The sequence below is a fragment of the Rattus rattus genome, chromosome 11, assembly GCF_011064425.1.
Source record: "Rattus rattus isolate New Zealand chromosome 11, Rrattus_CSIRO_v1, whole genome shotgun sequence".
Taxonomy (NCBI): Eukaryota; Metazoa; Chordata; class Mammalia; order Rodentia; family Muridae; genus Rattus; species Rattus rattus.
The window spans coordinates 75,337,738-75,612,539 of record NC_046164.1 but is presented as its reverse complement, the minus strand read 5'-3'; the positions used below and the strand labels follow the sequence as shown (position 1 = coordinate 75,612,539).

Genomic DNA, 274,802 nt, shown 5'->3' with positions numbered 1-274,802 from the left:
ACAGATAGATGATAAAACACATATACCAACCTTATTAACTGTTATTAAAAGCCTGAGCATTCTTTCTTCTTTGAGTATGTTTAATCTCTCAGTCTCAGAATTAGATCTGCTCAAACCATCCATAATGATTATGATCTGCTCACGTCCCTTACGTCTCAGACTTTCCAGCTCTAGAGCTCTTTTAAGCCTGTGACATCTCTCGGCTGTTCCTCTGCTCCTAGTCCCACCCTCCACTGAAGCACAACTGCTTCTGTGGTGAGCCTAACCGTCCTCCACAGGACCCCTTCTCCTGCCTCTCTAGGGAACAGCCTCATGTGTCCTCCTCATCATCTCCGAGGCTCTGAGGATGCCTTGGGAGCAAGGACAATGACAGGGGACCCATCTCCCTACAGCCCCGTGTGCTGTTTAGTTGAGGCTGGGTAACCAAAAACAAGCCTATTTTCCAGGTGTCCGATTGCTTGTATCTAATAGGCATTGAGCTGCTAATACCTTGACAGAGAACTCAGTCCTGCAATTATGAAGCTAAGAGTTCTACAGCAAAGCAGGTCCCCACATCAAAAGAAACTTCCATGAACCTGTCATATTGACAGCACAGCATCCACACTGACTGCAAGCAGAGTGCCCTGGTGTCCTGTCTCCGTGGCTCCTGACCAGCAGACAGCACAGCCATGCAACAGGGACTTTCACAGGCTGCAAAACAAATACCAGATGGGTGCTAGGGTACGGGGACAGCTTTCCTCCTGGTTGGATGCACTCCGTGTTCACTGATGTCTGATTTGAGGCAAACATGTGGAAAGGAAGCTGGGTGAAGTAGAGGGATGGGGGGGGGATGGGTGTGGATGTGGGTGCCGAGCAAGCCAACACAGTCCGGGATCCAAGACGCTTGCACACGTAGCAATTCACAGATGAGCGTGAAGCTCTCGGTCTGCCTCAGAGTGGGTTCAGTAGACTTCAGTAGTAATAATGGTGGGTGTGGTCATAGACCACTTGCCTAGCATAGATGAGGAGCTAGGGCCAAGCCCTAGAACTACAAAAGGGGAGGGGGGAGAGGAGGGTTGTGCAAAGGAAAAGAGGAACAGGATAGAAGGAAGAGGGAGACAGACCATCCTGGATCCTGGGTTCTGCGTCTCAGTTTGGGGATGTGGTTTACTTACTGGAAGAGCCAAATGGCTGGGCAATGTAGGATTGGCAACAGCAAATGCAAGGTGCATGGCCCCTCAGTACTAGGCAGACGCCTGAGTTCCGTGACTCATCACTGCCAAGGGCAGAGAAAGGCGAAATTGGAAAGTGTAATTGTGGAAAACATGACCATGGTTACCACGGCCAAGTTAGTAGGTCCTCGCCGCGCTCCTGACACCCACAGCCCCTAAGCTCAAGTGGCCGCTTTGCCAGTGAGCACAGTTTGAGTGACAGTTCCCTGATTCAAAGCCATTGAGAGTGCCAGGCAGAAGAAGGAAGCCACCGGAGAGGATGGCAGGAATGGTTGAATGCCAGTATCCCCCGACCCCTTAGCCACCTACTGTAAAAAGAAATGTTGAAGCATCCCCGTCCCAGCCTCCCTAGGAGGCTTAGTACCATGGGCATCAGAGACATTTTCCCTCTCTGATGCACTTTTCTCATCAAGGACTTCCTGCATGTCCCAGGAGGCTGGTATTAGAAAGCATGCCACCAGCTGCTGTCCTTCACTCCAGACCCTTCGCCTCTGCCCATGCTTCCCCCCTCCCGCCCCCATGTACCTGTGTCCTTGAGCAGGGCTTCTGACCAGCCACCACGTGCCTCTGCCCCCTCTAGGATGGTGCCGCTCACCAAACCTTCAACCCATCCCTGATATATGCCCAACACTGCTGTTTCTGGATGTGCTTCAAGCATCCAGTCGAGAGTTTCAGGAGTCCCTGACCACCCCACCACCACCACCACCCTCACCCTCACCCCCACTGTCACACCCCACCTTGTGCCTGGCTCTCAGCAGATGGGGACAAGGGGTATTTCTCTCTCAGCCACAGAGCAGCCACTGGACCCAACATTTTCTATTCTCCTCCTGCACCCCAAGGCCACCAATGCCTGGCACAGTTTGACAAAGCCAAGGGCTATCTGCTTTTTCCCTGGGACGCCTTGCCTACACACACACACACACACACACACACACACACACACACACACGCTTTCCATAGACGTATATGGAAAAAGGACATGCAGACCAATTAAAGCATCAGCCTGACCCCATGCACACAGGGAGCCCCTCACTGTGTCCCCTGCTATCTCTGATCCAGGCCCATCCCCCATCCTAACGTAAAGCCCCTTGTGAGCCACACAGAGATGTGACACTGGTTAGCCTGCCTGTCTGCCTCAGCACTCACACCCCCACCCCAGCACTCTTCACACTCCTTCCCTACTTCACAGCCCCCTTTGCTGGGGACGGACACCTTATCCCATAGAAATGGGCTCCTACATCAGACGAGGTACCCACATCAACCTCTGGGATCTCAGGAGGGGATTCTAGGTCTGCAGCGAAACCTTGGAGTAGAAGCCAGGCTTGTGCTGTCCTACCCAGGCCCACGCCACTGCCACACCTGCTTCAGCCAGGCAGCACCCTGGGAGCTGTAGCCCAGGGAACCTCTCCCTTATAGGCTTCTGTGACAAAGACACCTACCTGCACTTTTTGTTTGCTGGTGGTGGTGCTGATGCTGATGCTGCTGATGGTGGTGGTGATGATGATGATGGTGGTGGTGATGATGATGGCGGTGATGATGATGATGGTAATGGTGGTGATGGTGATGATGACAATGATGTCCTTTTGAGACAGGGTCTTGCTGTGTAGCTCTGACCGGTCTGGAACTCTCTATGTAGACCAGGCTGCCCTCAAATTCACAAAGATCCGAGTGTCTCTCTATTATGGAATTCCAGGTGACATGTGCCACCAAGCCCTAGCTCTTAAACTCTATTTGTTCCTCCTCTCCTGTTCCTTCTCAGAGACTCCCATAGAGAGAAAGGGGGACAAGAGATGGTGCGAATAGTGCCCAAAAGCTACAGAGAGGCCAGAGAAAACAGCAACAGGCTCACATCTGTCTGGGAAGCTATCCGGAGATGGCAAAGGTGCCTTCCCCAGAGAGCCATGGGGTTTCTTCAGTACATTTCAAAGTCTGCCTCAGGGGTGCTCAAATAGGGGGAGCAAGGCAGACAGCAGTGAAGCTGTACCCTCATCAACAACACGCCACCGTCACCGCCCCAGAACATCATGTGAGAGCAGGCTACATCTGTGGCGATCCGAAAAGAAATCACTTCCATAGACCGTGTGTTTGCTTTCTTGTCCCTCAGGGAGTGGTAGTATTAGGAGGTATGGCCTTGTTAGAGGAAACGTATCACCTTGGGGTGGGTTTTGCACTCTCATATGTTCAAGCTATGCCCGGTGTGGCTCTCAGTCCCTTCTGCTACATGAGGATCAAAGATGTAGAACTCTCCTTCTGCAGCACCATGTCTGTCTACATCTCACCAGGCTTCCCACCATGACAGTAACGGACTAAACCTCTGAAACTGTCATTCCCAATTCAATGCTTTCGTTTATAAGGGTTGACGTGCTCATGGCGCCGTAGTCACAGCATTAGAAATCCTGAGATGACATCTAATATTCCATGTACCCCCTGTGCATGGTCTGACTCCTGCACACATCTCACCAGCTCAGAACCCACAAGGCTATCTCATGTAGTAGGTAGCATCTTATCTCTAGGGTCCTGCTTGGGTGGCAGGGTGCATGCCAAGAGCCACGAAGCTGACTCACATTCACATAGCAACGTTCCACACCCCGGCCTTCTTCAAAAACATAGAAAGGCCCCCAGATCTGGTCCCTCGCTGCCCTCGTGGCTCAGCCAGCCACCCAGAACTGCAATGCCATGACCTACCAGGAAGTCTCTAGGGCCAAGAGGACCACGGGCACTCAGTCATGCAGTCAGGGGCTAAGGCACCTGGAGTTCTTCTCCACGCTAAAGTGGTACCTAGATAGCCTTAGCCTTCAGCCAATGAGCTTCCCTTCCTGGATATTCTCACACTCTTATCCCCAAGAGGTACCTAATCCCTGGCTCACCCAGAACAAAGTGTATACCCTCATGTCCGCCCCCAATAAAGTAATATGAACAAGCAAGGATCATCTAAGAAAGCTGCTCCATTAAAGATCACCACAGGGAAGTCCTTCTCCTAAAAGATCCACGCCTAAGACTCCCCAAGAAGGCTTTTCTCTTCTTCTGCACCTCCAGTACTGGGCACTCCCTCCCAATCAGATCAGACCTGGTTCATCTCCAGCTCCCACCTCCTCCCTCCCGAAGGGAAAACATAAACCATGGAGTCCCATTACTGATTTCCTCTCCACCCTACACTGGTGGTGCCTGGGTACCCAGAGAGGAGACCAGGAACCACAGCACTCATTCCAGACCTCAGTGTTCCCCTACAGGTTTTGCCTGATGCCCCAAAGGGAAACATGAATTATGAACTCCCCATCCCGGCCTTCTCCAGGCAGTCAGGACACTCCCCCTAGCAGAACGTGGCACCATAGAGGTCTACAGCGTATACCCAATGATGCAGGTCCTCCAGTTGGAACACAGAGGAAGCCTGAAACGGTACAGCACCACCTACAGACCAGCATCTGGCTAGCCACATCTGTCCAGGGCCTCTCCTCCCCCAAAACCCACAGGCAGGGCCTCTGGCAAAACCAGAAAAGGGGAAAGGAGAGAGAGCAGTGACACAGAACATCAGGACTCTCTCCTGTTTGGGCGAAGTCCCCTGTGACATTATCTGGGCACCAGAGAGACCCACCGACTAACCCTGAATACCCTGGAATAAAACGAGGAATACCACGTGTAAGGAGACACTTTAATCAGAAAGCAGACATCAGCAGACAGAACCCTTGAGCATGCTCAGAGCGTGCCTCACCCCCAGGAATACCCCTCAGGAAGGAGGTTCACTCTCTATCTTCAGGGTAGGTGTCTGAAGGGTTAAACAAATCACAGCTCCAGCCCACACTGGACACAGAATCATGGCAGATCGCCTAGAAGACAGGCAGGTCCGTAGGTCACACATGACTCCCAACAACTCCATTCCCCAATCCCCTCGACTACCCTTCATGTCCAACAAAGAATGTGCTCATCTCTCTTTCTGCTTGGGACTCCACACCTTCCAGATGACCTTGCCTGCCCTCTCTGCCCCAAGCGTAGGTTAGGGTCAGGGATAGAAATGGGTCAGGACCTGGGTTAGGGTTGAGGCTGGGCCAGACTCTGCCAAGAAATGTCTAGAAACTCGGGAATTCAGCCCGGGGAGGGTGGGACTCAGCAAGAGATGATTTCCACGCCTGGTACAATTTGTGAGGTTTGTCACTTTCTTCCACTAGCCCAAGAAAGAGTGAAGCACCTGTCGGGGCAGCCTGAACCCCACCAGGCAGCAGGCTAGACAGCAAGGGCCACGTCAGTCTAGTCAGGAGGACTTTGACAGGACCAGGTAGGGTGTGGCCAAAGCAGACCAGACAGAAACAGAGTCTGCAGGCTCTCAGAGCTCTGGGCGACATTCTTCTAGCTTGCCAGGCACGGCCTTCCATCCCGCAGGCCCTCACAGAAGCCGGTCAGTGCGCTTGCTACGCCATACCACCAGCCCAGCCATAGCCACGGTCAACAAGACTGGAACTGCGATAAGTGGGATGAGAACTTCATCCGGGGGGTCTTCCCAGTGGGTCCTGTCCACGGTGCAGTTGGAAAAGAACTGCCTATGGATACCCGTGATAAAGTTCTGGGCCAGCGGGTTGGGCCAGTAGCAGCCCACGATGTTTGTCTCCATCTCCGTGCAGTTAGTGAAGCTTTCGTAGTACCTGCAGAGGAAGAAAAGGTAGCTCTCCCAACACCCCTCACACCTACCCTGGCCCAGGACCCAACAGACAGGTAAGGAATGTTCTGTGCTCGGTACCGCTTGACCACCCACCAAAACTATGGCCTTAGAAGTCACTTCCAACTGGGTCATCTGTCCCTGTGGCTTTTTCTTACATCTGTGGTCATCGCCTGCTCCCTTGAAGCTTTAAGCTCCCTGGGTCTGTGATGTCTGTTCAGCGACAAACCTCCCCAACGCCACACAGGTCTTCCCCAAAAGACACGGAGCCTGGAACCCACATCGACACGGACCCACAAGGTCCTCGTCATCAAGACATGCTGAAGGTCTGAGAAGAGAGTCTGCCCGAGGCCAGGGCTAGCTTCCTCCCAACCAACTCAATCTACCCTCACAAGGGCTCCAGCCTCTGCTCCTGAAAAGTTGACCCTCTGCCTCATCTGACAGGATGCTCATACGAGCAAATGTGGAAAAGGCTCCCAGAGAACCTCTTGCAGTGGGCCTCATCTACTCTACCAGACTTTCACTGGTTCTGTAGGCTGGCCAAGGACCACAGATACCAGGACCCAGAGATCAGACTGATGTGTGCAAGGATTTCCAAGTAGCCCCATAGTCCAGGATGCAGCGAGCATCCTCTGGAGGTAGCGACCTCCCTGCTGTTGGGGTCTTTCAGAATGAGGTCACCTAAGAGGCTCTGGAGGAAGCTGAGAGGATGATGTCTGCCCAAAGCCAGCAGCTCTGCCCAGGATGGCACCTCCAAAGACTGTTCTGATGCAGGACAAGCCAAGGAGAAAGAGGATCCTGACCCAGTCTCCCACAGGGTCAGGACAGAGACCCACCTCCTTCTTCCTGTGCTGTTCCAGGAAGGAGTGGGGACCTGCCCATTAACAGGAAGGAGCTACTTACAACAGGCAGCTTCAAAAATGTTATTGCGATCTGAATTGCCAGAAGCATCAGACTCAGGATGGAAGGTGAGAGGGACATAGTATCGGGGTTCCAAGTCCTCTGTGACCACTCCGCCCAGGCAGTCATTCAACCAGATTTCCTGTTCACCCTAGGCTGGTTCTCAAAGCCTAAACCACATACCTAAGGCCTCGAAGGCAACCTTTACAAGGAAGAACCAGAAGCAAGGGTCCAGACTCAGAGCCCACTCTGAACTTCAATATTGATACAGCCCCGGAGACGACCAGGTTCTCAGGGCATCTGGGACAGAGAGTCATAAAGACCCCAGAAAAACCTTTTGCCTCAAAGGCCCCTTCATCTCCACGAGTGTTGAGAAGCATGTGATGTGACCCCCATGTTTCCAAGACCTTTCCACTGAACTACCCAGAAACACTATCCACAGTTGTTCTCACAGCTACATGTGTCTACGCCAAACAGACGCCAGGAGACCCCGCGGCCCAGAGCAGTAGGCAGAGCTGGGGACTCTGGGAAGGCTGTGGGTGAGTGTGTCCAGGACAGTGAGCAGAAGTACGGGAGGGGTCAAGCGACAGGGACAGGCACATGCTCACGGCACAATGGCTGGGCACTCACACGATGAACTCTGACAGGTTGCACCACTTCCAGACGTCCACCTTCTGCATCATTTCGGCAAAGGCTTTCCCACAGCGAGGCAACCTCTCCAGCATCCCTGTCTCATTGCAGCCACATACTTGGGCACACTCACCTAGAAGGGACAACAGCGAGAAGAGGGATGTCCAGGGAATGCTGACAAGCACAGCTCCACTCCCTTGATGATTTACGAACAGCCCCTCCCACCGATGTAAACACAGCCCCTCCCACCGATAGGCCATCACCAGCCAGAGTTACCTCAACCCTGGCTGAGGTAAAACAAGTATGCTCTACTGGACCACAGCAGTGACACAAGGAGAGAAAGCCACAGGGAAGCCCTGGGCCAGAGTCGTCAGGAGCGGACAGAGGTCCTAGGCATATCCGGAGCCCCCAACTCAATCCCGTGGCTCAGGGTGTCTGCAGCAGTCCTGAGAAAGGGTCTGAGCTGGAACAGACCTCCCACCCCTGTTATAATCTGCTTGGATTCTCGGAGGCCTGAGGCTGAGGCCCCACAGGGACTTAAAGAGAGAGTGAGAGGGGTAGGAGGTTTACAGCCCTATTGTGTATTGTGTATCAGTGTGTGTGTGTGTGTGTGTGTGTGTGTGTGTGTGTGTATCTGTGTCCCTGTGTGTTTGTCTCTATATGTCCATGTGTGCATGTGCATGTGAGTATGTTGTGTTGGGGAGGTGTGGAGCCCTGCTACCTACACCCTGAGATGTGGGGTACAGCCCAGTTCTTTGTATCCTAGAAGCCAGTGAAGGGCTGGAGGAGACAGGAGAGAAGCTCCTACTTGGAGGGGGCCATAGCCACACCCATTATGAGCTCAGCTGTTCACAAGGCTGTGCCCACTGCAGCCATGTTTGTTTTGTTGCAGGTGGTGGCAAACGCTGGCTCGTTTCCCTCGTTTAGCATAACCTTGTGGAATGACTGGGTGCATGTACACTCTGAGAGGGCAGCCAAGCTCACACTGGGCACTGAGAGCTGCTAGTTAAACCACCTAAAGGAAACAGTGGGTTCCGGGGCAATGGGCCACCAGATTTCACAGGGAAAGCCACAGCCCTCAGAACCATCCGAGAGAAGCCCCAAGATGGTTTCTCAGACAAAAGCCTGAGATCCAACCCACTCCACCTATAACAGGAAGCCTGGGGACCCGGCTCAGGGCAGGCCCTGCGGCTCACCTTGCAGATGGCCTCAGACCACATAGTTTCCTTCTAGGGACAGATGACTGACAAGGGATAGATGAGGGACAAGGACAGATGAGGGACAAGGACAGATGACTGACAAGGACAGATGACTGACAAGGGACAGATGAGGGACAAGGACAGATGATGGACAGACGAGGGATAAGAGTGAATTTTCAGAGCAAGCAGGGGCAAGGCCCCAGTGTCCACCTTGGCATTCGCCTAGTAAAGGCTACACCGCATACATGCAACAAGAAAAGCTGCCTTCCTCTGCACCACGGGGAACATGAGAGACCCATGCCACCTGGAAGCCAGAGAACAGGACACCAAAGGGTCCACCCCCCAGCAGCCTGAGACCTGTATGCTCACACCTAGAATGCCTTCTTCCTTCTGTGCCTGTCCCAACCTGGACCTCCGAACCCAGGCTGAGCACACCAGGTGCCACCAAGGCTCAGTGGAGAGGTAGGACAAACAGGACCCAGTGCCTCCTCACATCTCCCCACTGAGCCCTCCAAAGTCTCCAGGGACCTGTGGCAACGGGAGGACAGGGCTCTACATTGGACCCTCTCCACACGTGAGAGACGGTGGGATGGAGGGTGACCACATCTCTGTAGGACAGTCCCCTGGAAACAGGTATCAGTGACCCATCAGTAATCCACAGTCTCCTAGGCCCTCTCCCTGGTTTCTGACACCTTCATTTGCCTGTCCGCCTGCACACTGTGGGCCTGGCTCATCTGAGAACTCAAAATGTCACATGTAGGGTCTCAGATACCCTACCAGAGACCCCTATCTGTGTCCCTGTGCTCTCTTGAACACAGAAGAGCCACATTCTTAGTGTGCTGCTGTCCTTATCCACTTGTTGTAGAGGACTTTGTCTGTCCCACCAAGTCTGCACATGAAGTTGAGGGCCTGTTCTCACTGCAAAGCCCTTCACCCACAAGTGTACACAGCATAAAGATGTTCTCTTTATCTTGTGCATTTGGGCATGTTGCCTGCATTCATGGCCTCTGTACTGTGTGTGTGCTGTGCCCACAGAGGCCAGAAGAGTATCAGAACTGCTGGACCTGGAGGTACAGATTGAGAGCCGCTGTGTGGGCGCTGGGAACTGGACACAGGACCTCCGTGAGAGCAGCCAGTGCTCTGAACTGCGGAGCCATCTCTCCAGCTCCCTCACTTGGAGATTTAGCAAAGACCCTGAGCGTTTGTGTGGAGAACTGTGCTGGGTACTTAGAAGGGAGTTAGCCCCTATTTTCAGGGGCCTGCCATCCAGGGAGCAACAAGGAAACACAAGGATCCAAGCTCTGAATGGGAAGCAACAGGCCAAGGTGCTAGATAGGGCAAGCCTGACAGCCAGGAAATCTTACCTCCAGGATGTATGCGTGCTGTGCGGGCAGGCAGGTAACCGCTGTCACAAGACCCGTGCTCTGGGCTAGGGCAGTAGGAAAAAGGACAACTAGAGCTGCTTCTAGGCCACATTAGGGCCTGGTGCAAAGGCTGAGGGCTTCAGGGACAGGCGTGCCCTGACAGGGTTATCTGAGTCAATGAGTCGTTCAGGGGACGACAGGGCTTAGAGAACAAGAAGGTAAGCCCAGCATCCAAGGCTCTGCGGCATCGGCAAATACAAATTGTGGCTGGAAGACACGAAAATAACACCAGTCCGTGAAGGGAACAGTTATCTTTGGCCTCACAGAAGCTCCAGGGGTCTCTGACGCCCACCATGCAAATCCTACCTGAAGTCATACAGTTTGGAGCAAGGAATTATAAAGCCAAAGGTTAGGTGGAGCGGAACATTGAGCCAGGGACTGATTTTGCCCGCAAAGTATTGGCCCAGGCTAGACCCACCAGGGGCATATGAAGCCCAGGATGAGGTGTGGTGCAAAGTCTTCAGGAGACAGATACTCTGTAGGAAATGAACCAGAAAGAGCTGAACCCTTGGCAGGCTGGGAGGCAGGGTCAGGGAAGCCACGGCTACAAAATGACCTGTGTGCTTGTAGTTTAAACTCGCATGAACTCCATCCAGCCATAGAAACCCCGAGTTATGTCCTGTGGAAGGTGACCTCAGACAGGCATCCTTGAGCAGAGGCAAAGCTAGGCCCTCTCTGGGAAGACGCACCATGATAGCAACCCTTGTTAGACTTCCATCATCCCTCACACAAGGAGGCTGGGTGCTTCACAGTCGGCCTCGGTACAGAGCCACCAAGGAGAGCAGCATACACCCGAAAGAGAGCATGGGCTGAAAAGGGAGCTCGGTGAGCAAAGCACTTGCACAAAGACCTGAACTGGGATCCCCTGAGCCCACGGAAAAAGCTAAGCTGTCATGGCAGCCACCTGTAATCCTGAACCTCAAGAGGCAAGGACAGCAAAGTCCCAGCTACACTAGCTGGGGCCGAAGAGTTCTGGCTTCAGTGACAGACTTGCCTCAGTAAATAGAGAGTGATCAAGGACCTTGCGTCTCTGTATACACATGCACACACATACTTACATATACACAAACACATAAACACATGCATGCATGTACACATATGCGCACGCACACACACACACACACACATACACAGAACACTGTTCAGGAAAATCTTTACATCTTGGAGCATCGAGTCCATAATACTAAGCCACAAACTGGTCCTTCCAGCCCCAGCTCTAGTTACAGAGACTCTACCCCAGCCACCTCAAGGGGGAAGGACCCCCCCTTCAACACCCACTCCCAGGCTGCGCCTACACTTTTGCCCTGGGAGGACAGATACATCTCACTCCCTGAGCCGCATGCTGTAGGCACTCTGTCCATTTTGGGCAATGCGTCCAGAAGGACAGAGGCTCCTTCCCCACCCAGCCCCACTTCTGCAAATGTTATCAATGCACAAGCATGAGCAGTCAATAATATTGGCTCTCCACTGAGCTTGCAGGTCGGGGGGAGGCTATAACACTGAGAGAAGAAAGCCAAAGATGCCAGGAGCTGCAGTCCCCATTGCCAATGTCTGCTCCTAGGCCGGAGAGGCCTCTCTGGTAGAATCAGGTCACTGTGACACCTCAAAATCCAGAAGACACTGAGGTCCCACCTAGGGGGAGAGGCGGGCTGTTAAGGCACAGAAAGTTCCATAGTTTTGGCAGTGGAGACAGGTTACAATGTGGAACAGAGCAGAGGTCCGTGCCAAAGGTGTCAAAAATGTCAGAGCTCCATTGATGTGCCACTAAGGCTGAGGAGGTTAGCGAGAAGTGAGGCATCGAGATGGCTCACTGGGTGCTAGACGCCAAGCCCAACAACCTAAATTTAGTTTCAGAAATCCACATGGGAGAGAGAGAGAAACAGAGAAAGAAAGAGAGAGAGACAGAGAGAGACAGAGACAGAGAGACAGAGAGACAGAGAAACAGACAGAGACAGAGAGACAGAGAAACAGACAGAGACAGAGAGACAGAGACAGAGAGAGAGAGACAGAGAGAGAGAGAGAGAAAGAGAGAGAGAGAGAGAGAGACAGAGAGAGACAGAGACAGAGAGAGACAGAGAGAGACAGAGACAGAGAGACAGAGACAGAGAGACAGAGACAGAGAGACAGAGACAGAGAGAGACAGAGACAGAGAGAAACAGAGACAGAGAGAAACAGAGACAGAAAGAGAGACAGAGAGAAACAGAGACAGAGAGACAGAGAGACAGAGAAGACAGAGACAGAGACAGAGAGACAGAGAAACAGACAGAGACAGAGAGAGAGAGAGAGAGAGAGAGACAGAGAGAACAGAGACAGAGACAGAGAGAGAGAGAGAGAGAGAGACAGAGACAGAGAGAGAGACAGAGAGAGAGAGAGACAGAGAGACAGAGACAGAGAGACAGAGAAAGAGAGACAGAGAGAGAGACAGAGAGAGAGGCGGGGGACTTCTGCAAGTTTTCCTCTGACCTCCACACATGTATCCTCTGGAGGGAGGCAAAGTTTGTTGAAGTCTTGGCTCCAAGCAGACAATAGGATCTTTGCAGAAGTGTTCAATTTATAATGAGTCCATTTGGGTGGGCCCTGTCCATGTGAGCAGTATTCCTGCAAAAAGAGACCCTGGGGCACAGGGACAAACACACGAGGGGAAGTGATGTGAGATCCCATTGAATCACACTGAGAGAAGTCAGTCATATGAAGGCGGAGTTGGAGGTCAGAATACCGCCATCACAGTGGGAGGAATGCTTGGGGCCACCAGAATCCAGGCAGAGGCGATAAAAGAACATGTCCCCATCGGGGTTACAGATCTGTTAAGAGAAACTCCCAGTGTGTCCAGTCACTTGGCTTCTGATTCTCAGTGACAGCTGCAGGACACTACTAAAGATACAAACTTCTAAAATTCGCTCAAGAAGAAACGGGGACTCTGAAAAGGATCGCAGTGAGTAGTGGGGCTGAGTAACTAAAATCTTCTACAAAAATAACCCCAGACCAGAAGGCTGAACTGGCAAATTCCACCAAGTGACTAAAGAATCAACAGAAATCATCCACACACTCTCCAGATAACAGAACAGGAAATCCGGACTTCTTCGCTTTCTCGCTCATTCTGTGAGGCCACTTTTATCTCGGTAGCAAAAGCCAAAGTCATTCCTAGGAGGAAAGTGATAAGTCGTAGGCAAACAGATGCAAAAACTAAACAGCAGCCGAGCGAGTTCAGCAGCGAACAAAAATGACCACACATCATGGCCGAGGGGAGTCTTCCTAGAAATGCAAAGATTGTTCCACATACAGAAACCAGTTAGTGTACCATGCAGAAGGGAGGATGAGGTGACCATGCAGCCCAGAAAAAGCATTTGAAAAGATAAAGTGTATTTTTTGGGACACACACACACACACACACACACACAGACACACACACACACGACCTGAAAGAGACTACAACATCCTTAATACCTTCAAGGCTATTCAAGGTAGAAAAATCTCAGAGTTAATACCACACTCAGGGTTAAAAAGCTGAGATATTTTCTCCTGAGACCAGGAAAAGACAAGGATGTCTGTTTTTAGCGCTCCTATTCAACACAGAGCTGGAGGTTCAAACCAGAGACGGCAGGAAAGAAACAAATTATCCAAATTGGAAAGGAAGACCCGAAAGTATCTGAACTTTGAAAGTAACGGTCTTTCATGCACGAAGCTCCAAAGGAGACACAGGAGAACTGAAACTGTGACTCCACAAGCTATGAAAAGAAACAGGGACCAACCCAGACACAAGCGAAGTTATACTGGGCTGGAGAGATGGCTCGGCAGCCAGGAGCTGCCAGATCCGGGCAGAGGATCCGGGTTTGGTTCCTAGCACCACATGGTACTCAAAGCCATCTGTAACCCCAGGTCCTGGAGATCCACACCCTCTCCTGGCCTCTCCGGGTATCAGACATGTATGATGTGGTGAACATACATACACACATGCAGGCAAAAACACTCATACATATAAAAATAATAATAAGTCATTTTAAAGTATTAATAAACATCCAAAAATAAAGGAAATAATTTGATAATAATATAGTCAAAAATAATTAAATTCTTGGTATTCAATTTACCATTCAAAGCCAAAATCTGTACTCTGAAAACTATAAAACCTAGGCTCTATATACATGGAAAGTTAGCCCATGTTCATCAATCAAACTATTTAATACTAAGACGTCATTAGTACTGTCCTGGTTACTACTGACTTAAACTTGTCTAGACTCATCTGAGAAAGTGTCTGACACACTTGTGATGGATTTTCTTGATTCTGTTAACGGAAAGGGGAACACCCACATAAGATGTGGGCGGCACCTTCCGGCAGAGGACCAGATATAAAAATACCCTATGGAGGAAGCACTTTGCTTTTTGCCTGCTTGACTTTGCCTCCCGCTGGCCCAGTCATCTGCTGTATGGCTGTAGTCGCTGCTGCCCCCACCCTTCACAGCCATCAGAACTCAGATTCTTCGGCCTTAACATGAACTGAAAAAACGATGGCTCTCCAGGAATCATCCACTGCCAGATTGGGAGTGCCGGGGTGTCTAACCTCACGGACGGGTTCTCAGCGTCTTCAGTCTGATGTCATTGACTGTTCAACTGCCCAGACCTTATCCTATTGCCAGTCTAATAAACCCTTCTTTTAGTATCTATTCGTCCAATTGGCTCTGTCCCTCTTGAGAACCCTAAGTTAGTTACCTAATGCTCTCCAGATCCATCATGATGACTACAAAGATCACACGAGTCCCTTGTAGTAACTGATAAACTGATAAAGTTAGGGCGCGGCTGGAATCTCAGCTCTTGGAAGGTAGAGGCAGGAAGATCCAGGCTCAAGGTCATTTTCAGTGCTTAGTGGGTGTGCGGCCAGCCAAACACAGGCGGGAAAGATGACTCAGCAAAGTTCTATTGAGCAGCACGAAGACCAATTCCGATCTTCGGGCCCTTAGCACCAGTGGGGTTTTTTGTTGTTTTGTTTTGTTTTCTTTTTTTTATAAAGCAAGTGGCTGGAGATATGGCTCAATATCCCAACAGTTGGAATCACGTGTTGCAGAGGACCTGAGTTCAGTTCTCAGCACCTACATGTGGCAGCTCATGACTGCTCGTAACTCCTGCTCCAGGCGTTCCAGTGAACTCTTCAGGCACCTGCACATACATGTGCACACACATGCACACGCACATACACACATACACAATTTTAGAAATAAGATAAATCTTTTTAAAAATTTTTAAAATCACATCACAGTGACATGTGCCTATAATCCCAGAGTTGGGGATGTGGACACAGGAAGACCCCTCAGCGCTTCCAGACAGTCAGTCTCAGCGAGAGAAACAACCAGGATAGCATTAACATTCTGCTTAATTCAGCATTAACCTCTGACCTCCATACGGACCTGTGCATACACAGGAAATGGAAAGGGGAAGGGGGGGATGTAGGGCAGGGAAGATGGCCCAGCTGGTAGACTATCTGGCATGCAAACGTGAGAATCTGAGTTTAGATCTCAGCATCCACATAAAGCCTGGCATGGGAGGTCAAGTGCAATGGCGCATGTCTTTGATCCCAGCACTTGGGATCTGTGAGTTCAAGGCCATCCTGGACTAAATAGTGAGTTCCAGGACAGCCAGGGCTATGTACAGAGAGCCTATCTCAAAGAACAAATGAAGGAAAGGGGGGCAGGAGAGAGGAGAGAGAGAAGGAGAGGTGGGGAGGAGGGAGAGGGGGAAAGGGAAAGACTGGCACGGTCTTGTGCACCTGTAACCCTGGAACTACAGCTGCGAAAGGTGAATTTCTGGATGTTGCTGGCCAATCAGTCTAACCAAATGGTGCGCTCTGGTTCCAGTGAGAGACCACGCCTCAAAAAGACAGAGTAAAGAGCTCAAGAGATGCCTTAGTAGTCAACAGCACTGGCTGTCTCCCAGAGGGCCTCGGTTCAGTTCCCCAACACCCACGTGGTAGCTCCCAGTCCACCATGATTCCAGCTCCAGAAATTCCATTGAACAAGGGACACTTTGCAACAAAATGTATCTCTAGAGACAAAGAAGACCTTTAACAACCATCCAGGTTGGTTTTTGACAAGCCGAGGTCATCTGGGAAGAGGAAAGCTCGGTGAGAAGACGTCTCCGTTAGACTAGACGTGCAGGCAAGGGGGGCATTTTCTTGATTGATGTGGGAGGGCTCAGCCCACTGTGGGTGATGCCAATGCTGGGCAGGAGCTGGTCTGGCCTATAAGAAAGCAAGCTGAGCAAGAGCCCAGTAGGCAGCGTCCCTCCAGAGTCTCTGCCTCAGCTCCTGCCTGCAGATTCCTGCCTTGGAGTCTTGCCTAGACTTCGCCTCATGATAGGGACAAGTGTGTAAACCCTTCCCACCCTGAGTGCTTTGGGGGTCATAGTGTTTTATCACAGTACTAGAAGCCTAGCTAAGGCACAATGAAGGGCTCAACTCAACAAGAGGATACAACACTCTGAAGTTCTGTCTTTCTATCATAAGTATCAAAATATACATGCCAAAACCGAAGAAGGACAAGAATCTGATGCTTCTCTCTTAATAGTTTAGAGAAGGAACAGATTTATATAAAGATTTTGTTTTTCTTTACGGGCGTGCGTTGTGTCTATATGAACATAGGCCGCATGTGTCCAGGTGCCCTCAGAGGCCAAATGCAGGTCTTGGATCCTCTGAAGCCAAACTCCAGGGATTCTGAGCTTCTTCCCTGTGGGTGCCAAGAGTGGAATTCAGGTTCTCTACGGGAGCAGGGAGCTCTCTTAACTTTTAACTTCTGAGCCATCTCTCTGGTCTCCAGAAATAGACTTTGAAAAATAAATCAAGATTTCAAAAATTCTGATGTTTTCATAGGCATCTACTTACAAAATCTCCTTTAAGATCTGAGCTAGGGCGGCGGTGGTGGTACGCACCTTTAATCCCAGCACTCCGGAGGCAGAAGAAAGTGGATCTCTGGGAATCTGAGGCCAGCCTGGTCTACAGAGCAAATTCTAGGTCAACTAGGACTACACAGAGAAACCCTGTCTCGATAAAAGACAAAAGAAAAGAAAGATGTTATACCGTGGGGGCCCAGCGTCCTAGTCTCTGTTCCCACAGACGCCGGCTGATCCCAACCTCAGTCACCCTCCACAGGGCCCCGAGGCTGCAGCCTGTTCCCCCACACCGCTGTCTTCTCCGTGCAGCTCAGGGTGCTGACGGCAAGTTCTACTTTAACATGCCTCTAGGCTCTGAAGTACTTCAAAGGGAATAATTATACAAGGTGTCCTAGTTTGCTGATCGGTTGCTGTGATCAACTCTGTCCAAAGCTAACTTAGAGGAGGAAATGGTTCAGTTGAGCTCACAGGTTCATCATCAGGGGAGGGGACGGCAGGAAGGAACCTGGAGGCAGAAACCATGGAGCCCTGCTGCCTAGCGACCTCATTCAGACAACCCAGGCCTATTTACCTAAAGGCAGTACAGCTCATGGCGGGCTAGGGCCTCCTACATCAACTGGAAATCAAGGCTGATGGAAGCCATTCCTCAGTTGTAGCTCCTTCTTCCCGGGTGTGTCAAGTTGACAACCAAGATTAGAAAGAAAGACAACCTTTACAGGCGAGGCAAAGATATCCCTCCCTGATTTAAGTGGGGGTCACCATAATTAGCCCACTCAAAAACAATAAGAGCTCTAAGCCCAACCCTTCTAGATAATTCTATCCCTGAGGGTAAACATGATATAGAACAGAACTCATGACTGGGCTGCCTGCTAAACCCACCCAGGCCACAGTCTAGGCCTACTGAATGGGTGAGGTGAGGACCAAAGGGTCTCTGTTTGTTAAAACCCCCAAAGTGTCCACTGTGAGGTACACAGCGGGCTAAGAATGCACAGGAGAGAATGCATGTGCATTCAGGTGTGCAGGCCCGTTGCCCATAGGCCACACACAGAGCCCACTCTCTGCCATCATAGTTGGATCACTCTTTCTCCTGATAAACCCCCAGAAGACGCCCCATCCGCAGGTCGGAGGACCCTGGTGCAGGTGTAAGGCATAAATCAGCAGAGAACGGCAGCCCATTCACTTAGGCCTGACACACTTGACCACTGAGACGAAGTGTCTCTGGACACCACTTCAACTCCTCACCTTCCTCAGTCAGTTAACCTCAAGAGAGCGTTATTCTTCTTGTTCCTCCGGTTGAATGACAGGAAGGCCAAGCCCCAGAGGTAAAGCTGCTTACCCATGACCAAACACACACAGAGGGAGCATCTGAGCTAGAGACATCTAAGGTGCCAGCTGTCCTCCCCCTGTTATCCCCCTGCTGTCCCCTGCTCAGCTGCACTTGCCAGGCCTGAGAGGGCAGAGGTGGAGAAGCGGCCCTGGTTAGTGCCAGCATAGTCCCCTAGGGCAGGCAGGCGACAATGAAGACACACTATGTTCCTTTCTCCCACGGGCCTCCTTGTTCCATAAATATCCTGCATCGCCCCACCCTGGGCTCTGAAAGTCACTCGATGCTTACCACATCCAGCTCTTGCCTTCATTCCCAGATCTGGCTTTGTCCGTCCCTGCTGGGATCCTCTCAGTACTAGAGGTACTGACCTCCACCCAGACACAGCGGGCCAGCCCCACCACTCACACACTCTGGTGACCCACATTCCCACTCTCGCCTTCCAAGACCTGGGCCTAAAACAGCCCCCTCAGCCTGCCCTGCCGACCAACCACCAGACCACCAAGGCTTCCTCCCTCTCCCCTCTCCCTCCCCTCCCTCTCCCCTCCCCTCTCCTCCCTCCCTCCCCCTCTCCTCTCCTCCCTCCCCCTCCCCCACATCCTCCTTTTACCATTCTGCCCTTGGTCATCTTCCTCTCCCTCTTTTTTTTTCTCTTCACCTGATGTCAGAAAGAATCAGAATCCTGGGAGGCAGATTAAAGATGACAGATTTCCCTTCCCTCCATCACACGCACGCACGCCAAGTCTGGTCAGAAGAGGCTTGCTCAGCCATTCCTCCATGACTTTACCACCTCCCGCCAAGTGAACCCAACTACCTAAGAAGAAGGGGTGAGGAGTCTCTCACCACACGCCTGCCTCCCGTCTCTGCCTTGAATCCCTGTGTACCCCAGTTTCCATGTTTTCCAGTGATCTAATGTACCCCGGAAGCTTTACATACCCCAGAACTTCCATATGCCCCAGAAATCCCCCACTAGAACCTCTGTGTGCCCCAGACCCCTCTGCACACCATAACGTTCACATGCTCTAGAATCTCCACACACCCCAAAACCTCCATGTGCCACGTGAAAACCCCAGTATCTCCAAGTAGCCCCAGGATCATTGTGAAGGAACTCTAGAACCTTCGCCTGGTCCCAGAAGCCTTGATTACCCCTGAACCATTCAGGGCACGACAAGGCAAGAGTCTGTCCCATGCAGCTGTGAGGTACCATGGAGGTACCCTCGAACAGAACTGCTGACTTCCCCGCCCTGATCAGGAGAGTTTCAAAAATGCTCTGGGACCGCCCTAGACAGGCACAAGGTCACAGGCAGTGCCCTCCAGGGGACCCCAGTCCGTCACCATTTCAGATGCATACAAGGCTAAAAGGGCACTCTTGAGTAAAGCCCCTGACCCCTGGGACTCCATGAAAGTCGCCACCACTCAAGCTGCTGGCTGATCTGTACTGTTCTCAGGAACTGAATCAACGTAGAAATCCATCCCGGATGGTTCCGTTCCGAAACAAAGAACACTCAGCCCTGTGCGTCTTTTGTCTCGGCGACTTCCAGATGCCGAGAAATGATAAACAGCCGGGCAGATGCATTTCCTAGAGAACGGACCTTTGTCATCTGGAAATGAAACCAGGCACTTTCATCCTCCGTGGAATGAGCACAACCAGACTGGCCGCAAAGGCATGGGCGGCTGGCCTCGGCGGCTGTGGTGTCCAGGCTGTTCTGTCCCCTGTGCATGTGCTCAGAGCAGTTCTCTCCCTATCTCTCCACCTGAATTCCCTTATGGGAAATGGACCAATGACCTCCAAGGCAGCTCCAATACTGAAAATTCTACGTTTAACAAACCACCTTCTTCAAGATCTCACGTCTCCAGTACTGCTTGTCCGCTCAAGATGAGTGTGCACGGCAGGGCACATTACTATAGCTCATGACAAAATCGGGACACCATGTTCACACTCATAGGGACACACACACACACACACACACACACACACACACCACATGCGTGCTCACACAGATCCCGGGGGTGCTCTCCTCACGGTGGTAAGAACATGTGTACCAGGAGCACCCTCCGCTTTACCAGGAGAGCATTTTGCCTCCACAGCACAGTGATTGGCCTGAACTCAACTGACCCAAGCCAGTGAACCCAGGCGCACTCCGCAGCTGCACTCCTGCTGTAATTAGGGAAACTGAGGCTAAGAGCCGATAAGGAGACACCTGCTGGGCTGGAGAGATGGCTCAGTGGTTAAAGCACTGACTGCTCTTCCGGAGGTCCTGAGTTCAAATCCCAGCAACCACATGGTGGATCTCAACCATCTGTAATGAGATCCGATGCCCTCTTCTGGTGTGTCTGAGGACAGCTACAGTGTATTCATACATATAATTAATTAATTAATAAAAAAAAGGAGACACCTGCTGGACTCCTCATCCCAGGACCCTGGGAAGTATCAAAGTGTCCTCGCAGAGTACTTTAGAATTCCGAGGAAGCCCCACAGGCCTAGACCCTTATTGTTTGGAAGCGATGGCTCTCCTGATGCTGCTCTCTGCAATGACTGGGCCCCAAATCTATGCAGGCTAGAGTTCCGGACATCACAGTGTCAACAAAGCACAGATGGTGGTCAGCACTCCTAGGCTCGGAAGCTCAGCTCTTCCCTTCCAGAAGGTGGACAGAGCTCAGAGCCCACCTTGGCCAGCCTGCGTGCGACAGGCTTCGTCTCTCGCTCTTGGGCTGGCCAGACTCAGAGCAGCCATGTCTGTGAGAAGGCTGAGCCTGCCCTGCCGCCAAGAAGCCTGCTCCCCCGGGTGAGGAGGACAATGGGCACTTCCAAAGTAGGATGGGAAGGGGGCTGTTGGGGACCAGGACTGCTAGGATTTCGTGCAGTTTCTATCTGTGTTGCTTCCCAGTTCCATACTAGAAACAGTCAGGAGAGACAGGGTTTCCCTCAACATAAACTCTGGACCTTCCTTCCTCTAGAAACCAAAATCCTCACTGAGGAGCCTTTCATTGGAGTTTCGCTAAAATTCCAAAAACACTGCACGGCCTTCTGGAAGTGGCCACAGTGCCAGCCCTTCAACATAAAACTATACCCTAGCCTTGGTGCCCTCTGTAGAACATGAAACAGGGCCTCACTCTGTAAATAGAGACCTCTTCGAAGGGGGAGAACCAATTGTTGAGTCTGGCCCAACTCTGTCCCAACTCCCAGTCCGCATCTCAGGTCATCGACGCTGAGGAAACATTGCAAACAGGTCCCACTTCGCCTTACAGCCAAGGAGGCTGAGCCAGGAAAGTAAGGAAAACATCCTAAAGGACTCAGGGCCATGGCCCTAGATACAGACCTCCACCCCCCACCCCTGCAAATAGCTTCCCTCCCAGTTCTGGCCAGGCCTTGCCCAGCGCTCCAGCTCTTGGCAAGCTCTCTCCCATCAAACCCTTCCACAGGTACACAGGCACACGCATGCCCACACAGGCACACAAATACAATCATGCATATTCAGGGGCACAGATACATGCATACATGTATGTACACACGCATATACACGTACATGTACACATGCCCTCTTATTAATCTTATCTTTGGGTAACTTCTTCAGTAAGATACTTCTTTTTCTTTTGTAGTATTTCTTTTTTAATGTTTTTAATTCTTTGAAATTTTATATATGTATACAATACATTTTGAGCATATCCGCCCCTGCTGTCCGCACCCCATTAAGCTCCCTCCCTCGGGCTCCCTTAATATGTCTCCCTACTAACTTTATGCCCTCCACACCCCTTTCAAAGCAAGCTTAATATTTGTCCCATTTATATCTTGTGAGAGCAATGTTTCTCCCTGAGTCCAATTTTTCTCACTGGAAAAGGATTCTAGCCAGCTGCACGGGAAGCTCACTACCTCACCAAAGACCTTTCCCTAGATGCCACGACATCGCAGCCCCGCCGGGAACCTTGTGCATCCCTTGCAACCCAAGGCCTTTTCCTTTGGCTCCTCTAAGGTCGGAGGTGTTATGAAGACCCTCCACAAAACCTGCAGATGCGCGCTTGAGTCAGCGTGCCTGCGTCCTTTCCAAACTCTGGTAAAAGAGAGAGCGCAGCTTAGGCTCGATGCGGGAAGGAGAGAGTCCCCATGGGTCCCAAGGCCCCGAGGAGATGGAGTGTCCCAAACCCAAATGTCTCCTTACCACAAAGCAGCAGCAACAGAGGGAGAAGGTGCAGCCGCTGTGCTGGGGTCTCCATGGCCAGCTAAGATGCACTCGGCTTACAGCAACAAGCAGAGGTAAGAGACTTGAGGCGGGACCAAGGCGGAACCTCGGAGAGCCCCGCCCAGGCCACGCCCCGACTCCACCTCTGACTCGCGCGGCTGCCTAGAATCCTCAGCTTTTTTCTAGAGAGGCAGGTGGGGATGGAAGAGTTTGGGGGGAAGTGGGGGTGCCGGAGGGGAGCGTAGCGTTGGGATCTGGACTGGAACAGAGGAAAGACAAGTGCAGTTGAGTGGCCGGACTAGGAAAGGGGTTCTGACCGGAAAACTGCATTTTGGCTAGGGATGAACTGGTTACAGACCTTAGCGGCGTCAAGCTGGGGAGCAAGCTGGGAAAATGAAGGGACATAGGACAGGTTGATAGAGGGGAGCCAGGCAGGAGATAGACAAGAGGTTGAACTTGGAGAAACCCGAGGTTCATCCTTTCAGTTCCCTGTGGGACCCCTGTAAGATAAGCATATACATTTAAGCAGAGACAAGTTTGAGAGCCCTGTCTCCAAGGGACAGGGAAGGGCATGAAGTGGGTTGCTGAGCAGACCGAAGATGAGGAGCATGACCTACCAGACGGAGGCAGGAGGCAGCGAGGAGGGGAACTTAAGCGTGCACACATGCAAACGCAAATGGCTACCTCTGAAGCAAACTGAGGCAAAGTGGGGCCTTCGAGGACCTGGCTTCTAGAAGCGTCAGGTAGGAAGAAGAGAAAAGGCCTCAATTTCTCCCACCATCGGTCACTTAACCAGAACAGATCACGGTCTGTCCCTGATCTGTCCCTCGGCCCCAAGACACCTTCCTGTTCCCGATGTTGGGACCACTCCTCAGAAAGAGAAAAGCGGAACCCTTTGTCCTTCCGAAGTGAAGTGTATTGCCCCTCTAGAGAGCACATGCTGGTCTGAGAGCTAAGGCACAGACCTGGGGAGATGGCTTCCCCACCTGAATGAGCACGCCCGGCAGGCCTTTCCTGACCTAGAAAGGCTCACTACAACTTTCTGTGAATCTTCACTGAGAAAATTCTGGTCGAAGCTAGAATCGACTCAAGGGAGAGAATGTTTGAAATTTGAAAAACAGACAAGCAAACAAACAAAAATCTGTAACTAATTTAGGACTACTGAAGAGAAGCCACAGTGGTTAAGGACACTTGCAGAGGACCTGGGTTCGGTTCCCACAAGTAGCAGCAGTAGCTCATGGTCGTCTGTAACTCCAGCTCTACAGGACGACCAGTTCTCCCTGTCCTGTACTGAGGGTGCTGCGTGCACATTGTGCACCCCCCATACACATAAACTAAGTGAATCTTAAAGATTAAAAAATAATAATGATAACATTTTTTTAAAAGCCTGTTAGCATGGGAAGCCTAGAAAACCTAGGCTTGCTACAACAACAAAGGAGTTTAATTAAGATTAAAATTGATTTAACTTGGTCAGTCATCCTGCTTCAGCCTAAAGAGGTGCAGGACAGGTCTAGAGGGGCCAAACATCTAGGTCATGATCCCCTCCCCCGTGCTAAGGGGTGGGGGACACTAATCAGGACACAAAGGCTAACCAGCAAGTTGCTCTCACAGAGGAAGTTTGGGTTGATTGTCCCACAACCTGAAGACAGAGATGGGGAGGCAAACTCTGTACCTCAGGTGGGCACCAACTCAGGGCGGCTGAGGTTGCCTGCGTGGCCTGTGCAGGAAGTGCTCACTGGTTCTGCTGTGGGGAAACCTTATTCCCAACACCTCAGCTATACAGGGCTGCCCATCCCCGTGGCACACCCCGAAGGCCTCTGTTCCTGCTGAGAGGCAGCCTGTGTCACACCTGCAAAGCAGAGCCTTCTGCCTTCCGCCTTCCTTCTCAGCCCATGGCCTCCCAGCGACAGAGTGGGTGGAGGGGAGCTATGACCACAGGTTGACTTAGCACAGGTTGCGAGAATGGTCAGTGCCACAACCACCATTCTGCTTTCCTGACCTAGGGACCCCCTGTTCTTCCCAGTCCCCTCCCTGCCCCGGCTAGGCAGCCCATGTGGCCCGTCTGCACAGAACCGTCTCCTGCACTCGGAATCACCTGCTCCCCCACACACACCAACCCCCACTCCAGATCCTGTTCTCCATCTACATAACGCCCAGAGACGGACCTCTGGGGCGCCGGCAGTGTCAAGCAAGGTACCCAGGACAGGCACGAACCAGGGACAGTCAGAGCAAGGCTGCTTTTGGCTGCTTTTGGCTGTCTGTCCGCAGAGATCCTGTGACCATAGGAATACAGGGCTGAGAAACAGAATTCCCTCTCAGAAGACAGCAGCCACTGTGGAGAAGCATCTGGGGACGTGCTGGGGGATTCATGGTTGTCACAGACTCCCATTGTCCTTCCACAATATCCTGACTCCTGGCCTGGACCAGGCATGCTGATGGCCATGACCCCTCGGATTCAGCAGCAGGAAGTGCTGGAGAGGCCTAGGCTAAGACTTAACAACTCGGAGCCTTCGTTTTCTTGCTAAGCATTTGGTCTGACTGGCTTCTCCTAGGGAAAAGCAGTGTATAGCATCCCTAGGGACCGACCCGATGATCCAGGTCCAACAGGAACATGGTTGAGGGGAAGGCTTGAGCAGTGCCATCCCAACCTGCCCCACACTCTAGGTGATGAATGCACGAGAGAGGAAGAGGGGTTGTCCTGGCAGATCAGCAGGCTTGGGGGAGTGAAGCGTGGGGGCTGGGGCAAGACCTCTTAGCTGGTGCCTAAAGTCAGAATGTTCGTGGGGCTGGATGCCCTGTCAGTGTCAAGAATGCTGGCCATCTGCTGGGGTCATCATGCTGAGGACACACGCGTATTAATCAATGAGCAGTCAGCCCTGGAAAGTTAGGCAAGGACCTCCTGGAGCCACCATGGGACAGGAGGCCCCACAGTGGCTACTGCATCCCTCCTGTGCCTCTCACCCCACCCATGAGGTCACCAAGGAGTCTAGCTGTTGATCTTAGCTGTTTCCATCTACTCCGGGAACGGCCACCCCTCCACACATGTGTGCATGCATCTATATCCTCGGACTCGTCAGGCTGAGCCCTCCTGCGCCTGCGTCCTGTGCTCTAGGGTTCTCTTACCCTAACATCATTCACAAGCTTTGAGACCAACTTCCCAATTCACCTTACTGTGGCCAGTCATTTATCTTCCTCTTAAATGTTGAAGGATGCTCTCCTCCACACTCGGCCTCTAGGAGAGCATTGTGATCAGACAGCACCCCATTTCCACCTGACAGAAATGCATAGCACCTTGCCTGGCACTCTCCCTGAACTAGACACTTCTGCCATGTAGCTGCACACATAGGCACATGCATGCAGTGTGCACACACTCGCACACACACACTGCATATATAACCCACACATATGTGCACATAATATAATACATGCAATACATGTACAATATACACACGTAATACACACAAGCACACGGATACAGTACACACATCGTGCACACACACATACAAGACACACAAATCACACACAGATATACTAACCACATATATCACACCACACACACACACACACACACACACACACTCAGGAAGCATCAGAGATTTCAATTTCTTCTCCCATCTAAGAAGTCTGCCTCAGAGATATTCCTGATGAATTGGCGTCCCCTGCTGGAATAACATTTAAATAACAGCTTCTCATCGTAGATGAGGCCGGTCTTGAGCTGACACACCTGCAGAAGGGAAAATTACATAATGGAATGTTTCTGGCCCAACCCAGAACTCACTATCCAATTTTGTCTTCTTCGTAACATGTAACATGAATTCTAATTAATTCATATATATATGAAACCATATATGTATTATATATATAGATATATATATATAAATATATATATAGTTCAGTGAAGCTCTTCAATACAATGCATAATGACCAAGTTAGGGAAACTGGCCTATCTTTTGCCTCAGACAGATGTCATTTTTCTTTATGTTCAGAACCTTTAAAACCCACTTTACTGACTACATTGAAATAATCATTTTAAATCGCTGTCAATCATAGCAATTCTATGCTATAAAAGGAAGAGACTGGAGAGATGGCCCGGTGGTTAAGAGCCCAGGCTGCTCTTGCAGAGGTCGTGGGTTTGTTCCCAGCACTCACATGGCCACTCAAAACAGATGCAGTTCCAGGGAAATTCAACAGCCCCTTTTGACCTCTGCAAGCACCAGGCATGTACATGTGGGCAAATTACTCATACCTATAAAATAAGAATTCCTTAAAATTATAGTAGCACATTGGGAAGCTGACCCTTCCTGCCCCTCACAGTTCTACAAACTTGTCAGAACCTAGACAGACAGGAAAGAGGGAGTCTTAGCAGAGGAATTGAGCCGTCTCCATCAGATTGGCCCGTGGACATGTCCGTGAAGCATTTTCTTGCTGACTGATGCGGACGAGCCCAGCCCACTGTGACTGATGCCACCCCTAGGCAGGTGTGCCTCGGTTATGTAAGAATCAAGGCACTGAGCAAGCTCATGATCAGTGTTCCTCTGTGGTCTCTGTCTCGTGCTGCTGCCTTGTTGGGAGCGAGGCCCTTAAAACCCTCCATTATTGATGCTATTATTATGGTTAAAGTTAAGTATGACCGGGTTCGTGGAAAATCCCCAGCCAGCTGCAGAAGACTAATTCAAGTCTGGTGGTCAGGATGAATAATGATATGATAAAGTTCTGATCTTGCTGAGAAATACATCTGACGTCAAGATGCCCAATGTGATGACCTGTGACCTTTCTGAGAAACCAACATCCTGCTGACCAATAGATATGACAAACCTGTGGCCTTTCTAACATCCTGCTAACGTCAGCTGATTGCCTGACCCCAAGAACTGTGTCCTTGGCCTGCGTAAATGTTTCCCACGTCCCCCCTCTCTCTGTTACCCCTGTTATGGTATAAATTCAGCCTTAGGAAAAAAATAAAATTGTTGCCTTGATCCGACTCTTGTCTTGGCGTCCCCCGTTCTCTTCCAGGTACCCTCTGCACCCTCGCTGACTGTCCTGCAGGACGAGACACTGCCTGAGTTTCCATCTTGGCTTCCCTTCATGATGGACTGTAAGCTTGTAAGATGGAGTAAACCACCCTCCCTCTCCTCCCGCCATGTTGCCATTGGTCGTGGTGTTTATCACAGCCACAGAAAAGCAAACTGGATCTCTACCATCCGAGTGCACAAACACCCGTTAGCCAGCCACTCTGGAAAACACAAGTCTCTGGTTCTCTGAGAGCAACGTTACTTTGCTTAGTGTCACATCCCCGAGTCTCGTCCCTGCTGCTGGAGCTACAGAATCTCACCCTCCTGGCTGAGTACTAGTCTGTGGTATAGAGGAGCCCAGTTTTCCTTGTTTCTACGTTGGTGATTGATTCCTTATCTTGACTGCTGTGGAAAGTGGTGGGTAAGCATACGAGTGCAAGCGCCCCTTTGTCTGACTGCTTCCAGTTCTGCTGGAGAGACCCGCGAGCGGAACCAGTGAATCACATGATAGCTCTATTTCTAGCTTTTTGAGGGAAGGCAGCTTTCGGCGGCTGTACTAATTCACAGACAGCAGGGGAGTTTTCCTTCCTAACCTACCAGCAAGCATCTGATATTAAAACAGTGGGGTCTTGTTTTTGGTTTTTGCTTATAATTTGAGGTGTTTTTACACTTCTTAGCTAATTTATCTTTTTTGGGGGAAAAAAGTCATTTATTTAGGTCACTTGTGTATTTTTAAATCAAACTATTTGAATTTTGCTGTTGATTCCTGATGCATTCCTGAAATTAATCCCTTGTAAGATTAAGGAAACATTTTCCCCCATTCCATGAATTGTCATTTCGCACTAGCCTCTTTTGATAGGAGCTTTTAAATTTATATGATCTCCTCTGTCAAATTACTTTTGTTTCTTGTGTTTTGGGGGGGGTCATAATAAAAATGTATTTTCCCAGAGCAAAGTCTTGAAACACTCTCTCTCTCTCTCTCTCTCTCTCTCTCTCTCTCTCTCTCTCCCCAGAGGTTTATTTGTATATTTTTAATTATATTGTATATTTTTAGTGTTTTGTTGAAAACCATATTCATAAGGGATATTGGTCTGTAGTTTCCTTTTTTCCATGTGTCTGGTTTTGGGAATCAAAGCAATGCTAATGTCCTATGTGTTGGAAAGGCTTTCTCCTGTGGTTTAGACCTTTGGGAAGCCTTTAAAAGAATTTATGCTGGTTCTTCTTTTAAAGTTTGGGCAGACTCCGTATGGAAGCCCCCTGGTCTCAGGATTTTCTTTGCTAGGAGCCTTTTTATAACTTATTCCATCCTGTTTGGCAGCCTTTGTGTCTTAATCTTAGTAATTTGTGTTATCTTGAATGAATATATCAGGTAGTGCACACCTTGAATCCCACTCAGGAAGCAAAAGCAGGTGGATCTCTGTGAGTTTGAGTTTGAGGCCAGTCTGGTCTATATCAGGAGTTCCAGGCCACCCAGGGCTGCATTGTGAGACTCTTCCTTAGAAGGATGGATGGATGGATGCGTGGATGCATGGATGCATGGATGCATGGATGATGCGTGGATGATGCATTGATGCATGGATGATGCATGGATGCATGGGTGCATGGGTGCATGGGTGCATGGAAGGACACATGGATGCACGGGCATAGATGGATGGAAGGAATACATCACCCCACTCCCTTCCTGGAAGGTTTCTGCTAAGCCATCTGCTCTTTGTGAGTGCGGATTCTGTCACATATGAGTCCTCGTCTTGCTGCTTGATAATTCTCTTCCCACCGTGCTTTCGGCAGTAACAAAAGGATCTTTCTAATTGAATCTGTGGCAGGTCCCCTGAGCTTCCTGACATCTTATCATTCCCCAAAAATACAGTTTTCAGCAGTTAAGTCATTGAACGGGTTTTCTGTGCCATGTTCCTCCTCCTTGTAGACTACTCTATATTTTAGTTGTAGGTTCCTTGGTTTTTTTTATGTATGTGGTTGATTTGCTCACTTGTATGTCAGTGCACCACTTGCACGCAGTTCCTGTGTCGGCCAGAAGAGGGCGTCAAATCCCCTTGCAACTGGAGTTCCGGAAAGTTGTGAAACCTGGGTCCTCAGAAAACAGTCAGTGCTCTTAACCTCTGAGCATCTCTCCAGCCCCAAGGACTGCCCATTATGTTAAGGTTTACATGCTTAGTAAGTATCCTATCTCAAAGACTGTCTTTATCTTTTTCTTTCCTCTGTCCTGGGCATATGTGCATGCATGTCTGTTATTTCAAAAGACCTGCCTTCAAACTCAGAAATTCTTCAGCCTAATCACCTGGACTCTTGGGGCTCTCCGCTGTGCTGTTTTTATTTTTTTTTCCTATTTTCCTATTATTTTTATTTATGGAGGTCTTTAGCTACAAGGTTCTGGCTGGCACGTTTTTAAGATCTCTAGTGCTGCTGAATTTATTATTCTCTTGAATCCTTTAGTAGGCATTTTCCCTTTTGCGGCATCACGGCGTCCCCTTGTGTCCCCGTATTGGTGTCTGTGTACCAACTGGATCAGTTACCTTTACCAATTCTTTTCACAGTGTTACAGGGGCTATTAATCTTATTTGTGTTTCATGCTTTAAGATGGGGTCAAGTGTGTCGCCCTGGCCGGCCTGACACTCTAGATGTAGACTAGTCTAGCCTCGAACTCACAGAGAGCCCCTGCCTCTGCCTCCCAAGTACTGGGATTAAAGATGTCCGCACCACCACTTCCGGAACACCTTTACCGATTTAGTGGCGTGGTTTGTGTCGTAAAAGTAAAAAGTGTTGGAGGTGTGCCCCAGCTGCTGACAGGATATACACTGCCACCTTTGGTTCAGAGGTTCAGTACAGCGTGCACACGCAGCGTTCCTCTTCGTTCAGTGGGGCTCGGCAATGTCTGAGAGCCGTGTGAGGACCAACGGTGCCAGTGGGTCGAAATGGAACACCTATCAGTTCTGAAGGCTGTGTGGTGAGTACACCGACAGTTGTGTTTTATAAAAAGATAAAGGGGGCTGGAGAGATGGCTCAGTGGTTTAGAGCACTGACTGACCTTCCACAGGTCCTGAGTTCAAATCCCAGCAACCACATGGTGGCTCACAACCATCTGTAATGAGATCTGCTGCCCTCTTCTGGTGTTTCTGAAGACAATTCCAGTGTACCCATATATATTAAATAAATAAATCTTTAAAAAAAAAAAAAAAAAAAAGATAAAGGAGAGAAGGAATATGTTTGGTGGATGTGTAGTCAGGTGTGGGGGAAGGAGATGCCTCTGTGGGCCCATGCTGAGGGACCAGCCACACAATTGTATAGTATAGAATAGAGTTTATTCAGGGCATGGGGAGGGGAGTTGAGAGAGTAGTAGAGACAGAGAAAGGCAGAGAGAGAGAGTAGAGGAGTAGCGGCCAGCCATGAGCGCAGGGAGAGAGAAGGTGGAGAGGAATGGAGAAAGAGGGGGTGAGGGGCAAGAGGACAGAGCAAGAAAGCAAGAGAGAGAGGAGGGGTCAAGCAGCCCCTTTTATAGTGAGTCAGGCACACCTGGCTGTTGCCAGGTAACTATGGGGTGGAGCCTAGACAAAATGCTAACACTGACCTTCTGCAGCAGACCTGTGCCTAGAGGAGGGTCCCTCTCCCACAGCGAACAATGGGCAGAGCTGGGATCAGCATCTCAGGGCCTGGCGCTGTTAGGTCATATTTACAGTGAGAGTTTATGTGTCGGCCACACCTGCGGGTGCAACACGGTTCTTATAAGTGTGAGAGATATAACATACGAGAGGTGTGTTCACAGGAGCATGTGATGTATGTGCAGTGCTTGTGTGTGTGTAACAAGTGAATGTGTGCAGTGACGGTGTCCGTGACGTGGAATGGGGTGTGTGTGTGTGTGTGTGTGTGTGTGTGTGTGTATGTGTGTGTGCGTGTTATGTAAGTGTTCAGACAGAGCCTCATTGGCCTTAGACAGACAAAATTAGCAATCACTTCCACTTTCCCGTGACCTCTTTCCCTTCTCTGTGCGATATGACCTTTAGCTTACTAACCCTGTTCCTGCCAGGTGCCTGTGCGAAGGGTCAGAGCTGACATCTGGAGCCTCCCTGTGGTCCTCAACAGATCCTTCACTTACTTGGTGTCAGCCACCTGAAAGTACCAACAACAGCGAATTTACAGTTGGGAAGTAGGAACAAAATTACTTTATGGTTGGGGGTCAGCATAGCATGAGGAACTGTACTAAAGGGTCACAGCATTAAGAAGATTGAAAATCATTGTTTTAAGGGGAGATGACACACATTCCGCTCTGCAAGGGAGTCCATTAAACTCAGAACTAAACAACTCGATAGCCACAGGAAGCCCCTGAAGCAGACTAGATTCACTAGAGCCCCACCCCCACCCCCGCCTCAGCAGATATAAGCAATGAAGAATGCCGAAACACACTCTCAAATAAACTGGGCTGCCGGGCAGGGCTCCAAACCAACTGAGCTAACCGGAAAGGACACTCTCCAAGCTTCTGAGCTGCCTGCAGGTTGTGCGGTGTGCTCCGGGCTTCCAGCGTCTGGTAAATTGTCCCCTGTGCTGGTGCTAATGCACTGTCTTTGAGTCACTTCTGCTCCTGTAAGTAACCCTGATGGAACTCACTGGTTCACCAGGATGGACTTTGGTAGTACCCTTCCCTTCATCTGCCTGGAATCGGTAGACGATTGTTCGTGTCTCCCCAGGGATAGTGTCACACGACAGGCCTGAACAGCACTGTGCGAGCATAGAGCTGTTCCTTCAGGCCCAGATTTGCCATCTCTTGAGAAAGGATAGTTCCCAGGGGCAGTTACCTCGGCATCCCTCAGAGGAGAGCTGTCAGGGAAGATTGTGACGTGGACTTCTGTATAAGCACACATGTACCTAAATCCTGCAACCAAGGAAGAAAGCAAAATACCACAGGTAAGATTCTAAATTTGTTCTGCAGCAAACGCAAGGTCTAGGGAGTACCAAGCAAGCTCTCTACCGTTGAGCTACAACCCCGAATCTGGTTTCAGGTTCTAACCAAGCATCCTCTAATTCATTACACTGAAAGGCTGCCTTTCTCCCTCTTTTTGGTGCGTATTCCTTCAATGTGTTATCAGTGTGTAAAATTCTTAATGAGACACTCTGCATTGCTCTTTCGCACTGTTTAAATTTTGCTTCGTAATTGACATTTAAAATTCACCTCAATTCAGATAGTACTCCTGGATCTGTCTTTGTTTTGTTTGTTTGTTTGTTTGTTTGTTTAATTTGTATTTGAAACAGCAGACTCAGCCTCAGACCTGTATCCCAGCCCTTGGGAGGCAGAAGCAGAAGGACCATGCATTTGAGGCCAGGCTAGGCTACAAAGCAAGACCCTGTCCAAAACAGGAGGGATAGGGGTGTGGGGCAGGGAGGTGCTTCAGAGGGCAAAGACACCATGCCTGGCGACCTGAGTTTGATCCCTAGGGCTCACATGATAAGAGAGAAACAGTTCCAGAAGGTTCTCCTCTCACCTTCACACTCACACACACACACACATACGAACACACTCACACATATACACACTCACACACAAATACAATCACATACATACACGCACTCACACATACATACTCACACACGTACACATACACACACATACACACATTCACACTCACATACACACACATACACATACAACACACCTACACACATACACACTCAGTTATACACACATACACACATACATACACATACACACACATACACATGTTCACACTCACATACACATACATACACATACAACACACATACACACTTACATACACACTCATACACATGTACACACTCTCACACACATACATGCTCACACACATACACACATACATACACATACACACACATACACATGTTCACACTCACATACACATACAACACACATACACACTCACACACATACACACTCATACATACACATGTACACACTCTCACACACATACATGCTCACACACATACATGCTCACACAAACACACACATTCATATACACACACATACACACATATTACACACCTACACACATACACATGCTCACACATACACACTCACACACATACAAATGTTCACACTCACACACACATATAAAGTTAATAAACATATTTCTAAAGCAGAAGTAGATCAAAAGGCAGTTCCCCAGCTGCACCTCTCAAGCTGGAGGACCCCATGAGCTGGCGACAGCTGTGCTGTCGGCTCCAGAGGGACCCAGAAAGGAAAGCGGCATTGGTTCCAACCATGCCAGAGCCCAGAAACACCAAACTCTCGCTAGGCATAAGGTGGAGTCACGCAAATACTCAGAAGGGAACGGAGCTAACGAGAACGTTCCAGAGCGTGAACAGAGGTGAGCCGAGAGTCCCGAACACTGGTTAAAATGCACACAGCTCTCAGGAGAACAAGGGTATTCACACAATCTCACCTATACTCTCCAAGACAACCGCCACAAAGATGTCGTCACTTAACCGCAGAGTCAAGATCCTCTGGGAGAGGGACATCAGGAAACCGGCGTGGCTGAACAAGTGGGTCAACAGGGACAACACGTACCATGGAGAAAGCAAGGAAAAGCACTGGGGCTCAGGACTTGGCTTTGACATAGAGAGGGCGGAAGAAAGCCTGGCTCAGCGGTGGATGGAGGCTGGCGCTGGGACTAGGGAACCAGAGTTGTTTTTGATAAAGCAACTGCAGTAACTCCTATGAGCCAGTGGAGGGAGCTGTGAACCGCTTTGTAATTTTGCTCGGGTTTTTGGGGGAGGTGGGGAGTTGTTTGTTTTATTATTGTTGTTTTGGTTTGGTTTGGTTGTTGTTTCGGTATTTTTGTTTGGTTTTTTGTTTGTTTTTGTCTTGGTTTGGTTTGGTTTGGTTTTCCTTAGGTCTCGGGGCAAACGCAGAGGCTTTGTCTAGGGTCCGTGTGCAAAAGAGGCGCAGCGTTGAGAGGTCAGAGCCGCTAGTCAGTCTCAGCAGAGGAAACCCCTGGCAAGAGCTATCCAAGGTTGACACTACCAGCAGTAAGATGGCCACACGGGTCTGAGCTGACCTGTCTTCCTTCCCTGCTTTTCCGGGGCCTGCCCAACAAGGAGGCGGGACGCGCAGCTCTTCTCCAGGATTTCAAGCTGAAGATGCCCACCGGGTTCCTGTCTTTCTCATCTCGCCAGCAGTTTGACTTCTAGACTGCTTCCCAAAGAGGAGACTGATCCAAACTGGCTGTCTTCTGACTTACTAGAACCCAGGGAGAAGCTGTACGTCGTGCAAATCATGTCCACAACATGTCTGAGAAAGGGGCTCAACCCATGCCATCCACGGGCTTGTGAAGCAGTTTGCAGGAGGCCACACATCATGTAACAATGAGTACCAAGTCAAGCAACTCCTCGGCCCTAGTAACCAGAGCTTGACCAGTAACTGACAGCGTTTTGTATCCTAGTCCCACTTCAACTGAGGCCAATCAGAGAAGACCACCTCCAGCCTCCCCATGCAGCTCCCAGCGGCGCTCCATGTCCCTTATGGAGCTGTCCCCGACATCTCCCCTGACTGCGTGGGACTCTGTCACTGCGTGGAGGTGGCTGGCCCCTTGTGTACCACGTCTGTGGTACCAACAGCCTGTCTTCGTTTGAATGGTCTTTGTTTATTCTCAGACTAGGAAGCAAAGAAAAGTTGGTGGTGGGCGGTGCCAAACCTTTAGGGAATTACTTAGATCACCCGTGGGCAGCTACTCAGACTTCAGTCCCCGAAGATGGGCTGGGGAGGGAAGGGTTACTGGGTCTCTTTGTCCCTCTTCCCATTGTGGTCACACTGAATCATCCTCCTTTGTTAACGTTGGCCCTTTCCTTGGTTTACTGAGGAGAGGTGGCTGACCCTGACCAAGGGCAGACTCTGACACACCAAGTGTACTGACAGCAGTGTCAAAATAACAGACTGTAGAATGGTTTTCTGGGATTCACACACACACACACACACACACACACACACACAAAATCCAGGAAACATTCCGGCTTCTAGCTTCCCTGACCTCAGACTACACATGGTTCCTATGGTCCTCGTCTTCTCCTGAGTCTTTTTCTCTCTCTTTCTTTTTTTTTTTTTTTTTTTTAAATTTTTTGGGTGTTTCACCTGTATATGTGTCTGAATACTGCTGGTGTACCTGGTGCCCTCAGAGGCCAGAAAAGGGTAGTGGATCTTCTGGAACTAGAACCTCTGGATACCTCCATGTAGGTGTTGGGAATCAAACCCAGTTCCTCTGGAAGAGGAGTCCGGGCCCTTATTACTGACCCACCTCTCAGGCACCTTTTTCACTTTCTTGGTTTTTTTTTTTTTTTTTTTTTTTTTTTGGAGCTGGGGACTGAACCCAGGGGCCTTGCGCTTGCTAGGCAAGCGCTCTACCGCTGAGCTAAATCTCCAACCCCTCCTTTTTCACTTTCTAATGTGCTGTGTCGAGCCTGTACTGGTGCTCTAGGGTCATGATCCAGGCCTTCTGCAGGATCTCTGCCTGCTATACATATAGATGTAGACATATATCTTAACGTGTGTGTATGAATGTTCTGCCTGCATGTCATGTGCACTATATGCATGCAGTGTCCTCAGAGACTAGCTAGAAGAACCTATTGGTGGATCCCCAAGAACTGGAGTTACAGATAGTTGTAAGCCACCGTGTGTGTGCTGGGAACCAAGCCAAGGTCCTCTGTACGAGCAGCCAGAGCTTCTAACCGCTAAGCCATCTCTCCAGAGCTGCTGCTCCCTAGTGACATAATTTCCACCATCTTCAACTTTTTTTTTTAAGAATTATTTATGTACACTGTAACTATCTTGACACATATCAGAAGAGGGCATCAGATGGTTGTGAGCCACCATGTGGTTGCTGGGAAGTGAACTCAGGACCTCTGGAAGAGCAGTCAGTGCTCTCAACCACTAAGCCATCTCTCCAGCCCTGAAAATAATTTTTTTCTTTTTTTCTTTTTTTCAGAGCTGGGGACCAAACCCAGGGCCTTGCGTTTGCTAGGCAAGTGCTCTACCACTGAGCTAAATCCCCAACCCCTGAAAATAAATTTTAATGGAATAGGGGATGATAATAATTTTTCAAAGATTTTACTTATTTGTACTTTATGCACAAGAACATTTACCTGCATGTAAGTGCAGTGCACGTGCAGTGCCCACAAAAGCTGGGGGCAGGACCCCTAGAACTGGACTTAGGCGCCATCCCTGGCTGCCACATGGGTGCTAGGAATCAAGCCTGCATCTTCAGCAGGGGCGACATGTCAAACCATTTGTCACGCCCTAGCAAACAATGGATTTAATGTGTCTACGGCAGTTCTGGCTCTGGGCTGGTTCTGTAGAGCACGGTGGAGCCCCTGAAATATTTCCAGTAGACTGGAACACCTAACCGGTCTCTACTAGAGGAGAAACTCGGGGTCTTCTCCCAGGCATCTCATCCAAGACCCCAGGTTAAGCCCCAGTGAACTCTACCCTGTGCCTGAGGAGGAGTGGTGTGAAAGAGGAAGCTGGGGCCCCTTTTCCAAGGTGGGGACCATCTTGATGTTCTGATCCCTACTGTCCTTCAGGGTCCACAAGCCTGGGAGCTTGTCCCAAGTTTTCGTCTAAATCACAGCGTGACTGAATAAAAAAAAAAAAAATGGCCCCCTAGGCTGTAAAGGGTTTCCCCAGACTGTTGAGAAACCACTCCTCGATCCCCTGCTAGTTCTCCTCAGTCCCCACCTGAGTCACAAAAACCCTCCCGGCAGTTTTCCGAAGGAGGAAGTAGCAGTTCAAACTTCTCCTCTTGCCAGAGGAGAGCCCAGGCCCTCCCCCTTCTCAACGCCTCACTCCTTCCCAGCACTTCTGCCTTCTCACTTGAACTTGGTGAGCCTAGACCCGGTGCCAGCCAGCTCTCCCTCCTCGGCCCCTGCACACCCTGTACCCCTCCTGTCCTTGGGCAGCCAGTTGGCTCACTTCCTCTCATTTTCATTCTGTATTTATTTTACGTGTGTATGCGTGTATGTGTGAGCCTGTATGCAGCCGTGCGGGCGCTGTAGTGTGTGAGCGTGGAAGTCAGAGGGTAGCCATCCGTCCTCCATGATCCACCTGAGCAGCATCAGGTCCTCGGACAACTGCCCTCACCTGTGCTTTCAGCTGCCCCGAGGCCACAACAGAAGCCTCACGGCTGCACCTCAGGGAGCACCTCTGGAGGCTGCACCCCATCCACCACGTCCCCAACACAGACAAGTGCTAGCTAATGAGCCACAAGGGAACACACGAACGTCACATCGTCTAGTATGACAGCCGTGTAAGCCCCATCTCCTTGCTTAGAGCAGCCAGTGCCCTCTGGGTGTCTAACACGCTTGTCCTGGGTGCTGCTGAACAGGGGACAGACAGGTCAAGGAGCTTTGGGGAAGGTGAGACCACATTACATAGGAGTATGCTGAGGGATATGAGGGGGTGTGGGGGAGAGCCTCAGAACAAGCAGGCAAGGCCTATGACTAAGGTCAGCAGACAGGGTAGTGACCCCAGTGATAAGGATGACACACAGCCATGACTCCGCTGAAGAGGGAGAGACCCTCACTCAGAGTTCCTAAGTACCATGACCAAGAATGAGGGCAGGATGTACACCCAGAAGCCATAACAAGCACTAGGAGAAAGAAGCAAGCTCAGGGGCCAGCCTGGCCTCCTCCTCCGCCCTCAGAGTTTCAGGGGAAAAGCCAGCCTAACTGACCCCATAGGACAAAAAGTGCACAGTGTGTACTACCAAAATCCTGGTGTCTTTTTTTCCACCCTGGCCATGCAGACTCGATGGGGCATGAAAGGGCAAACACATATTGGAAGAACACAGCCTCAAGACTGGCAAACCAAGAACCAGAACACCCCCAGGGCACAGGAACCCCATGCCCCTTGCCTCTGGGCCTGGTGAATTCAGAGTAATGTCTTCATTCCTAGAACCTTCTGGCTTCCTGACCTAGCCTGCAGGCTCTGAGGATATGTGTGTACCTCATGAACTCCATGTTCAGCCAGGCCTCTCTGTTCTCCCTACACTTACCCAACCACACAGAAACACATGTTCTCAACTGGCCAGTGTCACCCTGGGCCCTAAGACCACGTCCCCTCGAGTACTGGGACAGAAGTACAGACTTCTGTTCTCCCCTCTGTCCGTACAGAGTGCAGAGAGGAAGGGTTCTGTCCATGTCCCACAATTGCACCCTAAAATCAATGTGATGTGTTTGTTTGTGGTAGCGTCTCTCTAAGTAGCCCTCGCTGGACCAGAGCTCACTACATAAACCAGGCTGGCCTGGACCCACAGAGATCTGCTTGCCTTTGACTCCTGGCTGGTGATCCCTTTGCTGGGATCAAAAGTTCGAGACACCATGCGAAGCTCTAAAATCGGGTCTTTTAGAAGCTGAGAAAATGCTTCAAAATGGCAGTAACCTCAGGTTGGAGAAATGGGTCAGTGGTTACCAGCACTGACTGCTCTTCCAGAGGTGCTGAGTTCAATTCCCAGCAACCACATGGTGGCTCACAACCATCTGTAATGGATCTGATGCCCACTTCTGGTGTGTCTGAAGAGCTACAGTGTACTCTTATACATAAAATAAATAGATAAATCTTTTTTTAAAGATGTCAGTAGCCTGCTAGCAGAGTTGACTGCTCCCCAACCACTGACAATGCTTTGCAAAAATCTTGACAAGATGTCACCAGGGCTGCTGCCCACGCTCTGACACTTACTGTGTATGTGCACAGAGGAAGAATATAATACAGGCACTTCAAAATATAGAGCCAGATAGAGGTCCAGATATGTCTCCTCTCTCCTCTTTCTCTCTCTCTCTCTCTCTCTCTCTCTCTCTCTCTCTCTCTCTCTCTCTCTCTCTCCCTTTCCCCCATCTGTCTGTCTGTCTCTCTCTCTCTCTCTCCCCACCTCTCTCTCCCCCTCTCCCTCCCCCACTCCCCCCTCTCTCTCTGTGTTGCTGAGGGAGGGAATCCAAGGTGCTTTCTTCACACATGCTGGGAAAAAGCTCTACCACTGAACCACAGCCCTAGCCAGATACACACACACACACACACACACACACACACACACACACACACACTCACACTATTCTCTCCATGTAGCCCTTGGCTGTTCTGGAACTCATTCTGCAGATCAGACTGACCTTGAACTCACAGAGATCCACTTGCCTCTGCCTTCCAAGTGACAGCTTGCACCACCACGCCTGACCAGAGGTTATCTTTCCAAGCCATCCACTGCCATCCGCGGAAGACTTTCTCTGCTTGGAAGTGTTCTCATTCTTTATCTTTATGTTGTTAGTCCTCAGTCTAGACCAGTATGAAAGATGCTGTCGCTCCTCCATTTTACCAGGAGCTCAGGGCATAACAACTTCCCTGAAGTAAAGGAAAGACAAAGGTGGATCCCCAGGGCGGCTGGGCTTAGGGGTCATAGGAGTGAAAGGCAGAGGGGAGATGTCTGTGAACGGACAGGAAATGAGGAGGGATACAGGGTAGCCTGAAGGAGGGACTGCACCTCTCCTGTAGAGGCCAGAGGGAAAGTCTGACCCCGTGCCTAGCCCACGAGCAGGAGCAGCACGGAGCCATTAACACAGGAGAATTTTATACATAGGAAAACGACCCTTGGTTTCCCAGTCCCACACAAAAGTACTCAGGGACAGAACCACAAGGATTAACATATGACAGCCAGACAGTGGCACTGACTCCAGAACGAGCTTTTCAACTGTGAAGCCAGGCACGTGATTGGAGGGTTTTTTTTTTTTTTTTTTTTAAAGAATTTTTTTTTGGGGGGTTGGGGATTTAGCTCAAGAGCACTTGCCTAGCAAAAAAAAACATTTTTCCTTTGGGTTCGGTCCCAAAAAAAAAAAAAAAAAAAAAAAAAAAAAAAAAAAAAAAAGATTTATTTATTTATTATATATGAGTACACTGTAGCTGTCCTCAGACACACCAGAAGAGGGCATCAGATCTCATTACAGATGGTTGTGAGCCACCATGTGGGAATTGAACTCAAGACCTCTGGAAGAACAGTCAGTGCTCCTAACCACTGAGCCATCTCTCCAGTCTTAAAACCATGATTTTAAAAAAGCAAGGTTTCCTGCTCCCACACGGCAGCTCAGAACCATCTGTAACTCCAGTTCCAGAAGATCTTACGGCATCTTCTGGCTTCTGTGACACTGCACACATATACACAGCCATGTACACAGGCAAAACATACATACACATAAAGTAAAAGTAGCGTATTAGTATTCGAGGGCTGGTGAGATGGCTGAGCAGGCCATGCAAGCCTGACCATGTCTGACTCTGATCCCTGGAGCCCACAGGGGAGGTAGAGAACCAGCCCCTGAAAGCTGTCCTCTAACCCAACCTCACACACACACACACACACACACACACACACACACACACACACACACACTATAGACCTACTAACAATAAAACAATGATGATACCTGCATCTTTAACTATCCGTCTATCCACATGGGCAGGATGAGAGTGCTTAATGACTGGAATTGGGGACATGGACCGCTTGTGGCCATGTGTGCCAGCAGGAGTCCAGAATTGGGAGTCTCCTGCAAGAATCCTAGACAGGACCCGACACGTGGGCAAAACAAGAAATCTGTTTCTCAACAGTGTTGCTTCTGTATCTGAACCCTGCAGAGCCCTTGGCCTCTGTGCACATCTGCGGCAGTAATAAATCAGGCATGGTGGGGAGGCGGGATGCCTGGAGGGATGGCTCAGAGCAAAGAACTCACTATACTTGCAGAGGACCCGGCCTGAAGTCCCAACCCCTGCGTGGCGGAACGTAAGCATCCTTAACTCCAGTTCTAGAATCTGATGCCCTCCTCTGGCCTCCGTGGGCACCAGGCACACATGACACGGTACACAAAAATACAGGCAGACAAAACTCTCAAACACGACATGTTAAATAGAATTTAAAAAGAAAATAAGGAATTGGGAACCATCTAAGTTTCTTGGATAGGCCAGGAAATATATGGTCACATCCATAATGCTATGCAAACCAACCGTGTATCTGTGTATCGACAGAGGGACCAGTTTCCAAGATACCTCTAAGTGGAAGGGAAGAAAAGGAGATGGTATCTTCCTAAAAGCTGACCATGTTCGAACCTGTTTTGATTATCTCCGAAAAGGGTAAGAAACAAACCTCCAGGAACAAGGGCTGGAGCTGAGGCCACTTCCCTTCCGGGTGACCCAACTCTCTCCTCCTGTGGCCCTTAAAGAGGATAAGAGGAACTGGAGAGACCTGATCTTACATATATACACATACGTGTGTGCACACACACACACACTCATATATACTCATATATACAAACACTTGTATATACTCACATACACTTGTACATACACACATACACATACATATACACATGCTCACACACACATCAGCTGAAGCAAGATGGTGGAGTGGAGGAGCTTCTGGCCATCTGCAGGCCACAGGGTGGGCTCAACCTGTCTGTTGGCTTCTCTCTGAAGCTAGAATTCCTTTGCTGCTATAGCAGAGTGGGAGGAGTTCGGAGCCCTGCCAATGGGTGCAGATCATGGAGACCCCTTACGTGAAAAGGGGTTATACAACAGAGACTCGCGTCACAGCTACTCATCACACACCGCATACACATCCAAAGGTGTCCACAGGCAGATGAGGAGTGAGAGGAAGGGGCTCAAACAGGGGCCTAGGGCTTCAAGAGGCTGAGGACGCAGGCATGGACCAAGAGAGGCCAAACCACTTGGAGAGACAGGGGGTAGCAGCAGAATCTCACTATTAGACATGACCATAGCTGGGAAGGAGGGGAGGGACGGAGGCTCTGAGACCCATGGAAGCAACCAAGAAAGAACTGAAAGAGGTTTATCCAGGAGGCCTGCTGGCTTCATGCCAGCAACCTGTATATAGTCACCTGTGTTTATAACTGCAGCCATCAGCTTGAGATTCTCAGTGGTTTCCCCTTTGAGCCTGTGTCTGTAAGTACAGCAGGACAGTGATACCTCAGCCAGAACAGCCAGTGTGCATAGGACGCAAAGTGCATCAGGCCTGGCTCCGTGTGTACAGAGCCCCGGCAAGACACAGAGAGAACAGAACGCCGGCTCCTAAGACGCAAGGTCTTCCGGGAAACTCAAGCAAGAAACCCTGGCCAGCCCTTTCCTGGTGGCCCTCCTTCTGTTCCAGCCAAGGCGGTAATGGGAACAGGGGTGGAAGCAGAGCATTGGCAGAGCAGAGCTGTGACTTAGACTTGAATAACACAAGCATGGCAGTGGCCTAGATGTGGAGATGACTGTGTTAGATGGGACAACAAAGGTTATGTGCCTGCTGGGGCCCGTACATGGGACTGAAGCACTGGCAACTTCCACGAGGCAGATGATAAACATAAGAGCTCAGTAAGAAGAGCACACTCACACTCAACGGGCTGCCTACTGTCAGATCCCATTTACATGAGATGCCCAGAATAGACAGACGCAGAGACCGAGCAGAGAGGTAGTTGCCAAGGCCTGGGAGCTCAGGGGACTAGCGAGAGGCTGCTACAGGCACAGGTTTTCCTTTGGGGCTGGCCTGAAACGAAATATCAAGGTTACAGCCTGAAAGAGCTTCCCCTGGGACTTTGTCTTCAAAGAGGAGAGGACATGGGCCATCAGTGAAGACCTCCGGCCAGTCAAAGGAGTATGGCCTGCACCATAGGCTGCCGCTGACAGCCAGTAAACACAGTCAGTCACTCTGGGTCATTGCATCCCCTTCCTTGCAAGAGAAGTCAAGGAAATGTCCCGAGAGCAATGGGCACGGTGCCCAACAGGACATCCCATCCGGGCCCATGACACCCTTGGCACAGCATGGGGCCCTTCTGAGAAGTGGGCTTCCAAGGTTCCCTGCACAGGCAATCCTTTTTTGATGTGTACCCTGTACTCTCTACAAGGAGCAAGTGCCTCCACATTCTTATAAAACTTTTTAGAAAACTCCAGAAAAGCACCAGGGAAAGACACCATCCTCTGATGTGACTGTACACATTTGGAGCTCAGAATTTCCTTTGTCTGAGAAAGGGGTCCCAACCCAACCATTCAAAGTGATATCTGTCACATTTGTTACAGATCCCATTTCTTCCTTCTCTGCTCCTTAATTTTCTTCATTTTCACGATAAACAAGTTTTACCTTTTAAGTGGAAAAACAATGACCACCCTTACAAAGGACTTCTTAAAAATGGACTCCATTGTGAGCCTTGTTCCTGGCAGCCTGGGCCTGCTCTCTGCATGTGTCCAAGAAGGAAGCGTTTTAGCCCATCTACGCCTATGCCAGCCTGCCCCCCTCCTTCCCCAAAGTCTTCCTCCTGTGGGTCCTTTAAATGCATCCCAGACACTCAGGCTACCATCAGTCATCACTTGCCTGCCGCCGACACCATGCGCTGCTTCATCAGCCTCGTTCTTGGCCTGCTGGCCCTGGAGGTAGCCCTTGCCCGGAACCTACAGGAACAAGTCTTCAACTCAGGTAGGCCCCAGTTATTCACCTTACTGCAGGGTGTGGCTTGGAGAGTCCCCCTCCCTGACTGATCCCAGCTGCCTATGCTGAGGAGACAAGGAACAAAAGGACACCCCTAGGGAAGAATTCAAGGACAGCAGGAAGTAGGGGCCTGTCCCACACAAGCTGCACAGCCAGGGACCTGGGTGGAAAATGTTGAGGCTGAGAGACAGGTTGACAGGAGTTACCCTCAGGCCCTGGTCACTTCTAGTCAGATTCTTAAAGCTCTACCTATAATGGATGAGCCTGTGACTTAATGCTCTACCTATGGCCATGAGCCTGTGACTTAATGCTCTGCCTATGGCCATGAGCCTGTGGCTTATTGCTCTTCCTAGGACCATGAGCCTGTGATGTGCTTCCTAATATTCACAGTTGCTTTCTTATGGTTCTGTCACCTAGACCTCAATTCTGGCAGGGTTTTTTTGTTTTGTTGTTGTTTTGTTTTTTTTGTTTTTGAGTTTTTTTTTTTTGGTTTTTTTTTTTTTTTTTTTTTTTGGTTTTTTTTGGTTTGGTTTTGTTTTGCTCACCTTTAAGGCTCTTCAAAGGTTGGCTCTTTGTAGCTTCTGTCTCTGGGCCTTCTTCTGAGAAGCCTTAGAAGTGAGGGTGACATCTAGGCCCCCACTTACCTCCCCATCTTTTGTACAGTTCAGTCCATGTGCCCTGATGACAGCTCCAGTGAGGACACAGAATGTATCAACTGTCAAACCAACGAGGAGTGTGCCCAGAATGACTTGTGTTGTCCCAGTTCCTGTGGTAGGCCCTGCAAAACTCCTGTCAACAGTAAGTCCCTGCCCATGGTGGTGGAGAAGGGCAAGCAGGGGCAAGAGCCTGCCTAGAGAGGACACATAGCCCTTTATCCACACACTAATTCTGGGAGCCCCACTCACCTGCCAGACCCTCTCTGCAGCCTGATGCCCATCCCGGCCCCTGGGGGCTTGGGCTTCCAAGGGTGCTGCCTGACAATAGGACAGACCTCAACAAATGCCCCATTTACAAAATGGGGTCTTTTCAGTCAGGAGCTCAGTAAGGTGCATTCAACAAAGCTGGGGCATGAAAGGGCTTTGGGTGGTAAGAGAGTAACCATCTCTCCCCAGTTGAGGTTCCAAAGGCTGGCCGCTGCCCCTGGAATCCAATCCAGATGATCGCTGCTGGACCATGCCCAAAGGGCAACCCATGCGCCATCGACAGTGATTGTTCTGGCACCATGAAATGCTGCAACAATGGCTGTATCATGAGTTGTATGGACCCAGAACCAGGTATGCAGCCTCAGGACCCTGGAGCTCCATTTCTCCCTAGACCTCCTCTGGTGCCCACCTTACTCTTTATCAGATCCAAGAGCAGATACCAAGTGAGAATCGCACAGGACTAGGTCCCAGGGTAGGAGGAGAATATCCTAGCCATGCTCACCCCACAAGCCTATGGTCACTTGCTGTGAAGTGAATGTCAGTAAACAAGGAGGCCTGAGAGAACAGGTCATTCTAGCACTCAGTGCTAGTCCTGGTGAATCTGGGAGCCTTGTGATGCCTTTGGCATTTAACCTGAGGAAACAGTGAAGTGCTCAAAGTTAAGAACATGAGCTCAACCTAGGAAGCGCAAGGCCCTGGGTTCGGTCCCCAGCTCCGAAAAAAAAAAAAAGAATGGTACACGCTCACCTGCAATGTCATTAAGGTGTCTGCCCTGCAGGTCCCTGGAGTCTGGGTCTGACTAGGGTAGAAGCAGAGGTTAGTAACCTCTCTCTTCTCATCCCCATCTGTGTCTCCTACAGAATCTCCTACAGTGATATCCTTTCAGTGAGCAGCCTGCCCTGGGATCCCTGCCTGTCAGGAGTGACCAGCCCAAGCCTATACAGCAAGAACCTTCACTCTTGGATCCAGAGAGAACATAATGCTTTCTAACTGCTGCTAATAAAAATCCATTTGGCTTTATGTCTCTGTCTGTCTATCTGCCCTGAGCTCTTGACAGAATGAACGAGCACAGAAGGGAGGGCGGGATGCTGAGTCAGACTTGCTGAGCCACAGACAAACTGCATCCAGACTGTGGGACCAAGGGCGACCTCAGGCCCAGGAAAGGCCTCCTCACCTGGCTCCAGAAGCATGAGTATCTCCTGCATCTGAATCCTCCCAAGCTGTGACCAGCCCCAGGCCCAGACAGAGCAGAAGCCGAGCTTACAAGGGGTTTCTATTGCCACAATGAAACACCATGACCAAAAGAGCAAGTTGGGGAGGAAAGGGTTTATTTGGTTTATACATTCATGTCATTCATCAGTCAGGAAGTCAGGGCAGGAACTCACACAGGGCAGGAACCTGGAGGCAGGAGCTGATACAGCCGCCATGGAGGGTGCTGCTTACTGGGTTGCTTCCCCTGACTTGCTCAGCCTGCTTTCTTATAGAACCCAGGACCACCAGGCCAGGGATGGCAGCACCCATAGTGGGCTCCTCCCACCCCAGTCAATAACTAGTTAAAAAAAGCCTTACAGCTGGATCTTAAGAAAATAGACTCAGTGGTTAAGAAAAAGAGGTCCTGAGTTCAACAAGCATGGTGGATGTTAAGAAGACATTTTCCTGGTGTGTCCAGTTACAGTTTCATATATAATAAATAAATCTTTAAAAAAAAAAAAGAAAGCATTTCTCCAGTTAAGTTTCCATCTATTCACATAATTCTACTTTTATGTCAAGTGATGTCAGATTAGCCAGCACAGGGCTTCAAGGGTGCCACAGTGGAAGCACGGAGGAAGCAAGGCATAGTAATCGAGTGTGCAGGATGAGCTGGGCCACACACTGACACAGCTCCTAGCCAGCATTGTATAGGACTCCAGCAAGACATGTGTGCCCTACTCAGACACAAACAGCATCACGCACAGCTCATGCCAAGCCTGACACTGGCAGCCCAGATTCACATGGGACTCCACAAGTTCAGTCCCAACTTCAGATACCAGCTCCAAGCCTAGAGGACGCCCACGTTCCCGATTGGTCACTTCCACTGTCCCTTTTGTAAACAGAAGTAGAGGTGTCTTTTTTTTTTTTTTTTTTTTTTTTCCCCGGGAGCTGGGGACCGAACCCAGGGCCTTGCGCTTACTAGGCAAGCGCTCTACCACTGAGCCAAATCCCCAACCCCGAGCTGTTCTAAAAAGAGACTCATGACCCCTCCCTTTGGCTATCAGGCTGCTGAAACAATGGATCACAAGGATTGGAATTGCTGCAGGCATCTATCTCACTGAGAGAATAGAAGGGCAGAAGCTCTGTCCACAAGGAGGAACCTGCCTCTCGTGCTGGTTACTTGTTTTTATTTTTATTTTGTTTTCCCATCAACCTGACCCAAGCCAGGGACAGGGAACCTCATTTGAGATCCCCTCAGATTGGCCTGTAGACATGTGGGAGATTTTCTTGATTAGTAATTGGTGGGGAGAATCCAGGACACTGTGGGTAGTGCCATCCCTGGGGAGGTAGCCCTGGAAGTATATTAAAAGTAAATAAATAAAACCAGGCCAAACAAGTCAAGGTGAGGAAGCCAGTAAAGTTCCTCCATGGTCTCTGCTTCAGTTCCGGCTTTGAATTCCTGCCCTTCAAAATGGACTACAACTGTAACTGTAATAAGCCCCTTCTTCCCCACAAGTAGCTTTTGATCATGGGTCTTTATCACAGCAACGCAAACTTCGCAAGAGGAGATTTCACACAGCGCTTACCAGACCACCTTACCTTCAGATAGACTGGAGCCGAGGCAATGAGGACCACATCTTGACCAGGACTACTCAGCTGCCTCCTGCCCCCTATTTAAGTCTAAACCTCACCCAGGACCTCAAAGATGGACCTAGTGTGTCAATGGATGTCTGCATTTGTTCCTCTCCCCAGCGTGGCCATATTGAATAAATCTCCTTTCTGTTTTTCACTACTAAATGATTCTTTAATTGGAGTGCTGAGGACAGGTGGCCGAGTCTAGCTCGTTAGCGCTGCCAGAGCCCAGGTCTTGACACTAACTACTCCAGAAATAGCTTAAAGTTAAACAAGCCATTGGAATAACTCACAAAAGCACTTCAAACACCAAACTTATAGATATGCATTTGTCATGAAGGACAGAGATCAGGAGTAACCAGATTGTCTTAGTCAATGCTCTACTGCTGTGAAGAGACACCGTGACCACAACAATTCTTATGAGGGAAAACATTTCATTGGGGCTTACATTTAATTGGCTTATAGTTTCAGAGGTTTGGTCCATTATCGTCCAGACGGAAGGCTGGTGGCACACAGGCAGATGTGGTGCTGGTGAAGGAGCTGCAAGCTCTACCTCTGACCCACAGGCAGCATGAAGAGAGGATGCCACTGGGCCTGGCTTGGGCTTTTGAAACCCCAAAGACCACCTCTAGCAACACATTTCTTCCAACAACAAGGCTCTACCTCCCAAATCCTAATGGCCAAGAATTCAAATCTATGAGACCACTCTTATTCAAAACATCACACGGAAGAAGAGACACGAGGTGGGGTCAAGGAGTGGACGATGCAGGAATGTCCCTATGGGACAGACACCTACCAGGCACTCCAGAAGTCTTCCTAAGCATCCATGTCCAGAGCTTTTAAGGTTTCATTACATAACCATGATCGATTAAACTACTGACTGTTGGTGACTGAAGTCAACCACCATCACCTCTCTCTTCTCTGGAGGTCATTAGTAAGGCTGGGAGGTCCAGCCACTAATCCTGTGCCTGGTCTTCGTGGTGACCAGCCCCATCTGAACCTGCAGAAGCCCCCGTTTGAAGCTACGGAAACCACCCTCTGAAGCCTCTATGCTGGGAAAATCATCATCTTGGTGTCACACGAAGAGACACATGAAAAAGAGCAAAAGTAATTCAGCAAGGGCAAGGCAATTTCTGTTTGCAAAAAGAAGTGTGTGTGTCAGAACCCAAACCAGGCTGGGAGGAAGCACTCTTGGCCTCTATCTTTCTCTCTGATGTAAGTGGTGAGTATGTTTCATCCCATTGGTGGGAGCTCAACTTCATAATTGATGGGATCGACATTGAGTATAAAGAGGAAAGAGGGGACTTGGGAAATCTGGGTCCTTGTTAGGCTAACAACCCAGGTAAGGAAACACAAAACAAAAATGTTTCTTACACCCATCTGAAGCTATGATTTGGCAGCATCCCAATTGAACTGGATCAGATGAGGGTAGTGTTTTATAGCAATTTCCTCTGAGATAAAAATCTTCTTCCATCTTGGAGAGAACCCTAGAAAAGGCACAGGTTTTTCTTAAAAGGGGTGTACTGGGGAAGGGGATGGCAGCTAAAGCTAAAAAATTTCATCCTGCGGAGGAGAGATTTAAAATGCAGAAAGTAATAGGGGGTTTGCAGAGAGGACACCGGGAAGGGTGATAACATTTGAAATGTAAATAAATAAAATAAAAAAAAAAAAAAAAACAAAAAAAAAAAAAAAAAGGGAAGTAAACAACACAAAACTTTCAGGAAGTTTCTGAAACTGACCATATGCACTAGGCTCCTCCTACCTGAAACTTATATAAGCAATAAAAACTGCTGAGAGGCACTCTTAGGCCAGCAAGCTGCATGTAAAAAAACTCAGACTAGTGAGCTACTTGTAAAGGACCCTCTCTAACCCATTTAGCTGCCTACAGGCTGTGCAGTGTGCTCCAGGTTCCCAGTTCTCATGAGCCATTACTCATACTAGGGTAGGCATGTGGTAATTAAGTTGTCTATGAGTCATTTTTTCTCCTATAAGTAACCCTCTGTGGTAGTTTGAATAAGAAAGGCCCCCATAGGATCATATGCTCGAATATTTGGTCTCAGTTGGTGGAACTCTCTGGGAAGAATTAGGGGGTGTGACCTTTTGGAAATGTGTTACCAAGGTTTCAAACGCCCATGCCATTCCCAGTGTATGTTCTTTCTCTCTCTGCCTCCTACTGTGGATTAAGATGCCAACCTTCAGCTACTGCTTCAGCACCAAGTGTGTTTGCTTCCATGTTCCCTGTCATGATCGTCACAGACTCTAATTCTGAAGCTGTGAGCTCTCAATAAACTCTTTCTATATGTTGTCTTGGTCACAGCGGCTTATCACAGCAATAAAACAGTAACTAAGACACCTTCACTCATACTCCTAACCCAAAGAAAATCCACTGTTTCATCGAGTTGGACTTGGGCAGTACTCTTACTTTGTTCCTATCTGGGCTGAGTAGACATTTGTTCATGTCTCTGCTTTCTTGACTCCTACCAGTCAGAAGAAAGGGTAGGTCACATGGCTTTGCCGTCTTAAGGTCCAAGAACTATGAAGGTTAATTTTAATTGTCAGTTTGACCAGATTTAGAAAGAGCATGGAGACAGACCTCTGAGTGTGCTTATTAAGATGTTTCTAGAAGAGTTTAACAAGGAGAGAAGACACACATGAATGGGGGATAGAGAACCCCATCCTGGGGAATGGAGTTCCAGACTAAATAAAGAGAAGAAAGTCAAAGCCAGGAATGGTGACAGACTTTTTTTTTTTTTTTTTTTTTTTTTTTTTGAGTCCTCTGCTGCATATACATCCCTCAGGCCAGAAGAGGGCACCATATCCTATGACCCACCATGTAGCACTCAGGTGGGAAAAATCTGAGCCATCTCACCAGCCCAGTGACACACATCTTTAATCACAGCAGCACTCAAAAGGCAGAGGCGGGCTGGAGAGATGGCTCAGCAGTCTGAGCTGACTGCTCTTCCAGGTCCCAGTTCCCAGCAAACCACATGGTGGCTCACAACATCTGTTTGAATCTGGTGTGTCTGAAGACAGCACTCACATAAATAAAATAATTAAAAAAAAAAAAAAGGCAGAGGCAGGAGGATCTCGGAGTTTGAGGCCAGCCTGGTCTACAGAGTGAGCTCCAGGACTACAGACTGTCTCTAACCCTCTCTTCCCCTAAATAAATAAATAAATAAATAGATTTTAAAAAGCCAGTTGAGTATGAGCATTCACTTCTCTCTGCTTTCTGACTGAAGAAGTAATATGGTGGCAGCAGAAAGAGCACCATGATTAAAATGAGGAACTAGGGAGACGGCTCAGTGGGTAAGAGCACATCCCATGAATGTAAGAGCCCCTGAGTTCAGATCTCCAGCACTCACATGAAAGCTATGCGTAGTTACCTGTGCCTGTAACTCCACACTGATGGGTGGAGGAGGATAGACCTGGGAACTTGCTGGCTGTCAGACTTAGCTAAAGTGGGAAGCTTCCATTTCAGTAAGACTCTGATGAACACCCAACATTCTCCTCTGCCATGCACAGGCAGGCACATGCATACACACACACACACACACACACACACACACACACACACACACACACACACACACACACTGGGGGGGGGGAAGAGGGGAGGGGGAGAGGAAGGAAGGGGAGAGGGAGAGGAGGAAATGAGAAAAAAGCCAGTTAGAAAGACTGGAAACCCCTCCCAACCAGGGCAGCATATAACAAAGCTGCATACTTGACTATTGGGAGATCTGCACTTATGCAAAAACACCCACAAAGGGTCCCACCACTGGGGAACTTGGGCCTTTGCATTTTAGCCTTTTCCAGCTCTTTAGCACAGTTCTAGTCTCAGGAGTATTTTTCCCTTTCTTTTTTTCTTTTCTTAAGATTTATTATGTGTTATGTGCATTTGTTTACATAAATTTACATACACTAGGAAGTCAGATCCCTTGGAACTGTAGTTACAGGCTGTTGTGAGGTGCCATGTGGGTGCTAGGAGCCAAACCCGAGCCTCTGCAAGAGCTGTAAGTGTCCTTAACCCTTGAGCCATCTCCAGACACTGTTTTCTTTTTCTTAATAAAATGTCTCTATTTCTATCGAATCAGACCCACACCTGTAACAATGTTACTAGCTGCGTCTGGCTTCTGCTGTCAACCTTCTCCTCCATGATGGACTGAGCCAAAATAACCCCTCCCTCCCTCCCTCCCTCCCACCCTTCTTCAGTTACTTTCCCCTCACAGCAACAAGGAAGTGTGGAGTTACTTCATCTTCTTCTCTGTCCTTTCCTTTCAGTTGCTGCCTCCTGTGCTGGCTAGTTTATTTTAGGTTGTTTTTTTGTTTGTTTTGGGTGGGTGGGGGTTGTTTTGTTATCAACTTGACACAAGCCAGGGTTGTCTGGGAGGAGGATCTCAATTGAAAATAATGTCTCCATCAAGACTGGCCTGTGGGCAAGCTGTGGAGCATTTTCTTGAATGATGATTAATGCAGGAGCCCAGCCAACTGTGGGCAGTGCCACCCCTGGACTGGTGGTCCCGGATGTTGTAAGAAAAAAGGCTGAGCAAGCCACAGGGAGCAAGCCTTTGTAACCTATTGCAGTAATCTTATGGGCTGTTTCTGCCCACTCTAGCCTGTGTAGCTCCCAAACAAGACAGAGAAACCTGGCATTTTATTCATACGCTCTTGGCATCAGGCTGTGCAGATTCTCACCCACGTCCCAGCCATAGCCCCCCGTGTTACTTGCCAACCGAGTCCTGCTGTTTCCCCTGTTCCATGCGTGTCCTCACAGCCATATTCTCTTGGCTGCAGGCTATGGTCCATCCCGCCTCACAGTGACCTCCCTCTTCCCCTGCCTTTTTTCTTCTCCTCATGGTCCCTACCTGAGACCCCCCTACTCCACCTTAAGTCCCACCTTCCTCTCCCTGCAGCCCAGTCACAGGCTCTAGTCTTTTATGGTCCAGTCAGAGATTATTGGAGAATATTCTTTTTTAAATCAGAAACTTGTTTAATAAAATTTTGCATACAAATAGGAAATGTATAGTTTTTATTTCCTAACCAGATATAATATGAAAAATGATACAAAGATAATACTATTGTATTGATCCAAAGTGGAGATTTATATGTATAGGAGTGTGTGTATAAATTTGTATACATATATGTGCATGTGCATATTTATATACATATATACACATATGTACATATTATGTAATAGATGTGTAGTATGTATATGTACGGAGCATATCTTGTGTGTTATATGGATGCATTACCTATCAATTTAAAAACCTATGGGCCATAGGAAAGGGTAGAATAGAAGATGGGATATCTGGGAGGCAGAAGTAATTCTGGGATAGGACCACGGTACCTGAGCACAGGTAATCAGCCACATGGCAGAATGTAGGTTAGAGTAAATGGGTTAGAGTAAGTTATGTTTTAGTCAGAAAAGAGCCTAGCTATATGGCCAAGGCATTTGTAATATTTTGAGTCTGAGTCTTATTTTTGGGAGCATGGGACTAGAAGGAAGAACCAGGTCCTAACTTCTATATATGTATGTATACATATATGTTATTATATTATAAATATACCATTATATTATATAATTATCTTAGGGTTTAATTGCTGTGAAGAGACACCATGACCAAGGCAACTCTTATAAAGGCAAATATTTCATTGGGACTGGCTTACAACTTCAGGGGTTCAGTCCATTATCACCATGGCAAGAAGCATGGCAGTGTCCAGGCAGACATGGTGCTAGAGAAGATGCTAAGAGTTCTGCATCTTGATCCAAAGGCAGCCAGGAAGACCGGCATCCTCAGGAGGAAAGGAGGAGGAAGTTCTCTTCTGCAATGGGTGTAGTCTGAGCATCGGAGAGCCTCTGAAGCCCACCCTCACAGTGACACAACAAGGCCACACCTCCTAATGGTACCACTCCCTATGGGCCAAGCATATTCAAACCACCTCAATACTGTTATATATTAATATATTAGTATACATTTATCAATATATGTGTATATATATGTATGTATGTATATTTATGTATGTGTGTGTGTGTGTGTATATATATATATATATATATATCCATCCCAGAAAGAGTTGAGGGAAACTCCATTAAGTTTGACAATGGCATTTCCCACACCAGACAGTGGTGCCCCTCTCACCTTTGAGGCCGTCTGACTTCCTAGTGAGTACAGGGTCAGTGATTCAAATCTTTCCTTCAACTGAGCTCTGTCACTTCAGTGCCTTCACTTATACCGCTGGTTCTATACTTTCCATCTAAAAAATAATCTTTCTGCATAGAAAGGACGGTCAAGGAAAAGTTAGCCATTCTGTTTTCTGTCTTTTAGGTCTGAGGCAAGGTGGTGTAGTAGCTCTGCTGACTGCTGTGAGCTCAGGTGACTCAGAGGGTCCGGTGCCTGAGGCTGAAGGCTGGTTCAGCTTCAGCATCTACACCACTCGCTTCAGGAACAGTGGTCCTTCCTCCCATTCCCTCAAGTCACTGCAGGACTAGGCACATCCTCCCCACTGAGGCCAGATGATGCAGCCCAGTTAGGGGAACAGTATCCACAGGCAGGCAACAGAGTCAGGGTAAGCCTTAAGATCATTCTTTACAGTACATTGGTCAATACAATGCCCATGTCTAGATTGCAACCTGATCTTGGATCAAAGAGCTCAGTATCCCAACCTTTACCCCCAGAACTCAGTATCTAAACACACCGTGCACAAGACCAGCCCTAGCAATGGCCTCTGCTCCAGTTTCTGCCTTGAATTCCTGTCCTTTCTTTGATGATGTATGATATAGAAATGTAAACCAAATAAACCCTTTCCTCCCTCACAAGTTGCTTTTGACTATGGTTTTTATCACAGCAATAGAAGCCTAACAAAGACATTGGCCAAAGCCCGCCTTAAATCTCCTAACACTTTGGGGGTCCCTTGCTCTTTTCCTAAAGCTCCACTCTGTAGCACAAGGTTGCCTGTCATGGTGGCTGACCTGTAAGCCCTTATCCCAAGCAGCATGGCTCTGGCTCCCAACCACATGGACGCCTGCCACCCAGTGGCTGACCTGTGAATTACATGCAAGCTCCTCTTCTCCATTCCCCAGCGCTGGGGTTTATGCTGGCCTGCCCTGGGGTTTTCTTTTTGAACTCTAATTGTCCTAGGCTTCCATTTGTGTGTGTTCCTAAATTATTTTATTAGTAAGAACCCTAAGAAAGAACCCTGACTCCCTAGGTGTCATATAATGGCTCTCCTGGGGCTCCCCAGGATCCCCAATAACACATCTTCCCTGTCTTTTAGTTATTTAATTGGCAGAGAAAATGAACCCACTCCCTTACTTCAGGCTGGCATCAGTTCCGCTGGCCACCTGGGGCTACAAGGCCTCGGACACCTGGTCCAGCCTGTGGTTCCAGGGAACTGGGCCTAGGTGTGGGCATGAGATGAGGGTGGCACACAGCTTCGAGGAGCCTTGAGTGGAAGCTCCGAGCCTTCACTGAGCTGTTGCAGAATAGTTGATCACACTGTGAACCCCGAGATTGTGTTATTTACTGGAAAACCTGTTTCGAGTTGTGGCGCTGCAGCTCTTAGCACACGCCTTTAGTTTGGAGAAGGAAGCACCCGTGTTTGAAAGTGATGTCTATCTGAGTGGCGGGCAGTGATGAAGCAGAGAGCGATCTGACAGAATAGGATCTGCCCAACTCTCACAAGAAGAAGAAAGGAAGCTGCTCCAGGGCAGAGAAAAGGAAGGAGGCAGTTTTACTGCAACAGTTGTACAGAGACAGGTTGCAGAGAGAACAAGCTAGACACAGGTGAAGACAGAACGAGCCAGGGGATGAGAAGCCAGAAGATTAGAACAGATTGCCAAAGTCAGTATGAAGTCAGGCAGAGCAATTCAGTCAGACACCAAGAGAGAAGCCAGATTGAACCAGGAGTTTGAGCAGAACAGCTGAGTTGACCAGCCAGTCAGAGTTCAGCAAGAGCTAGAAAGAGTGAGATTACTCAGCAGTAAGTCTCAGAGGCTGAAAACATTCTAGGCCTAGATAAGATTGTACAGCGGCCAGAAGCTTCCAAGACTAGGCCTAGTTAGCAAACGGAGGCAGAAAGCCTCCGAGACAACAATTACATCGGGTAAATAAAAGATACTTTTACAGTGAACACATGAGACTCCATGCATGGTCAGCCCTTTCACAAGAAAGCTTAGGTCCGTTCTCTTGACTAGAGTCTCTGTCTTCACGGATCAGAGTCCTGTCTGGCTTACCAGCTAAGGTGGTTTGAATAGGCTCATACATTGCAATCTTGGTCTGCAGTTGGAGGTACTGTTCAAGAAAAACTAGGACATTATGACCTTATTAGAGGAGGTGTGTCACAGGGTAGGAGGGGAGGGTTTAGAGGTCTTAAAAGCCCCACCAATCCCATTTAGCCTCTTCTTGCTTGTGCTTCTTCAGCTACAGCTCCTGCCTGACCAATTTGAGCTCTCAGCTAAACCTGCCTGCCTGCTGCCTGCTTCCTGCCTGCTGCCTGCTTCCTGCCTGCCACCTGCTGCCAAGCCCCACCATAATGGTCATGGGCTCACCACCTGAAACTGTAAGCAAGCCCTTAATTAAATGCTTTTTTGGTCATGGGTGTTTTGACAAAGCAATAGAAAAATAAGAAACCAGAGATGACTCCCACCACTGGACTGTCTGGGATGGTTAGCTCCCAAGAGATAGGTCACCTCCTATCCTGCTCTGGAAAGACCCTTCTCAAAACTTTCAAGTAAGGGTTAAGTGTAACTCACATGGAGGAGACCGCAGTCGTCGGGAGCCACAGGGAACCCATACAGGGGAAGCCCATGCTCACAGGTTGTATAACCTGGTGATAGTACTCTACTCAGGTTTCCATGACCACAAATACCTGTACATTGGTACTATGTCAGTTAACAGAGGAGATAGGGAATCTCTATGAAACATAGTCAGGCCAGGCTCTGAAAGAGCAGAAAGCATCAACTCTCCAGTCGCTCTGACAATTTAAATTAGGGGTTGCTTATTGATAAAAATGTGAAGAACTTCTTAATTTTATTATTTTGTGTGTATGGGTGTGAGTGTGCACCACCTTGCAGTGACAACAGAAGCCAGAAGAGGTCGTTGGAGCCACTGTGTGGGTGCTGGGGACCCAGCCAGGGTGCTCTGGAACAGCCAGCTCTTAACCACTGAGGTGTTTATTTCGTTGCTCCAGTCCGGCACTAAGAATTTTAAACATCCTCAGCTGGGTGTGGTACATGCACCACTGCGGCCTTTCACCTCCTTTCTGGTCCATTTTATCTTTTTTTCTTTTCTTTTTGTCTTTTTTTTGCTTTTGGTATCTTATCTAAGAAACTGTTTAATCCAAGATACTAAAAATGTGTTTTCCCTGAAGAGTTTTATATCTATATATCTCTGACCTCTTTCAGCTAAGTTTTTAATTCAGCATGAGACTCTTAAACAAGAACAACCAAGGCTAAAGCAAGAGGAGCTTCCCTGGGTAATTCAGCAATCTTTTATTAAACAAGAACTAGAGTTTATGCTTGATTTTAGCCACAAAGAAGAGAAGCAATACACTCTTACAAGCATAAAAATTTTTAAGGAAAAAAGAATTTTTTTTTTTTTTTTTTTTTTTACAAAATTAAGGCCAGCAAGATAACTTAGTGGGACCCTGTCGGTGGTGGCCCATGCCTTTAGTCCTGCACTCTGGAGGCAGGAGAGGAATATCTGTGAGTTCAAAGCCAGCCTGATCTACACAGTGAGACAACCCAGGCTGCATGGAGAAACCCTGTCTAGAAGAACAGTTTAGGGATAAAGGCATTTGCCCTGAGTTTAATTCCCAGACCCCACATGATGGAAGAAACAAACTTCCTCAAGTTTTCCTGTGATCTCCTCATGCACACATACACATTTGTCCCAGAGATTCAGTCTCTACTTTCCTAGCACAGGGATTACAAGGGAAATTCACCGCCCTACATTTTGTAGTTTGTTTCTTTTGGGCAAAGCTATCTCCTCAATCCTGCCGGTGGTGTGCTGAGACAGGGTCTCTCTAGATGGCCCCGGGTGTCCTGCCACGGTATGTGTAGACCAAGCTAGCCTCGACAGTAGTACAGGCTAGCCCTCAGACCCCTACCTCCATTACTGAGATTACAGGAATTTATAGATGTGCCGTTGTATATGGTATGTTCTTTAGTTGTTTAATCTAGACAAACTGCTTGCATTTCCACAAAGAACTTCCTTCAAATGGAGCTACAATTTGCACTTGACAACCCCTTCCAGCCCCAACTCACGCCTCTCCTACAGGACCTGTGAAAGGCCCAAGGGAATGGGGCAGAACGGACGGACATTAGAGTCGCTACCCAAACACCGCACAAGTAGGAGATTCTGGCCCGACGTACCCTGCCTTCCAGCATTCACCTTCTCCCTTCCGTCTAAGTTTCCCACTACGAGCCTCTCACCAAGCTTCCCAATACCGGAAGGCTGAGCTCAGCAAAGATGGCGCCTGCCCGGAAAGGGCGGAGGCCACCCTCCGCCCGAGAGCACTTGACTACCTAGCTTCCGGCGGCGCGCCAGTGACGTATGAGCGCGCCGGGCCGCGTGGAGGCGGTACGGCTGATGGAGGTCAGTGAGGGTGATCGCTGCACCCGTCTGGCGTCATGGAGAGACTGGGTTTCTAAGCGTAGGTATCCGAGACGGGAAGGGTGGCTAGGAAGGGCAACAGTTAGTAAGAACCGGCAGGGCTGTTGTGGGGAGAGCCAGGAAAGGGGTTTTTGACACTGCGATCCAAGGGCGCGAACCGGTTGCAAATTCGTTTCCGGCCTGCGATTGTACACGCGCCCCTCGGCCCGCGTTGGACAAGGCCTAGCCGAGGAAGCTACGCTACCTGCAGTGACCCTTGGCGTCCCCTGCCAGTCGCTTTTAGTGTCTCTGCATTTTAGGTTTCAGGGTTGATGCTTACTTAATCGCAGGTTTGGCTTAAATTGCTTTAAAGTTGTCTTGAAAATCGATAATGTTTGCCAGCGCTTCTTTACTGTCAGTTCAGTAAATGATGGATATTGGGGTTTGGGCAGATGCCCCCTTCTGAGCCATATTTTGTTTCCTTTTAAGTATAATTAAGCCAATCTTTCTCCCACTGCAGTAATGTGCTCATGTAACAATAAAATAAGCTAGCCATACACCCGGTTCCCGGAAGCAGGAAAAAATTTTAAGGCGCTTTCTGCTTTGGTTTAAGCAAAGTCCAAGTAACTTGTCCCACCTGGTTCCTGTCTCTTCTTAGGGAACAAGACTGGCAGAATCGTTGAAAGGAACGTCATGTGGATATGTAGCATCTCGAAGAAGGTAACATTTTGCAGGACTTAGAAAAAGGAAGTGTGTTTTGCCATACCCTGTGGTTGGCAGGGAACGCAGGAGCAAGTCTTGCACTGTGGGATAAAAGTGCAAAGAGTGGGCTGGAGAGATGGCTCAGTGGTTAAGAGCACTGGCTGCTCTTCCAAAGGTCCTGAGTTCAAATCCCAGCAACCATATGGTGGCTCATAACCATCTGTAATGGGATCTGATGCCCTCTTCTGGTGTATCTGAAGACAGCTACAGTGTACTTATAAATAAATAAATTTAAAAAAAAGTTTAAAAAAAAAAAAAAGTGCAAAGAGTAATTGAAATGGAGCCTGTAAGGTAGGGATTGGGTTAAAATTGGCAAGATGGTGACTTGGGTGGTGTTAGGGCTTGTTTGCCATCGATTTTTGCTTTTAAGGGTGCTGGGGTGTGGCTCAGTCGGAATTGCTTGCCTAGCTCAAATGAAGACCTAGATTTGATCCTTAGCAGGGCATAAAACCAGGAGTGGTTGGATAGCTATAATCTTAGCACTGGGGAGGTGGAGGCAAGAGGAGTAAAAGTTCAAGGTCATCCTCAGCTACATAAAGTAATTGTAGTCTTTTTTTTTTTTAACTAATTAAATTTTTTTTCTTTATTTGTATGTCTGTGTATGTGAGCCCAGAAAGAGTCAGATCCCTGGAGCTGGAGTTACAGACAGTTGTGAGTCACTTGATGGGGTGCTAGGGACTGAATTTTGGTTATCTGGAAGAACGGCAAATACAGTTAACTGCTGAGCCATCTCTACCCCCTCCCACCAGAGAGAGAGAATCCAAAAGTTAAGAAAGGGTGACTTTTAGAGCGCTTGCCCACAAAGCCCCGGGTTCGGTCCCCAGCTCCGAAAAAAAAAGAACCCAAAAAAAAAAGGGTGACTTTTTTCAGGTTGTTCAGTGAGGCAGCCTACTGCATTTAGAGAGTCTCACTCCCATGTCAGCAGTGTTCCATGTTTTCCCAGAAGTTTCAGGAACGTGAGTTATAGATCCTAAGTTTCCCCAAATCATTCTGACTTAGAATATTTAAGCCAGTCATTTTTTGATCCTGGATACCTTTGAAATTAGAAACAAAATAACCTAGTACTGTGTAAGGTGCACGTGCCCAGATTTGCATCAAGGAAGCCTTGAGGAGGACCTGGGGAGTTTGAAAGTGCAGCTAGGCCTGGTGCCTCCCAGGCCGAGTGCTGAGAGGTGATACCTGACCACTGTCCTGAAGCAGAAGTTCCTAGGACTTCTGCTTCAGAAAGTGCTCTTTCACATGTAATGGGTGTTAAAACAGGAAAGACAGACCAGTTGTTTAAAATTGCCTTATCTTCTAAGTTCATGTAATACTCCCTTTTCTTTTCAGGACTTTGGAATCACTTACTAGGAGTCTTACCTCCCTCCCTCTTCCCTGTGCCCACCATCATGGCAGTTCGCCTGATGAAGCAGTGCACATGCCTGCTTAGAGAAGCTACCCGCCTAGTTCCTACCGTTGCTCCAGTTGGCCGACTGAGACTTGCTGGGGTGGCCTGTAAGACTTTGACTTCCTCCGTCAGTTCCCCCTCTTCAGGTTCCTTGACGGAGTTGTTGGGAAAAGAGCAGGTGTTTACTCCCTACCCAGAGCACCAAGAGGTGGACTACCTCATTGAGAAAGCCACCAGGCCAGAGGAGCTGCTGGAACTGCTAGGTGGCGATCATAGTCTGCACCACAATCATGCAGCCCTCATTCTCATCCGGCTGTCCTACCTGCTGTCTGAGAAGCCAAAGGAAAAGGCCTTGCTTGTGGAGGATGCTCGCTTTCAGCAACTTGTCAGGCTAGTTGACAGTCAGGTGAGCAGTTAACCGAGTACATGGGGGGGAAAGTAGCCACTGATGACTGACGGCTGTAGACAGGGCTCCTGGCATTTGGTAGGGTAGGAGGTTGGTTTTTGAAGACAGAATTCCTCTGTGTAACCCTGGCTGTCCTAGAACTCACTTTGTAGACCAGGCTGGCCACAAACTCACAGAAATCCACCTTCCTCTGCCTCCGGAGTGTTGAGATTGAAAGTGTGCACTGCCATCCCCAGTCCTTCTCTAGACATTTCTTATTCTAGTTTTCAAGAACATGGCTGTGCTTCCTATTCGTCCTCTCAGGAAGCACTGGTGTGTCTAGGAGCCGCTAGCTGAGCCTCCAGGACCTCAGTGCTTTACTAGAGGTGCTCAGCTAGCGGGTCCTGCAAGGCTAGGGTGGGAGGAGCTGCTAAATACCTGTGGGGCTGGCTTTGTACTGACCTGTCCTCCTTGGTGCAGATAACTTCTGTCTGGCATGGGACTCTCGTGAAGCTGCTGCGAAGTCTGTACACACTAGTGCTTCCTCAGGGCTCCAAGGAGCTGCGGTCCGTGGAACAGGAAGTACGCTGGCGTCTGCGGAGGCTAAAGTACAAGCACTTGGTCTTCCTGGCTGAGTCCTGTGCCCCCTTCATGAAAGAGCAGCACTCAAAGGAGCTGCTGGCTGAGCTGCTAATGCACCTGGAGAGGCGCTGGACAGAGATCAACGACAGCCGCACATTGGTGTCCATGATGACCATGGCAGGGCACTTGTCAGAGTCACTGATGAACCGCTTGGAAGACAAGGTATGGGGCTGAGAACAGGCCTCCTGTGCACTTGGGGCCTGTTCCTTGGGTGAAGGGAAATGGGATTGGAGCCCTGAAAGCCGCTCGGTCTCAGGCATCTCGTGGGAAAGGGTGGGTGTGGCGGGCAGCTTCTGAAGTTAACACAGGGGTCCTGGTTAGGCCCGAGCTGTCTCATGCACAGCTTGGCTACTAGCTAGAACAGATGGCTCTGTCCACTCCTTCCATGTTACTCCCCTGCAGTCAAGTCAAATTCAGTTCCTATCCTCTCATGATGGGAGCTGGCCCAAATGACTGCGACAGCAAACTCTGCTGCTCATGGGCCCTGTGTCCCCAGCCCTTGGGACCTAGGGATAAGTTTGGTTGCAGACATTGCACTCCAGGCCTAGGAGTCCCTGGGGCAGGCAAGAAGGCTGATTCCGTGCAGCCGGGCCTGTGTTGAGTCAGCTCAGGCCTAGTTGCTGTCTCACAGGGGCTGCACTGGATGGGACCCCTGCCCCCAGCTCATCCCAACCACCTCAGCTGATCCCTGCGCGGCTGTGGTTGACAGTGCCTGGAGCTGGTGGAACAGTTTGGCCCTGATGAGCTGCGGAAGGTGCTAGTGACGCTGGCAGCCCAGAGCCGGCGGTCGGTGCCCTTGCTGCGGGCCATTTCCTACCACCTGGTACAGAAGCCCTTCCCCATGACGAAAGGCATGCTCCTGGACCTGGCCTACGCCTACGGTAAGAGCCCCGGCCACAGGCACTTGCAGCTGTGTCAAATTCAGTGCCTGTCCTAACGATGGCACGCACTGGCCCAGAAGGCTGCCATAGAAACTGTGACTGCTGAGCCCTGTCCCCATGCCAGGTTCAGGATGAATTTAGTCACAGACATCAAGTCCTTAGGTATGAAGTCGAGGGTGGGGCAGAGCGGTGGGTGTGGGACACTGACCTCCCCCATTGATGTCTGGTGCCTGCTCCACCCCGCAGGTAAGCTCAGTTTCCACCAAACCCAAGTGGCCCAGCGCCTCGCTGCTGACCTCCTGCCCTTCATTCCCAGCATGACGCCTGGAGAGGTGGCCCGCTGCGCCAAGTCCTTTGCCTTCCTCAAGTGGCTCAACCTGCCTTTGTTTGAAGCCTTTACTCAGGTGAGTTAGGACCACAGGGTTATCTGTAGAGGCCTCCGTTGGGAACTGCTGCTTTATTATGGATGCAAAGCCAAGCTGAAATGCTCATTTGTGGGCTGTAAATAGAGATTTCTCTCTTACTTTGATTTGGAGGGCAATGTCTAATGGTAAGGGAAATGTCTGAGAGCAGTTGCCTGTTTGGTTCCTGAGTGTCCTGTTTCCATTCACCTTGAGGCAGTCATGACTATACACAGGAAGGGAAGGCACCTTTGTGGTTTTTTTGTTTGTTTATTTGTTTTTGTTATTCTGTTCGTTTATATCTCAAATGATATCCCACTTCCCGGTTACCCCTCCACAACCCCCATATCCACCCTCTCCTCACTTCCCTTTGCCCCTATAAAGCTGTTCCCCTACCTACCCTCTCCTACCCCACCACTCCGTCATCCCCCTATGCTGGGACATCAGACCTCCACAGGACCAAGGGCTGCCCATTGCTGTCAGGCAGGGCCATCCTCTGCTGCATATGTATCCAGAGTCATGGGTCCTCCCTGTACACTCCTTGGTTGTGGTCTAGTCTTTGGGAGAACTGGGTGGTCCAGCTGGCCAATGTTCTTTCTATGGGGTTGCAGTCCCCCTCTGCTCTTCCAGTCCTTCTGCCAGCTCCCCCATGGGATCCCTGAGCTCAGTCTGATGGTTGGCTCTGAGCATCCACATCTGCCTTGGTCAGTTATGGACCTCCCAAGGAGCAGCCATAGCAAGTGGGGAGACACCCCTGTATTTCCGACTACTGACCACTCTGAGTAGAATTGTATGAGTACATGATGCCTGTGTGCGCATGTCCTGTGGCCAGTAGACAGTTTCTAAAGCCACTGTCAGGGAGTTGAACTCTGAAGCTGCTGCTGGGTGAACAGTTTTGAGCTTAGACAGGGGAGAAATGGCTGCTGGGCCCTTACTTTGTCCCTCTAATGTCTTAGCACCTCCTGAACAGAGCTCAGGATGTCTCCCTGTCCCATCTGTGCAGCGTTCTTCTTGCCTTTGCCCGGCTGAACTTTCATCCTGAACAAGAGGATCAGTTTTTCAACTTGGTACGAGCACTGAACACCTGACACACTGACTTAGGGCTCGGGCTACTGCCTAGAGTGGGGGTTGGGAGTGGGCACAACATTCGACTTGGGGAAATAGTCAGCATCCCAGAGACCACTGGAGAACATGCAAACTACTGGGGCATTGCCTGGGGTGATTTTGAGGGCATCCAGCCAGGGGCAGCAGCTATATGGACACCTAGGTGACCTGCCCAGACATTCTTCCTTCATCACAGTGCCCACTAGGGACTATCATGAGGGATTTGAGACCTTGGGTCCCTGCTCGTGGGCAGGGTGTGAGTAAAATAGCTAAACCAACAGCTCCGGGCTTGAGGAAGATTCCTGTACCTCAGCCTGGGGTTGGTGTGGGCTTTACCAAGTCAGGACATTGGTCTTGCTTTCCAGTAGCTGTCCCTGGCTCCAGTATGGCAGGTCAAGAACACAGGTTGGCTTCAGACTTTCCTAGGGTGTTGTGGTCGCTGGCTGAACCTGCTTTCTTCTCTGCTCCTTGCTCAGGTGCATGAGAAGCTGGACTCCGTGCTGGGGAGCCTGGAGCCAGCCCTGCAGGTGGACCTGGTGTGGGCCCTGTGTGTGCTGCAGCAAGTGCAGGTAGCAGAGCTGCAAGCAGTTCTCCATCCTGGGCTCCACACACGCTTTCTAGGTGAGACTGCTCCCCTGCACACAGCATAAGCATGCACTCCCATGGAACATGGAGGCCTTCTGCTCTGTCAGCCAGGGAAGACACTAGAGCAGAGACAGGGCAGAGCACACAAAGCACAGCCTCGTGATTTGTGATTTTTTCCGACCACTCCCTGCAGTTGGCCTACGAGCTTAACTGTGGGACACCAGCCTAAGACGGGGTGGGAGCTCCCAATGCTACTGTATGTCTTGTGGTCCCCCTTTCTGTACATCAGCCTACCTTCTCTCCTCCCCCAGAGAGCAAGTCTCCAAAAGACCAGAGTACCTTCCAGAAATTGGTCCACATCAACACCACTGCCCTGCTGGAGTACCCTGAATATAAAGGCCCTTTCCTGCCAGCCTCAGCTGTAGCCCCCAGTCCCTCACCCTCCAACAAGAAGATGACACCCCTACAGAAGGAGCTGCAGGACACACTGAAGGCACTGCTGGGGAACAATGACACAGGCAGCCTGGAGGTGGCCACACAGTATGGCTGGGTGCTGGGTAAGGGCTCCCTTCCGCTGGGAGAGGGTCTAGTCTAACAGGCCCTTTGTAACCCTGCATGGTATAGCAAGGAGCAGCACAGAGAACGGCGGGTACCTCCCTCTTATGCCTGCTTGTGGGTACACTGTGGGGTGTCTGAGGCCTCACCTCCAGGCTCATCCTGTTCCCCTGCAGATGCAGAGGTGCTGCTGGATGCTGAGGGCCACTTCCTGCCCCTGAGAGATTTTGTTGCTCCTCACCTTGCCCAGCCAGTTGGGAACCAGCCACTACCCCCGGGAGCTAAAAGGTATGTGGCCAGAGATCCCTGGTCATGCCCTCGGAAGGGATTCAGCAGCACTGCTGTTCTTAAATGCCTTTTAACCCCTCGGCCTTAGTCTGGGAACGCGCTTTATAAGTACCCTTGTCTCCTGCTAGAATCGCTTTCCTACGCTGGGAGTTCCCCAACTTCAACAGCAGAAGCAAGGACTTGTTGGGCCGTTTTGTCCTGGCCCGTCGACATGTGCTGGCTGCAGGCTTCCTAGTGGTGGATGTGAGTACCTGTTGAACAAGGGTCACTGCAGAGGGAGAAGCCCCTAGAGCTAGAAGGATATGAGTAGATACTCAGCTCTCAGGCCTAAGCTAGGCACCTCTCCCCTACCCCACCCCACTCTACGCACACAAAAGCTTAGCTTGCCTCCTGTGAGCACATCACACTGAAAGTTCAGTACAGCCATGGGATCCCTTGCTCTGCCTTTAGAGCTAGGGCTTGGACCTGTAACTGTGCTGCTGTGTGGCTATGTGTGGCCTCAGTGCTCAGATCACATGTGCAGTGTTGAGTCTCCTGCAAAGAGAAAGTTCATAGCTTTGCCACATTTTCTTCAGTAGCCTTGCTGGGACCTATCTGGTTTGCAATCTCTTTGCCCTGCCAGCCAGGATCTTTCCATGTGCATAGCCTTACACTCTGCACTCTTCCTGAGGACTTTGAGGCCAAGACCTGGGTGTTTAAAGCTGTCAGTCAACAGCACTGTCAGAGTGGGAGGGGCCTCTGGACATGTAAAGGCGGGAAAGGATTCCACAGTCCATGTGACTGTCTCTACTACCTTCTTCCAGGTCCCATATTATGAGTGGCTGGATTTGAAGTCTGAATGGCAGAAAACCGCCTACCTCAAGGACAAGATGCGAAAAGCAGTGGCTGAGGAGCTGGCCAAGTGACCTTTCCCATCCGTTCAGACTGCATCTGAAGACCTGAGGGCTTAGGGACCCAGACCCAGCAGTGAGTGCTGGGCCGGCCAGAGTTGTCACCCATCAGCGAGATGGACTCTCTGTAGGACCTTGGCCACAGTAGGGGGTGCTCAGCAGCTCCCAGGGCAGGCGGTCCTAATAAATCACTTGTTTTGGTGGATGCCGGGTCTCTTCCCAGGCTCTGTGGTATCTGTCTCCTCACTTCCTTATTTTGGACGGACACGGACACACACACACCCCTCCACTTCCCTGGCTCTCCAGGACTCTACCGAGTGTACTCTCCTCCCCCACTTCCCCAATAATAGGCTGGTGTGGCACAGCATAGGGGGGACTTGAGAGACAGAAAACCTAGGACTTAAACGGGTAGGGTCCTAGACACTTGGGCTTCCCAGGAAGTGTATGTACTTGAGTGTATAGCAGAGTTGCAGTTACTGTCCTGCTAGGTTCCCTCCCTTACCATGTCACTAGAGAGTATCTGAAGGGAACAGGTGCTGTGAAGGCATTTGGAAGACCCTAGTTCTGGGACCAGAGTAAAGTCCACTTGGCTGAAAACAAGATCCTTGGCCAGACTGTCACTCTCAAGGACTACCACAGCCTACTCAGAGACCGCCCTTCCAGTGGAGCCCTGGGTCCTCTGCAGCTGTGGTAACAGGATGTCTGCCTTCTGTCCTCTGCAGGAGATGCCCATAAGCTTGCCCAAAGGGGAGGCTTACAACAAAGAGGGTTCTTACCTTCCCAAAAAGAGGGTTCTTCCTCCCAAAGCACCACTCCAAGTCCTCTGTGTGACCTAGTACTTCTCTTGTCCTGCACAGACTGTTGGTTTCTACAGAGGTGAAGGAGAAGCAGAAAAACAGCTAGAACTGGCTTACAGGAAGGAACAGCTGGCCACAGCTTGTCTAGGTTGAGGTGGGGTGGGTGGGTAGTGCTGAAAAGCCAGTTGGAAGTCTGGTGTATAAGGAAATAAAAATCTGCTGCTCGCCATGTGGGCCACTGGCTTTTCTTTTGAGCTAACTGGAGATCTCCAGTGGTAGGACTGCTGCAAAGCCACTCTGGTGCCTACAGTCAGAAGTCAAATGTGAGACACTGCTGTCACCACAGGATCCATAGGGCAGCTGGCCCATATTAACTGCCTATAGCTGTCTGTTTACTGCTACTGTCTTCCTCTAAGAGTGGTACACGGGGGACTCAGGATGGAAACTGGAAATAGACTTTCTGGATTAGTGTAGCTAGTTCATGACCACCTAACGTCTTACTGGTAATGTTTCTATTGTTTTTTTGGGTTGTTTTTTTTTTTTTTTTTTTTTTGGGGTTGGGGCCCGAACCCAGGGCCTTGCTCTTGCTAGGCAAGTGCTCTACCACTGAGCCAAATCCCTAACCCCTTGTTTTGTTTTTTAAGATTTATTTATTATATATAAGTACACTGTAGCTGTCTTCAGATATACCAGAAGTGGGCATCGGATCCCATTACAGATGGTTGTGAGCCACCATGTGGTTGCTGGGAATTGAACTCATGACCTCTGGAAGAGCGGTCGGGTGCTCTTAACCGCTGAGCCACCTCTCCAGCCCTCTATTTGTTTTTAAGGTTTATTTTTGATTTTGTATGTTTGTGTTTCTGTGGGTATATGCAGCACATCAGGGAAGGTCCCTGTGGAGAACAGAGGCATCAGCTCCCCCGGAGTTAGTGTGGGTGCTGAGAACAGAACTCGGTCCTCTGCAGGAACAGCAGCTGAGCCCTCCTCCGCCTCTGTTCAGTTCTTACAAGTTGTTCGTGTTGAGGGTTTATGGTATGTTCTGGGCGTCATTTGTCTTTGATGTGACAGATGAGCATTTGCCTCCTGTCTGTCTTCCGAAATGGCCCAGTGGTTGGTGTTGAGGTGTTTTTTATGGTGGGGGGGTCTGGCTGTTTGCAGTGCTAAGGTCAAACCTAGGATCATCCTTCACACGCTCAGGAAGCGCTCTACTGCTGAGCTACAGTTCCAGCGTGGGTTTGATCGTTATAAAGATTATAGGTCTTAGTCCTTTGTTGGGCGTGCAATTTGCAAATATCTTCTCCCAATCAATAGTTGGTGGTTTTTAGTCCTCTTCACTGGGCTTTAAGTCTTCAATCCATTATTTTTTTTTCTAATCTCATTTTTCCTTTAATGTGCATATTGATGTTAGGTCTGCATGTATGTCTATGTGAGGGTGTCAGGTCCCCTAGAACTATGTGAGCTGCCATGTGGGTGCTGGGAGTTGAACCGAACCTGGGTTTTCTGAAAGAGCAGCCAGCGAATGCTCTTAACTGCTGAGCCTTCTCTCCAGCCCCAGTTCTAATCCTTCTGAGGCAAGTGCTCATCTTCGATGGAACGAAGGAACGGTCTCGCCCAGCTTTCTCTCGTCTTTGTGCTCCTGTGTTCATGTGTGTGCACTTACATATGCAGACAAGAGCTCAGCCTCGCTGTTACTCCTCGGGCACTGTCCACATCCCGTTCTGTTGCTTACACTCTGACTCATTCGGTTGTGTGTTTATTGGTGATGTGGTGTCTGGCCAGGATTGTGCCAAGTAAGCCAGACCGCTAAGTCTGGAAACACATGCACTCCGGTCAAGCTCAGGCCCTCACACCTACAGGCAAGCACTCTACAGTTTTTGTGAGATTTAGAATGAGGTGAAGGGTGTGGCCTCTAAGTGTCCAGATACTCTAGATCCTGTTCTGAAAAGCCCTCTTCCTTTGTTGATTTTTGTATTTGTACTTCTGTTAAAAGTTTGCATATTTTTCCGTCTATTTCTGAGTTTTGGGGGCTGATATGCTTGTCCGTGTGGCTTTAAAATTGCCTTAGGCCACGTATGGAGATGGACTCTTGTAACCCAGCACTGCCAGGCATGGTGGTGGACTCTCGTAATCCCAGCTCTGGAATTCCTGCTGAAGCAGGAAGATTGCAAGTGTGAACTAGCCTGAGCAGCCAGGTGTAGGGACTCCAGCTTTAGTCCCGGCACTTGAGCAACAGGAGGCAGGTGTCTGTGAGTTCAAGGCCAGCCTGATTTACAGAGCGAGTTCTAGGACAGCCAGGACTACATAGTGAGATGTCTCAAAAAATTGCTTGCTGAGCCCTCTTGTTTAAGATGGCTTCTGTTATGGTAGCTACTTTGTCTTTCCATCAAGGTTTTAGTAAGTGTGAGAGTTTACTAGAAATTGCACTTAAGTCATTGAACAGTTTGGGGAGGCAAGTCATCGATGTCCTGAATTGTTCAGTAAACAAACGTTTCTTCTTGTAGGTCTCCGATAGCTTTCATCAGTCTTTGTGGCTTCTGTTTCTTTGGCGTGTGGCCGAGGTCTCAGAATGATTGATTGTGAGTGGCACGGTGATAATTGTTCAATCTGGGAGGCTTGGAGAGAGGAAATTGAGACATTCTCGCTATGTAGCTCTGGCTGTCTTGGACCAGACTGGCCTCAAATCCAAGAGATCCACCTGTCTCTGCCTCCATAGTGCTGTGTTTAACGGCGTGCACTATTTTGTTTTTAAAGCTTTAGTTATGTATACACGTGTGTCTCTGACTGTGTACAGGTGCCTGATCTCCTACAGCTGGACTTAGACACAGATGGTGGCCTGGGAACCAAACAGATGTGTTTGTTAATTTGTTTATACTGTCTGATTTCTAGGCTCTCTTTTATTTTTTCCTTTCTATTTGGCTTTTGGGGACTGGGTTTCTCTGTGTAGCCCTAGCTGTCCTGGAACTCGACTCTGTAGACCAGGCTGGCCTCAGACTCACAGACCACCTGCCTCTGCTTCCCCGATGTTGGGATTAAAGGCCTGTGGCTGAGCTCCCGTTAGTCTCATGCATTGTTTGTTTGTAGTTAGTGGAAGCTGACCTTGAACTCTGATCCTGATCTTAGGGAATTACAGGAGTGTGCCCGTATTTTCTGGGTGTTAGGGTTCTCTAGAGGAACAGAACCAGTTAACGGCTTCACTCCTTCTACATCGGAGAGCTGAGAACCTGGTAGCTGCTTAGCCCTCAACCTAGCCAGCTGCGTTACGTCAATCTTGTGCTCAAGACTGGAGCACTCCTGGAGAGTCACTTGTCTTCAGTCGTTTGGAAGGCTGGAGACGCAGGGTCCCAGTGGTTAGTGAACGGTGGTGTGGCCGCAATGCTATCAAGGAGCAATGCAGACAAATAAGCATCACTGGTGCGGTACATCTGCTCAGGTGTTCACCCTTGAAGAATTTCCTCAGGTCTCTCTATTTACATATGGTTAATGATGGTGAGGGCACAGGTGACTGACTTGTGAATGACTCGGGTCTTGGAGAGTTTGGACGTCTAGCCACCTGTCACTTCAGTGGTGCACACTGGGGTGGTCAGTCTAGAGTCGCTAACTGGCTCAACAGTTCGTAGTCACAGCTGCCTAATCTTTTACTTTATTATGGTAGCTGGGCTTGAAAGCCATTGTATGTGCATGAAGTAAGCTAGAGGAGAGTTGTCCATGTTTATTTTCTATGTTTAGGTCCCCAGGTTTATGCAGCAAGCATAGCAGTCCAGTCAGCCGTCCTGCCAGCCCGCCTCAAACTCCTGTGTATCCGGATAAGCCAAAGTGCTACCCACTCTGGAGGGGAGTGTTCCCCATCCCCCAAAGATGCTTCACAGCTTGTCTAACACCTGTCAGACAACATTACTCACAATCCTTGTTCCTCTGACTTATCAAATGGCCTTAGCTGGTATCTGTAACTGTCTTCTTCCACCCATTCACCCTAACAGGTCGTGGTTCTTTCCTTTCATCCCCAAGGCGCTGGGCCCTTGGCATTCCTACTTGGACTGGGTTGAAACTTCCCATTGGATTTAATCACAGGACATGGCCACACCAAAATACCCTGAAAGGATCTCCTGCACTGACAGCTGACTTCATTTTGGAGAAGCAGTCCAGTTCCCCTGGGTCATGATATATAAGTGTCACCTCAAACACAAGAACTGCTTGCTTGAACGCGTTTAAGGCTGTTTGGTGGAGGAGGTGGTTGGCAGGGTTTTTTTGTTGCGTTTTTTTGTTTTGTTTTTTGAGATGGGGTCTCTCAGAGCCTTGGCTGTCCTGGAGCTCACTATATAGAGCAGGCTAGCCTCAAACTCAACAGAGATCTACCTGCCTCTGCCTCAAGTGCTGGGATTAAAGATGTGAGCCACCATGCCTAGTCGTAACTACTGTCTTAACCTGGAGTCAAGGGCATCAGGAGCCCAAACTGTCTTGGCTTACAGTTCAGTGGGGCGTTTGTTGTCACCCCTGGGCAGAAGCACTCCCTGGTGTGGTACCAGAGGCTCTTGGCCAGTAGAGTAACAATGTTGGAGAGTTAGAAAGCAAAAGGTTTTGGTGTCACTAGGAGTGGTAGTGAATGGTACCATCCCCAGCTCTTGGATGCTGGACCCATGAATCCCAGTAATAGAAACAGTGCCATATGTTGGGTGATGATTCAAAGCACAGGCTTCTGGGAATCCTGTCTCAGCCCTGGAATTTTGGCTGAATTTACTTCCTATTCTTCGATGTGCATAGCTTTAGAACAACCCAGTGTAGCTGCTACCTTGAGCTCACCTGATCTAGTCAGTGTGATGATGTTGATAGAATGGACCAAAACCAGCTAAGAGCTCATGCCAAGCAGGGACAGGAAACACACTGGGCATAGCAGGAGGCTCTTTTCATGTCTCAAAGCTTGCTCCAGTGACACACTTCCCAATCCTTTCTTAATGGTTCAAGCGAGGCCATGTATTCATACATGGCCCGGTAGGGCCATTCTCATTGAACCACACTGCTTAACAGACGGTATCAGGAGATATCAGGAGCATTACATCTGGAACTTGGAGCTGAGAGGTCCTGGTAAAAGATATGGGTGACCCTAGGTAGGAACCATTCCTAGAGACTGCTTTCCTGGGATGTGGGGACCAAATGGGAGGTTGAGGGGAAGGAGTGGGATGTCCTGCAGCTCTCCTTCAGGTCAGTATAGGGTCTGAGGAAGAGGACGGATGGCTCCTGCCAGACAGCCCCACTGTTGGGCCAAGATATCTGCCCTGAAAACAAATGATGACACAGCTATTTTTCCTGAAACATTTTAAAATTTTTATGTTAATTTCACTTTTTGGCAGAAATTTCCAATCTAGTTTTTTGGTTTGGGTTTTTATTGTTATTGTTGTTGTTGTTATTGTGTTTCTTTGGAGACAGGGTGTTACCAGGTAGTTCTGACTGAGCTAGTACTCACTGTGTAGACTAGGCTGGCCTTGAACTTGGAGTAATTCTGTTTCTGCCCCCCAAACACTGGAATTATGGGATATACCCCCAGATCCTGCTTTGGACATGAAGAGTTATTTTTCCTCCTTCCTGTTGTCTTTCTGTTATTTGAGTTCTGATTTTTGCTCATGTTGGTATGGGAATATATTTGTTGCTTCACTTTTTTGTTTTTTCTGAAACAGGGTTTCTCTTTGTAGCTCTAACTGTCTTGGAACATGCTCTGTAGACAAGGTTGGCTCAGAGATCTGCCTCCCTCTGCCCCCCAAATGTTGGAATTAAAGGTGTATGCCACCAATGCCTGACTTATTTTGATTTTTTTTAGACAGGGCCTTACTGGTTAGCCCTGGCTATCCTGGAACTTACTACCAAGCCCAGTTATTAAATATGTTGGTACTGTTTTATAGACTAGAAAAAATGTTTGAAGGATGATCTAAGGACATTTTTTTAAATACATATTTTATGAGACCATTAAAACAAGTCAGCTGGTAAAGCCATTTTCTGCCAAACCTAACACCCTGAGTTCAGTCCCTAGGACCAGCATGGTGGAAGGATTGTAGCCAACTCCTATACGCTGTCCTCTGACTTCCACTGCAGTCTGTGCACATACCACACACATTGGGCCTGGCATGGTGGCACACACCTTTAAAAGTTAAGTCTTAAAAATCCAGTCTCTCAACTGGACTTCTGTAAAATCCGAAACAAGTAATGTACTTCTGTTCCAAGAGGGAAGAACCAGGGCACAGTTACAGAGCAAAGCCAAGCCCCGGCAGTGTAGTTCAGTGTCTAGGAGGCACTGGGATCTGGGCTCTAAACAGGCCTGAGGAGTCTTACAGACTCCACCCACTGCTGTTCCTAGTCCCACAGACCCGGTGTCTCCAACACACTGTTCTCGGCTGCTCTCCGTAACCCTTCATGTCGTCAGTACTGGTAGGGTAATTTAAAACCATCTGGGATACTCTTACAGCAATACTAAGCTCGGCTACCAGTTTGAAATTAAGCTTTGGTCCTGCTGGACCACAAGTTCAGTGTGCTGACCCTGAGAACACACTTCTCAGAAGACTTTGCCTCAGTGATGCTGGTCTCTAAACACAGCTCAACTCTTTTCCAGCCCCAGTTAACCGTCGTCAATTGTCTCAGTAAAGCAAGGGTCTCACTTTAGTGGTGCTGGTCTCCTGTTAAAATCACAGCTGACTCTTCAGCCCCAGCTAACCAGAAACCACAGTCGTAATTACAAGCCAGGTCTCCACCATCTGTACCTCAACATTCCTGTCTTCAAGCCCTACAACAGCTTATTAAGCTCTCGGCGGTCCTTTCTAGCCCAAAGCTCTGGGGATACTTCCGCAATCTTCCCACAAAACAACATGGTCAGACCACCACAGCCACAACCCATCTTCTGGTACCAATTGCTGGATTAGTTTGCTTTCTGTTGCTGTGATAAACACCAGGGACAAAAACAACTAGGGGGCTGGGTGGTGGCAGCACACACCTTTGGTCCTAGCACACTAGAAGCACAGGCAGATGATCTCTGTGAGTTCGAGACCAACCTGTCTACAGTGTGGATTCCAGGACAGCCAGGTCTACACAGGAAAAGAAAAAAAAAAAAAACTCTCCAAAAGGGGGGGGTTTCCACAGGAGGAAACAACTTAGATCCTTGGAGGTAAGGTAAGGGTCCTTAAATATAAAGTCAAATATCAGGAGGACAGGGTGATTTGTCAGCAACAGAAAGAGGTGAGGCAGTTTTTCAGGAGATGCTGATCTTGTTTGGATGTGGTGGGTAAGGGTGCTGGGGGTACATTGGTGTCCACCTCAAGACAGGTACAGGGGAATAGGGAACAGCACCTGGCTTCCTGTAGATCCAGAAGGTCCTATACATTGGACACTCCCTCCTTGCTTGCCTCAATAGCTACTAATTTCCCGGACTCCAGCTCACAGATGACAATGTGTCATTCATTCATCTGGTGCCTGGCACTGGGAGGGGAGGGGGCACGCGCTGAGCATTGCAACAGCCGGGATGGAAGCATAGTACATTTCAGAGAGGGAAATGGTAAGCATCGTCTCTGGAGATGGGGCACAGGGCTGGCGGGAATAGAGTTAGTGAGATACATTTCTTCCCTGTTGTAACTGAAGGATGAAAGAAATGACGACTGCCGAGCTAGAAGTCAAAGATCCAGCTCAGCCCAAGATCTTGTCTGGAGCCGCTTTCCCTGGCGCACCTGGTTCCATCTCCCTCCCGTTGCCACAGAGACAGGAGGTAGTTGCTATGGAGACTGACTGCCAGGAGCAGCCAATCCCGAGCTGCTGTTTCAGCTCATCTTGGGGCTTAGGGGCTTAGGCTCCTTTCCTGGGCTCCCTGTGTCCTCTGTCCAGACATTGAGCGATAGGTTGAGCCATCACTTATTAAAGTGGCCCTGCCCCCTCTGCAGAATATATAGCCATCTCCCCAGATTAACCCCTGGTTCTGGAGACACCTTTTGACTCTTTTCAGTTAAGAAGCGATGTCACCTTGAGAGGAGTCTGGCCTCCAAGCGGCCTCTTGGATGCTGCGGGGAAGGCGGGGCAGGGCGCAGCCTAATGGCCCTAGGCTCAGCAGTGGGAGAGAGGCGATGAGGTGAACGTAGGGAACGAGCGCCCTCCCTCTGGCGCTCCGCAGTGCTCGGCGAGCTGGCGCACGCTCACTCCGCTTGATAGGCGGGCGGGGCAGTGCTGACGTCATTTACGCCCCCCCCCCCAGCAGAGGGGCGGTGGCCGTGCTGGCTACTCCGAGCGCATTGACGGACAGAGGGACAGAGAGACAGGGGTATCGGCAGGCACACGTCCAGGCCATGCCCGGGGAGGCTGCGGGCGCTGAGCTGCCGCTGCCTGAGGCAGGAGGGTCTGGATCCCGCACAGGTGAGACCGCGCCGGCTCCCCTTTCAGACTCAAAACCTTTCTCTGGCTTTCTCTCTCCTCCATCCCTCTACCTCCTCATAGTCCCCTCCCCTGACTTTCCAGAGCGGTTGGTTCTTCCCTCCATCTGCATCTTTCCCCCATCCCCCAGCCCCAGGATTTCATGAAAGCCTAGAGGCTGCAGACAGTATCTTCCTAGCCTTGAAGCTATGAAGGGCAACGTCTTAGCCTTTCACTCTGGGCTGTGGAGGGCCGTATTCTTTGGACCAAGTCCCATTTACTTGGGTCTCTGTGCCACATCGCGTTCCATTGTCCACAGAGAGCTGGGCCCCAGAACCGATGTTGGGGTGGCAGATTTGGAAGTGGGAGGCCCAGAGGGTCCTTATAGGCTCATCCTGTGACCACCAGAGGGTCCTTAGAGGTACCTTGGGTGCCCAGGGCAGCAAGCGGCTAGACTTACAAGAGAGTTGTAGGACCCATGGAACCTGGAAGCCCAGCCAGAGGAAACCGGCAGAGCTGGGTCTGAGAGGTGGGGCCTTGAACAAGTATCCTAGCCATCAGTGGTCTTACTATACAGAACTTGGAGAGGAAGGGGCATTAAATGTTGGTAGAGATCAGTCCACTTGCAGGCCTGAGGATACTCGAAGTTTGAGTGCTCCTTGCTGGAGATGGGATGTGTGTAACTTGGGCAAAGCCAAGGGCACCTTGCTGGGTGCAAGAAGTTATCTAGGGACAGGATGGTCAAGAATGGGGGTGGTACCAGTGCTCTGCCAGGGTCCATGTTGAGAGCTAACAGTTCTCACCCTACTCTTGCTGGGGAAACAGGCAATCTAGGCTGGGACTCCCCAGATCCAGTCAGAAGCTGGTTTTCTTGGTGACCTTGAATGACACACACACACCTTGGTCTTCTATTCCCCCTTCCATTTTAACCTTGGCCCAATTCTGCCCTACTGCCCTGGGGCCACACTAGGAAGTGTAGATGGCAAGAACCTGACTTGGGAACACCCAGTGATGGCTACTAGCCACACCCACGTCCAGTGCCATGTCCCTAAAAGAACCTGAAGGAACCCCCTGCTTCCTTTCTGTCAGGAGCCCTGATTGTCCTAGTAGCCCAGCTTCGGGTCAACGATTCCAGCTGGTGTCAAAGAGCCTAGTGCTCAGATATTGCTGAGAACAGATATCAGGGAGGTGGCTGTCTCCCCCCTCAGCTTCCCTCTCATCCTGGCTGAGAACTGCTCAGTAGCTGAGAAAGACAAAGCCGCCACGGTGCAGGCAATGTTGCCCTGTCACCAGTGAGCATGGTAAAGCCAGCAGCGTTGGCTGTGTGCCTGCTGGAGCGGCAGGCCCCTAGGCACTGCCCCTCCCCCTCTTACGCAGGATGTGAACTGAGCTCTGGGGACACTGGGAAGGCTTTAAGTGGATACTTCAAAGAGATGTGTGTTTGGCCATGGTCCAGGTGAGGGGGGGGGGCTGTTAGAGTCTTTAAAAATGAGCACTCAGAGAAACACTTAGATGGTTGAGCTAAAAGCCACAGACTCAAATGAATGTGCAGAGTAACCCGAGTAGGGACATGCAGCTCATCGAGAGGCAAGACAGCATCAGCCAGAAAGATAGGAGGGAGTGTGGGGTGCCGCCATCTGGACAGGTTTCTTTGCTACTGTCCTAAGTCCCTAAGTACTTTCTGACCCACAGCGCTCCACGGCCCCAGCATGTGTAAGTGGCGCTGCGTGCCAGCAGAAGGTGTGTCAGCCCCTGAGCTTCTGTGAGCACCTGTACCTGACCCAGACGGTGCCTGAGGCCTAGAGAAGGACCCCAGGGCAGGCCGGGAGCTCGAAGCATGGTGGAGAATCTGTTACCATGAGCGGCTGCCACGATGGAGAGGACATGATCAGCCTTCTTCCCTCAGCCGTCCTGTTCCCAGGGCATCAATTCCCACCACGGCCCTTTTGAGCAGGAGGCCGCAGTTCAGACTCTGTGGTACATGTCTGTCTCCGTTCTCCGGAAACTTAGCTCCATGCGGGGTTACGCTGAGAGCTCTGAGGAGTCCGAGGTTAGCCTCGAGTAAGGGCAGCAAGGGTAGGAGAGAGAGGGGCTAGAGGCAAAACCTCCTGCTTACAGTAGACCTGGAATGTTCCAGAGCTGCAGTGTGCAGGACCCCTGCCCTTGTCACAGGAAGGAGCTGGCAGCCCGGTGGATTCTCGTGGCTCTCTGCTCCTGCCCAGCCCAGTTGAACCAAGCTGAACGGGCAAGCTGGATTGTGAACAGAGACAGGGCCTGTGCTGATGTGTCCCCCAAAAAAGCCTCAGTATCTAATACACAACGGCACTCCTCATGGCTCCCCTTCTTACAAAGCCTGTCAGCAGCTGCCTGATCTGCTGAAACACCTGGAAATTCTTCCTCCAATACACTTAGCCTACAGGCCACTGTCTTCTCTACAAACTTCCATGGAAACCCGCCTATCCCCGTGTTCAGCTCTTCACCTGGCCTGACCCTGAGATGTGTCCAGAGGGCAGCTCATGTGCTTTTCTGTCTCCACAGATCTCCCATGTGATGCAGCTATTGCAACCATCCTGAAAGGGGACCAACGGGAGCCCCATGGCCTGACCCCAGGGCCTAGCCCTCTGGCGCTTACATTCCTGTCCAGCAAGCCAGGTGCCCGGCCCCAGCCTGAGGGGGCCAGCTGGGATGCAGGGCCCAGTGGGGCTGCCTCAACCTGGGTGGACCCGGCAGAGGGCAGCCCGAGCCTAGTGGTCCTCCCTGAGGGCCTGCCTCTCCAGCCTGTGCCTGCCGATGTCCCTCTCCCCACCACCCTGGAGCCCCGCATCGTGATGGGTGAGGAAACATGCCAGGTCCTCCCTTCACCCAGGGCAGCCTGGCCAGTGCTCAGGGACCGGGAGGGTGGGCACACTGCCCTGCACCCACCTCCGGAGCTGTGTTCTCAGGGTGATCCTCCTGTGCCTTCCCCTCCCCCTGATCTCGATTCTTACTTCACACCCCCCTCTACTCCCACCAAGACCACCTATGCCCTGCTTCCTGATCATGGGCCCCACAGGGGTGCCTGGGGTCTGGAGGCCGAGCTGCTGGATGAGTTACTGGACTCAACACCAGCCTCACCCTCCGGCTCCTACATTACGGCAGATGGGGACAGCTGGGCTTCATCGCCTTCCTGTTCCCTCAGTCTGCTGGCCCCCGCCGAAGGGCTGGACTTCCCCTCCGAGTGGGGCCTCTCCCCATCAGGGTCAGTGGTAGATGAACTAGAGCCCCACCCCACATCACCTCCTGAGCCACCATCCTCTGAGTCCAGCCTCTCAGCAGACAGCAGCTCTTCCTGGAGCCAAGAGGGCCATTTCTTTGACCCAAACTGCCTGGCCAACGACCCGATGATCCCTGCCGCCCTCCTGCCCTTCCGGGGTAGCCTCATCTTCCAGGTGGAGGCTGTGGAGGTGACACCATTGCCCCAAGAGGAGGAGGAGGAGGATGAAGAGGAGGGAGCTGCTGCTGCTGCTGCTGCTGCTGCAACCCCGGATGGAGACCTGGCTGGAGAGGGTGAGGACGACAGCACATCTGCCTCCTTCCTGCAGTCGCTGTCCGACCTGTCCATCATCGAGGGCATGGATGAGGCCTTCGCCTTCCGGGACGATACCTCGGCGGCCTCCTCTGACTCAGACTCAGCTTCCTACGCAGGGGCAGACGATGACAGGCTGTACAGTGGGGAGCCCCATGCCCAGCCCAGTGTTCAGAATACAGAGCAGGAGTACAGGAGCAGGACCGCATTTCCAGGGGCAGCAGAGTTCACACCTCAGACATCAGAGCAAGAGATCTGCCTAACCGATAGCCAGGAGTTGGCTGCAGAAATAGCAGAAGAGATTCTAACTTTAGGCATAGAGTCCGAAGCTACTAGGACGCCTCCTGATCGGCAAACAGCTCCAGACCCCCAGGTGGAGGAAGCTACCACAGTGACCCCATGGGTGGAGAACAAAGATGACTCGGTTGCTGAACAAGCATCCAAGGCTCTTCCTGAGCCCTGCCAGAAGGGGATAAGCATGATCTTAGGCTGTAAACCCCTCACTGCAGAGGCAATTCCAGATCTGCAGGAAGGAGCAGGCCCCGCCATGTGTCCAGTCCTTCCTGAGAACTTGAAGGAAGGAGGCCAGGGCCTTCCCTCCACAATGGAGTATGTGACTGTGGCTTCAGTGGGGCCCTGGAAGGCTGAGGGAGGTGTAGCAATACCGCAGGACCCCCTTATGACATTACCCCTACTCTTGCAAAATACAGATCCCACCTCGGGCCCCGAGTCTGTGGCTGTAGTCATGCTAGAGCCCCAGCAAGATGAGGGATGTGTCACAGTACTCCAGGATGTCCCTGTGCTATCACTTCCACCCCTACAAAGTACGGATCCAACCCCAGGTCCTGAGGCTGGGGCCGTGGCTACATTTGAGTTCCAGCAGGCTAAGGAAGGTGTCCCAGAGCTCCAGGATACCCCTGTGGCATCATCCCCAGCCCTGCAAGCCTCAGACCCCACCTCAGAGCCAGAACCTGAGGCTGTGCTCACGCTGAGGTCCCAGCAGGATGAAGAGATTGTCACAGTACCCCAGGAGTCTCCTACAGCATCATCTGTACCCCTGCAAGCCTCAGACCCCACCTCAGAGCCAGAACCTGAGGCTGTGCCACACTGAGGTCCCAGCAGGATGAAGAGATTGTCACAGTACCCCAGGAGTCTCCTACAGCATCATCTGTACCCCTGCAAAGCTCAGACCCCACCTCAGAGCCAGAACCTGAAGCTGTGCCCACACTGAGGTCCCAGCAGGATGAAGAGATTGTCACAGTACCCCAGGAGTCTCCTACAGCATCATCTGTACCCCTGCAAAGCTCAGACCCCACCTCAGAGCCAGAACCTGAGGCTGTGCTCACACTGAGGTCCCAGCAGGATGAAGAGATTGTCACAGTACCCCAGGAGTCTCCTACAGCATCACCTGTACCCCTGCAAAGCTCAGACCCCACCTCAGAGCCAGAACCTGAGGTTGCTGCCACACCGAGGTCCCAGCAGGATGAAGAGATTGTCACAGTACCCCAGGAGTCTCCTACAGCATCACCTGTACCTCTGCAAAGCTCAGACCCCACCTCAGAGCCAGAACCTGAGGTTGCTGCCACACTGAGGTCCCAGCAGGATGAAGAGATTGTCACAGTACCCCAGGAGTCTCCTACAGCATCATCTGTACCCCTGCAAAGCTCAGACCCCACCTCAGAGCCAGAACCTGAGGTTGCTGCCACACGGAGGTCCCAGCAGGATGAAGAGATTGTCACAGTACCCCAGGAGTCTCCTACAGCATCATCTGTACCCCTGCAAAGCTCAGACCCCACCTCAGAGCCAGAACCTGAGGTTGCTGCCACACTGGAACCACAGCAGCCTGAGGAGGGCGTCACCAGACCCCAGGTTGCCCCAGTAGCATTACCTTCACCACTGCAAGGCTTAGATTCAACCTCAGACCTAGAATCTGTGGTTGCAGGCACAATGGAGTCCCGGCAGGATGAAGGGATTGCCACAGCAACCCAGGACATGCCTGTGGTGGCACCCCCACCCCTTGGAGGTATAGAGTCCACCTCAGACCCAGAGCTGAGTGCTCAAGACACCCCTCAGGCCCTGCAGAGAGAAGCAGGCTACACCCCGGGAACCAAGCCTTCTGTCTCTGAGGCCCATCAGGAATTAGGTGTGGCCTTAGGACCCAGGCCAGTGCCTAAGAAACAGGATGCAAAGCCTCCACACTCTGAGCTCCCAGCTTCAGACCAAGCCCAACAGAATGGCTCAGAGCCAGTTGTAAAGAATGACAACCTTGGGGCTCCAGGAGACGAGTCAGGTCCCACTTTGAGCACAAAGACCCCTGAGCCCCTATCCTGTATGGGGGAGAAAGTAACTGAGAACCTAGCTGCACCCAAGCCAGGAGCACGTCTTGAAGCCCACGATGGGGCCAAGACACACTCACCTCAAAGACAGGCCTCGAGGGCCAAGAACAAGTGTGGGAGAGGCCCCAAACCACCAGGGCAGGGAAAGGGGTCCAAGTCAACAGCATCGCAGGGCACCACGGAGGCCTTCAAGGCGCATCCTGCTGCATGCTCTGAGACCAGCCAGCCACAGCTGATGAACTCCGCTGGGGAGGGAACAAGCCTGAGTGTCAAGGACTCCTCAGGCCCCAGGCTTCCTGTGGCTGTATCTGTACAATCCAAGCTTGGTTCCTGCCCAGGGTCCCCAGCAAGAGCCACATGCACACTGAGCAGGGTCTACTCTGAAGAGACTGCCAGGTGTGCACCACCCTTTCAGCACCCGGAGCCTGTGCTAGGCCTAGGCAGCAGAGAACAGCCCAAGGTGACCCTTGGTACCCTTAATCTCTCCTCAGAAAACTCTGCAGGTGACCTGCTCACCACACCTCAGAATAGGCTTCTGGACCCTGACCCTGACCCTGACCCTTCTGCTCCCAGTGCCCTCGACAGGGCATTCCAATCATCCCCAGGGCCCCCAGACCCTTGCCTGTGCCCCACTTCCCAGAAAGCCCCTGTGGAAGAGGAGAAGCCCTCAGCCTCTCGTGGTCTGAGGTCTCGGGCAGGAGCCCAGGGAGCTGCTGCCATTACCACCTCAGGATCCACAAAGCCTCTGGGAGCCCGGCAGCGTGTCAGCCTCTCGCCTCACTCCGCCAATCCCAAGGTGACCCCCACAGATGCCAAAGACCCGGCTTGCATCATCTCAAGCCCCTGCCAAGTGCCTCCTCCCTCTGGGACCCAAAACCCATCGGGCCCTCGAGGGTTCCCAGCTCATGAACAAGAGGATGAGGACAGCCTGGAGGAAGGTAAGAGGATGTGGGGGTGGGGGAGTCAGTGACTGGGCCAGCTGGACTCTTTCCGGGGAGACACTAGAGGATGGGACTGGTGGACCCTGCACTAGTAAGAGGCCCTCATACCTCGCCCCTCCCCCAGACTCGCAGAGGGCCCCAGGCTCCGGCCAGCATTCGGAGAGCCACGGGGAGTCGTCGGGTGAGCTGGATGAGCAGGATATCTCACCTCAGAAATCGAAGTGCCCGGCACAGGTTGGCCCCAGAAGGGGGAGGGTCTCTGGGTGAGCACCGGCCCGGCCCCTACAGTTGCTTAGTTCTCATCTTCCTCTAGGACCCAGCTGGCAGCAATGAGGAGACCACTGCCAAAGCCAAGCAAAGCCGCAGCGAGAAGAAGGCTCGAAAGGTCAGCTGGGAGCTCCCCTAGAGGACCCTGGGAGAGGACATATATAGAGGGAGACATCCTCACTGATGTCCCCAAACCCAGAAGCCAGAGAAATACCATCATGAAGAGGGTTGAGTCAAATCTAGAAACCCGCCCCTCCCCCTAAACACAAGGATGTCCTGAGGAGGCCCTTACAGAGGGAGGTCTGCCTGACCAGGGGAGGGGCAGCCATCCAGACACCGGGAAAGGCGGTCTGAGTCTCCCGCTCTCTGCCACAGGCAATGTCGAAACTGGGCTTACGGCAGATTCAGGGAGTCACCAGGATCACCATCCAGAAGTCAAAGAACATCTTGTTTGTGATTGCCAAGCCAGACGTCTTCAAGAGCCCCGCCTCAGACACCTATGTGGTCTTTGGTGAGGCCAAGGTCTGTCTTGGCTGTGATCATGCGGTGGTTGGGGGGAGGGCCGGGGTCAGTGAGCTCCACTCAATCTGTCTGTGCTGCAGATTGAGGACCTGTCCCAGCAAGTACACAAAGCAGCAGCGGAGAAGTTCAAGGTGCCCTCAGAGTCCTCAGCCCTGGTCCCTGAGCTGGCCCCTGGGCCCCGGGTGAGGCCAGAGTGTGAGGAGCAAGAGGAGGAAGACGAGGAGGTGAGGCCTGGAGGCTCTGGGCACTGAAGGATGCCTGAGGATGGGGTGAAGGTCCGGGTGGGCACACTGCTTCAAGGGGTCTCAGGCAGCTTAAGCCACCTCCTTATTCCCTTCTGCTAGGTAGAGGAGGCCGGACTAGAACCTCGTGACATTGAACTGGTGATGGCCCAGGCCAATGTGTCCAGGGCAAAGGCTGTGCGGGCCCTGAAGGACAACCACAGTGACATTGTCAATGCCATCATGGTGAGCACATATTAGCCTTCTTCAGCCCAGATCCCAGGGAGGTCCTTCACAAAAGACCTTCTGCTAACATGACGGTTCTTCTGCAGGAACTGACAATGTAGCTGCTGACCGGAAGCGGGGGCCGGTCTGCCTCTCCTCAGCTCTGCAGCCCAATAAATCGGTGTCACATGATCACCCTCTGGAGTCCCCTCAGTTGTCTGTCTCATCACCCCTAGGTGTGTCGTCAGGGCCTTTGCTGTCCAGTCACTGCCCTCTAGCATCCCCTTGGCACCTGGTACACTCCGCTGCCTTCTGTCACCTCACTGCATGACACCATTACCCCACTGTCACCCCCCTTAGTGTCTGATCCATCTCTGCTGTTACCCGATTGCCCTCTGGTGTCTCCTCTCCTGCCTCCCTCTGGTACCGCACCCCTGTACTCCCTGTCCTTTCCTCCTGCAGCTTTGGTTATAGACGTGTGGCTGGCCTGGTCCTTCCCTTCCACACATCCTGCTGGTGTGCATATGGAACACTAGGATGTAACTGAGCACAGGGTGGACATCAGCCTCGCTTCAGTATCTCCACTTCCGGGAGAGAATTAGCTGCATGTCAAGCAAGAGACCACCCCAAGAGTGTCTTGACTTCCTTGGCTTGGCCTAGGCTCCCATGACTAGCTCCAGGACAGGTGACAGGAGAATTCTGTCACACACTGTCCTGAAGCCACAACACCGTTCAGGAAAGCATCCGTGACACTGTGCTTGTGCTGGGTACAACTGAGGTGTCCAAAGAACCCCAAGGGCTCTGCCACCATCCCAGGCCTTCTGACCAGGACACAGAGCCTCCTCCCCAAGGATGAGCAGCAGAGGCATGTGACCAGTCTCCTCGGCCTAGCTTTCTAGGGCAGCCTGACCCCAGGTCACTCCCCTGCTCTCCTGGTGGCTAGGAGAGCTTCAAGGGGTCTAGAGAGTAGAGACCAGAATGAAGTGGACAGGCATGAGAAGAGCTGACTGGTAGGGGACAGAGTGAGGGCCACGGGACCCATGTCAGCCTTCCAGCAGCCCTGAGTCTCAGCTCTGTGGGCTGCACTCTTCCTTATACACTGCACTCCTGATCATCATGGAGGCTTAGGGACAGGGCCAGAGCATAGGACAGTCCTTGGGATAATCTATACACAGAATGCATAGATCAAGGTAGCTCCGTGGACAGGGACAGGACATGTGAGAGATACCAAAATGCCTGCTCCTGTCCCTGTCCATGGAGCCAAAGCAGAAGCACCAGTGGTCTCTTCTACCCTAGCCCTGGATGCTACGGGCAGTCACGGTCCAGTAGACAGGGGCCAGAATGGACCTGTCCCCACTTGTGATAACATGGCTTTCAACCAAAAGGAATAGAAAAAACAATGCCTGACAACCGGGGATTAAATTATTCACATTGCAGTAAACTTCTTTTTAAGGTCTCTGAGAATTAGGAGAGGAGAGTCATGTGCAAATATCAGCTGTGCAGGGCCAGGCCGGCAGGACTGGCCCTCCCTGCAGCTGCACCTGGCCCTCCCCGAGTGGGGATGTGCTACAGGCATTGCTGGGCCCCTGAGGAATAGGCACAGAGCTTTCCGCCCTGTGTTGGGGCACATGTCCTGTGGCAGCTCTCCACTCCTTCACAGTAGAGGACCTGGCCACCGGAGCCACCTTTGTCTGCAGCCCCTCCCTAGCTCCAAGCTGGGAGGGAGGGGCTGGCACTTGGGTCTGGGCACTCCTCCCAGGAAGGAAGGCCTGGGATGGCTGTGAGACAGGCGTATGCTGTCACGCTCCTTCACGCTGAGTCCTGGTCCATGCTGCAGCCTAGTGCTTCAATATCACTGCTGATGTCCGAGATCATGCGGTCCCACTCATCCCCCTCTGAGGGCGCTGAGCGGTCATCAGGGCTGCCTGTGGTCCTGTTCCCATTGGTGGTGGATGTGGAGGTGGTGCTCAGGGCACGGCGATGCCTGCCAAAGCTGTCAGTGATGATGCCACGGCCGTCTTTCACGCCGATGGTCTCCAGGAAGTTTTCAAAGTGCTGACTGTCCTTCTCAGGTATAAAGGGCCTCAGACCTGCCAACATACGACCCCAGAGTGACACCTCAGGGGGTGGCTCAGGACCCCCACACCACACAAGCTGTGCCCTGGAGCAGGTTTAATTAACAAGGGCCCCAGCTATGAACAGCTTGCAGTCTGTCAATCTCACCCGCTTTGGCTTTGAGGCATGACATCAGCTAAGGTCTGTGACCTTCAAAGCCCCTGTCTAATAGGATAGAAAGCAAAAGCCACAAAGCCATTGGCAAAGATGTCTGTCCTCAGAGCCAGGACTCATGCCAAAACCAGTCCTACTCAGGAAGACCAGTATCTCAGAATCCCAGAACCTTGATGTGGGCAGGCAGGCTGGGCCCATCCAGACAGGATAAGGGTTTCATGGCCACAGCAGATGAGTTTACAGACAGCACTCTCCTGAGGTGGAGCCTTTAAGAGAACCTCGACATATCACTTACTAATTACAGAACACAGGAAACAGGAGGTAAGGCGCTTAAGGTCACCCCCCACACACAGAGTTTGAGGCCAGCGTGACCTGCATGAGACTGTACTCCTACAAAAACCTGCTTAGGTTGTGGCCAGGAGGCGGTAGAGAGGCCTCGAGGCTAACAGCAGAGGCCTGAAGCGGCAGTACCCACAGCTCAATTCTCTTCCAGCCTTCGTTTTCTGAGATCCAAGCTAATCTTGAATTTGCTATCCCCCTGCCTCTGTCTCCCAAGTGTTCAGATTATGGCTGGGTCCTATCATGCATGACTCGACTGCCATTTCTGGCATAGAGGCAGCTGAGAACAAAATGGGAAGGAGCTGGCCTCAGGCTTCTGAGTGTGCATCCTGGACTAGATGCCAGGGGCCTGGAACATGGGCCTTACTGGGTACCTGGTCCTGAGGAAGTGAGGCTCAGACTAGAGCTTTACTGGGTACCTGATCCTGCAGGAAGTGAGGAGCTCAGACTAGAGCCTTACTGGGTACCTAATCCTGCAGGAAGTGAGGCGCTCAGACTAGAGCTTTACTGGGTACTGGGTACCTGGTCCTGCAGGAAGTGAGGCGCTCAGACTAGAGCCTTACTGGGTACCTGGTCCTGCAGGAAGTGAGGCGCTCAGACTAGAGCTTTACTGGGCACCTGGACCTGCAGGAAGTGAGGCGCTCAGACTAGAGCTTTACTGGGCACCTGGACCTGCAGGAAGTGAGGCTCAGACTAGAGCCTATCTCCAGTCCTTCCCTACCAAAGACAGCCCCAGACAGGCAGCTGGTGCCCACCCGGCCAATACAAAGCAAGATCAGCTGGCCTCCCTTGGTTACGGACAGGGAGCACTGGGAGAACCCCAGCGCTTTCAGAGAGCTGCTGCCAGCTCACTGTTCTTCCGGGTGTGAGGCTGATGCAGCAGGCCTGACACCTAGGCTGGCCGTGGCTCTGAAGAATGTGCCAGGCACTGTGGGTGTCATGTACAAAGATGGGTCCTTCTATCTACGTAGTCTTTGCTTTTCCACTCAACAAATTTCTACATGCTCCCCAAAACCCACTGACAAAGACACCCCCTTAAATAGTCCCTAGACTTCCCAGCGGCAGTTTTGACTTGACGGGTTTTGTCTAGACTCAGTCTCAGGACCCTTTTCACACTTCCTGGCAGAGCCCATCAGCTCAGCTCAGGGATCTAAGGAGTAAGTCCTGCAGCCTCAGCCAAGCTGTGATGAGACCACACAGGAAGGAGCGCTCCCGTCTGAACTCTGCACATTCCCAGAGGGGACCAGTGGCCCTCCCGGCCCCACTCACCGAGCAGCAGGAACTTGCGGCTGTCTCCATAGAGCTGCCGCAGGCTGATGCAGAACTCATGGATGGAGGCCCCGTTGCGGTACTCATGTAGCAGGGCTGCAAACTGCTGGATCTCCTGTGATGACAGCTTGGTACGTAACTGAGGGGAAAGGAGTGCAGAGAAATGAGGGCTTGGCGTGTGCCTGCTACGTACCAACCGTGTGTGTCTTGTCATCAGGCTCAGCAGAGGAACTACACGGAGAAGCAGGGCAAACACAGATCTGCTGACTTGAAACAAAAAGGTCCTCAGTAGGGCTAAAGGGCATGAAGCCAGCTCTGCATGGAGCAGCAAGGGCACACACATGACCTGGGGTACACACGTCAAAGACAGAGGCAGGAGGCCTAGGCACCACTGGAACTGCTGTTCCTAACCAGAACCAGCGTGGTCCAGGCCAAACAACCCAGCGCCAACTCGGGCCCACAGACCCCACAGACCCCACAGACGAACCAGGCCAGCGATGAGGCTCTGCCTACCGTGAGCATGTAGTCCTGCAGCAGCTCCGTGGCACTGGTACTCAGCTCACTCTCGCTGACCGTCTTGCTGTGGGGGGATGCCTGCATGCAGAAGGGCAAGGGCGGCAAGCCCCCCACATCCCCAGAGTCCGGGAAGCAGCTGCAAAGGCACAAGGTACAATGTGGGTGGGGCCTGCTGTCCTGTTCACAAATACGACCATATGAGCAAAGGACACTGACCAAGGAAGAACTGCTTGGTGTCAGTCATATACGGAGACTGAGGAGATCCCAGGAGTCAGCCAACATTAGTGGACCTGAGACCCAGTGAGGTGACTCTCAGATGGGCCGTGGGCAAAGGGAGGGAGAGCTAGGGCAGAAGGCTTGGCCCTCTGCAAGGGGATCAGGAAGGCTGGGAGAACACACAGGCCGAGCTAACAGGCTTTAAAAGGGTACAAGGCGCCACCATTTTGTGTCTTTTCCAAGGTCCCTTCTGGAGGCCACAGAAGGTAGGGGACGAGAAAGGACTGGCAGGGCTCTAGAGGTGGACACGGGGGATACTAGACTCTGTGGTGCTGAAGAGACTTGTGGGGCCGAGCTAGATAGAGATCAGACACGAGACCCAGCATTTGACCAAGCGCTCAGTGCTTGCACTCACAAGGTGCTGGCGTCGGCGTCGTAACTGTCCTTCATGTCCACTTTTGTGGAAGAGTCGTCTGTGCAAAGACAAAGAACACACAGAGGGCTTTCAGGGCTAGCAGGTGTTTCAGGCCCAGGCGCCCAGCTGGCTCGACACTGAGCACTCCGTGCAGGTAAGCCCCATGTCACATCTGTAGGAAGGAGCCCAGCTTGGGACTTCTTCATGGAGCTTCCTACCCTGGAACGTGCTGAGTGACCAAGGCAAGGTCCCCAGACTTGAGCCCACATCACCCTTGAGGACTTTTTCAAACACATATCCTGTCACAGGCTGGGATGGCATCCACAGAGAACTCACAGATGGCCAGCTGCTTTTGGAGATGTGCTCAGCTAAATTGGAGAGGCAATGAATGCCACTTGTCCGAGGTTACCCAGCAGAAGCCAGAGCTGGGCAGTTGATCTCAGCCTGGACAAGCCGAGTGCCCCAGTATAGCAGAGATCTGGCCCATGGCAGTAGCCTGTATAATACCCAGTAAGTACCACTCTGTGTAGTTAGGACTACACTGTACTTTTCCAGCCCCGAGGAAAGACACTTCTAACAACAGGATTGGCAGTGAACAAAGGCTCTCGGGGAGATGGAGTCCTGAGTGAGGCTACCTGGAAGTGGGAGACAGTGAGGTGAGGCTACCTGGAAGTGGGAGACGAGGGACCGGGTACATGCAATGGCCTCTGAAGATGTCACATCCACTCCTGGGGTTGTGACTGCAACAGTGCAAGGCAAACACCAATGAAGGTTACTAAGGAGAAGACCTGAGACAGGGAGAGGACCTGGATTGTGCTGGGGGAATCTGATGTGGCCACACCGTTCTGCTGTGGTTTGGATTAGGAAGCGTCCCTTCAAGAAGGCTCATGTACCAAAGCCTTGTCCTAGCTCGTGGCACTATTTCAGGAGTTTTGGAAACCTGAAGATGTGGGGCTTAGCTGTGCAAGTAGTCATTGGGGTGCACTGGAACCATATCACGTCCAGAACCCCCCTGCCTCTCTGCTTCCTGGCCACCAGGAGGTGACGTCTTTGTTCCTCTTGATCTCCTACCATGATCTGTCTCATCGTGGCCCAGGGAACAGGGCTGGCCACAGACCGAAGCCTCAGAAGCCGTGAGCCAGGCAAACACTTCCGGAAGTGTTCCTTAGTAGACAGGTCATGTCATGGTCAGGAAAAGCCCAACACAGCTCCCGTGTGTGTCAGCGGGAGGTGTGGCCATCATCGAGAGAGGCAGAGATGCACACGCAGTGAAGATGAGGGAAGCCTCCAGAACAGTGGTTCTCATGAGACCTGGTGACTCGACCCCCTCGGGGGTCACAGGTCAGATATCCTACACATCAGATGTTTACACTGGATCCATTAACAGTAGCAAAATTACAGTTCTGGAGTAGCAATGAAAATAACCTATGGTTGGTGGTCAGCACAACCTGAGGGACCGTATTAAAGGGTCGAGGCGTTAGGAAGGTGGAGAAGCAATGGAGTAGAGGCTGGCAAAGGCGGGGACTGGAGCCTCTGGAGCGTCTAGAAAGGACTAAGCCCCACGAGCTGGGGCTGTTTGAGCACTGGGGTCTGTCGGCTGCGGTCAGACGTAGCTCCAGTGAGCTTCTCGCAGTGAACTGTGGGGGCTGATTCTAGTTTGATTGGATTTGAGATCAACTAAGAGAGAGGTGACTGAGCGTCTGGATCAGTCGTGAAAGCATTTCCTGGAAGGACCAACTGAAGAGCGGAAGATCCTCCCCCAGAGAGAGCGGCTCTGCCAGTGGCGTGGTCAAGTATAAAGCTGTCTGAGGAGGTGAGTGCGGCCTCTCACCTGCTGTCTTTGCTCCTCCTCCTCAGTGCGCCCACCCTGTCGCTGACAGTCCCCCAGGCCTTTAGCACCATTTGGAGCTACTGAAGAACCCGGTCTCATAGACTGAGCAGTCACTAAGTTCAGCCTTTCCAGTGTGCTGACAGACCGCTACTCCTGGACTACCCAGCCTGCGCTGCGTGGGCCAGTCCAATGGCTCTCCTTGTAGTATATATTCATTCTATGGGTTTGTTCCCTAAAGAATGCTAATAGATTATACTATCAGAACTAGGGCCTTTGCAGAAAGAGATCTGAGTGTGTGGTTCGTAGGCCTTTGAAACTGGCCTGCAGGAGGAATGTATTAGAGTCTGAACTTAGGGCTTAATGGGACATGCTTGTAGTAGTCTGGAAAACCAGAATGGAACAGAAATGCACTTGGTGAAAACTGTGCTCCTAAGTTTCAGATATGGAATAGGCTCTATTGGGAACAAGGGAGGGCCACTCAGGTTACATCCTGGTAAAGAAGCTGGCAGTGCCCTGTGCCCCTGTGCCCTGGAAGTGGCTTCCAAGTATGGAAACTGGTTTTGGGGCGGTAAAGGTCTGTCATATATTCTGGGGAGAGACTGGACTTTTGAACAGTACTGGGACTGTCAAGGATCACAGGGACTTCTGAAGTCAGAATGAATTGATTTTGCATCAGTTGATTGCCAGGAGCATGCTGGGAGGGGCCACGGGCAACTGGTTTGAATGTGAACTATTTCCCAAAGGTTGTTCCAACACTGGTCACGGGATTGAGCACTTTGTCCTAACTGGTGGCACTGTTTGAGACGCAGTGGAGCCTTGCTGAGGGAAGGCTCACAAGCTTTGGTGTGTGACAGCCTGGCCCCACTTGCTCATCTCCTGCTCTCCCAACTAAGGACACAAGCGGACGTGACAGAGCCTTCTGACTCCTGCGGCCATGCCTTCCCCTCCACGAGGGACAGACAGGCAATAGTCCATTCCTCCCTTACACGGCCATCTTGTCAGGCACTGGGTATAGCAATGAGAAAAGTAACACATATAAGAAGTGTGCTGATTTGAAACAGGGTCTGGCTATGTAGCCCAGGCTGGCCTCAAACTTGTAGCAATCTTCCTGTCTCTGTCTCCTGGGTTCCAGGATTACAGGTATATGTCACCACACCCAGACAGGAAGTATCTACGGACTGACAGGAGGTCTGCACCGCAGCACAGCCAGCTCTCATGGTGGTGCAGAGAGAGGCGCTGGCCCTCCAGGGTCCTCTGGCTCTTCCTGCCTCTCTCCAGTCTCCTGGTCTCTCAGCCTCCCACAAAACCTCAGCAACCTCGAGCAGTCTGCCTGCGGTCTTGTAAGGGACCACACGCTGAGAGCAGCCCAGGTATACCAAAAGGGAGGGTCCTCAAAGCATGCTCCGCCCGCCCAGTTCCCAGGCAGCCCTGTCTGGGAGCAGCTCCCGTGAACGCTCACAGCACCCCCTTGCTTCCATCCAACATATCGCTGTGCACTGACAACCGCTCCCCCTCCTCCATCCCACATACCGCTGTGCACTGACAACCGCTCCCCCTCCTCCATCCCACATACCACTGTGCACTGACAGGTGGTGGGTAGGGGTGGAGGCCCCGTCGAATATTGCTCGGTCCAGAAAGTCGATGGTGGACTCTGTGTAGACGATCTGGAAGACCTGGCTGAGCAGGGAGCACAACTCTTCGGCGGCGACCTACCGTGAAGGAAGAACAGCAGCTGTCCTCAGCATTCCCCAGTCTCTAGGGTACATAATCTCTCAGAGGTGTCACAAACACAAGTGGGGAGCAGACCAGGACCAGTGACTATCCCAGCCCAGAGGGTTCTCACGAGACAGAGACAATGCCCGAGAAGAGACTGTGGCCCAGGGGTGGCCTCACAGGCATCTGGAGGCCACATGGCTAGACACAGGTGTTGGCATCGGCTTTGCCACGGGTCTCACTTTTGACCTTAGAGACATTTCCAAAAGAAATGGTGGTGTCCTGTAACAGCGTGCTGTTTAAAACAGGGATTCTTTAGAGGGTTAATTCTGTCCAGAACTGTAGATGTGACAGTATCTGGGGGACACTGTTCAACACTCTACAGTGCGCGGGTAGCTGCCCACAATGAAGTATTTGATCATTTGATTAGCATGTGGGCTAAGCTAGAGGACGTTTAGGTGGGCAGTCACCATTAGCCAATGAAAGTAAGAGGCAAAAACCACGTGGAAGACGTGAGTGATTCCTAAGGCTCCCCTCTGTGCCACTGTGGCGTCCATGTGCTGAGGAAATGCTAACTTTGTTCGAAGCACCAGGTGGGTGTGGTGTACAGGTCACCACGGCTGTAGCCATCACTGTGAGTCAGTGTGGAGGTGGAGAGAGGCATTCCGAAGAGGAGACAGGTAAACACTCTACGGACCATCTCAGGGATGGTGCTGGGGCACTGGCCAAGAGGGAGCCCAAAGGCAAGGGTGGCAGAGGAGAAAGAGGTAGATCTAGGTATGGGAGGTGGCCTCAGAAGCCGGGGAATGTGGGCTGCTGTGGTTACAGGTGGGGCATTGACTAGGACATGGCAGGGCTTGGTCAGGGAGAAATAACGGGAAAGGACAACGTCTGCAGTAGTGCTAGGCAGAGCTGACGGAAGGGCTGGCTAGGGCCAGGGGTCTAAGTGGGGCCGTGAGGAATGGGATGGGATCCAGTCTTGGGCAGGGCTGGGCTGGAGGCAAGGCAACTTCTGATCACAGGCGGGACCAGGCTGGGAGCTGGGTCTTGGGCAAGGCTTGGACTAAGGATAGGCAGAGGCTGTGGATAGCTCTGGTCCACAACACGGAGTCTCACCTTGCTCTCTGTGGCCATGATGACCAGGCAACAGGCCTCTACTGGCCCCACTGCACTTTCTGACAAGGAGCCTGCGCTGAGGCCTCTAGAACCTTCCGCACACAGACTCTGGCTGGGAGAGATGCCTGGGTCCTGGGCTGAGAAGTAAACACATTGGTTAGTCCGTGCATGGAGGGCAGGAACATTCACTCCCCAGGGGCCTGTGCAAGGCTGACAACCTGAGCTCCATCCCCAGAAACGCACGTAATGGTGGAAGAGGAGAAGCAACTCCACCAAGCTGTCCTCTAACCTCCACATGCATGCCATGGCACACGCGTTCACCACAGCAATATGCACACACCCACAACATCGTGCGTGTGTGCGTGCATGCATGCATGTGTGTTTAAAATAAAAAAATAAATCAATAAATAAAATGCAGCCCCGTCCTTCCAAACAAAACTAGCTTGTGAGAAGTGCAGGGCACCTGAGCACCCACCTTCATGTCCCACCGTGTGCCAAGCCACGCCGGCGGGTACTCGACTGCTTAGAGCTACATAAAGGCAGGGACGCACAGGACTCAGTTAACGGCACCAGGCTACAAACAATCCCAGCAGGGGTCCCTGTCTCAAGGGAGTTTGGGCGCAAGGCACTCTCCTCCTCCAGATGGATAAACTAAAGCCTGTGAATGGTCTAGCTGTGGATAAACTAAAGCCTGTGAATGGTCTAGCTGTGGATAAGGTCAAGGCCCAAGGCCACATCCTTATACTGTACACAGAACATATATACAGGAAACGCACTTGGTTCCACAGCTGACCAGGGAGTGGGGCTAAGCGCCTGGGAAGGGCACTGGGACTGTATGCTAAGCTTAGAGGTGGCCCTGTTGTCACTGTCCTCAGGTATGTGCAGAAGGCAAAACTGGAGAAACATGAGGCTTTTGTTACAGCCCTGGGAACACAGGCAGAGACAGGTTTAGCCAGAGAGAGGTGGGAGTGCAGACAATGGCCATGAAACACCATGAGAACCTGCGACAACAGTGTCCTTACAACAGCCACTGACCACAGAGCTTCTGAGTGTAAGAACCATGACGAGGCTATATTGAATTGTGCAGTACAGGCTAAATCACACCCAGGGCTTGATCGCTTTTAACTAATAACTAGCTCAGTGGTCTTCATCTTGTTCACGTGCTCCCAGAGCGACATATTAGATACAGGGGGCAAACTAAATATGCCGCCAAAGCCAGGCACGGTGGAGCATGCCTTCAAGGTCAGCACTTGGGAGACAAGAAGCAAAAGAATCACCGTGAGCTCAAGGCCTTCCTGGGCTAGCCGGTGAGCTTCAGACCAGCCTCAGCCTAACACTGTCTCAAAAAAATTAAATATATTAAGTGAACATGAATTTTTAAAAAAATAAAGGGTTAGGAATGTATGTGTATAGGGCTGGTATGTATATGCCCCACCCTCACACACAGAGAGACTATGGATGTATTACTATAAGTCATTTCACTTCTTTCTATTTTTGTTAACATTTTAAATTAGCTTCTTGGCCCTCGGTGGGCAGCTTCGAGGTGTGGGTACCGGCCAGGTGCCATCTGTGATGCTGTCACGGCTACCCTCTGGGCAGCAGGCCGAGACAGCCACAGGCTGCTCCATGCCACCAGCTTCAGACTGCCACCTGTCTCTCCTCCATCATTCAAAACCCTTTGGCAGACACAGGCAGATACACAGGTCCCTGGTTCACCCCCTCTCCAAGGAGAATGGACCCTGATCTCCCCACACTAGACTGCCTCAAACTCTGGCAACCCTCTGCACAGAGGAGGCACAGGTACCGGCCCCATGCGAGGAGGCGCCCAGGGCGCATTACTGACCCATCCGCCTGGCTCTGGGTGGGGAAACTACACGTCAAAACCCAAACCAGCCCATGTGCCCATGTGCCTGAATCAGGGGATGCACATATGCTCCCGCCAGCGTGAGGCCAGGCCCTGGGACACAGGGCGCATTCTCTGCTGGTGAGAGGAGAGGACTCTCAGTACTGTTTGTCATGTTTTTGGAATGTTCCTTATTTGGAGGGAAATCTCTATTTTCTCTTCCTTAACAATTTATTCTAATGATTTAAGTAGAGAAACATTCCTGCAGCATGAGAAATACAGGGACCACTTCTCTAACCAGCCTAAAATACTCGCAGGAACCCACTCAGGAGCCAGTCTCCTCCCTCTCTGTCTCTGAGGGCCAAGAGCCAAAGGATCGCCTTGGTGATGCTGGACTGAGTGGCTGGGTCTAAGCCAGAAGGAACCAGTTCAAGGACACCTACCTTCAGAGGAGACGCAGGGGCTCCTCTCAGGTATATTCTAGATGCTAACTGAGGTAATTCATGTCAGATACTCTGTACTAGTTTGAGTCATGTTAAATTGGCATTTTTACAGGTTAAAATAGTGACAATTTCATACTGCTCAATCTAATTCAATGCCCGGCATCGAACAGACAGGCCCACTCAACTCTGAGAAGAAAAACCAAGCACAGTGACTCAGATGCTGAACATGTGGCAAAGACGCGGCCGCAGGGTGGCGCTACCAGGAAGTGAGAAAGTTTCAGGAAGTGCTTTGGTCACTGGAGCACACCATCAAAAGAGACCATGGGCCCAACCCTCTTCCTCTTTTTGGCTTTCTGGCTGTGAGGCAGGCAGCTTTGTGCATCCCTACCTGCACCAAAAGCCTAGAAGCAACAGTCTCTTGATCACAGACTGGAACCTCAGAAGCCGTGGGCCACACAAGCCTTTCCCCCTTGTGGCAGACTGAGGAGGTAGCTCACTAGTATAATCCCATTACTGAGAAAGTTGGGACTGGTGTCTGCATGAGGGCGAGTATCTACCACGTGTATCTACATATGTGTGTGGATGTGACTGGGCTGGGCAGGCAAGTGCATTCGAGTCTGCGGCTCTGTGACATATGCAACTGTGTGTGTGTGGTGTGTGTGGTATGGGACATGTGAGTTGTGTAAGAGGAAATATAGTATCTAAGTGTGCCAGGCAGCCCATGAGCCATTCCTTCTACACAGACAAGGCAGAGCAGCTAAAACTCCTTCACGCTCCTCCAGCTGCTGGAGTTGACCACAGCACTTGGACCAGCATCATAAGCAGACACCCTTTCACACTGTGAAAAGGGTGAGACCATCTGACCCTTGTGCCTTGTCACCAGCCCTCCGGGGCTGGCTTTGGGATCATCCCACAGTGACCCAGCAAGCCTAGGCCAGTGTGCCTGTGCCAAGACAGGTAGGGCAGGTTCTCCCCTCATTTCTCACTGGCTCGAATGTTGGGGTGGACACCTAGAAGCTCGTAGAAGCTTGCACACTAGTGTGAAGGGTGGCAGGCCTTGTGAGTAGCCGCAGAGGAGGGGCACAGCCAGTGGAAGGAGCACCCTGCTGTCTGGACAAGGGCGCAGCACAGGGGACAGGGGAACTGGCTTTGCTGTCCCAGCTTTGGGAACACTGGGGCTCAAAATGTAGACTGGAGGCTAGATATGACGGGGCACACCTTTAACTCCAGTGTCCAGGAGGTAGAGGTGGGGAGATCGCTGAGCGTTCTAGGACAGCCAGTGCTATATAGAGACCCTGTCTCATTAAAAACAAACAAATAAATAAATAAAACAACAAACAGAACAAAACAAATGTGGATTGGGCTCAGAAGAAGTCCCTGTCACAGCTTTCAGTCACCACTTTCTTTCTGGGGGTCCACTGTACCGAAACAGTGGAGGCAACATCAATTATGGGGAGCAGGGGCTGAGGAGTCACCAGGAGAAAGGTGTTTTTGAGACAGAGTCTCACTATGTCGTTCTGGCTGTCCTGGAACTCACTCTAGAGACCAGGCCTCGAACTCACAGAGATCCACCTACCTCTGACCACATCTGGCCCAGGAGAAGCCTTATTTGAACACTGACCCTGAATTTCGTCTTCCTCAAGTCTCCAAAGGCCCCGAGTGTGACGGGGACCCCGGGGCAGAAGCTCCTGGCAGGAAATCTAGTTTATAGACATAACAGGTGACGGCACCTAGCCTAGAGCTGCAGAAGCCATTTCCACCACGTCAGGGAAACCAGGATCCTCCTTAGGACACAGGCCTCCGGGCCGCCATCCCCGCAATCCATACCTGTCTTCAGGACCACCAGGTGTGCGGCATCATCTCGGACATAGGAGACAGCAGCGATGTCGTGGATGGGCACCCTGAGGATAATGTCCTCCCCGTCCCTCCAGGCCAGCTTGACGTTGTAGGCGGACAGACTGAGCACAGCATCGTGCTCCTGAGTCAGGTGCCCAGGGAGTTGGTGGGACCGCTGCAAAGAACCACAGGCATCAGCAACGCTGGGCCCCTGTATCGAGCTTCCTCGGGGAGCGCTGTGCTGGCTAAAGTCCACACAACTGGTTCTAAGCCAAGGAGAGCTGACAAAAGGTGCTGCTCCCCTCAGTATAGTGGTCCTCGCTCCAAGTACATGAACATGCTTGAATCATGTGGGGGACTCTTCTGGAACTACCTTTTAGATCCAGATTTTCAGTATCTAGAAATATCTTCGAACTGAGTTTGGGAAGCAGCCCAAAGCCAAGTCTAGAGAAAAGGTCCCAACTAAGAGACTGTCTTTGTCTGAAGACTTTGTAGAGCCAAGAACACCCACAGAGTGAGAGAGCCGGGTGGCCCCTCCAAGGCTGGGGTCAAAGGTGAGGGCACCACAGGCTATGCAGGCTGTAGCAGAGCATGTGCAGGAGGGGCGCTTACCTTTGCCTTGTCTATGAAATGCAGGATTTCCGTCCTACTGGAAGGGTTCAGGTAGCCAGGAATGGATGTTAACTGCCCTAAATACTGCAAGAGAGGAGGAAAGAGTACTGAGAGAAACAGTCAGGACTACTGTCGCTACAGAGCGCAGACCCACGCCTGTCCCCGGGCCAGGAGGCCCATCCATTTTCTGCAGTTTCAGAAGAGCCCTGCTTTTTTTTTTTTTTTTTTTTTTTTAAATTTCAAGACAGGGTTTCCTGAACTCACTGTCCTGGAACTCACTCTGTACAGTACTTCGCGCACGTGTCTATTCGTCTATCTGTCTGTCTGTCGTGTGGTTTGGGTGTTTGTTTTTTACTTGCAGGTATGTCTGTGTTTGCCAGGGTCCTCTGGAAGAGCACTGGTACTTTTAACCACTGAGCCATCTCCAGCCCCTAGGCTTACTGACGTCCCAGCAGCTGTACATGATTCTTCCCACATTTCCTACTGCTCTGTGTTCACGACTGGCATCAGAAGTCTCAAGTCACAAAGATAGCTCAAGACTAGCTTCGGTAGCATGGGGACCTAGATGGCAGATGTCTCCTGCTTACTGTTGGAGCACTGAGTTTAGCCCCACTAAAAGGAGAAAAACACAAAACCCAGCTCAGTCAACGAATGCACACAAGTGGAAAAGCGAAGTGCCACAGCTTGAATGCACACCCAGAATTCACGTCTGACACTTAGCCCTTAGGTCAGAGCACTGAAAGGGGGGTTGGGGCGGGCAGGGGCGTTAGGCCACAGAGGCTCTGCCCTGGAAATGAAGGGATGACACACAGCAGAGGCAGGACCTTGTTCATCTTTTTAGTTTGCATGTGTGTCTGTGTGCCACCTGTGTGCCTGGTGCCCACGGAGGCAGGAGGCATAGGATCCCTGGAACTAGGATTACACACTGCATGTGAGGCACCACATGGGTGGTGGGAATAAATCCAGGGTCCTCTGAGAGAGGAGCCGCTGCTCCTAGCCACCGAGCTGTGTCTACAGCCTCTCAGGTCCCCCTCTCTCCCGCCCCCTGCACTTACAGATGGTTGTGAGCCACCACATGGGTCCTGCGAAGGGAATTCAGGTCCCATGAACTGTATTTTTAGTTTTTATTTTATAATTACTATATGTGAGTATGGTGTGCGTGCGCACGCATGTGTGTGTGTGTGTGTGTGTGTGTGTGTGTGTGTGTGTGTGCGTGTGTGTGGTACATGTGTGTACGAATAATGTGAATAAATGTTTTGACTGCATATCTATGCACCACATGCATGCTTGATACCCATGGGGACCAAAAGAGGGCATTGAATTTCCTGGGACTAAAGCTTTAGACGGTTGTGAGCCACCATGTGGGTGCTGGCAATCAAACCCAGGTCATCTGGAAAAGCAGCAACCACTAAAGATCTCTCCCACCCCTTCTATTTTTCTTGACAGGATCTTGCTATGTTCTGGTTGGCCTGAACTCACTCACTATACAATGCAGGCTGGCCTTAAACTCCCAGCACCCACAAGGCCGCTCACTACCGTTTCCGGGACATCCAATGCTGCCTTCTGGCTTCTCCAGGCACCAGGCGACACCCATGTGGTACACACACATTTACAGGAACTCACATACACACAATATAAAAAATACAGGAAATAACCTGACCAGAATCTGTGCTCTACATGAAGTAATATGTAAATAAAGATAAAATCAAATCTTCTATTTTCTATTTTAATTGCCCTAAAAGCAGCTGATTGAAAATAAAACCAGCGATAGTCACTGGGTGAGGGTAGCTTAAGAGTGAGTAAAACAGAAAAAACAAAAGTTACTTGGATGTGGGATGGACTGAGCATCCTGAGTATCAGCATGATGATGCCTGTGGTGGTTTGAGGAGCTATGGCCCCATAAACTCGCGTGTCTGAATGCTTGGACCATAGGGAGTGGCACTATTAGGTGTGGCCTTGTTCTGGGGGGGACGCCTTTGAGGTCTCCTATGCTCAAGCTCCACCCAGAGTGGAGTTCCAGCCGCCTCCCGGCTGCCTTTGGATAACGATGTACAGCCCTCGGCTCCTCCTCCAGCACCATGTCGGTCTGCACGCTGCCGAGCTTCCCACCGTGATGATACTGAACTGAACTCTGAACCTGTAAGCCAGCCCCCAACTGAATGTTTTCATTCTTAAGAGTTGCTGTGGTCATGGTGTCTCTTCACAGCAATAAAATCTAACTAAGGCAATGCTCAAAAGTCTCAAACTGTGCAGTGTTTGGGCTGCCAGGGATGCTCAACTGTGCCATAAGCATACAAACGTCCCAGTGCCAGAAAAACTCCAGGATCTGAAACACCGTCAGTGCTGACCTGGTAAGGGCTGCAGTCTTTAGTAGTAAAACAGCCACAACCACACATGAAACAGGGCTACACTGTCTGAAAGTGGGGAAAGGTTAGCTGTAAATGCTTTCTGCAATTCCCAAGGCATTAAATTAAATTAAACTTGTGTGTGTGTGTGTGTGTGTGTGTGTGTGTGTGTGTGTGTGTGTGTGTGTGAGAGAGAGAGAGAGAGAGAGAGAGAGAGAGAGAGAAATATAACTGTACAAAGTGCTCAAATAAAACCAGAGAAAGCAGAAAAGAGAAGGAAAAAAAGAAAACAGAAACCCAGGGAAGGCCAAAGGCTAACTATACTAAGTGTTAACCTAGCTACATTAGTACTTACTGTCATACAAGTGGCCTAAATATACCAATTCATAGAGAGACTGGGTACTGGGGACATAGCATATGTGAGGCCCTAGTTTTAATCCCAGTAAAAGGCACATACTCGGGGTTGGGGATTTAGCTCAGTGGTAGAGCGCTTGCCTAGCAAGCACAAGGCCCTGGGTTCGGTCCCCAGCTCCGGAAAAAAAAGAAAAAAGAAAAAAGAAGAAAAAAAAAAAGGCACATACTCACGAGGATGGGGAGATAGCCTATCGGGTAAAAACACTTGCTATACAAACACAAGGACCTGTGTTCAATCCCTAGAGTCAATGTAACAAGCTGGGCACAGTCCCATAGGTGCCTGTAACCCTAGTACTGTGGGTGGTTGAGACAGGAGGATCACCAGACTTGCTGGCTGCCTGCCTAGTTCAGTAAGAAACCCTGTCTCAAGGGAATATAGTAGAAAGTGACAAAGCAGGACACCTGATGCTCTTTTCTCTGGCCGTTGTGAAACTATAGGCTTATATACATACATCACGCCTAAGGAAAAAAGGACAGATACTGTCAGACTGACTTTACTTATTTTATTATATTGGAATTGTTTGTTTTGAGACAGGGTCTCTCTGTTACCCTGGCTGTCCTGGAACAGGCTGGCCTCTAACATAGCTCCTCCTTTCTCTGTCTCCTCGGTGCGGAGATTACAGGCGAGAACCACCCAGACCAGATTAGATTTTAAAATAAGGCAAAATCTAGCTACGTTTCCTACAAGAAAACCACGTTCCTTATGAAGATGCACATAGATTGAGAGGAAGGAGAAACGTTCTCTTGAGGTGGTGCTCAATGAGAGAAAACCAACGCAGTTTAACAGCGAAGATAAAGGTTTCAGATAAGGAAAGCGGAGGGAGCCAGGCCATGCTCAAGCACACACACCTTCGATCCCAGCATTGGAGGTGGGGGGGGGGGTGGGAGGTGGGGGATGGGAGGTGGGGGATGGGACGAATCTCTGTGAGTCGGAGTCCAGCCTGGTCTACAGAGCAAGTTCCAGGACAGCCAGGGCTACACATGGGGGGACCCTGCCCCCATCCCCCCCAAAAAGGGAAAGAAAGGGTAGAGGGACTAGAGGGTTAGCTCAGTGGTAGAGCACTTGCTTGGTGTGCACCATGGACTGAATCCCAGCACCATGGGGGAAATCAGAGATAAAAGAGGCAGATGCACTGATTAAGGAGTCACTTTTTGTTGCTTCATTTTATAGACAGGGTCTCACTGTGTAGCTCTGAAGGCACAGAAATATGCCGGCCTCTGACTTCCAAGTGCTGAGATTAAAGGCGTGTCCATCACTTCGACAACCTTAATCAGAAATGGACAGACAGGCAGATGACAGACCAGAGGGAGCTGGAAAGAGCTTGTTGTAAAGTGCTTACTGTGCAAGCCTGAGGACTTGAGTTCTCTCCCTAGCACTCAGTGAGGAAGAACATTCCGGTAATCCTGTGGGGAGGCGGGGGCAGGATGGTCCCCGAGGCTTGCTGACCAGCCGATCTAGCTAAGTCAGCAAGCTCCAGGTTCAGCAAGGGACACTGCCTTACAAAATAACATGGACGGCAGTGGAGGAAGACATCTGGTATTGACCTCTGGCCTCTCCACATGTACACACACACTCATGTCCTGAACGTTGCTCCCACCCCCATCCCCCAGCCAATAAGAAAGACAGAAGTGGCAGCACCGCCACTCAATTGGCTGTGCCTGGCAGCCACCATCAGTACCACTCAGCAAAAGCAAGCGGATTCAGTCTTCAGGGCATCCATTTACAGTGACCTACATGTTCTCGGCCATAAATACACCTTACCTTTGAAAGGGCCACTATACCATGTCTGCCTGTAGAAACAATCTACCAAAGAAGAGGAAGAACTCACAGGAGAAACAGACAATCTGGATGATCCAATGGTCTATTAAAGAAATAGAAACTAAAAGCCTCCCTAAACAGAGTCCCAGACCCAGACAGGCTCAATAGTGAATTCTACTGAATGTCGGAGAAAGGAATGGGGGTAGAGGGGTTTCAAGCAGGGCACGGTGGAGCATGCCAGTAACCAATGCACTCAGGATGTAAAAGCAGGGTCAGGAGTTCAAGGCCAGTTTAGTCTAAGGGGCTGGGAAGATGGGTCAGTAGGCAAAAACGTTTTCCATGGAAATGCGAGACCTTGAGTTAAAATGTCCAGAAACCACATCAAGTTGGGCATACGAACTTCAGGACTTCTACAGCAAGATGGGAGGTGAGAGAGGTGAATTCCCTGAGCTCAGAGCCTGCTAGCCTGGAGTACGCAGCAGCAAACAAGAGAGACGCTGCCGTATGACTATTATGACCAACGTCTGAGGTTGCCAGCTGCCTTCCACACAAGTGCACACACATCCACATGAACATGAGCACACACACAGCTAGTCGGCTAGTTATAGTAACACCTATCATCTATCGGGCACAGGTCTTTAATCCCAGCACTTGGGAGGCAGAAGCAGACCTCTGTGAGTTCCAGGCCAGCCAGGACTACATAGTGAGACTGTATCTCATTTACAAATCCTATCTTAAGGCTCTGGGAAGACTGTTGGTGAGGAGTGAGCGTGGGGGGTGGGGGTGGGGGGAGAACTTGAAGATAGTGAAGCGCTATCCTCTAAACTCTATCACTGCTATAGTCTCGGACTCACATCAGCTTCAGTCACGGGAGTCATGGGTAGAGGAGGGGCTCCTGGGATCCTACTGCATCACTGCTGAACTACTGACAGACCCTGGAGCGGAACGGTCATTTACTTGTGTCCCCAATTCTGAGCCCACCGCTTTTCAACAGATGACCTCAAACCATGCAGATGGCCCTGGTTAAACTAAGTGGGTCACGAAGCAAAATGAAAAGACAAGAATATGGGAAAGAGGTTTAATGAAGACAGGGTTGCAGACAGAATGATCAGAGGGGGACAGAGGGAGATGGGGGTACTTTGTACACGTATGAAATTGTCAAAGGACGAATTTAATTAACAAAAATGCCTGAAATAAAGCGGCAAAAATAATTTTAAAAAGAAAAGAAAAAATAATTTGTTAAAAGCTCCTTCAGATGCACCGGCTAGTTTTATCTAGAACTTTATTTAGCTAGAACAATCTGGAAGGAGGGAACTTCCACTGCAGAATGCATCCCTAAGACCCAGCTGTGTGACATCTTCTGAACTAGCGATCAGTGGCCCAGCCCACCCTGGTGCTCCTGGGTTCTATAGGAAAGCAGGCTGAGCAAGCCATGAGGAGCAAGCCAGGAAGCAGCATCCCTCCATGGCCTCTGCATCAGCTCCTGCCTCCAGGTTGCTGCCCTGACGTCCCTCAGAGATGGACTGTTAGCTGGAAGTATGAGCAGAAACAGCCTTTCTTCCTCTACTTGCTTTGGTCACAGCAGTTCATCACAGCAAGAGTAACCCTGACTAGGACAAGCGATCAATATGATATTGTATTATTAGCTAACTCTCCTATGTCAAGTGCTAAAACAAAGTCCCCTGATCTGTCTACAATCACACAGGAATCCTAATGTAGTTCCAAGACTTGGGGTCACTAATACAAGGCCCTGATCCTTTTCAGTGTCACCCAAAATCCGGCCACCATGCTTCCTACTTAGGCTCAAGGGACAAAAAGGATTCTATTTTTTTATCTTTTAAATTTTTTAAAATTTTAGGTGTGGTGGTGCACACCTTTAAGTCTCAGCACTGGGGAGGCAGAAGCAGGCAGATCTCTGTGAGTTTGAGGCCAGCCTGGTCTACAGTGCAAGTTCTAGGACAGCCAGGGCTACACAGAGAAACCCTGCTTCAGAAAAAACATTAAAAATGAAAGATTTTTTTTTCTTATATCTATGTGTGTGCAGGTGCCTGCAGAGGAAAAGAGTGTCGGATGTCATAGAACTGAGTTCTAGACGGTGTGAGCTACCTGATACGGGTGCTAAGAACGAGACCATGGTTCCTGTCAAGAGCAGTGAGCACCTTAGCCAAGCCACCTCTCCAGCCCAGATTCTACTCTCTTCAAATAGGTAAGGAATCTCACTAGTTGAGCCTTTCAGGGTTTTGTTGTTGTTGCTGTTGCTATTGTTATTGTTGTTGTATTTTGAGATACGGTCTTACTCTGTAGCCCATGCTGACATAGAACTCTGTGTAGTCTAGGCTGGCTCCCGCCTCAGTCTCTTGAGGGCTAGGATTACAGCTGAGCTAACACAAATCAGCAATCAACTTTATCAATAACAAAAGTCACAGGAGGGAAAGCAACCTCCCCACTGCCTCGGTCGACATGCTTGATCCTCTGGCCCCTGGACATCAAGGTGCCCAAAGCTTCCCAGAGCTCCACCTGCTCTGCCCACACATGAGAAAATGACAATCTTCAGAGGTTTCTAGAATTAAAGTTGTAGGTGATGCTGGCATTTTGGGACTGACGCTGCCAGCAAGCGCTGTGTGTGGTGTGGACACACGTAAGTCAGGGAGTCAGTGCAAGGGTGGGTCTACCTCCTAAGTGTCCCTTGGGTGCAAAAGAGCTGGTGGCTGGCCAGCCGCCACTTACTGAGTACACGACACAACCCTCACACCTTTTCAAGGTGCTGGTCCGTTCCTACGACCCTGATGAGACCTGACAGGCATTAGGCTGAACCTTCCGGCTTACAACACATTTGTCTCTGCAGCCAGGCCTCCTTCACGCCTCTCCATTTACTCAGACCTCCTCTACTTTATCTTCAATACCGTGGGGTTTGTTCTGTAGGGTGTGTGTGTGTGCGTGTGTGCGTGTGTGTGCGTGTGTGTGTGTGTGCGTGTGTGTGTGCGTGTGTGTGTGTGCGTGTGTGTGTGTGTGTGTGTGTACACACACATGTGGTGTACATGCATATGTGGAGGCCTGAGGTGGTTGTTGCTCAGAAGCTGGTCCTGAAGGACCAGCATTCCCAGCACCTGCCCACGTGCACACACACCTCTAACCTCTGCAGGCACTACCCTATACTCGACAGCACACAGACGCACGCTTAACAATGATAAAAGTAAATTTAAAAAGACAAAATGGGGTCTGTTACTTCATCACTAACAGCATGTCCTCTTGTCTTCTTTTTTTTTTTAACATTTATTTTATGTATATGAGTACCAGAAGAGGGCATCAGATCCCATTACAGATGGTTGTGAGCCACCATGTGGTGCTGGGATTTGAACTCAGGACCTCTGGAAGAGCAGTCAGTGCTCTTAACCGCTGAGCCATCTCTCCAGCTCCCTCCTCTTGTCTTTCTGAGAATGTCGTATACAGGCGTGTGCCGCCCGGTGACGACTTGGCCCACAATAGCTAATATAGCAATGGTTCCCTAAGATCAAAGGCATCAAATGGTCCTAACACTGAGGAACTCTGTGGCCATCCGAACATCCCCGTGCACCTCACAGTGATGTGGTGTAAAGAAGTTGGGATATATTAACAGCTACACAATAGCTATACAGCACATATATAGTATAAGTCATAATAAATGTGTATTAAATAAAAATAAATACGGTCAACCTGACAGAGTCTAGAACTACCTAGGAGACAGACCTGCAGGTGTGCCTGTGAGGGAGCTTCGAGACTGGACTACTGAAGTGGGAATTATGGAATTATGACAGGCCACCCTGACGGCGGGCCACACAGCAGCATCCCAGACCGGGTAAAAGGGAGAAAGTGAGTAGAGTGGGGCATCGCCATGCATCCCTCTCTGCTTCCTGCTGTGGTGCCACGGGGCCAGCTGCCCCACCATCCTGATGCCATGACTTCCTGCTATGACAATTCGCCCTCACACTAGGAACCAGAAGAAAAGCTCCCTCGAGTCGTCTCCATCAGCTAGTTTGTCCAGACAGAGAAAAGTAACATAACCATGCTACTGGTCCATGCATTCACTGTTATACCTCTCAGCATCTGAGTGCTCCAGCCTAAAACAGTTACAACCAAGTGAGGGCACACCACACACACACACGCACACCCACCCACACACACCCACACCCACACCCCCACACCCACCCACACGCACACACACCCACACACACCCACACCCACACACCCCACACACACACACACACACACACACACCCCACCCACACACACACACACACACACTCATACACACACCCCACACACACACACACCCACACACACACACACACACACACACACACACACACACACACACACCCACACCCCCACACACCCACACACACACACACCCCCACACACCCACACACCCCACCCACACCCCCCACACACCCACCCACACACCCACACTCATACTCCGGCACCCCACACGCACACCCACACCCACAGTCCCATCTCTTGGGGGGCAGGGGAAGGAAGACCTTCAGTCATGGGCAGCCTGAGACACATTTTATCTCAAAATAGCAAACCAGAGCCGGAGAGATGGCTGAGGTCTTCCGGAGGACCTGGGTTCCATTTCTCAGCAGCAGATGGGGGAACCCCACATCCCCCTCTGGCCTCTGTGGGCACTGGTGCATATGGTGTACAGACATATAGGTAAACAAAACATCCATGTATAAAACCAACCAATTAATTCATTTAAAAATCGTAAACACTAAAATCGCAGATTGCGGTTATCAGTTGAAAGCGGTTCACTGGCAGCCAGCAGCAGATGAGGCCACCGCCTCTCCTGCCACTCATCTCCTGCTCACTCCAATGAAGGACTGGCCGGCACAGCCATCTGCATGTAGGTCTGCGCGTGCCAATGTTCACAGCAATAAGGCTATCCAACAACGCCTTCCTCAGAACACGACCCCTATCAATCAGCACCCACGGCCCCCACCGCTGCCCTCACCCAAGCGCCATTGCTTTCAAATTCACGTGCACTGTCCTGGGCTCACTGTCAGAAGTCTGTCTCTAGTGTGTGCTTGTGTGCTGCTGCCTGTGTTTAAAACGAGGCTCTGAAGAGCCGGCTGAAGACGCACACTGGGCAGACTTTCCACCCGCTAGGCCTCGCTCAAGCTCAATGGCAGAGAACTCCTACGGTCAGCAGGGATCTTCTCAGCTACATCGAGGAGAAGCGACACTTGACGGTAAACCGTTTGTAGGAGAGGCCTATTCAGAGACATTCTGGGAGCCTGGGTCTCTCCCACCCCTTCGTGTGCCAGGCGTCAGTAAATCCAAAGCCCACCTCTCGGTGTGGAGGGTCTCGTATTTAGTCAGACATGGAGCCTCCTGAGCCACTGGCTCCATCTTCTGCAGGGACCTGACTCAGCTGGGGCCACCCACTAGGCTACTTCACTGCTTTCTTCTTTCAGTGGGCTCCCATTGTCGCCACCTCTCCTCTCCTCTCTGAATTCATGGCTATCATTTTATCAACTTATTTTCATTTTAGGGACACACACAGCTTGAGCCGTCTCTCGGGCACAAGCCTGAGACTTAAGGCCTCCAGCATTAGGCTGAGTGGGTCCTGGACAAGAACATGCTGTCACCTGCGAATCAGAGGAGGCAAGGTTTCCCTGTTCCACCCAATATCCACAACCTTCAAGGCAGAGTAGTGTCCTGCCAAACGAAGGTTCAGCAACCAAAGCTACGGACTGGGCCTGGGTTTGGAGTTTTCGTTATTTGATCCATCCAGAGGCAAGGCAGTGGGTAGGGCGCAGGCGAACGTGCTTACACAGAGCTGGCAATGAGCTGTTTGGCAGGCGTGCCCGGCGGCAGGCCCACGGTGACTTACCTTCACCTCCTTCTCAATATAGTCGCTCAGCAGTCTGTCTGGCTCGACTCGCTCAGGTAAGGCCAGCACCACAGTGTGTAGAGGGCGCCTCTCTGTCACCTTCTCATGGGCTTTCTTATCTCTACTCTTTTCACCTTTTAGGAATACTCGTTTAAACGGCGACACAATTCCAGGCTGCAGGCAGAAATGGCAATGATTGGAGGTCGTTATTCACACATTTGTGTTGTGCCTACCACTAACAAACACAGTGGCCAACACTATTAGCGCAGTCGCCGTGAGAACGGGAGACTGTCCACACCAGCCTGTGAGAAAGGACCAGCATGAGGCTGCAGCATGGCTCTACAGCCAACTCATATGCCGTGGTAGGGTAGGTGTCCAAGCGGACTCTGCCCGGAGGACAGACAAGCCTGTCAGTGGCTCCTGTCACACTCAGAAGGCAACTCTCGCTGTCAGGAAGCTATGTGGGGAACAGTCCCCCCGAAGACAGTCACACAGCAGAGCTCCAACTCCTGGCAGCTCTGCGAGGCCATGTCGTCTCAGCTCTGAGGGTGCAAGCGGGACAGGGTTGCCACCCACAATGCATCTGTTTGAGCGATCGAGGTCAAATGAACTCTAAGGAGCCTAGGCCCTAACAGAGCCCCGGGTTCTCATGCAGTTCCTTCCCTCTGGTAGGGCTCCCAGCTGGACACCGACACTCACAGTCTCCCACACACCCTGCTGGATGTGAGGTTAGCACCAAGGCTTTGAAGACTCAACCTGGAATCAAAATGAACTTGTGGGCTAGGGAGAGGGGAATCAAACCTAGTGCCTCCCAAAGAACGGTAACAGAAGCTATCCCTCGCTCTGCAGAAAGATGGCGCTGCCGGCCACTCTTCATCGCTCAGAAACCAAGTCACTTAATTCAGAGACCAAAGCCATGAGCAACCGAATGCCCTGACTGTTTTCTCTCTGCAGTAGGCTGCTGGGAGAGCTGTCAGCACTTCTGCCGCTCTCCCACTATGCTCCTAGCACCCAGGCAGCAGCTGGGAAGCCACAGCAGGCTCAGCTCTGACCTCCCTTATGCCCCAAACTAGTAACAAACGAAAAACATACAGAATAAATTATCGGGCAGGACTCACGCCGCCAAGGCTCCCAGGAGAGGCCACATGTGGGCTGCTCCCCAGCCTTGATCAAATAAGCCTCACCCAGCCTCAGAATGTCACCCTGCCCCTTAGCATCACATCCTTGGCCCGTTTATTCCACTGATCTGTTAAGAAGGACACAGCTCCGGGAGGCCCATTCAACAAATCAAACAGCAGCATGAGTCTTGGTGTTAGCGCTGTGCACGCAGCCATCATGCCTGCTGCTCTCCACAGGCTTCCCTCCAGCTCGGGGCCTCAGGCTTAGGGTGAATGCAGAACCCTCGGGCTCAACTCCTCCGGTGTGGTCTGAGCTATCCTGCTTCCTTCCCATACAAGACAGTTAGCCGAGCTACCTTCTCTAAAATGAGCTATGATCCTTGTAAGTCCTCATGAACAGTCCATCCGACAGCTACAGAAAGCTGAGCCTACACATTATAAGGTAGTTTTACTCACGACAATCCATTTCCTCTCCAACCACTGTCGTTACAGCCCGGCACCGAAGCCTCACTGTCTTCCACTACCATAACCACAGACTAGATAATGACCCACGACCCCCCACCCGCCTCTGCATCCATGCACCCAAGGCAGGAAAAGACGAACCCACAGCCCTGTAAATATTACAATATTCCACTCACGGGAGCTGATTCACCCGGCATCAGCCTCTGCGACCTGGAATAGTCTGTCATTGACCCTGCAGTCCTGCCTTGTCCACACACACACACACACACACACACACACACACACACACACACACACACACACACACACACACACACACACACGTGCACGCAAAGGGCAGCTTCTGGCACTTCCTGCTGGTGTGAAAAAGAATGAAATAAGACCACAGGAACTGGGCTGGAGAGATGGCTCAGTGGTTAAGAGCACTGACTGCTCTTCCAGAGGTCTTGAGTTCAATTCCCAGCAACCACATAGTGGATCTCAACCATCTGTAATGGGATCTGATGCCCTCTTCTGGTGTGTCCGAAGACATCTATGTAAAATAAATAAATAATTTTTTTTTTTTTTTTCCGGAGCTGGGGACCGAACCCAGGGCCTTGTGCTTCCTAGGCAAGCGCTCTACCACTGAGCTAAATCCCAACCCCTAAATAATTCTTAAAAAAAAAAAAAAATGACAGGAACTACAACAGCTGTAGCGGAGTGGTAAGCACAGGCCCTTGGGCTACTTCTCTGAGATTTCTCGCAGGCTAGCTTCACTCACACCCCCTGTGTAGCTGAGGACTCGGACCGTCAGGCCTGTCTCCTGATCCCCAGGCTAGTGCTAGGATTGTAGGCCTGTGTCACGTTTTCGTTTTGTTTGTCTGCAGTGCTTAGGACCCAGGGCTTTGCACACGCTGGTCAGGTATTCCTCCACTGTTACATCCCCAGCCCCTCCACTGTTTAATTTAGATTTTCATAACAGTTCATACTTGAGAAAGACTACACCGCTGCCCAGGCCTAGACTACAAAATTCAGAGAGAACAAGGTCTGTAGAAGGTGACAACCAGCAGAAAGGGCAGGAGACACTTCCACAGGGCTAAGAGGACCAACCTGACAGGTCCCCACTTGGAGATGAGTGAGGACAGGCTGTCTGTCTGTCCTTGAGGACTTTCCAGGCACATTCTCTGTGAGCTCCCACAACGTTTCCTTCAGCCCCAGGATGAGTTTAGACAAGCAATGGATGGATGGGGCAGGGGACCTCAGAGTGGGGTTCATATGGGACAACGATGAGAAGTGGTCACTTGAGACTTACCAGACAACCTGACAGTAAACTGCAGGCTAGAAATGGCCCCAAATTTAGCGACATATCTGAGCAACGCAAACCCCAGTGAAGACGGCTGTGAGTTGGTCGCCGTGGAATCTTTGGTCAGATAGCGCTCAGATTATACTGGATGTGTTATGTTTGATCCCTTTATTTTCCCTGAGTTCTTAGATGTCCTTAGGCATGGGCCATGAACATGATGCCCTGGAAGCTGCATCTCTACAGCCACAGTCCCTCACTCTGGGCAGAAGAATGTCTATCCACACCCCCACCCCCGCAGCCCCATAGAGCTCTTCCCTCTGTAACAGTTCCTGGCAGAAGACAGTGACTGAGGCTGGCTCCTATAGGCAGGCGGCTCAGCTCCGTCTGTCTGCCCTTCCAGTTGTCTGTCAGTCCAACTCATTATTAATTCACACATGGAAGCAACAGGGAACCAACTGAAACCAGAGGTTTGCCAAAATCAATCTCTAACCAAGCTCTCCCCCACAGACCACAGCCACGTGGACTGTTTCCATAACAGTGATACATACAGCCCAGTGTTGGGAAGGACCCTGGGGTGGCTTGTAATCCCATCCCAAAAGACAGAGGTGACACGGGCTACAACTCTACAGAGAAACCAGGCCAGACCCTGATGCCCCTACGGATGTCTCTCACTGTCTGGGAGTTCATTCTCCCCAGCCCCACACAGGCCTGCAAGTGCCCTGTCACAGCCATATCCCTAGTCTGGCCTTTGCAGCTTGTGTGGCCTCTAATGTGTAGCCTGTACAGACTACAATACGTAAGGAATCCCAGTGCAGAACCTTTATCTTGTGTGCCCACCAGACTGATAATCCAGGAAGGCGTGGGTGGAATAGTCAGTCCCTGCCCTCACGAGGGCTATAGTGAAGCAGAGAAATCAGGACAAGAACAAAGTAAGAGAAAGTAAACCCGTGGCAAAAAACAGCCAAGAGCCAGCGGTTCAGCAGCTTTTGGTGGCCTACCATAACGTCACACCACCTGGGTTTTGTGGCAGCAAGAACAGGAGAGCTGACCAGAATCGATGTCGCCTTGGTCCACTCACAGACTAGCCAGAAAAAGCACAATCCCCAAATCCCGGGCCTAAGTCTTGGGCCTTCAAGTCTAACTAAGCTCAGTGAACTGAAACAATCCCTCCTTACCATGGCCTCACTTCCTGGATCTCAGTTACCCAGTCTACTGTGATTGCTGAATACTAAGTGGAGAACTCCAGAGAGTAACAATTCGTAAGTTTAAATATATTTACGACAGGACAACGTTACAGCCCTACGTAATAATATACGGTGCTCATCTCTTTACTGTACTGGAACTCTAGCACAGACATGGAGGTACCGGGAAGAGTCTATATAGATACTGGGCTTAGTAGCCCCTCAGTTTCAAGCACCCTCTAGTGGGCCTTCGATGCACCTGTGTGTCTGTGGAAGGAGATGTGTCTGGCCCACAACTGAACCTTGGAGAGAACAAGCATTATGTGTCCCACCCCATCCCCGATGCCTCAAATTACCTGAATTGGTTCCTACCATGTACAACACTGAAACACAGCCCATAACAAGACATGACTGATGCTCTGGACAGGGCTGACCAACCCATTAGTGTTGCCTCAGCTCTCAGCTAATGGGACAAACAGTTAGGACAGCAGGACTGGAGGACAGCATTCAGACATTGCAGAAACAAACCTGGACAAGGAATGTGATCCTGAGGCAGGAAGACTGCAAGATCCCGGTCAGTCTGGGTCTCAGATAAAACACCAAGTGCTGAGGACACATGGGTGGGGAGAGCGGGTGGGGAGAGCATCTGCCTAGCATCCCAGAGCCAAGGAAAAAGGTGGAGGCTATGTCTCAGATCTTCAGCTGCTTTTTGTTTGGTTGATTTGTTTATGAGTCTGTTTTCGGTTGGTTTCTCTTTGAGACAGGGTTTATTCTATAGCTCAGGCTGGCTTAGACAGAATTCACAGCCACTTTTCCTGCTGCAGACTTCTAAGCGCCATGATTATAGGAGAGCACTGCCACACTAGCTCTTACCATGCAAACGTAAAGGAGATTACGGCTGAAAGCAAAGAAGCTAGATGTGGCGGCACACGTCTGTAAGGGAGGCAGGGGCGGGAGGACCTGAGTTCGAGACCAGCCTGGTCTGAGGTCCAGGTCAGCCAGGGCTACACAGAGATCCTGTCTCAATGAATGAATCAATCAGTCCATTAAGCAAATGGACAAATAATATGGGCAGAGTCAGATTTCAGTAACTGAGCAGGTCTTTAATTTGCTGTGATATCCCGTAGATAAATACACCAAGAACAAAAGGCAGATCTAGCAACTGCTGTTCTTCATTCTGTAGCACGCTACTGAGTGTGCATGGGTTGGACCCCAGAGGAGCAGCAGGGCAAGTGAAATCCCAACAAAGGCGAGGAGTTCCAGACCAAGTCTTCCTGAAGAAACTGAGTCCTCAGGTGGAAGGGGCAAGCCAGGACACAGGAATAAAACAGGAATGCAGGACACAGGAACGAAACTCCTGGACACACAGTGAGAAGTTTTCTAGAGTCTCTCTGAAAAGCCTCTCAGATTCTGTCAATATTTTTCCATTCTTTGCCATCTTATGCCCAAAACAGTCCTTCAAATTGAAAATGGGAGTGGGCATGTAGCCTGGTAGCACAAAAAAAAAAAAAAAAATCACCTCACTAGCAAACACGAAGTCCTTGTTTAATCTTTAGTGTCACAGAAAGAAGAAAGATGTGTGCGTGTATGTGTGTGTGTGTGGGGGGGGGTGGCAAGGAATCTAAAAACAAGAACAGAAAAATTATCCAGACAACTATGGTGGTACACCCCATGGTATTGGCCCTTGGAAGCAGGAGGATCTTGAGCTTGATGCTGGCCAGCCTGGGGTACACAAGGAGATCCTATCTCAAAAAGACACAAATCTCTGAAACTGACTCACTGGTCTTTTCATGTAGTGACTGTCCTCCACATGCACTATGGTACGGACACAGACAGACAGACAGACACACAAATGAAATGTTAGTGTCTGTCTGTCTGTCTGTCTCTCTGTCAGCTCCAGCAGTGAGCCTGAGTGTAGCAATGGGACCTCCAGGAAGAAAGAAAATCAGTCATCCCCAGATGGAGCTGAAGAAGAACTTGATTAAGCTCGGGGTCCTCGCCAGGTGGTCAGGGCTGTGACACAGAAGGGCTGACTCCGAGGCACCACCTCAAGAAGCAACGTCCAGTGCACGTACCAACCTCACTCTATCTGAGGAGCGTCCAGTGCACGTACCAACATCACTCTATCTGAGGAGCGTCCAGTGCACGTTCCAACATCACTCTATCTGAGGAGCGTCCAGTGCACGTTCCAACATCACTCTCACTCTGAGGAGCGTCCAGTGCACGTACCAATCTCACTCTATCTGAGGAGAGTCCAGTGCACGTTCCAACATCACTCTATCTGAGGAGCAGCGCAGAGAATTCCTGCAGCAGATCCGACTTGCCCAGAAAGAAAACGCAGCCATGAAGTGGAAGCTCCAAGTCAACCAGGACTAGTCAGCCACGGGCCAAAAAACAAGAGAAAATAAAAGCTCCTCAGGACGTAGCTACGGAAGATCTGGGAGACAGGACCTAAAGTTCCTACCTCTTCTACCAGAAGATTCTCAACAGCACCCAGAAGGATCTGGAGGACGCTGGAAAAATATTACCATGTTTCATTCTCCCAGACTCCTCTTCTATAATGGACCATTGACCTCCCCTGGAGGTATATATTGGGAAGGAGGAAGACAGAGAAACAAGTGACTCCTTCTGTAATAAAAGCTTTAACGAAAGAAAAAAAAGGCCAGTCCCTCTAGACTCCTGGGAAGCAAGCTCTTTCTTTGAGGACTAGTAAGTAAATGCAGCCACATATGCTAACTGTGTTCTCCTCGCAAGGCCCCAGGCTTAGCACACTATTCTGGATAGTGCTAGCAGTCCTGAGACAGAAGGCGCAAACCAAGGTACCAAAGCCCTCACGGTTCAGCATGCGTGTGTCATGTACTCTTCACCACCAGCTACTTGGAAGTTTTCACCTCATCCTAAGGCTACTCCAAAGCTCAATGCGAAAGGCCTGAGCATGCCTGTACCAGCCGCACAGGACAGGACACTAAAGACAGGGAAGGTGAAGGGACTGCCTCCCCTCCCCCAGTCTAACAGGAAGGCAGACAGCAACTGCACTGAGACAGCCAGAGCGGGCCAGGGAGGGACAAGGACTGTAAGGGGAAGAAGCCAGAGGGTCTGAAAGGAGACCTGTGGATGGCCCTGCACTGCTCTGTCCGGTGGGGCAGCAGGAGCCAGTCCCTACCGATTCCACCGATCATCCCTCACAGTCGCGTCCTGCCCAGGCAGCATTTTACACCAGCTCTAGCAGAGAGCATTCCTAGCTGGAGCCAGGGGTATGGGTGGGGGTGACTCCTTTAATCCCAGCACTCAGGAAACAGTGGCAGAGGATCTCTGAGTCCCAAGTCAGTCAGGGCTACAGAGTAAAACCTTGTCTCAAAAAAGCCAAAAGCAAAGCAAACCAAACAAAAAGGAGCCCCTCCTGCTGACCCCACAGCATCACACACAGCCTCACGCACAGCAACCAGCTCCCGGCACTCCCTGCAACGCCTGTGACACATTCACTTTTTTGGGGACGTAGCTCAGTTACCTAAGGTTCAGTCCCCAATCCTCATAAAAGTCAGTGGAGATGAAGGCAGGAAGATCAGAAGTTCAAGATCATCCGTAACTAATGCCAGACTGGGATATTAGAGATTCTGGGGGAGGGAAGGGAAAGGACCTGGGCATGTGGACCAAAACATGGGCACAACATCCCCTGTGTACATCCTACCTCAGGGCTCCCAGGTTCTGGAGGAATGCGATCAAATGGGATCTCCGCCTACTCTCGCTAAGCCCCCAGGAGTCTTTTTTTTTTTTTCTTTTTCTTTTTTTTCCAGAGCTGGGGACCGAACCCAGGGCCTTGCCAGGGCCTTGCGCTCTACCACTGAGCTAAATCCCCAACCCCACCCCCAGGAGTCTTAACCCCACAGAGGCTGTGCTGGGGGCAGGCCAGGGTCCCTACTGGCAGCCCAGTCCTGTTATTCATTCATGGACTATTGTGCACTCGAGGGATAAGGCTCCCCCAGAGTTCCCTCAATTTCTCAACTCTACCTTCCGCCAACTTTCAACTGTACCCTTAGAACTCAAGAGACTACAAGTCCACAGGAAATCCTTTCCCTGAAAGACACAAAACCCCAAGGCCTCTCATTCCTTCAGGTAAATGAGTGCATCAGTCTGACCTCAGCGGACAGGACAGCACCCACATGCAGGCCCCAATCTTGGTCACCACCGTCCTCCAGCACTGTAAATGAGACACCCAGCATCTCCGAGCAGGGCTCAGGGTTCCAGTGAAAGCACATCCCGGAAGCAGCTTGAATGTTGGTTCCTACAAGAATAGTCCTTCTCACACTGAGTCTGAACCTACCTCGTTCTCCATGGGAGAGTTCCAGGGGCACTAGAGTTGGAAAAGTTTCTTTGGAGGAATCCTGGGTCCTCCCCTTCCGCAGACAGCCGCAGTGCCTTTTCTAGCCCCTTCTGAGATAGTTGAAAAAGATGATCAGATGCTAAGCCCTCCTCTAAAAAACACGAGCATACAGGAAGGCCAGAAACCACAGCTTCCTTCTGCAAGGCTTACTGAAGTTGTTTACAGTTTTAAGAACGCTTAAAGAGCAACAGCGTCCAGAAGCTGTTGGCCCCTTCCAAGAAGACAGCCTGCGAGAGACACAAAGGAAACTAGCAATCCTCTCCGAGGCTCAGAGCACATCCCAGAGGCAGCACAGGCCCCCGTGGCATTTCTATCCAACTCTGCAGTGTTGCAATCCATTGCTCAGGGGTGTTTCTTTGGACGTCTGACCATAGGCATGAGACAGGGCTACCATCAGGGAGGACCCCAGGCCCCCAGGTCCCCAGATCCCGGTGGCAGGGGGACAAGGACAAGCCTGCTCCACATCCTGTTTCAGCACTTGGTCCCAACAGCAAGGCCTTTCTAGGTGCACTTCCTGGTCCATTTCCGGTGTGCCTAGTGCTCAGCCTATACTGGCCCAGGGCCAGGAGACCTGAATTTAAGTCACCGACTTGCAACAAAACAGTGTGTTCATAAGCAAGTTGTTTTAATTCTCACAGTTACACTTCCTCATCCGGGAAAGGAGAAGTTAAATTTATTATTGATTAAAGATCCTTACAGCTGAAAGTTCCAGAAGGGCTTGCAACAGGAATGGCTATTTAACTGGTTAACTAGTATGACTAGCTATACCCACAGACCAATTAGCAAATGTAACAAAATGCAGATATTCCTGGCCCTATGGTGAATTAAGCGCCCAGTAAATCCATCATAAATTAAGTAAAAAACCTACCTAAGCTCCCGTGAAGCTGCATCTGCCTTAAACGTGCTCAGACCGCCTACATCAGCCCATCAAACACCTAATCCAGCAGTAGGTATTTTTGTAATCTATTGAAATTCTGTATTCTGAAAGTGAAAATTGTGTGGGTGCCTTCTGTGTCATCATAAAGCTGAAATCCACTAGGTGAAACCATTCTATAAGGAAGCCATTAGCCATTTTATGAATTCCACGCTGAACTGAATCAAAAGGCTAACATGTCCTGTCCAACTTTGTCTGTAAAAAGGGCAATTTCATAGTTTTGCTTCACTGACCTACAACAAATAAATCTAATCTTTCCTGGTTCCAAAAAGCTGCTACCGTAGACCAATTCTGTGTTTCAAAAACTCAGAAAGCGCGGAACAGTGGGAGAGCATCCCACACACTCATGACTCAGCGCCTGACACCAACCGGCCTGTCACGACCTCAACCGGAGCAGTCACAGCCTCAGGCTCCTTTCTAAACGCTTCACAGAGTGGAGCCAGGTATCCCTGACCATCACGACAGACAGACGTGAAGGAGGCACAGGAGGCCACACTGCTTTTGTAATTCCAGGCCCACCCCAACGTGACTTTAAAGGTAATTCACACTAATCCACCAATCAACAGGATCCTCCCTCCACAAACACAGGGAAAGAGAAGGCTACAGGGCAAACAGGGAGAGGCATTCAGGGAAAGCTGTTTAAGGACAGCTACAAAAAGAGAACAAGTATGCTGTCTTAGAGGTTACAAAAAGTCCATCAGGGTCATAACACAGACATAGCTAAACCAAAATGAATGGCATGGAGTTGGGCAGACTGGGATTGGCCAACATCTGCCTGTTGCTTGTAGCCCAAAAATACAAATGAATATTTGTTCTATTTTCTGATGCTGGAGATTGAAGCCCCGGGTCCTTGTGTATCCTAAATATGCACTCCACCCCTGGTTGCAGGCCCCTTGGTCACCACCGTCCTCCAGCACACTGTAAATCAGACACCCAGCATCTCCGAGCAGGACACTGGGTTCCAGTGAAAGCACATCCCGGAAGCAGCTTGAATGTCGGCTCCTACAAGAATAGTCCTTCTCACGCTGAGTCTGAACCTACCTCGTTCTCCATGGGAGAGCTCCAGAGGCACTAGAGTTGCACCACCTGCACTTTTACAAATAAGCATTTGTGCCAGGAATGATGGCACCCACTTGTAATCGCAGCACCTGAGAGGCAGGTCAGCGGAGAGAGCTAAGGGCCAGCTTTGGCTGCATGGACCAAGGCCAGCAAAGTGTTAGGTCACCAAAAGAATTCCATTCTCAGTAACAGAATTCTATTAGAAAAAGCTGCTCCAGGCTGGAGAGATGGCTCCACCATTAAAGGCTAGTCTCACAACCAAAAATACAAGAAAAATGTGTTCTAAACCAAGCATAATGATACACACTTTTAATTCAAGCATTGGGCAGATAGAGGCAGAGAGATTTCTGTGAGTTTAAGACCGGCCAGCCTGGTTTATGCAGCAAATTCCAGGCCAACTAAAGATACCCAGCAGATCCTGCCTCAAAAGATGCAAAACAACAAACAACAACAACAACAAAAACCTGTTCACTTGCCACAGGCCTTTAATCCCAGGACATAGGAAGCAAAGGCAGGTGGGTCTGTAAGTTCAAGGCCAGCCTGGCCCACAGCGTGAGTTCTAGGACAGCCAGAACTGACTAGAGAAATCCCGTCTCTGGAGGAAGAAGGGAGGAAGGAAGGATACACTGCTCACTCCATGATTATAGGATTTTGAACTTTTCACTATAAGCTTTGCAAAAATTCTTCTCTTTTATTGCTTAAGTATCTATGTAATGGCCTGAAGTCTAATAAAATACTTTCTACCTTGTCCTTACAGAAGGTTGTTCTGTTGATTTTATTTTATAAATATACGTGTTTGCCTGCGTGTGTGCCTGTGCACCAAGGCTATGTCTGCTGCCTAATGTTACGGATGGTTGTGAGCTGCTAGGGATTGAACCTGGGTCCTCTGGAAGCCAGTGCTCTTAACCACCAAGCCATCTGTCTTCAGCCCCTTCAGGAAGTGTGCTGTGGCGACTGGTCCTATGGAGAGGGAGGTTGGACATGAAATCCCACTCCGACACAGCAGGGGAGTTATTAGCAGCTCATAGCTGCCCCTGATAGGTCAGCCATGCTCCAGTGGAAGGCTGCACACCCATGAATATATGGGCAGTACAAACTGGACTTTGTAGATAGGAGATTAAAAAAAGACACAAATGTGGGGGATAGGGAAGGAGGTAGGGCATGAGAGGAGTTAGGAGGAGTGAATCGGACAAAATTCTCAAAGAAATTATTTTTAAAAAAGTTACTAACATGAGGAAGGCTGAGGACATAGCTCTGAGCTAGAATGCTTACCACGCATGTACTACAAAGAAAAATATGCGTCCTGGTTTTGCTGTCATAGCTGCTCAGACCTACAACCGGGAGGCTAAGGTACGTAGATAGTCATGACTTCAAGGACAGCCTGGACCACTAAGTTCCAGAAGTACTGGCTACAGAGTGAAACATTGTCTAAAAGAGAAAAAAGAAAGAAACTCTTCTGAATGAGCTCTGAAGCCTGCTCCATAGCAGGGAATTCATGCCTGGTACTGAAAATCCGCCCAAAGCCCAGGAGACCCGAAGGGGAATCTACTACTGTTGCTTTGGCAAAAGAAAATGCTGTCATTGTTTCATATATATATATATAAAATGTGTGACTGTTTTTACCTGCATTCATGTCTCTGTACTACAACCTCATTGGTGCCCAAGAAGTCAGAAGAGGGCACTGGATGCCCTGTAACCAGGGTTATAGGTAATGTGACCACCAAGTGCTCTTAACCAGTGAGCCATCCCTCCAGCCCCTACACATTCATTTTTACACTTACAGCTTTGTGATGTTCTCCGCCGTGGCCAGTGGGCCATGATTAATGCAGAGACTCATAACTGGTCAAAGTTAGGAGTAACAGCGGAGTGCTCAGCCCCGAAACGCGACCTCTGCAGCACCACGGTAAGGATCAGGAATGACGCAGAAGAGGGAACGGAAAGAAATGTAAGATCTGGAAGATGAGGAGCCCGTGACACGCTGTCTTTGGGACCTGTCGTGGTGTTAGATGTGAGGGGTCAGTGGTACAGTCCTGGTAAATAACCCCACATCTACATTGGGCAAGTATCCAAGTTAAACCTGGTGAGTGGACAGACAGACAGCTCAGCATGCAAGAGTGCGGTCCACTCTTGCAGAACACCGAGTTCAGTTCCCAGCACCCACACTGGGTGGTGGTTCACAGCCAGTGGCTCACTTCTGGGCCTCAGAGACATTCTACTTAACATACACATAAACACACACATATGCACATTACATTCTGTAAGCTCAGTCACAGGAGAGCTTTTTTTTTAGGAAGGAGGGGTTCAGAAATACACTGTGTACAGGTAGGAAATTGTCAAAGAATACAGTTTTAAAAGACTAAGACGTTTAGGCTGCAAGATCTCAAGCTAAAGCCAGTGTGTACTATATAATAAGATAGTGTGAAGACAGCTAAGTTAGATGAAGGGCAAGGCAGACAAGAGGAGGGGAAAAAGGAAAAGAAAGAAATTCAACTGGAAACAGTTTAGCATTACCTTAAGAAGCTAAATACAGCGAGGCACGGTAGGTCACAGCTGTAATTCCAATACTTAGGAGGCTGAGGCAGAACTGCTTGCTGTGAGTTCAAGGTCAGCCTGGGACCTTATCTCTAAAATCAACAAGTAAGACCAGGCATGGAAGCTCAAGCCTTTGAACCCAACACTGGGGATGCAGAGGCAGGTGGATCTCTGTGAGGTCAAGGCCAACCTAATCTAACAGTGGGTTTCAGGACAGCCAGGGCTGTGACGACAAACAAACCCTGCCTCAAATAGTAATAACATTAACAACTTAACTAAAATCCCTACTCAAGGCAGGGAATACAGCCGTCGTTCAGTTGGTAGAATATCTGCCTAGCTAGTAGGAGGCCCTGGGTCCAACACCAAACACTTAAGTCATGAGAGCAGGAAGATCAGGTACTCCATGTCCCAGATACGCAGATAGCAAGGTTGAGGCCACCCGGGGCTACGTAAGACCTTGTCTCAAAAACAATGCTGCCAAGACCTTAGGAGGCAGCTCACTCGAGTTTTGCTTTGAGGACAGATCTCATGTACAATCTGGCTTCAGCTTGTAACCTTCCTGCCTCTCCTCTGGAGTTCTGGAATTACAGGCATGCACCGCTACCTCTGCCCTACAGCTTCTTCTTCTTTTTTACGATTTAATACACACACACACACACACACACACACACACACACACACACACACACACACACAGAGGAATTCAGGACCTTTTTGACAGGTCCCATTCCCAAATGTCCATGTCCAGTGCTGGGACCAGATCCAATGCTGGGGACCAAACATTTACCACTGTTAGGGGAGAAATTGAACATCCAAACTGTAGCAGAACCAAAAATTCTACTGAGAAATAGGTCATCATCCCTGGGAGTGCCCATGTGCCTTCTGCCCAAGTTCCCCAGTTGTTAACATTTCAGAGCTAGTTGAGAATAAGCTGTAGGGGGCTGGAGAGATGGCTCAGTCCTGAATTCAATTCCCAGCAACCACATGGTGACTCACAACCATCTGAAATGAGATCCGATGTTCTCTTCTGGCGTGTCTGAAGACAGTGACTGTGTGTGTGCATCCCTACCTGCACCAAAAGCAAATACACCACACACCCCCTTCAAGTGTGTATGTGCATGTTTGAGCTCGTGCACCAACCTTTTGCCCCCTGGCTCTAGGTCAGCAGGTTCTCTGACAGATACCCTCTCCCATGTGCCACCTGACCACAGACCCAACACTGGGACAGTAAATCACAGAGCAGCCTTTTAAAGTTGATTGTCTCCAGTGTTTTGGTGTAAATGACAGAACGCTAACAAGCTGTCAGTGTGTGCATCTGTCAAGACTCTGTGCAGTGGCGACTGTGCACATTTCACTGTTTATAAACTGACATTAAAACCATTTGTTTTGGGCTGAAGAGATGGCTCAGTGGTTAAGAGCTCCAACTGCTCTTCCAGAGGTCATGAGTTCAATTCCCAGCAACCACATGGTGGCTCACAACCATCTGTAAAGAGATCCGATGCCCTCTTCTGGTGTCTGAAGACAGCAACAGTGTACTTATATACATAAAATAAATAAATCTTAAAAAAAAAAATTTGTTTTTAAATTGTCAACCCAGCACGCTGGAGGCAGAAGAATTTTGCCAGGCCAGCCTGTTCTACATAGCAGGTTCCAGGCCATTTCAGACTACACAGTGAGATCTTGACTCTAAATAAATAAGAAACAAAGAACAGAACGGAAGAAGGAAAGGGGAGAGGCTGGGAAGCTGGGTCGGCAGCTGAGAGTACAACTGCTCTTCTGTAACTCCAGTTCAGGGACCCTAAAAGCCTTACACAGACATGCATGGGGGCAAAGCACCAATGCACATAAAAAAAAACATATCTTAAAGAAGAAATTATTGGGGTTGGGGATTTAGCTCAGTGGTAGAGCGCTTGCCTAGCAAGCGCAAGGCCCTGGGTTCGGTCCCCAGCTCCGAAAAAAAGAAAAAAAAAAAAAAAAAGAAGAAAAAATTATTGCAAGGGCTAGGGATATAACTCAAAACTCCGTGGTAAAACACTTGTCTAATGTGTGAGTGAGGTCCTAAGTTCAATTCCCAGGACAAAGAAAGAGAAAGAAAGAAAAGAAAGAACAATCAAGAGGCAGAGACAGGCAGATCTTTGAGTTTGAGGCCAGCCTGGTCTACAAAACCAGTTCCAGGACAGCCAAGCAACCAAGGCTACACAGCAGAGAAACCTTGTCTTGAAAAAGAAAAAAAAAAAAAAAAGGAAAAAAGAAAATTGTTAGCAAATATCTGGTTAATAGCATGGATGCTCACATATTCTGGGGTAAAGTAGCATCTGTAAAAATCCTTTGAAACAGGGCTGGAGAGATGGATCAGTGGTTAACACTGGCTTCTTCCAGAGTTCCATTCCCAGCAACCACATGGTGGCTCACAACCATCTGTAATGGGATCTGATGCCCTCTTCTGGTGTGTCTGAGGATAGCAGCAGTGTACTCATACATAAAATAAATTAAAAAAAAAAATTAAGATCTCTTTAAAAACTCTTTAAAAACTCCTTTGAAATGCATCAGAACAGCGGGTGACTGGCAGGATCAGCTAACTGGACAGGGTATAAAGGACGCAGTCATCAGTGGTGATCGAGACAGTGGGTAGTAACCTAACGGTCGAGCCTAACCTGCTGCTCCAGTACCTGGAAGGTGGAATCAGGAAGATCATGCAGGGTCACCCTCCCTAAACAGAGTTGGAGACCAGCCTCCGCGATGGAAGACCCTGTGGTTGCCCATCCCACCCCAGCCCACTAAAAAACAAACACAGGAAACACAAACAAGCAAACACAACCAAGCCAGGTGTGGTATCACACGGCTGCAATCCCAGTGCTTGGGAGACAAAGGCAGCCTGGTCGACAGTGACTCCTAAGACTACTGGGAGAGTTGGGGATTTAGCTCAGTGGTAGAGCGCTTGCCTACCTTGCAAGCGCAAGGCCCTGGGTTCGGTCCCCAGCTCTGAAAAAAAAAAAAAAAAAGACTACTGGGAGAAACTGTCTTGACAAACAAAAACAAAGATCAGAGTCAGGTGCAGTCCATATTTGGGAGGTAGATGCAGGGAGCTCAGGGTTCAAGGGCAGCCTCAACCCCACAGTGGCTCTGAGACTTGCTTAGGCTGTGAGAGACTGTAACACAAAGACAGGGAATGGAGCTGGAAAGACTGGTTCAGCTCCCAGCCCCCACACGGTGGCTCACCCTACCTCTAAGGACTGGAGGCACCAGGCTCACATGTGGTACAGATAGGGGAGGTACAAACACGAGAACCTGAGTTCTAATTCTCACAGAAATCAGGTGCATCAGTACACACCTGTAATCTCAGACACCTGAGAATAAAAATCATAATTCATAACGCAATGCTAGGGAGCTGGAGACGGCTTAGCAGTTAGAGCACGGGCTGCTCTTGCACAGTATGTGGGTTCAACTGCCAACACCCACACACTGAAGCTCACAAATTTCTGTAACTCCAGACGCCCTCTTCTGGCCTCCACAGGCACTGCATGCGCATGGTGTGCACACACATTCAGGTGACATTCATACATATAAAATAAAAATAAGTGTTTAAAAATAAAATGCTGCTGTGGCAGCTGGGTTAAACCAGCTGGTCAGTGTGGCGCGCACCTTTAATCCAGCACTCAGGAGGCAGAAGCAGGTGAAGTTCTTGAGTTTGAGGCCAGTTTGGTCTATAGAGTGAGTTCCAGGACAGCCAGGGCTACACAGAGAAACCCCTTCTCAGAAAACAAACAAACAAACGAACAAACAAAGAAAACAAAGAGAAGAGACAGAAGAAAGATCGGAAGCCCAGCCCTGTGGGTTCCAGGATAAACATGACACTGTGAGGCGTCTCAAGACAGGAGCTGCTTGGGCTGACAACAGGCGCCCAGCCCCCAGGAGAGGGAGGGGGTTACTGAACAGCAGACACACAACAGTCACGTTATCCGACCAGGATATACTCGCATGTGACAGAATGTGAGCCTGCCAATCTGGGCCGTCTCCTTTCTCTTTATTTTATGTGACTTGCTAGCATGCCTGTGTGTACCACATTCTTGCCTGGTGCCCGAGATGGCTACGAAGCAGATGTCACATAGGGTTACAAACGCTTCTACCATATTTATTCTGGGAATCAAACCTGGGTTCTCTGGAAGAGTAGCTAGCCAGGGTTTTCTTTACCATTGTGCCATACCCAGTCCCTCCTCCTCTTTGAAACGGAGTCTCACTATGTAACTCTGACTGGCCTAGAACTCACTATGTAGACCAGGCTGGCCTCCAACCTGCAGAGATACACCTGTCTATGCCTCCCATGCGTTGGGATTAAAGGTGTGCCCACCATACCAGCCCCTAGGTTTCCTTAACAATGCACTCCTCAGAAATCAATAAAGACAGAATCCTCTAAGTCACAGAAGATGCAGGGCTCCTGTAACAGTGCACCACATAAAGTAGGCTAAAAACTGTCAGGAAAACTGCCATGGAATTCTAAACTAGAGGATGGATACAAACACTTTTTCACCCTTCAAAGCCACAAGTAACCGTGCACATGAAATGTACTTTACACGCAGTGACAGCACGCACGGAGTCCTGTACCATAAGAACAGTGACACGCAGGCTTAGGCTGACCACTCTGCTCACTTGCAGAGTTCAGCCAGCCTCTCCACCTCCCCGGGTGACACAATGCGCCACCTTAAGCCCCAAACAAAAGCCAGATTCCAACTTCCTTCTGTGCTTATTAAAGAGGATTACTTTCATTGTACACACTTAATGCCTCTAGTCAAATGCCTAATTCTTCACACAATCCAAACAAAAAACTGTTACCAATCAGGTACACTTGGGAGGAAAAAGTGTCACATACTTGGCACCAGCACAGAGGTTAAGGAAAAAAACTTCCTATTTGTACTGGAAAAAGAAAAGACCTGGCTTGGGGGTGTGGCTCAGTGATAGAGCCCCTGCCTAACATTCATGAAGCCCTGGGTTTTTCAACCCTCAGTGCCAGAAACCCAAAACCCCAAACATCCACTGTCTGCCTCACCGGACAGTCCAAACGCAAACGCTTTCATCTCTCGTAGTCACCTGAGGAGCTGCTCTTGAAGCCAAGCACTTGCCATTAATCCCAGCACCAGGAGACAGAGCCAGGAATATTTCTGAGTTCAAGGCCAGCCTGGTTTACATAGCTAGTACCAGGCCAGCCGGAGCCACATAGATCCTATTGTTTCTCTCAGACTAAGGGGTAAGTGGAGTAGCAGCAAGCATACTGAGGGATCCAGGCTCACAATGGCACACCCCTTTAATGCAGTACTCAGGAGGCAGAAGCAGGTAGAGTTCTTGAGTTTTCGGACAGTTTGGTCTACAGAGTGAATTCCAGGACAGCCAGGGCTACACAGAGAAACCCCTTCTCAGAAAACAAACAAACAAATGAACAAGCAAACAAAGAAAAGAGGGCTGGAGAGATGGCTCAGTGGTTAAGAGCACTGACTGCTCTTCCAGAGGTCCTGAGTTCAATTCCCAGCAACCACATAGTGGCTTGCAACCATCTGTAATGGGATCCGATGCCCTCTTTGGGTATGAATGAAGACAGCTACAGTGTACTCATATAAATAAATAAATCTTTAAAAACAAAAACAAAGAAGAGAGCCAACGAAAACATGGTAGTGTGATTTACTCATGCAGGTCATATTAGCCACTCCTACTACAGACCCCTAAAGACAAAAAATGAGCTCCACCATGGAGTCTGCACCCAAGATACTCTGTGGTTCCTTGACCACAAGAGTGACCTGCAGCCACGTCTGATGGTTTATGCCTGCAATCCTAGCATTCAGGAGGTGGAGGATGGAGCAGAGCCACAAATTCAAGAGCTGTCTGGGCTGCATACACAGTGAACTCTGGGGCAGCTAGGGACAAGGTAAAACACTATCTCGAGTCCCCTCAGATAGAGTGAGATGCAACCCATGGTCCTTACAAAATGTCCAGAGTGACCATGTAGATCAGTCCCTCAGAAACCTCCCTAGGAGCACAGTCCTCCACCTCCGACTGCTCCTTACAGTCAGCCTCAAGATTCCCTGCTAAGGGACTGAGGAGCTGGCTCAATGGGCAAAATGCCTGCTGCACAAGGACAGACCCTGGGCACTAACGTAACAACCAGGCACGGACACACGGACACACAGACACACGCACGCTCGCACACACACGCTCGCTCGCTCGCTCGCTCGCTCGCTGGCCAGACAACTGAGACAGAGCTCCAGGCTCACTGAGACCTTGTGAGGGTGAAGAGCAGTAGAGGAAGACAATGTTTAATCTCTGCCTCCACGAGTACAAGTGCACCTGAGTAAATATGCACAGGAACACAAACTCTCTGCCTCTCTCTCTCTCTCTCTCTCTCTCTCTCTCTCTCTCTCTCTCTCTCTCTCCTTTTCCTTTCCCTCCTCATATACACATGGAAAAAGAAGAAAAGGAAGAAAAACACTTAAAGAAGAAAAATCTTCCTAAACTGGGGGTGGTACATTCTTTAATACCAGTATCCGGAGGAAGAGGCAGAGGATTTCCGAGCTTGAGGACAACCTGGTCTACAGAGAAACCCTGTCTCTAAAAGTAGTAAAAGTAAGTAAATAGATCTTCCTAGGGCCACACAGACATATCGTAAACTCATGGTAAAAACCCAGATGTTCACTCAGTGGGACAACACTTGCCTAATATGCTTAAGGCCCTAGGTTCAATACCCTGCATTGCCAAAGATAAATATAGTTAATTTTTTAAAAAAAATGGCTTACTTGATCTGCTGAAGCTTATTCTCTCCCAGCTCTGAGAGCTGAAAACTCAAGATTAAGGTGTAGGCAGGCGACTTTTCCTGGGCTTCTCCTATGCACATAATTGGATATCATCTTCTTCCTCAATCCCACACTGTGTCCCTATCTCTTCTCATAATAGAGCATCTCAAATCAGATCACAGTGAGCCTCAGGTACGCCATTTAAACTTAAGCATCTCTTGCCAGTGCATGCCTCTAACTTCAGCACTCTGGGAGGCTAAGATAGAATTTCCATAGCTTCAAGGCCAGCCTGGGCTACAAAGTAAGCTTAGAACAGCCTAAGCTAGAGATCCGGTCTCAAAAACAATCAACAAGAAACATTTGGCACCTTTACAGCGCTCCCCTCCATACACAGTCACCTCACAAGATCGTGGGGGTTGAACTACAACATATGAACTTGGGGGATGTAGGGACAATTCAGCCCACTCAGGTACAAGTGGGAATGAGAATAAAGTAACAAAAAGGGCTGCCTACACATCACTCCTGTTTGAAGTCAGGCATGGGGGTTGCATTTGTACTTGAAGTTTTCATAATGGAAAGGTTTTCCTGATCATTTGTATCAGAACTTCTCTGCCCTGTCCTTGGCTCTGCTTCCTAGGTGGAAGCTGCTGGCTGTGTGCCTGGCACTGGTGTGCGGACCGACACTCGTCTAATGGGGAAATATGCAGATTACTAGCACACCTCTAACAGCTTCAGTGTGCAGACCAACATTAGTCTCCTGCAGCCCAAGACAGAGTTAAGGGTGCTTCTTACCTTCAGCAGTAGCCCCAGATCCCCACCTAGAACTTGGTGCTATCTTCTCGTCTTTCCTACTGCAGCACCTCTCACTCTCGGGTTTGACATCTAAGGGGCCAACTTCCTAAAGCTTAAGTCCTTAGCCCTCCCTCTCTATGCTAAGCATGGCACGGGCACTTGAGTAAATACAGAAGACTCGATACTGACAGCAGCGAGGCACGTGTCAGGCACGGCTATCATCTCAGCACTTGAGAGGCAGAGGCAGAGGCAGGAGTCAGCGGTCAAAGTTATCGTCAGCAACATAGTAAATCCAAGGCACTAAGTGACAGGAGACCCTCTTGTTTTGTGGGGTTTTTTGTTTCTATTTTGTTTTAAAAGGTGTGGTGTCCTAATGCCTTTAATCCCAGCACTTGGGAAGCAAAGGCCAGCAGATTTGAGTTTGAGGACAGCCTGGTCTACAGAGTTTCAGGATAGCCAGGGCTACAAAGAGAAACCCTGTCTTGAAAAAGCAAAAGTAAGAACAAAAAGCCAGGAGTGTTAGTGTGCCTTTAATCCCAGAAATTGGGAAAGGGAGGCAGAGGCGGGCAGGATCTTTTGGAGTTTAAAGCCAGCCTTATCTACATAGCAAGTTCCAGGCCAACCAGGGAGAAATGGTCAGACTCTGTCTCAAGAAAACAGAATTATCTATCTGTATGGGGTGTGTGTATATATTTGAGTGTTGCCACCTTTATGTGGGTGCCCACGGTGGCCAGATGAAGGCATCAAACTCCCTGGGTCTGAAGTTACAAACACTTTCAAGTCACCCAGAGTATTAGGAAGTGAGTGCCTACCCTGCAGGTTAGTCTCTGACCTCTGTATGCCAACTAGTGGGCACGCAACCAAGTACGGGGGCTGGAGAGTCAGCTCCTCCTGCAGAGAAGCAGGGTTCCATCCCAACACTGACCCTGCAGCTCACAGCTTTCTAACTAACTCCAGGGCTCCCAACGCCCCCTCTGACCTCCCTGACCACCTGTACACACATAGTGCTCAAACATACACTTAGGCAAAACATTCATTCACATAAGAAATCTAAAATAATGGCTGGAGAGATGGCTCAGAGGTTAAGAGCACTGGCTGCTCTTCTAGAGGTCCTGAGTTCAATTCCCAGCAACCACATGGTGGCTCACAACCATCTGTAATGGGATCTCATGCCCTCTTCTGGAGTGTCTGAAGACCGGGACAGTGTACTCATATAAATGAAATAAATCTTTTTTAAAAAAAGAAATCTAAAAAATTAAAAATAATAAAGAGCATTTAGTAGCCAGGTGTGTTGGTACATGCCTGTGATCTCAACACCTAGGAAGAAAACTGCCACAAATGTAAAGCCAGTAAGTTTGAGGACAGCCAAGTCTATACAGCAAGACCCTGCTTTAAAGAAGACCAAGGGGAACTAGAGATGGAGCTCAGTTGGTAGAGTGCTCGCCTGACACAGAGCTTACGGCATCGATCCCCAGTGCTTCACAAACAGGGTGAGGAGTTCCAAACCCATCTGGGACTCGAAACCCTGTGCTTGCACACATGCACGCACGCACACATGTGGGGTAGGTTAGTTAGAGGGTCAGGGATATAGTGTAATTAGCAAAGCAATTTTGCCTAGCTTGAACAAAGCCCTGGGCTCAATCCAGCAACCCTCAAATCCAGACAAGGTGGTCCATGCCTGCAATGCCAGTACCCAGGAGGCAGAGGCCCCAGTAGTTGTTCAATCAACAGTTCAATCATTCAAAATGAGTTCCAGACCAGCCTGGCTGTTAGGTGCCTGTCCTTAAGAAAGCAGAATGTAGTTTAAACTGATAGAACGACTGATTGCCTTGCCCACACACACACACACACACACACACACACACACACACACACACACACACACACACACGAAGCCCTGATTTAGCACCTGTAATCCCATTCCCCAGAAGTGGAGGCAGGAAGATCAGGGTTAAAGGTCATCCATCCTTGACTATACAGTGGGTTCCAGACCAGTCTGGGCTATCTGAGACCCTGTCTTAGAAAAGGAGGGCAGGGGAGAGGGTTACATTACATCATATATAATATAGTATAATGCTATAATATACAGCATCCGAGACTACTCTGTACATAAGAGCCTTATTCAGGGCTGGAGAGATGGCTCAGGAGATAAAATCACTTACTGTTTATTCTTGAAGAGGATTCTAGTTTAACTCCCAACACCCTATCTTGTGGCTCATAGCTGCTTCTAAGTCCAGCGCCAGGGGAGCCATTCTGGCCTTCACAGGCAGCCGCATGCGTGTGAGCAAACCCAGACATGTACATACACAAAATCAAAAGGGGCTGGACTGATGGCTCAGCGATTAAGAACACTAGCTGCTGGCAGACTTGAGGCACCAGGGTGGGGGGAACCCCATACTCAGAAGAGAAGGGGGAGGGAGGATGGAGGAACTCTGTGAGGGGAGACTGGAAGGGGAGGCAGCATTTAGGATGTCAATAAATCAGTTAATTAAAAACAAAAACAAAAAGAATACTGGCTGTTCTTCCAGAGGACCTGGGTTTAATTCCCAGCGCTTACATGGCAGTTCACAACTGTCTGTAGCTCCAGTTCCAGGGAATCCGGCCCTCTCACACAGATACTCATACGGGCAAAGCACCAATGTACACAAAATAAAAATCATTGAAAATTTTCAATTCAAAGTAAACTTCTAATATAAAAACAAGAGCTTCATTCGCTTCAGTCTGAAAGGCAGCAGCCACTCTACAGACATCAAGTGGTCACCAGTTTCTCTGAGGCGCTCATCCATCTGGCCTGGCCTGGGACTGACCCAGCTCTACAACAGCTCTCAAGCTCTCTAGCTTTTCCTGCTTCTCCTTGACTGCGGGTGCACAAACACAACGGGTGCCACAGACTGTCTGATGGAGATATAACCTCCACACTTCTGTTGCTATAGTAACTTCAAGAATGGCGGGGCACTGCTTCCATGAAATCTACTTGGTCCTCGGGATCACTAGCAGTTCACTGACCTCCCAGAGTAAAACCACTGCTTGACAGGACATCAAGTATCTGAGACCTGGAGAAGGCCTGCCGGTCCAGTTTTAAGACAGGTTCTTATAGATTCCAAATTGGCCATGACCTTGAACTTTCGAGCCTCTGACCTCCCCCTCCCAAGTGCCAGGATTACAATATACCATCATGCCTCTGGGCCATCCAAAGCAAAGGGGATCCAAACCAGGGCCTCATTCCTGGCAGGCAAGCACTGTATCAAACAAGTTATATCTTCAGCACCCATTCATACTGTCATAGGCTCAAGTTTACATCTTTTAGGAAGAGCTGGGTGGTTTAAATATCCAAATTGTAATAAGATTTATTAAGTTTGAATTGTAGCCAGGCTGTTGTGGTACACATCTTTAGTCCCGGCAGAGACCGGTGAATCTCTTAGGTTTAAGGGCAGCTTGATCTACAGAAACAGTTCCAGGACAGCCAGGTCTACACAGGGAATCTCTGTCTTCCGGTGGGATGGGATGAATTCATTAAATGTTTGTAACAAGTGCCTCTTGTTAACTAACCATTATGAAAAACACTTAAAATTCCTAAGCTGGAAGGAGATACTACATATTAAACAGCACGTTGGGGCTGGAGAGATGGCTCAGCGGTTAAGAGCACTGACTGCTCTTCCAGAAATCCTGAGTTCAATTCCCAGCAACCACATGGTGGCTCACAACCATCTGAAATGGGATCTGGTGCCCTCTTCTGGCGTGTCTGAAGACAGCAACAGTGTGCTCATATACATTAAATAAATTAATCTTAAAAAAAAAACAAAAAACAAAAACAACATGTTAAGGAGTCAGGTGTAGTGACACAGCTTTTAACCCAATACTGAAGAGGCAGGATCTCAGTGAGTTCAAGGCCAGCCTGGTCCAGATATCTAGATATAGAGTTGCAGGACAGCCAGAGCAACATAACAAAGAAACCCTATCTCAAAGACAAACAAACACGTGAAGAAGGTTCTGCCAGCTCCTGATCAGAAGATACCTGGTAAACTGTGTTAAGTCATGGCCTACATAGAAATTCAGGTCCCAAAGGCTGTCTCACGTGCTTACAGGGAACAAACTAAAGCAGGTGGCAGACTGCCTACAACTGCTAGCACAGATCCTGACACAACCCATTATCTCCTTTAATAGAGACAATGAAATTAATCATTGCCTTAGTCTGTACTTCTGTTTTTTTCACAGCATGTAACTATAAGATCTTCTCGCTACTGATTCGAAAGCTCAGGGGAAAGTCTTAATGCACCGCTCTGCTCCTCTGCTTTCTATCCGAACTTGTATGATATACAAATCAACAAAAACCAGCCAGGCAATTTGTCCCAAACAAGAATGTGGGCCAGGTGTCTTACAGAGCACTAAGAGTGTGCTGCAAATACAATGACTAGTCTCCAGGGATGTAGGCTACTGGCATTGCAAAGACCGGCTGGCACAGTTCAGCCTCATCCACACTTGGGCCAGGTCCTTCCTAAACAGCACTCCTCTTTTCTAGCTAAATCCTTTTACAATGCTCAAACCCCCCTTTTCTATACTTGTAACCATCTCCGGAGGTAACAAGTTGATAGGACATCCAAACAGCCAAGTGCAAGTTTCTGTCTTAAAACAAAAGAAAAGTGGGGGCAGCGCCGCCGCTGGCCTGGACTCCCTGAAGGCCACCTGGCCACACTCTATTTCAAGTAAGACTTTCTGAAAAATGGGACACTTCCTAAAGCAAGGTGAGGAGTGGTGTGGCCAATTAAAGGCTACAAGGAGGCCGGGTGGTTAACTGAGCCAGGACATCAAAGTCTGTGTTAAACTTGTCCACAACGTGCACACATTTATCAAAATGAAAATGACAGGCAAACATTAAGATTGCAAAGCATTTATTTGAAAGGGATACATTTTATCAAACCCCAGTTTTCGCTTTAAAGGCAGTTAAAGCAGTTTATCCCCACATGGTCTTCCCAGGCTCCTTAAAATGTTCTTTATCAACTACTCAAGCCTGTAATTAAAGCCACATTTTTTAAACTACAGAAACGAAGGAGCCTCTTGAACCATGTCCTAAATCTTACTGCCAAACATAACGTCACTAAAATCGCTCAGTGGTATTAAATACGAGCGACAGTCGACGAGTGAACCCGCCGAGAAGCTAAGTCCATCTTTGCTTTTACTGGACATCCAAAAACAAAGCCAAGTGGGCAGTAAAAGCCTCGCCGGTCGCGGCACAGCCCAGTGGTCCAAGTTCCAGCCCAGGCCACCTTCTGGCCCCTCGCTGGGCCCACTTCCTTTGTGGCCCCAGCCCGTCGCGCGGGGAAGGCGGGCCCCCTGACAGGCCGTCTGGAGCAGGCCGGGGGCGAGCAGCAAAAGGGACCCCCCTACCGGAAAGGCGCGGCACTTCCTCCGGGAGCCGCAGGCCCACCTGACCACTGTCCCTGCCCGCTCCGCCGCCCGCCCACCCCGAGGGACCCCCACCCCACGCCCCCGCCCGGCGGCAGGACGCGCCGGTGAGCGCTCACCTTCTTGCCCTTCTTGCCCTCCTCCTCCATGTCGCCGCGTGCGGCCCCCGCGGCCCGCCCCGGGAGCCCCACCGCCAGCGGCCGCTACATGCTCGCTCTGGGCCCGCCACCCCCGCGCTCACCGCGCCGCCGGCACGCCCGCAGTCTCCGCCCCGGCCGCGCCCCACCCGCACTTCCGGACCTAGGGAGCCAGCCCACCGCAGAGACCCCGCCCCCTCATGCCCCGCCCACAGCCTCCGCACTCCCGCACTTCCGCCCAGAGAAAACCGCTGGGCCCAAGGAGGGCGCTTCCTTACAGGGCAAAGGCTCTCCCGAATGCCCCTGAAGAGGTCCAGGTTCATTCTGGACCCCTCCACGCCTCCTCATGGCCTATGGAGTACATCTGCCTACCCTCCAGTCCTTCCCATCCCCTCTGGAAAGACGCCCCAATACCCCCCAGCTCGCCCGAACCCTTCAGGGCCGCGCGGGAGTGGATCCAACTTTTCAATTCTGCCGCCATCTTTAGGGAGGCCGATTTCCCAGCCTGCCTCGCGATCTGGGAGGCGGGCCTCAAGCCCTGGGAAGGGACAGAGCCAGTCTCCAACCTAGGTTCTGGGCGCCCTGCCACTTGGCATTTCTTGCTTTTTACACTGAGCCACAAGGAACTTTTCTAGTAACTTTCTGTTCTGGCTGGGCGTGGCAGCGCACTTCTGTGTAATCCTAGCACCTGGCTGGGCTGGTAGAGACAGGAAAATGAGTTCAAGATCAACCGTAGCTGCCAATAGAACCTCCTTGGAGTGTATACAACGTTTGTGTGCATACATACATACATACATACATACATACATACATACATACATACATACATACATACATACGCGCATGTATCTATATGAAGGTGTTAGAACTCCTGGAGCTGTAGTTACAGACGGTGATAAGCTGCCATGTGGGTGATGGAAATTGACCCCAGGTCCTTCGGAAGAGCAGTCAGCACTCTTAACCACTGAGCCATCTCTCCAGCCCCAACGTAATAGATCTTAACAGTCATCGTATGCAGTTACTACATTCACAGAACAATTCCAGAGGATCAGGTGATTTTATTTTTTTCAAAAGCATGCTGCAAGTTGGTTGCTGTTATGCCAACCCACAGTAAGGACTTTACTGATCCTAAATTAATACTAAACTGGGCCATGGTGGCACATGTATTTAATTCCAACACTTGGGAGGCAGAAGCAGGCAGATCTCTTGACTTCAAGACCAGCCTGGTCTACAGAGAGAGTTCCAGGACAGCCACCGCTATACAAAGAAACTGTGTCTCAAAAGGAAAAAAAAAAAAAACAAAAACTAAATGAAGCCAATATTTATTTTAGAATACTAAATATCCTGCTAAGTGTAGTATGTTCTCTCAGGGCCACATGCACATCTTTACAAGAGGAAGCCATGCCCTCAAAGAAATATGATTCCTCCCTTTCCAGTTCACAATTCTTGGGGGGAGGCTCATGAATCCTTTCCTAGTCCATGCTAGAATGTTGACTGGCTGATCTTGTGCAGGTCTTAAGCAAGCATCCACAGCTGCTTTGAGTTCATGAGTGTAGGAGTCCTGTCATGTCCAGAAGACACTGTTACACAGCCTCAGCCCTCCTCCCAGCCTCTGAACTGAGTCTCTGTGTAATTCTCACTGACTTTGCACTTGCTGTGTACAGCAGGCTAGCCTAGAAACCAGGGCTCTGCTGCCCCTGCCTCTCAAGTGCTGTGAATAAAGGTGTGTACCACTGCCATGCAACTCTGGCTTTTATAATCTTCTACTTTCTCTGTTGTGATGGCTCCTGAGCTTGGGAGCCTGGGGCGGGGGTGGGGTAGGGGGGGATGACATAGATGTCCCATTTGTCACTGAGCACTCCACAGACACTCTATGTGGTATTCCCTTCTTAACCACTGAGCCATCGCTCTAGCCCCTATGGCCTGAATTTTATTTCATCTTTTCACAAGTTGTAGTTGCTAGAGGGGAGGCTGAATGGAATGAAATTACTCTCTTCCTGAGAGCTTGTAATAACTGAGACTTGTAAGCATAGGAAATAGTTTCATAGCCTAGGACTCGATCTGGTTCTGAACAACCCCTCTTCTAATAATGCAGCCTCAATCCTTTACTGCACATATTACGCACAAACGTCCTCTCTGAATGATGCATCTAGCAATCTTGGACCCAAACCTGCATTAGGCACACGCTCCTCTCTCTGTAAAATAGTATAAGTTTCTCTATCCCGATATAATCAAATTTAGACAGTTTTATCCAGTTATGTCTCTACTGCATCCTGGTACAGGATAGGGATATTATCCAGCCTGAGCTCTTTCTTTCAGGATGCATGCACAGTACAGCAAATCTGCCGCCCCAAACAAATTTTCAGAGAGAATTCCCCATTTACTAACTTATGCCAGTGCATAGCTGGGTGTGCACATGATTAAAGTCGGGTCTTATAGGAAGGGATATATATACAGTTGAAAAAATTATTATCTGGCCTAACACATCAGTAGCCTAGAGAACTGGCCATCCCATACCCCTTAGGCATCAAGCTCCAACTCTTGACTCCTAAAAGGAAGCCTCAGACAATTGGCCCTCTCGGCTCTGTACTATATAGCTTTGCTCCCTATAAACTTACTTGTTACAAATCTGTGTGAGCCATTATGTGCTGGTTAGTGTCCACCAATGTGACTCAGACTAGAGTCATATGGGAAAAAGGAACCTCAGCTGGAATTGCTTCCTTCCATCAGATTGCCCTGGGGCATGCCTGCCAGGCATTTTCTACCTTTTTTTTTTTAAGATTATTTTTATGTGTATGAATGCTTTACTTGCATGTATTTAACTGTATGTACTGGGGGGGGGGGTGGCATGCCTGGTGCCCATAGCAGCATCCCTGGAACTGGAGTTATAAACAGTGGGGAGATACCATGTACTAGAAATTTAATCTAAACCCTCTGGAAGAGCATTATGTGCTCTTGAACACTGGGCCATCTTTCAGCTCCAAATTTTCTTGATTAATGATGATGTGGGGTGCAGCTCACTGTAGGCAGCACCACCTTTGAGCAGGTAATCCTGGGTGGTATGAAAAGGCTGATGGGGCTGGAGATGACTCAGGGGTTGGGACCATTGGCTGCTCTTGCAGAAGACTCCAGCTCATTTCCCAGTACCCTCAGGGCAGCTCACAGCTAGCTGTCTGTGGCTCCAGTCCCAAGGGGATCTGACACTGTCACACACAAAGGCAAAAAACACCAATGCACATATAATAAAAATACATAAATTAAAAAAAAAAAGGTAACAAGTCCTGGGGAGCAAGCTACTTCATGGCCTCTACCTTAGTTTCTGCTTTCAGGTTTCTTCCCTGACTTACCTCTATGGTCTGTAACCCGAAAGCTGAAATAAAACTTTGCCCCACCCTTGCTTCCGGGTCAGTATTTTATCATAACAATAGAAAGGTAAATACAGCCAGCACTTCATTTTAAATTCTTAGGCAAAAAGGCCAAGAACCAGGAAACCCAGGACACTGCCTGCCAGACACAGACTCATTTCCTCTCACATAGTTCTGTCTCTGCTTCTTGGTAATAGGAGCAGAAAGCCTTAGATTCTGCTTACAATGCCATCGGAATCCTCTGGCCTTTAGGACTTCTCAAAAGTGTGTGTATTTCCACCGAGTGGCAGACCGAGCTGAGGTTCCGGAAGTGCCTTTTTAGTCTTCCTTCTGCAACCACCCGTAGACACAAACGAAAGAGTTCACTTGGTCTTTAAATGCTTAACATCAGACGCCTGGCGTTTAAGCCATCTCACAATCCTGCTTTAACCTACCCTTCCAGATAGAGCGCTCTTGCTTTGCCTCCTCCAATCCAGTCTGGTCTCTAACCCAAAAGGGCCTTGAATTTATAACCTTCCTGTCTCTCTCTCCAGAGTCCTGGGATTACTGACATGTACCACTAGCTGCAGGGTTTACTCTGTGCTAGAGAACAAGCCCAGCGTTTCGTGTGTATACTTGGCAAGCACCTTACCCGATGAGCTTCATTCTTCCATATTTATCACTCTGTAACACAGAAAATACTACATCTTCCCTTAGCACTGAGACTGCCCTGGAGCTCCTGAGTCTCTCTGCTCCCTGTGAACCACTTGAAATGCCCCACCTCATCTTTACCTACACGGTCCATGTTTCAAGTAAAAATCCATCTACTGATGATTATATAGTGATTATCTATGTAAATAAGTTAAAATGGCCAAACCAAACAAGCAGAGGCTTTTCCAGAGGTTTGTCCAGAGCCTGCTATACTAGGGCGTCTATGACCACCATGTTTACAGACTCAAAGACATGCAGTAAAAAAAGAAAAGCTTTGTAGTAGAAAACACTTTGAGACAGTTCTGACTGCCGGGTGTGTGGCTCGCTTTGTTCTAGCACTCCAGAGGCTAAAACAGGATGATTAGGAGCTCAAGGCCAGCCTTAGCTGCACAGCATGTTCAAAGATATCATGGGCTACATGAGGTGCTGTCTGAAAAAGCAACAAACACAAAAATGTCCTGGTTAAGGGTGGACTTGTGTGGGGAACCCTGCAGGGATGGGCAAGCGAATGAACCTCGAAGACATGAGAATAAAAACTCGATTCAGATTGATTTCATAAACCTGGGTCATAACTTTCAGAGATTCTGATGTCACGGGATTTACTGCCTGTATATTTAAACCCAGCATTATTTGGGGAAAAGTGTCGTGATGCACAATCTCTGGTGCACAAGAAAGCATAATTACATTGAAACTCAACTCAGGGTTTCTCCAAGAAATAATATTCTGGAGATAGGATACCTGTATTCTGTATTAGGCTATAGACCCAAGGAAGACTACAGCTCGGTCTCCGTCAAACATATAGTGTAGAGGTCATTTGGGCTATTAGCTACCTCTGGTCCTGCATGTGGGAGCTCTGGGGAGTCTCTGGCTATATAGATAATGTAAGAGTCATTTAGACTATTGGTATCTCTGGTCCTTGTTGTGGAAGGTTGGGGAGCCCCTGGATGAAAGGCTCATTTCGATTACTGGGTGTATCTGATTCTAGCTATAGGGACTTGGGTATGGCCTGACCCAGTGATCACGCCGATCACCAGGAGGTATTAATCAATCACCTCCAATCCCCAACTTTCTGGATGGAAGAACAGGTTCTATACCCATTCCTTTGAGAGGACCATCCTGTGTACCTAATGGTCATGATTTCCCGGAGATCTGTGGGCGCAAGGACCTTCGTACTGGGTTCCCAACAGGCTTGGTACTTTTCACAGAAAAGGCTGAAGAGAAAGAAAATTGCCAGGAGTTTGAGGTTTGAGGGCAGCAGGGGTTAGTTACATGGCAAGTCTCTGTCTCAAAGTAAACAAGCAAACAAACCCGAAACAAAAAAGACAAAGACAAGAATAAGGCGGGGAGGGAGAGGAGAAGGCCCTGATTAGATACTAGGAGTCTGTCCTCTGTGAACACCTCACAGGCTTGGTTAGAAGCTGTCTACTGTGGGCACCTCACACTGTGGACATCTGTTCACACATCTGATTAGGGTCTGTCCATTCTGTGCCCTCACATATTTTGGATAGGGGAACATATGTGTCTTCTTCTAGCTCGTCTCAAATTGGGAGCAAGGGTATAAATTAGGGAAGCCGTCAAATATTAATCAGGTCCTGAATATTTGGAGCTGGCACAGAAGTTATAAATTGACTTTTTGATTGTCACCAGAGAGCTTCCTGCAAGTCTGACTTACACCAAGCTGGCTTCCTGTGACAGTGTTTATAGCTGAGGGTTGATTTCTTGTGTAATCTGCTGCTGGTTGTCGGTCCCAGGATATATAAAAGTGGTCTGATTGTTTAAGGGACTAATGTCACTCAGACCCCAACGAAAACAGCTAGAATCGTAATTCAGTGACTTATGCATGTTTTTTGTTTGTTGTTTGCTTTTTGGTTTTGTTTTTTGTTTGTTTTTTGTTTTTTTGAATCCGGGCTGATCTCAAGCCTGATACATCGTCACCCTTTCAACTCTCCCTCCCTGGATTTAGTAGCCTGGCTGAGTTTGAGACCAACATGGTCTGCTTGGTGAGTTTCAGTCCACCAGTCCATCCAGGACTGACTGAGGGGGGTGATAACTTGTCTGAAGATAACCAGAAACAACCTTACAACCTTCCCCTCACCCACATCCGGTCAATCCAGGGACAGCCTCCGCTCTATACACCCACAATCAATCACAGCAAAGCCACTTTGGGATGGTTTATTTTGCCAGTTCATGATTTCTATCTCAGGTAGAGCAGGTTTCTCTCGTTACCATTAACGAGCTGATAACATCCAGGACTATTAGCCCTGCGCAGCGTGCCAGCCAGTCTCCAGTAACTACAGCAGAAACTCCTAGAAGGGCCTGCTAGAAAACCACAGGAATCTCTCCTGGCTCCACTACCAGGAGTACTGCAGAATAAGATTCAGGCTCTGGATGCTGAGAGAGACACTGAGAGCCAGGTTGCTGCCGCCAGTCAGAGCCCAGAGCAGCTAACGCTAAGGAACCTGCCCTTTGCCTACTTTTGATTCCAATCTACACTGAGCAAAAGAAGCCAGACATGACAGCACACCCACATAATCCACTTAGGATCAGAGGGGCAGGAGGATCAGTATTTCGAGGTCATAGCAAGATCAAGGCTGGCCCAGGTAGGTGCATGAGACCTTGTCTCAAAAAACCTACTGATACGACCTGCCTGCCTGTTGTTTCTACCAATGAATTTTATGTTAGTTACTTCTTGGTTACTGTAATAAAACATTGGGAGTAAAACAACTTATAGAAGAAAGAGTTTTGGGTGTAAGGTTCAAGAGTCCATCACTATGAAGGTGAGAGAAACACAGTGGCAAGCACAGAGGCTGGAGCAGGAAGCCGAGAGCACACATCATTTTGCTTTGTTTTTAAAGATTTAAATATTTCATGCGTAGCAGAAAGGGGGGCATTGGTCCCCACTAGAGATGGTTGTGAGCCACCATGTGGTTGCTGGGTATTGAACTTGGGGCCTTGGGAACAGCGCCCATAACCACTGAGCCATCTCTCCAGCCCAGTTCACATCTTGAAGTGTGAGCACAAAGAAGGGAGGAGAAACCAGGAAGGGCGAGAGTTTTTAAACCCTCAAAGCCCTCCTCCACTGCACACTTCCTCCGACAAGACTGAACCATTGCTCTTAAACCTCCCAAAACAGTGTTACGCGCCAGGATTCAAGTGTTCAAACCCACACTGTGGGACACGTGTTCACCTAAACCAAGAGAGATCTGAAAAGAGCCTTGATCTATGAATTTCTTTTATCCTGTAACTATAAAAAGTCCGTGATTTCTATAGTCATATCTGGGGGTGGCACATTCTGGTTTCCTACAGATGTAAGCCTGAAAAAAAAAATTAGCAATTTGACGATGGAACAGCAGTTTTATCCAAGGTGGCTTACAATATTTTGTCAACATGAGATGATGACTCTTTATAGGAAATGGCAAAGCAGGTTATTCTGAGCCAAATATGTGCGACAATGGAGAAACATGGATTCAAGCTATACGGAATAACATGCTCCTCCCTGGAAGGGGGTCACGTGCCCTTTCATAACGGCAGAGCCAAGGAAATCCTTAAGTGGATGGGTTTACCAGTTACACTGATGGAGCATCGGGGAGCCTAATACGGCACAGAGCGGAAATCCCCTCTGTAGGTTCCAGAAGTTCTTACCATTCTTAAGTGTCAGGGACAGTGGAGGCTAGACGTCTGTCTGCTAAGCTTAATGATAAGTCGCAAGAAGCCTACTTATTAATTAGGTCAATATAGAGGCTGGCGATACGTGGCTGTTAAGAGGGACTAGAGAGGTGCTGGAAGGATGGCTCAGTGGTTGAGAGTGCTTGCTGTTCTCGCAGAGGAGCGCAAGGAGTTTGGTGTCCAGCACCCACATTTTATGAGCAGGCCTCTGAGGACACTGCATGTGTGCATAGAGACACGCACACATATGTAGATATCCTCAGATAATTGTGCTGCTTGATTTGAACATTCCATCTCTCCACCATCATGGTGTCCTAGTCAGCCCAAACTGTGTGTTCAGTATTCATTAAGAATGTGCCCTTCTCAGGGGCTGGAGATCAAAAAAAAAAAAAAAAAAAAAAAGAATGTGCCATCGGGACTGGAGAGATGGCTCAGTAGTCAAGAGCACTGGATGCTGTTCTTAGAGGACCCGGGTTCAATTCCCAGCAACCACATGGCAGCTCACGACTGTTTGTAACTCCAGTTCGAGGGGATCTGACACCCTTACACGGGCAGACATTCAGGCACATAAAGTAAAGATAAATTTAAAAAAGGGGGGGGGAGCTGGAGAGATGGCTCAGGTGTTAAGAGCACTAACTGCTCTTCCAGAGGTCCTGAGTTCAATTCCCAGCAACCACATGGTGGCTCACAACCATCTGTAATGGGATCTGATCCCCTCTGTTGGTGTGTCTGAAGTCAGCTACAATATACTCGTATAAAATAAAATAAATAAATATATCTTTAAAAAAATATAAAGGAATATGCCATCGGGCTTCTTCAGTTCTCAGTTGGTTTATCTGGGCACTGTATGGGATGTCTGAGCTTCTGACAGGGCATTATGAACCAGAGATTGTTTGGGCTTTCATTATTTTTTAGACCTAGAACTAAGCCATCCACCTCCCAAAAAAAAAAAAAAAAAAATTGGTTCTTGTGGTGCTTGTTTCTGCGGCAAATTCATGAAGCAGTTCATGTTGCAAAGGGGAAAAAAGGGAGACATATATTTTTAAAAAGAAAGGAAAAGAAGGGCACTCGTGTCGTAAGCCTTTACTCTCAGCACTGGGAGGGTGGGGGGCAGAAGCAGGTGGATCTCAGAGTTGGAGGCCAGCCTATTCTACAGAGTGAGTTCCAGGACAGCCAGGGCTACACGGAGAACAAAACAAACAAAACGTAAAGAAAATAAAGATTCTGGAAGATAGGGCTGACGGAGGTTTTCTTTCCCGCCTTCTCTCATTTGCTGGTCTATGCACATCACTTTACCAAGTGTTGGTCTATCCCAGGGCGCCGCGCCCACGTGTTTCCCAGCCTGGGCGCCGGCCCCGAAGGCACAGCCTGAACTGCCCTAGCTACGCCCGGTTCCAGCCCCTAGCTTTGTCACCCGGATTACTAAGAGGAAATGATGTAGAAGGCGACCGCCGAGGCTGAGGTCCGCCTGCGGTCAACCACCAACCAACACCAGGGCGGGCCCAGCAGGCGCAGCCCGCGCTTGAGACCACGCCCTGGGACTGCTGACATCACCATCCTTGAGCCCGCGCACGCGGCTTCGGGGCGGGGCTGCGTGACGTCGTTACAGGCGCGCGCCGCTCGCTGCTGTGGCCATAACTTTAGGGACACGTGTGCGCATTCAGATGGCAGCCATGGTTGGCGGCTCCTTTGTCGCATGTGCTGCGGCCCTCACCTTTTCTGCATCCTTCGTCATCAGGGTACAGGCGCGGTGCAGGGCTATTTCGAGTCCAGGTAGGAATCGGGGAGCACGGTGGCAGGAGGTTAGCCTGCGGTGAAGCAGGGACGTTTTCCCCGTGGGGAAACACGTGCCACCGGGTGATTCACGCCTGTTTCTAGGGGATTCCTTTTAAACCTCAGCGAGTCCTGCGGAAGCAAGCGGGGTCTCCCCTCAAGAGATTTTTAATTTTCTTTTTACGAAAGAACGTTTGGAGGGCATACAACTGGGTGATAGGCCCAGGCTGGAGCTGAATGTGTCTTGTCTCCCCTCCTAGGTGGGCATCGAGGCCAGGTGAGTGGCCCCATAACGTGGAAGGGATGATCGAGTTCTTCTAGAAGATGTCCTGGTAAGTCAGTTGTGAAAGAAAGGTGGCCTCTTCCAGAGAGCCTTACTCCTTCAGCCAGAACAGAGGTTATCTGGGGCCTCTGAAGCCAAGCTCCGGATCTTGAATTCACTTTCAGGACTAATCTCCCTAGAGTTCTCAAGGGATGGGGAAACTGCGATGTGGACTGTGGGTTGTACAGGGTTTGCGTAATGCACTTAGCAAGCCTCCAGCGTGCTTGGGTCTGCCGTGACCCTGTGCATTCCTACAGTGCTTGCCAAAACAATTGTGAAGTGGTTTGAGGCCTTGCCCTGCTCTCTCCAGAGCAAGGTTATAGAAATTTCAGACAATACGACAGATACCTGGCGCCTGGGTAAGTCACAAGGGAGTAGAGTTTGTTCTGTGGTCCAGAGTTAATGCAAAGTATTAACAATTACAAAATACAGCATGAGTTCAAGTAAAACTCGAGGTGTGGTCACATGGTGTTTGCTCCAGGTGGGCCCTGGGCCTGGTTCTTAGCAAGCAAGAAAACCAGGATCGGAGAGACCGCAGATGGTAGAAGCCTGGCCCGTGTGCCAATAGCTAAGGAAGGCGTCCCTGTAGTGGAAGGCATTGATGTTGGGAGGTATTTTTTGGCTTTAAGACAACCAGTTAGGTGAGGGTGACCTTGAACTCCCAATCTTTAAGCATGGACCTTCGTGCTTGGCCTGGGGTGTGTTCGTGCCAGGGTCTCTGGCCCTTTGAACTCAGATCTGCTTGTTGTTTCCTCCCAAGTGCTGGGGTGAAGAGTTTATGCCACCACACCAGGTCCCCATTTCAAATCTTATGTATATGAGCACACTGTCCTATTCAGACACACCAGGAGAGGGCATCGGATCCCATTACGCTGCTTGTGAGCAACCACGTGGTTGCTTGGTTGCTGAGAGTTGAGCTTGGGACCTCTGGAAGAGCAGTCAGTGCTGAGCCATCGCTCCAGCCCCTTAACTCAAACCTTTATTCTATTTCTTTTGTGTGCATGTCCATATGTATGGGCCCGTGGATAGCATAGATCATAGCGGTCAGAGAACAGTTGCAGGAATTGGTTTTCTTTCCCACCGTGTGGGTCCTGGAGACTTTTGGTTGTAAGGCAGGACAGCAAGTGCTTTTCTCTGCTGAGGCTGTCGTTGGTTGACAGGTTACCGTGTGAAGTGGTTGTTTGTCCAGGGGTTGAGAGGTTGAAATTTGATAGCAGGCATCTCCAGACCTACAGCCCGTGCTGTTTTCTGAAGGGCCAATCGTGGCTGAGTTGTGCTAAAGGGAAGTGTCCTGCTCTTGGTATGGAAGCTGTGGGGTGTGAGGTCTGTGGAGGGTTGCCGGCTTAGTGTTATGTGTTTGGCTCACCGACGCTTCCTTCCGTCTAGGAAACCTAAGTAGCTGGAGCTAGAAGTGACTTGATGGCACTTCAGAACCATTGGGCTGTTTCATGGAACTTCCACTGAAGCGGTAAGTGTGCAAGAAGACACTCTTAGGTCACATCTGGGATTTTTTTTTTTTCCCCCAGAGCTGAGGACCGAACCCAGGGCCTTGCGCTTCCTAGGCAAGCGCTCTACCACTGAGCTAAATTCCCAACCTCCACATCTGGGATTTTTGTCTCCTGTCAATTAGGCTGGCCTTAAAGTTGCTACAGCCAAGGGTGGCTTTGAACTCCTGATCTCATGCTTCCATCTCCCCAGAGTTTGAATTATGGGCCTGGGCCAGAAAGCTCAGGCTCCACTTCTGTTTGACTTAGTAGTTGTCTGGTCATTCAGTCACCTGGCTACAAAAAGTGTATTTAAAAACAAACGAGGGCTGGAGAGATGGCTTAGGTTAAAAGCATTGACTGCTCTTCCAGAGGTCCTGAGTTCAATTCCCAGCAACCACATGGTGGCTCGCAACCATCTGTAATGGGATCCGATGCCCTCTTCTGGTGTGTCTGAAAACAGTTACAGTGTGCTCACATATATATAAAATAAAACAGGAAGCCTGTGACCTTTCCATGTTATGGGTCGTATGACTAAATCTCAGAAAGGTTAGCTGTGTTGAAGTTTATGAAACTATTTCGAAATAGGACACTTTCTGGGTCCTGGTTCTTGTAGATGGCATTTGCCTCTGGTTTGATTTCATCATGGTGTACATGAGGTCATGTGTCTTGCCGGAATGGGAGTGGGCTGCTACAGAGTAAACCATGGGCCTCATGGCTCACTGGGGGTGCAGTCTAGCTGGGCTTTGCTACTGCCCCTCAGGGCAGTGGGCATTTACAACAGCCCTTAATCTTGTGATAGTACCTCCTTATCACAGCATTACTTGGTGTTTCTAATCTTTGCAGGTGCGGAAATGGAGACTGAAATGAGACTCCAGCTGTGTTGATCGGGTTTGAAGCCTCCTTGGCCTTCCTTTAACAAAGCAATCCGTAGTTTCTGGTTCCTGGCCTAAGCTTGATTCTATGTTTTTGTCCTCCTCCCAGACTCCTTCAGATTTTGAATAAGAAACCCAGCTGTGCCTATTGTCTGACATCTGTATAGATGAACGGTGGCCATTGTAGCCAGCTAGAGAAAAATACATCTGCTAATCAGTGCTTCTGGACACTAGAAGATCAGGCCAGACTGGGCTTCAAAAGTCCCAGTCTCAAATAAATGTGATTTTATATATGATTGTCTTAGCCTGTTTTCTTTCCACACTACATGTGGTGAGGGGGGCAAACTGACTCTGGTGGCAGCCCAGATGAACCAAGGTGCCTTTCCATTCTCAATCAAGCACGTGCAGATGATGATGACGCACACCATACTGGATACACTTTTTTTTTTTTTTTTTTTTTTTTTTTTTTTTTGTTTTTTTTCCGAATGAACCCAGGGCCTTGCGTTTGGAACTCACCACTGAGCTAAATCCCCAGCCCTGATACATACTTTTAATGACCGTTTGGAACTTTGATTTAGTTGAATGGAGGAGGGTTGCTGGAGTTGTGGTCACATCAAGGCTTAGTTGGGATGAGGTACAGAGGGACCTTGAGATCCTGAGGATCTGCTCTTGGCTGATAGAAACTTGGGAGTTGAGGGCCTAGCAGTCAAGGGTATGTGTTTCCAGTGCCTGTATCAGTCAGTCAAACCGGTTCTAGAGGATAACCTGGCATCCCGCTCTCTTACCATCCCAGGGTACATAATTTGGTCCAGGCAGTGGTTGAGCGCTCCTTTAATCTCAGCACTGAAGAGGCAGGCAAATCTCCAGTGAGCTTGAGGCCATTTTGAGTGTGTTTGAAAACCCATATCTTACTCTTCATATACCAGGAATTGTCAGGACCAAGAATAGGAAGCCAAGTAAGGGATAGTATCGACTCTTCAGCCTAAAAGTATAGTCTGTCCATGGTAAGTCCGCAGACTAGCTCACACAGGCATTGTTAAGAAATACAGTGGGTAAGGCCTGGCCAAGTCGGCCATTGAAGGTACAATGAGTAAATTTTAGTTTTCATTACTAGTGACAGCGAATGGGACAGTGCCCAGACATGCCAGGCCCCCAACAAAAACTACCCAAACAGAAGAGATCATCCACTCCTGCGCCCAAATGCACACACACACACAAACTAAAAATGGGTTAAAAAGCAGCTATGATTCATGGGCTTGAGGGATGGCAGTTAACACTGCTCTTCCAGAGATGCTGAGTTTACTTCCCAGCAACTACATGGCTCACCGCCCATGTTGGGATCCAATTTCCTCTCCGGGTGTGCATGAAGACGGCACTCATTAAATTATACATATAAAGCTATGGTTCAATTTTATGGGGAAAGCTAAGGTATGGGTGGCAAGACGGTTGTAAAGACCAGACTGGTGGGTGCCAACAAAAGATACTTCATGCTGGGAGACCCACATACCCAAAGATGGTCAATTTGCCACTAAACTGCCAGGGTTTCCTCAGTCCCTAGCAGACTGGAGTGGGTGGTGGCTCCACCCTCTTGCCCTATCTGCAAGCTTGATATAAGGGAGCTTCAAGCGGGAACCGCCTGACCGACTCTTCTCTTAAAACAACTGGAGCTTCTGAACCGCCTGACCAACTCTTCTCTTAAAACAACTGGAGCGTCTGGGTTTGGTGTGGAAAGGGCCCATAGTTGGTTCAATCCAGGGAGAAATTAATGTGTCGTCTTTTTAACTTCAAAAGTGTGAAAGAGGAACCCCTGTGTGGGTCATGCCAGAGTCTCAATCACGTGCTGACAGGGTGTAGAAACAATCAGAGTCTAATGCTACACCCGAGAGTCAACCTCCAACCTAAGAATGATCTTGGGATTTTTAAGTGGTTAGAAGAAAAACCCCCAAGTACACTATACCATGACAAGTGTAATATTAGATGATGACAGAGTTCCGTGTTTCAGACGTTAACTGGAACTCACCCACGTCCCTTCTTAACTTGAACCACCACAAGTCCCAGAGCTTTTCAAGGCCTGGGGTTTTTTTGCGAAGTGAAACCCAAGGGTGGGAGTCCCCGGGTTGGGGAAACCCTACCAGATCACCGCCCCAGAAGGCTGCAGATGGAATGTTCTCATACCAGGCTTAAACTGAGGCAGCGTGGCTTGGGTTGAAGGGCTGTACTGCTCCAGGGAGGAGCCAGAGCCCTACCACTGCATCTAGGACAGTTTAGACCAGTGGCCCATCTTACCACTAATGGTGCCTGCTTTTACCACATGGTGGATTAGAACTTACAATTTCATTAGACGTTCATTATCAAGGAATTTTAAAAATCAAAGGGAATGGTTAAAATACAATTGTCAGCCGATGATAATGATGCACGCCTTTAATCCCAGCATGTGGAGGCCGAACCCGGTCTGTAGAGCTAGTTCCCAGAACAGGGGCACACAGAGAAACCTTGTCTCAAAAAATGAAGCAAAACCAAAACAAAATACAATTGTCAGATCATCTATGAATACAAGGTCTCTCTCTAAGTTGGCCTGCAAATAACTTTTATTTGGGAACGTTTAGCCTCCTCCCAGCATAGGAGAAGGGAGCAGAGAGAGCTGCTTGCTGGCAGACTCTGTGATCAGGAGGGAGGACTGCACAGAGAATCCTGAGTGTCACCTAGCCATTTTAAAATGTACCACTAATCTACAAACCCAACAATGGGCTGAGAACTGTGAGAGCTAAGATGAGGGCCCAGAGCTCCAAGAGATAATGGTCTTATCTCAGAGGCTGGATGAAAGAGCGTATGCAAGAGGGTCCTACCAAAGGGTGGCCCACTAGAGGGCTGCATGGTGCACTCCTCCCCTCCCTTGTAACTGTGGTGAGAAATTGCAGGGTGCTGAGTGGCTGCCCCCACATCTGCTGGGTCAGGCAGGAAGTCTATGGTTTAAACTCCATTGTGGCCACGCCTGGCTAATGTTGAGCTCTGGGGCAGCAAACATGTGGCTGGGTAACCACCAGGGGTCAAGAAATATCTGTTGGGCTGGAGAGATGGCTCAGAAGTTAAGAGCACTGGCTGCTCCTCCAGAGGTCTACAGTTTACAGCTGTCCAGCCCTCTGCAGACACCCGACATGCATGTGGCGCACTTACACAGGCGGACAAAGCACTCATACGCAAAATAGATGTTTCAAATTAGAAAAGAACTCTCCCTTTTGCTGGGCCTGGTACAATTCCTAGCTACTTTGGGGGAGCTGAGGCAGGAGGCCAGCTTGGACTACAGAGATAGAGGAAAGAAGAACGAGAGGAAGAGGCAAGGGGCAAGGGGGTCTCTGTGAGCAAGCAGATTAGGTGCAGCCAAGGTTGGAAACCAACCCGAAAAATCTTGTGGCAAGTAGGAGCTTCTGTTGTTTTGAAACAGTCTTGCTATATCAGGCTTTCAACTCATGTAGACTATGTGGGCCTTGAATTTATGACAACCCTCCTGCCTTTGCCTCAGCCCTCCACCTCCACCTCCTTTTTTTTTTTTTTTTTTTTTTTTCGAGCTGGGGACCGAACCAGGGCCTTGCACTTGCCAGGCAAGCGCCTACCACTGAGCTAAACCCCAACCCCTCCCCTTTTTTAAGAGACAGAGTTTCTCTGTGTAGCGCAGGCTATCCTGTAGATCACTCTGTAAACCAGGCTGGGATCAGCCTGTCTTTGCCTCCTGAGTGCTAGGATTAAAGGCATGAGCCACCACACCCTGTTATCCTCCAAATTCTCCTGATACAAGGTATCATATAGTCCAGACTAGTCTCAAACTTGCAATAAGGTACAACTGTGAACTTCTGCTCCTTCTCCAAATGATGGGACTGCAGGCATGCACTACCATGTCCAGAGTTGTTTGTTTTTGTTAGTTAGTTAGTTAGTTAGTTAGTTAGTTAGTTAGTTAGTTAGTTAGTTTTTTTTGAGATAGGATTTCTCAGTGTAACCAGCCTTGGCTATCCTGGACTAGTTTTGCTGGCCATGAACTCACAGAGATCCCCTTGCCTCTGCCTCTCAAGTGCTAGGATTAAAGGCTTGTGGCACCATGCTTGGCATCCATGCCCAGTTTTTAATAGGGCTCTGAGGATTGAACCCAGGGCTCTGGAACGTTGGGCAAACATTCTACCAACTGAGTTACATTCCCAGCCTGCCCATAATCTTTGGAGTGCTTGGGAGTACAAGTACGTACCCCCATGCCTTGCTTGGAAAGAGCTTGGAGGAGGCCAATAAAGATCCCATCAGAACAGACCGTTAGGCACAGGCTTTGCGGGCCAGGGAGCAGGAAACAGTGCCTGAAGCACCCAGGCAAGGGAGTAGCAAGTGGGCAGGGCCAAACTCCCCCGGCAGAACCCACTTCCTACTTTACTACAGTTCTGCAGGAGTTAGGCAGGGCTGGGCCTCCCCTTTCTGTCTTCCCCTTCACCTCTGTACAGAAAGCTCTGGCGTCCTGGTCTGGAGGCTTCCAGTGGGCAGAATGGAGGATGAAGAAGGTCCTGAGTATGGGAAACCAGACTTTGTGCTTTTGGACCAACTAACAATGGAGGAGTTTATGAAGAACCTACAGCTCAGGTAGTCGTGACATGGGGGTGGAGGGTGCTGGGTTTCTTCCTTCCTTTCCTCCCTTCTCATCATCCACGCTGACCTGAGAGAAGCACGGAAGGTACCCTGGTCCCATTGTCAGGAATGGGGACAGGGCTACACATACCTAGACAGCACAGGCTGAAATGATAGCATCTGCAGGAGATAATGGCCACTCCGAAAGTAACCAGCTGTCAGAAGTGGAGCTGCCCACTCGCTCTCACCACACCCTGGTTAACAAGCCCAGAGCATGATAACCTCTGAGAAAGATGGGCAAAGGCATGGGGACCAGGAGCTTTACCGCATTTCCTCTCTGTACCTGCTGATGCTTCTCTGGGTCTCATGTGGGACCTGACTTGAGTTTCCTTAAGGAACTCCAGAATGAAGTGGGCTCCACCCCAGAATCCCAACAATCGAGTTGTTCCTGGGAGGGGTCCCAGGCTCACTGAAAAAGGCAAGGAGGGGTCCAGGAGCTAGAAGCAGGGCATGACAAATGGCCTTTTGTGCGGCTGGACTTCATGCCCACCTCCGAGGGAGGTCTGTGTGTGCTGGGAAGCTCTTTAGAGAGCAACTGAGGACCAGGACTCTCACCAGGCACAGAGGTGGAGCCCCGAGGCTGACACATGGACAGCACTATCCAGGAAATGAGTTCCTTGCTTTGTTAATCTACCTCATTCTCATGAAAAGCAGGCTCACAAGCATGCTCTCCCTGCTTTGTGTGCTCAGCCGAGGAGGACAGTGGCTGCACGTCACACAACTTGTAGTCCCTAGGAGTAACTTGTCAGAAGGGGCAGAGAAAGAGGAACCCTGAAGAGGCCTGCCTGGGGTTGGGCGGGCCCTACACACCCAGGACTGTTGGGGCCCCAAGGAGCAGGCAGGCCAGGACCCCTCCTAGAGCACGAAATCCAAGAGAGGTACAGCCCTGGGCTCCTGTTCGTAACTTGGTTTGTGAACGGAAGGGTGGAGGAGTCTGAGATGGGATGGAGAGGGGTGGTGGCCATGGCTGGGGGGGTGTGAAGACCAGCAAATCACCACCCTATGATTTGGGTGGGGCAGGGTGAGTCCCCTTCCGGATCTGGTCCCGCCTAGACTCTGAGACAGGAAACAACCCAGGCCCCCCTTCTCTGGAAGAGTGCCCTTTTCTCAGTCTCAGCCCAACTGCCCTGCAGGGGTCACCTGGGACCAGCCCTGATTCTTGTGAAAGACCCAGGACTCTTTCACAAGTCAGTTACCTTTGTGGAATGGATCCTCCTGGTTCCAGAGACCTGAGCATCCTGGCAGGGAGCAGTGTGGACCACACCCTTTGCACTGTGCTGAGCACTAGTCTGGGTAGTGCTTACTCAGGATGGCACCAAGGGGTCTTAAGCCAATGAGGCCCCTTTTCTCTTCTCTTTCTGGAAGGGAGTGAGGACTGCTTGAGGCCTGCCATGTGGGCCTCTCATGGATGTGACTATAGAGGCCTTGTTCTGTTCTGCCATACCCAGGTTTGAGAAGGGCCGTATCTATACCTACATTGGCGAGGTGCTGGTATCTGTGAACCCCTACCAGGAACTGCCATTGTATGGGCCAGAGGCCATTGCCAAGTACCAGGGCCGTGAGCTCTATGAGCGACCACCTCATCTTTACGCCGTGGCCAATGCTGCTTACAAGGCAATGAAGCGCAGATCCAGGGACACCTGCATTGTCATCTCAGGTACCTGTCCCAGTGAACCGGCCCGAGACACCCCTCATTAGTAAATGTGGGTGATGGCGCTTCCATGTCTGTGGGTTGGACTGGGACAGGGATCTGGGTCAGCGGTACCTAACCCAGTTGGTTCCATCATTTCCCATCTTCTCGGCAGGGGAGAGTGGAGCAGGGAAGACAGAAGCCAGCAAGCACATCATGCAGTACATTGCTGCTGTCACCAACCCAAGCCAGAGGGCTGAGGTAGAGAGGTGAGCACTGAGGGGTCCCAGCTAGGTTGAAGCTTCTTTGCTAGGGGAAGAAGGGCCCTGGGCCAGGAAGAAAAAAAGAAGGTAAAGGGCAGCTTAAGTCACTCTCTGTTGGGAAGGCGCCAGGCTGCTCCCTGAGTTCTAAGGCCACACCAAGGACCTTTCAGATATAGGAGGTGAGATCCAGCCAAGGTATGTGCCCTGCCAATTGGGGAAGGGGGGGTATCAACAGGTAGTTGTCAAAAGTGTCTCAAAGCAAGGCAGGGAACATCTGGGGGAGCCCGCAGAAGTCTGGAGAAATTGGCAACCTAGTGAGAGGGTCAGGCAGGAAATTCCAGCTGCCTGACCCAGGAGATAGGCTGGTCTGTCCAGTCCTCTATTCCCCATACAGACCCTGCAGAAGTCTTAGCCTGTCTCTTCTGTAGTGATGTGGTAGGGGCTTGCAGGACGGTTGTAGGGATGTCAGTCCACCAGCACGTAATCATCACTACTATCTGTAGCAAAAGATCTATTGCAAAACAGATGAGTCACGGGGAATGGCCACAAGAAACAGCACATAGCATTTGCTGAGCACCTGTTCTGGGCTCAGAGCTATGTAGACAATGCATGTGACACCAGCAAGCTGGATCCTCCCAGGTCTCAGCGCCAGGGAAACTCTGAACAAGGTGGACCACTCAGTCCCTTGGAGTCAGCTCAGCTTCCTGGCCCATCCCAGGATGCTTTGTTTTTAGACAGTGCCTCTGTCCACAGGGTGAAGGACGTTCTTCTCAAGTCCACCTGCGTGCTGGAAGCCTTTGGCAATGCCCGCACCAACCGCAACCACAACTCCAGCCGCTTTGGCAAGTACATGGACATCAACTTCGACTTCAAGGGGGATCCTGTTGGAGGACACATCCACAGCTACCTGCTGGAGAAGGTGGGGAGCTTGGCTGCGGACGCCCTTCCCCTCCATGAGAGGCCTGGGGATTGGGAACACAGTGACTTGATGTCGCATGGTAGGAAAACAAGAGTTCTTTGTGGCTCTTCCCTGGGCTTCAGCGTTCCTGTGTCCCAGGCTGCTTTCTGCCTGGTAACACGTGATGGGGCCCCTGGTACAGATATCCTCCCAGTCTGGAATCCAACTATCCCTCTTGCCTCAGTCTAGGGTTCTCAAGCAGCATGTGGGGGAGAGGAACTTCCATGCCTTCTACCAGGTAAGCCTCTCTGAGTGGAGAGGGGACGAGAGTTAGCAAACAGGAGAAGCAGGGAGGGGCAGTAGGCTGGACCTGTCCTCCATCCCTTCCTCACTACCCCCAGTTTCCCCTCTCTATCCCACACTAACCTGCCCCCAACCACTGACTTCATTCCCCTAACCCCTATCCCAAACATAATACCTTACCCCAGACACCAAAGGGGTGGGAGATCCTTGAGACCAGAGATGTCCTCTACATAGGACAACCCAGAGAACATGAGAGTGCCCTGGGACACAGTCAGCTTTGACCACAGGTTCTGTGTCTGAGTCATCCTGTTTCTGTCGGGGGATGGGATTGGTAGAGGAGGGTCCTTGGAACTTGGTGTCCTAACTAAAGAACTTGTGTGCCCTTCAGTTGCTTCGGGGCAGCGAGGACCAAGAGCTGCAAGAGCTGCATCTGGAGAGAAATCCCGCTGTGTATAATTTCACGCGCCAGGGAGCTGGGCTCAACATGGGTGTGCACAATGTGAGGGCAAGGGGTACAGGTCTCAGCCAGACTCAGGGACTGGACAGTGATTGGCTCGGGCCAGATACAGGATGAACAAGTACCAGGGGTGGAAGGACAGGGATTCGTGGAGGAGAAGGGATGGGGTGAGCAGGTACCAGAGATGGAGACCCGAGATCTGTGAAGGGCAGGTTTCCTGGGTCCACGTTAGCCTGGGTGGTAAACGCCTTCTCCCCTAGGCCTTGGGTAGTGATGAGAAGAGCCACCAAGGAGTGATGGAGGCCATGAAGATCATCGGCTTCAGTCCCGAGGAGGTAGAATCCATCCATCGCATCCTAGCCGCCATATTGCACCTGGTGAGCTTGGCCTGGAAGACCTGGGAGGGCGAACTCCCTGCCTGGGAACCTCCAGAGGGGAGGGGTTGGACTCACTGGTGATATAGCAGTTGAGCTGCCTCCCTCCTCTGCCGAGACTAAGTTGGCGATGCCCAGGAAGGGTCTGGGAGAGCTTGTGCTCCTTAACAGCTGAGCCTTGAAAGTCAAGCCTCTGGCATTGTGGCCTCAGTATTCCTCAGTATTCCTCAGCTATTCCTCAGTAACTTTCAGCTTCAGTTCTCTTTGAGAGGCCCCAGTTGAAGGCTTTAGAACTCCGCCATGTCTGCGGTCCACCGTGATTAGTAGACCGTCTGAGTGGAAGCTGTGATTCCCGTACCCACACCTTCTGCCTTCCTTCCTTCCTTCTCTCCATCCAAAGGAGAGCTAGGCTCTCTGGACACATGGAGCCTAGCCTGTTCATGGTCCCTTCATCACCAGGGAAACATCGAGTTTGTGGAGACAGAGGAAAACGGACCACAGAAAGGAGGCCTGGAAGTGGCTGATGAGGCCCTGGTAGGATATGTGGCCAAGCTGACAGCCACCCCCAGCGACCTCGTTCTGCGAACCCTGCTGGCTCGAACAGTGGCTTCAGGGGGCCGAGAAGTCATTGAGAAGAGCCACACTGTGGCTGAGGCCAGCTATGCCCGGGACGCCTGTGCAAAGGTATTCTCAGAGGAGTTGGAGGGAGAAGCCAGGCTAGTAAGACAGAAATATTGGGCTGGTAGCACAAAACACCGTGCTCTGCTCCAGGCAATGTACCAGCGACTGTTTGAGTGGGTTGTGAACAAGATCAACAGCATCATGGAACCCCGGGACCGGGACCCTCGGCGTGACGGCAAGGACACTGTCATTGGGGTGCTGGACATCTACGGCTTTGAAGTATTCCCTGTCAACAGGTAGGCAAACCAGTCAACCCCTTCTGTACCTTTGACCCTGTAACCACCATGGCTACCAGAAACTTTGGTTGGTCTAGAAGAAAGAAGTGTTTAGCTTTTCCTGCTGGTCCTTGAGTATTCTTTTTTTTTTTTTTTTAAATTGTTCATTTATTATATATAAGTACACCGTAGCTGTCTTCAGACACACCAGAAGAGGGCATCAGATCTCTTTACAGATGGTTGTAAGCCACCATGTGGTTGCTGGGAATTGAACTCAGGACCTCTGGAAGAGCAGTCGGGGCTCTTAACCACTGAGCCATCTCTCCAGCCCCAGTCCTTGAGTATTCTAAGTTTGCCTTATCTGTGTCCTCAGCCAGTTAGGGAACTTGATGGCAAGCAAAATTTGGGGGCTCACTCACCTCCCCTCTCATTTTTTTGTTTGCTTGGTTTTTTGTTTGTTTTTGTTTTTTGTTTTTTTTTTTTTTTTGTTTTTTTTGTTTTTTTTTTTTTTTTTTTTTGTTTTTTGAGACAGGATTCTCCATGTAACAGAGTCCTGGCTGTCCTGGACTTGCTTTGTAGACCAGGCTGATCTTGAACTCACAGAGATCCGTCTGCCTCTGCCTCCAGAGTGCTGGGATTAAAGACATGTGCCACCACACCGCTTCTCTGGATGGTGGCTCCCAAGTCCATTCTAGGGCAGGGGTGGTAGGGCAGAGAGTTCAGAACCCACAGTGCAGAGGACAGGAGAAAGGCAGTTGCCCATCACTACCTCCCTCCCAAAGAGTGAAAACCTCTCTAAGGCCCGCCCTACCCCCCAGCTTTGAGCAGTTCTGTATCAACTACTGCAATGAGAAGCTCCAGCAGCTCTTTATCCAGCTGATTCTGAAGCAAGAGCAGGAGGAGTATGAGCGAGAGGGCATCACCTGGCAGAGCGTGAGCATCTGGGCTGGGGGAGAGGGGAGTTGGCGGCAGTCAGGGAGGGGGCCTTAGGAGCCTTGTGTGGCCTGAGGGTGCTAAGCCAGCATCGTGCAGGGGGACATGACTGGCTGGTGTTGGAAGGTTCTCTAGAGCCTCCCTTCTGGCGGTCTCCACTTCAGATCGAGTACTTCAACAACGCCACCATTGTGGAACTTGTAGAGCAGCCCCGCCGAGGCATCCTGGCTGTGCTAGATGAAGCCTGCAGCACGGCAGGCCCCATCACTGACCGGATCTTCCTGCAGACCCTGGACACACACCACCGCCACCACCCACACTATTCCAGCCGCCAGGTGTTCTAGCTGTCCCCCATGTTAGGGCAGCACAGAGGGCGGGTGGGACACATGGAGGAGTTCCGATGCTCAGGCCTCATGGGGTTCTTGGCCAACTTAGCCTGATAGCACTAAAGTCACAGTCACCTCTGTCCGGCAAAGGTGACCGTGGGATTGTCCCTTTGTGTAAACTACAAGGTTACTCCCATTGTCTGTGTCTTACCCTGTTCTGTTCCATAGCTTTGCCCTACGGACAAGACCATGGAGTTTGGCCGAGACTTCCAGATCAAACACTATGCAGGGGATGTCACGTAAGTCCCACCCGAAGTCCCAGGAAGCATAGATACAGGACAAAATTTTATGTTTCGCCCCACCTGTATGCATCTAGAAGTTCTTTTAAAATACTCAGGTCAGGGGCTGGAGAGATGACTCAGAGGTTAAGAGCACTAACTGCTCTTCCAGAGGTCCTGAGTTCAAATCCCAGCAACCACATGGTGGCTCACAACCATCTGTGATGGGATCCGATGTCCTATTCTGGTGTGTCTGAAGACAGCGACAGTGTACTCCTCATATACATACATAACTCTTAAAAAAATACGCAGGTCGGGGTTGGGGATTTGGCTCAGAAGTAGAGCGCTTGCCTAGCAAGCGCAAGGCCCTGGGTTCGGTCCCCAGCTCTGAAAAAAAAGAATAGGAAAAAAAAAAAAAATACGCAGGTCAAACCGGGCATGGTGGCATACACCTTAATCCCAGCACTTGGAAGGCAAAAGTAGGCAGATGTCTGTAAGTTCAAGGCCATCCTGCTTTACATAATGACTTCCAGGACAGCCAGGGCTACATAATGAGAGACTCTGTTAACAAGAACAACAGAAAAACTAATAACAAAATATCCACTCCTGAGCCCTGCTCTATCCCTGCTATTTAAAGACTTTCAAGTTGAAAAGTGAATCCCAGAAAGCCAGAATCCTGCATTTCCTTCCCCCCTTTTTCTTCTCTTTCTTCTTTTTCCTTCCTTCTTCCCTTCCCTTCCCCTTCCTTACTTCCTTTATTTCTTCTTTCTTTTTTGGCTCTGAAGATCAAACTTGGCGCGCTGTATGCATGGTAGGCAAGCGCTGTACTGGCGAGCTGCCTCCAGCCCTTATATCTATCTACCTACGTTGTGACTACAGAGCCCAGTCTGACCCAGAGCCTGCGGTTCTCCCGCCCCAGCCTTCCAGTTGGGATTATGGATGTGTACCAACATGTCCTGGTTAAGATCCTGCATTGATTAGTCCTCAGGTGAGGGCTCACCGCAGTCCCCAGACACCTGTCCTCTTTTGCTTTCTATTGCTATGATAAAGACGATGACCAAAAGCAACTTCGGGAGCAAAAGGTTTATTTCAGTCGCATAACGCATTTGCAGCTCATCACGGAGGGCAATAGGGGCAGGACTGAAGCACAGGCCATGGAGAAATTATGCTTGATGCTTGCTTACCTTGGCTCCCTCAGCCTGCTTTCTTCGGAACCAAGGACCACCTTCCCAGGGATGGTTCTGCTCACAGAGGTCTGTGCTCTAGAGAACTTGGGTTTAATTCCCAGAACCTACACTGTCTGTAACTCTAGTCCTAGGGGATCTGATGCCTTCTTCTGGTCTCTATGGTCCCATAGACATGCATAGACACACCCATACCCATGAAATAAAAATAAACAGATGAATCTTTTAGAGATTATAAAACAGAAAACGTCCCACAGACTCGCCTACAATCTAATGGAGGCATTTTCTTAATTGAGGTTCCCAATTCTCAGACAACTTGTTTCAAGTTGTCAGAAACTACCCAGCACACCGCCTCTGAGCATCGAAGCCTAGATTTTCTTTCTGGAGTTGTCATGACAACTGATAATTTACCCCTCGTTCCTCTCTAAAGTGGATTTGAGGCAACTCGGAGAAATACAGTGTTTGATGTAAGCTTCCCAAGGAGAGAAAATAGACAATCATATACCTGTTCCCAGTAATCCATGCCTTTGGTCTTCACTAGTGCTACAAACAGAACCAATCAATATTTATCAATAAACTTTCTAGTAGTCCAAGAACCAAATAATCATTCTGGGGCTCCTATGTCTATGTCACAAGGTTGAAGTTCATCATAACTGTAATTGCTGGTATTTGTAGAAACTCAGTAGACTTGGTTCACGACTTTTTTTTTTTTTTTTTTTTTTTTTTTTTTTGTTCTTTTTTTGAAGCTGGGGACCGAACCCAGGGCCTTGTGCTTCCTAGGCAAGCGCTCTTTAAATCCCCAAACTTTTTAAATTAATTTATTTATTTTATGTATGTGAGTACACTGTCAGACACCCCAGAAGAGGGCATTGAATCCCATTACAGATGGTTGTGAGTCACCACGTGGTTGCTGGGAATTGAACTCAGGACCTCTGGAAGAGCAGTCAATGCTCTTAACCACTGAGCCTTCTCTCCAGCCCCTTGGTTCAAGTTTTTTTTTTTTTTTTTTTTTTTTTTTTTTTTTTTTTCAGAGGGGACCGTGCCCAGGGCCTTGTGTTTGCTAGGCAAGCGTTCTACCGCTGAGCTAAATCCCCAACCCCAGATTCAAGTCTTTAATGTACATGGAGGAGCACAGAAATTGCATGGCTCTTCCAAAGTCACCCAATGCACATGTGGAAAATGTAGGACTTGGTGCTGGTATGCTTGGCTTCAGACCTGGGGCCTTAGCCTCTGAGTCCTTTTCCAGGACGGAAAACTTAATCTGAGGAGAACAAGTGTAGGTAACAAGGAGAATGCAGATGTGAGAGACACAAGGTGACAGAAGGTGGGGACCTTCTTGGAAGCCTGTTCCTTAATCTACTCTCCTACCCTGGTATTGGTCAGGTACTCTGTGGAAGGCTTCATTGACAAGAATAGAGACTCTCTCTTCCAGGACTTCAAACGGCTGCTGTACAATAGGTGAGCATGGCTTGCTGGACCAGGATTAGGAATCTGCAGGGACTCTGGGGTTTAATCCCTACTTAACTCACAGACAGCCTGAAGTTCAAGACTAGAACTATGTAGCCATATTGGGTCAGGTGGGCTTTACCCTGCCAGGGTATCTGGGTAAAGCAGCATATGTCTTCAGCATGGATCCCACCTTGCGAGCCATGTGGCCAGACGGGCAACAGGACATCACAGAAGTGACCAAGCGCCCCCTGACAGCCGGCACACTCTTTAAGAATTCCATGATTGCTCTGGTGGAGAACTTGGCCTCCAAGGTATGATCTTTCAAACCCTTCTCCGTGCCCCGGGCACACATCATGGAGGGGCATTCTTGTTCTCTCTGCTTGAACCCTGTCTGCCCCACTGGAGACAGAGCGATGGCAGGCTTTGAAACCAGATACCCCTAGCTCATTGCCTTGTGGGTAAGCTGGGAGTTACACAGGCAGGAGATTGACACTAAGCTTTCTTGAGGAGCTTTGGGCCAAAAGTCCAAGAAGCAATTGGTGGGGAGGGTATGGAAGGGTGTGTTAACCACAGAGCATCCAGAAATGGCAACCTCTCTGGGAAGATGGGATAAAGTGGGGGTGGAGGGGCTCCTATCTCCTTCCTGGACAGACCCAGCTCTGAGCTCTGGTTAGGTTCCAGGCCTCTGGGACCCTTGTTCTGCTGTGATTTCGCTTGTCCCAACTCTGCTATCCCAGACACTGAGCCCTGGTTCCTTGAGTCAGGACCCACAGAAATGGCTAGCTTAGGCCCCCAAGCATCCTCTGTTCCTATAGGAGCCCTTCTATGTCCGCTGCATCAAACCCAACGAAGACAAGGTGCCTGGACGACTCGATGAAGCCCACTGTCGTCACCAGGTCGAGTACCTGGGATTACTGGAGAATGTGAGGGTCCGAAGGGCTGGCTTTGCTTCCCGGCAGCCCTACCCTCGATTCCTGCTCAGGTACAAGCTCCCACACCCGTTACAATGGGAGCCATGGCTTCTGTGTGGAATTTAGGGGGTAGGAACAGAGAGACTCTAAATAACGTCTTGCATCATAACGCAGGTTAGAGCTAGTGCACGTCCAGCCCCAAGGCACCAAAATGTCTGTGAGAAAATCTGGGGAAGACGTGTACATGTGCAAGGTTAAATGTGAGGGCACAAGCAGCAGGCATAGGGAGAAACGTGGCGAGGGTGTGCCCACCATGCCATAGCTGTCCCAGAAGCATACTGGCATGATTTTAGCTCCAAGAATCCCTAGTACCTCTACATTCTTCCCAGGGCTGGTCAGGGAGGGGGACTCGTGTATCCTGCCTGATGCCAAGTACCCACCATCGTGTCTTGTAGGTACAAGATGACCTGTGAGTACACGTGGCCCAACCACCTGCTGGGCTCTGACAGGGAGGCGGTGAGCGCCCTTCTGGAGCAGCATGGGCTACAAGGGGATGTGGCCTTTGGTCACAGCAAGCTGTTCATCCGATCCCCAAGGACGCTGGTCACTCTGGAGCAGAGCCGAGCTCACCTGATTCCTATCATTGTGTTACTGCTGCAGAAGGTGCGAGGAGAGGGTGGGGACAGGTGTCCACACTGATCATGCAGAATATGCCTCTCCTCTCCCACTCCTGATGGTGTTCCTGATATTTTGAAGTCACGTGTGGGTCCCTGGCTATTTGCTTTGTAGGATGTTCCTGATGGTCACATTCTGGGGAAGTCCCTCTGTCTCCAGGAGCCATAGAGAAAATCTCTATTCCCTCTCTCCTCTCTCCCACACAAGCTTTCTTCCCAGGGCGTCTACAAGTGCCAGCCTGGGATAGATGAGCTCCTCTTTTCTGAGAGACTACAGACTATTGAGCAGTTTGTCTGTCCTTCAGGGCCATATGCCTACCCAAGAACAAGCCTCTGGACAGAATTGGCTCTAAAGAGCAGAAGGCATGATAGCCAGCCTTCCGGGAGACAAGACTCAGGAAAGATCAAGGGCCAACCTAGAATCAGGAGGCTAGCGCCTTGCTGGTGATGACCCCGTGTCTATTCCCTGTGTTCCATCTAGGCTTGGCGGGGCACCCTGGCCAGGTGGCGCTGCAGGCGACTGAGGGCCATCTACACCATCATGGCCTGGTTCCGGAGGCACAAAGTACGCGCTCACCTGATTGAACTACAGCGACGGTTCCAGGCTGCACGGCAGCCCCCACTCTATGGCCGTGACCTTGTGTGGCCAACACCACCCGCTGTGCTGCAGCCGTTCCAGGATACTTGCCACATTCTCTTCAGCAGGTACCATGCTCAGTCCGCCATATGGTTTCCCATCCAGCCAATGTCCTTTGAATGCTTGAGCCTGACTGGGAGACACATCACTGAATCCCCACTCTTAATCAGCAGGGAGATAGGACTGAGTGACATTAACTGGCCGTTCATGTGCCATGACTGTCCCGGCACTGAGCTGGGCCAGTGTCAAAGTCTTCACAAGGGAAGCTAGCTAGTCGAAACTGGGAAATGAGGACTCCATGCTGGTGTGGACCTTGAAGTCTGAGTTGAAGTTCTCCAGAAAGAGAACACAAAGCAAGTGTCGGATCAGGAGGTGTTTGATGGCTATGGGTTTAGAGGCTGTCTCCTAGGTACAAACACTGGGTACAAAGAGTCAAGGCAAAGAGCCAAGGTCAGAGAGGTAGGCAGGGATTGGGACTCAACGGGCAGTCAACATCGGCTTCAGAAATGACCCTTTGGGGGAAAGGGCTGGTGAAGGGATCAACGAGACAGGCACCTTCTGATCCCTGTCCTCTTCAAGGTGGCGGGCACGGCAGTTAGTGAAGAACATCCCTCCTTCAGACATGACCCAGATCAAGGCCAAGGTGGCTGCTATGGGGGCCTTGCAAGGATTGAGGCAGGACTGGGGCTGCCAGAGGGCCTGGGCCCGAGACTACCTGTCCTCCGTGAGTATTACTCAGGTCCAGGGCAATGGGGGTGCTGAGACTTGGCACTGCCGTGGGTCTTACCAGCTATTCTGTCCATCCCAGGGTTGCCTGGCCTGTGGTGGAACCCTCTTCTTGGTTCTGTCCTAAGAGTTCATGCTTCGGGTTTTGGGCTTTTTTTTTTTTTTAACCATATCGATTCCTGGAGTCTGCAGAGCAGTCCCTGACCCCTGAGAGTCCTGTGTTCTCAGGTATAGCTGCCCCTCATATTCTCTTATATTTCTGGTTGTGAGCCTACCCTTCAATGGCTGAGCCATCTCTCCAGCCCAGCTCCTCATATTCTCAATTACAGTGCCCCATCAGGCACAAGCACATACATATGTATGCATACACACAGATACACACACACACACACACACACATACACCAATATTTCAATACGTCTGCTGCCTTGCTCCCTTCGCTCTCAACTGGCTGCTGTAAGTTTGTCATCTCTCGTAGCTTGCCTTCTGTTGCTGTGATAAATACTATATCCAAAAACATCTCAGAGAGAGAAGTTTCATTTCAGTTTACAGATTACAGAGCATCATCCAGGGAAGCAAAAATAGGAAACCAGGGCAGGGTCTGAAGCAGAAACCATAGAAGAATACCGCTTACTGGTTCACTCTCTCTGGCCTACTCAGATATCATTTTCAGCACCCCAGGCCCTCCTGCCTAGGGATAACACCGCCCACAGTGGACATGGTTCTCCTAAATCAGTTAGCAACCAAGAAAATGCCACATAGGACATGGCTACAGTCCAATCTGGAGAGGACAATTCCTTCATTGACTTTCCCTCTTCCCGGGTGTGTCAAGTTGACAACTGATGCTAACTATGACACACACCATCCTGGGTCTCTATGTGGCTGGGTGAGACATGCAAGGCACTCTCGCCTTCTGAAGGCTTTCTCTAGAAGTACATATATGGGCCAGGCCAGCCAGGCTAGTACACAGGAAAAGGAGATGGCTGGACTGTCAAAACAGTTCTGTGCCCTTTACTCTCAGAGGAGCCATATGGGGGTTGGGGATTTAGCTCAGTGGTAGAGCGCTTGCCTAGCAAGTTCAAGGCCCTAGGTTCGGTCCCCAGCTCCGGAAAAAAAAAAAAAAAAAAAAGAGAAGCCATGTGCCCAGCTGCTTATTTATGTACAGGGCCTCGATTGGGGTTCCCCACGGTGAAGGACAGTGGTGGTGTTTGGCCGAGAGTTTCTGTCAATCAAGCATGACCCCAGGCCCCTCCCACACATCCTTCTTCCATGCTCTGTCCTCAGGACACTGACAACCCCACAGCTTCCCATCTGTTCGCTGAGCAGCTAAAGGCACTTCGCGAGAAGGATGGCTTCGGAACCGTGCTCTTCTCCAGCCACGTGCGCAAGGTCGGTACTTGGCCTGGAGGTCATGGGGGACAAAGACTGGAGGGACTCAGCAGGGAGACCTGAGACAGCTTCTGCCCAGGTCTGGTTGCTTCTGATACTCTAGAAACCGCCATCCTTGGTCAGCCCGCGAGGAAAAAACACAGAGAGGGAGGATTAGATGGGCCTGGAGAAGGATGGGGAGTACCAGCCTGGGCTCAGGCGGCTTTTCCGCAGGTGAATCGCTTCCGCAAGCGCCGGGACCGGGCCCTTCTGCTCACGGACCGGCATCTCTACAAGCTGGAACCTGGACGACAGTACCGGGTGATGCGGGCTGTGCCTCTGGATGCGGTGAGCACTGTGGACATACTATATCCCCTGTGGCGTGTCTATGACGGCCCTGGGAGCTCTCCCCTCCTCTTCATGGTTTGCTAGGGATTGATAGACCAGGTTATCCTTAGCCAAAGGATGGCAGTCAGCACCCCTCTGAAAACCCTACAGTGTCTTTCTCTTTCAAGTACCTCGACCCCTCCCCACCCCCACCCTCCACCCCCACCTCCATACCTTCATGTTCCAGCCAAGCCAAATGGTCCCTTTCTCTGCCTTTGTTATTTTTTTAGAGGGCCTCTTGCCTCTATAAATCTGAGCCCTTATCATAGCTTTCAGCCACCTCCTGTGGGATCCTGTCCCCTCCTTTACCTGGCTCTATGGTTATTTGGTCCCCTTTGCATGGGCAGTTTTGTTCCCAATATTTTTTTCTCACAGGATGAGGAGTAGCCGGGGGCGGGGATCAGGCCGTGTTATGTCTGGGTCTCCCACCCTTGGTGACTTCATTGCTGTGAGAGTCAAAGGACCACAGTTATCACCCTATGTGTTACAGTAGCTACATGCCAGTATGGCAATAAAAATGTCCCCAGAGCATAATAAACCAAGCGTCAGCCCCAGCAGCACACTCCAACAAGAATCTAAACTTTTCTCTCATGACGTACACTCCTGTTGCATGGTGTCAGGCCAATCTTCCCCTCAGTCAGCGGGGCTCAGAGAGGCAAGGACGGCAGGTGGGTGGCTGGACACCGGAGCGGACCCTCTGCCAAGGGCAGTGCTGCCCAGGGGGTGCTCAGGAAAGTCTTCCAGGAAGGAAGTGGTTGGCTTGATGTGACCCTGACCCCGAGCTGTCGTCTCAGGTGACAGGGCTGAGTGTGACCAGTGGAAGAGATCAGCTGGTGGTGCTACATGCCCAAGGCCATGATGATCTTGTAGTGTGTCTACACCGTTCCCAGCCACCACGAGACAATCGGATTGGGGAGCTGGTGGGCATGCTGGTTTCACACTGCCAGGGGTAAGTCTGGGGTCATTTGGGGACGTGGGCAGACAGAGCTCTACCACTCTGACCCTCTGATCTTCCTGTTGCAGGGAGGGACGAACCCTGGAGATCCGTGTCTCTGACTGTATCCCACTGAGCCAGCGTGGTGCCCGGCGCCTCATTTCCGTAGAGCCCAGGCCAGAGCAGACTGAGCCGGATTTCCAATGCAGCCGCAGTACCTTTACCCTCCTCTGGCCAAGCCACTGAGCAAGCTCAAGCCAGCCTAGCCTGGTCTTCACACAGTTCTAGACACCTGGTCTTGACCGTACTAAAGGCCAGGATTTGTCCACCTTTACATAGAACGCCACAAAATAAAGATGCTATATTTGTACCAGTGTGGCTGTCATTGCCTTGGCCAATGTTACCTTACCCAGCATTCCCTGATGATACACTGTGAGACCACGTAAAGTAAAAGAGGAGGCCTGAGGACCCAGTCTGAAGTGGGTGACAAGATCTCAGATCTCAGGACCCCAACCCAGAGATAGACTAGATGTAGAGCCCATGATCTGAGTGAAGCGTCCTCTGAACATGCTGAGTCCAGCTTGGCCATGTAAGGGACAGACAGTATGACATGGTTTCCCGACCCTGAAACAGAGGACACTTGCTGTGGGCGTAAGGTTTGTTTGTACAATGGTGCACATAGTGGGGATTTGGCAGTGGTAGCAAGCACAAAGCCCTAATTTAGTGCACATAATTTCACATTCCTCCTGCTAGGAATGTCCTCTCTGCCAAGGTTAGTGACTTCATGATAATCCAAAACAGCATGAATCTGGGAGGCAAGGGTGTCTAACGTCTCAGCAAAATAGTAGTTTTGGGGTTCAGGAATTGCCACACAAACCATATGAACACTGATCTCTGTTAAGAAAGAATAACTAGGGATGTGTAGGTTGATGTCATTATGCAGGTGAAGGCAGATATAGGATAGAACGAGGCCTGTCATTGGATGAGAAGGAAGGATGGGCGGGAGAAGTTTTAGAGGAGGAGGAGCCTGGAGAGAGAGAGAGAGAGAGAGAGGAGCAGCTTAGAGAACATGGAGGCGAATGTTAAGATTTCTCTCTGCACATCTGCAGGTTGTTATGAATAGAGCTGGGAACAGGGCCTTGCTTGCCATAGGCAAGCGCTCTACCACTGAGCTAAACAATGTTATGAATATTTTTTAAGATTTATTTATTTATTTATTTATTTATTTATTTTTAAAGATTTATTTATTCATTTATCATATATTTGGCTGTCTCATCAGATCTCTTTACAGATGGTTGTGAGCCACCATGTGGTTGCTGGGAATGAACTCAGGACCTCTTGAGCCCCTCTATGAATATTCTTTTTTCTTTTTCTTTTTCTTTTTTCTTTTTTTCGGAGCTGGGAACCGAACCCAGGGCTTTGCGCTTGCTACCACTGAGCTAAATCCCCAACCCCGCCCATGAATATTCTTAAGGGATTACTGCATACAGGATTTTGTGTGATTAGATGAGCAGACTATATCTTATCTAGGTGAGCAGTTTATATCCTTATCAATTGGTTGTAAGTCAATTGTGTGGATGTATTGTACATTGAGCATTTAACACATAAGTCTGGTTGTTGGGTTCCAGTTTGCTGAGTAATGACTTCACTGGGTAGTTGGGAGTATGAACAGAGTCTGTGACCGGGAGCCGTGCAAGGCTATAGAATGCTTGGGGTTAGCATGGCCTGTGGGACTCAATGTGAGCCTCAGGCGTGGTAACAATAGCCAAGGGGACAGCGTGTAAAAGTGGTAACAGAGAAACAGCTAGAGTGTTCAGATCCCGCGCGGAGTGGGAACTTGCGGGAACAAGGACAGGCACTTTTTTAATTTTACCACAATAGGGATGTAGTTAGAATTATCTGAACTATGACAACAAACATCTTTCTTTGTCAGCTTATAAAGGAAAAAAAAACACAAAAAACACAGTGAGTTCATACACAGATATAGGAAGTGCTGCCCAGTGGTCAGCTCAAGATATTTTAGACATACCAGTTTATATTGACCTTTGATTTGATGGGTCCTACATAAAGCTTTGTGGAATTACTTAAGACTAGCAAAGCTCATACAGGAGATACAGAACAAGACAGGGAATGTGGTTAGCAAGCATGTCCTTGATCTGAGCCAAGTTCACTTCTCTGTGTCGATGACGGGCAAGCATGTTATAGCAACGATGTGAAATAGTTTGGCAGGTGTGGAACAAAGTGGTCACAGCTCTTCAGGGGGTGGGGGTGTCAGACCATAACAGGTAGAACACTGTGATCTTCAGCATAGCCATTAAGGCTGTGGGAAAGAATGCTGAAAACATGAGTTTGAAAATAAATAAATTCTCAACTGTGTAAAATAGAACGCAGTATGAAATGTACTGGGAGCCTCACAGATCCAAAGGAACAGAGGCAGCTGCACTGACCCAGCTTGTCAGAAAGATAATAAGGAAGGGGATAAAGAGATTTAGGAAGAGGTGATCACAAACAAGATCCCACCCAGCGTGTGTGTTTATGCCATATGCATGTCTGGTGTCTGTGGAGGCAAGAAGAGGGCGTCAGATGCCCTAGAGCTGGAGTTTTAAGGCTCTTATGAGCGGTCTGAATTAGGTGCTGGGAACCAAGTTCTGGGTCTTTGCAACTGTGTCACTCTTAGCCGCTGAGCCATCTCTCCAGCCCCAGGACTTTCTTTTGACTCAGTCTCAGGTTGTGCAGGCCAGCTTTGAACTCCATACACAGCTGAGGATGGCCATGAACTTCTGATCCTCCTGGTCACACCTCTGGAGTACTAGGTTTATAGAGAGCAACGCACACCCGTCTGCACAGTAGGGATCTCAAACCCAGGGCTTCATGCAGGCCAGGTGAGCATTCTACCAAGTGAGCTACACTTCTGTCCCCAAAGGGTTCCTTTCAGTCACTGGGTTCTAAACACTCCTAGACATTAAGTGTGTCTCCTGTTCTTCATGAATTACCCATGAAACGTATCTATTTACATGATCCAAATTCCCAGCTCTTATGCTCTGGGAGAGTCCAGAGTAGAGGTTCTTAAGATTTATTTATTTATCTATTTATTATATATAACTACACTGTAGCTGTCTTCAGATACACCAGAAGAGGGCATCAGATCTCATTACAGATGGTTGTGAGCCACCATGTGGTTGCTGGGAATTGAACTCAGGACCTCTGGAAGAGCAGTCGGGTGCTCTTAACCACTGAGCCATCTCTCCAGCCCAGAGTAGAGGTTCTTAAGGGTCCCCCCTTTGGGGTTGGGTCCCCATTATGATACATAACAGCAAAAAAAGTTATAAAAGCAATAAAATAATTTTTTAAAAGATTTATTTATTTTATGTATATAGGTACATTGTCACTATCTTCAAACACATCAGAAGAGAGCATCAGATCCCATTACAGATGGTTGTGATCCACCATGTGGTTGCTGGGATTTGAACTCAAGACCTCTGGAAGAGCAGCCAGTGCTCTTAAAAGTATCAATAAAATAATTTTTTAAACACACACACACATATACATATATACACTGTAACTGTCTTCAGACACACCAGAAGAGGGAATTGTATCCCATTACAGATGGTTGTGAGCCACCATGTGGTTGTTGGGATTTGAACTCAGGACCCCTGGAAGAGCAGTCAGTGCTATCAACTACTGAGCCATCATCAGTTGGTTATGATGGTTTGTATATGCTTGGCCCAGGGAGTGGCACGATTAGGAGGTGTGGCCTTGTTGGAGTGGGTGTATCACTTGTGGGCATGGGCCTGAGGCCCTTATTCTAGCTGCCTGGAAGCCAGGCTTTCCTTAGAGGCCTGCAGATGAAGATATAGAACTTTCAGCTCGTCCTGCACCATGCCTGCCTGGATGCTGCCCGTGCTCCCACCTTGATGATAACGGACTGAACCTCTGAACCTGTAAGCCACCCCGAATTAAATTTTGTCCTTATGAGAGTTACCTTGCAGGGCTGGAGAGATGGCTCAGTGGTTAAGAGCACTGACTGCTCTTCCAGAGGCCCTGAGTTCAATTCCCAGCAACCACATGGTGGCTCACAGTCATCTATCTGGGGATCCAATGCCATCCTCTGGTGTGTCTGAAAATAGGTACAGTGTACTCATGTATAATTAAAAGGAATAAGTCTTTTAAAAAATTTTTTTCTTTTTTTCGGAGCTGGGGACCGAACCCAGGGCCTTGCACTTGCTAGGCAAGCGCTCTACCACTGAGCTAAATCCCCAACCCCTTAAAAATTTTTTTAAAAAGTTACTTTGGTCATGGCATCTGTTCACAGCAGTAAAACCCTAAGACACTGGGGGTCACCGCAACATGGGAACTGTAAGAGGTATAGCATAGGAAGGTTGAGAAACCCTGCTATAGAGAATCCTTGTCGGGGGAAGGGGTGGGGAGAGATCCTCGACAATGTACCTTTGGGTTTGTTCATTCGTTTACACAGGAAACCTTTTGTGCGAGTGTGTGTACATACATACACACGCCCAGCCTGTGTATGAAGGCCTGGGGACAATTTTGTGGAATCTGGTTTTTTCTTCCTCCTTTACATAGGGTCTAGGGATTAAATTCAGGTGGTTAGGCTCACACAGCAAATACCTTACCATCACCTCCAGGCCATGGAAACAGCCCCCATTTGTTTATCCCTCCAGTCAATGGGTGTTTGCATTGGCCTTTTGGGGCACCAATGCTGGAACAATCATGTATAGGTTTTTACATGGGTACATCTTCCCAAGCCCTATGCAAGCATCCAGGGTGGAATCTGAGTCGAATGGTGACTATAAATGTAACTTCCCTAAGTTCCGCAGAATGGCGTTCCACAGTGGCTGTGCCATTTTACATTCCCGACAGCAACAGATGATAGTTCCGATTGCTCTACATTCTCATCCACACTTATGACTTTTAAGGGGGGGGCGGATTTTGCTTTATTGGGAGAGCGCTGTTCTGTTTTTTAGAGTTTATTTTTATTTTGCGCGTGTGACTGTTTTGCCTGAATGTATGTCTGTAGACCATGTGCATACATTGTCCATGGAGGCCAGAGGAGGGCGTCGGACTTCCTGGGACCAGAGCTACAGGGCTGTGAGATGCCACGGGGGTGCTGAGAACCATGCCACTGACCCATCTCTCCAGACCCATTTTTTTCCCCATTATTTGTATTACCTTTTGCTTTTCTTTGGGGCAGAATCTTGCTTTGAAGCCATGGCTGTCCTGGAAAACTCACTACATAGCTCTCTGGCTAGCCTCAAATTTACAGTGATCATCCTACATCAGTCTCCTAAATTCTGAGAGTACAGGCATCTACCTACAATTTGTTTTTTAGGTTATTTAAAAATTAATTCATTCAGAAGAATGAATTATTTTTTCTATTATAGTACCTAATTGAACCCAGGGTTTAAGCATGCTAGGCAAATGCCCTAAGCTACATTGCTTTCCCAACAGCCACTGCCCCTCTTGTAACAGACGAGATTTTGTTGCCAGGCTGGCCTCGAACTCCTGGCCCAGTCAGCAGGGGTAGCTGGACCACAGGTTCATGCCACCTTCCCAAGTCTTCCACTTTCTTTCTCTCCTTTGCAGGGCTGTGAACTAACCCACGGCCTGTTCATGCTAGGCAAGCATTGTGCCACCGAGTTACTGTCACAAGCAAGAGGGTAGGCACACATAGTAAGTATAACACCAGTTATATTTTATTATGCCACGGGCTCTCTGCCCTCTCCAGGAGGGGCTCAGTGACCACTGGGGTAGACACTGGAATGTCAATTGATCTTAGGTACCTTCTTGAGCCTAGGCAACCTTTGTTGTACCAAATGTCAAGCTCTGTCCCATCTGCCCTCCGGATGGTTCTTGATGCTTATGTTCATTTTCTTACTTCCTCTTATTAATCTCTGCACATACGAAGAAGAGAAATCACATTGATCTGCCCTGCAGCTGGAGAGTCTCCTCCAGGATCCTGACCCTCAAATCAGAGACTTCTGTTAGGGAGAGAATGGACCTGACCTTCAACTAAGATGTGTCGCACAGGGGAGCAGCCTTGGGGAGCCAGGCTTAGGGCCATAGTCAGGAATTCAGATCGTGAACATTGTGCCCCTTAGCAAACAAAATGTAACTTGTTATACAAACTTCATGTATCTACCTTCTTGCTCATGACAGCTACACATGCAACCATTTCTCTGTTTTTTCTTTTTCCTTTCCTTCTTTCTTTTTTTCTTTCCTTTCTTTCTGTTTTCCCATCTTATTATACAGACCTGGCTGACCTAGAACTAACTTACTATGACGAGGAAGGCACATTGAGCCATCAAGCCCAGTTTCTTTGTCGTTGAAAGGGTCTACTTTTATGATTGTTCTTAGAGTTAGACCGCAGTTCTGCTGAAAGTTGGGGCAAGTCTATCATGTCTGTGTTTGACTCACTCGGAAGTCAACTCTACAACCTAAAGCCAATATTCTGAGTCCAGGTAAAATCCTACCCCAAGTGTTTCCCTCTTGCTTGTGAGCCAGGAGGAGAGGTGGACTCACACGAAGTACCGTTTTCCCTGCTAAGATGTGTATATAAGACAATTCCATGGCCACTGGCCTTTATCTAGGGGTCACTGGGATGTTCTTTATCCAAGTAGAGACTGGCAGGCCCAGCTGAGAATCCCTTTGTCTACTGTTCCATGGTGTGGGAACAGAGAGGTAACATTGTGGTCCGACAACAAGTTCCATGGCCTCACGGGCTGTCTATTCTGCAGGAGGCGGGAGGAACACCATGTCCCATCCAAAATCCTCTCCTAGGCTCCCAGGGAACCCATACAGGAATAAGCTCTGTCACTCCCCTAAGCTGCTTCAGTGACTTCCAAAAGCTTATAGTTGCTGGTGACATTCAGCCCCAGGAACACCTGAAGAGTGGAATGGAACAGGGAGCCTCGGCTGTCCCTCCTAAAGTCCCCAAGCTACCGTGGTCGTCTGAATAAGAACAGTCCCATAGCTATTGTGTCTAAATGCTCAGTCAACGGGGAGTGGCCTACTTGGCTGAGATTAGGAGGTACAGCCCCATTGAATAGGTGTGGTCTTGTTGGAGGAAGTGTCACTTGCAGGAAGTGGGGTGTGGGTAGGGGTTGGGTTTCAAAGACCCAAGCCAGTCACAGTGTCTCCGTTTTTTTCCTGCTGCCTTCGGATTTGGTCGTTAGAACTCTCAACTTCTCCAGCACCGAGTCTGCCTGCATGCTGCCGAGATCTCCGCTATGACAGGAGTGGACTGAACCTCTGAAACTGTAAGCCAGCCACTTTCTCTTCACGCAATAGAAGTGACTAAGTGACTAATTCCCATACTGAATGTTACAAACAGCATGAACTCCTGGGTGGTCATGCACAACATAGGCTAAGCTCTTCAGGAACTCAGGGGCCCCATGGGTAGCTCCTCAGTCAAGCCCCACGGCAAGTGCAGAATTCTCAAGAAACTCCCAGCGTTCCTCTGGGTAGAGCCAATCAACTCCTGTCTGCACTAAGCCCCTAGGACTCTCAGGAGCAGCATCGACCACCCAGGCTCTTCAGCCACATCCTCTGCCTTCACCCAGTCTGCCCGTCAGCAGATGGCACTTGGCTTGCCTATTGTCCAATGGTGGGCGGTAATTTCTCAGGTCGGACATGTGGAATTTAACCTTCCTGTGTTGAGTGTACAGGTGGGATCGACCTCATCCGTGGTCTGGGAGGCAGGAATAAAGATGCTTCTGTGGAGCATCTCAATCTCAGCTCCTGTCAGGGATGTCCACAGGTACCCACTCCCATAGGGCAGGTACCCCGTTAGGGCTGGGGGAGAGAGGAAGCTGAGACTCACCCAGAGCAACCTGGCAGACACCCAATGCCGCCACGGTGTGTCCTTGTTCTCATTTTGTCTTGAGGGAAAGAAAAGGTCAGAATATTCCAGAAGCAACTTTAGACAAGCAGAACCATCTGTTCAGTTTAAATCCTCACTAAGAATAATCCTGCAGATGGAGACAGCAGAAATTGCAAGGTCCCCGTCGCCGTGCTGAGGGATTACTCGTTCCGTAACTCCATTTCCCGTGGACCACATGTTACTCTGTCCTACTTATCAGGAATGAAAATGTGCCACCAAAAAAAAAAAAAAAAAAAGCCGTACACTTTCCAAGTGACCAAAACAGGACAGAAAACTCACAACCTTGCAGCTCTTCCCCCACTGAGATCTGGCCTGTTCTTCCCTCAAAGCAGAGCTGACATTACTCTACCTCTATTACCCCAAGCTAAGCACAGGCAGACACACTGAGGGTAGGACGCTACAGGTAAAGTTGGGGATAGAAGTGATATTGCAGGGCCACCGGCAGCCCTGGGATATGAATGTCCCATTCATTACTCTTAAAGCAGATGATACCCAGCTTGCATGGTGAGACAGGAATACGTACAGAGCAAGGGGGTGAGCTCCAGAGAGTTACTAGAAACTTGGGAGTCTGGGACAGACAATGATGACCACCAAACAGTGTATGGTCTTGGTTGTTAAATTGACTGGATTAAGAGACATCTAAGAGGGCTGGAGAGATGGCTTGAAGGACCCTAGGACTTTCTCCAGCCTTACACACACCTGTCTCAGGGCAAGGCTAGACCAAGTTCCAGCTTCCCACCTGGGGTTGAAGCTAGGCCAGGTTCCATTCTCCACCCACAGGAACATTTTTTAAAAGATTTATTTATTTTTATTTATATGAGTACACTCTAGCTGTCTTTCAGACACACACAAGAAGAGGGCATCAGATCCCATTATAGATGGCTGTGAGCCACCATGTAGTTGCTGGGGATTGAACTCAAGACCTCTGGAAGAGCAGTCAGTGCTCTTAACCACTGAGCCATGTCTCCAGCCCCCAGGAACATTCTTGAGTAGAAAATTCTCAGAATGTACTGACTGATGCTTGCTAGCCAATAGATTTAAAGGTTAATATGCTTAGACAATAAGTTTGAGCTGTAACCTTGCTGATATAGCCTGTACCCCTAAAAAGTATAAAAACCGTTTGTTATAGCCATTTGGGGTCTCCTTATAGTTACTCGCCATGAGGGGCTGACTGAGGGTTGACCCAGACGCACTGGAAAATAAACCTCTTGAGTAAAATAAACCTCTTGCATTTGCATCAAACTCTGTTCTTGTGTCTCACTTGGGGAAGTCTCCTGGTAGTTAGGACTCACTTCGAGTCTTACAGGCTCAGAGATTAAGAGCACTGATGCTCTTCCAGAGGTCCTGAGTTCAAATCCCAGCAACCACATGGTGGCTCACAGCCATCTATAATGGGATCTGATGCCCTCTTCTGGTGTGTCTGAGGACAGCCACAGTCTACTTATATTTAATAAATCAATTAAAAAAAAGAGAGAGATATCTAGGAATGGTAGCATGCACTTCTGGGTATCTGAGGAGACATTTCCAGAGAGGATTAATATGTAGCAGGTGAAGAGGGATCCACCCTGAATGTGGGTGGCACCATCCAAAGGGCAGGGGACACAGAAAGAGAAAAAGGAGGAGGAAGAAGCAGCCTAAGAACGTGACTGTATCTGTCATTCTTGCCATCACCAGAGGACACTGGAAACCTCTTCAGCTTTTCCACATGGACCTCAAACCAGTGACTTCCCAGGGAGATTTCAGAACTGTAGAAGCTTTCAGCTTCCCATACCGCGAAGCTACTGTGTTCTCTGCCTCTCTAGCACACGGATGACCATCATGAAGGTGTGCTGCGTCGTCGGGAACATCAATAGGTCTGTCTCTTTCCACAACATCACTTATTGGACAACGATAAACTCACAGGCTAAATTGGTTTCATAGGCTAAAATTTGCAAGTAGTCTTGATTTCCTTTGACAGCTGGCCAAGGCAAACACAGGTTCTTTTGTTCTAATCTTAGCCACTGCTGTTAACTTTCAGATTCTACATTATATATCCCACGGCATCCACATATATGTATGTATGCGTAGGCTACAGAATGGCTACAAGAGCTTCAGGGCAGAGGGGTTGAAGGATTTAGCTCAAAGGCAGAGCGCTACCTAGGAAGTGATTCAGGCAGAGAAGGTTGGTCCCCAGCTCCAAAAAAAAAAGAACCAAAAAAAAAAAAAAAAAAAAAAAAAAAAGAACCTGTAGGGCAGAGCAAAGTTGAAGGAGGTCAAAGGGGCCTTACCGAAGCTCGGAAGTATGAAGTGATTCATGCAGAGAGAATTGTTGCACTGACTTCACTCTTTTGAACCTGTATGGTTGATAATAAGTTCCCATGGGTCTGGCTTCCTAAGATGATTTTAACATGCCCATGTGCTCATATGGCCCCGATTTATTTTGAATATTTAATAACAGCATTTATACTTTCAGGAAGATTCAAAAGGACGAAGCTTGCTCACCTGGACTCCATAAATTTGGGGCAGGGTCTTTGCACAGCGCTGGCAGTAGTTCCCAATGATCTGTCATCTGATCGTCAGCTGCAACAGTCGCCACACTCGGGCCTGGGTTTGCCATGCTAGAGCCTGACAGAGCCCCTTCAGTTGTTCAACTGGCTCTTCTATGGGGGCGCAGCTCAGTGGCAGTGCGTGTGCCCTCCACACACAGAACGCTCAGTGTGAGCCCCACCACTGCAAACATCTCTTTAAGATCTTGCTTTTGATGCTGTACACATCCTTAGACGTGAGATTGTCGAACTGTATGATAGTTAAAATTTTGCTTTGAGCAATCACTATCCGGTTGCCATTTGGTAGTTTTATTAATTTCTCCCTTCAGGCTCCAGGAAGATCTTCTTTGTTTGTCTATTCGTGCTGATATAACAAAATGCCGGAGATAATGTAATTAGAAATAGACAGACAGAAGTTTGGGAGAGATGGCCCAGTGGTTAGGTGTACTTACTACTTCTGTAGAGGACCCAGCTTCAGTTCCCAGACCCCTAATGATGGCTCCTAACCATGTGTAATTCTAATTCTAGGATATTCAACACCATCTTCTGGCCCCTTTCAGACACAGGCACACTCGTGGTTGTGCACACATAGTGTGGGCAAACACTAATGAAATGGAAATTTCTCGTTTCTTTGGAAACTCAGTTCTGACACCCTCACACAGACACACATAGAGGCAAAAGACCGATGCACATTAAATAAAACTACGTTATATAGAAAAGAAAGTACACAAAATAAGAGCACTTAAGATTTGCGAGATGTGGGCTGGAGAGGTGACTCAGAGGTTAAGAGCACTGGCTGCTCTTCCAAGGGTCTCAATTCCCAGCAACCACATGGTGGCTCACAACCATCTATAATGAGATCTGGTGCCCTCTTCTGGCCTGCAGGCATACATGCAGGCAAAAAGCTGTATATATAATAAATAAACCAGTCTTTTAAAAAAAATTGTGAGATACAAAGGATTCAGTATCTCTATACACGACACTTCGGAAGGTTTCTGGAGAACTAAGGAATTTTAAGTGTCATATGCTTTCTGTCCTATTGTCTGAATATGATTGGGCACATATATACACATATATGAAGCACACATCCTTTGCCTTCCTACTCCTTTATCATGTAACATGATCTCAGGTGGGTTGATATCAGTACTAACTCAGCTGGTCTAGGGTTAGCCAGCTGCTCTGTCTCATACTTGTGATCTCAAGTGCTCGAGACTGTAAGAGAAACAAACAGGCGAGGCCTGATGGCACGTGCCTACGATCTGCTAAATCCCCAACCCCGGGGCAAAAGGTTTAAGGCTAACCTGAGCTATGGAAGGAGCCCTGTCTCAGAAACAGCCACAGGCTGGGTAGTATGGCACAGAGGTTAGAGGATCTTCAGTTCCGACCAGCCTACACAGTGAGTCTGAACACAGCTGCCTTACAGAGGGAGGCCTTGACTGGGCCGGGACATGCTGTAAGTCCAGAACCAGGCCTGGGCAGCATCGTGAGGTCTTGTCTCATATGTGAAGGAGCCCAGCATAGTGCACGTGCCTTGGATCCAGCATTCAGGGCCCAGAGGTAGGCAGATCTCTGAGGTCCAGGTCAACCACGGATCCATAGTGAGACCTTATCATAAATAAAAACAAACAAAAAAAATCACACAAATAAATAAGTCAGATATGGGTATGGCCCAGGAGGGGAAGGCAGGAGGAAGACCACAAGGCTAAGGCCAGCCTGGGCAGCATGAGACCCTGTCTAAAAAAAAAAAAAAAACAAAAAACCCCAACAACAACAACAACAAATAAATAAATGAAAAACATCAAACTGGGAAAATTTGCATGTGTACATTTTGTCACAGTTTTTTTTTTTTTTTTTTTTTTGGGGTTGGGGACCAAACCCAGTGGTAGAGCGATTGCCTAGGAAGCACAAGGCCCTGGGTTCAGTCCCCAAATCTCAAAAAAAAAAAAAAAAAAATGCCACTTAGTACAAAAGAAAAGGCAAGAGCCCCATCTCAATAAAACAAAAAGAAGGCTGCATCTGGCAGAAAATTAAATAAATCAAAAGGAGGAGGAGGAGGAGGAAGGAGGAGGAAGAGGAGGAGGAGGGAGAGGAGGAGGAGGAAGGAGGAAGAGGAGGAGGAGGAGGAGGAGGAGGGGGGAGGGGGAGGAGGAGGAGGAGGAGGAGGAGGGGAGGAGGAGGAGGAAAGAAAAGAAAAAAAAAAGCAAGCCAGGTACAGTAGTCACATCTATAATCCCAGTACTTGGGAGAAAGAGATCTCTGTAGTTCTGGTTGACATAGTGGATTCCAGGCCAGCCAGAATTACACAGTAAGACTCAAAGAAACAAAAACAAACCAATAAACCACACCACACACACACACACACACACACAAATCGATCACACAAAAGAAAAGAATTGACACTTTCTTCTGCCTAACAATGATTTCTGGACAAGAGCTTCCAGATTAGATAGTCTGGTAGACCATATGACATGCTGACTAGTGTTGACTGGGCTGGGTGTGGTAATCACACCCATGGGAGTATTCCCTAAATGCTTGCTTGCTTTTTTTCTTTCTCTCTCTCTCTCTCTCTCTCTCTCTCTCTCTCTCTCTCTCTCTCTCTCTCTCTTTCTTTCTTTCTTTCCCTTCCTTCCTTTCTTTTTTGAGACAGTGTCTCACTGTGTACCCATCTGTCCTCAAACTCACTCTACTCACTCTGTAGACCAGGCTGACCAAGATCCACCTGCCTCTGCCTCCCAAGTCCTGGAACCAAAGGCTCACAACACGATGCTAGGCTTCTTTTGGATTTTGTTTGTGTGTTTGGTTTTTTTTTTTTTGGTTCTTTTTTTCGGAGCTGGGGACCGAACCCAGGGCCTTGCGCTTCCTAGGCAAGCGCTCTACCACTGAGCTAAATCCCCAACCCCCGGTTTTTTTTTTTTTGAAACAGGATTTCTCTGTGTAGCCTTGGCTGTCCTAGAATTCGCTCTGTAGACCAGGTTAACCTCAAACTCAGATCTGCCTGTTTCTGCCTCCTGAGTGTGGGGTTAAAGGCGTGTCCACCACAGCCTGGCTTCTTTGTGATTTTGGTTTTTTGTTTTTGTTTTTTTTTTTATAATTTTTTTTTGTTTTTGTTTTTTTTTTTTTTTTTTATATTTTTTTTTTTTTATATTTTGTTAAAATTTTTAGCCCCCCATTTGTGTTTTTAGGAGGTTTGGGAGGAATAATTTGTTTTTTTCTTTGGGTGTGTGTGTGTTTTTTTTTTTTTTTTTTGTTTTTTTTTTTTTTTTTTTTTTTTTTTTTTTCCGGAGCTGGGGACCAACCCAGGGCCTGCGCTTCCTAGGCAAGTGCTCTACCACTGAGCTAAATCCCCAACCCCTTTGTGTTTTTGAGACAGGGTCTTATGTAGCCTAGACTGGCATTGATCTTACTATATGGCCGAGAATGATCTTAAGCTCCTGATCTTTCTGCCTCCATGTCCCATGAGCTGGGATTTTATCCACCCGTCCATTCTTTTCTCCTGTCCCTACTCCCCCCCCCTTTTTTAAAAAGATTCATTTATGTTACATATACACTGTTGATCTCTTCGAAGAGGGCATCAATCCCATTACAGATGGTTGTGAGCCACCATGAGGTTGCTGGGATTTGAACTCAGGACCTCTGGAAGAGCAGTCAGTGCTCTTAACCGCTGAGCCATCTCTCCAGCCCTTCCCCTCAGTTTCATTAGAGTGGGTCTCCTGGTGTTGTTAGACCAGTTTCATGGGCTCCAGTGACCGTCCTGCCCCAGCCTCTTCTTTCCTCACTGACTTTACAGGCAGGCCTTACTGTACAAGACCTCAGGCAAAAATCTCTCTCAGTGCTAGGTGACTAATTACATACTGGTGACCAGAGGACTGGGGAGCTGGCCACCTCCCTCATAATCAGCAGCTTGCAAAATCAATGACTGAAATCGCAGGACTCTAATTACTAGCCAGAAGAATGAGACCTGAGTCATGGCTCTGGTCCCGACAGGCTGAACTGCTTTGAGCTGATCACTACCTAGGTCACTTCCAGGACCCTAAACCTCATTATCTGCAGGAAGCTTTTCTGAAAAAGAACAAAGACAGGCAACCGCTGTGTCGTCCTGCAAGGGTCAAGCTGAGCAGGCTTGCCGGCTACTTGGACAGGACAAGGTCCCTCAGAAAAGGTGTTTGTTATAGAGACTTGAGAAGGGTAGAGCCTGCCTGAAATGCAGATGCAGCAATGGTCCCCTTAAGTCATTGCCTACTCCCAGCCTCCAGAGTGGGCTCACTTCTCTGTGGTCATGCCTGCTTATCTTCCACCCCCCACCCTGTGTGTCTCATCAGAATTCCTTTCACCAGAGATCACCAGGACCCTGAAGCTAAGGAAATCCAGAGAGAGAGCCAGCGACAGCTGAACTCTCAGGCCAGGGTGATGACTAAGGGCCTCAGCAAGGAAAGCTACACACCCACAACCAGTGTCACATAGACGGAGGCCATCCAAGTGAGGCAAACAAGGCTGTGTACCAAGCTGTGACACAGCAAGGGGCACTCCGCTACTTGCCAGAGAGGAGACTGAGGCAGCCAAGTGGGGAAGCCCCACAGAAATGAGGAGGCCAAAGGAGCTCTGCTCTCCCAGTAGCCCAAGGAAACCATTGAGCTGACTAGAAGCCAGGCATTCATTTAGGTGAGTGAATAAGGCTTTCTGAGGTTAAACCCTATTTTAAAACTGGGAACAAACAATAGGGGAGTAACCAGATAACGATCAAGTTCTAGCCTTTTGGATCTGATATACAAATTCTTGGGCTTCCCAGAATATCTCTTGATAAAACAGCTGGTACCCTGTCTCAAAAAACAAAACAGAGGTAGCGCGTGCCTTTAATCCCAGCAAAGGCAGGCAGATCTTTGCATTTGAGACCAGCTTGGCCTACAGAGTGAGTTTTAGGACAGCCAGGGCTACACAGAGACACCCTATCTCAAACAAAACAACAGCACAGAACCCAATAAGAAACCCAAAACAAACTGTGACTCTACAAAAGATAAGTTAGAAACTTGGTGTATCTGTGGTTTGAATTGTACATCTGTCTGGCAGGAGGGCACAATGGGTGTGGCCACAATCAAGGGTCAGGCCACAATCTGGAAAAGAGACTAGGATATCAGATAAGGAATCTTTCTGAATGGGGTCATGTGATTTCTCAGAGGCTCAATCAACATTTACAGATGGGGAAAAAAACACCAGGCGATACAGTTCTTTTTACATTTTTGTTGTTATTTTGAGACTATCTCACTATGGAGCCCAGGGTGGCCTGGAACTTACTGTATAGGCTGAGGCTGGTCTTGAACTCTTGCCTCTGCCTGCCCTCCCCCTCCCTGCCCCCAAGGTTAGAATTGAAGGTGTGAGCCTCCACCCCTTACCTTATTTCCTTATTTTTCAGTGCTACGGAGTGAATCAGAGCCTCCTGTATGCTACAAAAGTACCACAGCCCATAATACTCCTGAGCTATGAAGATTTTACTAAAGCCAATGGCTTCTTAATGTTAATACAACATTAGCCTATAAGATGGTGAATCAGAGCCTCCTGTATGCTACAAAAGTACCACAGCCCATAATACTCCTGAGCTATGAAGATTTTACTAAAGCCAATGGCTTCTTAACGTTAATACAACATTAGCCTATAAGATGGTAATAGAACCCAGTGTGCTCAGACACCCCAGCCACAATCTCTTAGCAACAGATCTGAATGTGAGCTGGTTAGGCCCTGCCACACCCCAGGGCAGCTAAGGCAGGGCTGTGGTGGTGATGCTATGTTCCACAAGGCTTCATGGAGTAGTGTAGGTCAATGAGAAGTCCTTTACTCCTGAAAATGGGAACGTAGGGTCTCCAGCTGTCTGTGCAAGGACTGCTGTTCTAGCACCACACCTGGGAATTCTGGGAGCTGCCCCCTTTGGAAAATTATTTCTGTCCAGATCAACAGGAGGGATACTGTATTCAAAGCATCCATTTACCATGGGAGCCAAGTAAGGTAGCACTGGCCTGCTACCCCGGGACTTGGAAGTAGACGCAGAGAGATCAAGAGTTGAAGGCTGATGTCAGCTACATACCAAGTTTACCAGCTTGGGCTACATGAGGCCCTGTCTAAAAGAGCAAAAATCACTTAGGAGCATGAAGTCATGAGATCAAATGCTGCATTATTGGTAGGCAGTGATGATGCACACCTTTAATCTCAGCACTCAGGAGGCAAAGGCAGGCAGATCTCTGTGAGTTCGAGGGCAGCCTGGTCTACAGAGTGAGTTCCAGGACAGCCAAGGCTACACAAAGAAACTCTGTTTTGGATAAAACCAAAACCAAACCAAAACAACAACAAAACCAAACACAAAAAAGTAGCCTTGCCATGCATGACCTCCATGGTTATGAACACCAGAGGTGAGACAGGAAAAGTAGCCTCACCATGCGTGACCCCCATGGTTATGAACACCACAGGTGAGGCAGGAGCCACTGATGATGGCTGTCTAGTTGCTAAAGGCATCGTGTAATTAATGACTGTTTTAGGTGACACTTGCTAGGCTGACGCCAGGCCCATATGCAGACAGGGAGATGTCTGCAAGTATCTGTGACTACTCCATCAGAGACGGGCGGCCATCACGAGCATTCAGAGCCTTGGGCTTCTCAGCATCCAGAATGTGAGAGATCACTTCCTGCTGTCTATAGGCCAATCGACATACATTTTTATCAAACCAAACAGATGCTGGCACGGAGAGAATTTGTGTTGTTTGGTGTCTATCTCCGAGTATTGGCATGATAGGAACAGACTACTGTGTTCCATTACGTGGTCCTGGGTATTGGACTGGGCTGTGTGTGCTGGGCAGATACTCTACCAGCTGAGCTACATCCCCGGTCTCGGATGGTCTTAAATTTAAGACATATAAAAATATTTGAGGGGTTGGGGATTTAGCTCAGTGGTAGAGCGCTTGCCTAGGAAGCGCAAGGCCCTGGGTTCGGTCCCCAGCTCCAAAAAAAAGAACCAAAAAAAAAAAAAAAAATTTGAAAATCAGTTCAACACCGTGGCTAATCATAAAAAGGAGTGTAAGGTATTAAGACTGTGAAACAGAGCTGGGCAGAGCTGATCACATCTGTAATTCCAGCACCGGGAGGCTGAGGTAGAAGAATGACGTGATTCCAGGCAGGACAGCCCATGTTGCACGATGAGACCCTATACAACCCTGTTGCAGTAATATTTAGTGACATGGAAATGTATTCAAGAAAGGAAAATGAAGCAAAGGATTCTGAAATGCTAATGTCTGGTTACAGTCTTTTGTTTCTGTGGTGCTGGGGGATTGAATCCAAGACATTGAGCCTGCTAAGTAAGGGCTCTGATATTCAGCTAGATCCCAGGCCCCTGATTATAGCTTTGTATGTGTATAGATACAGATGTGTGTTAGAGAGATAAAAGAAAGAAAACACCTCCAGCTCTTAGCAACAATTTTTATGCATATGATGCCAGGTCTTTAGTTCCTTTCTTCCTTTCTTTCTTTCTTTCTTTCTTTCTTTCTTTCTTTTTCTTCCTTTCTTTCTTTTTTTAAAGATTTACTTATTTATTTATTATATAGGTACACTGTCACTGTCTTCAGACACACCAGAAGAGGGCATCAGATCCCATTGCTGATGGTTGTGAGCCACCACGTGGTTGCTGGGATTTGAACTCAGGACCTCTGGAAGAGCAGTCGGTGCTCTTAACCACTGAGCCATCTCTCCAGCACTTTAGTTCCTTTCTTTAAAAGACTTATTTATTATACATTATTTATTTGTGTGGGGGATGTGCACACGCACAAGTGTATGTGTACCATGTGAGTGCAGATGTCCAGAGGCCAGAGTGTGTCAGCTCTCTTGTACTCACAGGCAGTTGTTAACTACCGGATGTGGGGGCTGGGAACCTGGGTCCTCTGCAAGAGCAGGAAGTGCTCTTTTTTTTTTTTTTTTTTTTTTTTTTTTTTTTTTTTGGAGCTGGGGACCCAACCCAGGGCCTTGCGCTTCCTAGGCAAGCGCTCTACCACTGAGCTAAATCCCCAACCCCAGGAAGTGCTCTTAATCGCTGAGATATCTCTCCAGCTAATATGTTTCTTTCTTTATATTCATTTTTGCCTTCTGAAGTTTCCATTCTGTACAATATTTTATGTTACAGGAAGAGAGAATTGTTTGTAAGTTGGGGGTGTGGCCCTATAGTATCACATGTGTTTCCTGTGCACGAAGCCTTGGGTTCAATGCCTTGCATGAATTAAAGTGGAAAGAAGGAAGGAGGAAGGGGAGGAAGGGAGGGAAAGAGGGAGCGAGAAGGAGAAGGAAGAAGGGGGGGATTTGAGCTCACATCACTGAATCAATATATATGAATACATACAGAGACAGAGGTGTCCTGGTGAAAGACCCCCAGAGCAGGGAGACCCTCACTCAAGTCTCAGGATGACTCGACCCCCCAAGAACTCACGTAAGACTGTCCTTGCTGTAATTTACACGAGGTTTATTGATAGGAACCAGTGCACTGGGGTCGAGACTCGTATCCCACGCAGGGGCAGTAGAGTTCGACCACCAGTAGCTAAGAGAAGGGGAATTTAAAGGAAGAAGCCACAACCCAAGGGGGTAGGGAGGGCATCATTGGAAAATGTCGAGAATTCCAGTGAAAAATCACAAGGAGGAGCTTCCTGTTTCTCAAGATTGTTTAACTTTATGGTCCACCAGTTTCTGGGAGAAGCTTCCTGTTTTTCAAGATTGTTCTTTAAGATTTTAATCTAACTTTATAGTCAGTTCCTGGGAGAGAGTTGTCAAACCGGCTGGTGTAATTGTAGTTCAAGGGCCAAACCAGTTTCTTTTGCTCTAAACTTTTGTCTAGGGGGCAACCTTAAAACTTCTACCTTTCACTGGTTAGTTTTGTCCACTGGACAGAATCTAGGGTCATCTGAAAAGAGGGAAGATCAATTGAGAAAATGTTCCTTTCAGGTTGACCATAAGCCAAGCCCTTGGGAGCATTTTCTCGACTTGTGACTGATAAGAAAGAGCCCGCCCACTGTGGGTGGTACCACAGTGATAGAAAAAAAGCAGGCTGAGCAAGCCATGGGGAGCAAGTCAGTAATAAGCAACACCTCTCCATGTTCTCTGCTTCAGTTCCTGCCTCCAGGTTCCTGTCTTGAGTTCCTGCCCTGACTTCCCTTGGTTTTTTGTTTTGGTTTTTTTGTTTGTTTGTTTGTTTGTTTTTTCTTTTCTATTTTTCGGAGCTGGGGACCGAACCCAGCTAGGCAAGCGCTCTACCACTGAGCTAAATCCCCAACCCCCCTGACTTCCCTTGGTGATGAAGTGTGCCCTGAGAGTTGTGAGCTGAAATAAACCCTTTCCTTCTGAAGCTGCTTTTGGTCGGTTGGCTGGGGTGTTTATCACAGCAACTCTAATTAAGACAAGGCTCAGTTCTACATAAAACAAAGCCTGCTGCTGGGAGTGGTCAGGAGCTTCTTGTGTTTGCATTCACATAGACTTGCCGCATCACTCCTTCTGGGGTCAGCCAGTCACAGCAGGAGGATATAAGGCCCGAAGTGAGCCTTAACTACAGGGAGACATCCCCCACCCCACCCCCAGCCCCCACCAAGTGAGACTCGAGAACAGAGCTCAATGCGAATGCAAGAGGTTTATTTTTTTCTGTCACTTCGGGGTCAACCTTCAATCTGCCCCTTGTGGCAAGGGTCTAGAATGGCTATAACAAGCAAATTTTATATTTTTTAGGGGTACAGGTTACATCAACAAGATTACAGTTTAAACTTACTGGCTAAAGCATATTGACCTTTGAATCTATTGGCTAGCAAGCATATGACATGCACTTGAACTCTTATCTGGGACCAGAGGGTCAGGTGACTACCAGTCAGTACATTCTGTGGTTTTTCAAAAATGTCCCTGCTCCTCCTGAGAACTTTGGGTGGAGAATGGAACTGGGCCTAGCCTTGACCCAAGGCAGGAAGCTGGTACTTGGCCTAATCTTGACCTGAGGCAGTGGGTTTAAGGCTGGCGAAAGTCCCTAGGGTCCTACACATGAACCCCATAACCTACCTACTTTCTACACCAAGCCCTCTTATTAAGAGGCCAGGCCTCTTAATAGCCCTTACACTTCAGTAAGAACTAGGGTCCTCCAGAGGCACTTTCTAGAGTTCACACTGACAGTGAGTAAGGAATGGATAACAAACAGGCTCCGGGTGACTCTGATGAGGAAAGGGTGGGGAAGCCAGCCCTCAGGAGCATGGGCGGGGTGAGGACAAACAGAGTTAGTGTTTGTCTGGAGGTAACTGACCACATCTGTAATGAGTAAGCAAAGCTCTTCTTGGTTGTCAGCTTGACCAATTCTGGAGTTAACTGAAACCCAAGTGGCTGTGCACTGCCCGTGAGGGGTATTTCCTTGATTAAATCATTTGAAGAAGGAAGGCTCACTTCTAATCTCAATCTTTGGGGTGGAAAGATCGAACTTTTATCTGGGCCAGCCTTCTGTGGGCAGCCTTCTGCCGGCAGGGAAGAAGGACATTCTCTTTTGGTCTGCTTCGCTCTTGCTAGCAAGTCCATTCCTCCACTGGCATTAGAGCCTTCTTCTTTAGACTCTCAGCATATACTGAAGACCAGCTGAAGCATCCCGCTTCGTGGACTGAGCAACTATTAGATTTTTGGACCTTCTGTCATAGACAGCCATTGTTGGACCAGCTAGACTGCAGCCTGTAAGCCATTCTAATAAGATAGATAGATAGATAGATAGATAGATAGATAGATAGATAGATAGACAGATTCAGTCTATACATTCTGTGCCTCTAGAAAATACTGACTAGTACACGTAGCCTTCCAGACATTGTGTGTGATACATGCATATAAATGTCAATACTCAAAAGGCTAAGGCAGGAGGATTACTTAAGAGTTCCAGGCCGGGGAGAGGGAAGGAGGTATGGGAGAGGGGGGGAAAGGAAATAACATTTGAAATGTAAATACATAAAATATCCAAGAAAAATAAAATTAAAAAAAAACGAGTCCCAGGCCAATTTGGGTTACATTGTGAGACAAGACACCAAACTCAACCAAAAACAACAGAAACAACCATACTCAGAGAGCTTGACTTATCAACTAAGTTTTAGCAGCTCATTATGTAGACATCCTCTACAGGAGATTCATAAATACACAAAGGTATTAGTTATCACTTTAACAATTACTTTCTGGAAGTCCATCATTTAGATACAAAGCTGCAGTGTGTAATGGTAGTTGGTCTTTTTCAGAGCTGTGTAGTATTCCAGTCCATCATTTAGATACAAAGCTGTAGTGTGTACTGGTAATTGGTCTTTTTCAGAGCTGTGTAGTATTCCATTGTGCGATTATATCATTTCCCTTGACCCTTGACCGTCTCCATGTCTGGAGCTCAGGATAATGCTGTTTCTCCTGCATGTATTTTGATTGAATAGACTGGTGACGTCTAAGGGGTGTGGATACCCAACTGGTAAAGCTTCTAATGAAGCTGGGAATACAGGTGCATGTCTAGCACCTCAGCACACTAGAAACGTAGGGGGACTGGGAATTCAAAGTCATTGACACAGTGAGTTCGAGGCCAGTCTGGATTATATGAGACCTTCAATAAAAAAATACAAATATTGGGGACTGGGAGAGGTGGCTCAGTAGTAAAGAACAGTGACTGACTGCTCTTCTATAGGACCAAGGTTTGATTCCAAGCAACGGCAACTGTCTGTAAATCCAATTATAAAAGATCCAACATTCTCTTCTGACCTCAGTGGGCACCAAGACACAAGTGGTACACAGACACGCATACAGAGACAACACCCGTGCCCATAAAATAAAATAAAAAACCAGGCCAGTGAAATGGCTTAGTGGGTAATGGTACCTGCCACCCAGCCTGACCAGGACCAGCATGACAGGAAGAGAGGATTAGCTCCCAGCAGCTGTCCTCTGACCTGTACAGGGAGACACTGCAGGATGAATTTAGGCTTCTCAGGAGCAGGGCTAAATGTCAAACTTGCTTTGCAGAGTCTCTGGATTGAAACACAAAAGGCACTTTTAGCAAGTCAATTTCCGCATTCCAAAACTTATCTGATCTAGGTAGGAGTCCTCTGAAGGAACAGTTACCTAAGCCACACTCAGTCCTAGGAGACTCCCTAGTTCACCAGGTAGGTCTCAGGACCGAGTGATGCAAAGGCTCTGTGAATCCTTCCAGAAGAGCAACTCTACTTTTTTTTTTTTTAAGATTTATTCATTTATTATATATAAGTACACTGTAGCTGTCTTCAGACACACCAGAAGAGGGCATCGGATCTCCCTACAGATGGTTGTGAGCCACCATGTGGTTGCTGGGAATTGAACTCAGGACCTCTGGAAGAGCAGTCGGGTGCTCTTAACCACTGAGCCATCTCTCCAGCCCCAGAAGAGCAACTCTATAAACCTCACGTAACAACCAAGGACTATTCACAAAAGCCTATTTCAAAGCCTAGGCGCCCGACTCTGGAATTCCTGCCAGATACAATGGCGCTGCTAAAATTCTGCTATATGCTCTGTTGGCATGGCATGGTCTGCGGGCACACACAGCATAGAGTGTGCCTGCCACATGTTCAGAACCAAGGATGCAGTGAAGCCATGCACTGCAACACAGGAACACAGCCGGAAACACCCGGGAGCCATTTTGTATTTGATTTTTGATGACGTTTTTTGATGCATGTGCTCAAAAACCTTTTATTGCTGACAACTCTTACATATCAGGAAGCCAGGTGTGGCGTTCTACCACTTTGAGTCCAGCATTCGGCAGGCAGAGGCAGATGGGTCTCTCTGAGTTCCAGGCCAGCCTGGCCTACCTGGTGAGACCCTGTCTCAAACACCAGAATGAAACAAAACAACTGCCTTCCACTGGAGTCCTAGCTCACCATCTAGGAAGTGGTGCGTAGGGGCTGGAGAGAAGCTCGGAGAGGAGCACCGGCTCCTCTTGCAGAGAGCTGGGGTTTGATTCCCGTACCCACACAGTGGCTCACGAACATCCACTAGTCCAGATCCAAGGGATCTGATGTCTTCTTCTGTCCTCCTGATGGAGTTTGAGATGACCAGGAAAAAGACCACCAGACTAAATTCAGATTATAATTAGCAGAATTTATTAGTCTCTAACTACAGTCTCCAACTCAGATGGAAGCAGGAGAGGGGGCAGGAAGGGCATTTCAAGGTGAGAACCACAGGAGCGGTTCTGCCTTCCCAGGATTAGACCGATGGTCCTTGAATGTCTGCACAAGCAGGTTATAGAAGGCAAATCTGCAGTCAGTGGTAGCATCACAAACAGGTGGTCACCCCTGTGCAGGTCTGGGTGAGGGACAAGGAGTTAGGGCTGCCGAAACTTACCTTCCACAAACTCGAGTTGGAGACAAATGGCTATTGGGTACCAAGACGGGCTCCCAGCACAAAATGGAGTTTCTTTAGCTATCGTATCCTCAGTGGGCACTAAGCATGCAGTGCACCGGCACACAAACAGGCAAGACACCCCTCCTCCTGAAATAAATAAGTCCCAATTTTAAATGAAGAAGAGGCAGCCATGTCTTAGAGAACCTTTACTGCTCTGGCAACTGCTCTGTAGTCTGTGGGGGAAATATCCCTGCCGTCTGCCTTCCTACAGTGGCCATCTACTTCTGGGATTAAAGTGACCATCCTGGAAGATTCAAGGTGAGCAGGGTTTTCTAGGACTGGGGATTGAACCCAGGGTTTTACACATGTTAGGTCAGTTTATCCTTCCTTCCTTCTTTCCTTCCTTCCTTCCTTCCTTCCTTCCTTTCTTCTTTCCTTCCTTCCTTCTTTCCTTTCTTCTTTCCTTCCTTCCTTCCTTCTTTCCTTCCTTCCTTCCTTCTTTCCTTCCTTCCTTCCTTCCATCCTAAGAATTTTTTTAAAGATTTATTTATTTAATGCATATGAGGACACAGTAGCTGTCTTAGACACATCAGATCCCATTACAGATGGTCACCCTGTGGTTGCTGGGATTTGAACTCATGACCTCTGGAAGAGCAGTCAGTGTTCTTAAGCACTGAGCCATCTCTCCGGCCCATTAGGCCAGCTTTCTACTGCTGAACCCCAGCCCTGCTTGCACTCTTTATTTTGAGACAGAATCTCATTGATATCCAAGTGGAGAGCTTTCGGGGCCTCTTGGCAGGAATCTGATAATGGGCCAGGAGTTAGCTCAGGTAGGGGTTTGACATTGGGCTAGGACAGGGAAATAAGGTCAGAGAGGAATCTGACTTTGTGCTAGAACAGAGAAGCAGGCTTCAGGCAAGAATTTGACTTTGGGCTAGGACAGGGAAATGGGCTCAGGTATCTTGGTCATCCTGATAAACCCCTGGAAACAGTAATTATAGGACTTTGTTTATTGCCTTGCTTGTTCCTTTACTGTTCCTGTTTATTGTCTCCCTTGTTCCCTTAACCTAGAACTGACCTTATTACCTGCATGTAATTAAAATAGTATAAAAGCAGACTAGGAAAAAAAAAAAAACCTCCGCAGCCTCAGAACTGGCTGGGGTCATGCTACAATGTTGTCTAATTGTCTGTTTTCTTTTTAATCCTGGCTCCTGCCCTGAAGAACCTGTTGACTGAGCTGGCTCAGTCATATCCAGTCTGGCCTTGAAGTAGCAACAGGTAGCCTAAGACGGACCTGCCTTTCTGATCTTTCTTGTCCTGAGAGCTGGGCTTACACATGCACTACCAGGCCACTCTGAGCAGTGCTTTTCAAAGCACCAAACAGAGAGTTGGGAGCAGCGACATGGAGACATTGCTTGTCTTTGTGATGTGAACGTCCAGGGTGCGATGATCTAGAAGAATACTCCCTAACAGAAGCAGAAATGAGCCTGGAAGGAACAGAAAAGCTTTCTGACAGACATATTAGGAACAAAGAGACGCAGATGAACTAGACTTTAATCATATTTTATTTATCATACCTTATCCACAAAATGAGCAGTTCAGTGTACAGTCAATATCAAAATGATACAATATTTTATTTATTTATTTATTTTTTTTTTGGTTCTTTTTTTTCGGAGCTGGGGATCGAACCCAGGGCCTTGTGCTTCCTAGGCAAGCGCTCTACCACTGAGCTAAATCCCCAACCCCCAATATTTTATTTTTATTACTTTTTGGTTTTCCAAGACAGGATTTCTCTGTAATAGCCCTGGCTGTCCTCAACCAGTGCTGGGCTTAAAGGCATATATCTGGCTAAATATTACGTTTATAACAAAATAAGACTGGGCATGGTGGTGCACGACTTTTAGCCCCAGTACTCTGGAGGCAGACGCAGGCAGAGCTCTGTGAATTCAAGGCCAGCCTGGTCTACAGAGCAAGTTCCAGGATGGCTTACAGAAAAACCATCCAAAAACCAAAACAACAACAAACTGAAAGAAACAACCCAAAAAGCATGTCTTAGTCAGGGTTTCTATTCCTGCACAAACATCATGACCAAGAAGCAAGTTGGGGAGGAAAGGGGATTTGCTGGTGCTCAGCAAAGATTTCCGGCCCCTGGGAATGAATAATTGCCTAGTTCTGACTGTGAAGACAGGTCCAGTCCTGTGCCGCTAAGATGGGGTGACCATTAGGGGGCAGGAGAGCACAGGTGGACCTATTTCCTGTGCCATCCCTGACTAGAACTCTGGGTGAGGATAGGGTATCACAGAGAGTCACCATCGAGTTCCTAGGTGTCCCATCTGTCATGGACCTCTTTCCTTTCTGTGATTCAGCCCTTCCCTGGTAAGCTGGGGGGTGGGGGGCACATTAGCTGGGAAGGCATAGGTGTGAGGTCTCTGAGAGGGACTGCTTTGACCTCTCAGGAGGACATGAGGCCCTTGATTCACAAGCCGCACAGGACAACTGGGATTACAGGAAGCCTTGAGCAGGGTCCACGCACCCCCAAAGCTCTGACTATGGGTGGGAAAGTTGCCCCAGTCCCTTCCTAGGGCCCTCTCGGGTGTGCTGAGGACACAGGAACCACCCTGTCCCCTCAACCAGGTTTGCAGCTGCCCTGTCTCACCCCATCTCTTTTCCAGGCTGCCACACCCCAACGTCCAGAACAGTCCGTCCAGCTCTTCCCTGGGAGACAGATGCCTCCTGCTCTTCCCAGGTTCTCCTGCAGCCTGGCTCCTCCCTCAGACAGAGTCCACGGGTCTGGGGACACTCCCTGACTGCTCTGTTTCTCTGTTTCCTGAGGTACTGCTCTGAAGGGGGTTCTGGAGGGAGCCTGTTGTTCCAGAAATCCCTCCTGGGTGTCTCCGTCAGTTAAAGCTGGGCTTCCTGCCTGTCCTCCAACTCTCAGGATAGGTGAACCTGCCTCGTTCCCCAGGAAAGGCTGAAAAGTCACCTTTTCAGAATGCCATTCTTAGCAGGTGCCCAATACATATTCATAGCCTAAACAAATGCCACAGTCACTGGGAGGCCAAAAGCAATTTTTGAATGGATGGATGGGTTTCTCGTGGCTCTCTTGCCTCTGCATCAGAGTATGTGAGTCCAAGAGCATGGTTTCCCCAATACCACATTTAGGATGACTAAATTATAAACTTACTATATAACTATATAAACATATATATATAACATATATAACATAGTCCAGTTTATCTGCACAACTGGCCTTCTAGGTAAGTGCTATCTCGTTCCTGGAGAGAGGGGATCTGGGCCTGAGATTAGAGGTGGGGGATCCCCTAGCCAACACACAGGCCTCTGAGGGGAGCGCTCCTTATTTGGCTGCACTTCAGTTCCATGTTTGTGAACTGCATGCCTTCAACTGCATTTTGAAAAGCTCTGAGAAGTTATTTCTCCATCAGTGAAACAAGGAGGCCAGGGGAGTCACCATGGGGAAAGAGAAGGGGAGGGAGGAGGAAGAAAAAGAGAGAGCCCAGAGGGGAGAGAGAGAGGAGAGAGAGAGAGAGAGACAGAGAAAGAGAGAGAGCTCAGAGAGAAAGAGAGAGAGACAGAGACACAGAGACAGAGACAGACAGAGATAGAGAGACAGAGACAGAGAGAAGGAAAGAGAAGACCAAAATGTCTGGATTATATAGGGAGGAGCCTCTGGGGAGAAGGCAGCCCAGTCTGAGGGATGCTGGGAGACCCTAACCTGGAGGCCAGGTCTGCTTTGATGTGTAAAATGTGCACCTTGGTTCCTTGACTAAACAAGCTCATTTGATTTTTGTTGTTGTTGTTGTTGTTGAGACAAAGTTGTTAATATACGTCTCTGCCTGTCCTGGAACCTACTATATAGACCAGGCTAGCCTCAAACTCCTACAGAAGCATCTTCCTCTGCCCCCCCAGGTGCTGGGATTAAAGCTGTGTGCCCCACCCCCGCACCTCTTATGTTTGTAAGGAATTTAAATAAAATGGGGAAACCGAGTGGAATTTTGCCACACCTCCAGTTAAAACTGTTCATTTTCTCTGTTGCCATCTCTGGGTCCACAGATGGAGTGCCTCTGGCAGGGGCGTGATTCTGCAGCTGAAGACAGTGTCTGTTTGGAAATCTGGGGACTCTTGAGAGAGTATAAAAACGCCAGAGCCCTGAGAGGCTGCTGCTGGCTCCGGTTGCTGGGGTCTGTCCAGTGGTTTAGAGGAAGAAATTGGATACAGAGATTGCCCTAGGAACTTCCCCACCCCTAATCAGCAGGAAGTAGTCTAACAAGATCAACGCCTCTTTTCCCCTCTAACCTTCCTTCTCTCCTACCTAGAATTGGGGGGGTTGGAAGACAATGGGGATGAAAAGGGTGGTAGATATAAGAAACCAATAAAGTAGACAAAAAAAATCTGGCTACACAGGGTGCCACAGAACCACAACAGTGCTGTAGCCAGCATGGAGGTCGTTGCTTAATTGTTTGTTTGTTATTATCAAACACTGGCTTATTTTCTCTAGATAGCTGCCCGGCGTTCCGCCCCCCGCCCCCGCCTCCCCCACACTCCTTATTGTTAAGAGATGCTAAGCAGGATGGACAGGTGGAGAGAGGGGGGATGGATGGGGCTTTTCCTGCAGCAGGACTCCTGTGGTGTGGCTGGACAGTGACTCCGGGTCACACTGAAGGCAACTGGAGTGGGTGTGGGTGGTCCGGATGAAAAGCCAGATGGTCAAGGAAGTCTCTCCTACAGCAGCGCATGTGCAGGCCCATGGAACAGTAACTTTGTTTTTAAAGATTTATTTATTTATTATATATAAGTACACTGTAGCTGTCTTCACACACTCCAGAAGAGGGAGGACATCAGATCCCATTATAGATGGTTGAGCCTCCATGTGGTTGCTTGGATTTGAACTCAGGGGAGCTATGGAAACAGCCTAAAATGTCACAATGTCAAAAGCTGGATGCCTCTGAATGCAGCAGCGCATCCCCAAGGCCCCGGAAATTTTGTAAGTTGAGGCAGGAGGATCACTGTCAATTTAAGGTCAATCTGGACAACAAATTAAATTCAAGACCAGTCTTAACCACATAGCAAAACCCTGTCTTAAAATAACGAGGAAGGAGGGAAGGAAATAACCATAGATCTGTACGGTGTGAAAGTTGTGCTTAACCCGTGACACCGTAGTGGAGAGGCCAATATCTACCCGTGACCTATTGCTGGTCTTGAAAATTTACTGGGTCACAGTACCTTGGGCACTGGAGCAGAGACCTGAGTTTCATCTTAGCATTCATGTTGTGTAGCTCACAACTACCTGTAACCACACCTCCAGTGCCCTTTTCTGGCTTTACACACACACACACTCACACTCACACTCACACACACACTCACTCACACACACATACTCACACTCACACACACTCATGCACACACACACTCACACACACACACTCACAGAGACAGACAGACAGACACAGGAACATAAATGAAAATAAAAATAAATCTTAAAAAAGAGCTACACAGGGGCTGGAGAGATGGCTCAGCGGTTAAGAGCACCGACTGCTCTTCCAGAGGTCATGAGTTCAATTCCCAGCAACGACATGGTGGCTCACAACCATCTATAAAGAGATCTGATGCCCTCTTCGGGTGTGTCTGAAGACAGCTACAGTGTACTTATATATAATAAATGAATAAATCTTTAAAAAAAAAAAGAGCTACACAGATGAGTTTGCTTACCAACCAAAAACTGGAAAGGCCCAACCACCAACCAAAGAACACATAAATATCAACTCGTTTAAGCTGGTAATCCTGGAGATGGAAAGATGACTTTAGAGCACTGGCTGCTCTTCCAGAGGTCCTGAGTTCAATTCCCAGTACCCTCATGGTGGCTCACAATCATTTATAATGGGATCTGATACACTCTTCTGTCATGTTGGTCTTGCCAAGAATCCAAGTGGTGGGGGCTGGAGAGATGGCTCAGTGGTTAAGAGCACTGACTGCTCCTCCAAAGGACCTGAGTTCAATTCCCAGCAACCATATGTTGGCTCACAACCATCATCTGATGCCCTCTTCTGGTGTGTTTGAAAGCAGCTAATGTGTACTCATCATATATATAAAATAAACAAAATATTAAAAAAAAATTCCAAGTGCAAGTAGGGGAGGTAGCAAGCATGAGTGTCATACACTCAAATACCTAACATACATAATACCTTTATAAAATAAACTGCTAATTCCTAGGCAACAGAAACACCACATTTATGCAATAATAAAAGCAGGGAGGAGAAACTGCTGCTTTCAGTGTCTTATATCTAATGATATACCATATAATTACAGCACCAAAATAGATGTATTGATAGAAAACAGAAATAGAAAAGTAGCAAGCCAGAAAAAATAGCCAGAAAAAAATATCAGGGAACAGGTCCACCTGGGTCCATAGCACTTGGCATGACAGTGTTTTCATTTAAAATTGTGATTAATATTTTAGTAAGTTTTTAATAGAATAGCCTTTAAAAAGAAACAATTCAACTGGAGAACAAAGGGTATAGGCTTCCTAGGATTTGCCTGAACCAACAGGCAGGCGATTTATCAGATGGATACTTTCTCTCAATATCTGTTTACCTTTTTGTACTCTGAAGACAGAGCAGCAGCACTTGGTAATAAGGTCTATTCAAGGCTTTGGTGGACTTGAGGTGGGCTTCTTTTCTGATCCTGAGTAAATGCTGGTGATTTCAGAACAGCTGGTGTGGTTAGACATCTGACAGTGGGGACAGCGGTGGGGAAAGGGACCACAGGGAGTTCAGTGGACTGGTCTCAGCCACATGTAGTCCAAGGCAGAGGTAACAAAGTCGGCATTCCACTCTGCATGTGGCGCAGTGGGACAGCGGGTGTGTGTGTGTGTGTGTGTGTGTGTGTGTGTGTGTGTGTGTGTGCGTGCGCGCAGAAAGCTGGACTAGAGAGCTTAAGATGGCCCCACAGCAAATCAATGAAAGCTGAAAGAGAACCTTATAAGGTTAAAGGCCAGCACTGGCTGTGGGCAATTGAGCAGGGTGGGGTTGGGGGTGGAGTGGGGGTGGGGTGGTGGTGTCAGTGGGCAGAGTTGGCAGTGGGAGGTGATTAGAGATGCACACAGGTGGGACTAGCCACAGGGTCCGCCTTGCCAAGAATCCAAGTGGTGGGGTTCCAGCTTAGCAGGCAAGTAGGGGGTGGCAGCAAGGTGGACATTGGGAATGACTTGCGTTTATGGAAGGTTTTAGCAGACAGGGCATGGCAGAGGTGGTGCAGACAGGCTTGCTTTTACTCTTCTTTCTCCCCTTGCTAATCTGCTAAATTGTATTAGTAAAGCTATCCCGCAAGATCTATTCCATTATTTGGCCGCTTCCTCTTCTTGACAAGACCACCAGGGTCAAAGTATGGAAGCGAAGCAATCAAAATTCCCCTTTTGGCTTCCCTAGTTGACACGCCCAATCAAAACAAACCAACTCGTCCTAACAAGGCTTTCCCCTTTCCCTTTATAAACTGCCCATTGCCTATGGGCTACTTCTGTCTTTTGTCTATCCAGAGGCAGTCCTTTGTCCCTCTGGGGCTAATATCCCTCCCCCTTACCCTTGTTTCTTTTCCCTTCTCTCTTGTCCTCTGTCTCCTGTCTTTGTCTCACGGGGGCAAACACATTCCCTTTGTGCTGAGAACTTGGTCTTGGTGTGTCCTGGGCTGAGTCAAGTCCTTTCACAATATATGCTGTTTGACTGAAAAGTTGACCCTCACACCCGAGTCTTTTTTTTTTTTTTTTTTTTTTCCTTTTCTTTTTTTCGGAGCTGGGGACCGAACCCAGGGCCTTGCGCTTCCTAGGCAAGCGCTCTACCACTGAGCTAAATCCCCAACCCCTCACACCCGAGTCTTACAGATGAGAAGGAGAAACACAGGAGACGCACAGCAGACCTTGTCTAGACGGTCTCCATAGCTAAGGGTGGCTAGGCTGAACTCAGCAGCGGACTGCAGCCTTTTATGCAGTGACTCTTGGCTTCCTACACAATCCACTGAGGTGGCTAGAGGGTTCCCTAGAGCCAGCCTATCCTCCCAGTCACCCTTCACCTAGCTGAAATTGTTCCAGCGCTGTCTTGACAGATGGAAGTGTGCTTCGTTTCCTGTTCGGGTTGAGCAGTCCGGGTGGGGGCAGGCACAGCTCAGAGCAGCACAAGAATCTAAAGGGACCTATAGCAGTATCTCAGTGACATGGCCCCACCTCGGACTTCACAAATGTCCCATACTCCCTAGGTCGTTGATTTGAGGACCAGGGATTCTGTGGCTCCTGTACACTGTTTAGAATATATTGGCAATTAATCAGAACAGGCTATCATTAAGAGCACCTTGAGGTGAGCATGGTGGCACATGCCTGAAATCCCAGCGATTGGGAGACGTGGGGGAGGGAGGGTTCCAAGGTCTAGACACCGCATCTACACAATGAAACCCTAATTCTTTGTTTGTTTTTTTTTCTTTATTTTTTTTTCTTTTCTTTTTTTTCCGGAGCTGGGGACCGAACCTAGAGCCTTGCGCTTGCTAGGCAAGCGCTCTACCACTGAGCTAAATCCCCAACCCGATTTATTTTTTTCTTAACTCTAATAGGTTTTTAAAAGTATCAATTCTTTGAGGAGTTTATACAATGTATTTTCGTCATTTCACCATATTTCCCTCTAACTCCTGACCAGATCCACCAGGACTTTGTGTGTATGCGCGTGTGTTTTGTTTTGTTTTAAATAACTTGTCGGGGTTGGGGATTTAGCTCAGTGGTAGAGCGCTTGCCTAGGAAGCGCAAGGCCCTGGGTTCGGTCCCCAGCTCCGAAAAAAAGAACCAAAAAAAAAAAACTTGTCAAGACCAGTTTCTGATGTCTATATTGTCCTGCTGGGTACGGTGCCATCCACACAGCAGATGATCACAGCCTTAAAGAAAACTGAGTCTCCCTCCCCCAGAAGCCAGTAACTGTCCATGGCTCTTGTTAGGGGCGAGGACTCCTGAGTCCCCCTCCCTCCTGCTGGAACGTCAGGCATTCATCTGGTAGGCACCCACAGCTGCTGAGTTCATGGACGTAGTGACCTTTTCATGTCCAGAAGACGCTGCTTTGCTTCAGTCCCGTTCAGCCTCTGACTCAAGCTCTTTGGATGAGCCTGAATCTTGAGGGCAGGGAGGGAAGGAGACAGGGACGCCTCATTTGTGGTTGAACCCTCCTCTGACACTGTCTGCATTTGATCAGTTGTGAGTTTCTGCATTAGCCGCCTGCCCCTGCAGAAGGAATCTCATGTAATCGGGTCTGAGAGATAAGGACTTAGAGGGCAGTTTGATAACTGTGTCCATTTAGCAGAATAATGGGGGTAGTTCAGCCCTCGGGTCTGTGAGCTCCTAAGCATGGGTTCTCGGCTAGGTTTACAGCATCGGGCATGTGCTTCCTCCTGTGGAGCGGGCCTTAAATCTGACCAGAGCACAGTTGGTTACCACTACAGCACTCGTGCCACCTTGCATCCATTGGCAAATCTTGCCGCGTTAATCATTATCGCGTCTCCCAGGTTTCACAGACGGGTAAGATTATCGACACCCAGCACCCGCCCATCCTGCAGCCTACAGCGGCACCCTCTCTTAGTACACGGGCTGGGTATACAGGTTAGCCAGCAGGTGGGAGGTTTCCTGGTCAGTGCCAGCTTGGTTTCTCCAGGTCCTGTGACTGAAGCGAAGGGTCTTGTCAGGTCTGGTGAGCAAAGGAGAGCAGTGACAGTAGCCTGTATTGTCTTGCGGGTGAGACCTTATTTCCTGGAAGGAAGGATGGAAGGGAGGGAGGGAGGAAGGACATCTTGAAGAGCACAATGCCACGATTTCTGTAGAAGCAGTACAGAGATGGGTCCAAAACTTTTTTTTTTTTTTTTTGGTTCTTTTTTTCGGAGCTGGGGATCGAACCCAGGGCCTTGCGCTTCTTAGGCAAGCGCTCTACCACTGAGCTAAATCCCCAACCCCGATGGGTCCAAAACTTAAAAGCAGAATTACTGTATGATCCAGCCATCCCCAGCTGGGCTTATATTTATTTTTGCTGTACTTGAAACTGAACCTTGTATGTGCTAGGCCAATCCTCTATCACTGTACAACATCCTTAGCCCGGAAGTCAGGATCTCAAGGAGGTATGGCTCCCTGCTCACAGCGGTATTGTCCACACCACGTGAGTGAAAAGACAGTGGGACACATTGCACATGTTCAGTGAATCGGTCTTAGGGAGAAATGCAAATCTGCAATCAACAGGAACAAACCTTGACGACATTGTGCTCTGCGAAGTAAGCCAGTCGCAGACGCACAAACACGGCCTCGTTCCGTTTACAGGAAAGCAGCCCGACTCAGGCCAACGTGGTGACTGTCGAGGGCAAGAAGGGGAGGAGCGAGGCCTGCTGATTCACAGATGTAACGTCTCAGTTCTTCTAGATCAATTAGAACCGTGGAGCCAGCTGTGGTGGCCCACGCCCATAATCCAAGTGCTAAAACGAAGCGGGCAGAGGGCCGGAGCATCACGGTAAGGCTCAAGGCCGGACAGAGCTACATTGTGAGCCCCAGGAAGCCTGGGCGACTGAGAGCTCTTTCAAAACAAAACTGTCGATTCATTATGTACTAAAATCAGTTAAGAGAGTAACTCTCTCCCAGAACTTTGGAAGGTAAGAGGACCAAAAATTCAAAGTCATCTTGAGCTATTTAGTAAAAAAAAGTCATACCTTGAAAAATTAGAAAAAACATCCAGCAAAATTTGCAATTTTTAAATGCCTTTATTCACTGTGTACACTTGTTTTTCTTCTTCTTCTTCTTCTTCTTCTTCTTCTTCTTCTTCTTCTTCTTCTTCTTCTTCTTCTTCTTCTTCTTCTTCTTCTTTTTTTCTTTTTTCTTTTCTTTTTTTTTTTCGGAGCTGGGGACCGAACCCAGGGCCTTGCACTTGCTAGGCAAGCGCTCTACCACTGAGCTAAATGCCCAACTCACTGTGTATGCTTGTATACAACGTGTAGATGGGTGCACACGTATCATAACACACGTGGAGGTGACAGGACAACTTTGTGGTGGAATCTTGTCTGTCCTTTCAAGTTGACGTGGGTTCTGGTATCAACCTCTGGTTGTCAGGTTTCTATGGTAAGCATTACCCACTAAGCTATCCTACCAGTCCAGGGACAGGGTTGAATATTCTGCTTCCCTATGTTCCTTCAGCTAAAGACATTTTTAAAAACTATAGGTACTGTCCATGCTATCATCCTTTTTGGTGACCCCAGAAACCCTCTCCCTTGCCACATGGCTCTCCTCATGCTCAGTACAGACTTGAACACCATCCAGCCTGTGGGAGACCCTTGCTCTAATCAAGCAGAAGGGCAGACGGGGCAACCAGGCAGGGGTCTGATTCGAAGCCAGTAGACCTTCTGGAAGGTTCAGGGGAGACAGAATCCCCAGGAAATGGGGGGTGCCAGTGGACAAGGGGAGGATTGGGCCTCTCAGGGTGAGTGAGAAGCCAGAGCAGATGGGCTGTTGGCAGGCTCTGCAGAAAACCCACAAGTGACCTATAGTGTGCCTGGAGAGGGCAAACCTGTTCCCCACAACAGCTGGGATGAAGATCCTAACTGGAGGCTTTGTGGACACAACAGCTGGCTTCAGCCAAGGCTGGCTGGCAGCTGGGAGTCTACATGGAGGCTCTGTACAGTCAGCTGTTGGCAGAAGCCCATGAGGGAAGCAAGTGTCCCACCAGGGCTGTGTGTGTGCCCCTCCCCTGACCTCCCCAGACCTGTCTCTTCCTTACCACCTACCATTCTCTCTGACCATCCCATGCTAAGATTTTTTTCATCCCATTTGAAGTTTCAGCTTTTTTTATTTATTTTTTTTTTGCAACAAATATTCGTCCCAAGAAGGAGAAAAGTGTATCTGGACTTCATTTGTATGGTCTCACAATTCAACATTAGCTAAAAAAAAACTTCCTTCTAGGAGTTGAGTAACTTCCATGAATAGCATCATCAACAGAGAGTGTTTGTGATCATGGAGGAGCCAGGCCTACCCACGGAGCCATAGTGCACTCAGGTAGCCTTGTGAGAGGTACTCGAGCATCTTCATCTGCAGGTGAGGTGTAGGAGTGGCCTACAGGGTGAAGAAAGTCACTAGACGGTGGGAAGTCAGGTTGTGGAAGGGCTCTGGGTCCCAGCATGTGCATCCTGGGGACTGGAGGCAGCTGTGCCTCACGTGGTGTCCCCAGCCTTTCAAGTGCGACAGAAGCCATACGACAAGAGGTGCCACAGCTGACTGCTAAGCCCAGAGGCTGAGAAACTATGCTTCCTAAGACCCAGCATTCACGCAGGGAATCAATTTTCCACCTCACAGAGGACAAGGAGGCCCGGAATAAATATCGGCACAGCTGCGGCACAGTCAGGGTGAGGTAGTAACTGTGGACTGTTAATACAGTCCACACACTTGCTTTTGGTCACATGAATCCAAGATCTTGATGGGGACCTGAACAGTAGTACATGTGGCCCACAATTATCAGGCTAGCATGCGTGTGTCTGCAGCATGGGAGGCCTGACCTGGGACATGAACCGCCCTGCTCTCCTGGCAGCTCTCAGACAGGTTATTTTGGGAGGCTTACCTGCTTCCCCTTGGTCTCCTTTTATCACAAATGGGAAAGAGCCAAAAGAAGACCAGGGACTTACAAGCAGCTCAGACCACAGGACCTTAGAGCTAAACATGGTTCCACTTTAGATACAATCACAAACCCTTTTGTGGGGCCCCACATCTTCCTGCTAGCCCCTGCCCTAATGACCCTGGCCTTCAACCACCTCTTCCCCCTCCTTCTAGCCTTAGGCACAGGCTGGTTGGCACACGGGCAACCTTGAATGCCCTGTGGGAAGTTGGAAGGACCAGAGCAGCAGACGGTTGCAGAGTGTGGCCAAAAAGCACCTTTAAACCCGGAGGAGGGTGAACCAGCTTTCATAGTTCAGAATGCTGCTGATGTGGAGAACAGGGGCCCAGAGCTGGCCACGGAGTAAGGGGAGCAGACTCTGTGACCTGAATCCGGTAGGGGTCTGCATGCTGCGGAGGGTACAGTCTGGACACTTGGCACAGTCTTCTTGGGTCTGCAGATGGGCTAACGGCAGGCGTGGCTGAGCTAATTTCTTGGGTTTGACCATGGTGCTCCAGTTAGCTAAGATTGCCCTTGTTCTGGTTAGGCAGACGCAGAAATGTTGCAGTGTGAATGGGCGTACTAGTTTACCAAACAGCTCAGAAGGAAATCTAAACGGAAAGGAAGACAGACACGGAGAGATGCAGAGAAACAGATGGATGCAGAGACATGGAGAAATGGAAAGGGACAGGCACAGATAGATGGGGACAAGACAGATGAGAGAGAGAAAAGGAAAGGGACAGGCACAGATAGATGGGGACGAGACAGATGAGGGAGAGAGCAGCGTAGAGATTAGAGGTAAATGAGGTGACACGCTAATATTTGGGTGGACCTGTCCACAGACCACTACTCTTACAACTGGTGCGTCACATGGTGGGCTTTATGTGCGTACATGGGTTGGATGTGGGTGTGCTCACCCATGCCCGCAGATGTGGAGGCCACAGGTGGGTGCTGGAACGTTTTCCCCCATCACTTTTCCACCTTACTTCTGAGTCTCTTGTTACATGAGCACTCACTAGTTCAGCTAAATGGGCAAGCCAAAGAGCCCCTAGGATCCTCCTGTCTCTGACCTAAGTATGTAGGTTACAGGGTCATATAACACATATCACACATAGTGTTTTCACGATGGCCAGGGTCCATGCTTATGCAGTAGGCACTTTATCTACTGAGCCGTATCCAGGCCATTGCAAGTATTGTTTGATTAGATTTCAAGTTTAAGAGGGAAAATGGGGCCAGGAGGAGGAGGAGGCCAAGACCATGCATGTGCTCCCTATAATTCACGGGCCCTTCCTCTGTCTCCTGGCCCAGCTCCCGCCAAAGTGTGGCCCTTTCAAAACTACCCACCCATGGCCCTTCCTCCTGGCCCTCCACCTCAGCCTAGTAAGGTTCACGCCCATCTGCTTCTCAGAGTCCAGCCTCCACTCCAGAGTATATTGTATGCAAACACCCACTTCTGTCTCCTCAGCCTCCCTGGATGTCAAGGGTTGCTCTCCCCTCCCCACAGGGCCAGCCAGGTTAGCATGTGGCCCAGGGCTTCAATTTCTGCCTTTTCCACCAGCGGCCCCGGTGTTGCCTCTTCTCTCCTAACTCTCAAGAAGGCAACGGATGCTTCACTTTCTACCCTGTCCCTTTCCCAAGTGCCCACCTCCTGTGATTGATCCAGGCTTCACATGAGATTACAGTTAAGTCTCCGTGTTCCTCCCTTCTTCACCCTTCATGCCTCTCGGATTTCTCTAGAGCATTCGTTCTCAACCTGTGGGACTCAACCCCTCCTGTGTGTGGAGTGTCAAATTAACCCTCATACAGGGGTGGCATATCAGATACCCTGCACATCAGATATTGCCGTCCATAGCAAAATTAGTTATGAAATAACACTAATTTTGGGTGGGGGGGTCTCCACAACATGAGGAACTGTATTAAAGGGTCACAGCATTAGGAAGGCTGAGAACCGCTGCTCTAGGAAAGAGCCTATGCCCTTTGTCCATTCCCTTCCTTTCCTGCACTGTCACATGATGGCTCCTCAACCCACGCTTCCTGCCCACATCTTCTGCTGAGTGCTTTGACATCTGCCTTCCATCTTGCCTCGCCCTGTTACAATGGGAAATAGGGCTAAAGAAACAGCATTTAGAAGAGGAAGATTTGAGCAGCGTGTCCTGTGGTGTAACCTGATGGAGGAGGAGTTCTTGTGACCTCTGGTCATCCAGAGCATTACCTTTGCTCTCTCCTCATAAAGTGTCCCTTGCTTTATGTAACCTCCATTCCCCGACAAGGAGAGTGGTGTCCAGGCTACCTGTCTGTTGGCCTCTCCAGCCTCTGTCTCTAGGCCTCACCTCTGGCCCATCCCAACACTAGACCGGCCACTGGTAATTTGCCTAGGGGTATCCAGCCAGCTGCTCAAGCAGTTAACAGCTCTGTCTCGCATACCCTTAATTTGCTGAAGGGCAAGGCTTTAAGTCCACCAAGAAGAAAGAAACTGAAGAAAACAACTGATATCCCCAAAAAAATACATTAAAGTCCTGTTAGCATTTCTTCTAAGCTCTGCCCCACAGTTACCTGGCAACAGTGAGGTGTGCCTGACTCACTATAAAAGGGGCTCCTTGCACCCTCCTCTCTCTCTTGCTCCTCTCTTGCTCTTGCCTTTTTGCTCCCACTCTCTCCCCATTCCCCTCTCCCTTCCCACGTGCTTGTGGCTGGCCTCTACTCCTCTATTCTCTCTCTTGCCTTTCTCTGCCTCTACTACCCTCTTGACTCCTCTCCCCATGCCCTGAATAAACTCTATTCTATACTATACTGTTGTGTGGCTGGTCCCTCAGGGGAAAGGGATGCCTCAGCATGCACCAGCCGAGGCACCCCCTTCCCCCACACCTCACACTTCCATAGAACGTATTCCCTCTCTCTTTATCTTTTCTTTTAAAGATAGATAGATTTATTTATTTATTTATTTATTTTGAGTACACTGTAGCTGTCTTCAGACACACCGGAAGAGGGCATCAGATCTCATTACAGGTGGTTGTGAGCCACCATGTGTTTGCTGGGAATTGAACTCAGGACCTCTGGAAGAGCAGTCAGTGCTCTTAACCTCTGAGCCATCTCTCCAGCCCTCTCTTTATCCACATCAAGTCGCACATTTCATTGATTCCCTGTACCCAGGGGGCGGGGGGGGGGGTGCATCTAACACCCTGCAACCCATGAGGTTTTGTGAAGTCTACGTTTGGTGCTGGGTTATTATCCCCACACGAAGAGCTCACTCCTGACCAGCACTATCTGCCAGCACTATTATCATTCTCGGTCACCAGAGCCCTCAGCTCCAATTACCACCAACTTTCTTTTCCTCTTCCCAAAGTCTCCCTCCTTCCAAACCAACACTGTCCGGCCACTGAGTGTCTGAAAATCTGGGCCTATTTTACAGCATAGTTACTGCTTTTGATGAAGGGCTGGTGCTGGGTCCCACTGTAGCCCAACCATGGCCTCCTTTGCCCTGGGTCACTTTCTTGAAGTACAAGGTTAGAGAATGACTCCTGTTTATACACTTTATGGTGGACCCTGACCACTGAATCAAGGATCTCCCCTAACCACCAGAGAACAGCTGTGCCCAGTTCCATTGTTCACCACCCACTCAGCACAGACCCCAGTCAAACTGCACAACTCACCATCTGGAGACATATGTTCCTCTGCCCAAAATAACCTATCCCCTGTCTCCACCTGTTAACATCTATCCTCCAAGGATTACCCAATAAGTAGTGCTGGGACAATGGGTTAGTCATTTGAAGGAAATGCCTTAGATTCTTAACTTCAGGCCAGACATCACAGTATATTGCAGATAAACTAGAGTTAAATATAAACATAGTCATGTACTTAAAAAAAAATCAAACCATAAAAATCTCTCAAAGATATGCCCTTACTAAAAAATTAAAAGAGAGGATCCTAGGCTTAGATGGCAAATGAAATCTCAGAGGAAACAAATAAGGAATTGGCCCATCAGATAGAACACAGTCTAGAGGAGCAGTTAACTGCTTATCACACAAGCATGAAGACACAAGCTTGAATCCCTAGCAGCTGAATAAAAAAAGCAGGGTGCACCAGTATGCTTCTGTAATCTCAGCTCTGGAGAGGATCCCTAGGGCTCACTGACAGCCAGTCTAGCTTAACTCATGAGTTCCATGTTCTCCCAAAATAAGGTGGAGAGTAACATAGTTAGACACTCATGTCTATTCCTGGCCTCCACACACATGTACATGCACACCCACGTGCACATACAAATTTAAAACTTTAGGGGAACTTGATTAACGAATATTAAACCGATGCTAGTACTCATGTTCAAGCCTGTATGAGATCCTATCACTTAAAACACCCAATTGTAAATAAGCAAAAAGTTATCTGTGGGACCTTCATCCAGGGAGTTTACAGAGTAAGATGGTGTTCTGGTTTTTTGTTTTATTTTAGAACACGGGCTTATTTATTGAAGGCTATTGGGTCCAATCGTTAAGACTCTGACCTAATCAATCTATTAATCCCTGAGGATTATTAATCTAGTAGCATTACTGAGAAGTAGGAGCTCATTGGAGAAAACAGGTTACTGGGGTGTGATCTGGAAAGATCCCATGTCCCTGGTCCTTTCCTGTCTCTGCTTCCCGGGCGCCATGAGGTGAGCGCCTCCACTCTTGAGTAATTCATGTGCTTCTCAGCATAATGTTCTGCCTTACCACAGCCCCAAAGCAACAGAGTCATCTAATCGTACACTAAACCCTCTGAAACCAGGAGCGTCAGTAAAGCGGCAAGAAAGCGGCCCCCAAAACCAACAGACAGAAACAGATTCGCCCTGGGAGCCGCAAGGCGCTTTCCCGGCGCGGCCAGTGACGTCACCTCTGCGTCCCGCCGGCGTGGTGTGTGGGTCTTCCGGTCGGGAGGCGGCGGCGGGAGGGGCGGAGTGACGTCACGAGAGCCGCGCGCCGGAAGCGGGCCGTGCTGCACGGAAGCCGCGTGGGGGGGGGGCGCGGAGGCGATGGGGGCGGCGGCGGCCGGCGATGAGCGGCGGCGCGCGTGAGGAGCCGGCGGGCGAGGCTGGGGGCCCGGAGCGCGAGCCGCAGGGCGGAGGGCGGGGCGCGAGCGCAGCGGGCGGCGGCGAGGCGGCGGCCGAGAAGATGGCGGACGGCGACAGCGGCAGCGAGCGCGGTGGCGGCGGCGGCGGGCCCGGCAGCTTCCAGCCCGCGCCCCGCGGCGGCGGAGGGCCTGGCGGCGAGCAGGAGACGCAGGAGCTGGCCTCGAAGCGGCTGGACATCCAGAACAAGCGCTTCTACCTGGACGTGAAGCAGAACGCCAAGGGCCGCTTCCTCAAGATCGCCGAGGTGGGCGCGGGCGGCTCCAAGAGCCGCCTCACGCTCTCGATGGCGGTGGCCGCCGAGTTCCGCGACTCGCTGGGCGACTTCATCGAGCACTACGCGCAGCTGGGTCCCAGCAGCCCGGAGCAGCTGGCGGCGGGCGCCGAGGAGGGCGGCGGGCCGCGCCGCGCGCTCAAGAGCGAGTTCCTGGTGCGCGAGAACCGCAAGTACTACCTGGACCTCAAGGAGAACCAGCGCGGCCGCTTCCTGCGCATCCGTCAGACGGTAAACCGCGGCGGTGGAGGCTTCGGCGGGGGACCCGGGCCCGGCGGCCTGCAGAGCGGCCAGACCATCGCGCTGCCCGCGCAGGGCCTCATCGAGTTCCGCGACGCGCTCGCCAAGCTCATCGACGACTACGGGGGCGAGGATGACGAGCTGGCCGGCGGCCCGGGAGGCGGCGCCGGCGGCCCTGGGGGCGGCCTGTACGGAGAGCTCCCGGAGGGCACCTCCATCACGGTGGACTCCAAGCGCTTCTTCTTCGACGTCGGCTGCAACAAGTACGGGGTGTTCCTGCGAGTGAGCGAGGTGAAGCCATCCTACCGCAATGCCATCACCGTGCCCTTCAAGGCCTGGGGCAAGTTTGGAGGCGCCTTCTGTCGGTATGCAGATGAAATGAAAGAAATCCAGGAGCGACAGAGGGATAAGCTTTACGAGCGACGCGGTGGGGGCAGCGGCGGTGGCGACGAGTCCGAGGGTGAGGAAGTGGATGAGGATTGAAGCGGCAGCTTCCCGTACTGGCCTCCCCCACCCCACCACCATCCCCTTGGCTAGAGAGTTCCCTTTCCTACTCGTCCCCAGTGAGCTAGTGGAGAGGGATCAGGGGAGGCCGCAGACGAAGAAAACAAAAAATAAAATAATATAGTTAAGAGAAATAACCATAAGAAAACAGTCACAGACAATTAGAGAAAAGCAGTTAAGTTCCAAGGAACTGCCAGCAACCTGCAAAGAGGACAGCAGCATCTCCTCACCTGCGCAAGAGTCTCAGCTTCTGTTGTTTAAAACCGAGGTTCGTAAATTCATCAGGAAAACATTGGAGGGGATAGATCTTCGGACGTCTGGGACCAAAACCACATCTGGGTTACCCAGACTCATCATTGGCGATAGTTGAATTTGTGTTGTAGCTGGGTAATCTGGTCTTAGGAGCCCTCCAGGCCTCACTACTGCAGCATCTATCCCTTCACCTCCATCGGCATTTTGGATCTAGGTCTTAATGGAATCTTTGAGAAGAAAGAGGCCTTTGCAGTTACCCGGTTCTGAGGGTACAAGTTTATGAAAAGGAATGCAACTTTACACAATCATGGACAGGGCAAGAGAAGAATGCAAGAAGCCATTGGAGAATTCAAAGATTGGATCCATTTTAAAAAATGGTTTTGCATGGAACCTGGACCAAGGCCCCTGTCTTTTCTTTGCAGAATTGTTTTCCGGGATGCAAATGAATTCAGATATCAAAGCTTGAACTAGAATCCATTACTAAAATAGTTTAAAAGTTGGCAAAAAAAATTTTTTCCAAAACAAAAGCAATTTTTACAATGGGGATTGCTGAGGTAGGCACAAGAAGTCAGGCATAAAGCACAAGGTGGACTGTTTGAGTGGATTGGTTGCTGCTCACTAAAGTTCTTCCCTTGATCTCTTAAGTATGGAGGTCATTACCAAGAAATGGCTTAGCGTGAGTGAGAGCTGGATCCCAATGGCTCCACGGTAAGAGCTAGTGAATTATGGCTAATTCGGCTGTTACAGCCACTGGCTGGCTGCATTTTAAACCTTAAAACTTGACTATCTGCAAAAAGGAACTGTGGCCACAACTGAGCTTTAATGAGATACACATCCTCGCAGAGAAGTTGGAAATAACCAGAACTGAAGTCTCAGTTCACCTTCAGTTTCATCTCTGGATTTACTGAATACTGACGATCGATCCTCAGGTCCAGAATTCCAGCATCATTTATTCTTTTAAAATAAATTTTTAAGAACTTGATCCATCATATTCAGTACCTCACAATCAAAGTTGGCAAATGGTGGATGAATGATTCAAGCATTGCACCCGGTGGAAGCTGAATCCATCTGTGAATGGAACTGAAGTGAACACGAATGCTGACTCTATCCTGGAAGCATTTTTATACCATCTTGAAATTTCAACAAACTGGCATTTGCCGGTTTATCCAGCTGTCTTTCAAGAATAAAAGTTGGGGTTTTCAAGGATCGCCTCTTCTATATTTTAAATGGATTTTCAGTATAAATGATTTTTCTAATCAAGTTAATCCCACCCCATCAAAAGGTATTCCTAGAGATGTCATAGACCTAGGCAACTTTGAATTGAATGGGAGCTAATGCTCTTTCCAAAGTTTTCAGGTATCTGTGTGACACCTTCTCAAGAACCAGGAGGCAAGTAACCCCACCTCCACAATCTGGGTATTTTTTTTTTAACTGCATGCCTGCCCTTTATTTGAGCTGCCTTTTTAATTTATTGCATATCCTTTTTATTATCTTATTTTGGTATTCAATCTATACAATCTTTTTGTATTTATTGGGAAATAAGTAATATACAAAAAGGTCATTTTTGTGTCTGTGGCTGAGAGGGAGGGAAATATTTGTGTATATAAAATTAGGCTTTTAAAAAATAGACTGATTCAGAATATTGTTGATCTTAGACTTAAAAATGGAAGAGCCACAAACATTGGTGCCCTTACAGACTATTTCTCTACTCTCATCATCCACAGTAGAATTTTTAAACAGATTTTTTTAAAGCTTTTCTTTTAAATTTTTCTCCGTTGCAAAGAATGTTTCCTAAATTGTATGGGAGCAATAGTATTTTTTGATGTTCTAATGACATCCGTATACTTGTACTGTATTTTGTACTACAAGGCAGCTGTTTTCAATAATGTCCTGCTGTATTTACCTATGTGTTTTGAGTGTTTGTTTCTTTGCTGCGGAGAACAAATTCCTACTTTTAGTAAAGGAGCTGAGAAGCTGGCATTAGGTTTGCAGAAACTGTTTATAGTTTCAAACTCTGAGGCAGCAATGAAAATTGAGGTTGCAGCTATTGTTGACTGCTGTAACGTTTTCATTTTGGAGTCCTGTATATTCCTGTATAGACCAACTCGCTTTCTTGCTTCAGCGGTGGTTCTGTTGCTCAGCTGCAGTGAGCCAGCTCAATTTTGCAAAGGTGCAGTACCTCTCCTTTTCAAGGGGTTGGTTTTTGTTTTTGTTTTCCTTTTTTCTTTTTATTTGGCTGAATTGCAGTAACTAGCCTTGCCTTTCTATTCTGTAGAAATGACAGGGTCTTCACAATCCTTCACCAGTGGCTACTAAGCTATAATTAGCTGAATAGAAAGAATGTGGAAGTGGTCTGAGGCATATAGAGCATATGCCAAGAACACTACCATATATGGCATCAGCTTTGGTTACCAGAGAAATTTTCTTAGTCATTAGACCATATAACAGTAATATATCATATGTAAATCTTTAGATTTCAATTTGAGAATCCTCCAAAAAAAGGAGCAAAGAATGCATAAGCTATGTGTTGGCAAAAGTAATTTATATTAAAATTTTGACCTGCCTTTGTAAGATTAAGTGGTAAATGTCATAGTGGTGGGTTTTTACGTCTTAACCAATCTCTGAGGTTTATTTCTCCTGCAGGGGATGGTTCATGGCCTCTCTTCCCACTGTAGGAAGATAGCAGAAGGATGAGGATTAATTGTAGCATTTCACTGATCCTCGTCCCAGGGACTAGGGACAATAGAAATCTGCAAACATGGAGAGTCCGTCATAAATATTTGCTTTTTGAAGGTGTTGGTCTTTGTTGCTTTCTGTCAGAAAATGGCATTGTACAAATTATGGGAAGCAACCAACTTTTCTGTTCTGTTTTTGAAGTGCTACTATGAACCATTCAGAGTCGTATTTTTTTTTTCTTTTAAATTTGGCAGATATCCCAGCTAATGAAAATAGTCACATTCCTGAGAAGTTGGAGCTAGAACTCCAATTCAAATTATTGTTGAGATGTTTCTCAGGCTACTGTATATAGAAATATGTTTTTAAGAAAATCAAAGAGAGGAGAAAAAAAAAAAACCTATGCAGAGACCCTACTACTTTGTGGTTTCTATTGTCCCTATACATCATTTCAGCAAATATACTGGCAGTTCTTGTCAGCAAGTCCTTCAGTGCATATGCTGCACAAAACAAAACAAAAATCTGCATGGCACCAAAAACCAAACAAGCAAACCAAAAACCCAGACACCCTATGTATCTGTTGGAGGCATGTAGGTGGTACAAATGACTAGCCATGAGCACACATGGCTTCTTGTCATGTCACTTTCCATAATTATTTACTGCAAAATGATTGAGAGGCTTTTGGTGCAGGCAGCCATTAGCCTCCTGCTTCCTTTGTTACCTCTGGATCACTTTGCAGTAAATTGCAGGTCTTTTAAAAGATTCAAGCTTCGGTTTTCTCAAAACAAAACAATTATCCTGTCTTACCTGAAAATGCAGGGTTGTGGGCAAAAGAGGCTGGTTATAATAATGCCCTCATATTGAGTGGTCTGTAAATGGCTGCACACTTCAGGCACTAGAGTTGCCGAGGATGCGTCGTTAATGTGTGACCTTGACTGGCTTTACAGGGGTGTAGAACAGTCTACACGGGCGACTATTTGCATCCATCTTGCTCTCGAGGTGGATGGAAATAAGAAAAGGCTGGAGTGTGTAAGTCATGCACATAAGTATTCACTGTAAATTTTATTTTCATTTTTAACCCAATTATGGTACTTTGTCCAATGCACAACTGATCTCTCAGTAGATATTCATTTGAAAATAGTGTGGCCTTGACCAGCGAGAAGGGGAAGAAGTGACTTAGCTTGTGTTAAGATGACCTGTTTGCTGAGAGTGGTCATTCTGCAGCACCCTAATGTCATGGTTTTGATTAGGGAGAGTTAATGTTTTTGACCCTGAATTGAGTTTTCTTCTATTTTTAGAAAGTATCAGAATTGCTCTGATGAGTAACAAAGTTGACTGTTTTGATGTCCAATCTCAGGTTTTAAAATAGAGTGGTATAAAAGTCCACTGTTACTAATTCTTAAGACAATTTTGATTTAGTGTGCCCTAAAAGTCACGTGCATAATAAGGCCTGCTCAGAGGGCAGGGCCTCCATCTGTTTGCTCCTTTCCATGTTGTACGCACTTCACTTGAAAAGGTGTCAAGTGACTTTGCATTGTAGATTTCCATTTTAACCCCAACATAATTCTCAAAGATAAAGCACTTTTTGAACATGAAATACATGGGTAATGTGTGATGTGGATCATGGTTTCTCAGGCCCCTAGATAATCCACTTCTGAGTATTGTTCTATGTAAGGAGAATAGAGGTCTTCGCTAATGTTAAGAGTTTGTATTCTTGAATGGAATGCACTTGCTAGTTTCCAATGGATGGGAGAGTAAACACTGCTGCATTCACAATTGAATACGTTGCTTTCCCTTGAGCCTTAAGGTAACTTTTCTTTTCTGTCAACAACAGCACTGAAGTTCTAGTAAGTGAATGAGATTATCTGTTTTCAGGGTTGGTTTTAGAGTACTGTAAATTAATTAGCTGTCTTCCTAAAGAGTCATAACTCCCTGCGATAGACTGAAAATGGGTGTGGGGGGGAGGGAAGAGAGGGAGGTAGTTTGTAGAAAAGAAAAAAGAAAAAAAGAGCTACATTTACCTTAAAATACAGAGAAAAAAGAAAAAAAAAAGTTCATGTCCTGTCCTGTTGGAAATTTCAGATGTAAGGTAGAAATGGCAAAGTATAAATTCATCTCCCCTGCTTTTAATTTAGAAAGCATAAGTTATTTTAAAATATTGGTCCCCCAAATTTTTAAGAGATAGCTAGACTCATAAATGGTGAATTTTATGCATATCTCTGACTTTGCCACTTAAAGTTACCTTCTTCGGTCCTCAATTTTTGAACCTAGTTTCATTACTGAAGTATTTAATAATCTCTATGTGAACAAATGGGATCCAGTCATCAATTTTGAAAATTAAATTTGGGAAATGGAAAAATAATAAAATTGCACCAAAAAGATTTATTACCCTAGTGATTCTCATTTGCTATGTGTACTCCTGACCCAAATTAAGGCCTTTTTGAATGTATTTTATATTTCCTAATGAAATAGGAAATAGCCACCAATGTAATCACGTAACCACTTTTACTTTCATTTGAAAAGCAGATGCCTATTAAATTAGACATTGCAGTTGGAACAGGTAGAGCCATCTTAAAACAATAGTAAATGCCATGTTTGTCCTTTCAGTAGGACTTCGAATAAAGAGAACAGGGCTTTGTTAGAAGTTAAAGCCTTTTTGTGATTTAAACACTTTGGAGAAAGATTTTACCTATAAACATATGGTTCTGTGAACAGATCTTATGCCCACTACATTACTGTCCACTGGCATGGATAAGAGGATCACTTTTGTCCTCTGGTAAATGGGTCTTGGGTTCTAGAGAGAAAGCAGTCCTAGGTCTGCTCAGTGCCCACCATGACGTGCAGAAGGCACAGTTTGACCATTCCCCACCTCCAGGAACTCTTCACTGGCTAACGTTTTCAACACAGTTTTTATTTATAAAGGCAAAATATTTTGTGTCCTATGTTGCAAGATCATGATGGTTAGTAAAATCTTAGTGTTTGGAAATAGAATAATAAGTTTCTTCCTTTTAAAATGTCTGCTTAGAGAAATATAAGTCCAGGAAAGTCCCAAGACAACGAGCAGAAATATACACCCCTGAGCACAGTGTGGGGGAGGAATATAGAGGTTTTTTAAAATCCTTTTCTCCAAGCCCACGTCACTGTCCATTGAGCCAAAGTCCTCAGGAGTCTGGAAAGTAAGGAGGTTGGGCAAAAAGTCTAGAGACTTGGCTGTAGGTCATGGCGACATACTTTTATACAAAGAGTCTGTGGTTTTGCATATTTTGGTGGCAGGCAAGTCTATTTTATTTTTCCGTGACCTTGATATTTGACATTAAGATTGTCGGTGTATTTGGATTTTCCCTGAAGTTACAACAGTTGTGTTAGGCGTTGCTCTCGTGAATCTTCATGCAGATGTCTACCAGTCTTGTGCATAAAGTGCAGATGACACACTTGGTACCATAGGGATCTCACTGCCTGTCCTGTCTGCCGGTGGCTCTGTTAGGCTAGGTTCTTCACTCCAAAGCTGGGACTTAATGTCCTTCTAGGTGGGAATCTACAGAAGTAATTTGAATGAGTTAAAACCAAATCTTGATAGCAGGAAACAGCTTCCTGGTCTAGATGTACAATTAGCTTAGGTTGGAGTTAAAGAGGGTTTGGGAATGTCTTTAGTCTCTGTGTAAATACCAACATGCTTGTTATGCACCGTAAACCAGTGTGTGTGCCTGTGTGTGGTTTGTAGAGCTGGTTTCTGCTTCAAGTGAAGCTGCACCTTTGATTTTATAAGGTCCCCTCCACCCGGAACCCTATAAACGTTTGTAAATAGAACACTAAAATTTGTAGCGATAGAATCAATTTGGGAAATATCTGCTGAGAGACCAAAAAGTTCATTTTTTTAAGTACCTTGGTTAAAGAGTAAAGATTATTCCTCTTATTTTTTAAAAGAAGTATGCACTTTAACAAACACAGCTGCATGGGCAATTCAAACAAATCCATGAAGTGCAGTACCCATCCAGAAACCACACTTCCTGAAAACCGTTCAAAGCAGAGTCCAGACGGGCTGGTGATCTCACTGCCTGTAGGTTGAAGCTCAGATTCTGATGAATTGTGAGACAAGCAGGGCTGCTTCAAAGAGCAATGTGAATACAGCCAGAAGCTTCAGACAGGTCTGTAAAATGGCGGGTCCCGTATTTACCACTAACTAGCAAAACTGACAGAAAAACTCATAGAAATAAAAAGTTTAAGAATCCTTCCTGCTGGTGTGCACTCCTTCCAATAGCAGACTTTTGCAAATGGAGTTTTACAGTCTATATTTAAGAAATTGTATGTTTGTAACAAATAAAGTATGCGGAAAAGTGAATGACAGTCTTGTGGCCTTGCCTCTTATTTAAGGGATTGCATGGTGATTGGGGAAGGAACTATTATCATCTTTTGTGGTTCACAAATGGCTGTGGGTTTGAAGAAGTCCCCACTTGAAGTGGCCTGAGATCTAGCCACTTTCAGATCATCTGGGTTTCTGTTGAATAAGTCAGAGCAGATTAGAAGGGCTCACCAAAGCTTGCTGCCCCAGATGTTCCCTCGTTTATATTGAACTGACTAAGCAGCAAATTAGGCCAATCTTCTCTTGCCCAAATGATAGAAAACAGGACGGTGCTCAGTGTCCTGGCCAGAGATTCTCAAGCTCTTTGTGTCAGGAACTGCTTTATCCTTCATAGCCAAAGGGATCTTCCTGGGCTGTGTCCACAAGTACCTATGAGACTGGAGATGGGTACATGCGATCCACTGTCAGCAATGACACCATTCCCTTTGGCTTCTGGAGCACACCATAGACTTCTGAGAGAAGTGAACAGTAACACGAGCTCTATCCAATTTCATTGGCTGCACTCCTGGAGAAGTCTCGTAGTTCTAAACACCGCATCAGTCTGTGTGAGTGACAGTTTTGAAAATGAAGGATAGGATTGGAGAAGATACAAGTTTAGCCAGGAGTGATGGCAGATGGGTTTCAGGTAATTCAATGCCAGCCTGCCAGCCTGGTCTACATAACAAATTCTAGGCCAGCCAAAGCTACATAGTAAGACCTTGTCTAAAAAAAAAAAAAAAAAAAAAAAAGTTTAATTTATTTAGCTCTTTTTTAGGAAGTAATCCTATACACAGAGACAACACAAGTGCATACACATAACTTTCCTGTGATTATGCCTTTGTGCAGTCTGGCATTGGTTACTAGTGCTGGGAACGGGATGGTTTGGAGAGTTCTGGGTTCTCATGTGCTGGTCAACTGGGCCAGAACCTCCAGACATGAGTGTGTGGACCTTTTTAAGCTTCCCCAGGGTTTTATTGTGTAGTGAGAGCTAAGAACCAGTGGCTTCTGGGATCTGAAGGTACAAGAAGAGGGGATGATTGCTATTTTAAGGATCTCTGCCAAAGCAGTCCTCAGTGTATAGCTTTTCCTGAACCTCCAGCCTACCATGGTGCTGGCAGGATGCTGAGAAAGAGTGGAACAGAAAATCCTCCAGCATTGTCTTCAGTCCCTTGGCTAAAAAAACCTGGGGTGGGTTTACACAGAGACCCCTTTACTTTGCACTGGATTGCCAAAGCCATGAAGCATGGATTCCCAAGTTTGGACCGAAGAAGAAGCCATGCTGCTAAGAACCCTCGGGCAGCGTTGATGTGTTAGTTTGAGGACAACTTAAAGATGAGCGACAGACGAGATGATGCAGCAGGTAAAGCTACTTCATGCTGAACCCCATGGGTGAAGTTTGATCCCAAGGGCCACATGGTGGAAAGAGAGAACGGACTTTGAGGGTCGTCCTCACTTCCTCCATGCACCATGATATGTACCCGACACATACGCAGAAAACAATAAAGGTGTGGTGGGACACCCGTAATGCCGGCACTCTGGTAGGCTGAAGCAGGAAGATCAATGTAATCTTGAGGTAAACCTGGGCAGGACCATGCGTGTATCAAAAATGTGGGAGGAGGGGCTGGAGAGATGGCTCCCTGGTTAAGAGCATTTACTGCTCTTGCAGAGGATCTGGATTTGATTTGCAGGGAATTTAATTCCTGCTCTCAGCTTGTGTGGATATTGCACACATGTACCACATAGACACGCAGGCAAAACACCCATACACATACAAATCTTAAAAGTTTTTTTTTTTTTTTAAAGCAGACATCACAACTGCCAGGTTGCCAGGTTTAGTGTCCACCTGGAATCCTCCTAGCATTAGGGAAGCAAAGGAAGGTGGATCTTTCTGAGTCCAAGGCCAGCCTAGCTAGTCAACATAGTGATTTCCATGGCCAGGACTATGTAGAAAGACCCTATCAAAAAAACAAAACCAAACCCCTGGGGTTTATCCAGAGGAAGATCTTTAGTTGCTGGGCACACTGAATCTTCCAAGAGTTGCCAAGCCAATCTAGCGTCCCGAGAAGCACTGAGGCTTGGGCATGAGAGCCACCTGGTGGTCATGGCCAAAATCTCAGTAACTGCTCTTGGATTAGATCATTCATAAATTCGGTTAATTATTGGGTAGCTGTTATATGTTATTCTAGATGTGGAAGACGTGGTCCACGGTTTGAATGGAAGTACAGTTTAGCCAGTAGAATGCATTTACGAAGCACTAAAAACGACAGCAGATGTCACCAGCAGCACCTTTCCTAACTCAGGCATCTGCTCCGTTTAAGAGACGGCTGCAGAGAAACCGGAAGAAAGGCATGGCGCCCGTACCCGAAACCCCAGCACTTGGAAGGATTTAGATCTCACAGTGTGAGAGCCAGGCTGTGTGAGACTTTCTCAAATAAAACCAAACTAACCTCAACGAATGACCGTGCTGCTTCTCTCCAAACCTCCGTGTAAAAATGGTTGAAGGTGGTGGCCGCTGTGGAAGAGTTTAGCATACATCCATTTGCACGTTTTGATAGGGTGCTATTAAGTCACAACGTTCGAGAAGTGGCCATTGCATTTACGCGCAGTTATTTATTTATTCATTTTTTTGAGACAGGTTTTTATCTGTACAGCTCTGACCGTCCTGGAACTCACCCTAGACCAGGAGATCTTGAACTCAGGCATCTCCCTCCTTCTGTATCTTGAATGCTGGGATTAAAGGCTTGCCATTGCATGGCAAAATGCACTGATTTATATCAAGAAAGTGTGGGCCGGAGAGATGGCTCAGTGGTTGAATACTTACCGCAGAGGCCGTGAATGCACTTCCCAGGACCAAACTGGAATAACCTCTGACCTGCACTCACATGCTCATTCTTACCCACACATACACGTAATTTGAAATAAAAGCTTTGTGTGCCTTTAATCCCAGCAGCACTTGGGAGGCAAGGGGAGGCTGATCTCTGTGAGTTCAAAGCCAGCCTGGTGTCTACAGAGTGAGTTCCAGGACAGCCAGAGTTACATAGAGACCCTGCCTCAAAACACAAAACAAAACCTAGCCTTCACGGTGGGATCAAAGGCCCGAGAGCCATCCCACACTTTATCGTGAAACTATGCCACGACACACACAACTCTTTTTTTTTTTTTTTCCTTTTCTTTTTTTCAGAGCTGGGGACCGAACCCAGGGCCTTGCGCTTGCTAGGCAAGCGCTCTACCACTGAGCTAAATCCCCAACCCAACACACACAACTCTTATGCGGAAATTAAGTTGAAAAATAATTTAATACTTTTTTTAAAGATTTATTTACTTTGTATGAGTACACTGTAGCTGTCTTCAGACACACCAGAAGAGGGCATCAGATCCCATGACAGATGGTTGTGAGCCACCATGTGGTTGCTGGGAATTGAACTCAGGACCTCTGGAAGAGCAGTCAGTGCTCTTAACCACTGAGCCATCTCCAGCCCCCAATTTAATACTTTCTTGTGTTAAATTCCACTCAGACACAGATGCAATGAAATTTCTCATGTCTGTAGAGTTGACGGGAGATATGTTTATTACTCTGACTCTGACAGAGTGAGTGCATTAGATGCTTGCCCAGCACGTTCTACTCCCGGGAGGCAGACATTTCCCTGTCATTCATTTAAAATGTTTAAGTTGGGGCTGGAGAGGTGGCTCTGTGCTTAGGAACGCTGGTTGCTCCAGAGCTTCCAGGGACTAAGCCACTACCCAAAGACTATACATGGACTGACCCTGGACTCCAACCTCATAGGTAGCAATGAATAGCCTAGTAAGAGCACCAGTGGAAGGGGAAGCCCTTGATCCTGCCAAGACTGAACCCCCAGTGACGTGATTGTTGGGGGAGGCGGTAATGGGGGAGGATGGGAGGGAAGCCCATATAGAAGGGGAGGGGGAGAGTTTGGGGGATGTTGACCTGGAAACTGGGAAGGGGATTAATAATTGAAATGTAAACAAGTTAATAAAAGATTTAAAAAAAAAAAAAAAAAAAAAAAAGGAACGCTGGTTGCTCTCTCAGAAGACCAGAGTTGGATTCCCAGCATCATACAGCTCACAACTATTGGAAATTCCCAGTCCAGGGGATCTGACACCCTCTTCTAGCCTCTTCAGGCATCAGATACGCATGCAGGCAAACCATCCAGACACATAAAACAAAAGTAAAATAAATATTAAAAAAATAAAATAGAGGGGTTGGGGATTTAGCTCAGTGGTAGAGCGCTTGCTTAGCAAGCTCAAGGCCCTGGGTTTGGTCCCCAGCTCCGAAAAAAAGAAAAAAGAAAAATAAATAAATAAATAAAATAGAATGAGCAGTCCAAGGCTTGGATGTAGCTTGTTTGACAGAGGACTTACAAAACAGGAATGAAACCTTGGTTCCAATCCCCAGAACCATGTAAACTAAACAGGGTCATGTATGACTATATATGGAGTTCAAGGCCAGCCTAGAATCTGCCACAAACAAAGGAAGACGTTATTAAATAGAGTGACTCTGTGAGAATTTACTGGGCAGAGGTTTGTGTACTGGGGGCTAGCTGGCCTCGGTTTTGTGTTATGAGACCATTGTTAATGTTAAGAGAGAAGACGATTTATGGCACCTGTCAGTTATCCCAGCGCTCCAGAGACAGAAGCCAGAGGGGTCCTTGCAAGTCTTCAGCCAGTCTCATTATACAGTGAGTCCTAGGCCACAGCTACATACTGGGCCCCCTTAGTCCACCTACAACCTACCAAAGAAAACCAGCAGTGATCGGAGGTGGAATGGGGTGCATACACCCATGATCCTAGTGCTTAGGAGGCAGAGGCAGGAGGATCACTACAGTTGAAGATTATCCTTGATGAGTTTGAGAGCAGCCTAGGCTGGAACAAACCAGAAGAAGGCCTGGGTATAAAGCTCAGTAGGAAGAGCTTTATTTTAATGGTTGGCATTAAAATACTACAGAGAGGGCTGGAGAGATGGCTCAGTGGTTAAGAGCACTGACTGCTCTTCCAGAGGTCCTGAGTTCAAATCCCAGCAACCACATGGTGGCTCACAACCATCTATAATAAAGTCTTTAAAAAAAAAAATACTACAGAGAACAGGAGGCTGTTTTCAATTTTATTTTATGCATGAGTGTTCTATTGTATGAGTGTTTTTCTTCCATGCATATATGTGTGCCACGTGTGTGCCTGGTGCCCTCCAGGTGGCCAGAAGAAAGTTCTCCTGAACTCCGGAAACTGAACTCCTGGTCCTCCTGCATCCTCGTCCCAAATTCGGGAATGATAGGCTTGTGCCACCGCGCCTGGCTGGTAATGTAGTTTAGGGCACGGATTAGCTCATTAGCACTTTGCCCTCCTAGCATGTCAAGGTCTGTTATTGCATGCCAGTTGAACCGAGTGAACTCCCGTTGACTCGGAAAGAACATATATAGTAATCTCTCCGTGCTTGACCCTCTTCAGATTCAGTCCAAAACCCCCTCTGAGTTAGGCAGGATAATGCTTGCTGTCAGCCAGACTGAACGGTGGGGACTGGTTGGTGTTAGACCTGCAGTTTGCTGTCAGTGGTGAATCAGGGTCCAACTAGAGAGTTCTAGATGTGCACTCTTCGGTGGCTCTGTGTGGCAGGAACAGAAAAGTTGGTTATACAATAATACTTTTTTTTCTAATGATTTACTTATTATATAGAAGTACACTGTAGCTGTCTTCAGACACACCAGAAGAGGGCATCAGATCTCTTTACAGATGGTCGTGAGCCACCATGTGGTTGCTGGGAATTGGACTCAGGACCTGTGGAAGAGCAGTCAGTGCTCTTAACCACTGAGCCCCGATAATACTTTTTTAAAGTTTAGCAATAATTGCAAGAGCGAGCTTTTAAAACTAGGGATTTAATAAAAAACGAGCAAATTATAATTTGTTTCTATGTGGATTCCCACAGGATTTTTGTGGATGTTTATAAACTAGCAGGGCCTCAAGATCAATGACCCCAATATCTTTTTTTTTTTTTTTTTTTTCCGGAGCTGGGGACCGAACTCAGGGTCTTTCGCTTGCTAGGCAAGTGCTCTACCACTGAGCTAAATCCCTAACCCCGACCCCAGTATCTTGTTTAGGGTTTCTATTCCTGCACAAACATCATGACCAAGAAGCAAGCTGGGGAGGAAAGGGTTTATTCAGCTTACCCTTCCATGTTGCTGTTCATCACCAAAGGAAGTCAGGACTGGAACTCAAGCAGGAGCTGATGCAGAGGCCATGGAGGGATGTTACTTACTGGCTTGCTTCCCCTGGCTTGCTCAGCTTGCTCTCTTATAGAACCCAAGACCACCAGCCCAGGGATCACACCACCTACAATGGGCTGGGTCCTCCCCACTTGATCACTAGTTGAGAAAATGCCTCACAGCTGGATCTCATGAAGGCATTTCCTCAAGGGAGGCTCCTTTCTCTGTGATAGTTCCAGCTTGTGTCTGGCTGACACAGAAAACTAGCCAGTATACCCAGGAACATCAAAAGATATGTCTGCTATATAAATGTTAAATGTCTACTTCAGGACTAGAGAGATGGCTCAGTGGTTAAGAGCACTGACTGCTCTTCCAGAGGTCCTGAGTTCAAGTCCCAGCAACCACATGGTGGCTCACAACCATCTGTAATGAGATCTGGTGCCCTCTTCTGGCGTGTCTGAAGACTACTACACTGTACTCCTCACATACATAATATATACACATATATATATATGATTGGTTAAATATCCAAGTTTTTGAAGAGTTTTTGTTGTTGTTGTATTTTATTGCATATGAGTGTTTTTGTCTTTGTGTGTCTGTACTTCACATGCATACCCAGTGTCCCCAGAGGTAGACTACGGCATAGGATGCCCTGAGAATAGAATTACAGACAGTTGTTGGTCACTGTGTGGGTGATAGGAATTAAACCCATGGACTCTGGCAAAGCAGTCGGTGCTCTTAGGACCTCTTTGCCACGTCTCTAGCCCTCTCCTTTTTGTTTTCTCCAAATTTATGTTATGTAGTTGACTCAGTATAAAGTAATGACTAGACATGAAGCAGCTGGGCTGGGAGAGATGGCTCAGCGGTTAAGAGCACTGACTGCTCTTCCAGAGGTCCTGAGTTCAATTCCCAGCAACCACATGGTGGCTCACAACCATCTGTAATGCCCTCCTCTGCTGTGTCTGAAGATAGCTACGATGTACTCATATACATAAAATTAATAAATCTTTAAAAAAATACTTAAACTTCATCTCATCTTTCAATTAGCAGAATATTAACAGTCAAAACAATGAGATAAAACACAAAGGGAGGGGTTGGGGATTTAGCTCAGTGGTAGAGCGCTTGCCTAGGAAGCGCAAGGCCCTGAGTTCCGTCCCCAGCTCTGAAAAAAATAAACCAAAAAAAAAAAAAAAAAAGGGAAGGAGCTGGCAAGTCATATTCTGTTAGAATCTCATACGCCTGTCCTGGAACTTGTGGTGTGAAACAGGCTGGCCTGAAACTCACAGAAATTCACCTGTCTCTGCCTCTCAAGTGCTGGGATCCAGCAAGGCACCATGTTTAGCAAAAAAAATCTTTTTTTTTTTTTTTTAAAGAAAGGGTCACTTCCCTGCAGTCCTAACAGACATGCCTCACTTCCCTTTCTTTCTTTCTTTTTTTTTTTTTAAGGTTTATTCATTTATTATATATAAGTACACTGTAGCTGTCTTCAGACACACCAGAAGAGGCATCAGATCTCTTTACAGATGGTTGTGAGCCACCATGGTTGCTGGGAATTGAACTCAGGACCTCCTGAAGAGCAGCCAGTGCTCTTAACCGCTGAGCCATCTCTCCAGCCCCCCCCCCAAAAAAATCTTTTAATCAAACTTTTCTTACATTTGTTTGGACTACAATGGAGTCCTTGTGTAGCTTATGCTGGCTTTGGACTCCCGATCTTTCTGCCTCAACCTGCCAAGTGTTGGAATTGCAAGTGCCCTCCTGTTTGAGTACAACTTCCATTTTCAACTGGAATTTACATTTTTCACTGTAATTAAATGCAATCATAAGGGCCTACACGGTGGAATGTCTACATTTGGTGAGACTGAAAGAAACTGGAGATAACTTTTAAATTTTTTCAAAGACAGGTGCTCTATTCTAGGAGTCAAAAGATGGTAACTGAAAAGTACTGAAATGTCTATATCTCTCAATACAAAATCCCTGAGAATTGAGTCTTTCCTTTATTTTTTATTTATTTATCTTTTTTAACTAAAAGAGCTGATGACTTTATTTTCACATTCCACAATGTAAGTGAAAACCGCACTTTTTTTTTTGTACCACTTCTCCCTCCAGAAGCGTTCCCTCCGTTAGGAAGGGAAGTTCCTTGTCATGCGTCTAGTAAACACTCAGGCTGGGCACCAAGATCTCCTGGTGAAACAACAAGAAATACAAAAGGATAAAGAGCGCTTCTGCTCTTATCCGTCTGGCCGGGTCATGCCAGGCCGTGTGGGCACCATTATAGGGCGGGTGGGAGGCCTCACTACCCAAGGCCCGGGCATCAAGGGCACGTGGCCTCCCATGGGTGGTCTCATCCCAGGAGCTGGTCCCACAGGTATCATCCCAGGAGGAGGAGGACCCATCACTGGCATCATGGGAGGGCCTCCCATGTGGGGTGCAGGCGTCATGCCAGGCGGAGGAGGACCCGGGAGACTGGGGGGAGGCGGGATCGTGGCGCCTGCAGGCGGAGGAGCAGAGAACGGAGCTGGAGAGATCTTTCCTGTTGAAACGCAGCCATTGTTTTGTCAGTCAGGCTCTGGGCCTGCTCTCCCATCCATTTCTGGTAACAGTGTTTCACATTCTCTTTGTGTTTCCGAGCTCTGCAGTGTGTCTTCCTCACAGACGGAGAATCGTGGTCACACACAGTACGTATCACAGTAGTCACAATAAAACTTAGGCATGTTGGGGCTGGGGATTTAGCTCAGAGGCAGAGTGCTTGCCTAGGAAGCGTTAAGACCCTGGGTTGGTCCCCAGCTCAAAAAAAAAAAAGAACAAAAAAAAAAAAAAAAAAAAAACTTAGGCATGTTGCTCCACTGGCCGTTGGCTATCCCGGTCGAGTCTTTCCTTTATAAAGCAGAATTTCCTCCACTCCTGAATCGAAATATTTCTCTATAAAAAAAATCATATTCTGGGATTTGGGGAAATAGCTCAAATGGTAAGGTTCTTGCTAGGAGACCATGGGAAGGTTGATTCTTGACGTGTAGTGCTTTTGTGTTTGACCCCAACACTGGATAGGTGCATGTCCTCGGCGAGACCATCTAGCGGAATCAGTGAGCACCATGGCCCAGTGAGAGAAACCATCACAAATCGTAAGGTAGATAGCCTCTGAGAAACATGCAATGTTGACATCTGGCCTCTACCTACAAGCACATTTATGTACATATGCACCCAACCCCCAATGTAAATATATATGTGCATACATTCATACATACATGCATGCATGCATACATACATACATATATACATACATGCATGCATAAAATATAATATGTAGCTCAGTTGATAGCATGCTTACCTAACATGCATGATGCCTGGAGTTTAATTCCCTGTACCACAAAAAAACTGGGCATGGAAGCACATGGCTATAATCTCAGCACTTGGGGAGCAGAGGCAGGGAACTTAGAAATTTAAGGTCATCTTCCACTATTACACAGAACATTTAAGGCCAGCCTGGGTTACAGGAGACCCATCTTTAAAAAGTAAACTTTGTATATATGTACACACACACATGTATGTATGTGTACCACATGCATGCCAAATGCCCACAGAGGCCAGATGTCAGATGCCCTGACCTGGAGTTACTGATAGGAGCCACCGCCTGGGTGCTGGGAATCAAACCTGCGTCCCTTGCGAAAGCGGCAAGTGTGCTTAACAGCTGAGCTCTCTGTGCCATGGATATTAAAATTCTGTGTATATTAATACAGAGAATCGTTAGGACAGCAGTTGTTCATTTGTCTGCCATTTTCCAAATAAAAGATACAGAGACCTTTTAGACTTACGACAGGCCTTACAGCACTGTAGCTGGGCAGGTATCAGCCCTGGAAGCTGTCTCGTCTGCTTCCCCTGCCAAAAGCCTTATAAATGCGTAAGTCTCTTCATTCGTGTGGCTCCTGCTTCATCAGGCAGCCCTCAGGGCCACATGCTTACAATACATTACAGAGACTTGCTTCCTCCTCTCCTCGCTCTCTCCATGGTCCCTACCTGAAAACCCCCAGCCCAGGAAACACAGCTCTGCGGGCTTCTCTTCTGCCCAGCCCTGGCTGTAGGCATCTTTCTTAACCAATCAGGCATCTTTCTTAACCAATCAGGGATAAGTTGGGGGACAAAGTTTACACAACAAAAGCTGGTGTATGTGGGAAATCTCTGTCTTGGGGCAACCAGATCTTAGGAGACAGGATTTAACATTTGAATACATAGCAACACCAGACCTACCCTAACAGTTCTCCCCTTTTGTCCAAATAAAAAGGCTCTTTCTCTTACAATAAACAAATTATATGGGTTGGGGATTTAGCTCAGTGGTAGAGTGCTTGCTTAGCAAGCGCAAGGCCCTGGGTTCGGTCCCCAGCTCCGAAAAAAAAAAAGGAAAAAAGAAAAAACCCAACAAATTATATATAGCAAGAACAATTATGAAATCTATGGTTTACATTGATAAATGTAATCATTTGCATTTGGCAACTTAGGAGAAAGCATGTTGTTCTCCAACCTGCTGTGATAAGTTTAGAGTTCTGTATTTAAATAATTTTCTCATTACCACATAAAGCATTTAAACCTCTAACCTTAATAACTTGCAGTTACCAGCCTTAAAACACCTGTTTACGATTTCCTCCAACCTTCATTAAAACTCTTTCTAGATCCTCTAACTTTCACTTACCAACCTTAAAACATCTCCTTACACCCTAAAACATGTTCTTAGATCCCTTAGAACTCATTTAACTGTAAAACAATGACTATCTAGTCTTCAATCCCATCAGAGCCATGCCAGTGCAGAAGCAGACTTGGGCTGGCCAGCAGACCAAGCTCAAGGCTTTTGCCTCTGTTGGGGGCTACAGTGGTCATGTTGGTCTTGGTGTTAAGTGCTCCAAGGAGGTTGCCACTGCCAGCCAAGGGGCTATCACGTTGGCCAAGCTTTCCATCATCCCTGTGTGGAGAAGCTGCTGGGGAAACAAGATTGGCAAACCTCACGTTGGGTGCCACCTGACCAAGCCAACTCAGTCAGTCACAGGATTTCCAGGGAGGAAGTGAGGATTGAAAAAAGACAATTAGGCAACACTGTAAGCTAACCCCAGTCAGTTCTGAAGCTGAAGTGGGTTTATTTTTTTCCAGTCTTCTTTTATATCATTCTAGGTACATACAAAGAATATGGTCAGTCCTCAGGCATAAGTAAAGCAATCGAAAAACAAACAAGGTGGGCTGGAGAGGTGGCTCAGCAGTTAAGATCACTGACTGCTCTTCCAGAGGTTCTGAGTTCAATTCCCAGCAACCACATGGTGGCTCACAACCATCTGTAATGGGATCTGATGCCCTCTTCTGGTGTCTCTGAAGACAGCTACAGTGTATTTATATATGATAAATAAATCTTTTTTTTTAAAAAAAGAAACAAACGGGGATGGGGATTTAGCTCAGTGGTAGAACACTTGCCTAGCAAGCGCAAGGCCCTGGGTTCGGTCCCCAGCTCCGAAAAAAAGAAAAAAAAAAAAGAAACAAACAAACAAGGCAATAATCAAAGTAATCAAACAAGGCAATAAACAAAGGTCCATGGTCACTGTGTCTAGGGGTTTATCAGGATGACCAAGATACAAGAAATACATTCCCAGGCTGTATTTACCTCCAGCCTATTCCATTGTCCTAGCCCAATGTCAAATTCCTGACAAATTCCTATAAGCGGCCCCCAAAGCTCTCCCCAATTTACCAACCTTAAAACATCTCCTTGCATGGGAGGAGAGGCCCTTGGTCCTATCAGGGCTCACTAACCCAGTATAGGGGAATGTCAGGGCCAGGAGGTGGGAGGGAGTGGATGGGTGGGTGAGGGAGCACCCTCATAGAAGCAGGGGGAGGGGGATGGGATAGCAGGTTTCTGGAGGGAAAACCAGGACAGGGGATAACATTTAAAGTGTAAATAAATTTAAAAAAAAATCCAGTAAAAGAAAAAAATGTGAAAAAAAATCTATCAGTAAATGGAAACTGAAAAAAAAATGCAAACATTTCCTTGAACCTTAAAAGATGTTCTTAGATACTTTATAACTCAAGTTTAACTGTGCAACTATTACTGTCTAGTCTTCAACACCATCAGAGACCGGCCAGATAAATTTTACCTGAGTAAGTAGAGAGTACAGGGTGCAGCTTCTGCGGCTAGAGATGACAGAAACGTGGCTTCCGGAACAGTTCCTCAGAATTGTCCCCATAAGGCTGGAGCATCTATCTTCAGCTTTCTGGACCAGCATGCCCGACAGACTTGCCGTGAAGCAGGAATTCTGAAGGACTGCTTACCCTGTCTTGGCAAAGCTCAGCAATCAACTTCCCTGTGTCTGTTTTTCTCTTTCTTCCTTCCTTCCTTTCTTCCTTCCTTCCTTCCTTTCTTTCTTTCTTTCTTTCTTTCTTTCTTTCCTTCCTTCCTTCTTCCTTCCTTTCTTTCTTTCTTTCTTTCTTTCTTTCTTTCTTCCTTTCTTTCTCTTTCTTTCTGCACAGCATTCTGCCTGCGAATGGCGTGAGGAGATTTCTTTGCCCAGAGGCTAGCTTGCCATAGTTGAAGTTCTTCAATGTTCCTCATCTTCTTTGAAGTAGATTGTGGGAACTGCCAGGAACAGACCTGTCTCATTGTTGAAAAAAAGTTAAATTAATAAGAACATCCTCAAATGCCATTTTCTGAGGGTCTCTAAGGTATTTGGAGATCATCTATTCGGAGCATAGTTAAATAGGTAACCTTGGCTTGTTTCTAGCTATTTACTATCTGCCTAAGATAGGATGTATAGGGGCTGGGGATTTAGCTCAGTGGTAGAGCGCTTGCCTAGAAAGTGTAAGGCCCTGGGTTTGATCCTCAGCTCCAAAAAGAAAAAGAAAAAAAAAAAGATAGGATGTATATTTTCATGATAACCTAATCTAGTATCTGACATGACAATGAGCTTGATTGACTATTAACTTGTCTTATTTATTTATCATAAACAGTTTGTAATAGCAGCTTCAAAAGGACTGGAACAAAAAAATTGCACTTTCAAATGCGTTCCAAAGGTCCAATGCCTTATACAAGAGTTAAAAACATGTATTTATAGTATGTTGTACCAAAAATAACCTTAACTTTTGTATCAATATACAAATACTTGTACCAATGAAAACCTTAAACCTGTATCAATATACAATAATCCATATCAGTGTTACCAAAAATAACCATATGTAACCTACCCTTATATCCTATTGTTTCTATGTGTTATTTTTTTTTTTCTTTTTTTCGGAGCTGGGGACCGAACCCAGGGCCTTGCGCTTCCTAGGCAAGCGCTCTACCACTGAGCTAAATTCCCAACCCCTCTATGTGTTATTTTTATATTCATCCTTTTCAACCTCCTTTCTTTCATCTAAGAAAGAAGGATAGAGAAAAGGAGAGGAAAGAGAGAAATCCTTGAGTCTAAGCTCCTATGCATTCCTTGCAGGTGGAGGGCACGTGATGTTTGGAGGGTATAAATGGACTCCACAGACAGAAACAGAACTTGACTTGCTGGCACAGCTAGCTGTGCAACGCTTGTGGGTCTTGAGTCTTCACAGATCTTTGCTTCTCTTAAAGAGGAACACTGGAGAACATCTCCTGGCATCCCTCCAGGTCCCTCCTGCTGACATGGAGGCCTGGCTGTCTCTGCTAATTCCTGTCTCCTCTGTTGCTAACCCAACTCTACCAAACTTGACTGCTGGTGTATCTGTGAGGTGTTTGTGAGTGGATCGAGCTGCCACTGCCCACTAACCTGTGGACTGAACTACTACTGAGTTACAGACAACACAGACGGGGTGGCTCCAAAGAACTTTTCTAAACAGGTCTATTTCCCCTGTACACTTTCTTCTCCACTACCTCTGGTGGGTGGTGGGCTACAAGGGAGATTAAAGCATTTAAGAACCATCATTAAAAATAAAGTTTGACAAAATTAATGTTACACTCTTGTTTCATTGGGTCAGCCCTCATAGCCACATGCTCACAGTCCATATTACCCCATGGCGACTTCCTTCTTTCTCCTCTTCTTGCTCTCTTCGTGATGCTACCTGAGACTCCCAGCCAAGGAACCACTGCTCCACCCACTTCTCTTCTGCCTAGCCCAGGCTGTAGGCATCTTTATTAACCAATCAGGGATAACTTGAAGGGCAACAAAAGCTGGCATACATGGTAATTTGCTCATATTTGGGCAACCAGGCCTTGGGACACAGTATTTAGCATTTGAATACATAGTAGCACCAGACAACTCAGATACCGAAAAGGTATCTATCAAAAGTAATGGAGAAAGAGGGATTCCAGGATAAAAGCAGGCTAAGTGACTTATGACCAGTAAGCTCAATAAAGGATACTGGGGGAAAGTTCTTTGGTCTGAAGAGGATAGTAAAACATTCAATAGGTTTCAAGGAAAATGATGTTAGAACAGTAGGAAGAAAATCATTCTAGGTAAACACCAAACAACAACACAATGGGAAAAATGTACAACTTTCTAATACAGTTCTGAATATTAATGGTTTCTACTCTCCAAATAAAAAAGACAGAGACTACCAGTTCATATGAAAACAATCAACCAAATAAAATCCTCCAAGCAGATGTCACTACTCCAGCCTCTAACTAAATAGGTATCAACAGGGGCTGGAGAGATGGCTCAGTGGTTAAGAGCACTAACTGCTCTTCCAGAGGTCCTGAGTTCAAATCCCAGCAACCACAGAGATAGATATCAACACAAAGCTTGTATCTCTCAAAGGAGATAAAGGAGTCACTTCATATTGATTAAGAGAACAACCCATCAAGGGGACCTTACAGTTCTAAACATATATGAACATGGTGCAAACAATAAATAAAACCAATACTATTAGGCATAAAGTCACAAATAAACTCTAACACAGCAGTAGTGGGTGACTTCAATACCACACCCTCAACAACAGATAGGTCAGCCTACACAAAAAGAATATCAGAGTTGACATAATTTAACAGACATCTCAGAATAATCTGTTTAAACAGTACAGAATACATAGTCTTCTCAGTAGGCTGTGAATATTTCTCTAAAATATATATTAGGACAAAAAGGCAGTCTCAATGAATATTTGAAAATTGAAATAACCCTAATGGGATGAAGCTAGAAACCACTGGTATGACAAAGTACAGAGGGGATTCTGGGTCAGGCGGTGCACCAGAAGTCCTACCCACTAATACTCACTGAAACCATTCTTGAGATATTTTAGTAAATATCTCAAGATAATTTTTGGCTACTTCTTCCCCTTGTCCTAAGAATCTGTCCGAGATTAAATTGAAGAGTTTTGGATTAATGTCTTTGGCAGAGGAGAGGTTATTACAGTTCAGTATTCGCTGTGTCACATGGTTATTAGTGACTACTCTTTTTTTAAAAAAATTATTTATTATATATAAGTACACTGTAGCTGTCTTCAGGCACACCAGAAGAGGCATCGTATCTCATTACAGATGGTTGTGAGCCACCATGTGGTTGCTGGGAATTGAACTCAGGACCTCTAACCACTGAGCCATCTCTCCAGCCCAGTGACTACTCTTAAGCAATGAAAAAAAAAAAAAATCAATGCCCCCCCAAATGTACATTTACTCCTGCAACTTGTAAAAGAAAAGCCTATGCAACCAAGTAAAACATCAACACGGCAAAGTTTAGCAAGTGTAACTCAAGGAAGGGGCCAGGTTCCTGCCCAAGCAAACAGACCTCGGTGGCATCGGGAGTGAAATTGTAGCGTTATGGAATTTTCCTCTGCAGTTAAGGAAAGCCATTGAGGCAGGGCATGTAGTAGCGGTGCCCCTGCATGGAGGAGGCCTGGAGATGCCATTGCATGGGGTTGTGAAAGCGAGGCGTGTATTTTGTTGGACACCCCCAAGATGTTAGAGGTGCCAGAACCGTGGGCTGTCTGCAGAGGAGAGCTACAGACAGATCGTGCGAACAGCCCACGAGCGAGCGAGAACTGTGCTGCAGTCAGCAAAGCTTGAAGGAGTGGGAGACTCAAGAGCAACCCTTTAAGCCCATTGCCATCAGACATGGGCTTACAGGATGTGGAGTTCGTCCTGCTGCGTTTTGGTATTTGTCTACTCTGCCCTTCCCTCCCTTTTAGAATGGTAGTGTATTGGGACTGCTTTGTGTTGGGACTGTAAAAAACAAACAAAATTATGGGAATCTGTGAAGTTAGATCAAATACATTTTGCATTATGATGTGGCTCCAGGCTTTTTTTTGGGGGGGGGGGAAGTAGACTGTGATGGTTTGAATGAGAAAGGCCCCTCTATACTCTTTTTTTTTTTTAAGATTTATTTATTCTATATAAGTACACTGTCACTGTCTTCAGACACACCAGAAGAGGGCATTGAATCCCATTACAGATGGCTGTGAGCCACCATGTGGTTGCTGGGATTTGAACTCAGGACCTCTGGAAAAGCAGTCAGTGCTCTTATCTGCTGAGCTAAATCCCCAAACCCTCCCCCCCCCATACTCTTATGGTTGGATGTTTGGTTCCCAGTTTAGAAAGATAATGAGGTGCGACCTCAAAGGAAGTTTTCCAAGAGGTTTCAAAGGCCAATGCCAGCCCCAGTCTCCTCTCAGCCTCCTACTTCTGGGTCAGATGTGAGCTCTCAGCTATTCTTCTTTTTTTTTTTTTTTCTTTTTTCTTTCTTTCAGAGCTGGGGACCGAACCCAGGGTCTTGCGCTAAGCGCTCTACCACTGAGCTAAATCCCCAACCCCTCAGCTATTCTTCTAGAGCCATCCTAACTACTGCCGTGCTCCCTGCTCTCCACCGATGGTCACGGACCACCCACTGAAGGTATAAGCAAGCCCACAGGTCCATGCTTTCTTTTGTAAGTTGCCTTGGTCATGGTGCTGTATGTTTGTGCTTTGTTTTGTCTTGTCTTGTTCTGTTTGAGACAGGGTTTCTCTGTGCAGCCCTGTCTGGCCTGGAACTCAGAGACCTGCCTGCCTCTGCCTCCTGAGTGCTGGGATTAAAGGTGTGCACCTCCACTGTCAGCAGTTGAAAAGTAACTAAGAGAAACTGTAACCTCAAACTGTGAACCAAAACAATTCCTTTCCCCCTTAAGTGTCTTTAAAAAAATGTTTATTTATTATATATAAATACACTGTAACTGTCTTCAGACACAACAGAAAAGGGCTGGTCTCATTGCAGATGGTTGGTTGTTCATGGTGTGGTTGCTGGGATTTGAACTCAGGACCTCTGGAAGAGCAGTCAGTGCTCTTAACCATTGAGCCATCGCTCCAGCTTAAGTTGCTTTTTTTTTTTCATGGTGTTTTCTTTATCACAGCAACAGCAGCAGCAACAACAAAATAAGACACCCTGTTATGCAGCCTTTGTCAAATATATTGTTCCAGTGATTTTTTGCTAGGCAAGCGCTCTACCACTGAGCTAAATCCCCAACCCCCACATAAATACACTTATTGTAAAATATTCAGTCAAGGACCTAGAGCAGAGTAAGAAAACATTCTGTTTTGTTTTGGTTTTTTTTATTAATTATTTATTTATATAAGCACACTGGAGCTGTCAGACACATGAGAAGAGGGTGTGTCTCATTACAGATCCCATTACAGATGGTTGTGAGCCACCATGTGGTTGCTGGGAATTGAACTCAGGACCTCTGGAAGAGCAGTCAGTGCTCTTAACCACTGAGCCATCTCTCCAGCCCTTGTTTTGGTTTTTTTGTTATGTTTTGTTTTGTTTTGTTTTGAGACAGGGTTTCTCTGTCATGCAGTCTTGCATACTCTGTACACCAGGCTAGCCCTGATGCCTGCCTCTGCTTCCTGAGTGCTAGAATTAAGAGAATACACCACCACTGCCTGGCAGAAGACATTTTTATTCTCACCCCCTTACTCCAAAGTGATCAGTCAGAAGCGTGATGTAGAGTCTGCAAGCCTTTCTCATGTGTTGACCTGTACCATCTGGATTCTATGTGCTTAATTAAAATGAAAAAAGAGAAGCATGATATTACTCACACATTTAATCACAACCCTCCGGAACATACAGTAGGATTGTGAAGTCCAACCTCGGCCACAGAAGTGTGTTGTGGTCTCAGTGCAGGCATAATGGTTTTGCACACTGTATAATGACTATCCTTGTGTTATTCAAATGCTGATTTCCCTGCCTTCGTATCTGTTTGGAATCCAGACATGGCACTGTAGTGCTTATTCTAACTATCTCCTGCTTCAAGTTTGAGTAAACTTTACTTCCCATTCATTTTCTGACTTACCAATAAAAGATGATTGGCCAATGGCTAGGCAAAGAAGAGAGTAGGGCTGGGCTTCTGCCAGTCTGGGGGAAGGAAGAGGAGGTGAAAGAGGGAGGAAAGAGGGGGGGAAAGAGGAGAGGGAAGAATTCACCAGAGGAGTCTGGAGAGACATCATGTAAAAGCACCTGAAGCCCAGAAGGCCAGTACAAAAATGCAGGCATCTTAGTGTTTTGGCTGGGAGGTAGCTAGATTAGAGGGTTAGAATTGATTTTTAACTGCCCAGTTATTGTGTAGTAAAGCTAATTAGATAAATCTTATAGTCTCAGCCTCATTTATTTGGGAACTAGCTGGAGATAGAGAAAAACTGCCACTTTAAGAAATGCATTTACTGGGCTGGAGGGATGGCTCAGAGGTTGCTCAGAGGTTAAGAGCACTGATCACTCTTCCAGAGGTCCTGAGTTCAAATCCCAGCAACCACATGGTGGCTCACAACCATCTGTAATGAGATCTGATGCCCTTTTTTTGGTGTGTCTGAGGACAGCTACAGTGTACTCATATAAATAAAATAAATAAACCTTAAAAAGAAAGAAATGCATTTACATCTCAACACACACACTTATACTATGTATATTATTCTGAAACCTGGTCTCCTTTCCCATTAAATGCAGATTTATAGAGTATAAGCAATCTGAGCATATTTGCTGAGTGTGTGTGTGTGTGTGTACATGTGTGTGCATGTGTGTGCACACGAGTGGAACTCAGAGGTTGACGTTAGGTGTCTTAGTCTCTTGCTCTCTTTTTTTCCTGTAGAACTGACTTCCTCCCTCCAACCCCTCCCAGGTACTGCATCCCCTTATTCTCAAATCTATGGTCTTATTATTGTTACATTTATATTTGTGTGTGTATATCTACTTTAGATTTTAGTCAAGGGTCTGCCACTGAGCCTGAAACTCACCCAATGGTCAGGCTGACAAACCGGGGATGTCCTGGAATCTTTCTGCCTCTGCTTCCCAGTGTTTAAATTACAGATATGCATGTGTTTCTAGGTCTGACTTTTTTTTTTTTTTTTTTGGTTTTTTTTTTTTTTTTTTTTTCGTAGCTGGGGACTGAACCCAGGGCCTTGCGCTCGCTAGTCTACCGCTGAGCTAAATCCCCAACCCCTAGGTCTGACTTTTTATATGAGTACCAGGATCTAAACCCAGGACATCATGCTTGCAAAGCCATCTCCCCAGTCACTGTGTAGTCACTTTTTATAAGTTGTTTAATGGTCCACAATGTAGATATACCAAAATTTATCCCATTGCCCTTAAGAGTTAGCCTGAAGCTCACAAATAAATTTATATCACATATATTTCATATTCATAATGTATTGTATAATTATATATTTCATAGATTCATAATGTAGCATAGACATTTCATATGTGCATGAATATTTTGCCTGCATGTATGTATGTGCACTGTGTACACGCAGTGTCTGTGGAGACCAGAAGAGAATGTCCCAGGAACTGGAGATGGCTGAGCCCTCGCGTGGGTGCTGGGGATCTGGGAAGAAAGGAAAGAGAAAGCACATTTTATTTAGAGGTTTAGGTATTGCCTGTTGAAGACCACTTTCTCCCCTGTTGAATTGTATTGTCACTCCTGTCAAATTATCAGCCGACATTAAACGTGTGGGTTCCTTTCTGGGTTCTTTCCATGCTCTGCACCTAGCCTCATTGTTATTTTGTTAGACACACTCCGTCTTCATTACTTTAGTATAGCTTTACAGTCTACTTTGGCATTAAGATGGGTATGTCCTCTTGGCCCCTTTCTCAAGATAATTCTGGCTATTCTAATTCTCTTGCATTTGTGTATGAGTCTTAAGATTTCCTTGCCAGTCGCTTCAATAAAGTGATAGTTTTGATGTTTACCTTACTAATTTTCCTCCCACAGTTTGTATGATTTCTATAACTTTGCGGTCAAGTAGGGCGATACAGTGAGCTCCTGGCCAGCCTGAGCTACAGCTTGAAAGACCTTAAGGGGGGGCGGGGAGCAGAGCAGTGCAGCAGGGAGAGGCCTTGACTCTAAACAAGGACCAAGGCTGACAGCTGCTTGTCAGCTGAAGAGGCAGCCAAACAGCTCAGAGTGGTCAGGGCAGGAAGGACAGAGGAGAGAGGGCAGAGAACCGAGCCTGAAAAGGGTAGAAATGGCTGTCAGGAGCCCACAGAACTGAAACTGCAAGCCTGTTGCATCTGGAGAGCTCAGGGAGGCAAGTCTTTAGGGCCAAGGATTTCAGTAAGGAAGCCAAGAACTATAACAATGTTCACACATGCCTGTAACCCTGGAATTGGATACATTTGTAGATGAGTCCTGGGAGTTTGCTGGCTAGCCAGCCTGGCCAAAATCAGTAGCGTTAGGTTTAGTGAGAGATCCTGTTCAGGGGAGGGAAGTGCAAAAAGAGCTAGGAATACACCTAACACCTTCATCTGACCTCCACACACACACACACACACACACACACACACACACACCTTTTAGAATAGGTAGTTCTGTTTTCAGCTTTGTTAACAGTAAGAGTCTGGGGCTGGAGAGATGGCTCAGCGGTTAAGAGCACTGACTGCTCTTCCAGAGGTCCTGAGTTTGATTCCCAGCAACCACATGGTGGCTCACAACCATCTGTAATGAGATCTGATGCCCTCTTCTGGTGTGTCTGAAGACAGCTACAGTGTACTTATATACAATAAATAAATAAATCTTAAAAAAAAAAAAACCAATAAGAGTCTGGGTCCAGTCAGGTCTTTCCATAGGTGACACTGTCTTGGTGTTTTAAAAAGTTATTTTTTTTTAATTTGTCAACTAATATTTCTAGAACATGAGGCAAAAATTAACCTAAGAAGGAATTCTATACACCGGGGAAACCTTTACAGTATAAAATGTGTTCTATAGGCAAACAGAAGGGCGCTTATCTCAAACCGGGATGTCAATGGAAGATGTCCTGAAAAATGTCTGCAGTAAGCTTTTTCCTTTTTCCTGGAGACAAAGTCTTTATTTGTAGCCCAGGCTGGCCTTGAACTTGTGAAATTCACCTCAGCCTTTGTGGTTATTACAGGTGTGTCCCACGATACCTGGCTGTGTTTACTCTTAAAAGATGCTTAAGGGAGGAGGGCAGAGGATTGTTGTAAGGCAAAAAGGTGCACAAAGGGAGGGTGGATTTTAGGGTGTTAGGGGGAAATGATAAAAGAAAAGGCGAGCAGGGGTCAGAAAATGTAGGACCTTCAACATTGGGCTGATGATTTGGTTTCTGTCTTATTAGAACTATAATGAAGGTTGGTACACTGGTAAGACTAGTCCCTGGTAGACCAGTATTATTTAATTACCGTATGGAACCCAAAGGAGTAGAAATCAGAGTATTATTGCCTAGTGATCTAATTCCAAACTTGAACACATTGTTCCATTCATTTCCTTGTTCCCTCCTCCACTCACACTTGCCCATATCTTTTTGTTTGTTTGTTTGTTTGTTTTCGAGAAAGGGTTTCTCTGTGTAGTCCTGGCTGTCCTGGAACTTGCTTTGTAGAAAACCAGGCTATCCTGGAATGCAGAGATTCATCTGTCTCTGCCTCCGAAGTGCTAAGATCAAAGACGTGTGCCCCAAAGTGCTTGTCTATATATCTTCATTTGGGCTTTCCCAAATTCATTTAGAAGCTCATCCCTTCCTCGTCTAGAATTCGAATTATTTTTTCGTAAAGACTCAATTCCTCTAGGTTACGTCTTCTGATGGAAGTTGATTTCAGAGCAATAGTTCCTGTCAAAAGAAACACAATTCAAATTTGAGACAGATATTGTCTATCTGGAGGTAAATTTCTAAAACATTGGCTTGGGGAAGTCCTACCACAAGAACAAAGTCTCAAAACAGAAAAAAAAAAAAAAAAGCAGAAAACGATTTTGTTCACAACTCCTAGAATCAGTCTATGCTTCCCACTGGGAAAAGAATAAAACGTTTAAAGCTGGAACCAGAACAAAGTCTAAGACTTCTGATGGGTCGTATACAAATGACTACGTTCGCCTAAGTTCGCTTCTCCAACTGAGAAGTGGACTTAATTCTCCCAAATCTTCCCGGTTCAATGATGATCACAAAAATAATAAAGCCTTTAAAGGTTGTGTGAACCGGTCGGCGATTTTAGTAGCTAGACGATTTTACTACGTGTCGACTACGATTTACACATATTCCTAATCCTAAATTTTCACAGTAGCTTCCGCACGAAGGTAATTCCACTCTAGACCTTTGCTCTGCTAGCTTGTTTCCCTTAAACTCTTAGCAATTGAAGAAAAACAAAGCAAAGAAGGCCTGGCAAGTTCTTAAATGGGCGGGAAAGGCACAGCTGTGCCGAACCTCTCCAGTCCATTGGTTCACTGAACTGTTGTTCCCAGCCTCCCGCCTTCGGTGAGGTCCGCAATGTTTTCATTGGCTTTCCTCCTCTCTCATTGGTTCGTTCTTCTGTTCATCAGAACTCCGCGCAAGGAGAGAGGCGGAGACCATGTCAAAGTTGGGGTCGGAGGCCCCGCCTCCGGGGGCCGTGTGCAAAAAAACAAACAGCCGTTAGGGAGGCGGCACCAGGAGGGCGGAGTTATGGCTAGAAGGAGGCGTACAATTGGCCCGCCGCCGAGGTTCAAACGAACAACGTGGGCGGCTATTGGTTGCGGCGACGCGAGGCGGGCCCCGGGCATTGTCCGGCTCTAGCTGCGGCGGTCCGACTGCGAGAGCAGCGGCGGCGGCGCGGGGCTGCAGTGGGCGTCGCGCGGCCGAGATCATGGTGAGTGCGGGGTCGCGCGTGGAGTGGGCGCGCGGAAACCCCGGACGGCGCCTCCACTTGAGGAGCCGGGAGTGGGCGGTGTCGCGCGGCCGAGCGGGAGTGCCCGCTGTTCCGGACTCCGCCTGGGGGGGCCGCACCGGACGCGGGAGGCAGAAGCAGGGAGGCGGGTTCTGCGCTGCACGGAGGAGGTCCGGCTGCTGCTGTGCGAGTTCCCTGTCTTCGGCTCAGGGGTTACGTAATGCCCCTACTGAGGATCGGAGGAGTTCTGATCCTAGCCACCAGAACCGCTCGGTCCGTCCGCGGTTTGCCGGTTATTCTTTGCAATAGAAGTTTCTTTTCCTGGCTTCATCTTAGTGTCTTTGTATTCGGTAGTTTAGATCTAGTTGAAAGCGGCTTCTAAAGAAAGAAAGTGAACAAAACTTCAGCCCCTTTCTGAAATTCAAGGGAAGGAGAAAGTGCTACAAGCAACAGAGATCAATGTGTTTCATCAAGATTGTTAAGGGGAATGACGCTCTCATTTTGGAATTATGTTCGTGTCGGTATCCTGTTTGAAATATGCTTTTACTGTTATAGAAATAATATGCCTTCCCAATGAGGATCTCTCCACGCACTTAGAGATTAGTTAAGGAAAAGCTCTTAAATGACGCTTGTCTGGGTGGGCTGAGACCTAAGCAAGAGCCTGCTTCCGACTGAAGATCTTACTAATTTATGTACATTTTCGGTGTGCGCATTCCACAGGCAGTCTTCTCCTGATATCTCTTTTCGGGTCCCAGGTTACACTTCAAGCAATTTAAGCAGAGACAGGAGATTGCAAGTCTGGCCACTTGGGTGAATCGATTTACACAATTAATAATACAGCCAGGAGTATTTTTTAGTATGCCACTGTTCTTTTTCGAAGTTACTACCCACCTTGCAGAATTACAAGCTGCCCATTGGGTTTGTCTTTTGGTATGGCAATCTGGGCCTAACTGCTGCTCACACAGACAGTTCTGTCTCCTTTGTCATGGGAATGGAGTCTAACTGAGTGGTCCATCCTGGTGAACCGTTAACTCCTAGCATCCTAAATTTCACTTATTTAGTTTAACTGGCCTGGTTAGCATACTACTTATCTTTGGAGGATTTGGGCAGTTCTCTTTTAGCTAATTTTTCCTGTGCCGATGTCTCCTGAGTAAATCTAATAGTAAATCCTTTGTAACATCAGTTTTATTACTTTGAGTTTTATCTACATTTCCATAAGGCAGGTACTTGCAACGGGTGCTTATTGCTTAAAAGTTAAAAATCAACCCCAGGCTATCATTTCTCATACTGCAGATAATAATAGTGTGTCTCATGTTGGTAATGATGTATGAGACATTTAATAGATCAACTATAAACAGATTGGCTAATGGAAAGTCTCCAAGTTTGGACAGTAAAATCCTCAAACTTTGAACTAGAAAAGTTGTGTTGTGTGTAGTTGTTCTAAGGTGATTATGGGAAAGTGCTCTAACAAGCACCATAGGTTATTTCTTTGTAAGTTAATTTGTTCAAGCAGTAGTTTTCATGATCCTTGTTTTTTCTTTCTCAAAAATTCTAGTGATAGGTTTTTAATATTCATTTAAAAGTACATAAACATTAATGTAAAAATAAAAATCCTTCATGCATTGGTTGTCCTTGGTAAAGATGTTTAAAATTGATAAGTAAAAGTGTATCTATTAGAACAATAGCAAGAGATCCAGGTTTTCAGGTTTTTTAGGAGTGACAGTATAGTTCAGTGTCCTTTTCCCTTGTATAAATTTTTTTTTTTTTTAACCAAGAAGCTTAGCCCAGTCTAACACAATTTTTAGGATAAGAAATCTTGTATTGTTTCGCTATTGTAAGTATGTATTTATCATGCATGTGTATGGGTGGACTTATGGAGGTTGGAGGACAGCTTGCCAGAGTCTGTTCTGTTTTTCCACCCATGAGTCTCAGGGGTGGAGCTGAGATGGTTAGGTTAGTGCCAGTCACTTTCATGGGCTGAGCCTTCTCCATTTTCTGTTTCTATTTCTCAGTCATCAACTGTTTTAAATGTAAAGTTAAAAGAATCATATTTGGTTTGGGATGTTAGGTTAAGTAGCAATTTATTGTTTGTTTTTGTAAGGTTTGCTTTTGTTGGTGTATTTTAAAAAGGTATCCAGAATCAGTCTATTGCAAGTAGTCATTTAACATGTTGTGCTCCCCGCCTCCCCCACCACCACCATCACAGGGGCCTAACTTAACTGTACAGCCCAGGCTGGCCCTTACTCATAAAAGTCCTGTCTTACATTCTAGAATGGTAGGAACACAGGCTGTGCCACCCACATGAGTGTTGGCCTATCTTTAATGTCTCTTAATCAAGCACATTCTCCTTGCCAACAATTTAACTCATTTCTTTTTGTAGCCAACAGTGGTGGTTTTTATAATCCCATTTAATTGGACAGGTAGCTCGATAGTTAAGAGCACTTCTATTCACAGGATCCAGGTTCAATTCCCAGTACTCACATGGCAGTTCACAACCAGAGTGAAGAATCCACGGCTCTCTTCTGATGTCTGTAGATGCCAGGCATACACATGGTACACAGACATAATGCAAGCATAACACGCACATAAAAGGATAAAAATTAATATTTTTAAAATTTTTATTTAAAAAATTGTTGAGCTTTTTGGTCCTGATCTTTGTTCATAGTAGCAAAAAACAGCAATACCCCAAAGCCTGGGTGATATGCAATCCTGAAATTCCCTCCCTAAATTCACAAATGTGACACCTTTAAATTCCGCTTCCCATAAAGTTTCAGGACATATATAAAATGTAAACAGTTATAATAGGAATAGGACATTGAGTATGTTTATGGTATGTAATACCTTACTGTGTTTTCCAATAGAATCTTTGTTCCCAACTGAATCCCTGTATCATCTTTGTTTTGTTTGTATTTCTAAATGTGGTCTATTCTTTTGAGCCCCTACCAAAATTGTTGGTTCAGTTCTACTTATATTATTCCAGGGCTTCTATAGCCCACATCTCCAAACTCTTTCACGTTCTTCCTGTCAATCAGTTCCACAAATCTAAGAGCCACAAATCAAGTTTGGTCATGGCAACAACCCCACTCCTGGTACCAAATTTCTCTGTTACTTAATTTTCTCATCACCATGGCCAAGTACTTGACAGAAAGGTTAAGAAAAAGAATGGCGGGCTGGAGAGATGGCTCAGCGGTTAAGAGCACCCGACTACTCTTCCAGAGGTCCTGAGTTCAATTCCCAGCAACCACATGGTGGCTCACAACCATCTGTAAAGAGATCCGATGCCCTCTTCTGTTGTATCTGAAGACAGCTACAGTGTACTCATATGTAATAAATGAATTTAAAAAAAAAACAACAAAAAAAACCAAAAATAACTTGGAACATTTGTTTAAAAAAAAAAAGAAAAAGAATGGCTTTGGCTATAGTGTCAGATGATTCAGTCTGTTCTCATTTGGCCTCATATTCTTGGGCAAAGCATTATTGTAGCAAGAGTGTGTTTACTTCATGACTGACCAGGAAGCCACCAAGGATAATATACTCTATAAAGACATACTCCAGTGACCAACATCAACATCTTTCATTTCTGTCTCACCACCTAAAGAGTGCTAACATTTAGAAAGCAAGGCTTCCGTTCAGTTTATTACATGTACTGATCATGTTTCTGGGGCTGTTGTAAGCAACACCATTGTGAACACAGCTGTACAACTACCCAGCAGAGGATACTAACTAGATATGGGGATAGTCGCTAGAAATGGAGTTTCTGGGTCCTGAGGCACATAATTCACTTTTTCTAGTATTGATTTTGGTAAACCTAATTTTTTGATGATGTGCTTGTCTTTCCTCTCAGGAGAGCCAAATTCTCAAATTTCTGGGAAGTGTTATGATGACTTTATAAAAAGTTAAATGTTAGGCAGGTCATGATGATACTCACATTGAATCCCAGCACTCAGGAGGCAGAGGTGGGCATATCTCTGAGTTCAAGGCCAGCCTGGTCTACAGAGTGAGTTTGAGGACAGCCAGAGCTACACAGAGAAACCCTGTTTCAAAAAACCAACTTATGAGGCTGGAGAGATGGCTCACTGGTTAACAGCACTGACCGCTCTTCCAGAGGTCCTGAGTTCAAATCCCAGCAACCACATGGTGCCTCACAACCATTTGTAATGGGATCTGATGCCCTCTTTGAAGACAAACTTTGTGTACTTATATACATGAAATAAATAAATCTTTTTTTTTAAAGATTTATTTTTTTATTTATATGAGTACACTGTAGCTGTCTTCAGACACAAAAAAGGGCATTGGATCCCATTACAGATGGTTGTGAGCCACCATGTGGTTGCTGGGAATTGAACTCAGGACCTCTGGTAGAGCAGTTAGTGCTCTTAACCTCTGAGCCATCTCTCCAGCCCCGAAATAAATAAATCTTAAAAAGACCCAACTTACATGACAAGTCAGAAATTTGCAAGATATGTCTACATTTATAGATAACCTAAATTTTGAATAAGTGTTTAATGTTTGAGTTTTAATGTTAATAAAAGAAAATATATGTACTTACAGTGAGTCAGGAGATGACTTAGATATCTTAGGTTTTTGATCTTTTACTAGATATTTTTACCCAAAGTAAAGCTAGAATTTGTTTCATGACAGTTCTTTGAGGTAACATTTTCAACTCCAAATTGTTTTCATCCAGGCTGGAGGCAAAGCTGGAAAAGACAGCGGGAAGGCCAAGGCTAAGGCAGTGTCTCGCTCACAGAGAGCTGGGCTCCAGGTAACACATGACCCCACCCTGTCACACATCATCATTTGCTTTCTTCCTTTCTTTTCTAAAAAAGATTATTTATCATGTATAGAATATCCTGCCTGCATGTAAGCCTGTACACCAGACCTCATTACAGATGGTCGTGAGCCACCATGTGGTTGCTGGGAATTGAACTCAGGACCTCTGGAAAAGCAGTCAGTGCTCTTAACCTCTGAGCCATCTCTCCAGCCCCATCATTTTCTTTAGCTTTGTAATTTGTGACCCAGAGATGGTTCATTAATTATAGAAATGCCGTTTATTCTGACAGACCTTGAGTTTGAGAATAACCGGTTAAAATTTAACTGGTAAAAGCCATTAATATGTATTTTAGAAGTGAACAGGATGTTTTGTTTTCTTTTATTTTTGATAAGATTTATTTTATTTATTGTATATAAGTACACTGTAGCTGTCCTCAGACACACCAGAGGAAGGCATCAGATCCCATTACAGATGGCTGTGAGCCATCATGTGGTTGCAGGGATTTGAACTCAGGACCTCTGGAAGAGCACTCCGTGCTCTTAACCGCTGAGCCATCTCTCCAGCCCTGTACAGGATGTCTTAATGAATTTGGTGATTTTTTTTTCTTTCTTTTTTTTTTTTCCTCTTTTTTCAGAGCTGGAGCCCGAACCCAGGGCCTTGCGCTTGCTAGGCAAGCGCTCTACCACTGAGCTAAATCCCCAACCCCGAATTTGGTAATTGTTTTTTCCCCTATTAGTGTCTGTTCTTGGCCTCAAATGCTGAATTAGCATCCAAGAATATGTACTGCTCTTGTAGCCTGGCAGTGGTGGTACACTACTTGGGAAGCAGAGGCAGGCAGATCTCTGTGAATTCAAGGCCAGCCTTGGTCCACAGAACAAGTTCCAGAACAGCCAGGGCTACACAGAGAAACCCTGTCTCAACATCCCCCCCCACACACACACACAAAGATTTAAAAAGTGTGTACTGCTCTTGTAGAACACCTGGGTTGGGTTCCCAGCACCATATCGGAAGGGTTGCAACCACTTATAATATCTGCTCCAGATGAATTTGACAAATCTCACACACAAATCCTTTAAATCTTTTTAGAAATACTTGTTCTTTCTTTTTTTTTGGGGGGGGGGGGCTGAGGACCGAACCCAGGGCCTTGTGCTTGCTAGGCAAGCGCTCTACCACTGAGCCAAATCCCCAACCCCTACTTGTTCTTTCAAAATGGTAACTATATTCTTCATTCTTATGACCTGAAGTGAGTGTGCTCTGGTCTTCCTTCAAGACTGTTGACAGTGGTTCATTGACTTTCAGGATAGGCTACAAAAAGTCTAATCTTGGGTTGTTATACTGTTCTCTGAATATTTCTCAAGTGGCCTCCATTGTACACTGAGAAGTGTGCTCTAGACTCCTAAGTATTTTCAAATTTCTTATGTGTGAGTTATTACAGCTTTAACCTACAGACTCAAGAGTTTCCAGGTGAGTAAAAATTAAATTATTCCCTACACAGAAGGAATATTTAAAAGGGGCTGGAGAGTTGGCTCAGTGGTTAAGAACACTTGCTGTTCTGCTAGAGGACCTGGGTTTGATTCCCAGCACCCACACGGCAGCTCACAACTGTCTGTAGCTCTATTTCCAGGGGTTTGACACACTCTTCTGACCTCTTTCTCTTTGGTGAACAGATATAAATGTAGGCAAAACATGTAAAATTAAAAAATCTTTTCTTTCCTTTTTTTTTCTTCTTTTGAGACAGGTTTTATAAAGATTTCCTTATTTTTATTTTATGTATGTGGACTTTTGCCCTGCATGCATGTCTGTGCAGCATGTACATACATGGCCAGAGGAGGGGGTCAGATATCCTGGAACTGGACCCAGGTCCTCTGCAAGAGCATCAAGTCCTCTTAACCATGAACCATTCCTCCAGCCCCATGAAACACTTTACACGGGAAGTTAGCATTGCTCCATGGGAAGAACACTTGCCATCGAGCCAGATGATCTGACCTGAGTTCAATTATCAAGATACAGAGAGTGGAAAGGGGGAACCAGCTCCAACAAGTTATCCTCTGACCATCATGTGTGTGTTATGACAAGCGTGTCCACACACATAAAGAGAGAGAGTGTGTGTGTGTGTGTGTGTGTGTGTGTGTGTGTGTGTGTGTGTGTTTGCACAGTGCTTCCCTTTGAGCCCATGTTAGCCTCCTGCCTCAGGTATGCACCACCACCACAGCAAAGCCAGGTTTCTTATGGCAGTGGGAAAATTTCAGTAAGTGGATGACATTATCCATGTGACTTGAAGGGAAAAGAGATAGGAAGTTACGTTCTTTTTTTCTTTTTTGCTTTAATTTTATGTGTATGAGTGTTTGCCTACGTGTATATACACTATGTGCAGATGCACCCAAGGAAGTATCATGAGCTGCCGTGTATGAGGTGGAACACAAACCCAGGTCCTCTGCGAGGGCACTCTGTGCTCTGAACCACTGAGTCCTTGTCCGTAGTCTGGGGCTTAGTGTAAAAGCAGATATTAGATACAGTAGGGCACTATTTAAATTCTCAGAATTTATTTCAAGTGTATTTACTTACACTGTGTCAAGTGGAGATTGTTGTCTTGGATTAAGAAATAAACAAGAAGGGGTTGGGGATTTAGCTCAGTGGTAGAGCGCTTGCCTAGCAAGCGCAAGGCCCTGGGTTCGGTCCCCAGCTCCGAAAAAAAGAAAAAAAAAAAAATAAACAAGAAGGAAAAGAAGGGCTGTTGAGAGGAACTAGCGTGTAAAAGCTTTCTCTCCAAATGACGTAGTACCCAGGGCCCCGGTGATGGAAGGAGCTTCAACTTCTGCAGATTCTGACTGACACAAATAAGTGGGGGCATAGAGAGATGGCTCAGCAGTTAGAGCACTCATAGCTCGCTCTTCTAGATGACTAGAAGGGTTCCCCACACTCAGGTGGCCATCCCCCTTGCTCTTTTTTTTTTTTTTTTTTTCGGGTGGGGGCAGTTTTCAAGCCAGTTTCTCTGTGTAGCCTTGGCTGTCCTAGAACTTGAGTAAAAAACCAGGCTAGCTTCAAACTCAGAGATCCCTCCACTTCTGCCTCCTGAGTATTAGAATTAAAGGCATGCTCCAGCCAACACCACTGCTGTCCCGGCACCACCACTACCTCCGCCGCTGCCCTGCAGTGTGGTTCTCTCTTAGCAGACTGTAGCTGCAGCTCTTGGGGATTCAGTGCCCTCTCCGTCCTCCCTGAACACACATTCACATCGACGGATCCGTCCTGGAGCTTGACTGAGGTGGCCATGCCTTTAATTCTCACACTTGGTGGGCGGGAAGCAGAGGCAGGCAGATCTCTGAGCTCAAAGCCAGCCTGGTCTATAGAACAAATTTGAGAACAGCAAGGGCTAAACCTTGTCTCAAGAAACAAACAAACAAACAAACAAAAAAAAAAAAAAACAAAAACAGAGCAAAACATAAACGATTCATGTAGAGTCTGGAGAGATAACTCAGCTGTTAAGAGCATTGATGTTTCTTCCAGAGGGCATGGGTTTTTTTTTTTTTTTTTTTTTTTTCAGAGCTGGGGAAACAGGGCCTTGCGCTTATTAGGCAAGCGCCTACCACTGAGCTAAATCCCCAACCCCGAGGGCATGGGTTTAAGTCTTGGCACCCAAATGGCAGCTACAACTTTGTGTGTGACTCTGATTCCAGGGTATCAGGCATTCAAGTGGTATGTAGACATACATATAGGCAAAATACCCATATACATACAATGTAAAAAATTAAATGAGCCTGGCCTTGTGGGTTTTTTGTTTGTTTGTTTGTTTGTTTTTAAATCATGTAACTGAGGGAGTGGTAAGAGGCTGAGGCAATAGGGTCACAAATTAAAGGCCAACATGGCCTACATAGTGTGTTCAAGACTAGCCTGGGCAGCTTAGCTACTCCGTCTCAAAAAGTAGAAAGCAAGTCTGACGTTTAGTTCAGGCCTATACTCTCAGCACTCAGGAAACAGAGGCAGGAAGAGCTCTGCAAGGTGGAGGTCAGCCCATACATACTGCATAGCAAGGTCCAAGGAGAAGACGGAGACAGGGATCTCACATAGCTGTAAAGCACACCCAACATGCATGAGACCCTCACGGAGGTTTAGTCCCTGGCTCTGCAAAACAGGAGTAGCAGCAGCAGGTGATGGAGGCATAGAATTGAAGGGAAGCTCCTGCTCCCTCCTTCAAGTTTCTCTAAGACTTAGAACTTCAGAGATGCGCCACACCCAGCTAGCAACTGTAGCACATGTGCACTAAGAATGCTGATTACTGAGAAGCTCACTGAACGCATGTTAAAATATCTGCAAGTGGAAAGGCCTCCAGCTTTCTAAAGGTGATGCTACACAGAATTAACCAGTTTGAGTTTGCTTATGTAAAATTAGTACACAGTGGATGAGTTTTTTTTTTTTTTTTTTTTTTTTTCGGAGCTGGGGACCGAACCCAGGGCCTTGCGCTTCCTAGGCAAGCGCTCTACCGCTGAGCTAAATCCCCAACCCCAGTGGATGAGTTTTTAATCTAAGAGAATTAGTAAGAGATATAAGAACATTAACAATCCCTTTCAAAATACCTTATTTATTTATTTATTTATTTATTTATTTATTTATTTTTTGAGGGCCAGTGTTTATAGACAGGGCCTCGCGACCCAGGCTGTCCTCAAGCTTGGATCCTAATGCGCCCCCCCCCCCCCAGTGCTAGACCCCAGTTACAGGCCACCAGTCTGCTGTAACAGGGATGTAGACTTGTGTGTGTGACCAAAGCACAGCACAGCACAGGCCTCGGGAGTCCCAGGCAACACAGTCAAGGTCCAGGGCAGCCTGTGAACTTAGCAAAACCCGGTCTTTGTCTGTTTGCTTCTTTGTTGTTTGTTTCAAGAAGGGTTTCTTTCCTCTGTGTAACTCTGTCTGTGCTGGAACTTGCATTGTAGACCAGGTTGGCCTTGAACTCAGAGATCTGCCTCTGCCTCTGCCTCTGCCTCTGCCTCTGCCTCCTGACTACTGAGATTAAAAGTGCTCTGTCACCAGCCAGCTAGCATGACTCTGAGTTAAAGCCCTTGTGGTAGGGCAGAGAAGAGACTCCGCTGTGGAGAGAAATGGCTATTCTTCCAGAAGATCCTGGATTTCCAGCACCTGTGTGCGAGTTATAGCTGTACTCTAGCTTTAGGGGACCCATCGGCCTCTGCAGGAGCTAAGCTCACAGGTTGTGTATCTATGCACATGAATGAATGGATGGATGGGTGGATGAATTTAAAATAAATTTCTTTGTAGTCTCCAAAACCTAGGAGAGGTGGTTTGGGGTCTTGTAATGTAGGAAACAGCATATCTTACTAAAAAAGCAAAACCAGGAGTAAAGCATTGATTGTACTCTTAAGAAAATTATAACTAATTCTGGAGGTGCTCTTTCCCCCTTGAGAATGACATCTACAAGTGACTGTTAAATTTCATAACTAAAATATGGACATCAAAAACAGTGTTTGTCAGAAGCCAAGTTGGACTGGGGAAGTGATAACAGAAAACTGAATTGCAGGTAGCTAGGCATTATATTATAGCGCATAGCTATAAACCAGTGCTACAGATGCTATGGCACAAAGATGAGGCTTCGAAGCCAGCCTTGAGATCAGCCCTATTTTAGACTAGTAAATAAATACACATAAGCCAGACAGTGGCGGCACATGCCTCTAATTTCAGCAGAGGCAGAGACAAGCAGATCTCTAGTTGGACACCAGCCTGGTCTATAGAGTGAAATCCAGGACAACCGATGAGAAATAAAAAACAGACAAAAAAATAAAAACATAGAATAAACAAGATTTGTTAGTGAGTTTTGCCTTTAAAAGACAGGAGAGAGGTACCTAGAGCACTGCCAGAGGGAAGCGATTGGAGTTTCTGAAGTAATGAGGCAGTGAAGTGGCCGGGAGAGTGGCTTACGAGGTAGCTCTGTAGCCGAGCTGATCAGCGTGTGCAAGGCCCTGGGCTATGTTGCCGACCCCCAAAACTAAACAAACTGGGCAGTACAAGGACGTCAGGAGGATTAGATTACTCTAGAAGTAGAAATTGCTTTCTTAGAAGGAAAGCATCACAATGAAGGCATGGATTGATTTTCCTTAACTTTTGGAATTGAGGAAAGAATAGTTAGGGTCAGAGAACAGTGGAGGCTCAGCCACGTGGCTTTAGGTGGAAGAATTCACTGGGTACGGTTGTGATTACTAGGCCGTGTTGAACATGCAGTTGGTAACAGCATGGTGTAATTGTGATTTCACAGTGAAACTCTGTTGTCCAAAAATTCTAATATGGGGCCGATTACAGCATGTATAGGCCCTAGAATTGATGATTGCCGAGTAAATTTGGCCTGTGATTTGGCTAACCCTTTAGTTACATTCAACTCTATAATGTTAAAACTCTGCAGCACTTCCCAACAAGACATCTCTTTTTCAGTTTCCTGTGGGCCGCATCCACAGACACTTGAAGACTCGCACCACAAGCCATGGACGGGTGGGCGCCACTGCTGCTGTGTACAGTGCTGCAATTCTGGAGTACCTCACAGCTGAGGTTTGTGGAGAACTTCCTGTCCGGGGGTCCAAAAGGTTGCTCTAAACTCAGTGGCTTAGACTGCCATGGAAAGAGAGCACTTCTAAAGAGACTGATGTACTTTTGTTTTTGTTTCTTTTGCTTTATTGAGACAGGGTCTCTGTGTAGCCCTGGCCGTTCTAGAACTTACTCTGTAGCCTGGACTGGCCTCTACCTCCCCAGTGCTGGGATTAAAGGTGCGCACCACCACCCTCTGGCCACTTTTATTCATTTTGATCCTCGTATTATGCAGTCCATCATACCAGACTCCATCATACCAGAGGACGACCTTGAACTTCAGATCGTCCTCCCCAGTGCTGGGATTGCAGAAATAGACCTCCACACTGGCTGCTCCTTCTTTTCTTTCTCTTTGCTTTTTTGAGACGACAGCTTATGCTGGCTTGGAATTTGCTCTGTGTTCTGCTTACTTTGGAGAGTTTCTGTTTGTTGATTTGGTTTGGTAGAGACAAGGTGACTCTGGCTAATTGGAAGTCCATACCATCTTCATCATTTTAAAGAGTCTTGGTGTAGTTGGTTTTTGTTTATTTGGGGTTTTTTGTTTGTTTACATTTAAATGTGGGCCAGCAAACGATATTTTTAAGTAATATGATAAATAAGTATTGTTCTAATTAAGTTGTGAGGTATATGTTCATCAGGTGGTCATGTTCCAGGCCCCTTGCTTAGCGTGCATAAAGCCCTGGGTTTATTTCCCAATCCCACGTAGACTGGGGATAGTGTAATCCCAACACTTTTTTTTTTTTTTTTTTCCTTTGGAGCTGGGGACTGAACCCAGGGCCTTGCGCTTGCTAGGCAAGCGCTTTACCACTGAGCTAAATCCCCAACCCCTAATCCCAACACTTCTAAGGTGAGGTAGGAAGATCAGTAGCTCAAGTCATTTGGGCTACATAGTGAATTCAAAGCCACCCTAGGGTACATGAGACCCTTTCTCAAGAAAACAAAAAACAAAAAATACCCCAAAATCCTGGGTACAGCACGGCTTCTTAGATTGCAGAGTTATAACTGGAATGATATTGCCAGGCATGGGTGGCACATGCTTGTAGTCTTAGCACTCGGGTGGCTGAGATCAGATCATGAGTTTGAGGCCATCCTGGGCTATCTAGAGAGACCCAGTTCCAAAAACAATAAACAGACAGACTGTAAAAATCAAGTACATTCTGATATAACAGGCAGAAGAGGGGGTTGGGGATTTAGCTCAGTGGTAGAGCGCTTGCCTAGGAAGCACAAGGCCCTGGGTTCGGTCCCCGGCTCTGAAAAAAAGAAAAAAGAAAAAAAAAGAAAAAGAAAAAAAGAAAAAGAAAAAAAAAAAACAGGCAGAAAAGGTAGCAGTCCTCTCGTGGTTACAAATTAGCTTCACATTTCACTTAGCTGAGTTACTTTTTCTTTTCTTTTCTTTTTCAAGACAAGGTCTCTGTGTAGCCCTGACTGTCTTAGAACCTGACCTGTAGACCAGGCTGGCCTCCAACTCAGAGATCCACTTGCCTCTGCCTTTGCCTCCTGACTGCTGGGATTAAAGCGATGTGCTACCACTGACTGGCTGGCAAGACTTCTTAATATATGCGGGTCCTATCCCACCACTTTCTTTCTCCCTCCTGTGGAAAATGAGTAAAAAGGCATGAAGTGTTGATAGCTACATTCCAAACCAGGGCAGTAGTTGAGTAGCAAGCAAGTCAATCAGGTAGTAGAGACAGCCAGGCAGGCAGGCAGGCAGGCAGGCAGGCAGGCAGGCAGGCAGGCAGGCAGGCAGAGAAGACTCTTAGTTGGGGAAGATGTGATGGGGACAAAGCAGAACAGTGCGGGTGCAGGGTACATCAGCTATCCTTGCCTTCAGTCCATTTTGCTGCTTATGGGGAGTTTGAGCTTTGCAACGTTACAAACCAAAGGTTTTATGGGAGCATTTTGATGCCAGTTGATACGCTTTCTTTGACCCTTTCCCAGATTTTCATTCCCTGCAGTCTCATTCACTAGTGCTATGGCCCCATTTGAGCCCTTTCTACGCTCTTGTTTTCAGTCACATTTTCTTTGTGGTACTTGGGATTGAACTCAAAACCTTATGAATTAGAGAACCATCCACACAGATCTACATCTCAAGTCTTTTGAGGGTTTTTTTTTGTTGTGTTTTAGCCTCTTGTATGTCAGTACAATTTGCATTCAGTGCCTACAGAAACCAGAAGAGACTGTCAGATACTTTGTTCTGGAGCTAAGGATAGTTAATGATCCACATATGGGTTCTGGAAATTGAACCAGGACCCTCTGGAAGAGCAGCCAGTGCTCGTAACTACTGAGCCACCTTGCCAAAGGTGGGACCATCCTTTGTTTCTTTGAGGCAGTCTTGTAGGCTGCCCCGGCCAGCGTTAGCGTTGTAGTTCTGTCTCAGTCAGTCCCCAGGTGACCGAGATGACATGTTGTTTCGCTTGCGGTGGGCTAAAGCTTTTAGAGTAGCATTAGACTTCCTTTAAATACAGCTCAGTAAAGATAGATACAAGATAGCTGTGTGAGGGCCTGCGTTTTTAGTTTTATTCTTTCAAAGTATCATCACCTTTTATTCTTAGACCCAACCTCATGGTATCATGTCTTACACCTATCAACACTGAGAATAAGCCATGACTTCTGGATTGCAGAAGGGATTTGGTTTTACGCTTGTGTTTATGTCTTTCCACCAGTCCATAAAAAACTCAGGTACTCCACAAATAGTTGGGGTTTTGTTTGTTTGTTTTTTGTTTTTTGGGTTTTTTTTAAAGATTTATTTATTTATTTTATGTAAGTACACTGTAGCTGTCTTCAGACACACCACAAGAGGGCATCAGATCCCATTATAGATGGTTGCAAGCCACCATGTGGTTGCTGGGATTTGAACTCAGGACCTCTGGGAGAGCAGTCAGTGCTCTTAACCACTGAGCCATCTCTCCAGCCCTGTTTTTTTGTTTGTTTTAAAGTCAATGTGATCGAGGTATTTAAATTTGAAGTTTTGACCTGGTAATGGTAGCTCACACCTTTAATCCCAGCACTTGGAGAGAGATGGATCTCTGAGCTGGAGACCAGCCTAGTAGTCTACAGATTGACTTCTAGGACGGCTAGGGCTACATGGAGAAACCGTGTCTGAAAAAGAAAAACAAAACAAAAAAAAAAAATGGAGTTTTGTTATTTAGTAGAGGTAAAATGGCAAACGCTAACCCAAAAGTGTATGTTAGAGGGATCATTTGTCAGTCTTGGCTTCCACTAAAGTCTTTGGAGAGCTTTCAGAGCACACTTGTTGTAGGGTGGCATCAGGTATGGTTGGCTCACCTTACACCAGCTAGACCAAGGTAAGGGACTGGGAGGTTTGGAAGCTCTCCCAGTTCTTGATTCAGATGTATGACATTGTGTTCTGCTTAAATGAGCATTCTCTGTAGAGTTATTTTTGTTGTTTCTATAAAACATGTGACAGTGCCAATAGAACTGACACATATAAAGACACATGACAAATTCAGTGTTTGCTAGACTAGGAAACTGTAATCCTAAGAGTACAGAGACTAAAGCAGGAGGAATGCCATCCCAGCTCCAAAGAGCGACCCTGTGTCTAAAACAAAACAGCAGGCACTGTTGTGGCTGACTAGAACGTGGAAATTTCTTGAAAAATGAGTAGGGTACAGCTTGCTTGGGAGAGTACTGACCTAGCATACACGAAGCCCCACCTACGTTCAGTCCCAGCTACCACGTGAATTTGGAGTGGTGGTGGACACCTGTAATTCTTGCTCTTGGAGATGGAGACCGGAATGGTTAGGAAGAAGTTCCGTGTCATCCTGGGCTACATAGCAAATTCAAGGCCAGCCTGGGAAAACAAAAGAAAAAAGAAAAGAAAATTTCTACTGCAGAATAAAAGGCCTCTAGCTTACTGCTTTTAGCTCTGTAGGGCTCACATTTGAAGAGATTTCTATGCAGGTCGGTGTGATAGCACACAATGATAGTCCCTAAACTTGGGAGCTGGGACCTGGAGGACCAGAAGTTCTCAGCCCACCTGCAATGCACAGCCCCTTCCTTCTCCAAAGGAACTTCTGTTTGTTTTGTCTTTCTCAATGTTAAAGAAGTTCCAACTGTTAAGGAAAACAAGCTAACTAAGTATCTATGTAGTAGCAAAAATGGACTGCATTAATAAATCAGAATATATGACTTCTAAATGTTCACACTTAGACTCTTGGCTAGTCCTTTTATTTTTGTGTACCAGGCATAATGGTGGGCACATATCTTTAATCTTAGCACCCAGGAGGCTGAGAGAGAAAGATCACTGAGTTCAAGGACGGGCTGTGTTGCACAGCATGGCTCTGACTGTTGTTTTTTTTTTTTAAAGATTTATTTATTTTACATATGTGAGTACACTGTCGCTCTCTTCAGACACAGCAGGAGAGGGCATTGGATCCCACTACAGATGGTCGTGAGCCACCATGTGGTTGCTGGGAATTGAACTCAGGACCTCTGGAAGGGCAGTCAGAGCTCTTAACCACTGAGCCATCTCTCTAGCCAGGCCCTGACTTTTTAAAAAAACAAAACGAAACTTTTTTTTTTTTTTTTTTTTGGTTCTTTTTTTTCGGAGCTGGGACCCAACCCAGGGCCTTGCGCTTCCTAGGCAAGCGCTCTACCACTGAGCTAAATCCCCAACCCAAACTTTTTAAAGAAGCAGATTTTGCACGCTTTCTCTGTGTTTGTGCAGGGAATGCGTATGAGGGGAGTTAGTGGGAGATTTTTAGTGTCAAGGACACATACAGTGATAAAGAAAACCCGAGTTAGGTACAGATACTAGCAGAGTCATTCTCCTACATTTGGAAAGAACTATTTCCCTAATCGTGTTGTTCTGTGGATGAATTGTAGGTGTTGGAGTTGGCAGGTAATGCTTCTAAAGATCTCAAAGTAAAGCGCATCACCCCACGTCACTTACAGCTTGCAATCCGAGGTGACGAAGAGTTGGATTCACTGATCAAGGCTACCATAGCCGGGGGCGGTACGTATTATTAACTAGATTATTTCTAACTAATATTCAGGGCAGTGGTCCTCTGTATTTGAATGGTTAACTAGAAACCATATGGATTTTAACTCCACAAGTGTTAAGTGTACTACAGTTCTGTTGGTGGTGATGGGGTGAACCTAGGTCCTCATAAATGCTACAGCTAAACACTAATTGAGTTACAGTTCTGGGCCCTCTTTGCTTCTTGTCATAGCGATCAGAGTAAATACTTGTTCTCTTGTCATGTGTAGCACTATTTTTATTTTAGCTCACTCTTTAAATGATGCGATACTTCAAACCTAAGGTTTAAAATATCTCCCCATACGTTTTGAACTGTGCTAGAGAAATAGCATGGTCCTGAGCAATTGCTCAATGCGATAGACGTGGCAGGAGCCAACTGGTTCTGTACTGGGAGTCTGTAAGGTGCGAGTGCGTTGGTAGTTCTCAGCTGTTTGAACATACCTTACAGACACAATGGCTCTAGGTAGCCTCGCTTACTGTTCCTATAGGTTCAGTAGGATCCCAGTGGGAAGAGTCTTAAATTTAAGTTCTGTCCTTGGTTTAATTGCCTTTTTACTTTAGCATTAAGGCATTAAGATTTAAAGAACGTTATTAAAAATAACAACTCATGCACCTTGTGTTGTAGGTGTGATTCCGCACATCCACAAGTCTCTGATCGGAAAGAAGGGGCAGCAGAAAACTGCTTAGGACGTGAGTCACTGACCTGCTGTCCTCACTGTGTGTGACTGGGCAGAGGGTACCAGTCGGTGTATGGGAAAGCATAGACAATTGCTGTAGACAGAAGACACATTTGTATGTTTTTAGACTCTCGAAGTTTGATAAACTCCTTTCCCTGTGGTCAGTCATGTGTTGATTGGCCAGGTCTCTCCCTTGTGTTTTATACAAAAATAGAATTGATAAACATTTTTTACAAAAGGAATTTGTCTCAGTATTTCTTCATGATGTATTAGAAATACTTTGTTTTACCTGGGCATGGCCGTGTTGCTTGCGACCCCAGCATTTGGGAGGAGTGGGCAGGACCTTCAGAGTTGGTGCTGATCTTTGCCTACACTCCAAGTTCTTTGACAACCTAGACTACAAGAGACTCTGTCTCAAAAGAAAAAACATTGTTTGTTCAGACATTGACATTTTTTTTTTTTTTTTGGTTTTTTTTTTTCGGAGCTGGGGCCCGAACCCAGGGCCTTGCGCTTCCTAGGCAAGCGTTCTACCACTGAGCTAAATCCCCAACCCCAGACATTGACATTTTAAGTTGCAAATTAGTTATTCAGAATTATCTTGAGGCAAAAATTAGGATGTAATGTATCTTGATTGGTATAGTTTTTGTTTGAATCTCGGATATAATCAATTTTTAGAAATATGTATTTATTAATTTATACAGTGTTCTGCCTCCATGTATGCCTGCAGGCCATAAGAAGGGACCAGGTCTCTTCACAGATGGTTGTGAGCCACCATGTGGTTGCTGGGAGTTGAACTCAGGACCTCTGGAAGAGCAGTCAGTGCTCTTAACCACTGAGCCATCTCTCCAGCCCTCATCAAGGAGTGTTACTACCCCACTTTATGGGCATGTGCGCCCATTGTCCACAGGAATTAATGATCTGCTGAGAAGACAGTCGAGCTGGCAGAAACAACAGTGGAGTCAGGACACAAACCTGGGTCTTTCTGGCTTCAGAGTGCACCCCTGACCTCGAAGTGATACTACTAAATTAGACTTTTCTGATTTGGTCCTGGAATTCTAACTTTGTGGTCACTCACTGATCCCACTAACCTGCAGTAACTTTATAAAGATGATGTCTACGTGACTGCAAGATGTAAGTTAATTCACTAGTAAATGTGACAGCCAAAATTTTATTTTTCATCAATGTCTTTGTGAGAAATTGATGTTTTATAACATAACAGTATCAAAACAGTTCATTTTTCTTTTCTTTTTTTTTTTTTTTTCCGGAGCTAGGGACTGAACCCAGGGCCTTGTGCTTGCTAGGCAAGCGCTCTACCACTGAGCTGAATCCCCAACCCCAAAACAGTTCATTTTTGAAGAAATATTTTATTATGGAAATTCTGACAAATGCACAGAAATAAAGAGAATAGCACTAGCGTGACAAAGCCATGTGTCCTGGTCCTCCAAATTTAGTTTTTGTGGTCAGTTTTAACTGTGTCCCCACCGGTGGATTGCTCTGAGTGCCCTGACAGTCTTCACATCTGTGTATTATATAGACTTACTCGACATCTGCTAAACAAGGGGTGTGTCAAAGACAGCTGACAGTTTTATTATTACCAAATACCAGTCAAGTTTTTTACAATTTGTTAGAATTAAGATCTAGACAAGTTTGGGCTGGAGAGATGGCTCAGAATTAAAGAGCACTGGCTGCTCTTCCAGAGGTCCTGAGTTCAATTCCCAGCAACCACATGGTGGCTCACAACCATCTGTAGTGGGATCACATGCCCTCTTCTGGTCTGCAGGCATACATGTAGGCAGAATGCTGTATACATAATAAATGAGTAAATCTTTATAGAAAAGATCTAAACAAGTTCTGTCTTGGTTTTGGTTGAGATAGGACCTCGTATAGCCCAGTCTGTCCGAGATCACTGTTGGGCTGAGGGCGTTCTTTAAACTCCTGGTCCTTGTGCATCTTCTTAGTACTTTTTTAAAAGATTTATGTTATGTGTGTGGATGTTTACCTGCATGTGCATCTATCTGTATACCAGGACAGGTCATCTGACCCCAGGAGACTACAAGTTATGACAGTTGTGAGCCGCCACGAGGGTACTGAGAATTGAACTCAGGACCTCTGAAAGAGCCACTGGTGCTCTTAACCGCAGAGCCATCTTTCTAGCCCACATTTTCTTAGTACTTAAGTTCACTTGTTTGGTAACTATAGGTTACTATAAACCTATAGATTTATTTTTCTTGTATCCTCAATTTTTGAGGAAACTGAGTTCTATGCATTTGTTACTGGATACACTCTAGTGTGTGTGCGAAGAGGCCAGAGTTCAGCATCAGGTGCTTTCCCAGTCACACTTTCTCTTACCTTTGAGGCAGGATCCCAGTGAACCTGGAACTTGCCTATAGACTGGCTAGCTAAGGAACTCTGGAAATCTGCCTGGCTTCATCTTTATGGGTTACTACAGATGTGTACCAATGTGCATTTCTGTTTTAGTACTTTAAAATGTGAGTGTGTTTGTGCATGCCTGCCACAGTACATGTGTGCAGGTTATAGGATAACCTTCAGTGAGTGCTGTCTACCCTCATGTGGGTTCTTAGAACAAACTCAGGGCATTAGACTTACAAGGCATGCTTTCCCTCCGAGCCATCACCAGTCCCCATACTGCACTTTCTGCATGAGTACTGGGCCCCCAGACTCAAATCCTCATGCTAGCATAGCAGGCACTTCCCAGCAGAGCCATCTCTCTGGACCCATGTTCTTATTTTAAACTGTCAGATCTAGAAGGTATTGTTTTGTTCTGTTAAGATCGATGCTGGGGCTGGAGAGATGGCTCTGCAGTTAAGAGCTCTGGCTGCCCTCCCAGAGGACCTAGACTCAACTCCCAGCACCCATATGGAAGCTCGTGGTCACTAACTCTAGCCCCTCAGCACTGACACCTGCTTCTGGCCATTTTGGGCACAGGCACACAATTAGCGAGCATACATACATGCAGGCATAGCACCCACGTACCAAAGATATGACCAGGGGGAGGGAGGAAAGGAGGAATATATATATGTGGCCAGGAGTGGTAGCATACTTCTTTGATCCCAGCAGGCAAATCTCTAGTGAGTTCTAGGCTAGCCTGGTCTACATACCAAGTTTCAAGATAGCCAGGGGCTATACAGAAAGATCTTGTCTCAAAACAACAAAAACCTCTTGCTGCTCTTGAAGTTTCACACTCAGCACTCACATTGTGCAGCCTGTGACTACCTGTGGTACTCCAGGAGTGCCAACCCCTCCATGGGTACCTGCACACACATGGCAGGCAAACAAATTTTGTTTAAAATTTGAAAGAAAAAGATTGATGGCTGGGAGTAGTAGCAAATGCCTTTAATCCCAACACTCAAGAGGCAGACGCAGGCAGACCTCTGTGATTGATGCCAGCCTGGTCTACACAGTGAGTTCGAGGTCAGACAAGGACACTATTTCAAAAACAGAAGACAGGACAGTGCTAGATGTGGTGGTCCATGCGTATAATCTCAGCAGTGGGCGGGGTAATGAAGGCACATGTCACACTGGCCTGCGCTGCACAGTATGGTCCTGTCTCAAAAATGAAAATAAAGGTAGTGGTTTGGGATGCACCAGCCCACTCCAGCTCCCATCATCCTTTACCCTGAAGGTTTTAGCTACTGTTACTGACGTGCCCAGATGAACAGTTGACAACCAGCTGGATGTGGTGGTGTACACCTTTAATCCCAGCACTCTGGAGGCAGAGGCAGGTGGATCTCTAAGTTCGAGGCCAGCCAGAGCTACAGAGAAATCATGTCTCAAACAAAGTTGGCAACAGTACTATCCTGTTAACCTTTGTGTGTGATGATCTGAATGCTCTGGCATAATTTTTTATTTATCAGTTTACAAAGCAGGTCTGGCTACACAGCTTCTTAGCCCATAAAGTTTTATCAAGCAGTTCCCGAGTTAGATCTTCAGAACCCCAGTGAAAAGCTGGGTTTGATGGTGAATGTATGTACGCCCTGTATGGGGAGGCTGAGACTGGAGACCCCTGAGATCAGCCAGCCTAGCCTAATGTGCAGTCCCCAAGTCCCAGTAGACACCCTTGTCCAAGAACAACATGGACGACTCTCTTGAACACCACCCAAGATCGACCTCAGGCCCTGAAATCTGACATATGTACCCACACATAGACACCTGCACACTGACGTGCACACACACGGAAACTGGGGATTTCTCACTACTAACTTCCGTAGTGATTTGACTACTGCGTCTACAGGAGAGTTTTGTTTTCTGAAGGTAAACAAGACAAGTGGGGATGGAAGAATTCCTGCCTGGCAGCGTGTACAGGGTCCTTACTGAGTCCAGTCTCCAGCTCAAAAGCAGAACAACAAAACGCCAGTCTACCTTAACATCTAAGGTTTGAACGAGATTGTGGACCTGTAATTTAGCTGTACTACATAGGTACCAAATGCTTTAACAGAAGGAAGGGTTATTGGTATGTGCATGGATGTGTGTGTTTTGGTTTGTTTTGTGTCACAGGGCCTATTCTATATATTCCTGGCTGTCCTGGAACTCCCAATGTAGAAGTGGCCTCAAATTCATAGGTCCACCTGCCTCTCCCTCCTGAATGTTGAGATCCAAGGCGTGTGATATCACTGCTGGCTGAGCTTGTTTTGTTTTTTTTTTTTTTTTTTTAATTTTTTTTTTTTATTTATTTTTGTTTATTTTTCCTTTGCTTAGAGCCCCCCATGGGCATCATCGGATTTCCTTACGGTTGGTTGTGAGCCCCCCTGTTATTGCTGGGAATTGATCTCGTGACCTCTGGAAGAGCAGTCGGGTGCTCTTTAACCACTGAGCCATCTCTCCAGCCCGAGCTTGTTTTTTTTTTTTTTTTTTTTCGGAGCTGGGGACCGAACCCAGGGCCTTGCGCTTCCTAGGCAAGCGCTCTACCACTGAGCTAAATCCCCAACCCCGAGCTTGTTGTTTTTAAAGCACTGTAACTGGAGTTACCTATCAGAGTGAACTGCGTTTGGAAACTGCCCAGTAGGGAGTGATGTGAACCAGGTTAGGAGTGGACAGTGCTGTAGGCCAGAGAGGTCAAGATGAGTGTCTTGAAAAACAGTGGAGCCAGAGAGGCCTGTAGCCTGTGTGTGTGTGTGTGTGTGTGTGTGTGTGTGTGTGTGTGTGTGTGTGTGTGTGTGTGTGTGTGTGTGTTTTAAACAACCTTCTGTTAAGACAGATTCCAGACAATACATGTATTTCAAACAAAAATGCATGTAATAACCAATTCCCTTTTTTTTTAAAGATTTATTTATTTATTATTTATATGAATACACTGTCGCTGTCTTCAGATACACCAGAAGAGGGCACCAGATCTCACTACAGATGGTTGTGAGCCACCATGTGGTTGCTGGGAATTGAACCACTGAGCCATCTCTCCAGCCTATAATAACCAATTCTTTAGTCTATCACCTAGATTATACAGTAACATTTTACTTGAAACCTCACATAGCTCAGCTTTTATTTGATTTCTGGTTTTGTTCTCTGTCCTTTACTTGCTGTTAGAGGAGAGGAGGTGTGTTTGGGTGTCACATTTAGTAGGCCCTAACGGTCTATTGAGAAGACTACTGGACCATATGCTACGTTGAATCTGGTAGACTATGGACGAACTTTTCAAGTTATGTTCTTATTTACATGTATATGTGTGTGCCTGGCTGATATGAGTGCTTGAACTGAACCAGCTCTGGAAAAGCAGTAAATGCTCTTACCCACAGAATCACCCTGCAGTCCTGTGAATATAAGTAATATTATTTAGCAGTGATGGTGGTACACCCCTTTCATCACAGCACATGGAAGGCAAAGGCAGTGGATTTGATGTTAGCCTGCCTACAGAGCAAATTCCAGGACAGCCAAAGCTACACAGAGAAATCCTATCTCAAAAAGGAAAAAAAATAAGACAGACTTCTTCAGCCAGACAGTATAGACAGTACGGTACACGCCTGTAATCCCAATACTTGGGTTATACTTGAACTACGTGAGTTCAAGGCCTGTCAAGGACCTACCTTTATAAAAAAAAGCTTTTGGCCATTTGATTTGTATTCCTTTCTAATTTCAAATGTCTACATTTGCATATAACAACATTTCTTTATATAGACAATGAGATGACGGTTCCCTGGCCTGGAAAATATCTATACTCTGTACCAGCATTTGAGAGGCAGAGGCAGTTGGTCTTCTGAGCCAGCCTGGTCTTCAAGAGTGAGTTACAGGACGGTCAGGGATATACAGAAGCCCGGTCTCAAAAAGGAAAATAGACAGGGCTGGAGAGATGGCTCAACGGTTAAGAGCACCCGACTGCTCTTCCAGAGGTCCTGAGTTCAATTCCCAGCAACCACATGGTGGCTCACAACCATCTGTAATGAGGTCTGGTGTCCTCATTATAATAAATATTAAATAAGCCTTTTTAGTAAAAAGGAAAAAAATAGTTTGGTTGGCATGAGTTTTCCATGGATCTTCTGCTTGATTTGATGTCACATTGTCTGAAGGTTGTCACTTTTCTGTTGACAAAGTTGGTCCTCGTTTACGTGATGGAATTAAATATATTCTATGTGAAAAGGGGTGAAGCAGTCTGTGTGGCTACCCTGGGCATTGGCAGCACTGGGAGAAGGAAGGCCAGCATAACCAGCCCTGGCCACTGAGGCCCATGGCATTCAGGGGACCTAATCCTCTCATGAGTTCCCACTGCTACAGTGGTGATTGTGGAGGTGATGGCCCCATGTCCCACACAGCAGAGCAGCCTGGCTGAGGTGAGACACACGAGGCTCTGTCTGTTGACTCAGACTTGGTTTTCCAGTGTTTCTCATCTGGCGAGTGGACTCAGCTTTTTGCCACTGAGCTACATCCCAGCCCTGAATTTTTTTTCTACAGATAGGGAAGGCTCCTCAGCTTTTTCTTTGAAAACTAACCAGCAGCCAAGCATGGTGGCTCATGACTTTAATCCTAGCACTCAGGAGGCAGAGGCAGGTTGATCTCTGAATTAGAGGCCAGCCTGGTCTACAGGGTGAGTTCTAGGAGTTGAGAACTATGTAGTGAGTCCCTGCTGGATTTATCTATTTAATCCCGTAAATAAACCAGCTAGCCTCCTAAGATTTATTTTTTACATTTTGTATGTATGAGTGTTTTGCGTATGAGTGTGTATGTCTGTGCACCATGTACATCTCTGCTGCCCATGGAGGTCAGAATCCCTCAGAACTGGAGTTCTGGATGGTTGTGGGTCCGGGAATCAAACCCAGTACTTTGAAAACAAGTGCTCTTAACTGCCGAGCTGTCCCTCCAGGCTCAGGCAGCCTCATTTCACAGACAAAAGTCAGATTCAAAAATATTGCTAAGCTCATACGTCCAGATCAATCTGACCTCAAATATAGGGTCTGTTAGTGCAAAGAGCTTGACTATACAAGGGGTCAGCCATGGCTGTGGGCATGCCGTCAGAGTTTTCTGGTTTTCCTGAAGATGTTGGGAGAAGAATCACAAAGCTCTTATTCTAGTCATGTGGAGAAACAAATGTTCCGGGCTTTAGTGGTTTTGTGTGTGTGTGTGTGTGTGTGTGTGTGTGTGTGTGTGTGTGTGTGTGTGTGTGTGTGTGTGTGTGTGTGTGTGTGTGTGTTTTATCCTCAGGTTTTGCCAACAGTTTATAGAAGAGGCTTGTCTATTAGATATATTTCCTAGAGACAGAGAGACTGAGACTTTATTCTTGGTATGGAGCCAAAAATGTCTGGCTTTCATGGAGAATCCAGTGGACTGTGCTATACAGAACTGGGCACAGTGGCTGCATTACCCAGCAGCCCCACTGCAAACCACACAGAGACTAGACTACCCAGGTAAGCCTGGCCGTAGACACAGCTCACGGAGTGCCTCAGCCACATCCATTGTACGGAATAGCAACATCACCTTGGGATCCTGTCTTTACTCTAATACACATATTTGCTCTCCCAACCCAACTCAGAGTGTCTCATTTCTCTTGAGTGACTGGTATCAGTTTCTCAGTCACAACATGTTCTCTCTCCCTCTATCTTCAGGCCATCTTGGGTTGTGAGCACAGATACATAGTTGTGGATATTTTCAGGAGAACCCAGAAGGGCATTCACAGTCTACACAGCATGTTCTCAGCTCTGACCATTCTCAAAGTCAGTGTCCCAGTTCCAACTTTTTTTTTTTTTTTTTTTTTTTTAGGAGCTGGGGACCAACCAGGGCCTTGCACTTGCTAGGCAAGCGCTCTACCACTGAGCTAAATCCCCAACCCCCAGTTCCAACTTTCTTTTTTTTTTGGTTCTTTTTTTTCGGAGCTAGGGGCCAACCCAGGGCCTTGCGCTTCCTAGGCAAGCGCTCTACCACTGAGCTAAATCCCCAACCCCCAGTTCCAACTTTCTTGATGTGAATTGTGGAGACTCTCACTGAAATGTTTGTCAGAGCCTGCGCTGGTGCTTCCAACCCGTGCCAGTGGCCTACTCGCCCAGGATAGGGAGCCTCGTGTGTCTGTAGCTGACTGTGTATGAATTTTCTTCCTCTGCTGGATCCTCTGTGAACAGGCTTGGGTTCCTCCATTGGTGGGGATGGTTTCCTTCCTGTGTCTTTCTCTTAATTCCATGTATTGAGATTCTGCCATATGCTGTGCACAAGGGTTGTTCTCTACAAAGACTGGCTCTCTCACTGGCTGTCACCCTCAAAAAGGTGTGGGGAGGAGAGAGGTGCACAGAAGCATTCCAGGGGCTAGAAACATGGCTCAGCAGTAAAGAGCTCTCGCTGCTTTTATAGAGGAGCAGAGTTAGGTCCCAGGCCTCACATGGCGGCTCACAATTTCGAGTAACTCCAGCTCCATGAGGGAGGGATCTGATGTTCTCTTCTGCCCTTCTCAGGCTAGTACATTCAGTATACATTTAAAAGAAAAATCTGGGGGTTGGGGATTTAGCTCAGTGGTAGAGCACTTGACTAGCAATCTCAGGGCCCTGGGTTCGGTCCTCAGCTCTGGGGGAAAAAAAGAAAACCCTGTAAGTGGCCTGAGGTGACCTGTGAAAGTGATATGCTATCCTCTCAACCCAAAAACGCTACAAAGCCAAGCAAATCACTGTGTTCACTTTACAAACACCCGTGAAAATGCCTGAGCCATCTTTACAGCCCCTGGAATGAATGCTTCTGTGACCCTTTCTCCTTCCCACCATCATCCTCTGATACGCATGTCTGAAAAGCATCAACTGTCTGAAAGATGGTCTTTACAGAAGCAGTGTGTGTCATTCAGGGGTTCCAATGCTGGAGTCGGTAGATGTGCCTAGGCCTACTGTTGGGCTGGACACAGGTCTGTGGTCAAAAAACAAGTGCTGGGTTTTTTGTTTGGTTTTTTTTGTGTGTGTGTGTGTGTGTGTGTGTGTGTGTGTGTGTGTGTGTGTGTGTGTGGTGTGTGTGTGGTGTGTGTTTTGCTGCACATCCTTGAAAACCAGAAGAGGAGGCCTTACAGGAAAAAAAATCCCAGAAGAAACAAAACCTATGGCACAGTAAACTCACTGTAAAAGTATGGAAGACTACACACAGGCTTATTAGCTCAGGGTTCTGGTTCAAGGTCAAGGGTCACAAGTGGCAGTAGCCTCCTTGCTGGCAAAAGATCAAAGGGGTACAAATCAGGAACATGCTTGTGTACAGGTGACTCGTGTTCTCTCTCCTTGGTATACAGCCCCCAGGACTCAGCTATTTATCCACTTACCAACTTGTTACTTAACATTCATCAGCTCTTAAGATTGGACCCTTAGTGGCTGTGCCTCCCTTTGACACCAGCACTCAGTACTTGGGAGGAGAGGTAGGCTATGGGTTCAAAGTGAGTAAGTTCCAGGTCAGTGAAGACTACAAAAAAGGAAGACCAAAAGAATCATACCTTTAAAACCAGAGCCGGGTATTTTTTTTTCTGCCCTCTTAGTACTTCACAATGGGGATTAAATTTCAACACAAATGGTCTGGGGAAAGGCTCCTTGTGTGGTTGACCCCACCCGAGGTGGTGCAGCCCTGTACCTTTAGCTCGACCTTGACCTAAAGTAAATTTGCAGAGAAGCATCCTCCCTGGGGTTAGAATTTGCAGTTAACAGGTGTGAACATCTTAGTGGCAGTTTGGTGGTCATGTATGATACTGCAAACAGAATTGTAAGTAATAATTAAAAAAATTTTTTTTCAACACAATTTTAGGGCACAAACTATGCAACATTTAAATAGCTGGATTCTCATTTGGTCTGGGCTATTTGTTTTGAGACAGGGTCTCCTGATGGTTCTGACTAGCTTAGAATTTACTATGTAGACCTGGCTCGCCTCAAATTTGTGATCTCTTGCCTCTGCCTCCAGAGTGTTGAGACTGTAGGCATAATCCATCCCAGCTTTGTTTTGTTGAGGTTGGTCTCCCTCTGCAATTCAGGCTATACTGGTAGCACTCTTCCTGTCACAGCCTCTTAAATTTTTAAACTTATATTTACAAAATAAAGCCAATTTTAAAAAAACATATATACACACAAGGACGAAGGAATACTAAGTCACAACGATAGGAGGAAGGGTTTTTGCCATTACAAAGAGGAAGTTACTGATTCAGGCCAACATTTTTAACATGTCAAAACCATCAGGTGAAAGGTTGTTTTTACCCCTCAGACTGCATGCTCCACAGAAAGAATAAATGGTAACCTCTCCAAGCCAGGCTTACACTGGTAATCCCAGCATTTTGGAGAATGGCTGTCAGAGATGCTGCCAGCTTAAGGCCAGCCCGTATCACCTAGTGAGTTCCAAGCCAGGCTGAGCTAGAAAGTGAGAGCCTGCCCCTGACCCTGTTTGTCACTTCTAGTGAGTGATCTGCCAAACACTTTAACCTCACATTTGAGTCTAGTCTCGGTACTGAGTCAGCTTTTGATTGTGACTTGTGATGTGAGAAAAATTTCAGGGGCTGGGTCCCACATTAAGGCAATTAATGTTCTGAGTGGAACCTGGTGGTTGGGAGTCCTCTGGAGGGGCTGGGGCCATAGCTCAGAGGTAGAACATTGACCTTGTGAGGCTCTGGGTTGTATTTAAGTCTCAATTAGGTTAAGCAGGTATGAAACTCACATAGCTGAAACTCCTGATGCTTTGTATTTCCTACAGGTGAAAAATAAGCCCTTTACCCAATCTGGCTTGAGGCTGTTTCCATCTTCAGGAAGTTGTTTCTGATTGTATTAGAACAAGCATCCCTGGGGTTGGGGATTTAGCTCAGGGGTAGAGCGCTTGCCTAGGAAGCACAAGGCCCTGGGTTCGAACCCCAGCTCCGAAGGAAAAAAAAAAAAAAAAACAAACAGAACAAGCATCCCTAGTTGTTTTGGGGGCTGGAGAGATGGCTCATGGAACTCAGGTTCAATTCCCAGCAACCACATGGTTTCACATCCATCTGTAATGAGATCTGATGCCCTCTTCTGGTGTGAAGATAGCTACGGTGTCTTTTTTTTTTTTTTTTTTTTGAGACCAAGTTCTGTGTAGCTCTGGCTATCCTGCAATTTGCTTTGTTGACCAGGCTGGCCTCCATGTCAGAGATCTGCTTGCCCCTGCCTCGGTGCTAGGATTAAAGGCATGCATTACCACCACACAATAAACTGTCTCCCATTCTACTCAAACTTTGCTCCTTTAGCCACTTCTGGGAGAATCAAATCTGAGGTTTATCCTGATGGTTTGTGGCAGTCCCCGCAAAAACTTAATGATCTCCTGATCTTCCTTCCACCCCCTCTCCAAAATACTCAGTGGCAGTTAAGACCTCTTGGGTTAGAGAAGACAAACACCTTAGAGTTGTGCTGTAGTCCTAGCCAAGGAACCTAACCAGTTGCTTAGAGACCTCTATCAACTCCAATACAAACAAGGACAAACACTTCTCATTTAGTTTTTATTCATAATCATAAACTTAACTTTGCAATCCTGCTAGACTTTGAAGGGGAATGAGGAAAATATGGAACCCAAAGAACTTCAGTGAGAGCAGAGATTACAGGGTATTGCGAGCAGATGGGGTGGGGGTGCTCTCCTGAGCTACAGAAGGAATGGTTTGATGGGTAAAATGCCCGCAAGTCAAAGAAATTAGAGTTGTCCACAGTCGGAGATGGTGATCTTCTTGCTGGTCTTGCCATTCCTGGACCCAAAACGCTCCATGGCTTCCACAATGCTCATGCCTTCTTTCACCTTCCCAAAGACCACATGCTTGCCATCCAGCCTGTAGAAGAACATCACTAATATCAGCAGATCACGCACTGAAGATAAAAAGTTACCCAACACAGATACAATCAGCATGCTTATTCCTTGTCAACTTCTACTATCTTAAGGGATGGAATGAAAGGAACACTGAAGAAACATCAAGTGTCCCTCATCAGGACTCTGTACTCTTTCAACAGATCCATTCACTTTTTCTTACCACTCAGTCTTGGCAGTGCAGATAAAAAACTGGGAACCATTTGTGTTTGGTCCAGCATTTGCCATGGACAAGATGCCAGGACCTGTATGCTTCAGGATGAAGTTCTCATCCTCAAATTTCTCTCCGTAGATGGACTTGCCACCAGTGCCATTATGGCGTGTGAAGTCACCACCCTGTAGAAATCAGACAGTAATGTCACTCTGACAATCTAACTGAAAAGTCTGCAAGTATGCCATTTCTAATTTTGTTGTGTGTACACATATGCCACAGGATATCAACATTATTCTGCAATTTTTTTTTACACCCACCTTTTGTTTCAAATCTCATTAGCCTGGGCTCAAAGCTTTAGCTAAGGCTGGTTGACAGCATGTTGTCACCACACTCAAATGTTTTACAGGTGCCCTAGGACTCACGTCCTCAGTTTTGGGATCCTTATGTAGGTGTTTCACAGGGCGGTTGGTATGTTAAACACATTTGGAATCCCGGCACATGGGACGAAGAGGCAAGTGGATAAGAAACTTAACCTGTGCCGGGGCCTGTACAATGTAAGGGTCAGCCACCAGGCTCAGAGGAACTGACAAGTACTGCTATGTTCATACATAGAAAACAAAAACAAAAAAACAAAAACAAAAAAACAAACAGGCAACTGGAAATAAATGCTACACTTAGCTCAAGTCAAGTTTAATTGTAACCTTCTGGCTTAATTAAAGGAACTAAAAAATTTCAATTTCATACCTGGCACATGAATCCTGGAATAATTCTGTGAAAGGAGGAACCCTTATAGCCAAATCCTTTCTCCCCAGTGCTCAGAGCACGAAAGTTTTCTGTTAAAAACAACAAAAAAAAGAAGTACACTCACATATTTTCTCTTTATAATAGCTTTACCCATGAAACTTGTTAAATCTAGAAAATGATGAAACCAACCTGCTGTCTTTGGAACTTTGTCTGCAAACAGCTGTAACAAAAAAAAGCAGCTAATTAGCAATATATATTATATATTAATATATAAGTGAATAGTCTCATGCTTAAATGCCCTTTGCTTTAGGGATTTGTAAGTCATAAATTCATTCTCAGAGCACTACTTTGGTAAATAACTTTCAATTCCTAGTAAGAATCACTCCTATGAGCTTTAAGGTCCTACAGGGTTGAGAAACATGAGAACCAATAAATAAGAATAAGTAACTAGTCATAAATAGTGACATACTTCTTAAGACCTTTTTAAATATACCACAGCTAGTTCCAAATACTTTGGGCTCCTCCTAAGTATACAACCGCCCCAAAAATCAAAATTTTTTTTGAAACCCAAAATCAAAATTCTCAAAACACTGCATACAATGCATGACTAGGTAAATAAACTGTAGTCACTAGCAATGAAAATGCTACCACCTTCAACTTGTCAACACTGCCTTAAGCATCAGGTGAGTGATTCCTAACCTAATCATAGAGGATTTGAACACTTTAAACTCCCTTCCTCACAGCGTTCCAAGCCCACATTTTTATTGCAAGTATGACTTAAAAGCCTTTCTTGGCAGCTCCACCTATATTCTCACCGATGGACCTGTAGGTCTTGTCTCATTCCCATTAAGCTCTGGCTAACCTGATACTAACCTCCTACCCAGCACTGAGCTTAGGCCAAGTTTCCACAAGAGTACTTGTCAATTGTTAGCTCTGAATACAGACACACGCTGGCTAATTAGAACCTAGCGCTCTCTTTAGGTGCCTACCTACTATGTACCCAGCACTGTGGTCGGTGGGCAATGGGCGATCTAGCTTTGGAGTTAAAAGCATCAAACTCAATGATAGCTTCTAGAGAAACAATTTAGACAGGATAGACACTAAGTAACATTTCACTATGGCCTAAGGGTTAATAGTCAGGTTAACGAGGATATTTAATTTTGTAAAAGAAACACAATTGCTTAGGACACTCTCAATTACTAACTGATCTTTAAGCAGCCACTAAACACCTCCAGAACTAATTAAGTAGGTAACCACTGGACTCCCAATCCAGCTTGGTCAATGCAAAACTGCAGCGTGGCCAGTCATAACATGCCTGTTTCACAGAGGGTAATAGGGAGGGGTTCCAAAGCGCCTCCCCCGCTGCGCCATCACTGCGACAGGAGGCGGTCCTTGGGCACCAGCAAAAGCCAGGCCTTTCTCGTTTCCGCTCCGGGGTGGGGGACGCGGGGTTATTTTGGGGCCTCCCTAAACAAATGTTGCTGCTTCAGAACAAATGGCCAAATGCTCAATTTACACTCCAGTCTGCTACCAAACTGTATTTTTAGTAGGAACCATTGGATTTAACCGGACGAACGAGCACGTACCGGCTTCACCGAACCTTCGTCCTTGGACCTTAGGCAGAGTTCCTGCCCAGCCCCGATTAAAAGGCAGCGGCTCGGGGAAGGTGGTGGGGAAGAGGCCCGCAGGGCTGCAGCGCCGCAGCTTAACAGGGCGGGGCCCAACGGCTCTGAGATGGGAGAGGCGCGGAGCACGTGCGCCCGGCCTCGCAGGGCCCCACAGGACGCAGCCACGTGCGCCTGCGGGTAGGCCGAGGCGGGCGGGGGCAGCCCCCTCCCCCCAACGGCCGCGCCCCGCCCGGCTTTGTCCGCCGCCCGCCCAGCCTCCCCGCGCCTCGCCGGCCTCCCAAAATGGCCCCTCGTCAGGAAATGGCGCCGCCGCCCGCGCTCGCTCCTCCGGAGGGTCGGCCCACGACCGAGGGAGCCTCCCCCTCCACCGCTCCCAGGACCCCTCCCTGGAGCACCCCTGCCCACCCGACCTCGAAGCAGACGCGACCCAAGGGCTCGCCATCAGCCGTGATGTCGAAGAACACGGTGGGGTTGACCATGTCTGCAGCAAGCGGCGAAAAGAGACAGCGGCGTCTGCAAAGCGGCACGAGCCTCGCCGCGGCTTCTTTTATACCCAGTTCGGGTCCCGCCCACTACCAAGTCGCGCGCCTGGACCTGGATCAATCACAACTGCTTCCCAGACGGAGTGACGGTGCGACAGGCCTATGGGCGCGCGCAGACGCGGGTGGGGCGGGGAGCGAGGCGCGCGTGCGCCGTAGCGCGCAGAGGCAGGTTCCCGCCCGCGGGCTCCTAAGGGATGGTTGCTTCGCTGTCCGTGTGGGAAGAGTCGGAGGACAGTTATGGAGGGTGGCCACGCCATCTGGCTGTCCTTAGGTACGCATCCGGGCCTCCGGCCTTACCCAGTGATACTGTGTATCTTCCCATTGCACAGAGGGAGTAACTGAGGCAAACGTGGACCTCAAGGTCGAGCGGCCCTTCAAGGTCGGGCGGGGTCCTGCGGCGCGGCCTTTGCTGCGGAAACTCGAACAAGCATCCCTGGGCCAAGATCCAGGAACCACACCGGCTTTGTGCAATGGCAACCGCTTCCTGATAGGTCCATTTGAGCGCCTCCGTTTTCTTAAACTCTGGGGACCGGGCACAAGCAGCCCCCTCATTTTAAAGATTATGAAATACTTTTTAAATGTCCTACTTTCCAAATATATCTTGTGTTTTCTCCAGGAGGAACCTATTTAAACATAATCCTGGTTTACAGAGTCTACCTGTAATTTTTCTTTTCTCACCACCCAATCCCCCAAGGTCTTCTCGTTTCCTCATGAGGCCTAAGGAGTACTCTCAAAACAAATGCTTCCCAGCATGGTGGCACACGCCTGTAAATCTCACCCCAGATAGACTGAGACCGGAAGGCTGAGTTCCACACAGCCTGGGCTGTAAGTGAGGCCCTTCCTCAAAAAAAGACAGAGTCTGAGAATGGGAAAGTCAGTGCTGAGATCCTTCACCATAGCGTCTGCGGGAGTTGGCTCCAAACTGTAAGGCCTTAGGCACAGGACCTCAGGAATGTGGGTCTGGCCATGCCTTATTTGGATGGACCAGACCAAAAGCACGTTCGGTTCAACTACAGAGTCTAGATCTGCTTTTCTGAAAAACAGTCTCAGACATAAAGTGCTTGCAGTACAAACTTAAGGACCTGCGTTTGGATCCCCAGCACCTGTGTAAAAGCCAGGCCTATGGGAGGAGTCTGAGCCCAGGCCTGGGGCTCAGTTAGGCAAAGCTGAGTCAGTCTAGTGGATAAGGGCGAGACAGGGATGGCTAAGAGCACTTGCCTTCATTTTTTAATTAACTGGTTGTTTGGGTTATAGTTGAGTTTTAGGAGTTCTTCACATATTCTGGTTTAATTTCTTATCAGACACATAATTGCTGATGTGTTCTCCTATCCCCCCACTGAGTCAGCAAGATGGCTTAGCAGGTAAGAGGGCTTGCAGTCCGAGTCCCTGGAACCGGGTGAAAGGCCAGATGAAGTGAGTCACATCTGTGATCCCGGCACTCTAACGGTTGGGAATCAGAGATGGGAGACTGACAGAAGTCACTAGAGAGTCATTGCCTCAAAGCAAGATGCACGTGAGAGACCTTCAGAGGGGACAAGTCTGATGACGAGTTTAACCTCTGGGACCCACATGGTAGAAGGAAAGGGCAGTCTCCCACAAGTTGTCCTCTGACCTCCACACGTGCACACACGCACACACACAAACACACACACGAGCACACATACACACACACACATACACACACACACATACACACACACACACACGCACGCGCACACACACACTAAATATTTTTTAAAAATCCACCTTGCAGGCTGGAGAGCTGGCTCAGCAGCTAAGAGCACTGACTGCTCTTCCAGAGGTCCTGAGTTCAATTCCCAGCAACCACATGGTGGCTCACAACCATCTGTAATGGGATCCGATGCCCTCTTCTGGTGTGTCTGAAGACAGCTACAGTGTACTCATATACATAAAATAAATAAAATTTTTAAAAAAGTTAAAAAAAAATCCAACTCGCAAAGAAGTTTTCTTTAAGCTATATACAATATGCCCAGACTCACACATATACACACAAGTAAATAAATGTAAAGACATAAGTAAATAAATGTAAATACATAAATGGGAACACACACAAGTAAATGTACCGCCCACACAAATGGATAAATCTGTTTGCTAGGATTACAGATATGAACCACCATACCCAGTTTATACAGTGCTGGGACTAGAACCCAGGACTCCAGGCATGCTAGGCAAACCGTCCACTGACATCAAAACAGGCTCCCACCAATTCATAAGGGTTCTGATTTTTCCATGTCTTGAGCAATACTCACTATTCTCTCTTGAAAGCTTATGGAAGTCGGAGTATTCTCAGTTGTTCAGTACTTGCTCAGCTTTGAAAGGGAGGAGCTTGAACCACACCCAGCCAGGCAGAGCAGTGAGTACTACTGGGAACTGGCCAACATGTCTAACCCTGCACAGGCTCACAAAAGCCTCTAACAGGGGATTTGAACCTTTTCCCAAGGGCATAGGTACTAGGGCGTATGTGTTGTGAGAGCAAGAGGACCTGGGAGAACTGTCATGGGATTCTCCCAGGGGCTACGCTGATTGCTCCAGATCAGCTATTACCACGAGGAGGGGAGAAAGGCAAGCCAGAGAGAAGTCGACCTTAAATAACTGAAAGCTAGATTTCATAGCCTGGTCCAGATGTCCGTCCGTGCACACTGGATGGACTTGACCCCATATACTAGCAGCTTGCCAGATGAAACGGTACACAGTTGTCCAGACAGGGCTACCTTTCAGTCTCTAGCCTCTACTTTTTGGGGTGAAGGAGGGCAGGGTCTTGCTATATAGTGGCTGGATTAGATCTCCCTATGTAGCCCAGGCTGGCCTTCAGGTCGTGGTAATCCTTCTGAGCTTTCTGGGAGCTGGGATTACTGGTAAGTGCTACCACCTCTTCCCAAAGGATCTTAGCCTGTTTCTAGTGGACAACAACATAGCATCATAGCTCGTTCACTGGGAGTTCCTGCAACAAATAAGTTCCAGGTGGAACTGGTCTCACTCCCAACCTCAGGATTGGGGGTCTGGCATATAACATACTGGGAAGGAGATGCTCTCTCTTCTGGAGTGATTGGGACATAGGCTCTCTCTAATGCTTTTACAAAGCATTGGGTCGGTTGGAATGGACAGCACTGCTTCAGAAGCCTTAGCTCAGTCCTTTGCCTCCAGCTGCTGTTTCAGGACAGGGACAGCAGAGCGTCTACCTGGATGTGGCTGTTCCAAGGGCAGGTTGCCGCTGTCTGTGCTGTCTGTGTAGCTTGCAATGCTGCTTAGGTCCCCTAGGGGGCAGCACCCAAGCACAGCACTTACAGATGTTCTTTGGCATCTTGTCCTCCGAGAACACCCCTGATGTAGCTGCCCTGGGTCTGAGGCCTGCATCCTCTAGATTCTGCCCATTTATCCACACTACACAGCTGATTCCAGAAGAAATGTTGGGGTAGACCTGGAACCTCACTTCTTCCAGAGAGCATAGCTGTCCTGACCATGGCTAAAAGTTATGTGGCCAATGTACAAGGTTTAATAGGAGGCAAATTTCATACCGACTATTATGGGATGGCCGGTACTAAAATACACATATCCGCTCCCCCCCCCCACACACACACACACTCAATAGGGTTTTCCTGTGTATCACTGGCCATCCTAGAACTCGCTCTGTAGACCAGGCTGGCCTGCCTCTGTCTCCCAAGTGCTGGGATCAAAGGCATGGATCACAACACCCAGCCAAATGTCCATTTTCAAAGTGAGGTTTCTCTGCCCGTTACAATCAATA

At 48.2% G+C, this 274,802-nt stretch overlaps 9 protein-coding genes, 4 non-coding genes and 2 pseudogenes across 18 annotated transcripts; 11 read left to right on the top strand and 4 right to left on the bottom strand.

The window, feature by feature from the left end:
* Nucleotides 1-4,841: 4,841 nt before the first annotated feature.
* Ramp3 (receptor activity modifying protein 3) lies at nucleotides 4,842-22,421 on the bottom strand. The gene is made up of 3 exons (XM_032915915.1): nucleotides 22,367-22,421; nucleotides 7,390-7,522; nucleotides 4,842-5,845 (listed from the first exon to the last, which is right to left on the bottom strand). The coding sequence occupies exons 1-3, from the start codon at nucleotides 22,419-22,421 to the stop codon at nucleotides 5,590-5,592; spliced, it is 444 nt and encodes a 147-aa protein (XP_032771806.1). The 3' UTR covers nucleotides 4,842-5,589.
* Nucleotides 22,422-43,775: 21,354 nt separating this feature from the next.
* LOC116912863 (whey acidic protein) lies at nucleotides 43,776-45,820 on the top strand. The gene is made up of 4 exons (XM_032917079.1): nucleotides 43,776-43,865; nucleotides 44,541-44,675; nucleotides 44,990-45,151; nucleotides 45,661-45,820. The coding sequence occupies exons 1-4, from the start codon at nucleotides 43,778-43,780 to the stop codon at nucleotides 45,687-45,689; spliced, it is 414 nt and encodes a 137-aa protein (XP_032772970.1). The 5' UTR covers nucleotides 43,776-43,777; the 3' UTR covers nucleotides 45,690-45,820.
* Nucleotides 45,821-58,180: 12,360 nt separating this feature from the next.
* Nucleotides 58,181-66,326, top strand: Tbrg4 (transforming growth factor beta regulator 4). Of its 5 annotated transcripts, none has more exons than XM_032916414.1 (12): nucleotides 58,183-58,215; nucleotides 58,871-58,932; nucleotides 60,304-60,767; nucleotides 61,227-61,550; nucleotides 62,098-62,269; nucleotides 62,516-62,673; nucleotides 63,627-63,737; nucleotides 64,251-64,395; nucleotides 64,671-64,916; nucleotides 65,091-65,202; nucleotides 65,331-65,445; nucleotides 66,006-66,322. In XM_032916414.1, exons 3-12 carry the CDS (start codon nucleotides 60,363-60,365, stop codon nucleotides 66,105-66,107), a joined length of 1,890 nt encoding a protein of 629 aa, XP_032772305.1. In that variant the 5' UTR covers nucleotides 58,183-58,215; nucleotides 58,871-58,932; nucleotides 60,304-60,362; the 3' UTR covers nucleotides 66,108-66,322. The 5 variants fall into 5 exon arrangements, with proteins under 5 accessions (XP_032772306.1, XP_032772305.1, XP_032772304.1 ...); XM_032916413.1 differs by having other exon boundaries at nucleotides 58,203-58,273; nucleotides 66,006-66,326; XM_032916415.1 differs by lacking the exon at nucleotides 60,304-60,767 and having other exon boundaries at nucleotides 58,181-58,273.
* Nucleotides 61,786-61,922, top strand: LOC116912957. Its single transcript, XR_004389524.1, has one exon. It is a non-coding gene; the product is annotated as a small nucleolar RNA SNORA5 (small nucleolar RNA).
* LOC116912956 lies at nucleotides 62,294-62,422 on the top strand. The gene has a single exon (XR_004389523.1). It is a non-coding gene; the product is annotated as a small nucleolar RNA SNORA5 (small nucleolar RNA).
* An 8,772-nt stretch (nucleotides 66,327-75,098) lies between the features above and the next one.
* On the top strand, nucleotides 75,099-83,534 carry Nacad (NAC alpha domain containing). The gene is given in 9 exon segments (XM_032916034.1): nucleotides 75,099-75,265; nucleotides 77,801-79,924; nucleotides 79,927-82,101; nucleotides 82,229-82,338; nucleotides 82,418-82,489; nucleotides 82,747-82,893; nucleotides 82,974-83,117; nucleotides 83,238-83,360; nucleotides 83,447-83,534. Coding segments are annotated over 9 exon segments (4,977 nt in total). The 5' UTR covers nucleotides 75,099-75,198; the 3' UTR covers nucleotides 83,462-83,534.
* Nucleotides 83,535-84,756: 1,222 nt separating this feature from the next.
* Ccm2 (CCM2 scaffold protein) lies at nucleotides 84,757-134,290 on the bottom strand. The gene is made up of 10 exons (XM_032916033.1): nucleotides 134,147-134,290; nucleotides 108,108-108,281; nucleotides 97,718-97,801; nucleotides 97,097-97,280; nucleotides 92,984-93,120; nucleotides 91,728-91,863; nucleotides 88,324-88,381; nucleotides 87,690-87,828; nucleotides 87,177-87,315; nucleotides 84,757-85,429 (listed from the first exon to the last, which is right to left on the bottom strand). Exons 1-10 carry the CDS (start codon nucleotides 134,174-134,176, stop codon nucleotides 85,149-85,151), a joined length of 1,362 nt encoding a protein of 453 aa, XP_032771924.1. The 5' UTR covers nucleotides 134,177-134,290; the 3' UTR covers nucleotides 84,757-85,148.
* On the top strand, nucleotides 114,071-114,605 carry LOC116912123 (annotated as a pseudogene).
* Nucleotides 134,291-144,185: 9,895 nt separating the features above from the next.
* LOC116912959 lies at nucleotides 144,186-144,318 on the top strand. The gene has a single exon (XR_004389526.1). It is a non-coding gene; the product is annotated as a small nucleolar RNA SNORA9 (small nucleolar RNA).
* Nucleotides 144,319-150,757: 6,439 nt separating this feature from the next.
* Myo1g (myosin IG) lies at nucleotides 150,758-165,998 on the top strand. The gene is made up of 22 exons (XM_032916823.1): nucleotides 150,758-150,953; nucleotides 152,447-152,655; nucleotides 152,804-152,897; nucleotides 153,645-153,810; nucleotides 154,034-154,087; nucleotides 154,481-154,591; nucleotides 154,810-154,926; nucleotides 155,383-155,607; nucleotides 155,695-155,840; nucleotides 156,638-156,752; nucleotides 156,917-157,087; nucleotides 157,307-157,377; nucleotides 159,924-159,998; nucleotides 160,168-160,300; nucleotides 160,805-160,971; nucleotides 161,356-161,563; nucleotides 162,056-162,279; nucleotides 162,791-162,935; nucleotides 164,222-164,326; nucleotides 164,540-164,653; nucleotides 165,487-165,641; nucleotides 165,716-165,998. Exons 1-22 carry the CDS (start codon nucleotides 150,859-150,861, stop codon nucleotides 165,870-165,872), a joined length of 3,057 nt encoding a protein of 1,018 aa, XP_032772714.1. The 5' UTR covers nucleotides 150,758-150,858; the 3' UTR covers nucleotides 165,873-165,998.
* Nucleotides 165,999-207,065: 41,067 nt separating this feature from the next.
* Nucleotides 207,066-211,558, top strand: Purb (purine rich element binding protein B). Its single transcript, XM_032917165.1, has one exon. It carries the CDS (start codon nucleotides 207,093-207,095, stop codon nucleotides 208,161-208,163), a length of 1,071 nt encoding a protein of 356 aa, XP_032773056.1. The 5' UTR covers nucleotides 207,066-207,092; the 3' UTR covers nucleotides 208,164-211,558.
* Nucleotides 211,559-223,888: 12,330 nt separating this feature from the next.
* LOC116912028 lies at nucleotides 223,889-224,371 on the bottom strand (annotated as a pseudogene).
* A 14,105-nt stretch (nucleotides 224,372-238,476) lies between these two features.
* Nucleotides 238,477-255,958, top strand: LOC116912530 (histone H2A.V). 2 transcript variants are annotated; one of them, XM_032916629.1, is made up of 5 exons: nucleotides 238,477-238,666; nucleotides 243,369-243,446; nucleotides 249,891-250,004; nucleotides 254,886-255,015; nucleotides 255,665-255,958. In XM_032916629.1, exons 1-5 carry the CDS (start codon nucleotides 238,664-238,666, stop codon nucleotides 255,724-255,726), a joined length of 387 nt encoding a protein of 128 aa, XP_032772520.1. In that variant the 5' UTR covers nucleotides 238,477-238,663; the 3' UTR covers nucleotides 255,727-255,958. The 2 variants fall into 2 exon arrangements, with proteins under 2 accessions (XP_032772520.1, XP_032772522.1); XM_032916631.1 differs by lacking the exon at nucleotides 249,891-250,004.
* A 9,724-nt stretch (nucleotides 255,959-265,682) lies between these two features.
* Nucleotides 265,683-265,869, top strand: LOC116912963. The gene has a single exon (XR_004389530.1).
* Nucleotides 265,870-267,593: 1,724 nt separating this feature from the next.
* Nucleotides 267,594-271,096, bottom strand: Ppia (peptidylprolyl isomerase A). The gene is made up of 5 exons (XM_032916245.1): nucleotides 270,905-271,096; nucleotides 269,056-269,086; nucleotides 268,867-268,955; nucleotides 268,132-268,304; nucleotides 267,594-267,933 (listed from the first exon to the last, which is right to left on the bottom strand). The coding sequence occupies exons 1-5, from the start codon at nucleotides 270,971-270,973 to the stop codon at nucleotides 267,801-267,803; spliced, it is 495 nt and encodes a 164-aa protein (XP_032772136.1). The 5' UTR covers nucleotides 270,974-271,096; the 3' UTR covers nucleotides 267,594-267,800.
* Between the last annotated feature and the right edge of the window lie 3,706 nt (nucleotides 271,097-274,802).

What these genes read in the sequence shown, in the direction of transcription:
- Ramp3 (XM_032915915.1), bottom strand. Translation starts at nt 22,421, where the DNA reads ATGGAGACCCCAGCACAGCGGCTGCACCTTCTCCCTCTGTTGCTGCTG. An exon ending in TCTGTTGCTGCTGCTTTGTG is followed by an intron (nt 7,523 to 22,366) that starts GTAAGGAGACAT and finishes TGTCCCTTCTAG; the next exon opens with GTGAGTGTGCCCAAGTATGT. An exon ending in AACCTGTCAGAGTTCATCGT is followed by an intron (nt 5,846 to 7,389) that starts GTGAGTGCCCAG and finishes CTTCCTCTGCAG; the next exon opens with GTACTACGAAAGCTTCACTA.
- LOC116912863 (XM_032917079.1), top strand. Translation starts at nt 43,778, where the DNA reads ATGCGCTGCTTCATCAGCCTCGTTCTTGGCCTGCTGGCCCTGGAGGTA. An exon ending in CTGCAAAACTCCTGTCAACA is followed by an intron (nt 44,676 to 44,989) that starts GTAAGTCCCTGC and finishes ATCTCTCCCCAG; the next exon opens with TTGAGGTTCCAAAGGCTGGC. An exon ending in TTGTATGGACCCAGAACCAG is followed by an intron (nt 45,152 to 45,660) that starts GTATGCAGCCTC and finishes TGTCTCCTACAG; the next exon opens with AATCTCCTACAGTGATATCC.
- Tbrg4 (XM_032916413.1), top strand. Translation starts at nt 60,363, where the DNA reads ATGGCAGTTCGCCTGATGAAGCAGTGCACATGCCTGCTTAGAGAAGCT. An exon ending in AGGATCAGTTTTTCAACTTG is followed by an intron (nt 63,738 to 64,250) that starts GTACGAGCACTG and finishes CTCCTTGCTCAG; the next exon opens with GTGCATGAGAAGCTGGACTC. An exon ending in ACAGTATGGCTGGGTGCTGG is followed by an intron (nt 64,917 to 65,090) that starts GTAAGGGCTCCC and finishes GTTCCCCTGCAG; the next exon opens with ATGCAGAGGTGCTGCTGGAT.
- Ccm2 (XM_032916033.1), bottom strand. Translation starts at nt 134,176, where the DNA reads ATGGAGGAGGAGGGCAAGAAGGGCAAGAAG. An exon ending in GACGCCGACGCCAGCACCTT is followed by an intron (nt 87,829 to 88,323) that starts GTGAGTGCAAGC and finishes GTGCCTTTGCAG; the next exon opens with CTGCTTCCCGGACTCTGGGG. An exon ending in CCGCAAGTTCCTGCTGCTCG is followed by an intron (nt 85,430 to 87,176) that starts GTGAGTGGGGCC and finishes GTATGTTGGCAG; the next exon opens with GTCTGAGGCCCTTTATACCT.
- Myo1g (XM_032916823.1), top strand. Translation starts at nt 150,859, where the DNA reads ATGGAGGATGAAGAAGGTCCTGAGTATGGGAAACCAGACTTTGTGCTT. An exon ending in TCAACATGGGTGTGCACAAT is followed by an intron (nt 154,592 to 154,809) that starts GTGAGGGCAAGG and finishes CTTCTCCCCTAG; the next exon opens with GCCTTGGGTAGTGATGAGAA. An exon ending in CACACTATTCCAGCCGCCAG is followed by an intron (nt 157,088 to 157,306) that starts GTGTTCTAGCTG and finishes TCTGTTCCATAG; the next exon opens with CTTTGCCCTACGGACAAGAC.
- Purb (XM_032917165.1), top strand. Translation starts at nt 207,093, where the DNA reads ATGAGCGGCGGCGCGCGTGAGGAGCCGGCGGGCGAGGCTGGGGGCCCG.
- LOC116912530 (XM_032916629.1), top strand. An exon ending in CACAGAGAGCTGGGCTCCAG is followed by an intron (nt 243,447 to 249,890) that starts GTAACACATGAC and finishes TCTCTTTTTCAG; the next exon opens with TTTCCTGTGGGCCGCATCCA. An exon ending in TGGAGTACCTCACAGCTGAG is followed by an intron (nt 250,005 to 254,885) that starts GTTTGTGGAGAA and finishes GATGAATTGTAG; the next exon opens with GTGTTGGAGTTGGCAGGTAA.
- Ppia (XM_032916245.1), bottom strand. Translation starts at nt 270,973, where the DNA reads ATGGTCAACCCCACCGTGTTCTTCGACATCACGGCTGATGGCGAGCCC. An exon ending in TTCCAGGATTCATGTGCCAG is followed by an intron (nt 268,305 to 268,866) that starts GTATGAAATTGA and finishes TGATTTCTACAG; the next exon opens with GGTGGTGACTTCACACGCCA. An exon ending in TGCACTGCCAAGACTGAGTG is followed by an intron (nt 267,934 to 268,131) that starts GTAAGAAAAAGT and finishes GTTCTTCTACAG; the next exon opens with GCTGGATGGCAAGCATGTGG.